At 40.1% G+C, this 261,438-nt stretch overlaps 3 protein-coding genes and 1 long non-coding RNA gene across 18 annotated transcripts in view; 2 read left to right on the forward strand and 2 right to left on the reverse strand.

Annotated features, from left to right (window-relative positions):
* Window positions 1–26,363: 26,363 nt before the first annotated feature.
* On the reverse strand, window positions 26,364–31,498 carry UCHL1 (ubiquitin C-terminal hydrolase L1). Its single transcript, XM_058838932.1, has 9 exons — window positions 31,151–31,498; window positions 31,044–31,055; window positions 30,320–30,448; window positions 29,308–29,458; window positions 27,975–28,060; window positions 27,849–27,896; window positions 27,464–27,533; window positions 27,102–27,160; window positions 26,364–26,787 (listed from the first exon to the last, which is right to left on the reverse strand). The coding sequence occupies exons 1-9, from the start codon at window positions 31,181–31,183 to the stop codon at window positions 26,701–26,703; spliced, it is 675 nt and encodes a 224-aa protein (XP_058694915.1). The 5' UTR covers window positions 31,184–31,498; the 3' UTR covers window positions 26,364–26,700.
* Window positions 31,499–45,693: 14,195 nt separating this feature from the next.
* APBB2 (amyloid beta precursor protein binding family B member 2) lies at window positions 45,694–214,438 on the forward strand. Of its 15 annotated transcripts, XM_058837871.1 has the most exons (18): window positions 45,752–45,812; window positions 46,279–46,491; window positions 98,535–98,627; window positions 108,103–108,212; window positions 117,955–118,023; window positions 122,012–122,812; window positions 146,542–146,750; window positions 157,059–157,121; window positions 157,563–157,648; window positions 157,773–157,833; window positions 170,337–170,483; window positions 174,754–174,881; window positions 204,564–204,678; window positions 207,034–207,121; window positions 207,988–208,071; window positions 208,564–208,679; window positions 209,483–209,662; window positions 210,244–214,438. In XM_058837871.1, exons 5-18 carry the CDS (start codon window positions 118,005–118,007, stop codon window positions 210,409–210,411), a joined length of 2,265 nt encoding a protein of 754 aa, XP_058693854.1. In that variant the 5' UTR covers window positions 45,752–45,812; window positions 46,279–46,491; window positions 98,535–98,627; window positions 108,103–108,212; window positions 117,955–118,004; the 3' UTR covers window positions 210,412–214,438. The 15 variants fall into 15 exon arrangements, with proteins under 15 accessions (XP_058693842.1, XP_058693844.1, XP_058693840.1 ...); XM_058837867.1 differs by lacking the exon at window positions 157,059–157,121 and having other exon boundaries at window positions 45,753–45,812; XM_058837869.1 differs by lacking the exon at window positions 157,059–157,121 and having other exon boundaries at window positions 45,754–45,812; window positions 146,545–146,750.
* A 1,735-nt stretch (window positions 214,439–216,173) lies between these two features.
* NSUN7 (NOP2/Sun RNA methyltransferase family member 7) lies at window positions 216,174–229,680 on the reverse strand. The gene is made up of 11 exons (XM_058837872.1): window positions 229,440–229,680; window positions 228,833–228,891; window positions 227,369–227,505; window positions 226,065–226,211; window positions 224,514–224,697; window positions 222,761–222,971; window positions 222,019–222,162; window positions 221,368–221,469; window positions 220,739–220,853; window positions 219,519–219,636; window positions 216,174–217,436 (listed from the first exon to the last, which is right to left on the reverse strand). The coding sequence occupies exons 1-11, from the start codon at window positions 229,678–229,680 to the stop codon at window positions 216,900–216,902; spliced, it is 1,995 nt and encodes a 664-aa protein (XP_058693855.1). The 3' UTR covers window positions 216,174–216,899.
* Window positions 229,681–260,014: 30,334 nt separating this feature from the next.
* Window positions 260,015–261,438, forward strand: part of LOC131578965 (uncharacterized) — a 5,312-nt gene continuing 3,888 nt past the window's right edge. The window contains exon 1 of the long non-coding RNA XR_009277613.1: window positions 260,015–260,150. This is a non-coding gene — a long non-coding RNA (uncharacterized LOC131578965). The remainder of the gene's footprint in view (window positions 260,151–261,438) is intronic.

A 261,438-nucleotide genomic window follows, 5' to 3' on the forward strand; every position in this document is an offset into this window, starting at 1 on the left:
ATGAGAGCATGTTGATTTTTTCCAACCACTCAGACAAATGTTGTGACTTCACATTTTATTTAATCAGGGCATCTGCTGTGGTATATTTGCAGTGTTCAGCATTTGGCTGACAGCATCTGTTTGTTTATCCCGGCCATGCTGTCTTCTATCACAGTCACTTTCTCTCTGGTACCACTCATTCAGCAACATATTGTCAGTCTTGGCATTGATGTTCTGTGTCATTCTGGGAATTACAGGAGAAGATGGATCGTCTGAATTTGCTCTTTCCTGGGAGAAAAGTAGGATTATCCCTTCTCACACTGTCCTGGAAGAAGGTGAAGCCCTTTTGAGAAGCAGTTTTTCTCTATTTTGGACTTTTATATTGATTTTTGAAAGCTAGTACAGCCAACTGTCATCTGGTAGCTGAGCACCATTTGATATTTCCCTATTTTTCTGTCTTTGTATTTAAGTAAATTTTTAGATCTTAAAAGCTGTTGAAAATCCAGGATTGGATATACCCCATATTGCTATTTAATGAACTATAAGCCTAATGAATCAGAGTGTAGGTGATTCAAAATGAGAGCTCACATGCATAAATGCATGTAAATATTCAATGTCATTTAAAAGCCATAATTTTGAGGGGGTTCACCATCCTCTCTGCTCCCTGCCTAAGAAATCCCTGATGAATATCACTTTGTTTTAATTGCTGCTGTGCCTTTAGTTGTGAGGTTTTCCTGCCTGGTCTTCCTTTCTGGCTTTGAGGCTTGCTTCTGCCTCTCCTGGAGGCCTCCAGATCTCAGGCTGATAGCTCTGCTAATGGCACAGAGCCTGGTTTAGCTTCTCCTTTCATCCACAGCCATGGTCAATTCTACTCACCCAAACAATCATTTCCTTCCTTCTTTTTATTGTTCTCATCAAGACCTGCCTTTCCTCTGGTATAGGAAATTCCTATATCCAGCCTCCTCTTTAACAAGCATCTTTTTTTTCTCCATGCTTCTCTCTGCTTTCTTTTGTCCCAGCTTGCCATAATCTTGTGTCTTTTTCCTCCAGTACATATTTCAGATACTCTTCACTTCCTCTTGTTCATATGTAGTATGTGGATGGAAAACCCAACACATAAAAAACATGAAAACCACTGGGAAAGAAAAGCAGAGAGAAAGCCCATGAATAAGTGATAACAATTTACACAAGATTAAAAAGTCATAAACTGGGTCGACAAGTGAGCAGTAATATAAAAAAGAAGTGGAGGAGTGATGAAAGGGAAGTGAAGCAATCCAAAATAAATAGGTACCAAGGTATAGGGAAGAATAAATATTCCGGTGAACCAGTGAACTTGTCAGAGTATCCTTTCATTTTGCATTCGTAGCTACCAAGCATTGCAAGGTCCAAGTCCATATATGTTCCTTCCAGAGCCTCTCATAAAATATATGCCAGATTACCAGAGGAAAATATCCACATGCCCAGACCAGCAACTGAAAGGGTACTCTGAAGGAATGTGTGGCTCTTCCACCCTGGTCTCTGCTCCCAGAGCTGCATAGCTCTATCCTCTTGACAGGTCAAGCTTGGAAAAGGATGTGGCAGGACAATGGGTCTTTCACCAGCTGTTATCAAGGATCTTTTTAGGCCATTAAAACAAAAGTGCATTGATGAGGAGTGGATGCTCATAGGTTTGTGTACCTGCCAGTATGACATCCTGTTTCTTTAATGTAAAGACAACAGCCTTCACTTCTCTTCTGAACTGGAAATGGTACAGAAGCTCAAAACAGTATTTCTCCTCCAGCATCCTTTCAATTTTGACTGCTTTTCAGCTACTTACTTAAAATCTACTTCATTCAAGACTGGAAGTGGAAGTGGGGTGTTCTAAACACAGTCTGGTCCACAGCAGGACTCTTCACTTCCAGGATGTATCTGCAATAACCTTCTAGCTGATTTTGCACTCTGCTCATTTGGATGCAGCATCTTCCCCTGCTTCTACACAGCAGGTATACATATTACCTACTCCCTTTTACCATCTACAGTAAATTGGCAAGCACATGGAGCTACTCAAAATTTTCTCAGTGAGGAACATGCTTAGAGGTGTTTTAGTACCCTCAGAGAGATGTTCCTCAACAAACCTTTCATAGTGCCACCACCAAGGAAGGGGGTCTTTTAAGTCAGCTAACATGCTCAGAGAGCACATGCCAGCTTCAGGTTCCATAAGTGCAGCTGAGTCTGACAAGGCTCAGTCAGACAAGGAAAGACAAGGAGCCAGAGCAGGTGGTTCAGGGGTCTATAAACCTCTGCAGCAAGCTGTGGCTTCAAACAAGTGCTATGGAGTTGTGGTAGGGAAGGGAAGGGAAGGGAAGGGAAGGGAAGGGAAGGGAAGGGAAGGGAAGGGAAGGGAAGGGAAGGGAAGGGAAGGGAAGGGAAGGGAAGGGAAGGGAAGGGAAGGGAAGGGAAGGGAAGGGAAGGGAAGGGAAGGGAAGGGAAGGGAAGGGAAGGGAAGGGAAGGGAAGGGAAGGGAAGGGAAGGGAAGGGAAGGGAAGGGAAGGGAAGGGAAGGGAAGGGAAGGGAAGGGAAGGGAAGGGAAGGGAAGGGAAGGGAAGGGAAGGGAAGGGAAGGGAAGGGAAGGGAAGGGAAGGGAAGGGAAGGGAAGGGAAGGGAAGGGAAGGGAAGGGGTGTCATGTATGAGACAGAATGCAAAGAATGCAGTCAGAAATTTTTGCCAAAGTGCTGCAAAACAGGATGAAAATCAAAAATTATATGTGGGGGGAAAAAAGTTATTTGAAAACCGAGTCCTAGTTTCCAAAGTAAATTCCTGGGCTTTTATATTAATTTTGTTGGTGTATAATAAATTTTATATAGTGGTGGCATAACCATGTAGCTCACCAAACCACATTATTTTTATCCAGTGCACAAAAAGAATAGCAAAACCTCCTCTCACTGATGTTAGAACACATATTTTCTAGGTAGCTGCTTGTGAAAGTTTGAGAAATGTGGGAAAATCCAATTTGTTCTCATTAGCTGTGCAGGCACAGGGCAGTGTTTTCCTCCAGCGAGCAGCAGGGTGATTAAAGTTGCACTCTAAGGGGCGCAGCAACCCTGAGTGGGAAAAGGAGCATGGCAGGGCAGCTCATGCAGCAGTTTGTGCAGGCAGGGCAAGCAGGCAAGGCTGCAGGTTTCCTACTGCTAGTGAGGTCTTTTGTTTGTTGTTTCTGTTGGTTGGTTGGTTCAGGTTTTTTTTGTTAGTAATGGTTTTTACAGGACCAAAACCTGCAGTTAGTAAAAGTGTACATAGCCAAGTAGAACCCTCCCAAAAGGATGCATCTGTCCAGACCCAGTCCTGTGCGGAGTGTTTGAGCCCATCAGTGGAACCAGGGGGTGTTGCAGAAGCAGCCTGCCCATGGTATGGACAGGTGAATGATCTCCTTTTGCTGGTGGCCAAGCTTAGGGAGGAAGTTGAAAGGCTAAGGAGTATTAGGGAAAGCGAAAGGGAAATGGCTTGGTGGAGTTCCACCCTTCCACACTTGAAGGAGGCCCACCAGGAGCCAGAGGACTCCCATGCCTCCCACTGTCTGGCAATAGGAGGACACGTGGTTGATGAAGGGAAGTGGAAATGGATACTTACTTCAGGAGGTAATAAAAGCTCCTCCCAACCCCCATCACCTACCAGGTGCCACTTCAGAAGAGGTGTGAGGCCCTGGATCTAGAAGGTCAGCCAGGCACATGGAAGAAAATGCTCTGCCCAGTGGGCCTCCCAATTACGCTTCATCTGTAGGATGGATCACCACCTCTGACATTAAAAAGAAGGGCAGCTGTAGTGGGTAACTCCCTTCTGAGGGGAACAGAGCATCCCATATGTCAACAAGACCCATCGCACAGGGAGGGCTGCTGTCTCCCTGGGGCCCAAGTATGGGATATTACTGAGAGACTCCCTGGGCTGAATCAGCCCTCTGATTATTACCCACTGCTGATACTTCAGGCTGGCAGTGATGAGATTGAAAAGAGGAGTGTCAGGACAATTAAAAGGGACTTTAGGGCACTGGGTTAAATGGTTGATAGGGCAGGAGCACAGGTAGTGCTCTGCTCAGTCCCTTTGGTGACTGAGAAAAACAATGAAAGGAATAGGAAGGTCCGCGTTATTAACAGGTGACTCAAGGGTTGGTGTCATCAGCAGAATTTTGGGTTCTTTGAACTTTTCTGGCACCTGGCCTGCTGGAACTGGATGGGTTCCATCTCTCTCTTAAGGGCAGAAGGATTTTAGCTCATAAACCGGCAGAATTAATTGAGAGGGCTTTAAATTAGGTTTGAAGGGGGAAGGGGATGGAGCTGAGCTGTCTGGAAGCAGGCCAAAGGATGATAAACCTGCATTAATGGTGAAATCAGTAGCCCAGCTGAGGTGCATGTATACCAATGCACACAGCATGGGTAGTGAACAAGAGCTGGAAGCCATGGTACAACACCAAAACTATGATATAGTTGCCATCATGGAAACGTGGTAGGATGACTCACATGGCTGGAGCACTGCACTGGATGGCTGCAAGCTCTTCAGAAGAGATAGGAAAGGGAGAAGAGGTGGAGAGGTGGCCCTTTATATTAGGGAAGCTTTTGATGCCATGGATGTTGAAACTAATGATGATGAAGTTGAATGCCTATGGATAAGAATTAAGGGGAAGGCCAACAAGGCTGACATTCTGCTGGGAGTCTGTTAACGTCCACCCAACCAGGAAGAAGAGGTGGACAACTTATTCTATAAGCAGCTGGAGAATGTTTCAGGATCATCAGCCCTTGCTCTTGTAGGTGACTTCAACTTACCAGACATCTGCTGGGAACTTTATACAGCAGAAAAGAGGCAGCCCAGGAAGTTCTTAGAGTGTGTTGAGGACAACTTTTTGTTGCAGATGGTGAGTGAGCCCACCAGGGGAGGGACTATGTTAGACCTGTTGTTTGCAAATAGAGATGGGTTGGTTGGAGATACAGTGGTTGGAGGCTGCTTGGGGCACAGTGATCATGAAATTATAGAGTTCTTGATATTTGGTGAAATCAGGAGGAACATGAATAAGACTCTTACACTGGACTTCCAGAGGGCAGACTTTGGCCTATTTAGGAGACTTATTCAGAGAGTTCCTTGGGAAGAAGCCTTTAAAAACAAAGGTGTCCAGGAAAGGTGGACATGTTTCAAAACAGGGGTCTTGAGGGCACAGGAACAGACTGTCCCTGTGTGCTGAAAGATGAATCAATGAGGCAAATGTCCAGCCTGGATGGACAATGAGGTTTCAAAGGAACTCAGGAATAAAAGGAGGACCTATCATCTTTGGAAGGAGGGTGGGTCAGGTCTCTCAGGAATTATTTAAGGGGGTGGCTAGGGCATGCAGGAAAAAAATTAGGGTTGCCAAAACTCAGTTTGAACTTAATTTGGCAACTTTTGTAAAGGATAAAAAAAAAAAAAGTTTTTACAAATATAATAATGGCAAAAGGGAGGGTAAGACCAACCTTTGTTCTCTATTGGATGTGGGAGGGAACTAACTGTGGATAAGAAGGCGGAGGTGCTTAATGTCTTCTTTGCTTTGTCTTTAGTGGGAAGAGGGCTTGCTGTCAGGACAGCTGTCCTTCTGGGTTGGTAGATGGTGTCAGGGAGCAGAATGGTCACCCTGTTATCCAGGAGGAGGCAGTCAGAGAACTTCTGAGACACTTGGATGTTTATAAATCTATGGGCCCAGATGGGATCCATCCCAGGGTGATGAGGAGCTGGCAGATGAGTTTGAGAAGCCACTATCCATCATTTACCAACAGTCCTGGCTCATTGGTGAGGTTCCAGATGACTGGGAGCTGGCCAATGTGACACCCATTCACAAAAAGGGTGGGAAGGAGTATCCTGGAAATTATAGGCCTGACTTATAGTTAGCCTGACCTCAGTACCAGTAAGGTAATAGAACAGTTTATACTGAGTGTCATCATGCAGCACTTACAGGATGGCCAGGGTATCAGACCCAGGCAGCATGGGTTTAGGAGGGGTAGGTTGTGTTTGACCAACCTGACCTCTTTTTATGACCAGGTGACCTGCCTGGTGGACGCTGGAAGCCTGTGGATGTGTCTATTTGGACTTCAGCAAGGCCTTTGACACTGTCTCCCACAGCATTCCCTGGAAAAACTGGCAGCCCACGGCTTGGAGAGGAGCACCCTGTGCTGGGTTCAGAACTGGCTGGATGGCCGTGCCCAGAGAATGGTGGTGAACAGTGCTGCATCCAGCTGGGGGCTGGGCACCCAGGTGTCCCTCAGGGGTCTGTGCTGGGGCCAGTTCTGTTCAGTGCTTGTATTGACGACATGGATGAGGGTATTGAGTCTTTCATTAGTAAATTTGCAGATGACACTAAGCTGGGAGCATGTGTCAGTCTGTTGGAAGGGAGGAGAGCTCTGCAGAGAGACCTGGAATGGTTGGATGGATGGGCAGAGTCCAGTAAGAAGAAGTTTAGTAGGTCCAAGTGCTGTGTCATGCATTTTGGCCACAAAAACCATAATGTTTGGCAACATTATAGGCTGGGGACAGTGTGGCTGGACAGTGTCCAGGCAGAAAGGGACCTGGGGGCACTGGTGACAGCAGCTGAACACAAGCCAGGAGTGTGCCCTGGTGGCCAAAAAGGCCAATGGCATCCTGGCCTGGATCAGGAATAGTGTGTCCAGTAGGAGCAGGGAGGTCATTCTCCCCCTGTACTGGGCACTGGTGAGGTCACACCTGGAGTGCTGTGTCCAGTTCTGGCCCCTCAGTTTGGGAAGGACCTTGAGACGCTTGAGTGTGTCCAGAGGAGGCAACGAGGCTGGTGAGGGGCTGGGAACACAAACCCTGTGAGGAGCAGCTGAGGGAGCTGGGGTTGTTTAGCCTGGAGAAAAGGAGACTCAGAGGTGACCTTATCACTCTCCACAGCTTCCTGAAAGGTGGATGTAGGCAAGTGGGGGTTGGTCTCCTTCACCAGGAAGCAATTGACAGAACACAGTCTCAAGTTGTGCCAAGGGAAATATAGGTTGGATATTGGGAAAAGGTTTTTCACAGAAAGGGTGACAATGTATTGGAATGGTCTGCTTGGGGAGGTGGTGGAGTCATCATCCCTGGATGTGTTTAAAAAAAGACTGTATATGGCACTCGGTGCCATGGTTTAGTTGAGGTGTCAGGGTTGGGCTGGACTCGATGATCTTGAAGGTCTCTTCCAACCCAGTCATTCTGTGATTCTGTGATCACATTTACCCTTTAATTTTAGCAGTGACTTGCATCATCCAGAAAGTACTGGTGAATATCTTCCCCCTCCTTTTCTTAGTAAATATTCCTGTGGAGAAGATCAAAGGGAGAACTTGTACCTGAAATTAGTACTGGGCTTTATCCAAATTTGTTTGGAGTTTAGCTGGTTCACAGCAAATTGGAATATACGTTTACTCAAGACAAAGAAATAGGCAAACAAAAGTGGAAAATGGAAGGGAAAGAGAGAAGCAGGATCAGAGAACAAGAAAAGGAATAGAAGACTTGCCTCCATGCAGTAGGACAGCAATATATCTTATTTATGAACAGTATGATTTAGTTCCATGAGACAAGAATATTTGGGATGGGTTTTTCTCCTTTGATTGAACATTTAAAGGACAGAATTTAGCAGAGGATCGTGTTCAACTAGAAACAAAAAAAAGCAGTGCAGTGTAGGATATAGGTGAGGTTGTTTTCTCTGTAAGCAGGCTCTCTCTGTCATGACAATCATTGCAGAACAAGACACTCATCAAAGCCTGTGAAAGTGCTTTTATACCACAGGTACTATTTCTGGGACAGATGGCATCTGCTGTGCCATCACAGACATGAATGGTCACATATACATAAGAGTCAGGGCATCAAAATCAGCCATCAGTCTAAACTCTAATGTTTTCTTTATTAGGCTTACTTTGTTTTGTTCTACCCATCATTTCAAAGGATGGAGCATAATTTGTAACCCTGCCTAAATTACTGCTGTGAGCTGTGAGATAATTACACCACTTAAACACACATACCAGCTAAAAACTCATTCACCAGAGATACTGATGGTGAAAAATGTAAATCTAAGTCTGACTGCATATATAGAATGCTTCTTGATAAAAATGTCCAACACTTACTATTAAAGAAGCAAGAAGTACTGTTAATATCTGTTGTACCTCCCTAATACCTTTCAGTGCTCTAAGGGAATAACTTCCTCTGCTGTCTTCTGGACCTCTTGGGGATCACACTGGACTTCAATGAAACCCACAGAAAATTTTCTGGATTTAAAGACCCTATCCTGCAAGAGTGTGGATCCATCACATCCTACCACACCACTCAGTGCTGGAAGGGTTCATCTAAGTTTTCCACTTTGCTCTTTTGAACCCAGCCATAAGATGATTCTGCTCCCAGCTGGCCAGATGTGAGCCACCTCCAAACCAGTAGCACCATTGAGCAGCTCCAGTCAGTACCACTGACCCTGGCTTAACAAACTGGGCTTATGTATTCAAGCTCAAGTACCATGAAGCACATTTTGGAGCAGAGTTTGCTCTTTTCCAGCAAAATGGATGATGTATGGCCTGTTGGGCCATGGTCCATGCTGACAGATTGTCAGGGGAGAAAAAGGTATTACACTGTTGAATCACTGTCTGAGCTGCTAACTGATTTATTATCTAAGGGCTGCCCACCCATATGGAAACAGAGCTAACAAGATTGCCAAGAAATCACTACTGTTGAGTGTACAGCCAAAAAGGATTTATGAGCATGGACCCTAAAATAGCAAAATTGGGGTGGGGTGGGAGGAATTTCTTTAAAGTATTTTCATAACTTTCTTTTACTGTTACTTCTGTAATTATGTCTTTTTGTCCAGCCAAGAAAAGGGCCTGAAGTTTTTTCCCAGTTTGGAAGCCCTAGTGCTCTTCTATGTGCCTCCACAAGAAGCCCAAAGGTCAGGAAAATCTCAGATAATCACTCAAGGGAACAGAAAATGCTTTCTGATAATCCACATTACTGAAATGGCTGTTGATACCTGTTGACTCTTATTCTCAGGCACTTTTTAGCTTCTGGTGGGACTGTCTATCACAGGAGCTCCTGATCTAGCCAGAAGAAAGGACAGACAATCCACAGGTTGCAGAACTGTCCTGGTTGTGGCTGATCCAAACTACATTTTTTCATTAATCCTTGCTTTTTAAAAGGGCTGTATTTACTAAATATTTTTTCTTCTTGAAATATAGTACTCATTGCATGTATCCTCATTGGTCCACTGACTTCAGGATTGGACTTGATGCTCCTTGTGGGTCCCTTTCAACTCAAGATATTCTGTGATCTGTAACTGTGTTGATGAGCCATGTCCAGGAAACTGGATAGAGATTTTGATAAAATGTTAAAGTAGTTAGATGCTCAATCTCAAAAATTAATGGGGTCAAGCCCCTAAGTACCAACCAGTTAAAGAATTTCAGTCCTAAGACACTGGTGACCCCATGTTTGCATAGCATGCAGTAGGTGAGCAGAAGGTCAAAATGAGGGTGTATCTCTAAGTGACTGGAGTATTATCATTAAGGAAGCATTTTAAAAGTCATGGCAGAAAGTTCAGGTCAGCACAGGGAGCACTAGAGTAATTAATCATTTGGTAGACTTCAGAATCAAGGTTTTCTAAGGGACAAGGGGCCTTCAGTTAACTTTAGACAGTATGCAGGGTGATGTTTCTCTGAGAATTACTACTTTAATCAGGTTTCTTTGCTGAATTAGAATATGCCAAATTTGTATCTGCAAATTACTTCCAGACTTTTCAATCAAGCTTCATTGCAAATGTTTCTCTTTGTAGACCACTTTGCAACCACAGTGTAACAAAGATTGTTGCACAGCAAGAGATGATCAGCCTCTGGAGAACCTTGTGAGACTGGTCAGCATCTTACATGCCTCAGTGAAACTGGGAAATCATGAGCCTGTCAGTAATAAAGATTCAAACCTTGTTGATAGTCAAGACCTGTGGGATCTTCATCCCCATGTGTAAGGGAAGTCATGCAAATGGTTCCACAGAGCGGAAGGTTTTGCAGCTGTTCAGAGGGACTGGGCTATCAGCTGTGGGAGCTCTTGAAACATGAAACTAATTCTACTTTGAGGAGGCTGGTGTCAGCATTGCACTCAAGCTTTCATGATCTACGCCTAGAGGAGGGAGATATGCCTGCAAGAAAAATGGAGTCTCATGTGTGGAATGTAAAACATCTTAGAGGAACAGTGGTTCTTCAAGGCATGTAATATGGCAATCTTTGGTATGTCCCAGCATCATCAGGTGCCTGTATTCTTCCCTTTCTCTTTCTACAGCAGCTAATTTCTCCAGCTTCTGAAATGCTTTGAAAAATTTTGAGTACAGAACACTGAAATTGGCCTAATAGGAGAAGCCAGCTGGAAAACATCATAGTGTGCCTAATCACATGCTGGAGACCTGTACATATGCTCCATTAAACCTGCCACTTAGGGCTGCTTTGTTGCAAAGACTGTGATGACTCTTATTTTCTGAGGACTTGAAAGTGTGGTGGCCTCCAGGAGCAATGCAGGGGAAAGGAATACAGTGTAAAGAAACTCCAGCCCTGGGGCAGGTGAGGAGCTGTGAGGGAGGGAGAGAATCTGTTCCTGTAGGTAGATATGGAACTCTGTAGTTTTTTACTAATTCTGCTGCCAAGTTGTCATGGTTTTAAAGCAGTAAGTAAAAAATTACTAGAAAACTTATTTTTTGTTGTGAGAAGTGGATTAGAACAAGAGCAAAGCAGGCTTAAAACTTAAAAGGAATAAAGAAAGTTTATTAACAAAACTACAAGAATAAGAAAACTAAAATAAAACTTCCAGAAAACCCTTTTTTCCCCCACTCCCCAACCATTCTTTTGTTTACATGACAACATAGAGATAACAAACTTTGGAACTTTGGTGTTTAAACAGCCCCAATTCTTGCTAGAGTCTTTTCATCAGCCTTTGTAGAGAAACAGAAGTCTTCTTCTGCTAATCTATGGAGTTTTCCACAAGAAAACGATTTCTTTTACAGCTTTCTATTTTTCTGATGCCAGCTGTCCAGAAATCCTGTCATCAGTTCACTCCTCCCATTTCACATCACTCTGAGGTGTGTATGGGTCAATGAGTCTAGGGATGTCATTTTTAAGGATGAGTTATTCAAAGGCAAAAGTTCTTTTCATCTGTCTCTGTGAGCTTCCCTGGAAAAGAGAAGTTTTCTCTTTGCCTCAAGTGGCCCCAAATCTTCAACTATTACTTCCCCTCTTCTGTTCCAGCACCTCACTCTATCATAATTACTCCACCTTTTGCTCAAAATCCACACTTTGAACACTCCATTCCTCCCCATATACTCTTAATTAAAGGAGTTTTTTCAGAACATTATTGTCCATCTCCATAGCTTTAACAGAAAAATATTTCAGCTTAATTAAAGCATCTCTCCTTATTCTCTACCTCTTCTGAAGCTTAATTCTTTTCTTTACTGTCTCTGATAGTTTATAAAGTCTCTTTACGTGTTGATTACTTTCTTTTTCTCTCTCTGGATAAAAGATTAATCTGCAAGTCTCATCTGGGTAATGAAAAGGTTAAAATCTTGCCCAGGCTTTGTAGATGGTTCTGTGATCTCTGCTGGAGCAGCAGCTGGAGCTGTCTGCGATGGAAGATTCTTCATGGCTGCTCTGGAGAGTGTGGTCACTGTCTCAGCCTGCCACAGGTCCAGAGCTTTTTCCTTTCTTTACTCGGCAGTCTCTGGTGAATTCTGTCACGGCAAAATCTGCAGCCGAGCCAGGGACCAGCCTGGCCCGGCCAGAGCCCGGGGCAAGCCCCACAGGCCCCATCTCCCGGCCGGGAGCCGCTGGGCCCAGCCCAGCCCCTGCCTGGGCCACATGGGCTGGGCAGGGAACGGGAGGCCAGCCGGAGCTCTGTTACCTTTCACAGCCAGGAAACAAAGAGACAAAGAAATTCCCAGGCTTAGGTCTTAAGGTGGTGTTCACAGGTTGATCGCACTTTCAATGGTTTAAACTGCTGTCAACTTTTAGAAATGGCCAGCTGTTGGCTAGGAGAAAAACTCCCATCAGCCTCCAGCAGTTTTAACTTCTTTAGGTGTTTCTCTTTGTTTTCTTAAATGCCAATGTATCACACAAGTTCACCTTTGTGACTTGGCAAGAGCACATAGACTTTCTGAACACATTTGTATTTTTCAATGCTTGTGACTGTGAAACCCACAGAAGAGAGAGAAACGAGGGTTCTGCACCCCATTCCAGAGAGAAGGCTGGACAGAGGGAGGATCGCATTCTAACTTCTGGGATCAATTTCTTATCTCCCTCTAAAACTTCTGGTCTTCCATGCCTGAATTGAAATGAATTGAAGTACTCTGCATTTAAAGCTTGTGATAATATAAAAAAACCCATCCCTGACTCATCTCTTCTTACAGAAACACTGTGCAGAGGCACGAAGTATGGAGATGTTTACACCAGCAGATATCCTCCAGTTTATAACACAGTGAATGATTATGAAACTTAGGACTGACATTCCAAACCTGTTTCAGTGATTGTAACTCAGTTAACACATCCTTCACAGAAAACATGCACAAAAATAAGGAAATGAATGTTTAAACACACAATAAACCTCTTTCTCGACACCAAATAAATACACTGTGCTTATCGGGTATAAACCTTGGCCTATTTGTTCATAATTGTAACCATAAATCTGGCTCAGTTGATATGTACATTCTTCTATCTATTTACTTAATTTTAAAGAATACAACTGTAAATTTCCAAAAGATAAAGTGGTTTGTTTTTTTTTTCATAGATATTTACAAGTTATTAGTCTGGGTAGTAAAAGCAGGGAAACTGTCAAAAAGGAAGTTACATAATGACAATCCACTCTAAAATTGCATATGCAACTAAAGTTGCATCTGAGAACATAAATTTTTGGGGACCATGATTGAAAGAGTTATGCAGAAATATTTCTTTCATAAGTGTTGGTGTGAATGTGTAACTACTTGTTACTTTGCTTTCAGAGGTGTAGCATTTGTTGGTGCCACAGTAGCTCTAAAGCTGTAACACTTTAAAAAGCCACTTTGCCCTAAGGTGAGCTCCATGTCCTGAAAAAGACTTGTCCATGAGGAAAAGCCAAGCTTCTGGGCTGTCCCTGTGGATTTCATGAAGTTTGGACTCAGAATCAAGGTTGATATTTGTTGAGAACCCTGTAAATTTGATGAAAATCAAATCTTTCTATAGAAGTTGCTTTCATTCAATGATATTTTTAGAAATGTTCTGTGGTTAAAAACAGAGGTTATTGATGTATTTGACTGGTTTTAGTGACAATGATATTTGCTAAGCTACCAGTGAGCACTAAGGATGCTGACAGTGCCATTTATTCAAGGCAGTGTTGAGACAGAAGAAGTTATGTGCAAAGCAAAAGATAATGGAGGGAATCACAGATGACTTGCCATGTGTAAGCAGTTGTTTTTAGTTAGCTCCTGCTCATAATGATAATCATTTGCACAGTAATTGCTTCAAATGTCTTACAGGGCGTTTGAATTTATGTTCTCTCTGGAAAAATTCAGAAATTGTGTTTCAGACAGAACCATCTGATTAGCTATGGATGTTTAAAGTTTATGTGGGTGCAAAAGCAATTGAAGAAATTCTCTGATGAAAAATCTATCAAATACCACTATATGTTTAATCTCCTTTTACATTCTACCCCAAGTTCATGTTCCTGACCATTCACAGATCCTGAACGAGGATGCTTTTTGATCAGATCCTGTGAAATGCTCTAATTATCTTGAGACTAGAAATCACACCCGTGATCTGAGGTGCATCTCAGTGTCACTGGTGGTTTCGAGGGACTTTTTCACCCTCAGTATGCTTTTTGAGATGGCATAATGCTGACAGCATCAGAAAAATTGTGGGCAGGGAAACAAAGCATTCGGTAGGTTACAGCGCCATCTATAGAAGGAACACAGCATCAGCCTGCAAACCGGGTCTCGCTGCCCTCAAAAACCTTATCTCGAACCTTCAGCAACCAGGTCACTGTTTCAACCATCAGGTGGGACTAAACATCAAATCCAACAGCAAACTCTGAGCACTGCACTCAGTCTTTGGGCACTACTAAAATCCTCCAAAAATTTGTTCAGCTTCCCTGCCTAGTTCAGCTTTCCTGCCCTTAGGCCACATTTTTCTGCCAGTGCTGTTGCAGTTTTGCATTTATTTTTTTCTAGAGGGTCTCCATCTCCTGGTTGCACAGAATTTCTTGGTTTTGGATTGCTTGAGTTAAGGGTCAGGGCACTCTTAAACTCAGCCTTCTTCTTGCCAAGTGAGTAGGCTACTAAAGTACTTAGGTGATGCTTTGCACAGAACAGAATTGACTAAAGTCTTGTAATTCTCAGTGAACATCTGCTATCACCTAGAGGGAAAGGCTGTGATGGGAGGTCAGGGGTCTGCCTCCATCTTCCTGGGTTTTTTTGCATCTGATGCTTCTGTGTTTTAGGAGCTGTATACCACCAGCAGACTATTAACTTTTACAATAAATTTTACAGATCTCTGAAATACATCTTACATAAAGAAACTGGATATACATTAAGGCAACGAGAGATGCTGAGGTGTTGCCTTCATGGTAATTAATTAGAAACTGGTGTGAAAGGGTCGGAGTCAAATCCCTATTCCAGTGACTATTGACTGCTTTCAAATGGGGGACCACTGCACGAAGAGAGAACCATTCACCAGAAAGTGCCAGATAGCTTAGTAGTTAAACTTAGTTGAACATAGAGTGATCCAGTGTATTTTTTTGGCAGCAGAGCAGAAGAAAACACCTAGCCAGAGAAGTGACATAACCCAGAACAGCCTATCGTGTCTCTTTCATTCAAAAGGGCACCTAAAAGTAGGAGACTATTCACTGTAAAAGTATTAAGGAGGGATAAATATCCCCTTCTTGCCATCACAATGTGTTTAAGTCCTTTTGGGGAAAAACTGTGTCTAGACTCAGTATTCCCATCACCTGGTTTAAGCAATGCCCTCCTCTGTAGGTTTACAGCTCTGTGCACCCCAGCCATGACCCCCTTGTTCCTCCCACTGGTTTTGTAGAGGATCATGCTGCCTAACTGGAGGCTGAGATTTCCTTGGGTGACAAAACATGTGGGAGCAGGGCTTTGTTTTGTGCAGTTTGCTCAAGAGCAGTGGTGGCAGAGCAGGGTATTGAATGTAAGACTCTGGTCTGACCACCCAGCCCTCCTGCTTTTTCTACCATTTGTCCACAGTACTGTGGCTTGTCAATGAGCATCCTCATTGCTTTAGACAGTAATGGCTTTCTTGCCTCTTCTAAGTCTGTAAATTTTTGTTAGGTGAGTAAAAGACGACTCAGGATCTAAGCAGTACAATGTGTCATCCCAGGGTGCTTTGCCACCAATTTCAGCTGGTTTAGGAGTTGGGTTTATGACCCTGAAGGAACTGGATGAACTGTTCTAAAGCTAAATCAAAGGAATGCTTAACTCCAGTTACTTTTTACTGTCTTCTTGCCTGAACTTGCCTCATTCAAACCCTTATTCTGTAGGACATTAAACTGGAAAAAACAACTTCTCTGAACAAGTTAATTTCTTGTGCCTATTTACATCAGTGTGGTTCCATTTTCAACATTGGCAAAAACCTGCTTGCAAAACAAGTCTGAGAAAATGAAAACAGAAAACCACAAGCCAAAAATCAACAGTTGTTTTCAAAAGAAAGAGTTTTAAATCTTTCACAACTGAAAAGTACTCTTTACCTTTATTTGGTATTCAGGGAAAAGGCTGTGTTATCTTTTCAAAGCTGTAGACATAGGTTTGGGGAAAATATTTTGAATGGGCAGGGACAATCAAAAATTTGTCTTCCAGCAGGATTCATGTTTATGATCTTACACCCACGGAGGTAAAAAAATCACTGTTAAACCCAAAATCTGACCAGCTGTGATGAGAGTCTATGTGCTGCCATTCCAGAAACACAGACCTGTATTTCTTTCAACTCTGACATTTTTCCTTTGCCTATCATCTCAGTGAATAGTTGCTTTTTCAAAATGTCCACCGGGCTATAGTCTGTAGTTGATACTCAACAAGAATAAGGGCAGGACAATGCCATTGAGATGAGAGTTCCATGGAATCTCTTGAGCAGAGGTGTTTTTTGCACAATAGAGAGAAGCTGTCACTCTTTGAGACACTGTGGAAATAGAGAGGATATTTTAGGACAGAGACCTTTCTGGGAAACATCCCCTCACCAGTGTGTGCCAGTTAAAACTCCAGTATAGTGAATGTTTTCTGGCTGCTTCAAAGAAATGCAGACCTGGGCCGCTTCTGTCCATCTGCTGTGTCTCACCCTGAAGGCTTCCAGACTAGCACACTTAGAGATGTACTAAAACAAACACATCTGGGCCACAAGATGTAAGTGAAACTCATTACCAATTCAAGTTCAAAATCTGCATGTTTTAGTGCAGTACACTGCTATGTGAAAGGACCACTCCAGACCCTAAACATTTTTTTCAGATTAGCTACAGTTCCAAATTAACTATAAAATGAGAGGCCTGGCCCTGTATGTGGGCTGAAGTTTTATGCCTGAATACCATGAGCATGCACAGGCTGTAGTTTGGGAAGACTTTTTCCAGTATTCCATTACAATATTTTCTCTGTCCTTTCTTTTTTTAATGCAGAAAGGTCAACTATAATTCCCTACAAGAAATAGCATGAGTTTCAGACAATTTTTCCCACACTTTTTTTTTTTTTTCCAGCTTACAAAGTATATGCATGTTAGTATTTGCAGAAGTTTCTTCCAGCTAGTTATCTTATAAATGCTGGACAGAGCTTTAAGGGTACCACCATGTACCCTTTTGTTGTGTTATAGATTTCACTGTCTGTGCCTTATTTGCAAAAAAATGCACAAGGATTTATTTTCCCCAGATAAGAATAAATATAAATAAATAAACAGGTGTTGAAAAGCCTTTCTAGTGCTTGCATCTGTGATTCTCTTCTGAAACAAAAGTTATTCTGAAAGCTTTACTGAAAGCTTGCTTTGAAAGTGAGTATTTTTGCAGACTGCTGACTGCAGTACTACATTTGCTAAAGAGATGCAGTCACACAATGGTTTGCTCCTGTATTATCTAGGTCATGGGCCAGAATTCTCCTGGGTGCTAACACTTTCCATTAAGCTGAATTTGTTGGTGCACAGTGCAGCTATTTTCCTTTTTAAAGCTGGTCCTAAATGGGAATGCTGAGTGGCCTGCCTAGTTTAACTGGTTTTGATTCCATGTAGAGTCAAGGGGTGAAGTCCTTCCCCTGAGGGGCTGGCCATTTATTCTGCCATGGCCAGGCACTAGCCAGGCATTGAAGTTCCCTAATTTATGCTCCCCACCCCACACTTTCACCACTGTTGATCTTGACAGTGTTTGTACAGTGATCCCTGAAGGATTTGCAATCATCCATAAAGAAAAGTAGTTCAGCAAAAAACAGCTAAAGCCGGACTATTTGCACAAATTTTAGGTAGCAAGAGCCTAATTTCAATCCTAGAAATGAAAACCCTAGAATTTAAAACCTAGTGTAATCCAGAAGTCAGTGTATGATAAGCTTCCCCTAAATTCAATGCAGTAATTGTTCTTATTTTTGTTCCTAATCCTCTTCCTCCTACATGTGAATATGCTTGTGAGCAGTAGCTCTGTCTCAAGCATTTTAAAGCATTACCATACAGGATGTATTAGCTGCATTTAGGTTTTATGATTTCTTATTTAGCCTCAAAGTTGCAAAAATAATTCTCTGTATTATTATGATCCATAATATATGTATTTTTATATATACTACGATGATCCATGTTGGATGATGCATATTTTGCACAATGTGCATTGAATCCGTTATGTGTGTAAGAGAAAATAATGAATCTGTGTCCAGTCAGTGGTTTGTTTAGGACAGCACAAGAAAATCTAAACTGTGTGACTGGTTCCGGCCCTCATTGCTGCTAGGTCTGCTCTTTTCTCCGGAGAGAGACTTTTCTTCACCTGTTGGTCCATACTGTATGTGAGGTTATTGCACAGATATAATAACTATACCTTGGCCTGACTTCTGAAATACTGAAAGGACAAATATTGAGATCTTGCCATAGACATGAAAAATACTGTGGGACTGGATAAAGCATATCCAACGTGTTATTGTTTTATTTCTTAAGAAGCTTTCCAGCAGCATTCTTTTTGGGGAAAAAAAAAAACCCCAGTGAGAAGGAAGCTGCTCTGTTGGTGGTCACTGCTGGTGAAAAGTCCAAAAATCTCCTGTCTGAGAATGAAGGCAGAGACAGCCCACACAGGTCTGCATTCTTCTAATATACACAAATATTATCTATTATATTACAGTGTGCAAATATGCTAAAAATGCATACATTATTTATACAAACTCATGTTACTGCTGCGTTAAAAAGTATTTGGGAAAGAAGTTGAACTTGTGAATGCTTACATTCCAGACTACAGTTACATTGTTGAGATTCACATTTTCTGCCTTGTTATAATTTATAAACATTGGGTTTAGTCAGGGTAAGTCTTCCTACAGCTTAACTGTAATTTCCTGTGCTAAATGGAGTCAGATGAGTGAGGATATGAAATCTTGGAAAAATTTAATCATTCCAAGGAAAGTTGTCCCACTTGATGTAGTAGAATTGGTATAATTTTGTAAGAAGGATGGGCAGTTTGTTAATTCCCTGTCCAGTCCAGAGCGAAAAATACAAAGTGAGGGGCTTTTGCCTGAAAGCAAAAAGGCTGACTTTTGCCCTCCTTATGCGATGAGTTCAGGCTCTGAATCTAAACAGATGTGGGAAAATCATCAAGTGTCTGCCTAAGGAAATTGCTTCAGCCTATACATAAATTCAACCATGTGCTAGAGCCTAACTGAAGGCTTGATTTCAGCTGAGGTCATGGACTAGCTGTGAGCTGAGGTGCTCTGTAAAATCAGACCCCAAGTGCTACACAGTACTTAAAAATAAATTTACCTGTTGCAGACTAGGAGCTGAATTTAGGGAATGAATTTGAGCAGGGATCTTTTCCATGCCACATCAAATCTAATGACATTTCCTGACATGCATGTATTAAATGAGTAAGGAACAAAACCAGTGTTGCTGTGGAGCTAATGTTTCAAATTTTTGAGCATCAGTATTTATTTTCCTTTGATTGCACTCACAGGGACTCAAGTGCAGTTGTGGATTTTGCTTTCAAAAACACCAGCTAAGTTAAAGGGTGAAAAAAACAAATTGTTTGAGGCTGACCATAGAAATATCTCAAGCTTTGAAAATCAAAGACATTTTAAGCTAATTTCTTCCTACTGTTTTTTTTAGTCTATCAATGAGTGTGTGGTTCTCAGCCAGCAAGCATATTCCTTGCAGGAAAGACAGGCAGCAGTTCCAGGCTCTCCCAGGACCATCCCCTACTACAAACCTCTGGAGTGACACGAGCTCCACACATCCACATTGAAACTGAGCAAAGGATTAAAGTCTGTCCTCTGACTGACATGGAGCCCTGCAGCAGCTGTGGCAGACAGACTGTAGAAATGAAATCACTTTTGTAAAACACATTGTACAAGACCCCTGGCTGCTTAGCCAGCAGTTTCTCATTGAAACACTGAAACGCTGCAGTTTCACAAAGAGGAACAATTTTCCTAAACCCTCACAGGCTGATCAAGGGTCATGAACATGCATTAGACTGATTCAAACCTAACAGGATTTTGGCATCTTTGGTAAAATCTTTGAATGACATTTTTCAGGAAAGTTTGTTGTCACTGCTGCTGGTACTGATCATTCCTAACACACAGCAGGGATTACTTTATGACTTCTTCTCAGAGGGTCATGAAAATTGAAAACCAAGTCCCAAAGTGTGTATTTAGGAAAGATCACATTCATATCAGCACTGGGCCACATCAAAAACCTGTTACAGCTGCTTTCTGAAGTTGGAAAAAATTAGCCACTCAGTGCCTTTTCTCACATTGTTCAGTAAGAACTGATCTTGAGAAATGTGTTGTTTAATGACATGACTTGATCTTCAGGGACATTGTTCATTAAAAGGATAAAGAATGGTTGGTAAAGTCAGATAAAGTATCAAGCTAGCTAAATAATTATATAGTTTTCAGAACCATCTTGTTCCTTCAACAATGCTTCTTCAAAAACCTCAGGAATATGGCCACAGCTCTGCCACCTGACCCTTCAGTATGTCAGAAAGCCTGAATATTGCAACCACTCTTCATATCATCATCTGCAATTTAGATTTATGCATAGTCCTTGACTTGCTGTCTAACATTTTTCTAGAATGGGAAGGGGAAAAAGAAGGAGAAAGTAGTATTTCTTGAATGTTGAGTTGCAATATAAGTCTAATGGAAAAATATCTTCAGGCATTACAAGGGAACTCTGGGGACTGTGTAGCAATACAGACCTCTTTTGCAGACAGACATGAGTTCACCTGATTGTTCTTCATGTCAGTCAAGCTGAGGTTAGTCTAACACTAAGCTTGAGCTAATTAAGTCCAGCTAAGAGGAAGGGTGTATTAACTCAGGCCCAAAGCCAAAGTAGAGTAAATATAAGAACTCTCTCTGCAGAAAAAGATAAAAAATTAAAAAAAAAAAAATTAAAAAAAAATCAGGGAATCTATGTCCTGTGTCTCCATTCCTTACTTGCAAAATGGGGATATTTAAGCTGCACTTCTCCCACTCAACACACTAAGAGTAGAAGCTCCTCTGCTAAGATTTTAACATGCATACATATGGAGACTTGAAAAGAAAATGCAACTCAGTCTGGCTACAGTGATGTAAGTAATAATACCTCTTAGTATGGTATTTAGTGTTCCTAAACAATGGTATTGACTGTTACATTTTTTATGGTACCCTACTGGAAATGCTAAACTAGCTGAAATACCTTTGCCTTTGTTCCTCCAACATCACAGAGATCTCACTTTGTATTTTGCTGCAGGCTGTGCAATATCATCTAACCATGTCTGAAGCTCATCTAAGCAAAAAGTACAGAAGGTTGAAATCAGTTCTACATAGCTCATTATTTGTTCACTAAGCTTCATCTAGCACTATATTTTTGATGCACAATTATTTAAGGGATTAGGAAATTTCATTGAACAGTCTTATGGTACTGTTGGAAAGATAACAATTGAAAGACGTCCAGGAATTCTCTCATTTTTCCATTTTTCCCATCACTCACTGCTCTTTTTCCCCCTAGCATATCCCAATGGATGTTACACACATCCTCAGGGAGGACTCCTCATACTTCAGTTTCTGATCCATTGACTGTGCAAGTGCTCCCTCAGGTCTTTCTTTGGCCTCTGCCTTCACCAGCTCTCTGTGAAGTGACAACCCTCCCATCAGTAACAAAACCTGCACCTATCCCTGGATGCATTGGCTGCTGTTCCTGCAGCCGTTCTTGTCCTTGCACCCCAGACACAGAAGACAGGCAGCAGTCAGCAGCATCAGCCTCCAGCTCCTCCTGCAGGGAACAACTTCCCTTCACAAAACACGTGTAATTTCAATGAGGATTAATTGGGCAAGCCTCAGTCCATTTCCCTGCAGTTCTTGTCATCCCATTCACTTATATTGTTTTCACTTGGTTTCTTAATTTTTCCCTTATTCTTTTTTTTTTTTTTAACAATTTATTTCTTTAGTTTCTTCTGCTCTCTCTTTGTTCACCTTTCTTCCCTCATTTTATGATTTTAACTGCAGTAATTTTGGCAAGTTTTGGTCATTTTCACTGCCCCTCATTCCATCTCACTCCATTTCTTGTGGTCACTCCATTTCCAAATTTTCTGCTTTTTTTAAAGCGCATTTTATTTGATCATATCTCCTTTCCAGAGCATTTGTTAGACTTTGTTGTCTGATTTCAAGATTTCATTCCCTTTCAGGAAAGGGAATCTTTTTTTAGAGCTCTAACTTCTCATACTGTAATAGGTAACCTCAGGTAGCTTGACAGAAGCTGGTTGTTAAATTCTGGTCCCTTACATACTTGCCAGGATGGAGATACTTTCATTTCTCTGACAACTTGTTCCAGTATATTACTTTCCCATGAAGAAATATTCTTCTAGTTTCCAAATGTCCTGAATTGAACCTTCCAAGCTGCAATTTGGGGTTACTGCCCTTTGATAGACCATCTCCTACTACCAGGAAAAAATATGGTTTTGTCACCTTTGCAATTGCCCTTGATATAATCGTAAGCTGTTATTAGACCTTGCCTTAGCCCCCTCCAGGCCAGACTATATATATACACCCAGCTCCACCCGTCTCTCCTCATAGGCCACATGCTCCCTGCCTCTGCAGCCTGCTGCTGGACCCTCTCCAGATTCCTCCACATCCTTTTAGGACTGGGTTGGGGGGGATCCAGAACTGAACCACTATTCCAGGTGCAACCTCACTACTGCCAAGGAATAATGGATAATAACTTCTTGTTCTTCCCAATATAGCTCCCAACACAGGATATGATTTGCCTAACAGGAAGAGCACTCAACATATGGGTTTATATTCAGTGTGGCACCTGCCATAACACCCATTTTGCAGAAGGGCTGAAACTCAGCCCATCACCTCCCAGCCATAGGGTGGCTCCAGCCAGGTGCCAAGCTCTGCATCCCACCATGCTGAGCTCTGTGAGGTTTCTTCTAACCCATCCTCTCATCCCTTGAGGTCCCTTGGCTTCAAAGCATTTGGAAAGTCAACCAGTCCCTGTAACTCAATATCATCCTGCACAGTATGTAAAAAAATTACAAAATGTGAGTGATACTTTATGTCCCTTGGTCACAAAAGAAATTCAATGCTGTTACTCTGCTTCTGGTTGCTTTTTCCTCTATTTGGGTTTGTTCTCATTTAGTCCAGTTTCACTGAGCTGAAGTCCTGTCATCAGCCTCTTCTTTGCTGCTGGCAGCACCAGGAGAGGGATCCTGTGACTACAGGGTTTATTTTATTTTTATTATTATTTTTATTTTAATATTTTATTTAAATATTATTTTTATTTATTTTAATATATGCCAGACTAATTTTCTCTCAATGCCCACCATGGGCCCTGCTGTCTTTGCATTAATGGCAGAGGATATGGGTGTGTCTAGTTCTTTTTTCAGCTGCTTCTCCATCTTAAATATTTGGGATTGACACACTGGTCTGTGTGTCAAAAGCTGGATGCTGTTGGAGTTAGTCCCACACTTTCCTTACTTCCCCAAAAAAAGGAATTGTATTTAGCATGGAAATAGTAGTGCATATATTGCACAGCAGTATATATTGGACAAAAGTTGTGCATCAGCTGCAAGTAAACTGGGGATCTAAGCCAAAGACTATTCATATGTGCAAGAGACCTTGCATGTTGCATTATGCCTAACTTTTGGTTATGATAGGGACTGGCTATTTGGCTCTGAATCAGAAGTGTGCTTAAGCATGTGAATGATCCCACTGAAAGCAATAGGACTAGCAGTGGACTTAAAAATTAAGATAGCATCTAGATCCATTCTGTCATTGGTCTTAAATCAGACTTGTTGCTCTAAGTTTCCCAATGCTGCCATCTATAGAGTAAATTGACTACAGCTTTCAACAGGCAAACTAGAAAACAGTTACAAAAATTATAGATTGCATGCAGTCAACCCCAGTAGAGCTCTAAATTAGCAATGTGCACATCTAAACAGATAAGGCTAAAATCCAAACTTCAATATTTCTCAAGTATTTTCAAGGATAGTTCTACGTATTAACAGTTGAATGTCCACCTCTGGAAGGCAACACAAAAATGGCAGGAACCTGTTAATTCAAATTAATTTGCTCAATAGACTACTCTGTCTAGAAGAGCAGCAGGCACTAGGTTCTTCAGAGTGGGCATAAAACACAGCAGGCTTTGCAAGTTCCTGCCCTTCTCAAAAATTTTCACAGTGAAAATTCAGAAGTAAATTCAGGAAAAACACGAAGGGTTTTAGATGAGAAGTAAGAGGGTCAAAAGAGTTAATTTACTTAAGAGGGACACACAGGAAATTAAGGAAAAGTGACAGTTCTGAATGGAACTACAGATATAAGAACAAAGAGAAGAAAACAAGGAGGGACAAAAAATGAGCCTCACTTCAGATAGACATGCCCAGGAAAAAATACTAAATTATAAGAGCATCTTCTCATGAAAAGTGTTTTGATACATAGCACTCTAAAAAAACAACTCTTATCCTAAACCTTTCTGCCAACATGAGAAATAACAGACAAAGATTAAAATTAAAAAAACTGGCAAGTAGGTAAAATAAGCTAGAAAATGCAAAAAAGAAAAAGCATTTCTTTTGAGATTATATATGCCTGATATGGCTTTAAAATATCTTCCTGGTTTTCTATTTATGGTTTATTCAATAGAAAATGAAGCTGTAAAATACACACTTCTATGCATTGTGACCTTTTTTCTGAATGCAGTAACACATTTGGAATGGGTGCACTGAAATATTGCAACATTCAGCTTACAGATCAACACCCATGGTTTGAGATCTCTATCCCAGCTCCCAAGATCTTTGCCATTCCAAAAAATGCATCTTCCTCTTTCTGAAACCCAAGGTATTTTAAAGTAAAGCCCAGCTGTTTGCTAAGCTCTTGTCATCATTTCTGCAGGGGACAATAGCCTTGCTAGTGATGTTATAAGTAGATAGATAACATTCATTCTTTAATTTTTCTCTTTATTTCCATCCTTTGAAACTATGCCTGGGAATAGGCATACAGAATTCACATAGAATGTGAGAAAACAAGAAAAGTCTGGCACAAATAACACTTTCCCTGTTTCTTCATGAGGCTTGAATTACTAAAATGTTGCTTTTCAGTAGGTTCTTAATGCAGAAGCTTGAGCAGAATGAAAAAAAAAAAAAGTTCATGAAACACTGAAATAACTTCATTAGCATCATTTGCACTGCTAATTAAAACAAAAAGTAAACCACAAAAAATTGGACTGCTGCAATCACTATAAAATACACAGTAGTATCTCAAAGGCATTTTCAGGTTCTTTCAGCACTGACTCTACACAGGCACAGTCACAGCATGTACCCGCAAATAATGCCCTAAGGGCAAGGAGAGGGTTCTCTGCAGCACTAAAGCTCACTGCCCCAGGTAAGGCAGACAGCTCCTCCTGCAGCTGGTTTTTGCTGCACCTTCCACTCTCTTGTGCCCCTTGTGTTTCCTCTCCTGAGGGTTGTGTTGCTAAGCAGCCTGAGCCACAGGCACGGCTCCGAGGCTGCGCTGCAGATGCTCCAGGAGGCCTCTTCCCCCACCCTACGACAGCTTCCACTAATAGGCAGAAGATGATGCTGTTGTAGAGGACAATGGCACATAACAGACCTTTCCTTAGCCAAGTTTTCACCTCCCTGTTAATAGAAACTGGACACTGATGTTTAGATTTGGAGTATCCTGAAGTTTAGCAAACCCTTAGACTTCAAATTAAAATGTGTTGCAACCCTTTGCCAGCTTCAGCTATCAGCCTCATGAGCGGTAACAAGGTCCAATACAAAACAACTTTAACCCACACAAACCTTTAATAAAAGCTTGAATTGCCCTCCAAAACAACCCTGCAGTCAGAACAGCTTGCAGCATACCCAGAGCAGCAGTGACCATCTAAGACTGTGTAACCCAGCACTATATAAAATGGTTGCCAAGGACAGACTGGGACTGCATTAGAACAAAGATCCAAGTTAAAGGGTGTTTTATCCCTGCCTACAGCTACCTGAAGTATTAGCAGAGAGCTGCAAGAGCAGCAAACAGCAACTAGACAGGTAAAAATAGTTTCCACAGGTTCATGCCAAAGAACATGTATTATAGATTTAATCTCTTTCCCTGAAATACAACACTTCATCCTGCTATTAGAAGTTCATTTAGTGTGGGTTTTTCCTTTTTAGGTTGTTTTGGATGGGATAGATAAATACAGCCTCTCTAAAGGTCTTCATAACAGAATCACAAGTCAGTAAGCACACACGGTCTAGCCCAGGATTGTGCTCTGCCTCAGCCAGCAGGTTTGGTTTAGCTACAGGCAGGGAAAACACCTGTTCTAATACTGTCTCCTATAAGGAAACACAACACTAACCAACTCAGTGGGTATTCTGGGGCTGGTAGCACTAATGCAGACCACATTAAGGTGACATTTGAATCTTAATTTATTACACTTTACCCCTCCAAAATAAATGTATTCAGGGTGGTACATTGCAGCTTATGAGTTTCAGACTGGACACTAGGGAAAGCCTTACTAGAAGGGTAGTGCAGCACTGCTCCATGTTACACATACTGATGCTTCTCCATCCTTGGAAGACTCCAGGACACTAGAAAGAGCAGTTTCCCTGCTACCCTGAGGTAACCTTAAATTTTTGCTCAGAGGAGAGCTTTGAGGGTCTTTTGAAAAGAAAGCTTAGAGAGGATGCCGCACAACTTCTTTTGGAGAAAATTAGTCATCACTTTAGTCCATTCAGTCTTCCAGCAGAACATTTTATTCTCATTAAGGACAAGGAAATATCAACCAACAACTCAATTAACATAACACAGATCAAACAAGCCCTGTTAAGCATTTTCTACTTAACATGTGAAAAAAGAGTCTAAAGATATCTGATGTGTCCAAACCGTTCACATTAAAACTTGAGCTCATCCTTTAGCATAAGCTCAGCTGATGTTGCTTCTGTGTATAGCAAAAGGTGGAAATAATTTAAGTTACCAGAACAGCTGTGTTGAACAAGTACTGAAGCACTGGAGTTTAAACTGCATTTACTGGTGTGCTATTAAACTGCTTTCCTTGTATCTCTTCAGAGTCTTAGGCAGACTTGCAGAAAGCCACAGCAGAAAAACGAACTTCTCCTTTTTCACGTTCTGTAAATTGTCTGCAGATCTTAGCAGAATCCTTGGGGATGAAAAAATACAGCTGCTTAGACTAACCAAATACACTTCCTGTAGAGAACAAGTCTTTGCAGTTCCTCTCTGAGTCCCACCAACTAAGTTACATAATCTTATGCCAGCAGCTAATAAATACACTGAACAGGTATCTAGCTCTTAGGGACAATACCTTTAGTAGTCATAAACTTAGCAGATTTAAGCACAGACTCGTACAGCAAGTAGGTACAGCCACTATACACCACAGGCAGACTTCTCACCTTTATATAAGGCTTTTTATATGCTTTGTTTTCAGGGAAATGAGCAGCAAGGGAGAAGACTTACCTTCAACAGCAAGTCATCTGAGCTTGTGCCATGGTTTACAGGAAATGGCATACGGCCATCTGTGAAAGAAATACTTCTAAATTAGCAGAACTGAGCGTAGTGGGCCCAGACAAGTACATATATGATGATACTTGGGAAGTCAGACTATTGACAGTTCTGAGTGAGATGGAAAGTGTTCTCAGCTACACCAGTGACAACATGCTTTAGGCCTTCAGTGTACCCCATCATCCGTTAAAATCTTCAGATGAAGATACCAATTATGTTTTGGCTCTGAGAGCCTCAGCAAACAGTTTAATTAGCACAAAGTATCTTGCTTGAGCCCCCAACACTGTAGTCCAACTACAGAGTTCACATGGCCTTACCCAATTCGTACAGGTGTCCATCCACGTTGACAAAAAGGATGAAATGGAAGTTCACACTGTTGTCCTCCACCTTAGGAGACACCATCAGATATATTTGTTAGACTGAAGCTAGTACTGCAAACCCAGTCTGCGATTACAGAACAGCAGAAACTTCAACAAGAAAGCAAACAACTTAAGAAAACTTAAGTTTAGCAGAAGAGGTCTGTGGCAAGACTTCTACAAGGTCAAGCACCAGAAATCCTAATGGTGAACAAGCATTCACCCATGAGTCACTCATTTCTCCTTCCTCATGAACTGTAACAGCTATCTGACAGACAAAAAATAGGTGTTGCTCTACCACCTTCTTTAAACACTTTTTCCAAGATTTTACACATTCACATCTTACCCGACATTGTCCTTCTTGCGCAACAGAATTGTGGACTTCTTGTATAGCCTTAAGAGAAAGCAGGTAGAGGTTATTACTACATCTCTGAGTGCTGATAACTGTCAGCAGGTTTTGTAGTTCATATACCTTATTATTTGCCAAATGCTTAGCTCTTTCTTCAGGAGACAAATCAGCTGTTTCATCAAGAAATTTCTTCAGGGCAGACCCCTCCTCTGCACAAGATGATCAAACATTTTATTCAGTATAGCTAAAACATCAGTCACAGTTTAGATTCAGCCAACAGTGATCAATGCTTTTAGCTCTAGCTACAAGTCATTGCATTCAGCCTGTTACTATCTGCACCATAAGCACATTATAACTACAACTTAAAGTATTTATTTATCCAGAATATACTAGTAACAATCTACACAAACAACCAGAGTTGTTTCAGGGAAGAGTGCTTCAGTATACTGTGGATGCTTGTTTTGAAAATCATTTTCAAATGGGATTTAGCTTTTCTGATTTCCCCACTGCACATTTGGCAGAAATGTTCAATCCCATTTTGAAGAAATTCAATAAAGGTACCAGCTGAAAGGACACAACTAACAGAATGTGAGTAGATGAAATTGTCTCACTGCCTTCAAATGCTTAGCTCTTGCTCATGACAGGCTTGCTTTGGTTTACCAGAACATAAATTAGTAGAGCAGTACTAAGATGCACTGAAAAGCATCTTAGTACTGCACTACTAGCAGATAAAAGATGTGCTGCATTATTGCTTCAGTCATCAGGAGTGTGTTATTTCAGTGAATCCTTTTTAAGAAGAACAAAGCAAAACTGCTTAAATGCTCACTCTGACTTCCACACATTTTCCTTTGTATAAAAAGAAATCCCATACCACAGAAAGGGTCCAAGTTCTCTTGGAATAATGGTAGCTGTATTTTGCAGTCTAGTCTCTGAACAACAAAATAATATTTTTCGATAGTAAAGAAACCATCAAAACTATTATCTTGGTATGAAACATCTCCTTACAAACCCTTATCTCTACAACTTCTCCAGAAAAAAGAAAACGTATTTTAGACTGATTTACAGGCTACTCTGAGCACATTGATTTCCATTGGACATAAGTAGCATGAAGAACTCCATCTCATATATTGACAAGAAGCTTAAGGTCAATAACTTCTCCTGAACACAGTGCTTTCTAATTACAGACAGACTTTGGTCAGTCCTACTAAGTGCCCTTTTCCTCTTGCATTGCTTACTAGGACAATACCTCTGCAGCGATTCAAAGCACATTCCCTTCTGTGTTTCAGGCAGTCCACATGTCCCACTTCAAGAGCTGGAAGACCCACTTACCATCTGAAGCAGTATAGCATGCCTTAACTTGGCTCGCATGAAAGCCCCTGTCTCCCAATAACCCATACCCATTGAATCTGCTGTCAAAAAAATGGAAATTCAAGCACTTCAGAACATTCATACTCACCAAGCTTCAATTTGTCTTTGTTATTAGCAACTGCATGGATCAGACCAATTGTCCCACAGGAGTTACTGACTGTCTGCTTCAGGAAATACACTTTGGAACTGATCTCCTGGTCCTTTATTTTCTCAGTCTGTTGCTTCCTGAAGTTCTCATGCTGTAAACATGTAACTATTTTAGGCATTTCATCACAGTCCTATCTTTGTATTATCCAAACCACTGGACATGTAAGTTGTTGTACAGGAGAATCAGTATTAGGACTGAACAAAGATTCACTCACAAAGTAATCTTTGTGGCAAGTAAAGCACCATATGTCTGAACTGGATTCAGACCAACACTTAATGGACTACCTGCATGATTCAGCCATATCCAAAGGCACTGTTCCTAGGTTCTCCATCTGAGCCATACACTGGAAATAGCTTGGGGTGGGAAATAATCTAATGGATAGGCTTTTTTATTTCCTCTCCCAGCTGCTTTGGTCCATTGAACACGGTTACTCAGCATGTCTCCACAATAGGCCTTTGAACCTTTAGAATTATTTGCCTTCACGAGCCCCTCCCCATCACAATGCATAAACAACTGTAAAATCGCTATTGAAAGGTTATAATCCTTCATTTTAAGAACTTGCTAATTAAATTTGATTTCAAAGCCCATCTTCTCAATACCTTCCTTAGCATCAGGTGGACTGAATACATTAATATATTGAAGAAGTAACGTAGGCCTCTCCAGATCCAATGATTCAGCATGGTAATGGAAGTGCTATTCCTCACACTCAAGATCGCTCATGGTTCTTTTCCCTCAGTCTGATATACAAAGCAAAATCTCACAGGAACACTGGGATGGAACGAGAGCCCTTGTTTAGTCGCTCAGCCCAGCTGAGGCTATTTGGAGGCTGGGTCCAAGCAAACACCGTGCCAGTGCCAAGCCCCATCCACGTCCAACCTCCTGATGTTTGGGTGGATGACAGCGGCACTCCAGACAGCGGCCAGCGCTGCCCTGCGCGGGAGGAGACACCCACCTGCTCAGTGAGCGGGAACAGCAGGAGCAGCGCGCAGGCCGGTGTCGGCACGGCGCGCAGCGCTTCATCCTCGAAGCCCAGTACGTCCACGAAGCGCCAGCCAGGACCCACCCCGAGGCGGGACAGCACCTGCACGGGGCACAGAGAGCGGGTGGCCCGGCCGCGCCACGCCCGTCCCCACGGGGTGCGGCCGCCCCAGCCCCGCCGCACCCGGTGACACAGCACAACGCGCGGCCCCGCCGCGCCACCTGCCGGCCGCGCCCGCGCTCAGCGCCGCTCCACAGGTGCGGCCGCGCCCCGCGCCCCGCGCCCCGGCGGGCGGGATGCCGAGGGACGGAGGCAGGAGCCGCTCCGCGCCCCGGCGGGCGGGATGCCGAGGGACGGAGGCAGGAGCCGCTCCGCGCCCCGGCGGGCGGGATGCCGAGGGACGGAGGCAGGAGCCGCTCCGCGCCCCGGCGGGCGGGATGCCGAGGGACGGAGGCAGGAGCCGCTCCGCGCCCCGGCGGGCGGGATGCCGAGGGACGGAGGCAGGAGCCGCTCCGCGCCCCGGCGGGCGGGATGCCGAGGGACGGAGGCAGGAGCCGCTCCGCAGGTGCGGCCGCGCCCCGCGCAGCGCTACCACCACCGCGGCTGGCGCTCCCCGGCAGGGCGAGATGCCGAGGGATGGAGGGGGAAGGGGCGGCGCCCTCCCGCCCGCGGCGCTCCTCCGGCGGCGGCAACTCACTTTGTTCAGCATCTGGAAGACAATGCGTGGGGGGAAAAGCGTGAGTGCCGGTGAGAGCCGGCATCCCACCACCCGCCCCAGCCCTGTCCCCGCCGCCCCTCGCGCACCTCGGGGTTGATCTCCATCGGCTGCCAGGCCATGGCTGCAGGGCGGCGGGAGCCGGGAAGAAGGCAGGCTGTGCCCCACGCACGACGATGTCCCCCGCGGCAGTTCCGCTGCCGAGCCGCTGGCGACGCTGGGGCGCGGAGCCGCCCACCCGGCTCTTATATAGGGGCGGGCTGGCCCACTCGGCGCGGCGGTGGGGGGAGAGGGAGGAGCAGGCACGGCCGAAGCGCGGGGGGGGCGCGGGGCCGAAGGGCCGCGGGGCCGGGGGAGCCCGGCCGGGGATGCGGGGCCCGGTCCCTCCGCGGGAGCGGGGCGCGGCCGGGGGACCCCGGCCCTCTGACGTTGGCGTGGAGAAAGTGCTGGAAGCGGGCCGGCAGCGTGGGCAAGCGGCTGGCATCACCCAGGGCAACAGGTTTCTTCACCATCAGCCCAGCCCTTGGGCTCCGTGCATCCCGAAAACCCATGTCTACATTTATGTTCCTGGCAGCTCCTAAGCATCAGGCCCTGTTCTGTGTATGTTGCGTAAAGTATACAATGGTTTTGATATTCAACAAAATCATTAAACGCTTTTTTTTAAATTTCCAGTATGATAAATCTGACATGGAAGTGTCCTGTGTGCTGATTGTATCTCTGCATTTGGACCAACCCTTGAACCAGTCTAGTGAAGCTGGTTAAAAAATAGCGGGCTTTTTATCTTTTATTCATGACCTGACAGTTTCTGTGCACAATGTCTTTGGACTAGAACATGTCTAGAACAAGGAAACAAAACCAACCTGCTCAAAATACCAGCACTAATCACGTGGACTCCCAACAGCTTTTCAGATTTTACTGGTAAACAGCCGGACGGGAGCCTTGTGGACAAGCGAGATGCTTCACAGTTGTCTTTCAAACAATGCAAATACTGAACAAAAGAGTCAGCTGAATGTCTGCAGTCTGTTTGGTTTTGATGACTTTCTTCCTTTGGTTTTTCACCGTGTTTCAGAACAATTTGGGCCCCAACGCAGCAAAATTTCTAAGTGCCTGCCTGATTTCAAGCAGATTTAAATTAACTTTAGGTCAATTGCACTGTAATTTAGTGGGGAATCATTCACATCAGGTGGTTGCATACATGCATTTTTGAACTGAGACCTATTCATCAACATTATTCAGTTTACCATGAACTCCTTGGGAAAAAAACCTAGAGTTAATCTTTGAAATATGGCCATAAACGGTTCAAGATGCAGTCTCATACTAGTTCTACCTATAACAAGACTTAGTGAAGAAGAAACAGAATAGTAAGGCAGTCTTTGTATTTTGTGGCCTAAGCTGGGATGTTTCCAGACAGGATAAAACCTTGAGCAACTTTCTCTGATCTTTTAGCTGATAATACCTTGACCAGGAGACTGGTCTAGAGAAATCCTGAGACCCCTTCCTGAAGTACCCCATGATCCTGTGATTTAGTCTATCACAGTAAAGGGAAGAGCAGTACATACTGTTCAAAAACAAAGATTTCTGGGGAGGACAGGGGAAAGTAAATGACAGTATCATTTATTTCTGCTTTCCCCCCCCCCCCCCCCCATTTACTGTAGCTGAAAACAGTCTTTGATGCCTATAAGAAAATTAAAATTGGCCCAAAATATTAATTCTATATATGGCATCTTTGACTATCTTTCTTTTTATGATGAACTCCAAATGCACTTTAAGATGCAAGGATATCAAAGCAGCTTGAATGAATAAGTCTAATGCTAATGGTCCCTGACAGATATGCAGGAGAGTCTGCATGCAGCTCCTCTGAGAGGACAGCAAAACACTCATCTTGCAGCCTACAGAAGAGAAGGCTAAAAAAGGCAAGAAAATCCTATTTCTGAATTGTGCAGCAGCAAATGATCATTAGAACTTCAGCCTGCCTCAGCCATGGCAGTGCTTAGATTCCTAGGTTAGCCATCCCTGGGATGGCTTCTGTGTCTAGGCTGTTGAGAGAGACTGCAAACAGTTGTTCAAGTGTAATTTCAGGCTCTGAATACCATGTACAGAATGCAGGAAGTGATAGCAGAACTGTTTCTATGGAAGAATCTGTCAAATCTATCAAAACACTAATTTTAAAATAAAGAGTAAGTGTAACAACATCAAACTTCTAAAGCTGCTACTGTTGCATAAAGACGCCTGTCTCCAGAAAGTCGCGTAAGAAGTAAATGCTGTGTCATAGACAGTCCCCATCCATCTCATTGCAGAGATGAAGGAAGTCTCTGGACCATCTTTCTTCAGAGCAGAAGATAGATGTGCCTAACACATTTAACCCAATTAATTTCCATTATTGCAGTAAAATAAATACTCACCTGGAAAAATGACTGGTACCTTGCAATCATAGTACTTGTGGTGTTCAACACTGTTCACAGTGTTAAGGTTTTGCTCAGATGTCTAATCTAGAAGCTGCGGATAGAGGAATCTTTGCCACATATATGATCTTTTGGCAGATTGCTTTCTCTTAGATATTGCCCTTGGTGTCAGTATTCACCATATTTCAGTTGAAGGTTTATGTAAGAACTAGACCTACAATTAAGGCCTGTTCCTGAGTTCAGAGGATCTCCAAACAAAAGTACCTATAACAAGTAAGGTAGTGAAGGAGGCAAAGCTGGCCTCAGACAATGCAGAGCTCCCAAAATGGAAGCTGAGGCTGTATACTATTCTTTAGAAAATAATTTTCCTATTGTCCTGCCAAAATCCAAGCCCTGAGGCAGTCCAAGTCCACATCTTCTGCAGTATCCTCACCTGCCTAGCAACCACCTCAGACACATGCTTTTCTTCATTTTCTTATAATGACTTGCTCCCCAAAAGAAGGTTACTAAACCCATTCCTGGAAACCTCCTGGAATCCCCTACTCCCTACCTCCAAAACAAACAATTATTGTCCCTAGCTGTCTGCCCAGGACAGCAGGATGCATGTACATGGTTGTGCAGGTGCTGGAGCCACAGGATTTACTACATGTCGCCATTCTCCTGGTAACTGCACATTTGCATTTACCCTACAGGGAGTAGAAGGTGTTTGAGATAACTGTGCTGACTTACTGTAAGCACCTCTGCTGGCCTGGGGATAAATCCTGCCTGAGACTAAATCGTGCCTGAGGTAAATCCTGCAGTTAGCTCAGTTTTACCATAGCAGTGTGCTTGAGAGGGGTTGATTTACACGCATATGCAGCATCCTTGCATGTGGATGGAGCAATGTTGATGCAGTGCTGTTCTCCCTTTGGCACAGAGCTCCTGCTGTGACAGCATCCCTGAAACCGGAAACTTCGTGAGTCTCAACCCTTGCTCTAATGACAGCTCTGGGCTGAAGCTGTGGCCCAGAGAGAAAGGTGTGGAGGGAACAAATGTGTACCTGGAATGGTAGGATTATGCTGCTCTAAATCCTAATCCTAACCCTAACGCAGATCTAAAATACAGGATTATGACAGGTGCTATAAAGAAAACTAATTTCATCCCAGCCACAACCTGTACACTGTGTCACAAGGTATCAAATATAAAACATATCTGGGGCCACTGCAGGGACAGTGGGTGTCGGGGATCTGACTATAGCCAGATATATATAGTATATGTATATATACATATATATCTTCATAGAGAAGACTATAATATCGCCTCTTCTCTTCTGGTAAATTGGAGCACAGCAGCAATTCCTGCATGAGACTGCCCCAGCCTTTAATTAGAAGATCAGAGGGATCAATAGGCCTAGCAATTGAGTGCTTTTATAGAGATCCTGGGTGGCAGTGTGCCTCAGGGACGACAAAGAGTTAACATTGTCCCACCCCAAACCCCTTGTGAAGGGCGGCCCAGGAATTCTGATTGGGTTTGAGTCCCTGGGGGTTCTCCCTTGGTGTGCTTCTACTGGTCCCTGACCCTGAACTCCACCCTCAAAGGTGTAAACCCTCGGGGGTTCTGTCCCTCAAAAACCCCTGCTGTGCCTCTGTTCGGGGCTCTCTGTTCTGGACCTGAGTTTGTTCCCATGCTGAATAAATGGTTTCATGAACGGGAGCCCGTCTCGTTGGTGTTTCATGCCGGTCCCCAGAATCCTGCTGCTTCCCTGGACGAGATCCTGAGGTTGCTGACTGCAACAAGCCCGGGTCCATGAAAGATTTTAACAGGAAGAGAGACATCTGTTTGTTTCTGAGTTGCATCCAGGTTAATTTAAATACTTACGTGAGGAGTCTTGGTGACTGCAAGTCATGCAGCCCAGCATGCAGGGAAGTTTAAGTCCAGTCACTACTCAGCATCTGGCTGTCAGCTGCTGCTCTCCAGGTCCATGGGGCAGGACCTCTGGGCTGAAACATCTCAACTGTCCAGCAGGAGACTTGCAAATGAAAGAAATTCAAAGCAGCTCAGGGCTGAATGCTGAATGTGGAAAAAAAAGCCCAAATCTTTCTTAATGTAAAGGTTGGAAATGTAGGTTCTTGTATTCCCTTGTCCACAAGAAGCGTATGTTTTGGCTAGGAGTTGGAATAATTAATGGCTTATGAGGTGGAGACATACTGAAGGATTTGAACTCTGGGTCTGACCTGAGATGAAGACCAGCTGGAGAGGGGTAACAGAAGCAGGGCAGATAAAAGTGTCAGGCTGATGAAAGGGGCTGCTCTGCCAAGGACTGCCTTTGTGTGTATTGACTGCTAGCAGTGACTCTGCAATTGCTTTGAACTACAGCCAAATCCACCAGCAGGTAAGGAATGTGTTCTACAGAATGCAAGAGCTGTTCTGGAAGTCTGTAGGTGGAAGTGTTAAACTGCTGAAATGTAGCTTTGAACGTTTGCCTTGAGAGTCTCAATTCTAAAGAGTGCAGCCATGGTTTCCTTGATTTCAGATCTGTCTGGCAGGATGCTGACAATTCTCCATTCCTCTGCAAAATCATGTCTACCAAACAGTGATGGTGTCTATCAGAAGCACAGCATTAGCATGATTTGTTTCACAGTAGAAGTAGGACAAACAGAGAGTGATTTCTTCCTCTTTTCACAAAGTTAGGAAGGACATCACTGCTGACAAGGGTCTCTTGGTTTCAAATGAAATGGTACACTATCTGGTTATGAAAGATATGAAGGCTTGTAAGGCTTGTCTCAAAGGATAAGAAAGACAGTATACTGGCACCTGGGCAATCAGCACCTGTCTCCTTTCCCTGAAATGCTTTCTTGGTGATGTTAGCAATCTATCCTTTTTCCTCTACAGGCAGGAATAATCCATCTTTCTAGCCCTGTAGAAGAGAACAATCCATGCTTCCTTGTTCTTTGTTTTGTTGATTTAAACATTCTTAGGATTAGTGCTTTTATCTAGAGATGCAAAATATACATTTCAAGAGGACCTTGTTCTGTGCAGTGATTTAGCATAATATATATAATAGCTAATAATAATGAATTTTAATTTTGATGTAATACTTGGATGATCTGTACTTAGGACTTGCATACCTACTTACATTTTCATCCAAAGAATGCTTTCCTCAGATAAACAGGCACAAAATAAAACAAGAAGAGCTGTGTGATTTTAAACTACTGGTTGTGAGAGACATAAATAGCAGCATTTGACTCTTGTAATACACTCTAGTACAACACTGTGCCTCTTTCCAAGCACTGTGTTGTGCCAGGCCATCCTGGGGTGACCCCAGTCTGCTTCTACCTTGCAGTCTTCAGTTTCTTCAGTAATATCTTAGCAAAGCCTATCCTTAGATTTGTTCCTGAATGCTCAATAGCCATACAATAGCACCTAAAAAGCATTAATCTCTCCCTGAGCTCTGGGGCTGCTGGAAGAGCTTACCTTAGACAGGATGAGCTTCTTGTGAAACAAAATAAAAGGCTGCATCAAATCAGCTCTGGAGCACTAGCCACTTTTAAGCGGGAGGAGAGTAGCAGAAAACAAGGAGAGATAAGAAATGTTGTCAGTCAGTTGAAAGGATATCAAGACATTGACTCAGTAGTACTTTTACAGTAGTAGAGGAGCACTTCCTCAGGCTTATGGTGTGCTGAGGGAAAGGCACAGCCACCTCCCAAATACCTCTTTACATCAGCAGTCTCCAACCTCTAAATTTAAACCTTTCCAGGGAAAGAGCAGAATACATGCCTTAAGGAGCTGCTGAAGATCGAACTTCTGGATCAAGTCTATTGTCACCTGCTTTCTCTGTACATGCTAGTGTAGCTTTGATGTTTCTGGGAGAAATGTGAGGAGAGAATGAAGAAATTGACTAGCCTGTTGTTGAATGAAGAAGGGAGAAGTATGGCTCTACCAGAAGGGAATAGCAAGGGGTTTTGTGTTTGTTGAAGAAAAAAGAAAAAGGGGCTTGTCTAGCTTGCTTGGCAGCAGAGGCACGTGTAGACAAGGACTCCTATGTGCAGGGGGTTTACTGTGAGATCTTGTAACTACTCCAGGTCAGCACAACAAACCATCTTACACTATGTCCTAGATATCAGCTATCTTCTGGGGAGAAGGAAAAGCTGACTGATAGTGATGGGCAGATGTAAAAGGCATTCCTTCGTCTTGTTTTTTTTATGCAAATGGATGCCGTAAGAAGAATTTAAAGTAGTTGACGCTTGAAATCAGTGAACAACTTCATGAAAATAAATAAATAAATAAATAAATAAATAAATAAATAAATAAGTAAAATTTTAAAAAATCCCTAACTCCCCATTGGGTTTTTTTTTCAGCTAACTTAGTCACAGAATCCTGAAAGATGATTGCTTTTTCCACATAACTGACATGGTCCTGTATTCTTTTTATATCTTGTGAGTAGTCTTCTGGTCAACTGTCTCCACCTGATCTTTATATATATGTTCACCCCCACTTACAGAAATCCTGAAATAATTTGTGCTCAGCTTAATATGTTCTCTAAAATCTTCACTTGCATAACAAAAATGACCCTGAACTCCTACACATCAACAAGGACAGATGTAGCACAATATTTACACTAACTTGTGCCAAAGGATTTGATTCCTAATCTACATGTGCACACTCTTCAGAAGCATGGGGATTTTGTTTTTACTTAAAGTGCTCTGACCTAAAGCTTTAGCTGCTGACAATCTGTGAAATGTTCAAGCATGGTTCTTCTGTTGGAGACAGTTCACCTGGGGAGTGATGTTGGCACAGAGCTGCTGCCAATTCAGTGAGTGAAGCCAAGAGCTTGGGGTCCCTGGATTGTCCTGAGTCTGCCCTGAGCCTGCCTAGCTAGTCCCATCCTGAAGTGGGCTGCATGGGAAGGACATTTTCTGCATTTGAGACAGTGTCAAACTTCAGCTTCTTAATCATTCCTAAGGCATACCTTAGAGTTCCTAGACTCTAGACATACTTGGTGTGCCAGCCTGTCAGGGCAGTGACTCAGAAGTGACTCAGAGCAGCATAGCTTTGACTCCTTCACACTGTGACCATGGTAGATAAAAAGACTCACAGACCTACATCTGAGCTGCTCCTGCTTCTCCACCCTGTAACAGCATATAGAAGCATGAAATGCATCCCTTAGTCATGCTAGCAGATTGTGGTTTTTAGGCAACAAAATCTCCAAAGTCTTTGCTGTACCAATTCCTATTTTAATTACAAATAACAGTAGTTATTCCCTTGTACTTACAAGTCAAGTCTTTGATTTCAAAATGTGTAAGAATGAGAGACTTAACCTTATATTAATAGCCACTTTCCAGAAGTACATCTGGCAGAAATAACCTTTTGGTTAAATTATAATGCTGACACCAAGTGTTTTACACATGGTGACCACCCAGAGTCTTGCTAATGCAAAACAGTTGTCCTGTACATGCTGCTCTCACCAGCTGGGCGATGCAGCAGCGCAGGGGCCTAGCTGCTCTGACACTGCTGGGGATGTTGCTGGTGGAAGGTTATTAGTCTTGGCTGAACTGCAAGCAATTAACATTAAAAACATGGTGAAACAAATCCAGTCGGGAAACATCAGCCCTTTCAAGCTGCCTTTGACCCAGCCACTCCAAGAACCTAACACTATAATGCCTCCTGTGCATCTTCAGACACTGGTCTAAGGGCACCAGCTGTGCTGAGAAAGGGAGGATTTTTTTCCCTCTCTGCTTCAGGAATTTTTTCACATTATACAAGGAGGAGAATATTTCCAAATGTTAGAGAAGTGTTTAGACAGTGTTTGTCACTGATAGAGAAACTTCTTTTCTGATCAGTTTAAGTGCTGTTTTGAATTGATTACCCAAAGCACATGTTGGTATGAAGAACACCATCATTTGGACCTTGAGCCATACTGTTTTAGTGGAGGAGTTTAGCTTATGAATATGCATGCTGAACAAATCCCTGTCTCAGTGGAGAAAAATATTTAGATTGCAAGGGAAACTACACTATGGATCAGAAAAACAATGGGACTCTATCACATTCTACAGTTGCAAATATAAACGCAAAACACGCTGCTCTTTCCTGTGTATGTTTATACACGTAGGGCAAAATTCCCATTGAGTGCATTTGCAGCCTGGGCTTTTCTAGTTGTATTTAGGACATTAGGCACTGGACTTTTGTCTCTCTTGTTTCAGAGACAAAGCACTGACCTTCTGCTGTTAGCAAACCTAGCGTTTCCAACTTTATCTTAGCTTTCTGTACCTCTTAATGTGTATTAGTGGGTGTGAGTGTATATATATGCATAACATAGAACCATAAAATTCTAGAATGGTTTGGGTTGGAAGAAGCCTTAAAGATCATCTAGTAAGGATGATGGAATTGTAGAATATCCTGAGTTGGAAGAGACCCATAAGGATCATCAAAGTCCATCTTCTAGCCCTGCACAGGACAACCCCAATAATCACACCATGTGTCTGAGAACATTTTCCTAACATTTCTTGAAATCTATCAGGCTTGGTGCTGCGACCACTTCTCTGGAGAGCCTGTTCCAGTGCCCAACCATCTGCTGGGTGAAGAACCTTTTTCAAATATCCAGCTTAAATCTCCCCTGACCCAGCTTCATGCTGTTTCCTCAAGTTCTGTCACTGGTCACCACAGAGAAGAGATCAGTGTCTGCCCCTTCTCTTCCTCTCGTGAGGAAGTTATAGACTGTGATGAGGTCTCCCCTCAGTGTCCTCTTCTCCAGGCTGAACAGACCAAATGCCCTCAGGTGCTCTCATATGGCTCTCCCTCAAGACCCTTCACCAATCTTCATAGCCCTCCTTTGGACACTCTCTAATAGCTTTATATCCTTCTTGTATTGCGGTGACCAAAACTGCACACAATATTTAAGTTGAGGCTGCACCAGAGCAGAACAGAGTGGAACAATCCTTGCCTGGCTGGTGATGCTGTGCCTGATGCCCCCCAGGACAAGCTTGGCCCTCCTGGCTGCCAGGGCACTGCTGAACTGAACTCATGTTCACCTTTCCAGGACACAGAGGTCTCTTTCCAAGGTGTTACTTGCCAGCATCTCATCCTCCAGTTTGTATGTGCAGGTGCAGAATCCATCACTTACCCTGTGAAACTTCATACACCTGGTGATTGTCCAGCCCTCTAATTCGCCGAGGTCTCTACGCAGGACTGCTCTACCTTCCAGGGAGTCAACAGCTCTCACAATTTAGTACTGTTGGTTAACTTATTTCAGGTCCTGTGTCCAAGTCAATTATAAGTACATTGAAGAGCACTGGCTCTAAATTAGAGCCATGTGGAACCCCACTAGTGACAGGTCCCCAGTCTGATGTCACCCCATTCACTGTAACCCTTTGTGCCTGACTCGTGACACCCATCCCATGATGTGTTTATTCAGCTGTGTGCAGGGCATTTAGTCCAGAAGGATACTTGAGAGACACTATGGAAAGCTTTACTGAAATCCAAAAAGATTGCATCAACTGGCTTCCCTTGAATACCTAGATGAGTTAACTTGTCATAAAAGCAAATTAGGTTAGTGAAACAGGACTGTCCCCTCATGAAGACATGCTGGCTGTGACAAATGACCATGTTGTCCTTCATGTGTTTTTTAAGAACTCCCAGAATCATTTTCTCCATAATTTTACCAGGCACAGGAGTTAGAATGACAGGTCTGTAGTGCTTAAGATCATCCTTCTTGCCCTTCCTGAAAGTTGGAACAACATTTGCCAGTTTCCAGTCAACTGTGACCTCTCCAATTCCCAAGACTATTCAAAAAATCTTTGAGAGACGTCTCAAACCTCCTGCCATGGGCAGCAACACCTTCAACTATATGTGGCAGGTTTCTCAAACCATATGTAGCATGAATGGGTCAGCCATTCTGGCCTGAAACATGGTTTTCCTGACTGCCTCACAGGGAGCTGTACTGATACATCATCCTTGGCTGCCTGTGGGGCAGACCCTGCAGCAAAGTTCTTCAAGGGAAAGCTCCAACATGCCAGAGCAGAAGGCCTGAAGCCCAGCAGCTGCTGGCAATGGAGAGGTATTTTCCTAAAACTTAGAAATTGTGCTTCATTATATGCTGTTTGAACAACAAAATATTTATAGTCTAAAATGAAACCTACATTACAAAAATCTCTGTTGTATTCCTATTTCTCAGTTGTAGGAAAATATTAGTGATCATATGTTTCAGCACCCATCAGGGCTATAGTTCCCATTTTAAGCAGCCAAGGCAAGAAAATCTAGCTAGATGTCAGCTTTGAAAGTGTGAGCTATTCTCTTTATCTGACTACCTATAATTACAGGCCTTGCTCTGTGGCAGCTTTTGAGTATTTTTGTCCACCAGAGCCACATAAAAGAGTAAGCGGAGTTTGCAGAAAAGTCAGCTCTGAAAGCAGCTACTGGCTTCTAGCAGTGCCTAAGCAGCTTCTGTAGCATTTAGAAACTCTGCATTAATAGCAGCTTTTTTGTCACAAACAGCATCTTTCCCCCATCTGGCCCTTTCAGCTAGAAGGAAGTCTCAAATGGACTGTTTACCTGCAGTGGTCAGTTGGTATTCAAATATGGTGATTGTGAGCGAACACAGTCACCCTGCTCACACTGCTCAGAACCTGCTGGAAATAATAAAAAAATGGAGCTGTCCCTGTTTGGATGAGTGGGTGGGCTGGGTAAATTCACCACATAGCCAAGGAGTTTATATTCCTGGGGTTCGGTCAGATCAGGCCACCTTTCCTTCACCCTCTGTCTAGGAAATTCCAATATACTGCTGTATAACAGGCAGAGAAAGGAGAGATCAGAGAATTACATTTAGACAAATGTCCAAGAGATCATTTATAATTACTTTACAACCACTTCTGGAAGCAAGGCTTTGCATTCCTGAAGAGCTAGAGAGAAACTTCAAAATTATCATCTGCCTTGCTTGGCATGCCAAGATATCAGAGAACTGCTAGCCTACACATTGCTCCACTTGCACTTGGTCCCATACAGCCTTCATTAAGGTAGCGGCAATGTGCCTGAGACAGTTAATACAGAAAATGGGAGAGGGCTCCATGAGTATAGCAGGAGGCCTTGATTTGGTTTCTGGTTTGATTTAACTACTGGAATAATCTTATCTGGGACTGATGTCTTCTGGCCTTTGCTTCTCCATAGAATAACTCAGGGAACTTTGCTCATGGCAGAATTAACCTTTCACTATATGCTAGCCCAGGGACCACTAAGGAGTCAGGAATTCAAAATAATGGGAGTGATACATGCTTTCACACAGGTCCTGAGAAGCAATGTATCTAGGGGACTGAATCTTCCAATCATATTCAAGCCTGTAATGAAAAATTACATGTTAAGAGCCTAATTCTTAAATCTCCCAGCTGCAGGTGCACTGTGTGTGGTGGTTTTTGCTTTTTCTGGAAAATGGTTTGATTTTGTATTTAAAATGGAGACTTAATGTAGCTGTGTGAAAATACTAGAGAAAGTGTTCCAACCATTCTGCTGTAACTGAATTTTCTTAGTTAAATTTCTGTGTTTAGGATCAATATATTCAGCCAAAGATGGTGTACGTTTCCCTGTGCCATGGAAGCGCAGTGGCACCACTAGATGGTAGCCTTGCTTATTTCATAGTCACCACTTTCCTAGTGTCCACTGCAGTAGGAGAGACGAGTTTCTGGAAATGGGATCATCACGGACTGTAATTTTCCCTCTACACGGACAAACTCACAAGTAAAAAGCTGCTACATGGAATAAAGCAGGGGAGAAACTGTGAGTTCCTCCTCAGAGCACACCTAGGGCACAGTCAGTCCTGATGCAAGGCCTGCAAACCCATGTGGAAGTGGAGAAGGTCAGTTGCAGAGGTTTTCTTGCCAATGGAGATTCCTACAGACTGTCATTCCTAGTCACAAAGTTGGAGAGATTTTGACCAAAATAAACTTGCAGTCAATAGTTCACACACAAGAACAGCAAGATGATAATGAAATTCTTTTGAGCTGATAATATAGAAAGGCCTCTCTTTTTTCCCCACTGTTGTTTATAAACAGTATTCCACAAGACGTTTGTCTCTTAAGTAAAAGAGTAGGTGTCCAACTTTGGACTTTGATTGTCCTTGTGGGTCCCTTCCAAAAATTATATGAAATATTGGATGAGATTTGCTAAGCCTAGGCAAACACTGCATCCATACAGAAATGTTTCCAAGAAACGACTGTATTGGGCAACTGCCCATTTAGGATGTACATGTAATGCCTTATTTTGTTCCTCCAACACTTCCTTTTTATGACACCGCTTACTTTTTATTATACTGCAATCCAAAGTGCATTATATAGACTATGCAACTAAATACTAATTGTAACTCTAACCACATACTGAAAACCACAGTGCAGTGTCATCACACTTTATTAAAGGAACATGAATTTCTGAGTATCTTGCCTGAGCATTTCTGTCAGGGAAATTTATTAATAGGCTATTCACTAATAATCTTGGTAACCTGCTAGTTGTCTTGCATCTCTTCAGTAGATATAGTGCATATTCCAGGGAGAGTTCTTCTCCAGCATGCTGTTAAAGCATAGAAGCTTTCCCTCCTGCTGGTTGCTGTGCTATGTTAAAGAGGGAAAAAACTTGATTTTCAAATGCTGGAATTTGATGAATCACCTTTGGATGTTTCAGGAGGTCATTGTTCCTTCTGAAACTGATCACGATAACACAATTTTTTTACAGACCATTATAACTATTTGGGGGCTTTTTTGGGTGATCATCATAGCCTTGAATCTAAAAATATCAATTAAAATGTGAGTTCTAGCCTATAAAAGTGTTAGGATATTAAATCATGTCCAATTTTAAGACAAATGGAAAAAGGGGGTAACACTACACAAAAGAACAATACATTTAAGAGTAAGTTATTAAATATTAAAGTACAATTTCTAGGTGCTTTGCTCTGAATTACTTTGCCTGTCATATGTCTTCACCTAACTGTCGTTTCTTCTTGTTCATCAGTGTAGTACTTATAATTACAAATATTTTTTTTTCTGTTCTTTAGGCTGGTGGATGTCAATAAGCATTTCTAATTAAAAAAATAATATTGCTATTAATCTTAATGATCCTTTAAATTGTTCTCAGTTCATGAGTGTTCTTTAGGCTGGTGGATGTCAATAAGCATTTCTAATTAAAAAAATAATATTGCTATTAATCTTAATGATCCTTTAAATTGTTCTCAGTTCATAAGTGTTCTGTTATTACCAGGAACATAATTGTAAAGGCAGGGAACAAAGTACTGGTGATGGAACTGGTGACTTGAGTTTTGAGACCCACCAGAACACAGCTGCCTGGAGCACTATGCCGATACCAAACACACTCCACTAATCCATGACCAGAGGAGTTTGCTAGTGTTCTCCAGCCATGTGGGTCTTTAACCCACTGCCATGTTACAACTTGGTGCCCATATCCAGTGTGAAAAACAATCCATTCTTCAGATCATAGAAACATACAATTGTTAGAGTTGGAAAAGATATCTAAGATCTTAAAGACCAATCATTAAACCGGCACTGCCAAGTCTGCCACTTAACCACATCCCCAAATACTAAAACTACCCATCCTTTTAAGTACCTCCAGGGATGGTGATTCCACCATTTCCCTGGGCAGTCTGTTCCAATGCTTAATAACCATTCATTCAGAGAAGAAATTTTCCTTAATATCCAGCATAAACCTCCCATGGTGCAACTTGAGGCTTTCTTCTTGTTCTATTGCTTTTCACCTGGGAGAAGTGACCAACCCTGACCTCCTTTCAGGTAATTGTAGAGAGTGATAGAATCTTCTTCTAGGGCTTCCCAGCCTACTTGGCTACCTACCCGTCTATTTCTCTGCCTCTCACTGTTGCCAGAGGAGCACGGGGATACAGCAGGTGGCATTTTAGGAGGCACTGCCTCACCTTGATACGGGCATCACTACACTTGCCAAGCACGAGCCAGACCCTTCTTTCTTCCCTAAGGAGAAAAAGAAGATTTTATTTTTTTTTTTCCAGGGCGTAGACGAGCCTCACACACACACAACCTCTTCTCCTTCTGAGAGGTGCATCTGCTCTGACGGGAGCGGTGCGGCCCGGCCCAGGCGGGGCGGGAGCAGGCCCGCCGGGGGCACCACACGACATGGCGCCCATCGCCCCCTCGCCCCGCCTCGCCCCGCCCGGCCCGGCCGGCACCCTGCGGGCCGCGGCTCTGGGCGGCGGCCGGGGCGGAGGGAGAGGAGGGGCGGCGGCGGCCGGCGGCCGGAATCGTTTCCTGGGTAAGCGCAGCGGGCTGGGAAGCGTTTCCGGAAGGCTGGCCGCATCCCGCAGCGGCTTCGGGCGCCTCCGGGGCGGGCGGCGGAGCGGCGTGGCGGGCAGGTGCGCTCCGTGGCGGGCGGCGGGGAGGGCAGGGCAGAGAGGGCAGAGCAGGGCAGGGCAGCGCAGCGCGTCCCGTCCCGTGCCGCGGCAGAGCCCCGGTGCGCGGCCGCCCGCGGTGCCGCCGCTCCGCCCGGCCCGCTGCCACCGGGCGGGAGGCCGGGGGAGGGTCCCGCCGTCCTTGCCCGGGGCGATTCCGGCGCATCCCGGTACCGGCGGTGGGGGCCGAGGCCGGCCTCCTGTCCGCTGCCTTCCCCCGGTGTGCAGGAGCGCTGCCGCTGCTACTGCAGAGCGCTGGCCGAGCCTGCGGCGAGCGTGGGCTCTGCTCCCGCGGGCGGCGAATAGCAGCGGCAGCCGGTCTTGTTCTGCTGGTGGCGGTGCGGTAAAAAAAGCCCGAAAAATGGTAAAAGTGCCTGTACAAGTAGCAAATTTTTTTTGCACTTTTTTTTTCTTCTCTTTTGATTAGCAGAGTGAGCGAGTTGAGCTCTTTGATTAAATGGTACTCGAGGGTTGTGCGCGGGGCTGCAGATGGGAGCGTGCAAAAAATACAGTTCTCGGAACAAAACGTGGAGCTCATGAATCCGTCTTGGAAGTTGTCAGGAATTTGCTTGGGCCCCAAGGCAGCAACGGAGCTACTTTTCGTTGGGGCTAGAGAGAGACAGATAAAATAGAAAGTGTAACGGTTTGTATTTGTGCTTCCTTGCTTCTCCCGCTTGTTTGCAATGTTTTATAATTCTTGGCTGGGCTCCTGCTTGCTAGGGAGGGTAAGTGTACTTCTGGGCTTTAAATACAAAATAACGAAACCAAGAAAAAACCTCAACTCTGCAGCGGTGGTGCGCTGGTAGGCTTTGTGTGTTGCGGCTGATACTGGTAGCTGTACGTCGTAAATGGTGTCTGCAGTCAGTTTTCAGGGTTACCCTATCTGCTGCAAGTCTCAGTGCTTCACGAAGATCTGCTGTGTTGCCCCAGAAGCGGAGGTACAGCTGCTGCTGAGCTGCTGCAGCTTTGCTGTGTCCTCTGGCTCGGAGGTGTGCTCCACCAGTTTGTTCTAGATCCTATATGTCATCATCCTGCCATCTCGTGCTCTGGTATTTTCTGAATGGGTTATCTGTCTTGTGTTAAAAACTATTTTCTGCTGGCATAATTGCATTTAGTTAAAATAATGGTGCAGATGTCCTAGCACTTAAAGGAAGAGACATCTTCTTATGGTGACCTTGGGACAAAATCTTGGCTGATTAATTTCCTTGCCTGGAACAGTCATGCGGAGTGTGGATATTTTTGTTCTTCCTTTGCAGCAATGAATGTGTGATGGAATACTTTCTGGCTTGTTTTTTTTGGGTTTTTTTGTCATCTAAGGGAAATCAAGGTCTGGAGAAGACTCTTCGGGATGAAGAGTAATTTTAGCCTGTGTTATGAAGAAAACAGAACTGTTGTAACAAGGAGGAAGATTCTTGGCTTTGAAGCAGTGTGTGAGTGCCTTTCCCAGCAAGAGTCATCTAAATAGTAGATTTCAACTGTGGGAATCATTTGCTAGGAGAGGAAATGCATGACTCGGAAACCTGGCTTATTCTTTTTGGTTTCAGTTCTGCAGCTAAGTTGGAAACCAGTGACAAAATTGGTCATTTTTGGTGTGGTGTTGAGTAGACCCCGCTGTGCCATTGGTCAGGAGGGACGGCGACTTCCTTAGGAAATGTCTGAGGAGCCTAGAAAGGGCTGCTGCAGGGTTTGAGCTGAGAGAGCGGTGACTTCAGGAGCTTGTTAAGGGGTAATTTGAGTACTTGAGATTGCCTGCTGTAAGGACTTTTTAGCAGTTTGTGAAAAACTAAAGTGAATCCTCGTAGTTGAAGGGTAATGGTGAGCAATTGACTGATTACATCTCCATCAGATATCAAGCTTTGACACATGATGTGTAGTCATACTTGAACAGATCATCCACACTGAAGACAAACTGTACTGTGCATCCTTTTCTAATCTTACCTTTGTGCCTTTGTACCCCACTGTAAACAAGGAGCTCCTTTGCTGAGAGCAGTAGAGCCAGGGATGTGCTGGGGGCACTGGCTGATCGCTGGCCAAGTTGCTGCTGCTATGCAGAACGTAAAGGTGGAGGTAGAGTGTGTTAGACCAGCACACAGGCAGGAAGGGTGGTGTCTCCTGGGGAGTGCCAGCCACAGGTTCTCTCACCTGTGCTGCGGGTGGGACAGTGCAGACTGATGCTGGAGGACAGCAATGTCAATAATTCCAGAGAAGACAAGGGAAGCCTGGCTTGTTTAGCCTAGCAAATGAAGCTGAGATGGAGTATGATTGCAGTCTGCAAGTACAGCTGGAATATAAACACTAGAAAGGGAGAGAGGAGCTATTTAAGCTAAAGAACAATGTTGGCATGAGAACAAATGGATATAAACTGGCATGAATAAACTTAAACTGAAATTTACACAGTTTCTTCCCTAAAAGGGCTCAGGTTCTGGAACAACCTTAAAAAGGGATAAATGGGAGCAAGCCCCTTAACTGGCTCTTGAAGATATGTTGAGGAAGTCTGTATTGTATGCTTGGCTGTGGCAGTAGGAGAGAAGGCTTGGTGACTCAGGAAAAGCTTTCCTGTATATCTGAGTTAATAATAGATTTTATGTGTTATTGTTTCTTATTTTTAAAATCTGACATTACAAAACTCATATAAAAGTGTCTGCTTTACAGGTTTACTGCTACGTGGTTGCAATGTGCTTAGTGGCCACTTTCTGAAATGTTTTGCATATTCATTTTTTTCCCCCCTATGTGTTAATAATAATAGTAAATAATGTGTTGTCTAACAACGGCATCTAATTGTGTGGAAAATCTTTTTACCTAAAGTCCAAGCTGTGCAAAAGGAAGCTATGTGTTTGTATGTGAGCTGTTTGAAAATATTAACTTTCATGTTAAAAATGAACTGCAGCCGTTCCTCTTCCCCCCAGTATATAAGTAATTCATAAATCCCCTGAAAAAGGAGTGCTCGGGGGGCTGTACAGTAGACCCAGGTAGTGTGAACTGAGACCAGTTCTCCAAGGTATGCTGTGACTGGAAGACCGGAATTAAATGAAGTTGAATTTGAAAACAAGTCTAGTTGAGCTAGTTGTGCATGGTATTTGTCTCATTTGCTGTCCTGCAGAGTAGCCGAGTTATCTGGCATGCTGGTTGCAGTAGTTGAACTTCTATGAAGTCTGTAGTTGGTTTGAGAAATATTGTGTGTGCAACATGGAATACAACCAGCTGCAGATGCTATATAATGGATACTGTGACTGTCAGCAGTACTTGACTGCTTCACATGGTGACCAGTACCTGTGCCTGTTTCCTTGTCTCATTATGCTTTGGACAGAGGACTAATCTATGCTGTCCCCAGAGATTTAAGAAGCAAAAGGTGTTCTTGGAATGCTCTGTGTGGTGTCCTGCTTTAGTTGCCTAATTCTTTTTACCCTTCAGCCTGCTCTCTTTGTTATCTGTTGCCTTCTGTGACTTTTTTTTTTTTTTTTTAACAAGATGCTCTTATTCAAAACCTCTATAGATACTCTCTGAACCTCTGGCCATTCTCAGCTTGGTGCAGGGTTGGGTGCAAGCTTTCCTTTCAAAACGTTTAGTGGCTTTTGGTTCTAAATGCCTGTCTGGTCTGTCTGCAGCCTCCTGGGACCTTGTTTCAGCCTCTATGGCCTTTAGCCAGGAGTGCTGCTTGTCTGTACGTCTGCTCCTGGCTGAGAAAAGAATTCATTCTTTCTGCTTGGCTTCCTCTGGATCCCTGCTGAGATTATTGTCTCTTTTACCACTTTCCATTCACCTGCAAGGGGTGTTACAGGTGAGGGGATGTAGAGCTCTGGCAGAAAAATTTGAGGGAAGTCTTGTGATTTGGAGAGTGCCCTGGGATTGCTAATAAACACTGGTTTATCTCTGCATTATCTGGGAGCTCCTGGTTGCTGAAGTCTATTGCCAAGGGTGTAAGAGCAGATCCTGCAGCAAGGCAACGGGAAATGAATGTAGGAGTCTGCCCTGACAAAGACAGCAGACCCTTGGCCTCCATCACTCTCATGATAGTGAGTTAACCTTGTTAAAGAAAGTGGGTTTCTTTATGCCTTAAAAAGATGAAACTTGATTTAGCTGGAGATCTAAGGTCAGCCTCAAAGTTCTGTCTTTGTTTCTCCGATGTTAAAAATGTTTTCTTTCTTTAACTGAAATGTGCTGAGCTTGAGTCTTCCCTGAAAATGTGATATTTGTTTAAATAAGTATTTAGATCATGACTTTTACTGCTGAACAAACCCTGCGTCTGAGTGTAACACTGATTAGTGCATTTTTAAAGTGGTCTGCATACCAATTAGGATGATTAACTGGATGGAAATATGTGCCTTTATCAGTAGTCTTTGCTGCATTTGATACTGAACACCGATCTCAGATGAAGTCAGATGCAGTTCAGTCTAGGAAATCACAAATGTAAATTACTAACTTGAGTAGTAGTGCATTAAAAGTAATATGTGACAGAGGGAGGTTTCCTAGAAAATAAAATATGCAAATTTTTCTTCTAACCTCAGTCCCAGATATCCAGTGTATGTAATCCTGGTTTGTTTTACCTTATGAACAGTGCTATGGCTGTAAAGTACTTTAAGCAAACTCCTGGCAGACTTATATTTGACAGTTTAATCTGTCTGACTTCACAATTTAAAAACCTCCACTAAAATCTCAGTGTTCCTCCTGTAGCTATGCCAAAATAGAGTTATAACTCAGTGATTTATTACTGTTTGGCTGTTCTTATTTTCTGTAGAAGACTTAAGGGGAAGCTTTTTTTCCTTTGTCTTCTTTGGTGGATTACATTGCACCCCAGATAATAATTGTCTAACCCTGTCAGACAAAGTATCAGCTCTGTCTGCCTTTGGGAAAACCCTCCTGGAAGCAATAGTCATGCTTCACAATGATACACTTTAAAGCAATTTTGCAGTGTGTTTAGTCGTTTTGTTGGAGGTTAATTTTTGTTTGCCTTAAGCGCAATGTGCCGTTTAATTTTCAAAGGCACCAAAAGGAACGTTTCTGAAGTACTTCTGCAGATTTCAAGTATAGATGATGTGTTTAAAAATACCATTTGGATTTAATGTTGGTGTTAAAATATGTTTCATGCAGTAATCTCTTAGTCACAACTGATTTTTTCCTTATGTTTTGTTAGCTGGTTATAGAGAGAGGTTTCCTGATATAATTACTGTGTGTGAAGGACAGATTCCAAAGAGAAGGAAATTAACAGGCATTAATGTTTCTTACCTTTATAAATTAACTTGTTTTAACAGAAGAAACTACCATAAGCTTTATATATTTTGTTGTTGCTATCTGTTGTAGAAACATATCTTTTCTTTGCAGTGTTCTCAGGATAGGAAGCCCTCCAAACAGTTATTAAATGGGAACCATTAGTGTGCCTAATATTGGCACAAATTAGTTAAGACTTTATTGGAAACCTTGTAAGTATAATTTCTCAGGTGAGTTGAAGGGAGATGCTGCAGGGCTCTTACAGGCCAGCTGCAGGATTCAGCAAATGAGGACCTTGACATTAAGCCATCCTATGTATTTAATATAGTACTTAATTTACCAAAACTTCAGCCATATTTACCCAAACTATCGCTTCCACTTCATAAGGAAGTGGAAGCAGAAGTTTGGGTAAATATGGCAACTAATTCATTGCTCTTGTGTTTACACTTGCCTTGTCAATTCTATTTGCAAAGAGGTTTATTGTTAGGAGGAGATATTTCTTAGCTGAAAGGAACTGAAAGGAAGAGAAATAAGGAGGAGGAATGCTCTCCCTTGGAGAACTTGGCATTTGACATACCAAATTGGGATTTAAATGTGGCATAATGGAAAGAAAGTTTAATTAAATTGGTTAAATGAGTTGGAGATACAAATGAGTAGGCCACAGTCTATGAACTTACAGGAAGATTCATCTGGAACTAAATACAGTAGGCAGCCTGGGTGTTTGGGATGCACATGGCATTAAGAAAACCTTCAGCACTATGTGATGATCTTGTCTAGTTAGCACTCTGCGTGCCTTCTATGTGAGCAGGAGAGACAGGATCTCCATGGTTTTTTTGCTGGTGTGTTGTTTTGTTTTTTTTCCCGATACCCATCTGTGTGTAAAACCTTTGGGGAATGTGAGATCTCACCAGGTCAGGCACCCTGGTGGAGTGGCAGGTTGGAAAGCAACTCATATTTTTTGATTCCTGTGGGAGCCTGTTTGCCTTTTTCTTCTTTTTTTCTTCTTCTTTCCTTCCCTCTCTCTTTTTCCCACCATAATTCAATAAAATAAGTGAAACAACATGCAAACCATCAGTAAAGGGAGTGGTTTAACACAGCTATATATGAAAAGATACATGTACTCAGAGAAACAGAATTTTTAAACTTATTTTTTTGAGAAGTTTGACATTAATTCCCTTAAAAAGTTCCCAAATTTAGGAAAAATATTTGATGATACTTGTGTATTTGAAAGAGAAACATTAGAAAAAACACATTTTTTAAATTATTTGATGTTTGCTTCTCAAAAACATTTGAGATCGGACTTATTGTTAGAAAACTTTGTAGGTTGGTAAGATGACTAACACAGGATATTGAAGGAACACAAAACAATGTTGGCTTTAAGCATGTGCTATTATTTAAAGCATGTGCAAGAACTTCTAGCAAACAATGCTTAATTATGAATGTATGTTTTAGCTTTATTTTTATAAACTTTACATTATGTCATGTTATGTGATGTGCTGTTATGTCAGCACTGATGCTTTTAAACATTTTTTAAAATGTCCTGTATATTTTCTTTTGCAAGTATGGATTTAAACATGGGTAAAAATGATGATTCTGTATCTCCCAAAATATAGGAAGCTTTCTGGTAGAGGCATTCTAGTAATTCTTTCCTGAAAACCAACATAGATATGTCCTAATGTGATAAAGATGGTGCTGTTTGTCAGGGAAATGGCTTAAGTGTTGCTTCCTGGGAAGTTTGTCTTTGCAGCCTAGCAGCATGTCAGTATTGTGATGCCCTTGCACTAAAGTGTAACTCTTGATGGCAGATCACAGAAAATTCAGGAATTCTCAGTGAGGGGTCTGTGTGGGGAGGGCCATCAAGAGGTGAAATTGGGGCATTCTGGGGGGTGTCAATGAGGTTTGATGCCAAGGATGTCCTGAAGTCATGGGAATCTCAGAGCTTTGCTAAAGGTTTGTTTCTCAGGCAGGAGTCACGTTTCTGTTGTTTTATATTGCTTTGGGCTGAAACTCAGCCAGCATATGTTGCATGTTGGTTCTGAAATACAGTCTCCATGCTCATGGCCAGCCGGTGTGTAGGAACACATGCAATGATGTGATATGGTTTTACTTGCTTGTTTCCAGGCAGAAAAAAGGGGGATCCCTTGGTGCTTCTCTGGTTCAACCAGCAAGTCAGGAGGTGATGTTTGTCCTCCTTCCTTTCCAGGGTGTGTGCATGTGTTACAGGGAAGGGAACAAGCAGGATATGGCAAGGTACATCCCTAAATTTGCTGTTTCCCTGGTAGCAGAGGCTCTGGTGACCCTCGTAGCCTCAGAGATGCGGCAGCTGAGAGCTGTCACTGTCATTGCCTTGCAGTAACACTGAGGCTTCACTGAGCAGTCTACCCTGGCAGTCTCTGGAGAGGCCAGGAGCTGGTGGCTGGCTGCCTGCCATCCTGCAGCACAGCCTGGCTCTGCTGCTGCCAAACCAGCAGGTAGGAGTGCTGGCTGGGCGGAAAGCGTTTTGTGGGATTTATCCAAAATAAATATCTAATTTTGCATGGGTGAGGCTGAAATTCTTCAGCTGCACCTCCTACTAGGGCTGAAGAGAAACCCTCCTTTTCATCACAATGCTTTTCTAAGCTTCTGTGCATATGCAAGGTAAAGCTATTATTTTCCTAAATTTAGAGTTTGGGTCCTTCTTCCTTGAGTTGTGATGGATGTCTAGATCTGAAAACCTGTTTGAAGACACATAAACCAAACTTCTCTGAACCTCCCCCAAAAGGCTCACAATCGAGCCATTTAGCTGACTTTTTTGCTTTTGCTCTGTGCTTCTACATAGTCCTTGAAGTGTAAATATAGAGCTGGAGAAAATAGCACTTGATCTGGTATCCCAGCTTGCACTAGACTTAAATTAAATTAGGAAATATGAGCTTCTGCTATAAATCAGAAACTTGAGTTTGTAACCCCTTAATTTTTGGCCTGATAAATCCTATTACTCCTTGAAAGCTGTTAAGGTTCATGTCTGTAAGTCCCAAGGTTGCTTTAAATCTGTGGGTTAAATAACACCTATGCAAAGGTTTAAAATAAGACTGTCAGCCCACACAATATGCCGACTGTAAAACCAAGACTGGACAGTGTGGGGCTGATTCAGGACATGCTGATCCAACTTCAAACCTAACTAGTGTTGAGCTTTAGCTTCTGCTGCCTATACTGCCTTTGCTGTGGTACAGGGATGGAAAATTCACAGGTTGCTGATATTTGTACTGGTGGCATTAGTCCTCCCAGAGTAATGGGATGGATACTTTCTGTGCAGTGTTGTCACTCTAGGCTGAGAGAGCCTAGAGAGCTCTTGCTTGGCACACAGTGTGAGCATGTCCTGAGTTTTCTCTGCTGCTGAGTGCAAATACTTGATAACTTCCTCAGGCAGCCAGTGTTCTAGCAGGGAACTGGGCTTTCCTCATTCTGGGGTTGTTCTTGGAGCTGAGGTTGCAAGCAAATATTTTAAGCACGGGTAGATGCAATGTGCTGTTATGGCAGGATGTGAATCCTCCTTGCACAAGCTTCAGAGGAGGTGTTGAAATTCTAGATCCATGATGTTAGAGGATGAAACTGAATTCAAACAGATTTTAAAGACTGACAGAGGAGATGCTCTAAGAAGAGTGACACACATACCCTGCAACTCCAAAATGAAGATACTGGTGCTCCCAAAGGCTGGCTCAGGAAAGGCACCTGCCAGAGGACTCTAGTGGAGGCAGGACCTGGTACACAAATAAATGAAGAGGAACTTTAATTACACAGAGGAGCTAGATGATGAGATTTGATGCAAAATGCAACAATAAAATAACCCTAAGTAACTTGCACAGAGTTAGACACTAACCTGGATATAAAACTCTTCTGTGGAGCAGTGGGGAGGCATAGTGTGTGCTAGGTATAAATAAATCCATTTTAAGATGTTTTCTAGGTTTCTTTTTTTCCTCCCCTTGTCTGTTTTAAGGGCAGGCCAAGGTTTATCCTGTAAGATTCTAAGTACCCAAATTTTAAAATAACTGTGTTTCGTTTTGCAGAAACTGAAGTTTCCACATGGAAGTTTCAGACACAAGCTATGTTCCTTTGCATTTTCTTGGCTATTCCTAATGTAATAGTGTCTGTAGCTGTCATTACCTCTAATTCAGAGACATAAGCTGTCTCAAAAGCTTTCACAGCACAACAGGGAGTTTTAATAGGCCATGAGACACCCTGTGCAAAGCTTGTCAAGTGGCCACAGCTGGCCAAAGTGGATGATTAAAAACGAGTGTTTTCCAAAGGTTTTGAGTGTGGCAGGCTCATTGATTAGCCATGTTTCTACTTCTCTCAGAAGCTGTGGGTGAAAGAACTTTTTCTTTGAAACAGAGAAGTGCACACATGAATGCTTGATGCTTATGGAGGCTCCTTTCTTACCTCAGATGGTATCTGCACAGCATATAGGAAATGGTAGTAAAATTATTAGTACTTTTTAAATGGGTGTTGTGGAGATTTTTAACTATAACTAGGAAGCTACACAATGTCTTAAACTTAATAAAATGGTTCAGTTTGAAGCAAAAGGCTTTGAATTGAAGAGCACATCACAATTTTACAAGGTGAAATTATGCTGAAGTAGACTGGTTTTACAGAGGGTCTGCTGAGGATTGATAGAGGCAAAGCAGCATAGTGAAATGAGTGTGGGCTGGATACTCTCTGATGGGGAGCAAGTATTTAAAAAAAAAAAAAGGCAGCTCCACTGGGAAGTCTTACTCTAGTGCTGTTATCTTAAGAGTCATCAGGGATGGCTTCAGAAACTGAGCTTACTTTAGAACAGCAGTTTATTGTCAGAATTAAGATCAGAAAATTTGCTTATTGCTCCTGAAGAGAAGCAGTATCAGGAGGCTTTTGCGCACTCATTTCCTTCATTTGCTCCATGCTTTTTCATGTTATAGCAATATCTGTGTTTAAAACAACCTTTTTCTTAAAACATTCATCTTCAAAGATAAAAGCAAAGTATTTATAATGCTAGTATGCCATTGACAGCTTTTAATTAGATGATCTGAGTACAAAGTTAAGAAATAGCATGCTGACAGGAATTTTTAGATCTGCTGGTTTTTCTGTTGTCACATGGATTTCGCCACATCGATACAACTTTTGATAATTACACCCTTGACCCAGTTATTCTTTTTGTGCTTTCCTTTCCACATTGAGTCAGGCAAGCGTAAACATTTAATGTACATTAGAAAGGAGAAGTTTTGTCTTCAGAAATGAATCACAGTGGAAGGGGAGAAGGGAGAACAGCAAGTCTTGTGATTTTTTTCCCTGCATTCTAAATGAAGTTGTTAGGTAGATGATACCAAGGCATCATAGGTGCTGTGTTTAGGTCCTACCACACTGATGGGGGTTTCCCCCCAAGTACTGATTGTAATAGATGAGTTTCTTAAACTGTATTCTTTGAACTGGAAACTTTGTATGCAAATTGCATGTCAGCAGTGATTGTGTTGTGAAAGGAGGTCTGTTGATGCCACCATTCAGGCAAGTGGCATGGACTTTACTCCTGTGAGATGGTAGTTGACTGCTGGCCCATATTATAAGGGCAGAAGAAGGTATTAAGAAAAAAAAAAAAAGAAAAAAAATAGTTTTTTTTTTTAAAGAAGGAGTAATTGCCATAATAATTTTCTGAGTGGGGCCATTGGTAATATAAAATAAACCAGTCAATTTTTTTATTTTTTTTTTCTGAGGATAAAAATAGGAGGTAGAAGTGATGATAGTATACTAAACACCTTCAGATTGCTTTTATCTCAGATGATCTGTTTTTCTGGATCTTCACAGGTAATCATTATCACTTAGGTCCTTCTCTCTTTGTCTAGAGGAAACACATCTTACTTTTACCCTCCATCCTGATTTTGTGTAAATCGTTAATTGCTCTTCTGTTTCATTTAGCTGCAGCCAACCATCAGATGTGGGACCATATTAAGGAACTCTGATGCTTTAATTACATGTGTGCCACACTTTTTAGTGCTATTAAAGAGATTACACAATGCTTGTACATCCAGGCAGGCATAGTGAGAATAGTACTGGGATTTTTTTCTGTGAATTTTGGAGTGACTGCTACCAAGACTGTCATGTGTATATAACCTTTCAGCATACACAGCATAAATTGCTGCTCCAACTAAACTTAGAATATGTAAGCAGTAGAGCTTTGCTCCAGTGAATTAATTCTCATGCTCTCAGGTATCAACCTTGGTTAAAATTGGCTAAATTTCACGTCAGTGATCCCTTTGTACAAACATATATTTGTTATCTCAGTACAGCAGTGTGGGATTTCTGAGGACGAGCACTGCAAGCTGCCAGCTGAGCTGAACAGTCTCACGTGTCTCTTCCCCAGCATGGAGTGACTTAACACCTCTCAAGGCCCATGACACAATTGTGCTTGTCTGCAATTAGTTGCTTGACTAATTTCCAGTGCTGGTGGTTATTGGTGGTTACAGGGACAGCAATGTTGTTGCTCTATACTAGGTATTTTGTAAAGAACAGAAATTAACAGGTATATTTTGTTGTGGAAAATGTGGATTTCCTTGAGGTGACTTTTCATGTTGGGAGGGCAAATACAAACTTTGAATTTCTCATTCTCAGCAGGCTGCTGCTTCTTGGAGTAAGTGGAACAGAAGCTGTAGGAAAACCTGTTATTTTCTTGGATGACTAACCATATTTTTTATTCTCTTTATTTATGTATAAAATCATAGAATAGCTTGGGCTGGAAGGGACCTTAAAACTCTTATTCCACCCCCTGTGCCATGGGCAGGGACACCTTTCACTAAAGCAGGTTGCTCAAAGTGCCATCCAACCTGTCCTTGAACACCTCCCCAGGGGTGGGGAATTCACAGCTTCTCTGGGCAATCTGTTCCAGTTCCTCACCACCCTCATAGTAGAGAATTTCTTCCTAATATCTGCTTTAAACTTACTCCCTTTTGGTTTGAAGTCTTTTCCCCTTTTCCTTTATATCCTCTTTCTCCTTTTCTTGTATCCTATTTCTCTTTCTTGTAGACTCTCTGAAAGAGAACTTCATGGTTTTTTGGTTCTTTTTTTTTTAAACTTCTATTCTGAGCAATGAAGTATTGTGTTTTCATTCTTTTCATATTTCTTGATTTGGTTCTAATAGAATATAAACATGTGTAAAAGTTACTTATTTTCCAAAGTCATAAGAGCCCTGCTGTGTTTGAAGCACAGTGTGTGCTTACAAATGAAACAGTCAGACTGTTAAGTTTTAAAACAGATATTAAAGGAAAGACTAGTTAAAGTCATGTATGGAAAATGGGACAAAATGCAGCATAAGTTAATCTGTTGGTGGACTGTGTCAGTGTAAATGACCCTTTATTTTCTTTTTCCTGCCTTAAGATGTGAGTCAGGATAAATATTTTTATTTCATCTGGTCTTTAATAAAACATTTGTTATGGCAGTTGTTAGAGTTACAAAGCAGTTAAGGGTTGTACTAAAGGGGAAACAATAGAAGGGCAAAGGAGATGCCTAGATTGGAGAAGACTAGGGGTGGGATGTTGCCAAAAGAAATTTGTCAACCAGAAGTTAGGAGTGCTCAAAAGGTGCATTAATCTTGTTGGTATTAAATGAGATGGTGTAGATGTATCTAGCCCTTATACAGAAGAAGCAGAGCCATTATACTGTAGAGTTCTTGTCTAGGAAGGAATTAAACATTTTGATTATGAGAAGTGAGAAAGATAATTTGAAATCCATCTTGGTGATGCAAGCATTGGCTTTACCCCACATAGTACCCATCATTTTGGGGGCACACGCTTTGGGATTTCTTGTCCCTTGCTTTATCTGGTCTTTCCCTGCCTCCTTTCCAGCTCTGCCTCAGTTTGCATGTTTTTGATCTCACCTCCTCTTTCTACAACTTTCTGAAGTTGTACAGCACTCTTTGTGCTCATAGCTCTGGAAAAGCTAATTGAAGCAAAATTTTGCTAATTGTCTCTGGAAGTGGCACAAAGAATGACTGGACTGGCTTGCTCAGCCTGGGAAAAGGGAGAAGTGCTCTACAGTTCCTGGACTTTGAACTGCTTGTGGCTTTATGGTTTCCCAAACTGTGGTTGAAATTTCCTATTTGGCTCTTCAGAGGTGAATTCCAAAAGCTTCAGCAGAGTTTTGGTGTTTCTTGCTGCAAAAGCTTTGGCAAGGACTTCACTGCATACATAATTCTAATAACAGTGTATTAAATATAGAAGGCTGTATAATACATTAGTATTTATTAAATACTGTCATTATCTGAATTTATAAAGTTCATAGTCATGTTGTGTGTGACCTGAAACCCCCCAGGTTTGGGCTTAGTTTGTATATTAGAGTTGCCTGTCTTAAGAATACTGAAAGACATCCCCTCTCCCTGATGTTTTTAAATGTCTGAGTAGCATTACGATGTATAAGTAATTTGTATCTTTGAACATAGTGCTGGGGAAGGATGGGCAGTCCCAGGAGCAGTGCTAGGATTTCCCTGCTGTCAGCTTTCCCCAGTTCATGGCATGTAAGTTATGGGCTGCCATCTCTAACCCATGAAGACGGGGAGTGATGATCCAAGCAGCGTCTCTTCTTGTTCCTTGCAGATCTGCATGGCAAATCAAGGTGGCTCTGTAACATCAACAGAGAAGATGTTAGAGCAAGAATGAGGGTTGACTTCTCTAAATACTCTACTGTTTTTAAAATCTTTATGGCAGCAATTCAAGATTTTATGTAGACAGTCAGTGGCGAACCTTTAATACATGTGGTAAAATCTTTCCTGTGTTAGACTCAAAGAACAGTGTAGAAAATAAGTTCTTCCTGTCTAAAGGAAAGCATTTGCCACCCTTGTTACTGATGGGTGGTATGCTAATTCTAAGTAACCCATTGGAATTGGCATGAGTAAGATAAGATGGAGAAGTGTTAACTTTGAGTCACTCATGGTCAGGAGTTAAATATGGCATTTTGTATTCTTAATTCTGTAAAATTCGTTGTTTCCAGGATTCTTAAAAAAACATTTGGATCTGAATAGCTTGGGATGCTGCTATTAAGTTACAACAGGGATTTTAATGTTCTGGGAAAATGTTTTTACCTGCCAGGATAATATTTGTTAATTTCTCTTCGCAATATGTGGTTCCTTTGGCTTTGCTTTTGCTTTATAGGCGGTACTTTAACGTCTTCAAGACTTTAACTTTGGCCTACTGGTGCTAGTAGAATAGATGTGCTGAAGTACTTCCCTCTAAGTGAAAGTGATCCCTGAATCATGTTTGAAAGCCATGCCACTTTGTTCATACAAAATGATGCCTCTCCCTCCCCAGGCTGGACATTGGGTGTTGACATTGGGTCATTTGCACAGTGAAGAGCAAGAGACAGCTTTGCTCTTCCTTGAAGTATCTGACTCTGAACACTTTGGCTTCAGGCTGACAGTGTCCAAGCATCAGCCAAGTTGGAGCGTGTTTTTGATGTTCTTTCCAGGCAGACAGTGAGACCTTTGTAGTTTCAGGATTGTTTTTCAGAGACATGCTTTTAGTCCTAGTGGTTCAGCTAGTACTTTTAAAAAAATTATATATATCAAAAACCCATGAGAAACTACTTACCTGATGAGGGGGGATTGGAGTTTGAATCAGGTTGGTGAAATTTTGAGATCAAGATATGCTTTAATTGAAAATGTTCTCTTGCTATAAAGCATAATTTTTGCTATAGAGCAGCTGCAAAACACAAGGTAAAATTGCCCTAAGCTAAAGATGTATTGGTTTTGCTTTTTTTCTTTCCTCCCCTTCTAAAACAATCTGCAGTATGCTGTGAAGTAAGCTAGCTGTGTTTGGACTCAAAAGTGTTTGGCAATGCTTAACTGACTGCAATGGGTTTGATACAGAGCAGTGTTCAAAAAAAGCATGGCTTTGTGTGGAAGGCAGGAGCACAGCAACAGGCAATTACTAATGGGTTTTGTACATGGTGCAATGGGAGTAGGGTAGGGAAGCTGTGGCACAGAGCAGAGGAGCTGTAAGTATATGTGCTGTTTGATATTTCAGTCTGCTGTGCTGGGTTGGACCATAAACGTCTCTCCCAGTTTCCCTTTTTGTGTTTTGCTCCCTGCCAAGGCAGATGTAAACTTGCAGTGTTATTTGAGGTTTCTCTGTAGAGACATACCTTTTAACTGCAATTAGGGTGGAACACATCCCTCCCCGATGGGTAACCTGTAGTAACATTGCTCATGTCCCTGTGTGACCAGAAATAGAAGGATAACAAACACTTTCCTGCTGTAAAACTTTCCCCCAGGTTTAAATGGATAGGAAAGTTCAGTGTGGCTGATTAGTTCTAATTCCCCCCCTTCCCCAAGCAAATAATTAAAGGTTGCTGTTAAATTCACCTCATTCTCTATTAAGCCTCCCTGGTCATATTAAACTGCCTAAGTCAAGTAGTGTTTTTTGTGCTGGTAAAGGAAAGCATTATATTGAGAAAAACACTTTATTGTGGAACAATTTTAAAATTATATGGAAACATAGTATTTAGCAACCAATAAAATTATTTGTGTTGCAACACATCAGAACAAAGGGGTTATGAGTGTTGTGTATCTGCCATGAGGGTGCCTGCCTTCAGCTCCTGCATAACTACCCTGTGCTTAATCATGAAAGGATCTGTCTACATTGGCACATTGGCAGTGCTGGGGAATTTAACACATGCTCTAATGTCTAGTTTATGTAAGGATTCCTACATATTTCAAATACTTGCTAACTGTGCTTATGTGTTTTGGGGGAAAATGTGGAGGGAGGTAGCTTGAGGGGTGTTGTTCTATTGGTAGTAAAATAATTACACATCTGTCTTTTCTTACTGAGTCACATTTGAGGTGTCGGTGCCCTTAAGGCCTCACTTTCCATAGTCCCTGGGGAAATTTCTCCACCTGGATTCTTAGTACTGGTGTTCAAAGTGCCAGCTGCAATCTAGTGTTTAGTCATGTAAAAGATAGCTAGCATGGTAGATACATCTACAGGGATGGTGTGACATCCAGGCATTGGCAGGAGGGAAATTCCTCTGGCTGGTTGTTGGTTTACTTGCAGGTCAGCTCTTTTCTTATGGATGGTTAAGTGAAGAAAAGACTTTGAGTGCCAGGCTATTTCTTCTTGAAAGACTAGTCAATAAATTGTTTAAGAACTTATGAACAGCAGGAATTAGCAGCCTGGCCGCCAAAGCTGTTACAGGCTTTGAATAGCATGTGCTGGGGAGCATTTTTCCTTTGCCTTGTCAGGACAGCTACATTTTACAATGGTCATTATGCTCCTGGCAGGGTTTGCAAACACATCCAGTTGCATTTGGCTCGACTCCTGTTACTGTGGTGTTTTGCTTTTCCAGAGTTCCTTTAGCTGTAATTCAACACCTTTTATCAATCTGGCCTTACCACAGTATGGAAACAAGAAAGGCTTGCATAGAAAGTCACTGTCTAGGCCCTGACTGATGTTACTTATGTGTTTCATCGTCCTGTTCTCCCAGCATGGATTATTTCTGGCCACCAAGGTAGGCAAAGCCTACCAGCTCAACGGCAACACGAGGGGCAGCGTTGTAATCAAGTTTTCCCTGTTGCCGAGTGGTGGTTTTAAGTTGGAATGGGGAGACTTTCTTAAATTTTCAAGTTTTTGTGTGTTCTTGAGTAAAAAGAGGACTTCTTTTCTGAAGTTACCTAATGCCCTGAAATATGTGCAGTTATAAGTTCGGCCAAAGTTGAGATACATCAGTACATTTCAATGAAGACTGCAAAGTGTTCATGGCTAGGGATACCTTTCATGAACTTCCTGTTCAGTTTGTGAAAACAATTAAAATTGAGGTATTCTGTTCCAACTCCTTTCTCATTGTAAAAGTTTGTTTGGTTTTTAAATTTTTTTTTTTTTTTTGTGCCTTGAAAACTGCACTTTTCATTTTAAAGGAACTTAAGAGTTCGTTTAAGAAAGGTTGAAACAAAAGGCTAAAAACTTCATTTGTTTTATTTTTCTATATTCCATTTATTTCCAAACTCCCTGCACTTCTGAAGAGTTGAGGCAGAGAAGCTGGGGGAGCTTGTGAAGGTTTGGGGATTAGGTGTAAGATGGACAGCCACCCCATCTGCAGGGATACAAGAAGGGTACCACTGTTAGCTCTTTCAAAAGCTTGCTTTGAATCCAAAAGAAATCTCTTGAAAACCTTTGACCCATTCAGATTAAATCTGGTCTGTGGTTTTAGATTCATGCTCTTTTTCAAGAGCGTCAAGCCCATATCACCAAGCACAGATGAAAAGAATATATGGAGTAGTCAAAGGAAGAATAACAGGCACCTCTAACTTGGTGCTATCCCTTACAATTACAAAAACAATGTGTGGCATCCTTGGTTGTAAAAGCTGGTTGTGGAGGAGGGTTGCATTCTGCTTGGTGTTTCTAGCTGAGGACATGCATGTTGAATGATTAAAAGAGCAATTTGGAAAAGATGTTCCTTATGTCACTTCAGTGTTGTGCACTGTAGTTAATGTGTCTCTGGCGTGAGGATGGTAATAGCCTGCTCAACTCGAGTAGAAGTTGTGTAACTTAGAACTTCAGAGCTTCTTTCTGACAGTTAAGATAAAAGATATACACTGTGGTTAATGAAGGAATAGTGATGATAGGACAAAAAAGTACTATCAGACGCTGTTCGAACAGCTGTGGTTTCTATGATAAAGACAAATCCCTTTACATAAAACAAATTGCAGTTTAGGAATTAAGCCTGTTTTGAATATAAATTTATATTTAAATTCTGAGAGGAAGCTTTTGTCTGTCTCCCTGGAGCTGTGTGAAATCCTTTGAGGGAGAAGTGAGTGCTTAGAAAGCCATTTCTGATATTAAATGGTTTCTGAGAAGTTAGGCTCATCAAACCCTGAACTTGGGGTTTGTGAGTTAGTGTTCACAGGGTGGGAAAAACTTTGAGGAGCAGCTGATTCTGGAGTGTCAGAGGTTGGCTGACCTGGATACCCTTTGTGCCCAGGCATCGCTCCTTGTCCCCATTCCCCTGCTGGAGGAGAGACTGCTGGGGTGCTGGGGGCTGACTGCTCCCTACAGCCACTGGCACTGCTGCAGCCCCTCTGTGGAGTTCCCTGGCCAGTGTACTGTGAAGCTGAACAGATTCCAGTGGTAAACAAGCTTGTAATCAATTAGGCACAAGGTGAAAAGAACAAGGAAGGAAAACCAAAAAGTGATAGCTGGGTATGAAATACCACCAGGGCTTCATTAAGGGCCATACAATTGACAGCTACTCAGCATCTTGATCCCTGTGTGTGCAAGGTGAGCCAAGGCCTCCATCACACGTGCTGCAAAGGCTAGCTTGGTTGTATCCCTACATCTAAACATCCTTTGCACATTTCAGGGTGTCCTCTGCTTCTAAAATAATGATTTCTGTATCTCTGCTCAATCTGGTGTGGATGTTTACCTCCCCCTTGCCCCCAAGAGCCTCTAGTCTAAACCTGATTTATTCAAGTCCTCTAACTTTGTACTTAAGTGGTATGAACAATTTTATACAGGCTCTGAGAAGTTGTGAACTTCTGTCACAGTTTGTACTCAGCACACTTTTTCCTTTAGAAGAAGATAAATGTGAAGAGCATGAATTAGAGTTCAGAAATTCTCCCCCTGCTGGGCTCAGTGTGAGAGGGGAACCCAAAATCTGGAGCAAAAGCTGTTTTTATGGCAGCAGAAATAATTTTTAATTGAGACTTGCTATTCAGATGTCGCTTTTATGTTTCCTATTTCAGTCTTGAAAGAGGTCTGTTTTATATGATGAAATAAATTACTTTTTAATAAGCATATAACTAGTATCTTCCAAAACTCTGTAATTTAGGCACTTATGTGAATAATAGCACATGATGTATAATAGTATGTTGCCTTCAATTTTCCAAACTCTAATAGAGAGGGCAATGATGCACAAATATATAACTTCATTAGGTCTTTATATTTAGTACTTTGCAGCCCACTTTATGCAGATATCCTTATTTGTATTGCAGTGCAATTGAATCACTGGCATAATCTTCTGAGCAGTTAGACTGCCCAATTATGATTGCAGTGAGTCTGCAGAAATTAATGAATACAACAACTTCTCTAGGTTTTAATTTTCTTTACATTGAAAAGTGTGCTGAAAGGAAAAGTTGGGGAAAATAATCTGGTTTTAACTTACTGGGTTAGCATATGGCTTCAGTCTGAAAGGAAGCATTGGCTCAGCATCTGCAGAAGACAGCTGCCTCATGGGTCTGAGATGCTGGGCTCTGACATCTTCATGCAAGGATGTTAGTGATTCCAGTCCCCTCCACTTTACCTGCAGAGTTGCTGTGGAAGGGGGTCTTTCACTCCAGTGTAGTGGAGAGAGCACATTTCTACACTGTTTCTGGAGAGTACTAACAAGGCTCCTCAGTGGGGTATATTTGGTTTGGGGTCCTTAAGCACCTTGAGTCTTTGCAGTGGGTGGAATTTCAGGAAAGTCAAAATGTTCTTATTTTAAGTGCTTTTTTCCCCACCTTTTTGGTTGGTTTTCTTTTTCTTTTGCCTTCCCTCCTTCTAGAGTGCTGCCCACAGTGAAATGTGGTATGCAGTGATGTATACTTCGCCATAGAAGTCACCTATATTTTCCCATTGGTGTCCTGCTTGTGTTTGCATCACTTTGCTTTTTGCGGAAACAGCCTTTCATTATAGCTGAAGCATAGATTTTGTGCTCAGGCTGTACATGACACTTCCTTATCTTTCTTTTGCAAGTGCTTGTTCTTTGTTTCAGACTATGTAAAGGTCCAGACACCAGAATGACATCCTGAAAATACCAAAAGGCCTCTGGCTATTCTAGAAGAATTGAAATTGAATTCCTATTTTCGTCAGGACATCATTAATCATAGGCTTATGTGATGAGCAACTCCACTGTATGTTTGAGGACAGATAGCTGTTGAGAACAGCTCTTGATATATTCAAGTCTTTATTTTGCTTTGATCCTAAGTGGTCACCGTCAATGTGAAGGTGAAGTTCATAGGTCTTTTTCTACAAGCTGTTACCTGAAGTGATTGGTCTTCCAGAGAGTAAAATCTACCAGAGCCCAAAGGTGAATGTAGAGCAGAGCAGCAAGCAGTGAAATGTGCTTTTTATGACTGGAGTTGATGAGTTTGAAGAGGGAACGGTGGAGGATTTCAGCTGCATCTCCTTTGGTGATGGCAGTCATATCTCCCAACCTGGCACACTTGTTAAGTGTTGGTATTTCACTCAGCTGTGGGAGCAGGTAAGAAAAAAGGAAGGAAATTACAAGCTACATGTCTGTTAGTATTTTACAGTGATTGTGTGCATACAGTTCCATCACTGGCATGGCACTTCTGTAGCTGTGTTACTGAATATTCCATCCCGCACTGGGATTTATCAAAGCACAGTTTGGTGGGGAGTTGGGCCATAACTTTTGAGGTTTTCTCCAAGTATGGAGAGTTTTTCCTCATGTATGAGGACTTAATCTCATGATATTGATATCAGGAAAGTGAGAGAATCTGCCCCTCATCTTTTTTTGGGTAGAGATGATGTCTTGGCCTTCAATAGGGAGAGAAAGTGAATGGTCTTGTGCAGACTAGAATGAGTTACTTTTCCTGGGACCATATCTTGGGACAGAGGGACTTTTAAAAGAAGACCCAGAGAAGATAGTGTTTGGATGAGGTAGAAGAGGTTACCCACTGGAGGAGCTAACATCCTGGAAAACAATGACTTGGACTACAAGTTACCTTCCTAGAATAGAAAGGAAGATGTTGTAACAAATCTTCATGGTCTCCAGGGACCACTTAATTAATTTTGAACACCAAAAAATGTAGTCATAGTTTTTTGGCTTACAGAATGGCAGAAAAAGGCATAAAACCTTTTTTTTTTTTCAGCTGGAAAGAAATTCATCTGAGCTTATTTTGAAGGCAGTGAGATAATTTAATCCTACTAACATTAATTTATCTAAGCTTCAAGCTAGGACATTTTTTCTCCGAGAAAACAGATCTTTGCTCATGCTAAATATATGCTTCCTGAGGTGAATGGGTTGGAAAGTCTTCAGCAGCACAGGCACTACTAAGAAGATCATTAAGAAATGTGTATGTTCCCAGATGCTGAGCATGCAATTTCTGAGTCAATTTAAACTTTTAACTGCACAATTTATGAAGAGGGTTCTAGCGTGTGTATTATGTGTGGAACAGCAAGAGGAGTAGGGGAGCTCTGTGGATGGATGTCTGACATATCTCCAGATGGAAAATGCACCCAAGTGTCATTTTAGTCAATATTCTAGAACTATGGGACAGATAGGTCTAAGAGCAGAAAGCATTCAAAGGAGAGCTATTTTTCCTTGAGAAGTAGACATCTCTGCCAGCTCTGCAGAAGTTAAGCATTTCTCTGAGTTACCCTTGTGTACTGTTCATGTGGAGCTGTCCTTCCCGCTTGCGTGAGGATCAGTGTGCAGGGCCTTATAGTTTTCTATATAGTTGTGTATCTTGTATTTTTTTGTCTCTTGGCTCTGTTTGGTTAGCGCTCCTTTGTTTTCCCAAACAGGCTGGCTTTGTATGGGTGGCAGCCAGGAAGGGCAGAGAGGACATTATAGGGCAGGTAGAATCATGGAGTCATTGGATGTTTTGGATTGGATTGGAAGGGATCTTTAAAGATCGTCTGATCCAAAAACCCCACTGCCATGGGCAGGGACATGTTATTTTTTGCTAGACCAGGTTGCTCAAAACCTCATCCAACCAGACCTTGAACATTTATTTGCAGGGATGGGGTATCCACAGCTTCTCTGGGCAATATGTTCTAGTGCTTCATCACCCTCATCATAAAAATACTTTGCTTGTGTCCAGTCTAAATCTACTCTTTCTCACTTCAAAATCTGTTCCAGTTTCAGCAGAAATGCTGCTCCTGTGTAGGGCTCCTTTTGTCTGGTACCAGAGCCAGACCCACTGTGGAATGAGCTCTATCTGTGCCAGACAGATAGAATGGTGCTGTTTGAGACTGGATGTTGTCAGGGTGGATCAGACACTGTGTCCGTCTATTTTCAATACCTTGTCCATGAGGTTCACTGCTGTATGTTTCCAGAGGAAAAAGTAGATGCATCTCTGGGTTTTATGGGTGTCTCTCCCACTGTTGTTTTATTATGGTCTGTAACAGTTAGAGGTAGACCTATACCTTTAAGGTTGTTGATGAATGAGTCTTAGTAATAACCCTGGCATAGATGCAACAATTCTCCCAATCCTGATACCCACATAAAATGTTCCATACTTGACTTCCATGACTTCCTGCCAGAATTAGTTTTGATATTTATATACTCACACACTCTTTTGCACATGCAAGCAGAAACTGCTGGGCTTCCTTTTCCAAATGGTTTTCTGTCTTATCATACTTGGATTTATTTCAGCAGATTTGGATTGTTCAGGAAGACAGTGTATTTTGAGGGTTTTTCCATTCCCAGAGCCAGATTGTTACCTCTTTATGAAAAAGGTAACCTTGTCTGGTTTAGCAGCACCATTTGAAGTGACTAGCACAGCATGTTATAGTAAAGGAATCTGCACTAGTGTCCTCTAGAAGACATTAATTAGGCTAACATTACTCTTCATCTCAGTTCCATTTACATAAAGCTGTGGAATTTGAGGTTCTGCTTTTTAAACCATGAATGCATCTTGAACCTTTTGCTCAGCTGTTTCAAGTCCCTTTCTAGATGTTATAATTAATGGTGTAGTTAAAAATCCTGTGAGGTTTTATAGCTAGCTTAAAAGCTTGCATTTAGTGCACATTTGTTAATACTCAGATCTGTTGGTGTTATATTTCTTGTCCGTTCATGTCACTTATTTCTCTCTGCAGACTGCTCATGGTCCTGTCAGATACTGCTTTACATCAGAAACTGTCATTTTCTGAGGCTCTACCTTTTATCTCTCTCTGCTGCAGCCTTCCTTTCAGTTCATTGCATTGTGAGATACTTCAAAAAGATGAGGATGTGGGAGATAGGATGCCACTCTTTGCTCTTGTGCACACTGAACCCTTGTACTGACCCTTGCAATTGGTCTCCCAGCTGGGGTTTGGTATGTTTGCATCTCACCACCTGCCCATGATCTGGTTATCTTGGCAAACCCATGCTGCCTGGGGAGGTGCATGTGGCAGTCCTTGCTTCCTCCTTGGCTGGGTGGGCAATGCAAAGCACACTTCATTCAAAATGCATCAGGAATTACTGACTGACAAACCTGCTCTCAAACACCAGCGTGCCTGTTGTGGTTGACCATGTTACTTTGGAGAAGTTCAGGTTTGTGTGGCAGCTACTAGTGGTATCTACAGAGCAGTCTGAGTTCTTTTTGCACTAAATTAATTTTGTAAAACACATCCACATTGATACTACTATGCATAGTGCACTAGTTCAAAGAATGAAGGGCACTTCAGGTGGATAAAGTAGTCTTGCCTGGATAACTACAGCTATTTAAGAATTAGGAAGAAAAAAATTATTTTGGCTGAAATTATTTGAAGTGTTTTCTTCTTTCACCAGTAAATATCATTTGCTTTAGAGGCATTAAAAACTTGGGTCTTGTCTAGCTGTTCTTGTTCTTTCCCCCCTCCTTATTTAGCTTTATGCCAAGAAACATATCCTCTCTAATGACTCAAGCATGAGAACTCTATTTTCTTTTATTTTTTTTTAGTCTACATTTTATGTACACATGTACATCCTGTTAACTTTTAAATAGCAACTGTTTGGAATTAAAGCTAAGTAGTAATGATGAAACTGTGCTTGAATCCATGGTGTAAAAACTTAGAGTAGTTCAGATTTGTGGGGAGGGGGTCCCACATGTAGTGAGATGAATGGGCAGCTGGCAGATGCTCTTGGTTGCTCTGAACTGTGTGAGGAGGGGGCTCAGCTCAGGTTTCCAGCTGACTTCCATTACCTCCCATCCAAAACTGATTGTTGTGTCTTAACTGTTTCTAAGTACATGACCGGAAAAGCGTAAGATTTGAAATACAGCTTTCCAAGTATTTCTGTGTAGTAGTCAAAACTTTTCAGGATTTTTGAAGGGATAGTTCAGTATTAATTTTTAATGGCCCACAATGTCTTATTTTAACTCAAAAGGCATAGTCCCTGTCCTGAGGAACTAAGGCTGTATCACTTTATTAAATAAAACATCACAACAGAGTCCTTGTGTTTGGTGAGCTTGATGGTGCTTAGAGTTCAATTTGATAACAGCACCCATTCATGTGTTGCTTTGATTTGGCTGCGCATGAAACTTGATTTTCAGAGATTCATATCTGTTCTCTGTTCATATGTTAAAAGAAATATTGAGGTAGCTTCCAGCAATTAAACTAAACTGACCACCTTTCCTGTGAAACTTCCAGAACTTCCGGCTTCTGTTCTGGCTTAAAATTTATGGTGTTAAAATAAACACCCTTTCTTCTGTCATTTCCACAGCCGATTTTAGCCAGAATGTGAAAGCAAGGAAACATTGTAACTAACAAATTAACATTTAAAGAAATCATCACAATAATTTAGATTTCTAATGAAAAGTCAGAGCTTCAGGTTTCTGGTACAAAAAAAGGTGCCTTTATGCCGGCTTATACTTCAAATATTAAGATCTTGATGCATACATATATAGATAGAGAGAGGAAAACATGAGTGTAGGGGAAAAAAAAGCTAAATAAAGACAAGTTTTTGGTAAAAATTACATAACTTGAGGAAAAATTGGAAGATTGGACCAGATAATAGAGCGTGTATTAGTTTGGGGTAGTGTGAATGCTGTCTTGGTGTTCCTCATGCAAGCGTAACTGCTGAGATCAAATTATGTTTTCAAATTGCGTTTGAGCATTAGTCAATAATTCTATACACATAGGTCAAATATTTTCCATTTCTTAATTGGTTTCTGTATATAGTGTGCTGATGGTAGCCATTATCATAAAATCATTTAGGTTGGAAGCAGACCTATCATCTAGTCCAGCTGTTAACTTAGCACTGCCAAGTCCACCCCCAAGCCCTATTTCTAAGAGCCACATCTATATGTCTTTTAAATGCCTCCAGGGACAGTGGTTCCATCACTTCCCTGGGCAGCCTGTAATGTTTGACAATCCTTTTAGTGAAGAAATTTTTTCCAGTATCCAATATATATCTTGCTGGCACAATGTGAGGTGGCTGCCTCATGTCAAATGACTTGTTATCTGGGAGAAGAGCCTAACCTTTACCTGGCTGCAACCTCCTTTCAACCTTGGCTCTCTTGTAGAGAGTGAAAAAACCCCCGTGAACCTCCTTTTCTCCAGATTAAACAACCACAGCTCCCTCAGCCGGTCCATCTAAGACATGTGCTCTAGACTCTGCTAGCTTTGTTGCTCTTGTCTGGACATGCTCCAGCATCTCATACAGTTTCTCCTGTAATGAAGGGCCCAAAACTGAACACAGTTCTGGATTTGTGGCCTCACCAGTGCTGAGGACAGGACAATGACTGCCCTACTTCTGTTGTTTCTGATGTGTTTCTAGCCACACTGTTTCTGATACAAGCCACTGTATCAGGATACCACCAGCCTTCTTGGCCACCTGGGCACACACTGGCTTGTGATCAGCTGGCTGTTGACCAGGACCCCCAGGGCCTCTTCCCCTGGGCCATGTTTCAGCCACTCTGCCCCCAGCCTGTTGTGCTGCAGGGGGTTGTTGTGATCCAGGTGTTGGACCCAGCATTTGGCCTTGTTGAACTTCATCCAGTTGGCCTTGGGCCATTGATCCAGCCTGTCCAGATCCTTCTGTGAAAGCCTTTGTGTCCTCCAGTAGATCAATACACCCACCCAACTTGTGTCATATGCAGACTGTCTGCAAATGCATTTCATCTACTTGTCCAGATCATTGACAAGAATATTAAACAGAGCTGGTTCTGAGCTCTGGGTGCCACCACTTGTGACTGGCTGTCAGCTGGATGTAACTCATCACTACTCCCTGGGGCTGGCCATCCAGCCAGTTTTCTACCTAAAGAACAGTGCACCCATCCAAGCAATGATCAGCCAGTTTCTCTAGGAGAATGCTGTGGAAAATGGTATTAAAAACTTTACTAAAATGCAGGCAGACAGCATCCACTTCCAGCATCTCTCTGAGCACACAGCTTTTAATCTTATGGTAGGATGTTTCTACCAAATTGTCGCCAACATGCAGCAAAAGCCAGGGAAGGTAAGAAAATGAAACCCAAGTTTTAACATCAGTGAAGGAGTAAGAAAAGGGTTAAAACAGTGAAATGGTTGTTAGTATTTGATATGCAAATTAACATAATTCCTCAAGCAGGTTTTATTTGTTGAGTTTAAAGCTTGGAAGCAAGGTGACTTTAGATGGTGGTGTTTGTGATAAGATACAAATGCAATAATGCAGACAAACTTGCTGTCTTGTTCAGCCAAGCGTTGTTGGGATTTTTTTTTGGTAGTGAATAATATCATTCCCCCCCACCTTCTGCACTTGGTTGTTGTAGAAGGATTATCTGCATTGCACATAAATGTGCTGTGGCTATGGAGGAGATCTGAGCTGGTTTCATGCCATCTGGCACAGGACCAGAAGCAATGTGCCTGAGCTTGGGCAGCAGGGTGCAGCCTTGGCAGTTTGGGCTGGTGCCATCTCAGGGATGCATCTTTGTGCTTTAGGATCAGCATTGCTGATATTCCTAGTTTACTCCTGTACACTTACATTACTCTTGGTTTTACATCTACAAGATTGTATTTTTAAAAAAAAGCTTTATAGATTAAAGAAAAATAGTCATCACTTGCAACAGCAGTCACCCATCCAGGCATTTTGTCCTTTGCATCTTGACTTTGTAATGTGCATAAAGTTAACACTTGGACTGTACTCTAATTTTTTTATAACACTATATCTGAAAGTCTTTTAAGCCTTATTGTTTTATAAATTGGCTTTGGGTTTCTGCAGGGGAAATAATGCTTATATATTCATCAAATTTAAGGGATTAAGATGAGGAAGAAGTTAAATGATGGGAATAATGTGTTTGAATTGCAGGAACACAAACATGGTTGCATGAAAGATGTTAGGAAACAATCTGTTCTCTGTTAGACTTTTAGAGATCTTCAGTGAAAAAGAGGACCTTTGTGTTTTTACACACCCTCAGGAATGCACTCTGGAAGGTGGGGTACCTCTGAATGCTTTTAACAGCCTAATCGGTGCATAAACAAAACCACCCCATAGGCTGCTTTCTTAGTTGAAGGACTGTGCTTGTGTGGTATGCATTTCTGGCTAGATTCAAGTAGAGGTTTTTGAAGGCCTTTTGCATTTTTTGTGGTAAGCCTCTGAACAAAATATTTGGAGAGCACACCCCTATGGTGTTCCTAGGTCTTCTTGTTTGTCAATGATCTGTTTGAAATCTGTGTTTAGAAGAAACGTACTTGACTACCTTTTCAAGTGCACCTTTGACTTATTTCTAAGCTCTGCATATTTAATATAAGGAAAATACTACTGCAATATGCTCTTAAGGTGCTGTATGACAGCATAAACTGGTAGTTTTGGCAATGATGCCTTTGTAGTGAAACTTCAAGTGTTAGATTGCAGTGTTAGTGGCATGGGTTGCTGTGTAATCGGACTTTTTTATTAGAAGCAACTGGATGTGTTCATAATTTCTGTGGAAAATAAGCAGTCTGTTCTCTTGGGGGTATTTTCTTGACTGACTGTCTGACTTAACTTTCCTAAATTCATCTCTTATTTGATAACAGAAAATAATACCTGACTGTTTGGGTTTGTGCTGAGAAAAAAGGAAGAAAGTCTCTCTCTTTACCTTTGTGCCTTGGGGTGGCCGGGCACCTCAGGCTTGTGCAGTGTGCTGAGCATCTCCTCAGCTGTGTGTGCTTCCCTGCCATTGCTGCATTTCCCAACTAGCCCTCTCCTAGCAATGGGTTAGGTTTAGGGTGTGCTCTTTTGGGTAGGGTCACACAGAGGGTGATTCACCTTATCTGTTAGTGGGAAGGATGCTAATGCTTTGGAGGATTCCTGTCATTCCTGTGATGGAAATTGGTCTGTGTATTTTGAATGCACATTCAAATGATGAATTGTCTCATCAACAAAGCATTGGTGTTTATAACAAAACAAAGGTGTGAGATCCCACTGTGCAGTCCAAAGTATTCTTGATTCATGTCCTTGGGACTGTTCTTGCTGAAGTAGGGTATCAGCATCTAGAAGCAACTGTTTCCTTTACTGTGTGATGGCTGCTGGTGGCTTATGTGTTTTGGATTAAGGTATAAATAGGCATATGAGGATTATATCTATATATCTTCCCTTAAAAAACCAAAAAAACTTCTGGGTGCCTCTTTCAGTTCTTGATCTACCTGCTACTCCTGCTGTTTCTGAGCTCCAGCAGGGACAGTCTGGGTCATCAAACATGGGATAAATACAGACGGTCCTCTCATGCTGTGTTTTGTGAGGATGCAGTAGCAAAGGTCAGGGAGTCAGGTTGGGAATCACTCTGTAAGTACAAAAAGGAATCAGCTGGCTGCAGTGACTATCCCTCCCTAGATCTTAGTCATCATGCAGCATGGTGGTGACGCCAGGAGGTGTGTTCCTAAGCTAGGGTAACCAAGCAAAGGAGTAGTTGAGTGCAGGGGGATGCTTCAGAGTGGCTTTTCTGGAGAGAATTTGCTAAGTATGCTACCTAAATGGTGAATTTGTTTTTTTAAAATGTGACATTGAGTTTCCACTGTGCCCTGGTGTGTCCTGGGGTGCATCAGGCACAGCATCACCAGCCAGGAAAAGGAGAGGATTGTCCCACTCTGTTCTGCACTGGTGCAGTCCCACCTCGAGTGCTGTGTTGGTTGTCACAGCGTAAAAATATAAAGCTATTAGAGAGAGTCCAAAGAAGGGCCATGAAGATAGTGAAGTGTCTAAAGGAGAAGCCATGTGACGACCAGCTGAGGTCACCTGGGTTGCTCTTGGAGGAGACTGAGGTCTACAGCTTCCTCACATGGGAGAGCAGAGGAACAGGTGCTGAAGTCTTTCCTCTGGTGACAAGAAATAGGGCCTGAGGGAATGGCATCAAGCTGCACCAGGGGATGTTTGGATGGGCTATTAGGAGAAGATTCTTCACCCGGAGGGTGGCTGGGCACTGGAACAGGCTCCCCAGGAAAGTGGTCGCACCACCAAGCCTGTCAGAGTTCAAGAAATGTTTGGACAATATTCTCAGACACATGGTGTGATTATTGGGGCTGTCCTGTGCAGGGCCAGGAGTTGGACTTTGATGATCCTTATGGGTCTCTTCCAACTCAGGATATTCTATGATTATGTGACTTACATGTGCAAGCACTGAGTGAGGAAATATTTGAGACATTTGCAGTGTGCTTTGCAGAACACAGTAGGAAGTACTTCAGCAAAGCTCTTGCTAAGAAGTTTCTAAGGAGAGATTTGCTGTGAAGAGTGGTTTTTAGGAGGCTTGGTGTGGAGGTGCTGAGATGAATATGCTGCAGTTTTTGTTGGCAAGGAGCCTGCCTCTGGCTGACACATCTTTTGGTAGGCACTTGTGACTTCTCTCTTTTTATAATGGTTAGTTGGGTTAAATAGGACTATGAGGAAGATGAAGTATTTTGTATTCCTTCAGTGATGTTGAAATTAATTTGATTTATTAGATCAAGGGAGGGATATAAGCCACAGGTAGAAAATGTATTCCTGTTCTTATGTATCTAACAAGCTCTTGTTTTTAAAATTTATTACCCTGTGTAATGTTATGCTTTACTAGTCTGGAGTAATTTTAGCAAAACTGAGTGCTCATTCACTGGCTTCTGCATGCCAGTGAAACTTTGGTGCTTTGAAAGTAGTTTCTGTTCCACAGAACTTCTGTTCACTTTAGTTTTTTTGACTATGGCCGCCTGTTGCTGTTCCATGCTCTTGCCATAAAGTGGTATGTTAAAACAGGCTGCCTTTGTTTGTGCCCAGGCACCACCGTTTTGGGGGGCGGGAGAAGCTGGCGAGAGGGATCAAGTGGCTGGTGCTTACAGGCCCCTGGGGGAGCCAGGCAAAATGATGCTCATTCATGGGGCTCCAGCAGTAAAGTGTACCTTCCCCAGTGCTTCCCTGCTGTTTTATTTTGGCTCTGCAAGTTGCCCAAGCTGCAAAGAGTGCCAGGCTCTCAGTGCTTTAGGATATTTTGGGTAGTTGGAGCGCTTCTGCCATTTTTTTCCATGCTTTCCAGGCAGCAAGGAGGGCATGGAGGTCCTGTGGTGTGGCCCTGCTGACAGTGTCCCATTGCAAGCATTGCTGAATGCAGAATGACCCTGGGCTGATGGTAGGTGTCTTTTGTCTTGTGCTAAGCAGGTTTGGCTTTTGAGACTGGATGATCCGCATTGGTGCCCCAGGTAGGTGCAGCATGATTGCCTTGGCTGTCATCTGCTGCTGCCTGGTCATCTGTCTGATTTCTGAGCAGTGGGAAGGGAATGTGGTAGTGGAGGGCTCCTGCTGGGCTGCGTTCAGTGATTGCTTTCCTCTAGGCAGTTTTGGGCTGTCTCGTGACTAAACCCTCAGTGCGCTTGCCAGAATGCTGTAGTTCTCAAAGTCCCGTGCAGTTTCACTTGGGAATTGTGCATCTATGATAAAAGTCACAGCTGATGGGGACAGGATTTCCTCTTTCCTTGGCAAAAATAGCCTTTGTCTAGGGAGGAGTAACAATTCCCAAAAACTTAACTCAATGCACTGGGCAAAAATGGGCTTGCTGGGGAGCGCTTGCTCGTGAGCTTCCAGAAGGTAGGAGTGTGGTACCATCTCTGACAAGCAAAATGCTTGGAAGAGAGTGGCCAGATGTGGAATGTGGGAGAGGAATATTCCATAAAAACAATTTGTCATTGCCAGTGGATTAATTTCTCCAAGGGTTTTGGAATTTAGTCTTGGATATTTGGAGCTAAAGGCTAACTCACTAGTGTCTGGGGCTGGCATCCTCTTCAGAAATTAAGACTAACAAAAGGAAGGAAGTGAATGAATACATACAATTCTGATTTTAAAATGGTCATACCTTGTATTTTGACAGGTAGATTTTTTTTTTTTCCCCTGCTTTGCAGTTCCCCCTCAAAAGAAATAAATAACACTCATTTTGAGTTCTGATTATTTACAAAACAGAGCAATTATGTTCTTCTTCCTGATGTTTTATTATCCCAAAATGTAAGTAGGAAGGCTTGGTGGGAAAACCCATAACCAGGCAGTGTGGGTGAGGGAGCTGGTGCTACTCATGCTGGCCTTGTAGCGTTTACAGCAGGCACAATTTTGCTGTTGGACCAGCCTGGCTATAGTCTGTTCTGGAGGTGTAGGGTGACTGTGGGCTGCAGTACATTGTCTGACCTGCTTTTCAAATTGGAATCCTTCCTGCCGTGTTAACAGTACCCCTGCAGCAGGTAGTGGGTCTCACAATGTACATGGGCCCTGACTCCTTATGTGACGGAGTACATATTGCCCATTTACTCTTCAATGGTTGCATTTTGACAGATACAGTGATGTAATAATAGAAATACATTTGTGACAAGTTTTGCCTGGTGGGTAATGCATACCAGACTGGTTTTGTTACTAAGTTACTTTAAAAAGGATAGCTTAAATGAATGATTTGTTTGTTGCTGCATTAAAGAAGAACTCCATCTCAAGTTAATTATTAAAGACTCAGCTCTATTTGAGTCCATAAGATGTTTGCTCATTCCTTTTTCCTTCTTGAAAAAAAGGTTGTAGTAGTTCTGCTAGCTTGGACTATGGGGAATGAAAAAATTCAAAATACGAACTGCAGTCCTCTTACTGGTTACCATAGAAATCTAAATAAAGAATGCTCTGCAAATAGTATAAATATAACACTTTGACAGCTCTTACTTTCTTAAAAAGACATGTCATTGTTTAGATCACTGTAGTGACTGATCAGTAAGGGCCACTGCACACATTCTGAATAAGATTGCTGTATAAGCACTGTATTCATACTATTTGCAAAGTATTCTCGGTATCAGAAAACTTTTCTATTGCTGATTTTTGATACCAGTTTACTGTTGTGGTAAATAAGACTAGAAAATGCTGCTCTGTATTCATAGTGGGAGCTGCAAAATCTTAAGATTTTATGAATTATGAATGAGTCACCTATGGAGCTGTTCCTATTATTCCAGCAAGAAATGCAACCCAGTGACATGCAGAGCAGCCACCTTAAAGCTACAGATAGCAACTCAGGAAGCAACAAGATGTCTTATTCTCTTTCCTGGTCTGGCTTTCTCACTCAACTTGTTGCATAGCCTGAAGGTGGGGACTGGAGGTGAGATGGTCTTTTGAGTGTCTTTGGCCTCTGCAGCTGGCATAGTCTGACTCACAGCAAGTCAGTGTGTGGCCTTATATCTTTTCAGAAGCTGAGATTTGTTGCAGAATAAAACTATTTCAGGTTTCCTCTGTTGTCCTTAGGAACATGTATTATGCATTTCTTACGTGGTGGGACCTGATGGTATTTTCAGGACTTTTCATTATTTTCAAAGTAAATAATAAGCTATTATTATTTTTGAAGAGGTCACTCTGGTTGGTCAGTTTTCTTCTGTGTTCACTCATCTTATATACTGTAAATCACTTTCATAGTCCATTGATTTTTTTTTTTTTTCATTTACTTTGTTTTTCCTGGGGCAGCTGGTATTAGTAGCCTCCTTGCAGAAAGATGTAAAAATTTTAAATGAGTTTCCATCTGGTGTTGGTTTTGGCTTGGAACAGGAATAAAAATGCTATGCATTTTTACAAAGTAGAGGATTTTTTGTTTGTTTTTTTCTTCTGATAAGTAAAAACAGACTTGAAAAAGCAAAACAGAAATTTACAGATTTCCAGAGCAAGGTCACTGAGTTCTGGCCTTATATCAATATGCAGCTCAGTGAGACCAAATTCTGCACTGTGTGATGCATGTGTGAACTGGGGGGTTTGTGGGCAAATCCGAGCTGGAAGGGCTTCCCAACAGCTTTCTCAGCAATATAGCAGCATGGCTGAGATGCTGTGCTCTTGGAAGTTTCTAAGTCAGACTTACTAGTCCTCTGTAATTAGCTCAGATACAGTTCCCACGCCTACATGGCATTCTGGACCAGATCATTCTGTGCACTACTTCTTTGGGTGTTGGCATTCCAATAGCTACTTAAAATCCTGGTGCAGGTTTGGAGAAAACCAGGCAGCAATTCTGGATGGAGAAGTTAGTGTCGCTTTCTTGAATTTTTCTTTTTTCCCCCCTTTCTCACCACTTCTGCTTCTCACCTGGCCCCAGCAGCTGTGGCTGGATGAGGTGGTTGGCAGTTCTGTCTGGGTGTGTGCTGAGGCTTTTGCAGAACCTGGTTTTGTGGCATTTGTCTGGAACACGTGGATACTGTTTTAATGAATGGTATGAGGCTCCATGAGAGCAGAGGTTGGAGCTCTGCTCTTCTTTCTCAGTGGCTGTCATTTTTCAGTGCCATTGGTGCTTGTCCTGCTGCTGTCCTTCAGCTCTGTGCTCTGCATGCTGCAGAAATAACCATGGAAGGTTCTTCACCTTTGTGCCACCCTAATCGGAGCGATGTGCCTAGCTTAAGGTGCCTCCATAGGAAAATCACATCGCTTCCTATGGAGGACTGGTGCCTGAATGTACCTGTGAAAGTGAGGAGGAGTAATACAGGCATCATTCACCATGGCTGAGACCATTTCCTTTTGAGGTCAAAAGTATCTGGGGGACATATTTATTATTTAATAGGCATTTTTTGATGTTTCAAGTCTTTTTTCTTGATGTTCTGCCAAAAAAGAAATAGTTATTTCAGTAGCAATTTTACAAAACCTTTGTGATAAGAAGCTGACCTGAACTCAAAGTGATTTTTTGGATGGATCTGCAATTTTGCTCTTTGTGTATGTGTGTGTGTCCCACTTTCTAAAAACCGTATTCAGCAATTCTAATGACTGTTGGCTGTGTTTTTAGATGCTTGCAAAAAGAGTAGATGGTGGAATTTTAGCTAAGAAATCTTTCCTTAGATTTGTGCTAATATGGTATTGCATTTCTTTTCCTGTAGTAACTAACCAAAATTGGAGTTCTCACTAAGGCATAATATGATAAAGAAAAGTTGAATCTACATACAGCACTAGAGTCATGTTGTACCTAAGCTACCCAGTTAATTATGATTTAGTGCACAAATATAATATGTAGCTTGATTTAATTGCATTTGAAACAATTTCAGTGCAAACTAACAGTATGATTTTTTGATTTCTAGTTTATATATGGTATTTGAAAACTTTGTAGCTATTACCTCTGCAGTGTTCCCCTTTTCAAAGGAACAGAGATTCACAGAACAGCACAGAATTGCTAGACTGAAGGTTGAAAAATAAGGTGAAATTTTAAAAGTCCCCAGCTGCTGGCTTCAATGAGGGTAGGGAAGGTCAGTGTGATGCTTGGCAGTGCTCACAAGGCATGTCCAAATACATAGGACATGCCTTAGCATTGTGTTGAATGGGGAGGCAGAGTTATGCTGTTTTCAGTGAAACAGAACTGCTTCTTTCTGTATTTGTTTATTTTTTAATTGTCACAACTTGGAGTGTAAAGTGAAATCACCCAGCTTTGCAGCCTTGCAGCTGTATGTAATCCATTCAGTTTGGAGCTCTGCTGGAAAAGAACTTCAGCTGTTTGGGTACACTGGGAGAAGAGTTCTTACAAACCAAAGAGCATCCTTTCATCCAAATTGATTTGAGTAAAATGAAATTTAATATTACAGCTGAGCCAGTGAGTTACTGCTGGAAGAGGCAATCCTTACCCTTTTAGTTTGTTTTGTGGGACATTTTTCCCCCACGTGTTGTGTGATGTGGCCCTTGCCCTCTTGTTTCAGCCAGTGCTGTGGCTTGATTTTATGTATCACTAAGTGTGAGTTAAATGCAGTGCCTGGATTCATCCTACTCCCTGTGGAGGCTCCTTGAAAGGATGCCAGACCAGGAGGTGTGAGAGAAAAAGTTCCCCTGAGATTCCCATGGTCTGGGAGGCTCAGGGTGGGCTGAGTCCACCAGGTGAGTGGGAACCCTGCCCAACCGAAACAGTCTGGAAATCTAAACTAAAGCATTTCTAATGGAAGGGGAGAAGCAGAGGAGCAAAGGAGTTTGTTGCAGAGGAGCAAAATTTGTGTAGTTCTGTTGTTTTACAGGGCACAGTTATGTTGGATTTTTGAGTGCATTGAGTTGTATTTTTTCAGAAGCCTCAAGGATTTCTTGCAGTAGGGAAGAGATCTATCTTGCTAGGTGGAATTATGCAAATTGAAGATAGGCATGAAATGCAATACTGGGTGTTCATCTCCATTCAGCTTCACAAAAGGTAAAAATGCAGCTTTCTACTCTTGAATCCTTAATATCTTGCTGTGTGTATCACTATTGCTGTTGTTTCTGATCTGTGCCTCAGTCAGATATTGCTTGTTTTTTGCCTGTGTTGTAGGTGTGAATTCCCAGAGGTGTTAGTCCTCTGGGTTTTCTGTCAGGTGTGATGAGGAAGCAGCTGATCCCCGCTGCATGCTCTCAAGAGACAGTGCTGTGAGAATTTGCCTCTTGCCTCTACAGAACCTCCAGCAGCAGTTACTGAGTTTATTTTACTCACCCTCTTTGTATTCCTCTGACAAAGTAAATATATGCTAATTATCCTGTTGTGATTACAGGGTGCAATTTCCATGTTCATTATGTGCCACTGCCAGCTTAAGGACCTTTGACACTAGTTTGGCCTTGAGTTTTGCAGACATCAGACATCTGTCAGAAAAGAAAATGCTGCAGAGCATGAATGGACCTTGAGGAATAACTGTTTCTAATATTTCCCCAGCATAAGCATTGGCAGTGTAAAGCTTCTATGCTGTGGAAGACTGCTGCAGCTGGTGTGGGAGTTAAATCAGTCATCACACTGACAGCTCGTCTGATAGCTGGGCCTGCAAGAGGGATACTGCATCAGCAGCATCTCTAGAGAGAACAAAATGTGCATGAGCTCAGATCTTTCACTTTCTCCGTGAAAGATTTATCCTTTCACAGAACTTTGTATCAGTGTTAGATGCTTTTGAAAAGCCTGTGCACAAAAACTATCAACAAGCCTGTTGATTGTTATTTAGTAATTGTAGGTGTTGTCATGTTATTCCTGCAGGACACCGAGCAACTTCTGCAGCTGCTAAGGGGAAAGTGTGATTCATGACACCTTAACAATTGATCAGTCGTGAGCTGCTTTTACTGTTACTTCATCTAAACCAAGAAGCTGACTTAGTTCACTGCGTGTCTGCTCACAACTCAACCAGTGTAGTAATATGAGTGAAGATTAAACTTGCCCTGTTTCGAGACATCTTGCTGAGTGAAATTCCTCCTTTGGGTTGCTGTGTTGAGTGCTAGTGAGCTGGTGCAGTAGTTACTTGAAAGGCTATCTCTGACCCTTACATGGTCCAGTCACTGACTCAGATATATACATTGTCTTGTATTTTGTAAATTGTTCAGCTTCGGATTTATTGTTCTTCACAGCCACATTCCACCAAACAGAGTAACTAAAAGGATTTCTTTAGAGGAAATGCATTGAGGTTAAGACCATTTATAGACCTGTGGGTTTTCTATGAGTTAAGATTTATCCTAATATTAGTTTTGGGCTTCACTCAAATGGAGGTATTTATTACTTGCTTATTCTTATCCCTTGGAATGTTGAAGTTATACGGTAGATTTGTCCTGTTATTATCTAGCATAAATTGCTGCTTTGCTTATCACTTAAAGCAAGCAATCTTTATATAGATGCTTTTTGTTTGTTTTGTTGTAAAGGGCCTGAAATGAAGGAAACCATTAGAGCACAAAAAAACAGTGCAGCTAAGGTTTACTGGTAATAGTGTGTACTTGCATATTATCTTTTGTCAGTGGCTTCTGATATCTTTTGCAGACTTTCAGCAAGCCTCTACTGTCTCTTGGAAATTAGGAGTTAAGGATATTTAAAGATGCTGAATTGCAGTAGGTGACAGTAGGTTTCTCACTCCATTTGCCTGCCTGGTGTGGGGAGGTTTGGCTGAATTCCTGAAGATCTGTCTGCAGGGGCTGTGGCATAAGAATGGTTAGTCTTGAGTCTCCTCTGACTGTTGAGATAACTTTATTTGTGAGTAATAGGTCGCTTTGGTTTTCTTTGTGTCTTTCATGTCTCCTTTACTGGTTTGTCACTTTTTTGGATCTTGCTATGGTTCTCTGCTTTGGAAGTGATGGAGAGAACTCTTCCAGCTCTGTGTTTTGTGCACAGATTATACCTCAGTTGAGGGTCTCCAAGCATCAAAACAAGTTATTAATACACTTGTAGAGGGTGTTACAGATTCTCTCTTCCAGATTGTTCTAAGACACCCATCTTAGAAGCCACAAGTACTGCATGTGGTAGTTGTGATTTTAAGTCAGTTTGTAAATCACCCTACTATGACCTCAATCAATTTGTATAAAGCCCCTCTCTCTGTAACTAGTAAAATAAAATCCTAGATGTCTGTGCTTTTACTCTGTGTTTAGCCTCAGCTATGATTTTTCACTAGCTTAATATTTAAAGAAATATTGTAAATTACTCTGGTTTGACTGATAGGTAAAAAAATAAATATAGATGCTCCTATTATATAAGTTGTATCCTGATTAATACAGCAGTATGGTTGCAAGTGTTTGCTGTACTTGAGTGTCAGTGATTCAGCCTAAGGAAGTCTGAGGGTTTTTGTAATTTCTGATGCTCTCTTATTGTGCAAATAAAGGCAGCATAATCCTTGCTAAAAGCACATCTCTGAACAAGTGATAGAGGGTTGAGAAGCAGGTTTTAAGTGCAAAAGAAGGATTTGATCTTTTAGCACTATCAGGTGAAATAAAATCACTTGTTCAAAACCTTTAAAGTGTTTGTCTTTTTCCTACTGTAATAACTGTTCTTATGTTTCATGTCCTTCAGTAATGACCATCACTTTTTTTCTTTTTACACAAAACTTGATTAATGCCTTTACTGTGGAGAGGGCCCTGTTGTACCTATGTACTGGTGAGTAAGCTACTCTGTGTCATGGGGAATATCTGCAGTGAAACGATGCGTGTGTGTGAGATTTCTTTAGACACAGCTTCTAGATGCTATTTACTCATTTACACTTAGAATAAGCTTTTCTGGATTAATTGGAATAAAAGTGTTTAAACAGTTATTTTTTAAAGGGAGGTAATTTGTTCTAAACATGTAAAGGCAGTACAATGTTTTAAACACTTGTTATTTTGTATCTTTGTCAGGCAAAGACAACCTTTGACTAAATTGGCTGAAATTACACCATTGGTCTTGTTCTGTGTATCAGAAAATTGATGTTAATTGCAGAGGAACAGTTGTGCTTTTAGAATTAAAAATGAGAAGCAAAATTTTTAGTCACTATTTAAAACCAACCCTTTCCTCTCAGCTGGAGAAAATGCAGCATATGTTTGGAAAGAGCTGACTGCTATGCTGTGTATTTGTATTTACAGGCAGATGCCCTTTGTTTAAGAATGAAGTTTTAAAAAAGTTGTCTAGACTATCTGCAATGTAAGTACAGTTTGGCTTCTCACTTGTTGGATGGCACTAGAGTTCAGAAGGGGCAGGAGAAGACAGATGTGGTTACTGGCCACAGCCTGGGCTGCTGGGGAGGACTGGCAGCACCTCTGTGTGCTGTATTGGGTATACATGGCAAGATTTTGGTAGTGGAGACCTGCAGAGGTGGCGTCTGTGGAGGCTGCCAGGAGCTTCCACCGTGTCTGACAGAGCCAATGCCAGCCAGCTCCAAGAGGGACCCACCACAGGCCAAGGCTGTGTCCATCAGTGGTGGTGGTAGTACTTTGGGGATAGCAGATATGAGTGTAAAAAACTGTGCAACACCAGTAGCAGGTAGAAGACAGGAGTGAGAAGATATGGGAGAAACAGCTCTGCAGACACCAAGGTCTGTGCAGAAGGAGGAAGAGGAGGTGCTCCGGGTGCTGGAGCAGAGATTCCTCTGAGGAAGCTGTGTCCTTGCAGCCCATGCAGGTCCACGATCAGCAGAGATCCACCTGCAGCCATGGAAGAGCCCATGCTGGAGCATGTAGGTGCCTGAAGGAGGCTGTGACCTCACGGGAGGCCCATGTTGGAGCAAGCTCCTGACAGGACCTGTCGTTCTGTGGAGAGAGGAGCCCACCCTGGAGCAGGTTTGCTGACAGGGCTGTCACTTCATGGACGACCCATGCTGGAGCAGCCTGTGCCTGAAGGGCTGTGCCCTGTGGACAGGGGCCCATGCAGCTCATGAGGAACTGCAGCCCTGGGAAGGACTCAGGCTGGAGAAGTTTGTGGGGCACTGTCTCCTGTAGGTGGGGCAGGGCAAGACTGTGTGGAATCCTTCTCTGAGAAAGAAGGAGCAACAGAGGCGGCGTGTGGGGAACTGACTGCAGCCCACATTCCCAGTCCCTTGACACCACTGTGGGAAGGGGTAGGGAAAATGAGAGTAAAGTTAAGCCTGGGAAGAAGGGAGGAACTGGGGGAAGGTGTTTGATGATTTAATTTTATTATCTCAATTTGATTTTTTTCCATATTCTTATTTGATTGTCTATAAATTACGTGAATTTCTCCAAGGGGAGGTTGTTTTGCCCATGATGGTGAGGGGCCTCTCCATGTCCATGTCTTGATCCAGGAGCTTTCTCTCTCCTGTCCTGTTGAGGAGGTCAGTGATAGAATAGCTTTGGTGTGCACCTGGTGTCCAGCCAATGTCAGTCCCCCTCATAGAGACCTGGCTTTGGAACAAAATATGCTAATTTGAGGGAAGAGAGGATTGTCATTTTCTTTACAAGTTATCCTTTTAGAAGTATTTTTGTTAATTTTAATGTCAGCATTGATCTGTCTCAAAATTAGTGAAGAGAGGAGGTGGTTTTGGGGTAATGTTTTATTACCTGATAGCCTCTCCATTTTTGAAAAGCATAAGTAATTACAAATAAGACATACGCTGAAACTAGGCCAGTGGAAGAGTTCAAATTATTTTAAAATGTTCTTTACTAAGGGGAGAAGTGGATATGACACTGGGAAGGAAATGCTGTCTCCGGTCTAGGAGGGTCACTGTCCATTGCACCTGTGAAGAGTAAACATGCCAGATAACTTGGGTAACATTTATTTCCTCTCTTGGGGTCTGTTTTATTTAAGCTATCATAATAGAAATATTTACTTAGCTTATACAAAGCACAGTCTCTTTCCTGGTTGTCAGGATTTGCAGAATTGGCTCAGTTAATAGAGCACTGCAGTCAGATACCCTGGTCTGCCACAAGTTAGCTATTCCATTCTCTTCAGTTTGGAGGCTGTGTTTTTGCTGCCTGTAGCAGCCACAACAGAATTGTGTTAGATTTAAGCCTGACTCCTCATGTGCCTGTAAAATGACCAACAAAGAAGGATGTAGTAATCTAATGGTCTGCTGCCAGTCAACAACCTCTGCAGTCTGAGTTTTGCATACTGGTATCCCTAACTAAGACTTTATCTTCTGAAGTAGTATTTCACTGGGTATGGTGAGCTTTTAAAAGTATTCTCTGGTGCTTTAATAGTGATCTTGCAAAAAGATAAGAAGCAAAACCTGTGTTGTAGCAATACTTGCTGAATAACAATAACTATTTTTTTTTAAATCCACTTGTTAAGGCTTAAATATACAGCAGCATGCCTGTGCTATAGTTATTATGGATTTTTTTGTTGTTGTTTTTTTGGTAAGTAGAAATAGATTTAACTTTTTATTTCTTTTAGCAGACTATCTTTAAGAGAGTTCATAAGCTGCTTGTTGAAAGTATAGACAGAAACAGGATAAGTTGGAAAGATGATTGGTAATAAATATGCCAGGAGATCAGATGGCAGGTGACAACTGGCATGGACACACCGAGAATTTTAAGGCATACTCTCCAGTCAGGTTTTTAAACAGGTATCTGTCTTGGCATATTATACGGAAAATTATTCTAAGAAATTATTTACTTGTACATTGATTTATCTAAGGATTTTATGAATACCTGACTAAATGGATATGTAATTGTAAAGGAATGCAAAAAACCCACTGGTCTTAATTATGAATAAATGTACAGAACCTTAGCTCCACTGATTTCATTTAGAGCAGGTTTTGTTTGCTAATTACTGCTATGAACAAGGTTCTCCCCTCAATTACACCAAAGCATTTTTCATTGAATTAAGGTTATACCTAAATTATTTTAACTGAAAGTACCTTTGTGGCAGAACACTTCCCTGGTTTCTGTTACATTTTGTTAACTTCAGCTGCCTTTGAACTATAATATTTGTGCTTTCTCAAGCTTTCCTTGTTTCTTCTCTAATAAACTGTTCAATTTGCAGGAGCACTGTCATCTCTGTCAGGTAAATGCTTCTTCGACCAGGTATCCAATGTGTGGGGACTTGTGTGATGTTTCTCCAAGTGAAACCTGGTGGCTGCTTCTTGTACTCTGTCTCCTGCATCTGCTGAAGCTCCCAGGACTTCTGGGTATTGCCCAGCCTGGCTGATGTTTCTGACATAAAGTATCTCTTATAAAATGCTTGCTACTGTGGGCAGCAAGTGTCAGAAACTTCTAGATCCTTGGAGGGGGCTTCTGCATGATGGATGCTGGGAGCACACTTCCCTTTGTTTCCCAGGTCTCAAGGAGCAGTTCTCTCCCTTTGCCAGCTGTTTGTCCTCCTTCAGAGAATGAGGATGATCTATTTGGCTGTGCTGAAATTAGATCAGGATATGTGGATTTCTGAAAGCTTCTGATGTTATCCCAATTAATTTTTTTTTTTCACCGTTCTATTTTTAAACAATATTAAAAAAACAGAGTGGGCAGGGAAGTGTTGAGCACACTGGTTACATGTGTCACCCAAACCATTAGTACTGGCAGTGCTCCTGGCCTGTCACGTGTGCCAGATGTGACATCTTTCAACAAAGTTTAAAGGCATGGTGAAAGATTATGGGCATGGTTTCACATCACTTTGGACTGCTCCAAAATTAATGTTTTAAAAGCTGTTAACAGCAACTGTTCAAGGCTGTCAGTCCATCTTCTTCAAGCTATTACCACATGCCATCCCTGGCATTCTACTGGCCCCCTGTCCAATCTGATTAATTTGAGGACCCAGCTGAAAACCAATCCCTCAAAGAAGAGGCATCTTTGTGACCATGTCTCTGTGATGAGGAGGTAGAGGCAGTCTAAAGGCCAAGTGCTGCTGAAAAGGACAGTCAGCTTAAATCAGAGCAGATGTAAAACTGTACAGTTACCATCACTCTGCTAGCTGTGGAAAAGTAATGCTGACTTTTACTTTCTGCAGCTAAATGTACATGAAATGATTCCTTGTGAGCACTGCCTGTTCATACATGGGCTTGAACTTCTTCAGTTCAGGACTGTGTTCTTATTTAAGTTGTGCCTGCATGAAATTAAAGACTGTTCCAGCTCTTGTTTTTGCATATTTCAAATTCATACTGAACTTAATTAAAATACTAAATTTCACTGTTGCTTTTAACTATGGGATTAAGTTAATTTTAAATTGAGTTAGCTGGTTTTGCAGGCATGTAAAGCATGTGCCTTTGTCCATTCTCATGCATTCTTTTACATACGTATATACACATACACACTCTTATCTCTGACAGGAAGTCTTGAAGCTGCTAGTTCTCCCTTAGCTCTGAGAATAACCAGCTTCCCAGGTGGGTAAACTGAAAACAATGGGAGTTATTGTTCATGCCATTTGTGACTTGAGCAGAGATTGTAGATGATTACTTCACATGCTGCTTTCTAGCCATTTCTGGCACCATTTAGGTTTTGAAGGGTCTGATGGAGAATTTTAATGTTTTTGACTTTCAGGTGGTCCCATTTCAGCTGTCTGTGTTCAACCATGGTGTGTGACTGGTCAGTGATTTTGTTTCCTAGAGCTGTAATTCTGCACTTGAACACTAACAAGTTCCACTTGGAGGTGACCTGTGAGGAAAATTACTTATAAACTACAAAGAGTTTTGAATTTTATTTTTCAGTTGTGGCACAGACCTCAATCTAGGTTCAGTTGTTAAATTTCCTGTGATTTCCTGGAGGTTTCCTCAAGACGTTTATCAGCATTTCAGTTCAATTTATGCTACCATATGTTTTGCTTGTTGTTGTAGAGAACCTTCTTTTTTGATTTCATAATACTTTATATCTTTTGTCACAGTTTAGCCAGAGAGGATCAATACATAGACTGCCCCAGAACTCTCCTGTGCAAGCCAGCTTCTAGTCTTTGTCAGTACCCATTTTGGAAGCTATCCAGTCCTGTTGTCTCTCTTCAAGAGGTTACATTTTTTTGCTGTACTGATTAACTTGGCTGTTTTGAGTAAATTTGACCACCTGTGGTTACTGCTGACCCTACATTCCTGCAGTACCTCCAAGCAAAATACTAAACATAGCTGGCATTCTTGAAATTGGGGTGCTAGGGCAAAGCACTGCAGTGCACCTCCAGGGCAGTCTTCGGGGGGAAAAATCCCTGCTTCTTATTCTGTCTTAAAATCTCTTTGGGCACACAGTGCCCAAAAATCACACAGTGTTGAGAGATGAGGCTCCTCTCACTATAGTTATATCTGATGCCCCATGGTTTCTTACTGACCAAGTGATGGTTCTGCATAAATTGGAAAAAAATCAATGTAATTCTCTGGAATTGAGGCCTTGGATAAAACAAAGGGATGATAGGAGGTTTTAATTCATAGCCAGAAATGATAGGGATCAAAGTAAGCTAAAGCAAGTAAATATTACTAGTTAGGAATTATTAGGGAATTTTAATGCTTCGTTTTGGAACATCTGCTAACACCTGGGTAAATCAGGTCTGCTCTGAGATGGCATTCCTGTCTTTCAGTGAAAGTGGCTTAGTAATGTACAGGCTATTTTACTGAAGACTCTCCAATATTGCAGTAAAATATTAATTTCTGTGGTTTGACTTTTTAGTATTGACATAATGCATAATCATTTGGCTGCTTAATTGTGTGATGTCCTGTAGGAAAATTTCCTTTCAATTCAAGAGGAAATTAATTAAAAACTTTTTTGATGTAATACAGACATACATGCTTCTCATGTGTTTTGTAAATGAGCTTATTTAAAAAAGTAAACACAACACTTGTTAACCTAGGTCTTAAAACCTTAAGAGTGGAGACCTTGGAAAGAGCAGAAATGAATGTATTTTGAGAAAAGCAATATAGTTAATAATTGTTTTGCAGTATTACTGTTGCTCTTCTGTTAAATAAACCACTTTTAAAGTGATTGTTAAATAAACCACTTATAAAGTGGTTGTCATACTTAAAGTACGTTGTTTTTAAATGGGGAAGCTTTTGGAAAAGCTTCCTAATCAATATTGGATTCTTATTTTTTTTATTTTATAAGTAAATGCCACGTCAGACTTGTGAGCATGCATTGTAGGTCTTGGAGGTGTCATCATATCATCATACATGAGCAGAAGTTGTTACTGAGTAATGACTTCTTTTTCTTCTTTTATTTTTTTTTTTTTTTTTTAGTGGAATTGGTGATTGCAGTCTCAGGGCATGTGGTTGTTTGGATCTGATGATTTGCCTGCAGTTGTTGGAAAAAAATTTTTAAATTAAGAGTATGCTTGCATGTTGCAGGCTAGAATATGGCTAAGCTTAGAGGAATAACTTTTGAAGCCAATAGGATGGTAAAGGAAAACTTTGTGTAACTTTGGGTAAAGGCACAGTTAACACTGTTCTGCAGTTGAGTCATACTAAGAATGGGAACTCATTGGTCTATGCAGGAAGCAAATGTGTGATACAGGACATACTTCTCTGGCATGTAAGTACCAAATCTCTTGTCATGCAACAGCCATTCTTTGAGCTTTTACTTTAGGTAGTGGTTCTCTGGACCTTTCTGTAGCTGATAAGTTTGTATCTTCTATCTTCCCAATTTCTCTTCCCTGGAAAAAGTGTGTTTCCTATTGTTTGTATAATAGTTAATAATCATTTTCTCAGGAGAAACTGTAGGATCTCTTCTGTCAGAGACCACAAACTGGGAGAAAAAAAAAAAAAAGACAATAAAAACAGTAGAAGTAATGTATTAGATTAGAGATTTTAGCCTCATAGCAGATTTTGTGTCTGTAGGGACAATGTGAGCGTGTTTATTGAAGATGATTGGAAAATTAATCTCATTCTTTTAATCAGGTGATTGCTCCATTAATAGAGCTCCCTATCAGAGGCAGTGAATTGAGAAAATACTCCATAGCACTAGAACTGTAGTGTTAAGTAAAAAAAACAATTGATAAAATATTTTTACTTCCTTAAGAGATCCACCCTAGATAGTGAATCAGCTCACCAGCAATGATGATTAATAAAGGAAAAAGCTAGCCAAAGAATTTTCTGTTAACCACCAATTCTTCTGAGCAAGAAATAATTCCAAATATTATCTGACCCTGTTTTGTTAAAAAACCAAACAAACATATAACAAAAAGCTAACTCAAAAGCCCCCAAACCCCAACAGATGTTATATTTTAAGTGATGGAGAAAAAACAGGTTTGATAGCTACTTCTAATAGTGGTTCTGCCTTAATTCTATTAAACCTGTCTGCAGTGGTCTATTCCAAACTTTTCATAGGCTTGTATAAGGTCTTCTAGTGTGGGGCAAAACAGTGCTGTAACATTTTTTTAAATTTTGTCCCATGGCAAACCAGAGTGACAGAGAGGCTTGTAAAGCAGATTAGATGATCTCTTTTTACAACTGAGCACATACAGGCAAAAAAGTTTTGAGTGTGTTTCTCTGGTGTGCAGAATCAGTATGATTTCTGTTAGTACATGTTCTTGAAGTTAGAAATTCTTTATTGTCTTTTAGCTAGCTTTAAAGCCGAAATTATGAGGCCTTGTAACAACATCATTAAAATTGATTATGACTGAAATTAGAGACAGACATGAGCCTTTATTACTTTTTATTTGTTTTTTAGTGCAGTCATTTTTGGCATGCAGTCTGAGAGTCTGCCTGGGCATTAATGAACACAGTGTGGTCTCTTGCTAGATCAGCTTTCCTATACAGATTTTCTTGGGTATATGAAAATAATGTAAAAGAAATAGCATGCAACAACACAGATGTGAGACAGAGATGCACCTTTCCAATGGCACAGTAAATCTGCAGTGTGAATGGATGTCCAGGCTAAGGCAAAAGCTGTGTGAAGGCCAGGCATGCTGGCAGAGTGGCTGACTAAGCAGGAAGCTGGAAGGCAGAGTGTGCCAGAGAAGCCAAGTTGGCATTGCCACGTGCCTTGTGTCATGATACCCGTTCTCTCTGTGCCTTGCCTTGGTGTGGTGGGTCTCAAGGATGCTCTAAGATGCAGCACTTTGTCATGTGCAGCATAAGCTGTGGAAAGTACTAAAGAATATCAAGAAGGGTTCTGGAGAATTATACAGTGGTAATAGTATTCAGAATATGAATTAAAACTTAAGTGAGTTACTGGGAGAATTTGTGTCTAAAGCATAGATGATAATGCCTTTTTAAAAAAGAGGTGACTTGCAAATTCTGATTTTCTTTCAGCTTTGCAGTACACATTTAATAACCTGTCTTCTTTCAGGCACAGTTATCAGTGAAGGCTGAGTGTGGCTCCATTTTAATTTATCCTGGTTTATCTAATGCTTTGAGAAATTATTGTCTTAATGGTGAGAAAGTACATCTATTGAGAAGTGTCAACAAAGGACTACCTTTTTGGGGAAAATTCCTGGTTTGTGGAGCTCTTGAGCTGAGCAGATAATATTTTCATGTGATCTCGTGAGAGGGTGTATTGCATTTCTGTGTCCCTATTTCTTCTGTAACTACTTGTCCTGGTTTGCTGGGTTTGACTTTTTAATGTATATGCAGAAGCTGAGGTGGAGAGAGAATTACTAAAGAGCATGCTTGTGCCCTGGAGGGGGAAGGATGACTTAAGCTAAAACGCTGCCTCCATATCCCATGGGTATGCTATGTGGTAGAGTGACTGGATCTCCTGCATTATTCATTGCCTCTGGCTTCTACTGTGACGTGGGTGTTTATCACATGAATAGTTGTGCTGTGGGTTGCTGCAGAAGAGGTGTGTGTGTGTGACCTGAATACTCATCACCCACAGGTCTGTAAGTGACAGATAAAACCTGTTCTCAAGTATGGTGTGTCTGCTAAGAAGTCAGATCATTTGGAGATGTCTTTCTCCCTAGGCAGCTTATGGAAGAGTATCTTCAGTTGCTTCTAACCCTCACAGTTGGTCTCTGTCACATATATTAGCTTTCAATTCCTTCTTTCAAATATGATGCATGTGTGAAAGATATTCCTAAAAGATACTGGAAAATTGTTTAGCTAGCCGTGCTGCACCCCCTTGTGCTAAGAATAAGATTTTTTTGGGTGGAATTTCAGACTGCTTTGTTTTCAAATATTGATTCAAGTTTTTGTTTCCACTTTTAAGGTTTTTAAAATTCTTTTTAACTCAGCTGCTTAAGTGTTTTCAATACATACTTGTTTTGCTGCTGAAGTGCTATCATCAAATTGTGTGTTGGGCTTTTGCAAGCTCTAAAATTTGGGTCAGGACAGATGAGGAAACAGAAAATATGGTTTGATTGCCATCCGCTGGGGGGAAAATATGCTGCAGTGGTACTTGATTGAAGAGTTGCTATTGAGCGATAACGTACCCGTGTTGATCGTGCTGTGCTTTTGGCAGAATATCCCAGAGACTGTCAGCCTCAGCCCAGATGTTTGCTCAGACATTTTTGTATTAACAGGAATTGTCTGGCTCTTGTTGTGAGTCATGATTGCAGTGATACCGAAAGCTGGAGAGGAGTGGACTTGGGGACAGAAAGTGGGATACAAGGCTTTGTTGTGCTGCTGGGACGATGCTCAGCACATTGCAAACCTGCTTCAGGCAGGGCCCTGAAGGGGTGGGGGCTGTGTTCTGGATGTTTCTAAGCTGCCCCTATTGCAGTGGCTTTTGCACACTGGATGTATGTGTGCTGAGACCTCACACCAGAGCAGCACATGTCTCTCTGGAACAGCTCCTGGCTCTGGTTCACCCTTAGGAAGCTGAATTACTCACCAGTGAAAATACCAATTCTCTCATGCTGTAAGTGTAGGGTGTTTCCATGAAAGCTTTTCATGGTAAGGTTTATGTGATTTATGTGTAACTGTAGTGGCAGAAGACAATTCAAAGTGGGCTTTTGGAGAGCACAGTATGGTAGGACCACGTGAGCTGAAGCCAGTGCTGTGCACTGGGAGATGTTAACTACTCCAAGGCTGAAGATTAATTCTGCTTCAGGTCACCCAGTGCTTTGCTTTCTTCTGATTTTGGTGTCTGTGCAGCACACTTCAGCAAACAGTAAGACTTGAGAAAAGCAGTAAAAGTTGTGCAGCCAGAGGACTGAAGTAATACGCTGGTGTTTGGGAGCAGTCACTGGTGATATGAAGGTCTGCATAAATGTTTTGAGGGCAATGGTGAGGAGGATTTGCTAAAACAAAAATACAGTTTTGGGCCAGAGTGGCGTAAATGTTTTAGTCCCGCCCATGTGTGCTGCCTTCTGATCAAAACTTTAAAAGGAAGAACAAAACCCACATTTCATTTTCTGCTTTGGGTATTTTTAAATAAAAGAATCACAAAATGAAAGGAGGATATCTTTGGTATCCTTCATAAATTCTGGGACTTTCCCTGCTCACAGTCTCCTCTGCAGTGACCCCTGGTGAGTCTTCATTGTGGGGAGTGGGGAGCAGGGAGAAAAAGACATGTGCCCATGTCCCAGAAGTGCTTGAGGCTTTCCAGGATGGTGTCCAGAATATGCTTTTTAACCTGGAAGGGGAAGAGACAGGCCCCTCCTGCCAACAGTGGAACACCAAATCTCTTCGGTTTTGTTGGACTTGTCAGTGTTCATAAATAAAACAGTGCCATGTGCATTTCAGTGTTTTATCCACTAATTGTGAAAGAAATGCTTCTTCCTGACCTTCAAAAATTTGGGAAGGTAAAACCATCTAAGTGATGCAATTTTCCTTTTGGCCCTCTAGGGCAGTAAGTGAATTAATGTGTTTGATGCTTCTTTCTGTGGATTCGGCAAAAACTACTGCCAAAAGAAGTTGGATGCAGATAAAAGTTGATGCTAAAAGTGTCAGGAATTCTTGGAGCATCTCCTTCAGCAGCCTTCTCCTTCATCCCATCTTCAGTGAGTTTTTTAGCCATCATTATGTTATGTGAGTCTCCCATGGTTGTCAGGCTGTTTTGTTGAGGTTTGTTTGGTTTTAAGCTATTTCCAGACTTAGACCCCTAGAAGCCTCATAAAAAATGAAGCTCTCCTTTTGGAAACAAACCCCAGAAGACTGGGATCCTGGGGTGCTTGCATAGGGCTTATTGGGAGGCTGTCTGATGGACTGAAGTTAGACACTGCTAATGTTTCTAGAAGGAAAGAGAAAAATATATCCCTAAAATAGATAGCCATGATGTACTTATTAATTATTGATGTTACATTGGATGACTTCTTTCTTCTATTAAGAAATTGAAAGAGGTGAATATTAATGGAGGGATATATAGGATCCTGGGATTCCTGTTTAAAGGACAATTTAAGGCAGAGCTCCCAGTCTGATAATGTGAATGTGGCATGTCTGCATGTCTGTGTGTGCCCAGAGGAAGCTGCAGTATGAAAACTGTCACCAGATTTGTTCTGATACCAGTTCACTCAGCTCTGTGATGAATACCATACACATGTAATATCCTCAATCTCACACGTGAGTTCATAACTGTGCTGCCAGTCTTAAAGTGCAGGAATTGTGAAGTTATTTTTACCAGAACAATTGGATTCCTACTGACTTGGATGTTACTGCTTTTACACCCTTTCAGCCTGCCCAACAAAGAGGTTTGCAGTCCGATAGCAATATATAGCCTTTACTGTAATGGATGCAAGAGTGCACCAGAGTGACAGAATTCTTAGAATTTGTATTCCCTGATTCAAATAGATGGATTTATTTTCATATAGAATGAGCTTTCAGTGTGAAGAAGTGGAAGACTATCTGCTGCTCTCCCTGGACAGATATGCTACCCCCAGGGCCGGTCTGCTCTTTTCTGAAGCCCATCTGAGAAGCAGTTGCCCATTGGGCAGGGGAGAAGAGTTGATGAATATTTTTGGGTTTTTTGTGTCAGTTTTTAGATGTAAGTGGATTTAAATCAGAGTTCCTTATTTAACATCAACAGAAACATCTGAAAATCTTGCTGGTGCATTTTATTTTATTCTTTAAAGACAAAAATAAAAATACCATGCCATTGCTGAGCAACCCACCATTTATCTAGTGTGTGTGCTTCAGAGAAAGAGTTACTAAAGTATAGAACTGATTTTGATACTGACTGACTCCAGCTGAAATTTGATGGTTTGAAACCTGCCTCTTTTGTATTAAGCTGAACTTTCAAGTTCCTTACCAATAACAAGGAATTGGAAAGAAGAGCTGTAAAACCAGTTAACCTTCTTAGCTGTTATGAGGAAGCCACCAGGCGCAAACACAGGTTGCAGTGGGGAAGAAGGAGAAAGCTGCAGGGATTCCTAGGTTGGTAAATTCCTGCTAGACCTCAAAAAAGTAATCTGGCCTGAGTTTAAATGTTACAAATCCATGGGGAGTCTAGCTGATAGATGTCTGTCTCTGTTTTGAGACATGTACAAAAGTAAGCTTTGCTCTAGCTTCTCAAGAAGAGTAATAACTCCCAATTTTTTTCTGTGCTGACTGGTGGTTTCTGTTTGGTTTTGTTATTTCTAGCTGAAATTCTGTGATGTTCCCGAGATCAGGGTTCACGCTGGCTCCCATGATACCACTTCTTTCTTAGGCTGGGTAAGGACAGGATTGCAGGTCTGTGTCCTATAGAAATCCAAGTACCCAGAAATCCCACTTCAAATATATGTAGCTGTTGCCCCATTTTTGCAAAAGAAAAAAATAAGGACAATTTAATTTTTTTAACTTGGACCTGTTATTATCTCAACCAGCCAGTTGTTTATGGATGGTAATGGTATGTTACTATTTTGTCATCTCTGGGCATTAAACATTTGCTAATTACTTCTCTACTAAGGGTATCAGTGCCTGCATGTTATCTGCCTTTCAATTTTTAAATTTCTTCTCTTAATAAAGTCCTAAATGAGTTATTCCCGCTTGCATAGGTCTGGGAGGCTGAGCTGGCTCCACTCTTGGCCATCTGAGTCTTTCTTGAAATATGAAAGTTTATAAACAGGATGAAAAAAGATTCCTCCCTTCATTTTCAATTCTGCCAATTTTCAAGGCAAGCAATGTGGTAAAAATGTGGGTGGAGAAGTGGACGTTTTCAGCAGGATTCAGAGGAAGGAAAAACACTCAGGGTGGTGGATTCTCATCTGGGAAATAGAAAATGTTGGGTGTGTGGCAGCACAGTTTCAGGAATTTATGCCATCAGTGTTAAGATCCTATTTGGTCAGAGATCAGATGTCTGTTGATGAAACTTTGTTTTGCAATTTTCTGTTTTGCTGTATTTTGTATTTCAGGCATTCCTCTGATCTCAGAACTGGCAGCTGACCTTTTCTTATTTTTTGTCGAAAAAATGTCTCCTTTCAGGAGTAAAAAGTAAAAAATTTAGCACTCTTAAATGATCTGTTTTGTCATAATGGTTTCTAGGATTTATACTTCTTGGATTTTTGTTAGAGCAAAGAAAAATATACACCTCTCTTTAAAATTGAATATAATTTGGCTTGATTTAGCCTGGCTTTTGCTTTAATAAAGAAAAAAATATATAAGCTCTACAACAGATGAGATTTGTATCTTTGGTCTTGCATATTTATTTTCTCCACATGAGGGAACAAACAGAAAGTTGAATACCACCCTGAATCCTAGAACATAGTTTGACTGACAAATATGTTGCTGCTGCTGAAGCATCTTTTGATGGGAGGATAACCTCATTGTGCGAGGTTTTATTTGTATTTTGGTATATTTGTGGCATTTGATACTGAAAAATAACATACATTTTTTTCAGTACCAAATGCAACAGCATTAATTTAACCACTTGCCAGGAGTGAAATTACTGTGATTCAGTGTACAGACATTGCAAAATCAAATTATATACTTCATGTCTACTGAATGCAAGCATAATTGAAAACTTGATTTTTTTATGAACTTATTGTTTACTGAGCACTTCTTGCTGCTTTTTCATAACCTGGGCTCATGTCTATAATCTGGATTAATTTTCTTCATGGTAGTCAGTGTTTGTGCATGGGGAAAGCTGCAGGTCTGTGTTGCAGTGTGGAGAGAGAGAGAGAATTTAAAAGCGTGCTTTGCAATGCGTCTCTTACGTACCTGAGCTGCCAGAGTCTGGCAGCAGATCGTGACACCTGCTTGGTTTGGGAAGATCCATGCAGTGTGATACCTGGATCCTCTCTGCTGCTTTTAGTTCTCCTGTGTGCGTGTTGCTGAACGCGGATGGCTTTAAGGATGTAAAGTGACGGGGGCTGCTTGTGTTAGTCACTGGCAGTGCTCCTCTAATTGCCAGGCTCCTGCTGCCTTGTGGCCCCCACTGGCACAGAGAATGGCCGGGACATTTTCTTCTGGTATCCAGCACCTGGATTAATCTGCTATTAATCCCTCTTGACTCTTCATAAATTAAAACACATGATTTGGTTTTGTTTTGCAGCTTGCCTGATTTCTGCAGAGACCTGAGGGGGTGCTGGTGCTCCAGAGCTTGGTGCTCTTGTACAGTGCTCTTTCCACCAACAAGCTGGGAAGAGTAAGTAATCTGCTCTATAGCTGGTGATCCTCTAGGGTGGGGGCACTCTTTCTGAACCTTTCTTGTCCCACATCATAAACTGAAGTTTCAGCACAGAGACTGGAGGTACCTGTATTTCTATGCAGTATTTGCTTTGTGTTTATCATGATGTTCATGAACAGGGATGGTCCAGTTCTTCTAGTACTCCAGCAAGAGTTCTTGGTTTATCCATTTTTTCAGATTAGCTGTACTGCAACTTGCTCTGCCACCTGATGTGGGAGAAAGCTGTACTCAGCAGAGGTGTTTCACAGTAGTGCTGTTCCTCTGTGCTGTCAGTAGTGCTGTCTGTTAATGCAGACACTTGTGCTGGATATCAGTGTTCTGTGCAGTGCAGAAGTGCAGTCTCCTGTGATGTATCCAGATGATTCTCTGTGGGTCTTGGAGTGGGGGGAGGCCCACAGCTGCAGAGCTTTTTGTGGCTCCAGCTGAGGCTGTGTATGTGGAGAGATTATCTGGTGTTATGCTCTCCAGCAGCATCTGATACCATGGCTTTCCCTTCCTTCTCACATGAATTTACCAGGCTGTGGGTGCATTTCCCAGTACCTAGCAAGCCAACAGTGTTTCTTGTCTTCTGAAATAAGGTATGTGAGAAGTCTGGAATTGTCTGCCCATAAAGCAAGTGCTGTTGGCTGGAAGACTTGGGCTGAGTATGTCTCTATGCTTGTGCTATACAAGTAGTACTGGCAGAGCCCTGTGGAGAGACTGCACTGTTTGCTGATAGAGGCAGGAAGTTTTTCCATCAGTATTGCCTTTCCACGTTTCTGAAATGCAACAGCACCCTTTGCTAATGTGATCCTTACAAGAGTGTTACTTAGTACAGTCCTAATGGATGGAGGTGATGTGGAACAGCTTTCAGCTGCATGCCAGCCTTGTCAGCCACTGAGCAAATTTACATGTGCCTTAAAGTCTTGCTTTACTTTGTTGGATGCACAGCTGCATCCAACATCTTATTCTGTATGTTTCCTCTTAAGCTGGTTGGTTAATATGCAGAGAGAAGATAAATACTAGTACCTAGACATTGATTTAGAAAGTGTTTTTTCATGATGCATGTTAATTTTCCTAGAGAACTTTCTTACTTCTCACTCGGAAGAATTTCAGAGGTCTTTATGATTTTGGATGGTTTTTGTTTGTTGTTGTTTTTTTTTTCTGCCCCTGCATAAAGCTACCCTCCAGCGGCATATTTCTTATTAAATTAGTCTTTGTGCAAAGAGAATGATGGGACTCTAGCTAGCAAGGGCTAGTGTCATGCTTGTATGTAGTTTTGTGAGATGGGAATGTTTTAGTTAGTCCAGTAAAGACGTCTTTTAAGTGCTTCTGGAAGGATTCAGGGTTGGTCTTGGTCCTCTTGGTTTTCATGTATGTTAATCAAGGAAACTCAGCAGTCTGTAATACACAGGACTAAAGATGTGACTTGTCTTTCCGGGTTATTGTTCTTCAGTCTCCATACCTACTGGACAGAGCTTCGACTCCTACTTGGGAATGGAGCAGTATTGTTGTAAAACATTGATTTGCCATGCAAGTTACTAATCAGCACCATCTGTCAAAAAGTTCCTGTTATGTTACTGTCACTTAAAATCACAGAATGACTAGGACTGGAAAAAATACCTGCTTGTTTATGGAAGACGTTATTCACAAAATCAGGTTAATTTTCTGGTGCTTGGTTTTTGTAGTAATAGGTTGAAAAGGAAACGCTGGGGGAATTTCTCCATTTGCAGCTGGCAAAGGCTGTGCTTATGCTCCCAGTGCTTCCATCATTCATCGTTGCTTTTGCCACTGGTAACAGAAGATGTAGTACTGGGTAGTGGAGGACATGATTCATCCTTTTGCACTACCTTAGTATATAATATTTTCAAAAATAAATAAATTTCTTGCTATATTGATAGCAGTTGCCCAAAGGACAAAAGGTCCTTTTTGCCTCATGTGCAGGAAGAGGGTGTTGTGGAGAGGAGAGACCTAAAAAGAAACAATTGAATCATAGCTGGTTGATTGTCTTGAGGTGGTATTTCACTGTCCCCATACTCATCCAATTAATCAAAAAATGGAAAAAGCTACCATGAATTAGAAATTACCAGGTTTTTAGAAAGTACTAAATAAATTGCTTTTTTAATGGAATTATACAATATTTAATGTAATTATTCATGGCTGAGTTAGGACTAGAAAGCATGAGCAACAACATGAAATTATTTTGTTTATTTTGATAGATGTTTAAATATTTAATTATGAATTATTTTTTCCTTAAGAATAAGTTCTCCCAATTAGTTAATATATTTTTCTTTTTTGGATGCTGAGAATCCTTTGCACTGCATTGTCCCAGGTAAATATGGCATGTTGCAGCTCAGCTTAGGAAAAGTTTATGCTGTTTTTTGGCAGTTGTCAGTACTATGGGTTGTGAAGGAAGAAGACATCCAGGAATATGCTTACATTATTCTAAATTACTGTCTTCATTAGCTGTGCAGAAAGTATCAAAGAGCCCTAACGAGAGTCTGTCTCACTAGTCTTCTGTTTATGCAAGAGATTTGGGTGACTGACATTAGTACAAAACTGGATTCAGATGCAGGGTGGGTGGTGTCTCTGTCATTTAACATCCAGAAAGGCTGTCCATATCTCAGTATGCTACAGATGGGTTTCAAATACTTTTTCACTTAAGTAAAGCTACAAATCCTGCATAATATGGTTTGTTTGTCTCTTGTCTTTGGAGGGCTTTCTAGTATCCATGGCAGTTAGAAACAGCTTTGGCCTGAAATCCCAGTCTTCAAGCAGTAGGTGGGTTCTGCTGTGCTCCCTGCTTTCTTGGAAGGGTAGAACACAGGGAGTTTAGATTACATCATTAAGATGCAAACGGACAAAATGGATAAACTGGGAATTTTTGTCTTGAATAATAATACAAAGTCATTCTCTTACTTTTCAGTATTTAATGAAGGATACCAGCAAGATCTAGAAGGTGGTAGGTTTGGGTTTTGTTTTTCTGTCTGGACAGTTGACAAGCTTTTGGGGTTTAGCAGATACATCAGTTTGGAAAGAGAAGTTGTAGCTCTTCACACTAATTGAGAGCTGGCAAATGCAGATATTACAACATTTTTCTGGAGAATCTGGTTCTGCTTTGACTCGGCTTCCAATTTTTGCATCCGTTCTTGGACAGGCTGCAGCAGTGCTGTGTTCATTCCTACAAGATACAAGGAAGATGAAAGTGGAGAGTAGTGGTGAAATGCTACTACAGAAAACCTAGCTGTGCTTGCAAACCTTCCCACAGAAAGAAATAAGAACTAAGAAGAAATAAGTACTTTCTCATTTAGAAATACTGTTTTTACCAGACAGTCAGCTTTGAAAAATACTTTTCATGGATCTTGGTGTGTTGAGGGTTAGGTGTAAGTGAGGCTCAGAATATATGTCTGAAATACTGCCCTCTTGGTTCAGGCTTTACAGGCAGATATGTGTTTCCCAGTGATGATTGCTTTGATCTCGTAATGCCTTTGCACTCCCACAGCTCCTTAGCTTGCCAGGCTTCCTTCTGGCACACAGCCCAACCTGCTGCAGCCCCAGAGGCTCAGAGCACCACAGTTCTTCTTTTCTAATGCGCAACATTACTTCTAACTTAAATCCTTACCAATGAGCGAGTAAAATTGAGATCGTTAACTGATACCAGCTCAGATAGCTGCATTGAGTGGATGAACTGTATTTTAAACAAACTTTCAAGTGCTATAGACAGTGCTTTCCTTTGTGTTAAAATATATATGGGGCTTATGCACAGTTATGCACAGATGTTTTCTGTTACTGCTTGGTGAACAAAATCTGCATTAACATAATACAGAATAAATGTAAAAAGCATGTGTGCTTTACTGAGAAAGTATATATCATCTGTGCAGGGGACCATGAATGTTTTTAATTCAGCTTGCTCTATGTGATCGGGCTGCAAAAGTGCTGAAACGCTAAATTTCAGGAAAAACATGCTTTTGATGAGTTAGGGTCTGCATAATAAAGCCTTGAACAGTAGGAATTTTGTTGAAGTGATTAACAGTGGTGATATGCTCCAGAACAGTGGGAAAAAATAGCATCCATCCTCCAGTGGTGTATGGGAACCTCAACTAAGCAGGTGGGTGGCACAGTACCTGGAAAGGATGACCAAGAAAAAGAAAAGCCCTCATGAAGGACTTCTCAGTTATGGAGAAGAGGGAAAGCATCCAAATCAAAACTTGTTAGGGGAGAAATTAGAAGCGCAAAGGCAGCCGGAAAGTATACAGGACAGAGAAATGCAAGCAAGAATGTCTGCATGCAACAAGAATTTGAGTCCTGAGAATTTGTTGGAGGGAGAAACGATGGAGTTGCCAGATTTTTTGAGCAGGACAGGACTTCCCAGATATCTGAGCATATCAGGTCTAAGTGTGGTAAAACCACAGAAAATGCAGCACGGCTAGAGTGCAGGCAGGACATCCTCTTGTCTGTGGGATTATGCTTGTCTTTCCGGTTCCCGGAAAACTTTAATCCTGCGCCAGCAAGCGGAGATGATGGGGGAGTGAATTATTTGGAAAGCAGGGTGGCTCTCTGCCTCAACAAAGGCAGGTGGAGGGGACAGCTCCTTGATGTGAGCACTGCCAGACAAAACTGAAAGGATGGATAAGGTCCCTTAGGTACTAAGGCTTGGGAAAAAACCTTCCTGAAATAAAAATACCTAATTTTAAAAGCTGTTGGTAGTTATTAAAGGAAATTAATGGTTAGGAATTGTTGATGGCCTTCAGAAAGGTCAAACATGCAATGATACAAGAGGTGTGGTTAGTAGATGGTATTGTGCTTTCTCCAAGAGGCAGAAAGACTGACTTGAGAGATCCATGTCCAATAGCTGTTCCTAGTACAGAAAATGAAAGTGCAGTCTCTGTAGGTGTTTCCAGAAATCAGCAGCACAACTTCCTAATGGCCTGGCTGGCACTTTGGTTGCTTGTTTGAATTGTGTTTTGCTACTGTTGTCCAATAGGTGATGCTGCCAGTCACTACTTTGAATGCTGGCAAAGTGAAAAACGATAAATTTGCATTATATATGTAAATATATACACAGAATTTGTGTGCATATTCAATTGTGATTTCCTAAAATATGACATCCATCAGTCTTACAGACTGATTTTTAATTTCCATCCCCCTAGATTGGCTTCTTTCAGTATCTGAACCCTTTGCTGTAATGGATCTGTTTTGTATAGAACCTGTGGCCTGTATGTGCTTTTAAAACAATGCACAGCATTCCTCTTACCCATTCCTTAGCAGACCTATTTCCTGGTATTCAAAGCAGGACTTGGAAGGTAGGATTGTGTTGTTTGTCAGAATATCACACAGAGAGTGCTGGAGTGTGATTTCTTGAGTAGCTGTCCCCTGAGAAACATCATGCAATAACCTTTTCTTTCCCCACACTGTGTGCAGCTGTTCCTTCAAAGTGTTGAGAGATGTAGTCAGTCACACTTGGATGACTTCTGTAGCTAATTTGCAGTCATCTCCTTTTTTCATATCCTTTTTCTTGGGTATGTGAGGGTAGGTTGTACAACAGTCTGTTTATGATATTATAGCAGCCAATATGAATGTACCTATATTTATATTTGAACACAAATATATTCATAGCAAATGTTGCTTGTGGTGAACCAGGGAAGGTCAAGGAGTCAGCTGATCTCTATAAGCAGCAGCATGCATGAAAAAATAAATTTGGGTGAAACACAGCATATCTTTAATGGCCATTAATGGTATGGAGGTTGGATGGTGAATTGTTTGTTCTGAAACAAAAGAGAATTACTTCAAGCAAACTGGATTCTGTGTGCCAGCTGCATAGACAGAACTCCTGGGTTGACTCACTCATTGTAAAAAAACAAATCACAAAGACTACCAGAATTTACTTTGTCTTTTGGGGTTTTTTTCATAATATCAAAACATGAATACATGCAAAATGAAAGCAGTCATAAAACCTGAGAAATGTGGAAGAGTTGCAAGAAAAGCTCTGTAAAGAAAGTGGTTTAGGATGATGACAGCCTCAGTTGAAAGTCACAGCATCTTTCCATGATGACATGTGTCCTCATTATGTGTGGTGATGAGTAGCTGGTAGCTGTCACCACAGCTCCTAAAAGCACTTGGCCTGAGGTGAAGTGCTTTCTGGTGCTCCCTGGGTAGCAGGTATGCAGTGGTGGTGCTCAGGTTTTGTTTCCATGGCTCTCTGTAACTGCTGCAGTGTGGGGATGGCCACCTGAAAGGAATCAGGGAAGATTATCAGGAAGGGATAAAAAATCTTCAGGCAGAGCTATATCAAATTATTTCTTGAAGAGAAGCTATAAGGCTGTATGTCCATTTGTGTATAAGTAGTTTTAAATTTAACTGTAAAGATGGAAATATCACTATAAAGTATTTTTAAAGCAATTTTCCAGTATAATAGTATGCAAAAAAAACCCAGAAAGCTGTTAAGAAACACGTTTGTTACAAAACAAATGTGAGCCAACAGATTAAAAACTAATATGAAGATTTTATCCGACTTATCAGGTACATTGAGGTTTAACTCAGATTTGTGTGGAATTGTGGATATCTAAGTTGTGTAGAGTTAAAGATAAAACCAATTCCAAACTGTACATGTATGATAAGTGGATTTTTCAAAAGGAATATTTGAGAACTCCTTCCATTTTGTTTATCAGTCTCATGGATGTACATGGAAAATAAGGGCTGGTTTTCAGATGCTTTAGGTATGGGATTTGGGTACCAGCAAGGTTGGTCACATTTCTATAAGAGTTCCCTGGGCTTGCTGAGGAGCAGGAATCCCTCTGAGGTTCACCTCTGTGAGTGGATGTGTTGAAAGAAATGGGAGGTTTCTCTGGCTAGTCTGGTCACATTTCAAAGATGGTTCTTAAGGAGAAACAAAAGTAAACAAAAACCAACAAACAACAACACAGAAAAACCCCAAAACCAAACCCAAGCAGCATCTTCATTTGTCTTGATCTGGGTATGTCCTCACTGGTACATACAACACAGTATCACTATTATTTTATGGAACAGTTCAACTTCACTTGCTGTGTGACACTTGCTTCTTAATTAACTTTTGATAGTTGGCTTTAATCCATCTTGTAAATCTTGGAAGTTCACATTTTATGCAGTAACTGATGAAACCTTTGCTATAATGAGAATCTATCTTTATGTTGTCTTTTCCACTGTGATTTATGGAGTTTTAAAATGTGATATTTAGAAATGGTCATACCTTTGGGTCCTGACCACCACAAAGAGTGGTTTGCTCCCAAAGTGGGCACACTACCTTAGGAGAACCATACTGTACTTTAGCTCAGCTGTTTGAAAGCATGATTGTAAGGTTTGTGAGTTTAATTTTTATTTGTTAGGATTTTTTCTTATGGTGTGGTGCAGAAGGCCCTGGTTAATACTGTGGTGCTAGGTAGAGAAGTCTCAGCTGTAGACATTTGATATAATTTAGTGAGGTTGCTTTGGCACAGTGTATACCTTTTAGAAAGACAACAATGCATTTATGAAAAATTAATATTCTTGCAGTTTCATACATACTGATCAAAGTCTGACACAAACTATGGAAAAGAATTGCAAATACTGTCTTCTGGTTACAGTCTGTTTTCCCCTCAGACTAATTTTTTTTTCTAATCCTTGCACAGGGTAAAAGTTCTGTTCTGTTGTAAAGACTGTTCTATTATATTTATTATGAGTTAAAAATTTGGTCCATTTGGGGTGAGGAGAGACTTAATTTTTTTTCAACTAATAAATATCTATTATTAGTTTTATTCCTATAGAACAGGAGAGGAGAAGCAGCCATCTGCAGGTTTTCTACTTGCACAACTTTACAATGTGTTGAGCTAGTAGGTCACAAAAAACACTTGTAAAGGTCTGTTTGACCCATGGCACGGAGTTATGCCATATTGTCCTGCAAAAGAAATGCAGGGATTTTTGAATGGATGTTAATTTTATTGCATACCATTCCCTTTTCTTAACAGCCAGAATTCTTTTAGTGGCAAGAGAGTACTGTCTCATTGATTCACTGAACCTTCCCCATTGAGGGGAGTTGAACAGTTGTCAGCACTGATTTGGAAAACAATGGAGATCTTTACCTGTTGTTTGGACTGTCAGGTATGCAGCCTTATACGTGTCTATTTCAGAAGAAATCTACAAAGGCTGTGTAGCAATGCTATGCAATTGTATTTAAAGTCATTTTAAGCTCAGACTGCCATGGTCCCATTCTTTCCACTTCCTCTCACTAGCTACCAACACTTGTGCAACCACCATGAGCCATTTTAGGAGTCTAATCTGACTGAAAATGCATCTGTATATAGAGTTTTTAGCTGTGCTGGCTCCCAGACCAGCTCGCCAGATAATTGCATGGATGCCAGTATATATAAAAGGCTTATCTAATTCAGGAATAAGCTAACATTGTGTTCAGTAAGGGAACTGACATGCTTGAAGATTTGGGGAGATCTCCCAGTTTCAGTGCAGTGCTATTTTGTCTATGTCCTGATATTTCTCTTTATTTCCTGGAAAGAACAAGCTTGTGCTTGTAGCTGCAGTCTGAGATATTAAAAATCCTTAATGAATAAGGAAAAACACACCTCAGAATTTGCTGCTATTCCTTGTGTTTCCAGCAAGGGAGTAAATGAAATAAGAGGGAATGTATCTTAACCAATGATGTGGTTAACAATCAATATATTGATATATTGATATAAATATATCATAATATGGGAAGATGAAGGCTATTCAGGTCAGCTAAGAAAAAGGTGAAGCTGAAAAGCAACTGCAAGTCATATTTTGGTACAAAATCCTACACCAAAGGAAAAAACAATGGGACTTAGTTTTAGACTAAAACATTTTATACTAGTAATTTAACAGCATTTCAACTAAGACTTTGGATTTGTTATTCCAAACTGAGTGTAAGATGTGCCATGCAATTTTTTGTTTGCTTAGGGTTTTGATAGTGCAAGAAAATTGATACATGGGTTAATAGTCTGCATTCCTGTAAAGACTGCTGGATAGAGCAGAACAAAGCAGTCAGTGTTATGTGGCACGGGTAAGTTTTGCTTCTACAGTAAAGGGTTCATAAATGATTGCTTAATGATCGCTTCACAAAATTTAAGACAAACATTGTTTTTAAAACTCACCTACTGGCTATCTCTATTAAAAGCCAATAGCAAGCTCTTTCTTGCAGTGTTTGTTTTTCTCTGCCATGGGCCAAAAGAAGCTACTGTATGACCTGAGATTTCTTTGTGTCTCAAAATTTATGTGAGCTTATTAATGGAGGCCAACCACCAATAATAAATTTGTGCTGCATGTATAGCACAACAGTTCATCTCCTCTGACTTCATGACTGAATAATTTATAGATGTAGTTATCCTGGAATTTGTAGGGGTTATTAGCATTTTAATGAAAAAGATACAGCTGTTGTACTAAATCTTCACTTTTTTTTTTTCTTCTCCCTCAGTTAAGGATTTCGATCTGTACTTTGGAAGCAGCTGACAGCGTGTGGTAATGTGCTGACTGGCACTATGGGCAGGCGGTACCCAGGGGCTCACTATCGGCCAAGCAGCTCATGTATGTATGCAATCAGTCTAATTTATTTGTTGCTTTATTACTTTTGAGGGCTGCTAAGCCTGTAATTTTTGAAATAGTATTTATAAAGAATGCTGACATTTTCTAATCGATTCCAGCCCTTCTGTGTGTGTACCCAAATGGTAAGTGTATTGATTTATGTTTAAACTGCAGAAGTGCTTTCTAGAACTTTAAAAAGTGGCTTACCATGTGACTTGACCAGATCTACTGCAGTGTGCTGTGGTTTGTGTTCAAGGTCTCCAGTTTCATTTATTATAGAGTTCTAAGGTTAGCTGCTATTCCTCTTCTCATCCATCTTAAGCTTTTAATACCAGATACCTTCAAATTAACAAGCTACTTGAGCTTAGCCAAAAATGTCACTGTGTACTATAGTTTCAATTGCTTACAACTGCAGCTAACATCTCCAGATGATTTGTATTCTTGACTTCAACATTATTCATGTTTCTTTCCTCTGAATTGTATCCTATTGGATTGTATTACATCATCTCTTACTGAAGTTTGTCTTCTGTAGAAGTGCAAAAAGGGGGCTCCTAGAATTTATCACTCCTTATATCAGCCATCACACTGCAGTGGTTCCACAGTGCAGAACATGGGAAGAGAGCTGATGTGATCTCCCTGGAGAGCTGTGGGGTAGCACCTCACCTCCAAAAGTCTGCTGCTGGTCCTTGTGCATTTTCTGTTGATCCCTCAGGCTACTGAGGTGAAGCTGTGGCAGGTTAACTTTTGTATTCGCTTTTCCTTCTGGTGTAGCAAAAGAACATGATCTCACAAGGCTTTTATTGCCATCAAAGCCAGCTTGATAAGCTCTCACTTCTGTAACATTCTTTCTGTTCCTTGAAAGACTTCTTTAAAACCTCTGACCACTTCAGGCATCTGGCTCCACACATACTTGCATTAGCTGATTCAGGTGGTGAACTGTCAGTGGGACTGACAGCTGTGGCAGGACAGGAACCTCTGTGGTGGCTCTGCCATGGACATGAGGAACTGCATGGTGAGATCCTGCATTTAGAACCTGACTTTTGGGGTTTTGCCTAACCACAGGGCTAAACCCGAGGAAGTAGTAAAGCATGGTTACTTTCTGCTACAGACTAATAATAGATATCATAAAGACATGCGTTAAAATGGTGCGTTAGAGCCAGCTTAGGTACTGTGTCCAAAGATTTGTTTGAGTGATATTGTCTGTACCACAGTGGAGGAAATAAATGGTTGTTACAGTTTTGACAGATCTTTGGTGGTCACGTGCTGGAGTACTGAGTTGGACTGATCTGTTTGAATCACTCGCCATTAATTCTAGGCACTAGCTTTCAAATGTGGCCTCTTGATGTATTGCTGGACATATTTGTCTAGGCTTGAAATTCAGACAGTTAAGATATTCTAGTGTAGAAGTATCTAATCAAATTCATTCCTGCTTAGAAAGAACAAGGAATAGGCATTAGATTCTTACCAGAAGAGCCTGAAATGTTTTTCCTGTTGTCTAGTTAAACCATTTTATGCACAAAGAAGTTAAATTGTTTACTTGGGGAAAAGCTGGGGCTCCCATCATCTGCCAGGGCCAAAACTTTGGTCAGAATCTGTTGGCACCAGACCTCCCTCAGTTTGAGGACAGAGATATCAAAACACCTACTTCATAACTGCTTTGTACTTTTGTTAAGCTAAGTTTTCCCCTTCCTTAACCTGTCAGGGTTTCTAAGCCAAGAAACTTTCTTTGTTTTTGGTTTTTTTACTGTATGATTTGTGCAACTTCCTGGTGCTTAACATAACATGTTTTGGACATCCAGCAATAATGGTATTGAAATTTCCCAGTATTTGGGAAATGTGGATCATAATGAAACATCTGATAACAGATGAGATCTTGATGGAAGTGCTGATAAAACACATGATTTTGCTTTTGTGTTCTTTGCATAAATGATGAGTATTACACCATCTCAGTTATTGTATTTCATATTTACAGTTATTGCAATCTTAATGGTGTACATAAAGGACTTGGTACAGCCTTAAGCATTAGTCCCTGACTTAATCTTATACATATACATAAACCTATACCTGAATAAATCTATGAAGGGAAGAATTTGGTCTGTGCGGAATACAGCAGCTGTATTGACTCTTAGCTGGTAAGGTAACCTTTCATCCATTTATAGCATTGACTGTTTTTTTAATGATTTCATAAATTTATTAGATAGAATAGTCTGTGGTCTTATGAGAACAACAAAAGTTTTTATAGTCATGGAAACATGTAACAGTTTAAATAGAAAATGGCTTATTTGAAGCCCAATGCTAGGAAATATATTTCCTATACAGATGCTGAAGGTATAAAAAACAGCAAGGTGTTTAAATTGTAAAATGGAGAGGTGCAAATTTAACAGGTGCCTGCTGGTTTAGACTTTTAAAAAGAGTAATTAAGAGAGCAATGATCTCCCTTGATTATAGTCAGCAAGCAAAACCATCTTAAGCATATCCCTGGCACTGTCTAACGCTGCTTGTCCTGATTGAACACTCCCTTGTCTACTATTTTATTTGATTTTATTTCTTATGTATTTTCCTTGTGAAAACATACAGACTAAGGATGGCTGTACAGTCTCCACCTACTGAAAAGCTAGGTTTTGTTAACAGACTTCTTTCATTAATTTCTCCTGAGCTTTTTTATTTATATTTTTGTAATACTTACTTACAAATTCCACTTTTCTCCATTGGCTGCAGCAGCTCTTGTGAAAACATGGTTGTGTTTGTGATGTTTAGGTAGTCTCAAATTTTTATTTAATACCAAAATTTTTTTCTATGCTCCAAGAGTTTTGTATGTCTGGAAAAAAACTTTGTAAAGGGCTTGTCCATGCATATCCCAGAGTATAAAAACTCATTTTAGTTAGTTGTAGTCTTTTGCATGACATTGAAATCTGACCAAGTGTTTTGAAGAAAATGGGTTTGATTCCAGTGCCTTCCTGCTGGCATTCAATGCTCACAAAGGGCTTAAACAGCAGCAGCAGCAACACTAATTATAGTAATAATAATAAAGAATAAAAAATGCGCAGTTTTGTGAGACTGCCTTAAATAAAAAAAGCCCACTTTTTCAGAGGACATTGGAAGTGAGAAAGTACAGAAATATGTGGGTGGTAGTTTTCTACACTTGCTGACCTTTGAAGCATGCAGGGGTGGAAGCTTGGTCCTGCAGTGGCACATCAGCTTTCACTGGGAGGAAGGGACTTGCTTGCCCCTGGAACTGCAGGACCAGCCCTTGATGCCCATGGACAGTGGTGCCACATGTCCCACTCTTAAGTCATTCTTTTTATTTGTGGCAGATAGAGATGGATTTCTAGAGTTTTGACCTATTAGTGGACTCAGTAAGGCCCATATGGAATGATTTTTTTGATGTGATTCTGCAGTATAATTTGTAGAGCTGACTCAGGTTTTATTTCAGGGAGTTCTGCTGGAGAGTGACATTTTGTCCCAAGCAAACTTTTTTTGGGAAATGCCGTTTTCCTGAAGCATTCATAAATCAAAGATGATAATGAAAGGAAATATTCCTCATGAGATGGCACTCGCCTGGACTGCAGATGGGAGAGGTTTGAGTCTTGGTTCTTCATGATCATCTGCTTCATGATAAAGCTGCTCTTATAAAGAATTCAAAGTGCTTGAGGGGAGAGAGAGCAGGGTTGATTTTATAAACCTGAGGTTTGATTTCCCTTGAGGAATGCTCGAATTTCTGCTCTGCCTCTGTCTATTCAGTTTCCCAAGGAATGCCCAACCATGCCTTTCTTTGCACTGAGCTTGTAAGGAAGCTGTTGTTTCATGAAAATGCTGAAAAATCTTAGTTTCACTGCAGTGAGATAAAGAAACAAATATGACAATGGTGACACTACAAATAATAGCAAACCCCCCATAATGAACCCCAAACTTCCGGTCTTGCAGCCAGTGCTGATAATTACATTGCTATCATTAGCACAAGATGATTTGGTATAAAAATATGTCACTGTGTGGCTCTGTGGGCTTGGAGCTGCTCCTAGAATACCAGGTTACTGATCCAAAAAGAGTCACCTCACCCCAAGGAGGACGAGTGTATGCATTGTACAACTCTTGGTAGAAGTGCCAGTAAAATTCTATATATGCAAAATCCTGCCCTATATCTCCTGACCTTTTCTTTCCAAACAAAGACATCTTAGTGTAAATGAGATTCTAGCTTAGCACTGCTCAGTGATGCTTGGGCAGGTGACGCTTCTCTGTCAAGTTTCTTTAAGAGCTCCACATAATAGCTGAGGAAAAGGCAGGAACACAGATGACTGATGGAGTGGAAATTGCAGAAATACCCAATGACGCATGTTCATTACATGACATTAAATGACACATCTCTTCATTAAAGTCTCTCTGGTTTCTGCCTTCCCTAGGAAGCTGTGTGGAGACTGGCATAAGAACTTCATCTTCCTCTTGAGTGATCCTGGTGAAGCTCTAAAGCATGTGCTCCTGTTGGCAGATAGGAGCTGACTCAGAGCCTGCAGATGAAAAGCTTTCTTTAGGGACTGTGTAGTACTCTGAATGCCTATTGTCACTTACGTATTTATTTCTTAGCATAATTAAGTAGTAGCCCTACTTCAGGACCCAGACATGTCAATTCCTTCTTCATGGGGGAGTCAGAGATAGAAGGTGAAGATTTCTTGTCATTCCACTTGGGGTTGCTCATGGTTGTGGAGAAGCACCATGATAGCAGATTTGCATCATGTGTTTGTCCACTTTCACAGAAACTCTAATTCCTTTGGTATTTGATACCTTGTGGACTTGGTAGATAAGAAAGAAGAGCAGAGAATTTTGGCTAGCACATCAAGAACTCAAGATTCTGTGTTGGAGCTCAGGCCAGTAATACTGGTAGTTTGTTCTTTTCCACTTGTCGAATGACTTCTACAGGCAAGTTTGTTGAAACTGAATCTGCTTTCAGCCACACTTCATTGTAATTAATATAAATGCCAGTAAGCGCAGTTGCTTTTCTGTTACATTCTCCTTCCACTTTATTATGGATTGATCTGTTTAGTTTATGGGGACCATAAAACAAATATGATAGTTTGATTTCATTTATGAGCACATGGTTTGTTTTCTATATGAGCACTATGGACAGAGCCTTCTCAGGGAGCTCTACTGCCTGCATCAGGCTAGGATTCAAGTCATTGCTGTATTCTAGTACCATAATGACACTGGGAGAGTTACTGAGTGTATGGCTCTTTTTAATCCCTTGGCATTGTCAGCTCAAGCAGTACTGCAACTCTTGGTTTACAAACTGTTGTATGTTTTGAAATATTTCTGATTTCTCCCATTGAAGTTTGATTGAAGAGAACATGTAGATTTGCGGGAAACTTTCAGCTTTGTTAGGTGTATGAATTCGTGTAATGAGCCTTATTTTAGTTCAGCCTTTGATGAAAAAACAGAATGGAAATGTAGAGACTTTTTTGGTTTGATGTACCCTGATCTCTGTTCCTTTACTGGAGGCAAGGAATGTGTGCATAGGATATGTGAGTCCAATTTTAAAACAGTTTAGCAGATGTAGTTAAAATTGCATATATATACTAACCTTACCTAGGACAATACAGAATTATTATCAATAATACAAATTACCTAGATAATACAGATACAAAATGTTTTCAAAGTACATGGAACACAAACAATCTTTTCAGCATGCAATATTTTAATTTGCTTTTCTGGAGAGCCCTGATAGTCTCATTGTGCAAAAAGCACTCTACTGCTCTTTTTTTTTTGTCTGAGACTTGGATTTTTTATTTTTACTCACTGGTCTCAACTTACTGTCAGGAATTTGAAATTATTTGCAAACACTTAGGAATTAATGAAATTAGATGTTTTCTTTATATTGATACTTTTGACAGACACATACTTTTATTCTTTGTTTCCACGTAGAGTTGTAGAGAGTCGACCGAAGGATTATTTTCCATTTTTTTAGATTTTAAGTTTCATCCCTGGAGCCTTCTTTGGTACTAAGTAAAATTTTACAGTAAAGAGAAAAGAATTTTTGGTGTAGAATGCTCTTTCAAATGCTTTTTAAGATCTCAGCTATGAGGCAGTAAAAATAGTTGGCTCAAAACTATTGCTACCAGTCTGGGTAATCTGAGGATAAAAACATTTCTGGATAACCTTGTTTGATAAAAGTTTAATGTATAACTAGCCATAAATTTGTAATATGTGCTCCAGAGAGCAGATGAAGCTGTAGCAGGTGAAAGCCCGGCCATCAGAAGTTTAAAATAAATTAGTTTAAAAAAGGGAAACTGAAATAACTTTAATTACGTGCATGCAGCTAGTTGTTCTTGGAGAGGCAGATTGTGCTCAGGAGTATGCAGCCTTGTTTCTAGGCTTTGCAGGAACAGAGAGTGTTTTCGAGCTGCAAATTGCAGTGCCACACACAAGGTGTGTGGGAGGTGGTTACTGATAATAATCTGTTTAAATTTTTTATTTTTATCTTCCCAGCCCATCATCTGTGCTGGAACCTTGGCCATTCCACCTGACAGGGTCTCAGTTAACATTCTACCTGCTTCTCTTACTAGTGCTGTGATCTGTGCTTTGTCTTTCCTGCTTTTGGTGCCTGTGTCACCTGATCAAAGAGCTTGGGATCGGGCCAGTGCTGTTTCAAACAGCTGGAAAGCTGGTCCTGGACCTTGTGGGTTTCCTTAAGGCTGTTAAGGAATCCTTCATCTTTTGAGTGGCTCTGTTTCCTGATTTAGCAACATACAACAAATGATCCAAGTTAAATTTATGTGGGACTGAAAAATCCCTGGTGTTAAATCAGTCTGAATCAGTCAAAGTCATTTTATGTGCCAAATCTGTGGCCCTTGATTCCTTTCTAACGCTTCATCAAGCATATGGGTAGGCTGCCTGTCCTACAAAACATTTTGGTTACATTTTTTCACTGAGACAGCTTATCCTAACTTTCTGTTTTATATGACATTTTGCTTTTGTTATGGTATTTCTGATCAGCTTTGATTACACATTGTTTACCTTCAGACTTGGTAAGAGTTATTTTTGGATGGCACTTGAGATTGAGGCTGCAGAGTGTAGAAGTCCTTCTTGCTTTATTGATCATCTCATTTGCAGAAATTCAGGTTACAGTTTCTGAGTTTCTGCTTCTGTTTTAGGAAAAATGACGTTTTTGCTTGTGCCGTGTGCTAGCTTAACTTATGTTAAAAGTGGGGATATTTGTAAATTAGCAAATAAGTCCAAGGCACGATCTTTATTGTAGAGATTGAGTAATTTATGTGACAATTAAAAAAGTGGAATGTTAGGGCTCAGCAGTTTAATTTAAACAGTGGGATTACAAAAAATTACAGTCGTTCACTTAGCAAATGTCACTGTGAACATATATAGATCCAATGACAGAAGGTCTTGTTATCTGTGCTCACAAGTAGCCAGCAGATAAAACACGCTCTGTCTTCTTGCTGTGACAACACTGGCTTGGCCTACCAGACTGTTCCATTCTACACATGGGGGAAAATCTAATTAAAAGGAGAAAACTGAATTTGGAGAAGACTTAGCATGCCATCTTGTTTTTTTTTTCCCTCACTAAATGCAGGATTAGTCATTATGGCATGCCATGGCTATACCTTATATAAATGAAAGAATTGCTCTTTATTTCTTAAAGTGGTTACTTGATTTAGGAGTACTGTAGTAGCACAAGATGACCCATGTTCTCTACAATATAAAGTTTCAGTCAGGTAGTCAAATATACACGGATTATTTAGATGTATCTATCTTAATATATAAAAAAAAAGTACAGTGGATTTAGATGGTTTCTTTTTGTCATTAATATTTTTATTATTTTCCTTTTTTTCTTTGTATCTGTTAGAATCTGATTCTGAGAAGCATCTTGTCTCAGAATTTTTTCTGGATGAGGAGTTTGACTGGCTTTGTGGGAAGGGGGAAGGAAAAAAATGGTAAATGGGAAGGCATATTCAACTTGAGTGCTACAACTCATTGAGGATCTGAAGTTTTTTTTCCCTCAATTATACCACATAAAGACAGATCAGCTTTATGGATTCCCTTTAATAAGAGCACCATTAGAACAGAAACAGCTCTGCTGCTAGGCTGTTGCAGTTGGTTGGCAGCATGATTAGCTCTAAAAGGAGAAATGTCATTATTGTGGCAGCAGGGACTGGCAGGGTGCCTCCTGGGGATGGAGGAGCCAGGACAGAAAGCTGGTTACCAGATGGTAATTTCAGTAGGACTAGGTGAAGCAGGAAGTAACTGGAAATGGGACAAGCTGCATTTAGCAACCAGGTTGAAGTGGTGATTTTATTCTGATGTGAGGACAGATCCAGGGTAGAGTAGAGAGGGCAGTAGTGATTACCTCCTTGGGCAGGAGTGTTGTATTTTATGATATGGAGAGACCCTTCCCACCCTCAGCAACTCAGAGATTTATGTGGAGTCATCTGCAGATATATTTGAGAGCACCATCTGTAAGGTACTTGCAGCCTTGCTCCTTTACCATTCTTGCATTCCCCAAACTGCTCTGCCCACCATCATAATTCACTTTCTTGGCTTTGCTGAACTTTCTCCTTCCAGCTTCCAAGCTCAGTGCAGCTAAGAGGTCATTGCCAGAGGGAGCAGCAAGAAGGAAATAATTGGCTGTAGTCTCTGATCTACCACAGCACTTCGTTTGAATATTTTCTTTCCTTTTCCATTCTGAAAGTGTTAGGTGTTGACTGGAATTTGTGTAGATATCTAGATAAGAAGAATCAAATGACATTTGATACTAAGAAGGGTTCTCGTATTGATTCAGATTTCAGCTAATAATATAAATTTGGAGTTTATTAGGATGCTTTTTGCTGACATCTGTTTAACTATTACCATTTAGCTGGTCATAGTTTTAGAATGAATGTTTTAACATTGGAATTCACCCTTTGAAGTGAAGGGAGTTAGCTGGTGTTGAGATGCAATCGTTGTATAATGAAGGTGTTCTCTATACCTGTTTAGACTTTAACCAAAGCCCAAGTGTATAAGACCTGTGGCTCAAGTCCCATGGCATGAAGTTATCATTAAATGTTTTATACACAAGAGATATCTTTGCAGAAGGGAAATCTGCTTTTTAGAAAGATTTGTATTGGTTTTTTTCCTATGTTTCCTAGATGTGGTAACAAAAATTGTTATGAGTACCTTGTCTCTCTCACTGTCTGTGTCATTCATATCCAAACCAGACTTTTTAGCAAAATGTTTTATTTATGAGAAGATGGCCAGGAAAAGGTCCCATACTGGAATTTACTGCCTGACTTTCTTTTCATGATTCCCTCCTGTGAGTTCAACCTTGTGCTTCTTAGTTTCATATGCTAGATCCCATTCTGCAAATTTTCTTGTGAACCTGCCTTACTGCTATGTTTTCTTTTACCAGTGCTGCTGTGGTTTCCTGAGTAAGCTGTAATGGGGAAAAACCTCATATTTTCCAATGTATTTAAGTCTTTGCTACAGTATGTTGACTAAAACTGGAGAATATTTTTGAGTTTATGTTCCTAGAAAGGTTGTACATTAACAAAAATATAATAGTTATTTTTAATCACATGTTCATGTTGCTGCAGACTAGCTTCTCCCACAGTTTAGTGACTTTCAAATATCATTAAAAACTCAAAAGATCCTCGCTGTTATGCTGTGAGCTTTATTTGAAATGCTTAACATCTCTCAGGAGCTTCTAAAATGTGGTATTTTCTTTTGTGTTTTCCCTTTGTTTTAATTCTTAAATGGTCCCTCTTTTCAGATTTCAAATTATAAACTATTTCCTGATGCATTGCTGATGCCCCGCGAGCCATGTCAGAAGTACTTCCAGGTCAGATGCCCTTTAAAAGATTCTGCTGTGCAATATGTGAAATTCTTCTCTTACTTTTCTTCTTCTTCTTTCCAGGCACATATTTCACTTTCATTTTGCATATGAAAAAGAGAAAGTACTTAGTAGGTTTTTTAACAGTGCCTTTTTAAAGAAATTCTCTATTCAGCTTTTTAAAAACTTTAAAAACTTTTTAAAAATCTTCCAGGGGACAATACATTGCAAAAAGTCACTAGATGGCAAAGACAAATTGGTCATGCAGTGGCTTTTTCTCTCTTTTTCTTCTAGCTCTGCAAGTTTTATGACAAGATTGAAAAACATCAATAAAAGCCACTCAAGTAATATCATTAGTTGTATTATTAGGATCCTTGGAGAATTTGCACTACTGTGACTACTCTGTGTTAAACACATTATACTGGTAAAAGTATTTTAATCAGTATCTGTAAGACTATTAAAAGCCTACAGTTGAGCCTGGGAGCTCTTTTAAAAAGTAAGCAAGTTGAAACCTTTAATGAATTGCTGTGACAGATCTTCTACTGAGTTAAGTGCTGTCTTGAAGAACCAACAATTTAACCATGTTATTATTCCCAATAATGATAACGTTCTAACTAATGTTAGCTTTTCACTAGAGTAGAATATTTTTTGGTGTTATACCTGCTTTTACTCAGTTACAACTTAGCAGTGTTCCCCCACTTAAACTGAGATATATGTATCAACTCAGTGACTCCTGGTCTGGTTGTCCATTTGTTTGCTCTTCAGCAGAAGGTAGAGAAATCGAAAATATGGTACCCTGTACCAGTAGCGTGGTCTCTGCTGGTGGCCACGCAGCACAAGGAGCTGTCTGAGAGGGGGATGGAGCCTGCCTGGGCCAGTCCTGGATGCTGGAATCTAGGGTTCCTGCATTTTTTTGAAGTTTTTAATTAGAAAGTTGGGATGTGCTTCCTCTGGGAAAAATTACATGTTTCAAGCATCATTCTGTCCTGTACAAAGGAGGAGGGACAGGCTATTTCTCTTCTTCCTTACACTGTTCTGCTATGCAATCTTTCTTCAGTGCTCTTAGGCATTTCCTTGCATTACAATTTTTCTGGCACTTTAGTTCTAGTCTCGTAGCAACTTCTACCCCTGAGATGGAAGATCTGCCCATCTGTACTTCTTCTCTTTTTGCCTTCTTTTCTCTTTTCTCCCTTTTTCTCACATCTGTGTCTGCTTCCAAGAGCAGAGGGAAGCTGGCCGTGTGCATCCCAGGGTGTGGCTGGAGCACAGGGGGACATCCCGCGAGCAGGCTCGTGGCTCCTGAGAGAGCAGCCTGCTTCACTCCTTGTGCTGCTGTTTGCCTGTTCATTGATCTTTGGATCATGATGGTTTGATCAACAGATCCCCTGAGATGGGGTCAGGATGGGAGATGGTGTCTAGTGAAAGGTTTGTTTTGGCATTTTTCTGTTCAGGGTCATACACCAGCCCAACTTAACACCCAAAGTCACAAACACTATGTGGGTCACAAGGAGTCCTTGGCTCAGTCATTGAACAATGTGCCAGTGTGCATCAAATCAATGGAGAACTTTTATCAAGCAGATTAGTAAAATGTAATACATTTTGTTGCAATGTTTCCAAGGGCTTATACTTAACAATATTTCTGAGCAATGAAACAATAACAGCAGGGAACGAGCTAAAGATAAGCTGGCAAGCAAATACTTAAGCTTTATCTAGAAAGATTATTTTTTTAAGAAATGTGTTGAGTGACAAAAACAGTGGCAAACATTGAAAGAAGTGGCTCATTTGTAACAAAGGAGAAGATTAAATTTCAGTCTTGTTCCATATTGTGGTAATTGTACTTATTGGTGAAAAACATGAATGCTGATTTTAATTTGCTGAAGCATGAAGTAAAATGTAATCTAGTGATATCCCTAGATACCGTGCAACTGCACAAATTCTAAAGGTCAGGCAGAGGAGGGGGTGGAAATTATCTTGCCCTATTACTTTACCTCTGTATGTGACTTTCACATTGTCAGATTTTGAGTGATTCAGAAAAGAATCCAAAGCAGCCACCTGATATGTAGAAGCTGCTTCATGTAAAACATTTTGGTAACATCTGATCGGATGTGACCTTGCTTACATTAGACCTAGCTGGTTTTGAACAAGATCCAGAAAGCTCTGTGTGTGTATATGACGTGTTTATCTGAGAAGTAGTTTATAATATTCCTTTAAATTTTGTAACAGTTGTGTTTTAAAGCCTCTTGTGGCTAAGGTTTGTTTCAGGTTAGCTGTTACCTAAGATGATGGCTTTTGCACGGCATGTGCATGGGGTGATCTGTCTTCTAAAGAATTTCCAGTTGGTTTAAGCTGATTGACCAGGGCTTGAGAAATTGGCAAATGTGAAAAATTGTAAAATTTAGTTTAAATTCTGTTTTTAACAACTTTTAGAAATTGTTTTTCAACAGCTGGGTGGGTAATTCAGGGAACAAAGGGTATTATTACTTGATCTGCTTGGTTTCAAATGAACCAGAGTGATGTTTGCAAGTGAGCAGCTTTGACAGCACATCAAAGAGAAGGGAACACTAGAAACTGCGCCTGCATTTAGAAAACAATGTGAAGTGCTCCTTTTCACTCTCTGTATGTATTATGTGTTCTTTTAGAACCCATATATTTAATTTCTTGTAAATCTGTACAGCAGTCAGTTCTGCCATTGCAGTGCAGCTCAGCTGAAATGATCTGTCATCAGCTAGCTCAAATTACAGCTTTTCATTCGTGGATAAGCCCCAGATACCTTTTTATGTGCAATATAAGCAGTCAATGATAACTGAGAATTAGGACCAACAGGAAGGGTGTTTCATGTTGTGGCAGATGGGAGTGATTTCTTGGTTTCTAATTTAGTTGCCAGGTATCAAACAACTGTGACTACTACAATAAATTGAGGTGTTCATGGAGTACTTGTCCAGTTTAGTGGAAGCCATAAATAGATGGTACAGGAATAAATTACAGTTTTTTTTAATGAGTTCTCTAAAAGGTCAATATTTTGACAATTTTTAATAGTCTAAAAATCTGCTCCCTCCATAAACTAAATAGTTTTTCAAAATATGAGCTGTGCCCCTAGCTAAGGAAAATCAGAAGCTTGTTTACAAGCAGAGAAAAGAATGATATTATTTAACAGCATAGTATGTGTACTCTGCCCTAGGATGTATGTTTTATCCTTAAGCTTGAACTTTGTGAGCTACAGAAATAGTAAGCCATCTTTGGAGCCAGCCCTTTTTTTGAAGTTGATTGAATTCCAGCAGGGTATTTTGTCAAGGGATTTTTTTTTCACTGCCCCTGGGATACAGGGATACAAATACACCTTTGTGAAATAATTTTCTACTTGTCTTCCCTGACCGTCTAAAAAATTCCCTTTTCTAAAAAAATTTAAAAGGAAGGGGAGGGAGGGAAAAGAAAGAAAGACAAATAGCAGAGAAAATGCAGGTGTTAGGACTAAACATCAGGATCAGCCAGTCAGGCTTGGCAGTAACAGCACTACCCAAAGATGAAAAAGAAGCAGCATCTGTCTGCAGTCTGCTTAGAAATATTTCAGATTTCTGCTTCCTAGTGATGAGTGCTTGAGGACTTATTTCCCTCCTCATCTGAGACAGAGGTGAAATACTGAAACAGTTATGGTAAGATAGTGAGAGTCCCAGGCATATTGCGAAGGACACCCCTGCTGCTCCAGAGTCAGCCTGCAACAGAATCAGAAATGAAAAATTTGCCCTAAAATTGTCTTGTATAGGGTCAAGCTTTCTGCTTTTTCTCATCTTCATGGTCCTGATGATCTCTCTGTATGTTTTTCTGCCTCAGTTCTTCCTTATTTAATAAGATAAGCTTTTTTTCTCTTCTCTTGCCCACTTAGGTTGTTGTAATTTTCCTCCTGTAAAACAATTACCTAAAGTGCTACACACCTTTACCAGAAGCCCTAGCAAAAGAGTGTATGTAAATGTGTTTCACGACTGTTTCTGTTGCTTTTCAGTCGATTCCGGCGTGGACGCGTTGGCAGTGTTTATGGCAAGCGGCAGCACGACGGACGTTGTGAATCGCAACAGCCCCGCCACCCCGCCCAACACCCTGAACCTGCGCTCCTCTCACAACGAGCTCCTGAATGCAGAAATCAGGCACACAGAGACCAAGAACAGCACTCCTCCGAAATGCAGGAAAAAGTATGCTCTGACTAACATTCAGACAGCCATGGGGCTTTCCGATCCAGCAGCTCAGCCCCTTCTGGGGAACGGCTCTGCCAATATAAAGCTGGTGAAGAATGGAGAAAACCAGCTCAGAAAAGCTGCCGAGCAGGGACAGCAGGATCCCAACAAAAACCTCGGTACTACTGCAGGCGTAAATGTAACTTCTGAGAAGTTTGAAAGCAATGAGCCGATCCCACAGGATTCCTCTGGCTGTGAAATATTACCCTCGCAGCCAAGGAGGACCAAGAGCTTCCTGAATTACTATGCGGATCTAGAGACATCAGCTCGAGATCTGGAGCAGGGTTTTGTTGCGATGGAAGATAAGTCTGCACAAAGCAACAGCCAGGCTTCTACCGTTATTGTCAATGGGGAAATCCTGCCCCGGAAACAAAACAACATGCCGAGCCCAGAGGATGGCCAGGTTGCCACAGTGTCATCCAGCCCTGAGACAAAGAAAGATCACCCAAAAACTGGGGCCAAAACAGACTGTGCCCTCCACAGGATTCAAAACCTGGCCCCAAGTGATGAGGACTCCAGCTGGACTACCCTGTCCCAGGACAGCGCCTCGCCGAGCTCGCCTGATGAAACAGGTACACAAGCAAAGACTCCTCACAGACACTGTTTTAGAAAGGGATTGCTTAGCTTTTCTCAGCTGATGCTGAAGGAAGAGAAGGAGAGAGGTGGTTTAGCAGTTTCAGTGGGGAAGTGGATTGTATGAAAATACAAGCACTGGCCTTGTACACAGCTGCTAGTCTGCTTAGGGAATGCTTGGAAGCTTTCTGGTCAATTGTAGCAGCTTTAAGAAAAGCACCAGCAGATGGCTCATACAGGGTCCTAGAAATATGTTAACTGCACCTCTTGGCTAGTTTATAAATAATTGTTCTTCAATAATCAGTGGGTGCATGTTGTGAGAGGAAAGTGATTGTTGGGAGATACTGAACTACTGATAGCTAACTACACACAATGAAAAAGCTTTTCTGAGCAATGATTTTTCGGTTCAGTGAAGATTTTTACTTTTGTTATGCACAGCTTTGTAAGTGTGCCCACTACATCCCAGTCATTTGATAATTCTCCCTCCCTATGTGGCAACACGGGTAAAGAGAAACCTTCCCAGCTGAGGAGCTGTGCAGGGAGCCCTGGTGATGTCTGTCCTGGTGGTCTGTGGTTTGGGGCAGGGACAGGGCTCTTCACTGGATCTAGGGTAGGAGGAGAGCATTGTGTGGGGTCTTCACAGCTCAGTGCTCTCCAACGCTTGCATTTATGCTCCAATAATAGATGTTAGGGCCCAAAGAAAGAAAGAAGGATTTATCTAGGGGAAAAAAATATGTAGCAAACTTTTAGTCATATGACTTCTGGGAAGTGAAAAAATTGCCCAGTATTGAGAACAGTTAATACATAAAAGAATGTAGTCCAGCAGGTACCTGGGGAATTAATAATACTCAGTCCTGAGACTGTATTTAGCACACCAGTTTATCCAGAAATATGATAGAAATATGGTTTTCCTGAGAAGACACTGTTGAAAATAACAATATGCTTCTTTCAGGGCTTCTGAATTGTTTTGTCTTCCTCTTCCCACTCTTAATAATATTTCATTATTTAAATCCTGGAAATCTGAATATTGTTTTGTGAGGTATTTTTGTTACTTTGTTTTCACGTATTTTCTTTTGGAGTTGTGTAATTCAAAAACCCTGAAAAATTTATTCTTAATTGATTGCACTGGGAATGCATCATTGTGTAGATAAAATCTTCCTGAAGTCTCCTTAGGGCAGGACGCTTCTACGTGTGGTCTAATAAAAAGGTGTTTTCAAGAGCCTTGGCTTTCTCTCTGAGGAGGTCAAAAATAAATACAACTCAATTTAAAGATACAAAACAACTGACTTATTTAAACAAATGGTAATAAACAGATATGATAGAATCCATTAATAATGAGCATTGAACACCACAAGCACAGTATGGTATAAGAAATGTGTTTTGAGGAACCTCTTCTTTCTTCTCCATGGAAATTATCTCTATGTGCATCTTGACAAGAACTACATTGACCTCAACTTTCAGATATTTTTTTTAGCACTTTCAGCTATCCAACCTTCTTTCTGAAATTCAGTACTTAAAAAAAAAAGTCTGTGGTGATTTTAGAAGCAGAAAAAACCTATAGTCAGCAAAGCAATGGGATGTCATCGAGATCTTAGCACATGCCAAGCCGTAATGGGTTTTCAGGCAGCCTTCCTAGAGACAGGCAGTGCCTTACCACCAGAGCTGACTGACAGCCAGCACTGCAGGCAGTCCCCCAAACAAGGAAACCTGCCTCTGTTGGCCTCAGGCACTGCATCTCCCCTGGGACCTACTGTATCTATCCAGCTGAATCCTCTGTCGTTTGGAGCGTCTTATGAATAACCAGATACCAGCTCCAGGTGGTTTTAATACTGCAATTGGACCAGAACAGGGTTCACATCATGGGGAATGCTTCCTTCTTCTCTCTCAAGAAACTTTCCTTAGTTTAGCTTTCAAAGGAAACACGTAATGTGTTATTACACTGTCTACCTATTCCTTCTCTCCCTCTCTGTATTCATCAGCTTCACCTGGTTGAGTTTGTATTTATTCATTGTAGGATTCTATGTGGTGCAAGCAGCAGCAAAGCACATGCCCCAGAGCTCAAACCTAGGAGAGAATGAGGGTGATGTGTTCTGTTTGTGACTTGCTTTTTTTTGTTTGTTTGTTTGTTATTTGTTTGTTTTTTTGTTAAGAAGCTCCCTAGTAGGTGGGCACATTTCTTAATCTTTGTATCACCTGAAAAACAATTTCAGTGGAAAGTGATTCTGCCACAGTAAAGTGCAGTGCTCTCTGTTATAATCTCTAATGAATTAGAAATGAGAATTCTTCAGAAAATAAAAAGAATTCTCTTTTGCCTCCAAACCAGCAAGAAAACTGGAATGTGCTTTTGCTTTCTGTTTTAATTTAAGTAAACCCCCCTCCTTCTGGAACCAGGAATAACCCCATAATTAGGAAAGTCCCTGAGATATGGGCCACATGATGCTAGAGAGCTGCAGATGTTTCTTGCTCTGTGCCAGCTGCCCTTCTTGCTCTCTTTGGGGTTGTGGGAGGATGTGCAGGGGCAGCAACCTCCTCAGGCTCTCCTGTCTCTCAGCCTTTGGGTCACATACCTGGTTTCTCCCTAGTTGATATCAAAGAGGTATTAAAACCACAAGTGTCCTCTTTTTCAGGAGTGCTGCTGTGTGCAAGTGCATTATGCCAAATGCATCTCTGCTGCTGGTCTCCGAGCAGATACAAGAGGGCAGTTTAATAGCTGGTTACAAATAAATGAGTTCAATCCACAGCTGCAGAAATGGCAGCTGTGAGACTGTCCCTTGGGGATCAGGAGTGGTCTGAAATAACAGCACGTCTGGGAATACAATAAAAATTACAGTAAATCATGAACTAGTCAGAAAGACTTATAGCAGTGGTCAGTTCTGCCTCTGATTTTAATCAGCATCTTTGGCCAAATTAAAATGGATGTCCTCTTGAAAGCACAATTCTTCCTCTGCAGTACCTATCTGATACAGACAATGTCTGTTACTTGCTCAGAACATGTTTTCTGTGTTCCTGAGTGGGGAAGAAGATTTATGTACTAAAAATAGATTCAATTACATTGTGGATTAACACAAGTCCTATAAAACTAGAGAGAGAACCACCTATACAGTTGTAGGGCTCTAAGTAAACATCCAATTTTCAGATTTTTAGGAATAAGAGTCTGGTTCACACTTGCTGTGCACCCTAAAGACTGAAAACTTTTAATATTGGCTGTTATTTATACTTTTTTTTTAATCCTGCTTGTTACTGATAACCATGTCTCAAGGATATGGATGTTTTATAGTGTCAGGCTTGACTGTTTGCTCACTGCTTATGAAATAAGAAAAGTGACTATTGTTCTGTATCCCCAGTGTGTGTGTAGGTAACATTCTGCATGTGAAGTTACTAACTGCACATTTGTCTCTTATTTAGCCATCCCTATAAGAATATTTTAGGGTCAATTTAAAAGAAATAAAACTACAAGGGCAGCCATGGTTACACAATGTTCACAGTATCAGGGTCTACTAGTAGAAGACTATAAAATAAATTGGACTTGATAGTATATTGAACTTGAAAGATGATCCTCTCAAGCACACATTACCACTATCAGTTGCACAGAGAGGCTGCTTGCTGTGTTTAGGCAGTCAGTTTGGTTTTATTCTGTGATTCTCAGTGGAGCTACCTAAATCCCTATCTTGGATGCTTTAGTGCTCTGACTTTGACTCTGAAATCTAAAGATTCCACAATTAAGATTGAAAATCAGCACCCAGATTCCACAATTAAGAGTAATAATCAGCACCCTTTTGAATTGAGATAGATAACAGAAATGGGTATGTAAAAGTGAATTAAGTGTGCTTAAATTGAAAAATGGGAGAATAGATGGTCTATATGGCAATGATTAAAATCCTCTTCCAAATCCTGTTTGCAATTACCAAAATTTGGGACTATAGAAGAGGTTTTCCAGAATGTATTGTGTGGTCTTAGTTACAGTTTCATACTTAACTGGTTATCAAAAAGACAATGATTTTTCAGTTCATCAGAGCCATTCAGCTTCCTCTCTAGAGTGAGCTTGGTTCAACTGCCCACCTGGTGTCCCATGAGATGTCTGGTGGTGTCCAAAACAGGCAGCAGAGAAGAGGCAAGAGCTATGTCTTGAATTTGGAGAAACAATCACAGGCTGAGCAGGATGCACATTAGGTAACACAGGTGAATTAACCAGCTGAATAGAGTCTGAAACACCTGCCTTATAATTCAGAAATGAAATTTGTTTGTTTTACTATGTCTGTCTTTGTTTTAAAAATAGCTCCTTGTTTAATCTCTGCTATATTGTTCCCAAAGGGTCGAGGATGGTTTGTCATACAGCTCTCTCCTCGCCTGACATCTCTCCCTGGGTGCCCTGGGGCTGGAGGAGATTGAGTTTGAAGACACTTGCCCTGTGCTGGCTGTGCTTTGACTACTAATGCACTGATGTGGCTAGCTCAGTCCTTTGGCTACAAATAGTGTCAAATGTGGCCCGGTCCTGACACAGCTTCATTGATTTGACCTTACTCCAGCTGAACTTTTGCCACTTGATGGGAGTCTAACAAATTGGGTTGTTTTGCCCTTAATATTTCATTTCTTGTTTGGCGGTTGTCTTTTCAGGACACTTCCCAACTGCTACCTTAGTAAAGCACGTAATTCCTAATACAGAAAATATCATAGTGCTGCTTTGTATAAGTGCAATACTATGATTTTGAGCCTGTTAAAAATGAATATTTTTCTATTCAGTAAAATGAGTAGTTGTGGGATAAACAAATGCCTGCACATATACCTGCATGGGAAAGTAGAAGGTGGCAATGGGGAGTAGAGGTGGTGCCGAGACAACACAGGGAAGTACATGCCAGCGTCATGCTTCTGCCTGAGTAATTCACAAGATGCCCAGAGCACTCTACTGTTTCCTTTAACTAAGTTTCCTTTAACTCCACAATGCATTTTATGTGAATGTGTAATGTTAAGAGACATTAGGTCTTGCTTTTTGTGTGCTGTAGCAAAGTGGAAAACTCTTCTGAGCATCTGTAGGGCAGACTCAAGTTTCAGAAGTGGTAAATAACTTTATCATGTCAGGGACTTAACTTGACAAACTATTTTTGGAAACTTTCCAAGCTTGTGTAGTTTAGGGATAGAAGTGTGTAATTCTGGATGCTGTGCATACTCTCTGAGGTCTCTTGTGCCTAGGATTGTCAGACACAGGACCAAGCAAAGAGGAAGAGAAAACAAACCACACGAAAGAGAAAACAGAGAAGGCAATGGGGAAAAGTCAGGATCCTGATTTCAAACGGTTGATAATGCAGGAAGTTGCACAGAGGAAAAGCCACGATAAGCTCATACCAGACTAACCACTGCTCCTTAAAAAAAAAAAAAAAAAAAAAGAAAGAAACTTTCCAGTTCATAAAGCTGTTCAAGTAATAAAAAATGATGGCCGAAATCGATCCAGTAAACCTCTGCCTCAGCACTTCTGAATGCTGCATAGAAGTCAGGCCAAACTTCAATCCACCTGATTGATGCTTTGAAATGGGTATAGATATCTCTGGGGAAGAGAAGGAACAGTATTACCTTTGGGAGGATGCTTTATGTGCAGGCCTCTGTTTGTTAAGGCAAGCTGAGAACAAGGTTGTATTCTTCCAGATGGGGTCTGTGTGCTCTGAAGCTCTTTGGAGCCTGTTTGGGTGCTTGTTTGTTATCTTCTAGGCTCCTGTGTATCAGCTGCAGGAGGTGTGGTAGAGGAATGGTATTCCTCTACACTGAGCAGAATGAGTCTCTAGTCTTTGCAGTGACCCTCGAGCTCTTGGAGGGCCTTGCACTTGCTGGGGTAGCAGTGATTCACCAGGTGTACAAGCTGGGCATGGCCAGCACAGCTTGGGAAGTTTCCTGCTCAGGAAGTATTCCTGCCTCTTTGCACCCTGCAGAGTGGAAATGTAAAGCCTGGGCTGCTCCTGTGAGCACCTGCTGTGATCCCAGTGTCGAGCCCAGCAGTGGTGAGCTGGTCACCCCACTGCTCTCAGAGGAGAAGGCTGATGGAGGAACAAGTGGGTTGTGAAGTGGGGGAGATGGGCTGGAAGATGGAATGTGACCTGGAGGAGGGACTCACTGGAGGGGGAAGCAAAAGGAGAGTCAGCAACAGTGGAGATAAATAAGGACTTGGCACCAACTGAGGGAGAGCTGGAAGCAAGCAGGGATGTTTGCAGATAGTAGGTTAGGCAAGCAAGAGTAGCACAAAGGCAATGACAGTAAATCAGATGGACTAAGTTTGACAGCAGCAGTATTAGGGATTTTGTTTGTGCTGGGATGTTATTTCAGGACAGAATTCCTGAAAACTTAACACAAAAATGGGGAGCTCTGAGTTATTTAATACTGCAGTACTGCTAAGACGAAGTTTGGGCCCCTGTGAGAGGAGATGTCTGTACAGTGGCTGTACATAGACTTAAATCCTCCTCAAGTTCCTGCCCTGTTATGTTTGCACCTGGAGGTATTTCTTTTAATCTTCTCTAGTTAGTGGCTTCTTTAGACCCCAGTCTCTCAGTGCATTGCTTCCTTATGTGCTGAATTCTCACGTAAGTCAAGCATTAGGTGATTGAAGTCTAATTTGGCTTTAATTAACAACATGGGATTGGCTGAAGTGGGTTGTGGGTCCCTTGAGTCACAATGGTGCTGTTCCAAGTTATGGTATTGCACATAGAGAAATTTCTGGATATACAGAAACCTACAGCATGTAGCACCAAGACATGGAATAGATGGTGCTGCAGACAGCCTTGGGTTCGTTGCTGTTGCATTAGGAGAAGGTGGGTTGATCAGAGCAGTACTGAGCATCTCCAGGAGCCAGAGGAGGTGCTGTGTGATATGACTTGACATGCAGAGACCTTGCTCTGAACTCAGTCCTGCTTGAGAGTGGATGTCTGGTCCCTGCCTTAAGGGACATGAAGCCTTTTTAAAGAAATCCCATAAAAGCACATATATTTGCCATTAGGACTCGATTGCTTCATTCTAAGAGCCCCTGGCTACTCAGGATAAGGCTGGAAATGTCCAGTGTCTGGATGCCACAGAGCTCAAGATAATGACATTAAGTGGGATCCTTGTAGTGTCTGGATCTGGTTTTGTAAAGCCCAGCAATATGTGTCCTTCAGCTTGCACAGTAGGTTTGTCCATGATACTTTGCTGATGAGAAGGCACTGGGGAGAGAACAACTCCAAATATAAAGCATATATTTTTGCTTCCTGCTTATAGTGTCTCTGGGGCATTTCAATCCATTTTTTATATGGTGTTGTTACAGGGATTATTTTTTAACTTCTTTTTGTTATTTTGATTATTTTATATGTACATAATTTGATACACTGATTTATTACATAGTGAGACTAGTTCAAGGCTTTTGCTTGAAAATCATTCTCAGAACTCTTCATTAAACTGTTTCTTAATAAAATGATTTCATCCTAAACAATAACACAAATTAACTTAATGCATTTTTCCTGGTTTTTAATTACTTTTGGATTCTACAGAGGTCAATATAATTTTTTGACACTGTATCAGTTATTAACTCAGACATCATTGCAGGGCACTGAGGAAGAAGTAGCACTGTCATAATCCACAAGTCAGAGCTTTAACTTTTAACTTTGTCGAGCACACTTTCTGTTTGCATGTAACCGATAAAATACTCTAAATCGAAGATTATGGCTTTTACTTCTTGGAAGTGGATTTTGGAACTTCTCTGAACCTGAGAAGTTTTTAGTAGGAGCAAAGAGCCCCATCCCTCCTCCCCTACTCAACAAGGAAGCCAAAAAGCGCAACTCAGATTGGCCAAATTAATTTTTAAATTAGAATACATTCCCATTCAGACCTTAATTTAATTTTACTTGTACTCTGTAAGAAAGAGACAGTCAAGTTATCCTGGTCATTTTGGCTGACATGATTCTTGGCTTTGCTTAAATTATTGATTATAGCAAGGGGAGGGACTTTGCAATGAGAACAGTGCTCTCACTAATATAAGCCTTTCTCTAAATCAATTTCTACCATTTCTGCAATGCACCTGCAGGAAGTCGGAGGTTTACAGCCTTAAGAAGAATTTTGTCTTCAAAGAGTGGATCTTTGCTTTACATTTTTTAAACTTTTCATGTTTATACAGGCAACTGAAGAGGAAAAAAAACCCAACATAAATATATTTACAGGGGGTGACCTGCAGGATGAGGGGCTGTTCTGGTTCAAAGTTGAACTGATTAAATCTTGATTTGATTGTAATCTAAAAGCTTGTGGGCTGAAGGTACTGTTTCAAAAGCTTGTCTCCTTTAGCAGAATCAGTCAGAAAATACATCAATGTCTTGCAAGCTGGAATGAATTCAGTGGAGGATGCAGTATATGCACACACTGCTGAAATCCATGTATAGCCATCTCTCTTATTTTTTCTTGGCTTATTAGAAAATGCAGTCATTTATGGTCAACATAGGGTGTTTCCTCTGTTACATTGAATGGGGATGGCTTCTCTTCCCTCCCATCCAAAGTACAGTTCCTCATTCAACTGATTAAGTAAGTGTTTAAACACAGCAGTGTATTTTCTCATATTTGAGTTGGAGATGTTACACAGAAGGAGAATATGAAGCTGTTGGAATATATATATAGCAAACTTAAAGGATGCTGGTAGCAGATCAGTACGTGTTGAGCTATACAGGAGCATCTAGTAACTGTAAGTAACACTTCTGTTCTTCTTTTTCATAGCATTGGCTGACAATGTCACTTAGGCCTGATACTGAATGCAATTATTTTATCTGTTAATAAATATTCTGCTCGGTGGAAGATCAGCTGGTATCTGACAGGTTAGGTTGCAGCAGTATCTTCCTGAATGCTCATTATTTCAATAGTGAATTGACAAGTGATGTTTTATACTTGTGATCCATAGAGCTTGAAATCTGAAATTTGATAGATCTAAAATACATTAAAAACCAGACTTCTGATTTCTCCTTTACATGTGACAATTTCTTCCCCTGTAATTTTCTGGTAGTCAAAGGGAAGAAAAAATTATCTCTAAGCAGTGTAATAGTGTACCCCTAGTCATTCCCTAAAGTTCAAGGCAAAGGAACTTTTGCAATACTGAATGTGGGTTTGGGGATTAGAACAATGAGGCAGTTTATAACCAGAATTGAACTGGGAGCTGTCAAAGAATGTTGACTAGTATCTTAGATATTTTTTTTGTCCATCTTGCCAGCTCTAAATAAATCAATTTGTTGAGGTAGAAAAAGGATGTCTTACTGGAAAGCTGATTCACACAAAACCTTTGCACAACTTTTTCTCTTCATTATAGGGGAACTGTAATTAAATAGCACAACTGTATTTTCTTCTTACAGAAACAAAGTAATAGTAAGAAACAGTTTGGTTTGGCTTCTGTAAAATTATTTGAAATTTGGTTCATGATTTTCTTTTGTGGGTAAGGTAGCATTGTTTGTCACACTCCAGCTGTAGCAGAATTTCAAGATAACATTTGGTGTTAAAATCAAATTACCTTCCTTTTCTTTTGTGCTTAACTAAAACAAAATAACGAGTCTCCTTTTTTTGCCCATGGAGGCTATCAGCAGATCAACTAAGGAATTTTCAAATCTCCTGGCTACATTAATTTCCTTTGGTTAATTGTGCTGGAAGATAACCAGTACTTTTTTTAACAAAGATATCTGAAAAGTAGGAAGATGATGTCAGAACAATAGAGATTTCAGGGTTAAGCTTCCACTGGCATGGAAGAGGAAGTTTATTTAATTTTTCTTATGGGATTGTTTTTTTCCCACTAAAATGGGTGTGTTGGGCTTTGTAAAATTATATTGCCTATGTGTATTAAGGGTAAGTATAGGAAATAAGACTTCATTGCAACATCAAAATTAATGTATGATCATTGGCAGAAGATTTATTTTCTATAGTTCTCTTGATTTCATGTCACGGGTGAATTCTGTCTTTCAGAACTATACTCCAGATTTCTGCACTTTGAATATACCAAGCTCCTATTACCTAAGATTTTCTAATCCTACAATGACTTCATGGGGAAAATGCAGCATTTTAAGAGAGGCTGCCTTAGGAATAGGGTGACAGTGGAAGTTTCCCCATTCTCTCCATTCTCTGTTCCTCCCAGTAGCTTCTGACCACATCCACTTTAAGTTTCTAGAAGTTTTTCCAGAAAATAGTGGGGCATGGTCCAGTGTACTCAACACTTCCCAGAGGAAATCACCTGGTTTTTTGGTGGATAGGTGCCTCTGACTTGAGGGAGACTGTTAATCTGGGACAAGCTTCAACTGTTCTGAAATAAAACCAATTGAGTAGTGACTCTACTTAGTTGTGGTTTTCCAGGAATGATGCAGAAGGGTGGATTTTCTCTCTGCCAGAAGTAAGTGGAGATGTTATCTATGTGTTCTATCAATGTTTGAGGTTCACTGCTTCCAGATTTTGTTAATGTCAGTGCAATAGCTGTAGGACAGTATTAAAAAAAAAACCACAGGCAAAATGTACTGATTCAGAAGTTGCATTTGCTGCAGCCCACACTTGAAAAATACTGTAATAGTAATTACTGGTTGTATTTTAAGTATTCAAGTGTACAGCAGAATATTGTGGGTGGAGGAATACATCTAGTATTCATATAGTAGACCTCATTGTTTTCCTCTGCAAACCACCCCATCTGCAGACAGGGCAAATGGACAGATCAAGCACTGGAAGTAAGGGGAGGGGAGGGAGTTTTCACATGTTGCTCCTTTAGTAGTAATACACTTAATTTTACATCTTCATTTTCATTGCACAGGAATAGACAGGATCATTTATAAAGGCTGAAGTAGAGATGAATAACTTCTTCAATATATTCCAGTAAACCAATTAAAAACAAAAGGAAAACAAACAAATTCTTCTTGGAACCAATACACCTTGTCCCCAAGTGGGAGTTTGAAAACAATATATATTCAAAAGCAAGAATAAATTTCAGGTCATTGTTTATCTTTTCTGGGTTAAGCTTTCATTTTAATTTTGTTTTTTCAGCTCTTACCCTATTTTGAGAGGGAAATGTGGTAGATTCTATGGGTTTTAATGTGAGGTTTTTGAATATTTGTTGATTTGTTGTGGGGTTTTTTAAAGTGAACAAGCTACAATTTTCCCATTGATTCCATCAGGAGTTAGGGAGCTAAAAAGTTCCAGATATCTCAAGACACAAAATTGTAAAAATTTCTGTCAAAAATGCTGAGAACAAGTGTGAATTCACAAGAGCAGTATTTCCTTTCTTCAGTATTTATAAAGTAAACCTTTTGAAAGGAATGAACCTTGCAGCTTGAATTCTGTAGTAATGAACAATCAACTACCTCATTTGGTAAAATGCTAAAGGGCTTTTGGTGGGATATACTTTTATGACTTGCTGAGGGGTAAGGTGGTAGTCAAAGTTTGAGAGAGAGAAAACTCTTTTCTCCTTCTGGTAACATTACTGCAAAGGGGTCAGTGTAAAGGGCTCCAGATTGGGTTATTTTGACTTCTGGTTTATTGTTCTACAGATGCTGTGTCAGGATTGTGTGTTTTCCTGGCCACTGTTTTATCTGGGCTATTTTCAGGTGGCAGGATTCAATGAGAATTTGTTATCAGTGCAGAAACTGAATTTCTGGCTAGCATCTTGCTTACTGTGTGTTGCTGCCATCTCTTCTTTCTACTTCTGAAATTTTCTGGAATGCAAATAATATCAGGGCAGCAAGACTGTAAACACTTACTGACATAAGAGCTTTCCTGACCTGTAGTAATTGTCTTGTGTAAAAGCATGTAGTGTAAGCAGTGCTAATTACCTTTCCACAGCAGTTGTCTCTGCACTAATCACCAGACAGATCTGATGTTAGTTAACCGCTCCTCAGTAGTTCAGCTATATCCCCATTTCCTTATTCATGCAGATATAAATCTGTTCTATTTGCTTATAAATAAATTTGTATTTGTTAAATGGTGATGCATAATTTGGTATAAAAGTAGTAAAGTCTTCCTTTTGGATCATGTTAATATAACTTGTGAGGGGACAAGTGTGAAAAGATAATATTCAGTCCCATAACTCCTATGTTTCTACTGTCATATGAGATTATTCTGTATCTCAGGGTAGGAAAGTTACAGAGGAAATAATTAGGTTACAAAGTTTACAAGGGAAAGAATACCTTAGTATTTATGAGAATAAATGTATTATTTATTTTCATTCTTGGAATATATATCTATATTTATATATAAATCACTTAGAGGAAGCTTGGATATATTGGTTTGAGAGTTCTCACATCAGTGACTCTTTGATCTGATCCAGTATAACTGCTGTGGTAACTTTTATCAAAGTCTTCAATAATGATCTTAGTTCCACTATTTCCTATGTAAACTAATTCAGTAAATGGAAGGCAGAGCTTTTACAAGAGTTGCAGAGGTTACAGTTCCATGTTGTACATAACCAAGTGGCCCTTTACAGCAGACCTTAGGCTCATGTTGTTCTTTATGGGTTGCTTCTCCCACAGGGATCAGTAGCTGAAACTTTTGGCTTGACTAAAAACAGAAACAGGGCTAGCATGAAGTGGTCCTCTCCCTGTTACATCTTTTTCACTTTCAGTAATTGATAGTTATGGAACTTTCAGACTTGGTATATTCTTCATGTTATCTTCTTTAATTGCCCTTAATAGACTTTTCTAATGTTAATTTATTAAATCAATTTTTTCTCATTTGTATTTCTGGCATCCACAATATCCTGTGACCATGAGCTCCATAATCAAATTATGTATTATATGAAAAAGTGTTTCCTTATTTTATAAAATTTCTCTCAAATAATTTCATTAGATGCCTCTTGCTTGTCTGTTTTAGGAAGCAGTAAATAACAGTGAATGATGATTTCCTTTCCATCCTTGCCTTCTTCCCACCATTCATGATTTTACAGATTTCTCTGACATCATCCCCTCCTCCCTGTCATTCATTCTCCAGGCTGGAGAGCCGTGTTTTACTCAATGTCTCTTCCTGCAGAGAGATTTTTATCTGTCTTTTCTAATTCTGCTACATTAATTTTTACAGTAGGGCACGTGAAGTGCATGCACTAGTCCTGTGATAGTTCAATCCTACATTTAAAACTGTAGGCGTAATTTATCTTGATCTTGACTCCTAAAGTAACTTTTTCAACTGCCAGTGAATACTAAAATGCTACCTTCAAACAACTTTGTAACCTTGATCCTTACAGAGTGGCAAATGGTAATTAATTGCCTGCCATTGTGTATGAGGATTTGAAGTGACAGAAGAGTAACAGTAAAGGAACTTGCAAGAAATTGATAAAAAAGAGGAGATGGGTATCTTTGTTGAAGAAAATGGAAAGGAGAAGGTTGTGCATTGGAAAACAGCTCTTGAAACTGTGTGTATCCTAATCCTGTAGGATCTATCTGTAGTCTTTTGTCTTTGCTCAGCAACAAAGGTGAATAGAAATCAAGAAAGGGCACTCTTCACATCCTATATAACTGGTTTTCCAGCTTTCCAAAACCACCTGCAGTCCTCTGGCATGTCCACAAATTGTAAGGTTTCCACCAAAGATTATCTACTGTTTTCAGCTGGGGGAGAAGACCATTCTGTTGCTTGTGCATCTCATTTTACTGTTTGTGACAACATATGATGACAGTCAGCTGTTTGTGATGACAAACATCTTCAGGATTTCTTAACACCAGAAGGTCTTTTCCACAGTGTTTATAGAGCTCAGTGCTTGTGCTTTATCATACACTGGAGATTTTGTCTATTGTTTTCCCATGGTTTGGCATATTTTTATTCTTACCAAGCAGATGTTTGTGTTTAGGGGTATTCTATCTCAGGGTTCATAGTAAAGAAAACTTTTCAAAACTGCTCTGGGCATATGCATCTTTAAGTGAAGTTTATCCTCGCTTTCAAAGCATCCATTTTGCTAATGGCCTTTGAATTGAAGGTGGTACTAATTGTAAGTGCAATTGTGTTGTGGTTCTGTGGGCTTTTAAAATTAATCTCTTTATTTTTCTCTTTCAAATGCTGTCTGGCTTAGGACTCTTGTTGTTGTGTGTTGGGTTTGTTCCTGGCTACTGTTTGCTAGCTTAGACTTCCCAGGGTTACTTAGGCCACAGTTATTTTTTTCTGAATTTTCTTCTAACTCTTGCTAGTGCATATATCAGAGATACCGTTTGTATCTCCTTAAATGCAAATTTTTAAACCTAGCTTCAATTACATATATGAATCCACTCTGTGAAAAGTACAGAATTTTACTGCTGGAGTGCCATGAAGTAGATAAGAGAATGAAAATATTCATATTTCTAGTGCTAGATGGATGCTTTCAAAGATGATTGACATCTTTGAGTTTTCTTAATACCAGAAGGAATTTGGACATTATGACTAAAGATTTAATTGAAACTTGATAAACCAATGTAGTCACGTGAAATACTTGAATTAAGTGAAGGGCTAAGAGAAACCCTGTGTGCTATCAGCATATTTCCTTCTCCCAGTGCATGTGGAAACACAGCCAGTTCCTCTGGAGCTTCTATCTGCTGCCAGAAGCCCCCGTTCATAAAGCCTTCCTCTTGTAGATGCTGTACATTGCACTTCATGTATGGCTCTATGCACTGTGCAGGAAAATACTTAGTTCAGCTGAAACAAAATTACTTTTGAAAAGGTTAAAGTTGTTTGGTTGTTGCCTTTTTTTTTCCTTATAAAAAGTCTCAGAGTTTGAGGGCTGGGAGGTGAAGCTTGAGTTCACCATCTTACAAGCCCTCAGCGTGACCTGGAGCTGCCTGAGGTGCCCAAGCTTCCCTCTTAGCGTCTCTCACTGCAGGCAGGCCATGGGCCATGGGGTCAATGTGCTGCTTCCTTGACTTGTGCAAAACTTCATGCTTATGCATCTCTAAGTGGATTTTCACCATAGTAAATTCTCCCATCCCTTCAGTACTATAGCAACATGAAATTAATTTGCAGATGGGGAAATATTAGGCTTTTGGCTCCCATGTTGGAAAAAACCAGGAGCCTTGCTCTCTAATGTACATTTCACTACAGATTTAAAATGCAAGGTAATCCATTATATAGATTGTTAATAGTCACATTCTGGCTTTTATTGATAGTACTAAATTGACCAAGTTTTGCCATACTAGAAAGAGCAGTCCACGCTGTAGGATGGAAGGGGACTCTTGATGTGTAGTCATGCTGTGTCACTAAAGGACATGAAATGATTCACACAACCACTCTCAGTGTCAGAACAAAAACCTGTGACTTTATTTTCTGACTCCAGTATTTATAGATTCTCGACAGTGACCAGGGATTGGATAATTAAGTTACCACCTTCCCAAGCACACTGGTCATGAGAAACGTCCATCAAAAGACATTTCTTAGAAGGAATGTGATAAACAACTTATGTTTACAGGACTTCCATGGGAAAGTAACTAAAACTATGAGAACATTATCAGAAGGCTTAATTTTCAGAGCAACAATGCTGGAGCACAGTGGCTGATCGCTGTGCACTGTGTGTATTTGTCTGGTGCTTGGGTGCAGGGTGCCTGCATGGGCCTGGAGCCTGGGCATGACTCCAGGAGGGTTATTTAAGGCATCTCAGACCTCTCCTCCTACACCTCACTGACTTTGTTTAAAACAGGGCTTGCACTCTCCTGCCTCACAAGGGTGGTGTGAAGATAAATCAGTTATTTTCATGGCATCCTAGAGCCTCTGTTGCAGTGTGTGAACTGAAGGATGAGCAGAGTTTGCGTATGAGAGGGGAAATGACTGTTCTCACAAACTTTGCTTTTTTTTTGTGAAGTAAAACATCTAATTTCAGACAGTAGCTCCATTGTAATTCAATTTTATGTTCTGTTTTCACTGAATCATTAAATTCAGAAAAAGGTTTTTCTAATATATTTGCACAGTGCTCTAAATGAAGCTGTCAAAGGAAAGCAGATTTAGTCAAGCCACCAGCAGAATTGTATGTCTGTGCCATTGGGCAGCTTCACTTACTTTTAATTAGTAAATCATATGCACAAAAACACCAATGAACACTTCCCTAAAATTTCAGAGTATATCAATATATTTATGCACAGTATTCTCCAGAGAAATGCAGTCCTTTCTCTTCATTGACTCCTGAAGTCAAGAGTTAGGTCTTATTATATTTTAGGTGAGGCCCAGTACCTGACTTTTAATGCAAATATTTTTTATGCAGTTCCTTTTCTAAAATGGAGGGAAAACATGGTGACTGCTAGTCAGATTCTTCCATACTCTGCCTTACTACTTGTGTTATTCAGATTAAAGAAGCACTCTCTGACATCACCAATCCTCAACTTAAACTATTGATGATACAAGAGAGATAGAATAAAGAGGATAGAAAGCTCCTCAGTTCAAACAAATGGGATTTAAAGTGTGGAGTCCAACCTTGTTGCCATTCTTTAGTACCAGGGGTTGATGGCAAGTGTATTGGCAGGATTAAGATCTGTTCCTCTGTTTTTCGTGACTTGTATCAAGGTAAGAAGCACTAACTACTAGCAGAAAGTGTAAGGGAGATGGGAACATGTGTCTACAGCCAGTCCCAGTCAAATGGAGAGTTTCAGGTTGGGAGATATTGAACTCTATTTGAATCTTGCAAAACATGAGTGCTAGTTGTAAGTAAAGCACTATGGTGCAGGAATTCCCATGCGGAAAGTTGAAGCTGTTCAGGTGACCCTCTTGCCATATGCCAGACATTGGCACAACATCCCCTCCTGCTCTGCAGGCATCCTGCATGTGTTTAACTTGGATTGGTGTCAGTATTATAGACAGAACCTTTCTGTTTTGTGTGAAAATTCCAGACTATATTTGTTTATTGCCCAAAATTAATGGTTAGTTCTACAGAGGGTTTGACACTAGCATACTGATTCATTTTGAGGAGACAGGAGAATCAGACTCTTTATTTTAGGAGTAATACATAAATCTAGAGTTGCTACCAACATAATTTTCCTGGTTTTTCTACCAAATGCTTAGCTACTGCTGTTGTGACAGATACATTTTGTGAAAGGAAGGAAGGCTGGACTCCATGCTTTCCTTTGGTGTGCTGTGCAGTGTGCCTGCTGGCGTGACAGTGCATGCTCTGGCTTCGCTCTGTGAATCTAGCAGTCCCTTGGGTGGGGTGGTCATTTGCTCTTCAGACCAAGCAAAACCCTGCTTCTAAAACAAGATAAAGTAGTTCAATATGTTATGAAGCCAGAACATGAGACCATATGGTGCAGTTCTGCTCTCTGTGGGCAAAGTCGTGGGAAGAAGAGATACTATGCAAAAAATAAAATCAGAAAAGCAGATGCAGATTGCTGCTGGACTGATTCAGCCCTTAAAGCTAACTTGCAATACCATTTTTAGTAATTTGCTAATGGTAATAATGAAAATGCTCTTGAATAGCTCTTGATAAACTCTTTGCTGCTCAGAGTCCTTTAAGGTAAGGAGGTCCTTTGGCTCACAATCACACAATGCGTGATCACAGTGGATTTGGACCAAGTTAGAGGTACACAGTCTGCTGTGTTTTAGACTACTCTTTAAGTAAGAGCTTTTGCCATCTAGTGGAAGGAAAAGGGAACTAGCATTTCAAATAAGCTAGAAACCCACTAATACTGGTTGTATTCTTTACTGTGAGGGTGAGAGCACTGGAACAGGCTGCCCAGAGAGGTTGTGGAGTCTGCTTCTCTGGAGATATTCAAAACCCACCTGGATATAATCCTGTGTAACCTTCTCTGGGTGTACCTGGGGGATTGGACGAGATAATCTCCAGAAGTCCCTTCCAACCCCAACCATTCTGTAATTCTGTGATATGCAAAATATATTTATAAGTAGTAGATCACTTGCTAGAACAGTAGTAAATTATTCTGACTGCTTTGAAAATTGGTAGAATGGTAGAAATCTTCTAAGGTACTGGTGCACTTTGTTCAGCTACTATCTCATTTAAGCACCAAGTTGATAGAAAGGGCATTCATTTATATTCCACCCTCACTTGTTTGGGACTCCCTTTCATTCCACTCCAGACAGTACCTGCGTATTTTTTTCCTGGATCTTAACTTGGCCAATATGCTTTGAATTCTGTGGTGCCTTTTTTCCTCCTACCAGTGGGATGGGGAGGAGAACTGGAAGAGCAAAAGTGAGAAGTCATGACTCATGATAAAGAAAGCTTAGTAAGTGAAGAAAGAAATAATCATACATAAAAAGCAATGTAAACACCAATACTAGCAGGCCAATGCCTAGCCTTTCTGCTTGAGGCTGAGAATAGAGACAATCTGGGGCCTATGCAGGTACTGCTCAGCAATTACCAAACCACTGGTATGTTTCCAGCACGTGTTTTGGTCACAAATGTAATGTGCTGTACCTTACAGGCTGCTAAGAAAAAAAATTAGCCCAGCACATCATCTTAGTTGTCCAGCTTTCCTAATGTCCAGCACCCTAGTCAAGAGATTGAGATCTTGTCACAGTAAAGTTTGTGGAAGACCCATAGGATGTGTCTCCATTACATCACTCTTCAGGTAGCAATTCAACAGCTTTTGCTCAAGCTGACGTGATCCTTCCTACATGTGTAGAATTTCATGTTGCCACCACTGCTTCACCTGGCTAAACAGCCACCCTTGTCCAAATGGAACAGAGGCTGGCTTCTTCCTGATCCATCTGTTGCCACGACAGCTCCCTTAAGACAGCAATTCAGGTCACCTTCAAGTCTTCCTTCCTTACTTTACCAGACTCTGCTTGTTTTGTGGATAGATGTTTTCGGTTGATGAGCAGGCTAGTCCTCTTGTGTTTACCAATTTTTTGCCCATTTTCCAGGAAGGAACATACAGACCTTTCCTCACAGTCTTACTGCAGTACTTTTTCCTGCTGCTGCTGTTAGTATCAACTCCTGTAAATGCAAGCTGTGGTGCTGGTTTCTCACAGCTTCACCTCTGCACTTCAGACTGTATTGCCCCTGAGAAGACAACTTGGAGAGCTCAAAAATTCTCCCTTTTAAGTAGGATGGCTAGTATCACCCATCACCCTCATCCACAGCTGTCATCAACAGTTCTTCAGAGCCCCTCTGCTGAAGTCACTTGCCCTTGTTTTCTTTGGTAATTGTGCTAGTATTGTGGTCATTGTGTCAGCACTTGGGTTTTGGTCATTGAAAGGGAAAATAAACCAAGACAGCAAAACGACTGGGTCTAGTTGTGGGCTTTGGATTTTTTTCCTGAATGTTGACAAATCTGCTTTTCTCTCCTTTCCATTAGATTAATCATCTCTGCTTGAATACTTCTTATGCTTGTAGTAATTCATTTATACAGCCAGACAAAGATCTCATCTCATGAAAAAGAAAAATAATACAGATGATGCATCCCAAACTTCCTTAGGATTTTTTATGAAGTCAGTCTTTTGTGATTATGGTTGATTTTACAGTTGATCGAAACAGCAAATCATTTTGGCACAGATAGAATCTGGTTATGTGTATGCCTGTAAATCCCACGTTTCAGCATGTTTTCCTGGAAAGTGTTAGAGAATCTTCCTCTCCTTGAGTGCATGTGAGTGGTGACTGGTTCAGCAATTCAGCAAGGAGGATGACAGGGTTGTCATGACAACCAGTTACATGCTGTGAGCAAAGATGGTGACAAATGACCACCTTCTGGCTGGTTATCACTTCTCGTTGAGTAACATTCTCTAGATTAAACAGATGTGTCTGATTTACGATTATTTGACCTGTTAACTTGTATTTTTGCTGCATTTGTTTTGGGATAGCATTCATGCTTCTTGCAGCGATGCTTAGGCGAGGCTGCCCGCTGGCCATCATTGGCGTGACTCATGTGAGTAGGTGAAGCTGTTGATTTTGCTGCAGTGCATAAAAAGTGAGAAGTTATCTTTGGAGAATTATTTTCATTAAAACCAAACAATTTGAACTTGCACATTGAGCCCACTGCAGGAAATAGATGGGATAAAAATAGACACGACCCACGTTCTTTCTGTTGTGCTATTGAATGGAGAGTGCTCTTTGAATTTCACTTGCCCTCAGTTGTTAATGCAAAGTCTTCCTCTCCCTTCAGTGCCTGACTTGATCTTCAGTGTGCATATGGGGTTGTGTGTGCTTCCTTTAGATCCTGGAACTGCTGAAGTCATTGGCATCTCTTCAAAAATACTAAATTTCTGTTGCCTTCTTCTCCTTTAGTTTTGCTTTTATTTAGGTTCAGAAGACAGAAGTAAAACATTCTCATTTCAAGATTTTGGAACTTCAGAAAATAAAACAGTATTTCCCCCCCGCCACCTTTTCACTTTTATTTAAACCTTTTTAACTTCCTGTCTTCCCAGTTCCTTTTTTGTGCTTCCCCCTCTGTTGCCCAGAAGGATAGCATGGAATAGTATGTAATACACATGTGATATGGTAGACAGCTCTTCAATATGCTTCAGCACAACTATGAAAACAGACATCAGATAGGAAGCTAGTGATTTCCCATTGGTGCCCAAACACTAGGACAACATATTAGATACTGTTGCCCTCCCATTCTCTGCGGTTTTTGACATAGGAAGCTTTGATGCAGGTCTCTTATTACAGACAAGGTGCTCTTCAGTTTGAATTTTTCATTTATGTTGTGCATCCACTGCAGGAATGTGAGCAATGGGAGAGGGCCAGAGTCAGAAGTGACTTTATAGATTTATTATTGGCCAGATTATTTTTTTACCTTTGGGAAACACTGAAAGTGTTCCTGTTTGTACATCATGCTTCCAGCCTGGACAACGAGCACTTCTTTTTAATTAATTCTTTTACTGTGGAAGTACATATTTGAGACAGTGATAGGCAATCACTGTCTGGATCAAATCTGGTCTTGGGATGGTATCGCTTTTCTTCAGAGGCTCTTGACAGAAGAAAAATTGTTACAAAACGGTCATAAGAATTGAGATAACTAAGCTAGAAGTACAAAACAAAAGAGATATCTCATCTTTATCTTTGTACAGTGTGAGTATTTTATTACTTAACCTATTTAGATAATGTAGATCAAGTGTTTGCAAGTATTGTTGAGCCTTGCAGACAAGCAGTCTCACTTGGGCATTCTGCTCCCACACAGTGAAATAAGCCCTCTTTGAGCTAGAAAGACTGACTTTGCTTGCACTAATTCCAGCAGAGCTGCATTTGCATTAGCCAGAGGCTGTGCACTCATGTCTGCTGCTACTGCTTCCAAGGAGGCAAAATGAACCCCTCTGTTGAAACGAATTCTTGGAAAAGCAGAGCAGGTGTCCTTTGAATGATGCAATGATACCTCTCAGATTTCCCTGAATATATTTTCTGTCTTAGCATGACTCTACCTTGCTGCTGTCTCCCAACTTTCAAAAAATGTGTTTTTAGCATGTGAAATAACAGTTAAAATTGTCCTGTGGCATAGGAGCTATTACTGTACTGCACCTTCCAGGAACAGAACTTCCAGCACTCTAATAATTCTGTACAGCATTTTTACAGTCTCTTTTTTGGAGTCATGTATTCTGCCAAGCTCAAGCCCTTTGGGGCTGCATTTCCTCTTAGTCAAGAGTGTTCTTTTTATCCATAAATTAGTGCCCTAACCATGCTGATTGGTGGGATTTGTTTTCACCTGAAGAAGAGATGTGTGTGCAAAATACAGGTCTGTTTTTCCAAGTACAACTCCCAGTTCAATACAAAATTTCTCGAGTTAGACATGTTGCCTTACTTTAGAGTATTTTCTTCAGGAAGGAAGTTGGCTCGGCAAGGTTCCCTCAAGCTGAAAGAGAGACACTCTGTCCCCATACCTTGCTTATCATGACCACCAAGTTCTCTTGGAAGTGGAGATAACACCTAGCTGCTGTGCAACAAAAATTACATGTTTTGAAATGCCATTCCATTGCATGGGGTCATTCCATTGAATGGGGTCATTCAAATTTAGAGGAAAATTATATTGCTACCTGTTAGTCCACATTCAAACAGAGTAAAGCCACTGATGTCCTGATACCCCATAGTAGGTCTGATGCCTCAAGCATCTTGTTAGATCTGTCTTGTTAGATTTTCTATGTTGATGATTATTTTGTTATCTTTCTTGTGATGGTATCTCTTGTGATGCCAGATTACCTTTGACTTGCACACTGAGTGCTTTTATCTGTTAGAACAGTCAGTGCGCTAGGAAGCCTTTCCAGTTCATGCTAGTAGGAAGCCACAGCCTGTGAAAAGGTTATCCTAACAGTCTGGCATTCTGCAGCATGAGCTGGGGAACACATGTTTTTTGGTGGGTTTTTTTTCCAAGCAGGTTTGCATAGCAAACATGAGGCCTGGTGTTTGAGGATGGGCACATACCCTCTGGTGCTGCCCCGTTCAGCCATGCTTATCAGTCAGTCTGAGGCCAGTCCTTTTGCATGAGGAGCATCCACACACAGACATAAATCAGTCATTTGGTGTGGGAAATGGTGCTCTTTCAAAGTCCTGAGCTATGTTAATTGAGAACAAGCCTAATTCCTGTTTAATTTCTCAGCATATGCAAACATATTTTGATGTATTTATTTTTTTGCTAATGGATAAATTTTCAAAGTAAGTTAATATTATTCACCTAGGTAATATTTTCTTATCCCATATATTTTACATTATTTCCTTCCAACTGTTTGTTCACACACAAGGTAATTTCTTCTCTTGTAGCTAATTGTTGCAGAAATGTTCTTTAAGTCTCTGGGTTAAAAAAATTATTTCTGCTGTGAGTTTTGTCTGCTTTTACTTCAAAGTAATTCCCTATTTAGCTCTTTCTGGTACTGCATGTCATTGCAACAATAAATAACAGTGTATTGTCTTTGGTTGATTAGTTTGAAATTCGTAGTTTAATGCAACCATAGCTTAACACTTTCCTGACTGTATGTTTGAGTAGTTGTGTATACATCCATATGTATGTACAGCAAGAACAAAAGCTGTGCCTAACCTTAAACTTAACTGGACTTGCAGATGTTGCACACATACTTCATTGTGTTTTTTAGATATTTGATCACATTACTTCTTGCATGATGTGGCCCAAATTGTGGAAAGTGTTTTGCGTTTATTTGCCTTTTATGTGGTTGAGAAGAATGCAGTCAATTTATTCAGTTGGAAAACAAAAGTGGGCAAGGTTGAAGATGAATAGGCTTTAAAATATGTAAGACCTTGGAGTCAGGAACTACATACTTGAATGCCACAGAGGCCACAACAGGAGACATTTAAAAGCAAATGTTTAGAGTACTTCTGAACTTCTGGAACTGATTATGATAATGTTGCTGATTTCAGATTTGTGCTGTAGGTAAAGCTTTTTATCAAATTTGAGTGTAATGATATTGTGTAGCATTTCTTCTGCAGAACTTACTTAGATTAGTCCTCAAGTGGCAAATCAGTAATTTAAGAACTTTTTAAGAGGTAATGGGGAAGAATTAGTTGATTTGTACCAGTGTACACTTGGAGCGTAAGAGTTATTTCAATTTATCTTGACATTTGTGTGACTGTGTGTATGTGCATAAATTTGGGTAGAAGAAATGAGAGAGACTCAGAAAAAAGCAACCATAATAGAACACCTAGTGGAAGGCTTGAAGGCTAGACTAACAAGGAACTTCTAATTCCAAAAAGGGATTAAGAGCAGCAGTATAACAAGAAGTTATTCATCTATCATGTCACATAGAGTCTCGATAATTTAATATGTTTTCCTGGTGTTCATTTGCACAGGAACTGTAAAACAGCAATACCAGGTATGCAGACCCATAGAAGAACTTTGTGTCTTTGTGTGATTTTTTTTTTTTTTTTTTTTTTTTGTCTTCCTGTTCTCAGCAGATATATGGAGTGATCATTCATTTCAGACAGACCCAGACTTACCACCCGGTTGGAAAAAGATAAATGACATTGCTGGGATCTACTACTGGCACATACCAACAGGAACAACTCAATGGCAGCGTCCTGTGTCCATCCCAACAGATCTGCAGGGCTCACGAAAAGGATCACTTGGTTCCATTACTCCATCTCCTACTCCAGAAACTGAGGTAACACACCTGCTGTGTCTTCTTGTGGGCTACATACTATAAGGAAAATTGAAATAACTTCTTGAACTTGCACGTTTAGCTGTTAGCTCATTATGTCCCAAAGAGTAGCTACTTATTGATAATACCTCGTAAGTATCTATACCCTGTGTTCATTTTATAATGGTGGTGCCTGGTGAAACACCCTAAAATTTGGATAAATTGGAGAGGCAGTGTGTGGGTTTTCCAAGCAAGGCTAACACCCTTATTCCAGGAGCCAGCCCGTGGCCTCTCTCCAGGGCCACCCTGGCCAGTCTACCCACAAGACATCAATATGATGGATGGCGAAGCAATGGCGTTTATTGCAGGGGAATTTGACAATTTATAACCTAGGGTCATTGTGTTACTCCCATCTACATACGTCACACCTAAGTGCTATTGGCTAGTTACAGGTTTTGCTATCCTAACAGAGAGGGGGTCTAACAGCTTCCCGTTACAATCCCGAATTCTTCCGCAGCGCAATGCCCTAGACTACAACATATTCCCCCCTCTCTATGAATAATTAATTTGCTAAAATATAAGGTATATTAGTCTTAAAAATTCTAATGTTATTTTCTATATATATTTCTAAACACTTTGTCTAACTTATCTATATTATAAAGTTTTAAAAATGGATAATATAAGATTGAGTAAAATATAAAATACTTAACTAAAAGGCTAAAAGCTTATAAAATGGATACTACAGTTTTCATTAGTAAATATGAGGCACAAGCGGTGACTAAGTATATTTTTAAAGCATCTGTTGCCTTTCTATAAGCAAAATGTTAACTTTTTCTAGTCGGCTTTTAACAAAGGATACAAGCTTATTTAAAACACACGGTCCAAAGATTAGCACAAATAAAATCATCACAACTGGTCCAATCAGGGTGGACACCAGGGTGGTTAGCCACGGAGATTGGTTGAACCAGGACTGGAACCAGTTTTGCTGGGCTTCTCTCTCTGCCTTTCGTTGAGACAGCCTGTCTCGTAGCTCTGCCATGGTGTCTCTCACTACTCCGGTGTGGTCAGCGTAGAAGCAGCATTCTTCATTCAGGGCGATGCAGAGGCCTCCTTGCTGCATGAATAGAAGGTCGAGACCTCGCCTGTTCTGCAAAACAACTTCAGAGAGTGAGGAGACTGATTTTTCTAGAAAGGATATGGATTTCTCAATTCTCTGTAGATCTTCATCTACAGTCATCTGTAGTTGAGACAGTCTCTGTTGTTGGGTCACGATGGCAGAGACACCTGTGGCAGCACCAGTTGCTCTCAGGTTAAGCAGCATCGCTATGGTTACACCTGTCACCACTTCTCTTTTCTGAAGCCGGGTGAGTCTCTGCACTTGCAGGCTCAACTCTTCATCCAGGTGGTACAGGACTCTGGGGATGATAACAGCTAATACACACAAAAGTCAGCAGAGGAGTTAAAGCTTTGGGTATAAATGCAAGGGCTTGACTATTAGATCATGGGTTTTCAGCTTGTACCACAAAATTTGGGCTCACTGCTTCAGGTGTTATAACTATAAACAACACAATTACTATAAGCAGTTTATCATGTAAATGACACCATGCTTACAAACTTACAGCTAAAACTCTAACGTAAATTAACCTTTAAAAATGCTTACACTACCTCTTAAAGGAAAATACTTATATTTTATACTAACATAACAATTATTACACAGGCTAAACACTTTATCTTAAACTATTATATAACTACTTTAACATACATGCTCTATATATATGTAGTCTAAACATAAAAACAATTTGCTAAAAGGATAAACACACAATTACAATTTACTTTATATATAGTTAGATGGAGTCTCTACACCTCTCAAATCTTTTACAAAATTTCTCCAACACGATTCAGTCCTGGAATGTTCACTGCTCCTGTAATGTCAGCTGGCAGCTGATCGGTGACTGAGGGCTTTGATGTTCAAGTTGTTCCTCAAACCCTTCTAAATCTTAAAACAAAGGACTAATAAAAAAATTAATAGAAACACCACATCATAATAACAGTATAAAATTTCTGTTGGCAGCTGTCTGTATAGTGTTCAGACACAACTGTGTCCTGACAGGTCCACTTCTGATCCAAGTCTGGAGTACCAAGGCTGTGTGATGACTTCTCTGTTCACTGGATCTCATGTGTTCAGAGGCAGACAGTCTGGTCAGATGAACAGGTGACTTTTCTGAACCTGCCAACAAAACACAGGCACTTCTCTCCTTAAAGTTAATGAATTACACTAATCAAATTGCTTTTAGGGAATCAATTTCCCCCGTTTTCTAAAAATAAAAATGAGATGTATTTCTGTTCAACATTAACACAAAACCTTATACACAATCAGTAAGAACCTATAACAGTTAAAAATCAATTAATATAAAAATACTGTTAATTATTAAAACACTGCACCAGCATCCCATAGTTAATAAACAAACAAAATCAAAAATCATCAGTGAAGGATTGGATCATCATCTCCGGAAATGATTCTCCAAGCTCACTTTAAAATTGATCCAGCTGTCATATTAATAGGGTCAAATTGCAAAGTCAAAAAGTGACTTAAATATTGATTTGGGACAAAAAACATCTGGATCTGTTGGCAAACATTCCACCCAGGTAAAGTCAAGGCTTGGCCAGGGCCTGGCTTTAAACTGGAAAGATGCCTCTTAACTCATTTCTAAAACAAGGTTTTCAATAGCAACAGCTATGAGATGCTTACAGCACAGCAAACTGTTAAAATGCATTTATACAAAGCAAATAATTAAAAACTTTAGGTATCAGACTAATTAAATCATTCAGCAGTTGGTTTAATCTAAGGCTTATTCAATGGCAGCTAATCTTCAGCAATGGTACATCTTAAAATTCTGAAAACACTGAAAAATAAAAAGTTATAGCAAACAAAACTGCAAAAATTGCAGCAACTAAACAGAACTCCCAATGAAGTCTAGGGTGTCACAGTCTGCATTCATTTCTGTCCACAAGCAGGTGTTCATCAGTGGTTTATCACAGTTGCTTCAGTTGTAGCTGTCTTCATATTTCTAGAAAAATAACTACACTTTGCAATTCAAACAAGTGTCTTCAATAAAACATAAAACAATTTAAATTAAACAAAATTTAAATTTAACAATAATTTTTTATAACAAAAGGAAATAACAAACTTAACCTTAAAAAAATATCCAATTTAAAAAACTCAACTCAAAAACATTTAAGCCCAAACATTACAAAACTTGACTATCCTTAATTTTACCAACACCCAATCTATACCAAATAAAAACACAACTCAATCTTATTCTGTTACTACAAAAAGCACCTAAAAGCCTGATATATACTCATTAAACACAATATAACAATAACATGAATTCGCTATAAAAATTATAAAAATATAACAAATACATCACAATTCTATGTTATCTAGCTTTAAAAATAACCCATAATAACTGCAAATATTACTAAAAATACTTATTCACAACAAGAATTTGCCTAATATATGTTCAAATTAGTTAAAATTCTAAAGTGCAGCCTCTTTAAAAAAAAGCCACAACACAGGATTGGGCAAGTTGTCATTTAGCTTTTGTAGCACTTTTCAAGAACATCAAGTCTAATTTTTAAATTAAAATCTAAAATCCAAATTGATATATATGCTGTTATATGTGTTTTATATAACAAAAAGATTCACATTAAAATTTCCTTATTAAAATTGTCAAAAACTCAGCAAATGGGTGATATATGATTAATATAACTTTAAAATTACTGAAACAAAACAAGAATCTTTTAAGTTTCTTGGGATGCAAAAATACAACATTTAAACCTTTTAATCTATTTTTAAAGGCACTTAATTCAATAGAAACTTATTTTTAAATCTCAATTTTAATTACAACAATTTGCTAATTTATAAACAATACAATTTACAAAGCTTCTAATTTTTAAATTGTCTAATTAAAACTCTCTCTTTTTCTTATCCTTCTCAAAAATGTCCAGCTTTCTGTTGTTCTTCTTTTGTTTTGTAGTTTTACTTTCCGCGGTTTCATTGAAGTAACTGTTACGTGTTTCGCTGGTGGTTGCCATGGCAACAGCGTACTGCCGTGTGTTTTCTAAAGCCGTCTGCGCCGGGCCACTTTTTAAATCTGAGAAAAACTCTGAAAACTCCAACTGCATAAACTCATAATTACTTAAAACACAAAATTAACTCCAAGAGGATACATAAACACCTTTTAAAAACTCAAGAAATCATGACTTTGTAGCAAACTCGCTATTATCCCAGCGCTTCTTCCCGGGGAGGGGATGGGGGGGGGGGGGGGGGGGGTGCTGACCCGCTCGTGTCTCGGTTACAGTTAGAACTCAACTGGTCAGCTACTTCCTGCTTGCCGTGCCTTTTCCTTGGGCCCCGACTACCACCCCTGTGGGCAGGCTGTTCCCTCCCCCCTGGCTCCACTCCGCCTCCATCCCACCTTTCCCTTCGCCCCTCACTCCAGGCTCTAACCCGCCCTTTGCCACCCCTCGTTTCCACCGCCTTCGCATTCCAAGCATTCCGCACACATCTACTTTCTTCTCTACATTTCTTATCTCTCTCAACTCCCCAACTGTGCCCATCTTCCAAGGCCAGCTTTTGTTCTTTGTTAAAGACATACTTTTCCCGTTCTATAACATTTTTCTCAGCGCCATCTTTAAGTCCAAGGGGGGATGTGTCTCCCCTTACTTTCTTTGCTACATTTCTGGCTTCTTCTGTTAAATTTTCCCAAAAATCTCTTGCTTTCTGTTGCCCTTCTGAGAGCAGCTCAGGGTTTGGGGTTTTAGGAGGCATATCGTCCTCCTGTGTCCCCTTCTGCTCAGCTGAGCTACTCTCATCTGGGGATTCTAAAGTTTGTGTTGTAGCACTCACCCCTAGTTTTGGGGTGACCAACAGACAGCTTTTTGCTGCTGTCCAGGTTTCCTGTTTCAGTCTAGCTTTTTTCAAGGCCTTAACAACCTTCCCCCACAACTTAAAATGTTTCATATTACCAGAATCTACAGTTTCATTAGCCAGAGCTCTGGTACATTTCTCCCACACCTCAGGGTGAAGAATGTCCACTGGCTGTTCTATAATACCGATTTGTAAAAGCTGTGTAACAGCAAGCATAAAATCCTTAGATTTACAGTCTACACCCCACTGTTTATATAGTTCAGATACGACCTTTATCCTTGGGTCCATCGTCGTTCACGATACAGGGACGTCTCCCTCGTCTAGGAAAGGTCCAGCCTGTCCTGACCGCTGCTCCTGTTTTTCCAGGGATTCCTCACTTTCCGGATTTTTCCCACTTTTCTTCCCGGGTTTCGGCACCAATTGTGGGTTTTCCAAGCAAGGCTAACACTCTTATTCCAGGAGCCAGCCCGTGGCCTCTCTCCAGGGCCACCCTGGCCAGTCTACCCACAAGACATCAATATGATGGATGGCGAAGCAATGGCGTTTATTGCAGGGGAATTTGACAATTTATAACCTAGGGTCATTGTGTTACTCCCATCTACATACGTCACACCTAAGTGCTATTGGCTAGTTACAGGTTTTGCTATCCTAACAGAGAGGGGGTCTAACAGCTTCCCGTTACAATCCCGAATTCTTCCGCAGCGCAATGCCCTAGACTACAACAGCAGTGCCTGATGAGTGTGAAACTTTGGCAGTTCTGTAGCACAGGCTGAAGCATTGTTGCATTATCTGGATGCAGGATACATACACTTTTTGCACATGATAAAAGACTTTTGGCTGGACTCTTTGTTTGCATCTTCTTTTTGGCTCATTTGGCAGGAATATCACAAAAGACATATGAGTCTTGATTTGAGACATTAGTTCCTTTACAGGGTAGTTCCTATTGAATAAACATGTAGTGTTCTCCAGTGTAAGTTTCTGTACATCCTGCCAGTACCAAATATCTACCAGTGTTGCAGTCAGGCTTTAACTAGAAACAGAAACAGATATACTCTGTCCTCCACATGTGCTGAAAGAGCAGCATGTGGTACTGCATTTTAAAATAATGCTTTCAGGTACAGTCCAAGGGTTTGTTTGGTGTCGTGTAAGTAGAAAAATAAAATGAATTCTCGTAAAGAAAAGCGTATTTCAGAAAATACAATCACTTTCTTTTAGTATGCTGGGAATACTTCTATGGAATTAAATACTAATATAAAATAAGTTTGGCTTTATATTATTTTTATACTGAGTTTTCAGAAAAATGTCCGCAGCTCTGTCAAGGGAGGTCTTTGTACTGGCTCTGAGTTTTGGATCAGGCAATCCCTAGGGGTTTAGTTTTTTGGTTTTTAATTCATTTAGAGAGAACTTTTTTTCTGTTCTTGATTTTGTTCACATATGCACCAAACTAACTTGCAGGAAAGTTAAGAGGAGTTAAGGTCATTCAAGTATGTATTACCATCTTGACCCTGAAACTTTTAGCTGTGTAGGCTTGAAAATATACAGTCCTGTTCATTGTTTTAGAAAGGTTGTTCCCACATTCATAAATGCTACTCATAAGATCTGCAAACTTGACCACAAGACTTCAGTTACCCTTTACATCAGTCAAGCTCTCATACTGTGCACCATGCATGCTGGAAATAATTTATGAGAGGATTCATGGAGAAAGAACTGTAACTGTTACGATTCTGGTAGATAACAGGAAAAAATTCAGAAATGCTGAACGTAAAGTGCTGCACAAGCTTCTAGTATAATTTCCTGTAATGGACATGTGAATAATATAACTTTACCATTATTGTTTTTCTTACTCTAGAGAATGGTACCCTAATTAGTAAATTAAAATTTTCACAAAAAACCCAGAAATCAGTGTGGTTGGTAAACTGCAGAGGAAAAATGGTGTGTTTTCATTTGAAATATTTTTCTACTTCTTTTTAAATTGTCTTTACAATTTGAATTTCAGACCTCCTGGTAATGTATGACATGTATTTTTAACCTTTCACGATTCTGTTTGCTTTAAATTAAATATAGTTTGTGATTGTGAATAATAATCATTAATTCTCAGCAGCATCATGAGAGTACAAAATGTATGAATTAGATTTTTGAAATAATTATAGATGTATTAAGTAAGACATACATGTATGTGAGCACATAGTAGGCTCATCTAATTTTTGATATGGCAGTTCTAATTCAGCAAGAAATTTGTTCCAGCAAAGATTTATGCATAGACAGTTCTATAGCAGCACCAAGATCATATACTGTGCTGTAAAAGTTGATACAGAAAATAAGCACAACACCAAAATTTGTATTAGTATGATATCATGTACTTATTTTAATTGTAGATATAAGCAAAAGTGTATGCTTTTTGTCAGTTTGTGCATTCATTGATAAGCATCTTAATGTTACTGAAGCAGTACTGGCTTTTTGACTCAGTGGTCATTAAGATAGCATTCTAATACAGTACCTACCAGCAGATTTACAGTACTGGAGTTCAAAAAAGAGCATGAATTTGGCTCAGGATTTTGCCCACTTCCAAATACTGAAACAGCTACAGAGGCTCCAGGCATAGCTGGAGAGCAGTTAGAAAAAGTCTTGTGTTTCTTGAAACCACGGATGCCAGGCTTTATTAAAAGGAAGTGGAGGAAGAATCCTTTGTGATTCAGCTGGTTCTGAACAGAACCCCAGTGCAGAGCAATAAGAGAGAAGTAAGTCATAGTGTGTGTTTAAGAGATAGGGGTATTGAAATAATTTGAAAGTGTTAGCTATCATGAATTTCTGGGTTTTAGTCTCTCTGCAATTAGTACATGCCAGCACTGTATTACCTCCAAGTCACTGGAAGGTGGTATTTGTTTCAATTCCTGTTCACTGCACTGCTGCATACACAAGTGCTCCTTTCCCTCCCTGGGAAAGAGTAATACAGGTATCTGTGATAAGGTCAGTCTGACACTTCACAGAAGGCTGTGAATTCAGTCTAGACTAGGGGCTCCCAAATGCCTCTGTCCCAGCACTACCACTGGAAGCATTGCTTGCTGGCAGAGAGCTTCCACCTGCAAGCTGGACCTGTGTGTGAGCTGTGTGCAGCTGGTTCCCTCATTGCTGCTGGAATACTGTGCTTCAAGATAATGTGTTTTGAGAGGGCTGGTTTAGCTCATTCCCCCATGCTGGATTTGTATTTCTTCATTCTGAAAAGGTTGGGAGATATATAGGTTTTAGGCAGATGAAAGAGTATAATCTAGGATTGAGGACTGGCATGGGTAGCATTTCATATCTGAACAAACTGGCTTCTATGAGTCCATAAAAATACTTCATCTAAATCACATTTGTCTATAAAACATCATGTGCCAGTCTTGAAATTAGTTTATTTGGGCTTTTTCAGGTTATGAGTTTGTCAAACAAACATTTAGAAATACCTTCCCCCTCAACCCTGAGTAACACCTTTTTACCCTTTGTCTTGTTTCCTCCTTTTTTTTCCCTTCATTTTATTTTATTGTGTCCCTGTCTCTTAAATAATGTAGTATACAGAAGCTTTGCTTCATTTGGTAGAATGTGGCTCACAGCTGAGGGCAGTCAACAAAGAACAGATCAAGTCAGCCATTTTTATGTTGTAGCTTACTCTGGATATTTAGCAAAAAGAAAAAGTTATTACTGTTGAACAGAGAATCAAAGAAAAAAAAGTGTAGAGAGGAATGATGCTGTTGGGCACAGAAATGGCAAAATGTTTTAAAAAGGAAAGTAATGCAAAAATGTCTTACTTTTACACAAAGTGCAAGGCAATTTTTCTTTCACAAGATAATCAGTAAATTTCAATCCAAAGCAATTATGGGTTAAGCATTATGCAAAAATCCTGCTGATTTAACAAAAATGCTAATAAATGCTAAATATGAATAACCTGTAACATTACTTCCCTTCCCCCCCCTCAAAAGTATGAAAATGTATTTTGGTTTTGCACAGCTGTTTAAATTTAATTTAGTTTTAGATCTCATTTTTCTCTTGTGTGTTGTTGAATTACTTCCTTTTTGAATCACTGTCTTTTCCAAATTTTAGAAATTTTGCTGCCTCTTTCCCATTTTCTGTGCAGGGAAAAGGCTGTTTAAATTTCAGTAAGAGCTTCTTTGAGATCATACCAGAATTTGGTGATGGTAGTTGTGTCTTCTTATAGCTTAACTCATCCCAAGTCTTGAAGACCTCTAGAACTTCTTCTGCAGGTAGTATAACCACTAGCAGCTAATAATTAAAAGAGAAGAGGCTTGGGAGGAAAAGGTAACAACTCAATTAGTTCAAAGACACATTAGGAAAGGGTTACTCCTTTCTGGGAAATTTCTCACAAAATAATTCCTCCAGTGAGGATATGTTGAGAATGCTTCTGAGGTGAGAAGCCCACCTTGCAGATTGGGCCATATCAGTGGTTACCACGTCACCTTGGGGCTGAGCTGGACAGCCCAGCAGAGCTCATCTTAAAAGGGGAACTCATTTCAGGATTTCTTGATTTGGTGAAGCCATAAAGAGGTGGCTGTGGGTCTCCCAGCAGGCAAATCTCCTGGCTTGTATTGAGGACTCTGGGAATTCTCTCCTGGTGAGACAGAAGAGAAAGGCACTCCAGCATCAGCTGTTCTCTCAAGCTTTACAGAAAAGCCTGAACCACAGTTTGCTTAGTGCTAAACACACTGCTACTTGCTTGATTGTATCGCTGAACACCTTCGAAAATTTTTGAGAAACTTGAATGGAAAATGAGAGGGTGGGTGATTGGTTTGGGGCTGTTTTTTAAAAAAGCTGATAGACTTTTCAAAAATACTTTTTCAGCAAAGAATCTCTGCACTCCTTACTAATCCTTATTCCCTTCCTTGCCTTTTTCTTGTGCTTTCTCTCTAGAAATATTTGGTTTTTACCTTGTATATATCTTATCTTTGCATATATTTTTTTTGTGTTTCAGTATTTCTAGTTCCAGTGCCGCTAGGGTCTTTTAACTAAAGTGCCAATCAAATGGAAATCCTAATGTTTCCCCTTAATTGCTGTTGATCAAAGGCTGTAGCAGCTGTGGCCAACATTCATATTCAGATTCATTTTGCTTGCTTTTAAGATCATAGTTAAAGAGTAATTTCATTGTCTGTTCCTAATTTATATTAACTTTCCTTGTTTCAATCATTTGTTTTGGTAAGTAACTGTTAGAAGCATGTCTTCTCTCCTCTTTCCTCCAAATGTCATGATATAGTGGAGTAAGTAGTTGAAGTTTGAGGTGATCTGTTCCCTAACCCATCCTGTAAATATCAATGCTAACAACAGTGTCTTGTGTTTTTTTTTCTTTTTCTTTTTTCTTTCTTTTTTTTTTTTTATCAATGTGCTTCTTCCTGTGTGAATAATTATGTGTCTAGAAACAGCCATGGAGTGATTTTGCTGTACTGAATGGGGGAAAGATTAATAGTGACATTTGGAAGGCAAGTATATTGTCAGATTTTAGAACCTTTACTGCTATTACCCTTGTTTTGTGCATGGCAGTGGCTGTTTTCCCTTTTTATTTTTCCATGAATGTCATTCATAACCTAGGCCAAAGCGAATGGGGGTACTGCTAGGGATGTCTAGCTCACAAACATGCTGCCTTTTCTGATCTTTCCACTTGGGATGGATTCAATCTAAACTAGCAGGGCAACTGCCATGATGTAACAAATAAGATGCCTGCACTGAATGAAATGCAGCTTGAGAAATATATATATATTTATATATATATGCATGCCTCTTTTCAACTTCAGCCAGAAATACTATCGCTTCTTTGCAGGGAGGATTTAATTTCCCTTTGAGATAAGAAATAACACAATGGTGTACATAATACTATTATAATAGTATTAAAACTTCACTAATAGCACTGCCTCTATCTCTAGGACCTCCATGCAGCCACTGTGAACCCAGACCCAAGTTTGAAAGAGTTTGAAGGAGCAACATTACGCTATGCCTCTTTGAAGCTCAGGTACAATGACTTCAGACGTTTCAGTGCAATGACCAACTCTGTTCTACATTATGCTGTAATTGTCATATGATTTTAAGACTGATTATGTTGTTTTGTTTTGTTTGGTTTTTTTTTTATGTCACAGAAATGGTCCACAATCTGATGATGATGATTCTTGTAGCATCAACAGTGATCCAGAAGCCAAGGTCTGTATGAAGATCCACAATGATATAACAATTAAAAATCTAACAGTTGTAAGCATAAACTTACAAGGTGCAGAATGCCTCCTTAGTTTTGAAATTCAGTGTACCCCTCCTCTTGACGCAATGCAGATTGGCTATGCAAGACTAACTCCATCAAAGGAATTTGCAGATCTAAAGCTTCAGTCAGTTGGGTCAGGAAAGTGTGACTTATTTTAAAATCACATAAGCCAGGAAATTGGATTTTAGAGACCAAGATTCTACTGTCCAACTGTCCTCTTGCACAGCTAAGTGAGTGTCTGTGTGAGAGAGGGCTCTGTTTTTTGTTATCTCTGGATAGCTTCTGGGGCATTCAGTGACAGAATTTGCTCTTTATTTTCAAGTTTGTCCTTTTTAAACTAGTCTTCCTTTTTTATATGTCTGCTTCAACTTACAGCTACTAACAAGTTTCCTTCTAGAGCAAGAAACTTCATGTTTTGGAAGAGAGAATGCAACCTACTTTGATAATGCATTTCATAGAGAAAAATTAGATCATTATGTGATGAAGCACCATAATTAAATCAAAGCTTTTGCTGTCGAAATCTAAGAGTTTTGAGGAGAAAGGAGCAGCAGAAAGTTTTGAGTGCTTGCTTATCTATCTCCAGATTTGTCTTGTTGATAGTTTTGCCTTGTTATTGTTAAGGGTGTATATGAATCTCTATAATTGAAAATCCAAGTACCTTAAATAAATATTTTGGCTATGCCATACAGCTGCAGCAACTGACAGGATCAGAAGCTACTTATTTGCAGGAACAAACATGTATGTAACAGTGTTGATAATTTTAATAGCATTAATGATATATTTTAAGGGAGAAAACAGACTGATCAGGGCACTTAATTTTCTTTGTCATCTTGATTATTTATTTTGTGATGTTTGAATCACATATAAATAGTTGTACTTTGCTTGGCCCACTGGTATTTAAAAGCAAGGGTTTCAGCTGTGCTCATTACAATGACAAGCACTAAATTCTGAGCACTGTAAAAGGAGTTGAAGGAGTGAGAAGCATTAGGTTCCAGTCCTGAGAATTATAGAGTTGTTCCTTTCATGACGAGCCTTACGGTATTTGATTTGCAGCAGCAGAGGCTGAGGGCAGAGCTGATCTGCCTGTGCCCCAAGGACAGGGCAAGTATTGCCATATGTCACAGGAATGGGAAGTGGTCCAGAAACAGCAGGGAAAATCTTCACCTGTGGAAAATGCTCTAGGATCTTCATTTCTCACATGGATGGGGTAGGTGGATTCCTTGCTAGTCCATTTTACCCCAAATATTGAGAGACTGAAAGAAGTCTGATAGGATTTGAAGTTGATGACTCAGAAAAATCAGGTATTTTTAGCCCTTAGGCTCTCCCCTACAAAATTATGTGCCTTAACTACCTTTGATTGAAGCTTGCTTTTGTGTGGCAGCAAGCACAGATAAACACTTTGTCATTTCATCACAAGAGAAGGAAGTTTTTTTTAACTCATTCAAGTATCTATTAGAAGAATATGTTAAAACAAGCTTTATTTGAGGTATGTTAGAGACCTCAAAGCTATTCATTACATTGGCCAGTACATTTGTGGAAAAAACAGCTTCTCTGTGGCATGTTTAATGCTGTATTTCAGCAAAGGGAACCGTGCCACCTTGTGGAAAACTGTAGCAGTTGTCTTCCCCCAGAGTGTCAGCTTCTGCTAAGATTGAAACACTGCAAAAATGCCTATTTTGGGAAAAGCATGTAATATAATTTATGAAATTGTTGTAAGAAAAGTGACTTCTGCAGCAACACATTTAAGCATTCATAATTGTCAGTAAAGAACAAATGTTTCACTGTGAATAATGTGCTTAAGATGCAGTTCATAGTTTGATATCCATGGCATCTCGGTCAGGCTGTCTGCAGAGGGTCATAAAGGAGAAGTGGAAAGAGGAGAATTACTACATTCAGCTTCTTAATTTCTGTAATTTATTTTGGCAGAAATTTCTTGAAGAGATGGCTCATTGTGCTTGATGAGGATCCTAGTTCTGCATGTGAAACATGCGCAGCTAGAAATGAGTTTTGAATTGGTGCTTCCCAGGAGACGGATCATAACCTTCCTGGTTAATTTATAGAGCAATGTGTGCCTTCCTAATTGAGTTTCTAGGAAGGCAAAAGATGCTTTTACCAGTCCCAGACTGTAAATTCTTCTGGGTTGTCTTCTTTTTCATTGTTATAAAATGTGATGTCCCTATGTAAAACCATAGGAAGGTGCTAAATTTTTTCTTATGTCCATATATATAAACAGAACCTCCTGGGAAACCTGTCACTGTCCCTAGGAATGGATGAAAAATGGAAAGCCCATGTAACTGATTTTCTCTAAAACCTTTTACAGATTGGCTTGTTTGGCCTGACATTTGGACGTGCCTTTATTTTCTCCTTTTCTCTTTGGGCATGGATTTTCAAATTCTCTATCCACATTAGTCTGCTCAACAAAGCTTCACTTCTCCAGCCTTACCATTTTAGAGCAGTTTTCGCTATATACCATTATCTAAGAATGGGAAGAATGTATTGAAACCTGTGGAAGTCCTAGGCATTTACTCCAAAAGACTGTTTACTACTTTAGAATCAATAAGTGTTCTGTATCTCAAAGGAAGAGAATGAGACTATTTCCAAGAGAGAGAATATCAGGAGATGTTAACAGGTATTTAAATCTAGTGATTCACCTGTAGGTGAATGAAAACACTCTTGGAGACATAGAAAGTGAATTGGTGATAATTTTCTAGGAATTAATTGGGTTTTAGGGTTTAACCAGATGGCCTTTGGCAAGCTGACTTGTGGCTGTTGTGGCCTGTAAATCAAAATAATCCATCTAAGCACTGTCAAAATAATTTTACAAAATACTATGTGCTCCACAAAGATTGAATATCCCTATCTTCACTGCTTTTCTTACTATGGAAGCAGGTGTATGTGTTTTGGATATTGTATATTTGCTGCTTTCTGTTCCTTTCCCAAAGCAAAAATGCTGCCTAGACACAGGATCATGTGTAAATATGCAGCATATGTACCCTTGGGGATAGGCATGAATCTGATTTCTGACCCAAGTAAAGACTTAACCTGAGAGGAGCTTTTGCCATGCCCAGCAATCCCAAGAAAGGATTCTTTTTTTACAGTCAGAGTAGCTTCTAAAATTCTTGGTGCAAGCAGGGGGTATTCAGCATTTTCCAGCACTATACTTCAGACTGCATTACAGTCTTCTCACAAGCTCACAAAATGCTTCAGAAAGCCTCAGTTCAATTAATTTCAATGAATTAAATTTAAGGTATTCATTCCATCTTAAATCTCTTTACAAAAGGAGATCAGGTCTAAAGGAGAAATAGGGTATCTTCAACAGTTTTGCTTCTAAAGTGGTATTTTGGCTTGGTTTTGGATTAGGAATTTATTTCTTTCAAAAAAATCTTTTGTTTTCATTCCCTAGGAAATAGCACGAGAAGAAATCTTGTACCCGTTCCTTTATTCTTAAAAGGGAACCACAATATATAAACCCTTGTATTAATTTCAAGTTTAGAATAAAGTGGTTTTTGTGGGGTTTTTTCCCACCTTGACTAGTCCTACTGACCAGCTGATTCAATTGTAATTCTCCCTTCCACCTCTGCAGCTCCTGGGTAGCTATGGTGAGTGATGGGGGTGGCTGTTTCTAAACTGGTTTGTTGCCTCTGAATTTGGCTGTTTGCCCTTAGCAGCATTAAGACACCCTCCCATCCATAGAGATGCTGCAGGTAAATGATGCAGGTGCTTGAAAATTTTCTGCTTCAAAAGCAGTTTCAGAAATAGCTACCTAAAGCACTAAAATACATATCCTCAATGATTTATTTTTTTTAATAGTCTTTTTCATGTTGTGCATTAGACCTTTCTGAGAATGTGTTTGCTTGTTATTTATCTCTGTGAATCATAGTTATTACTATTGACATCTGTTGTGTCATTAGGTAAAAACTGGTAATATCATGATGTGATGTACATCATAATACAGATTTCCATCTAGAGGCTATTTGTTTCCGCCTTGTTCCTAAATGAAGTCTTGTTTAATCAAATATGAAGATAACTTCAGGGCAGAGGAAGATGTAGCATTTTCCCAAATCTCATGGATTTACTTTATAAGGGCATACAGTTACAGTGTGGTTTTTTGTTATATTACATGTAAAATATAAATATCTGGGATAATACAGCATAATTTCTCAAGACATTCAAGATTATGATGAGATCCTTCAAAATATTACATGTCTTTCACTCCTAGGAATCCCATATATCTCTGGGATCTAATTAGCTGTGGACCAAACATGCACAATCAGGACACAAGTGCCTAAACAGTAAGAGGGATGTAGAGGAGAGATTTTATTAATATTCTTCCTTAGAAAAACACATCACAAAGCCATTCCTCATGTGAAAAAGAATGGAAACTGCTTGAATATTTGCCATTAGTTTCTAAGTTTGTAATGCAAGAATTACGTCTTGAGTTTGGGGGCATTATCAGGATTTGCTTTGTTAAGATACACTGTACAAAGGGTTTACACTGGCCTGTGAGATTTCTGCAGGATTGGGAAAAGAGAAATCATAGGAACACCTTTTTTTGAAATCAAAACAAAATATCTTCACGGCCAGTAAAATTCCAGTATTGACAGTGGCTGTGTCTGCCACAGGTGTGTTGGCCAAGTTTGTCGGTGTAGTAAGAACATAGATACCAAATGCATCATAGGAGGATGAATGATGGAGATGGGAGCTGTGCAGGTCATGCTTTGCCCTTGGAACAATTACTACCTTTGCCATGAGTGGCCAAGTTGTGACCACTGTCCTTGTGGGGACAGCTGCCAGGCAGCTTCCCTGGCTGCCAGTCAGGTGAGGTGACACTGGAGGCAGCCTTGCCTCTGGAATTGCAACTGTGGGACACCCAACGTGCTGCTGTGGCCTCTCAGGCATGGAATACTAGTAAGTGCTGGCTGTGTTTGAGAAAACATGAATGTACCTTTTTTTTTTTTCTTAGTGATGCTGTTTCTTCCATGGTGGCAGTTTCTATTGCTGTGCCAGTGTCATCTACAGTACTTTTCTCATGGAAGTGCACAGTCCAGTTTTTCTTGGCTGGAGTTTGCATACAGCATCTTGCCGTGGACAGCCATGTAACAAACTGTGGTGGTTCAGTAGAACACAGAAAACTTTCTGTGGCCGTTCTGCAGACCAATGGATTCTGTCAGGAAGCAGCTCCTAGTTTAGCACAGACTGGGCTGATATTGCCAGCACACCTCCCTGTCAGCTCACCAGCATCTTTGCTAGTACAGTGCAAAGGTAATCACAACTTGCAACCCTTCATATTCCCCACTTGAGACCAACCGTTTCACTTCTAAAATGACCTATGTAGCCTCTGTCAGCTTCAGCTGTAGAATGGCCTGTTGATTGTGAATTGCTGCGTGAATGTCTGTTCATTGTATTGCTACAAAATGAAATGACAGATATTTTTGTATTTCTCTTTAATTATTTACATTACCTTGCCAGTTTAGGGCAGCTCAGGGAAATAGCTTGTTTCTAGTTTGAAATAAAGTGTTTTCCATTCCATGGCATAGATTTTTAATGGAAAAAAATGCTGTTTGTATTCATGTGTATATATAAATATGTATGTATATTTATTTATATTATATATTGGACATACACATTTTTAAACCAGCATGATACAAACTTGGGGAGTTATTTGTCCATTGTGGCTATCTGAAAGGTACATTTATGGAGGAAGTTCATTTAGAAATCAATTAAAGTGGAACATTGAGTTGAATGACAGAGCAATATTTAGATAACTCTAGCCAGCATGTGTATTTATTTTTAGTTCTACTTCTAAATTTCACTTTAAAAAATGAGAAGTTTTCCTTGTCAAAATTTTCTGCATTTCATCCAAGAGAAAAGGGATAATATTTATCTCTTAAGAGATGTAAAAGCATGAGATGTGCCATACATCATACTGCCATGTTGCGCAGTTCTGCATTATTCTGTACGTTTGGAGATGATGACTCCATGGTGCTTCAAGGAGACTGCGTGACAGTAAATGGGTCCTCAAATGTGGGAGGTGCACCAGGGATCAAGATTTCTGGACTCTGGATTCATGCTTATTTGAGTCTGTTTTGAAAAGTGGGAATTGATCAATAGTGATTTAACTTCATTGACTTTGGATCCTGTTGTAAACATAATTTCTGCAGAAATCAAATTACTTGTAATAATGTTGTTTCTAAAGAGGCATGAAATTCTGACTTCAGTGAAGCTGGAAGGTTTTTCGCCATTGATTCATAAGGTCAAGAGTTCACTTAAAGGTTGTGAGCTCTTCAGGGGTTTGTTTCTTTGTGCATTTTGATTTTTTTAAAATTTTGGATGTCATGCATATTCCCTTTGAAATTATGCACCAGTACTAAATAAAGTACTGCTGATGGCATTAAAAGCACTTATATCTGTCAGCCTGAAGAAGAGCCTACATTGGAAAAACACAACATTTCAGGTTAAAGTTAACAAGCGCAGAGCATTAATTTTAAAGAAAGGAATGCACATGTTCTTTATGCTCTATAAACTCCTGCAGGGTTTGTCTCTGCTGACAAAGCACACGTGTGTGTTTGTTGAGGTCATGTTTGTTTGTCTTAGAATAATGAAATCTGCTCAGGTTATCCTGACAGTTCAGTTACTCTGCAAGATAGACCTGAATTTGAACATCCTTCATTAGTTTCTAGTGAAAAATATGACTGGCTTTTCTTAAATGAGGAAGTACAAGTTTTATTTCACTGTATTAAAACAAAGCCCAAACCACACTTGGCTAACATCAAAGTGCATAAACCCATCCCTTAGGATCTGAAGTCAACCTATCTGTAAAGCATCTGAAGTGAAAACCTGTTCTTGCTGAGAAGACCGGAGAAAAGAATAAGGTGATTTTGATTTCTTCCTCAGAGGGGGGTGTCAGTAGAGAATAGTAGTGTCCATTCTATTTTTTGCTAAAATGACTGGGTTTTAAAAAATCTTGAACCAGCACAATGTTCCTGCAATATTTTCTTGTCTTCATAGATTTGACCTCTGGCTGTAAGCCAGGGGGAACAACTGAGACAGAAGCATTAAGCTCAAAACAAGAGAGGGTCTTTTGTCATCCTATACTTCCAGCCTGCAGGTCTGGAAGAATGAGACTGTAGTGGCTTGGAGAATGACTGTGAAAGCAGAAAAACTTATACTGACTGCCTCTAAAGTAATTTATTACAAAGGTTATTCTATAGTATTTGTAAAGTCTCCATATTTAATTCTAGGGGAGTTTAGTTTATAATTATCTGCCTGAAATAGTATTTATTAGTGATTTCTGAATTCTGTTGTGACCTGAATATTTCTATGCTTATTTTTGCATTTCATGTGCATTTTCAGTAATTCAAGTAAGACAAGATGAACTAAAGCAGGAAGCTGGAAATGTTGAGAAGTCTTATTAGTATGTTTTTTATTAAGCATTTTGAATTTTTTGTAGCTAAGAACTTTTATGTGACATCTGTGAGTATTTCTTTGAGGAAATAGATGCACTGAAGTCTCTTCATGTCAATTAAGTGAAAGCGCTTGTTCATTAATTGCATAAGTTCTTTTTATTCTCTTGTTACTCTATCTTTGATCTTCTCTAGTATTTTCATCTGAAATCAATGTAAGGCAAATATACTGGAACATACTTCTTCCTCAGAATAGGAGGATAATATGTTATGATACTTGATCTTCCAAAGCATAAAATGATATGATCACTCTTTTTATTTTCAAACTATCAAGAAAAATGCAAGTGAAATTTTGAAAGTTATGTTGGCTGCAAAATAAATGGTTAATTATGTGACCTACATGCTGTGTCTCAGGCACAAACCTGCTCAGTGGTCTGTGATAAAAGGCCTCATTAAATACTGTAGTGATTTACGCATATCTGCAGGCAGATATAACCTTTAAAAAGGAAAAATATAAAAGGAAACAAAGAGAAACTGCTTAAAACCAAGTCCTGTGGGCTTGGAAGTAGAGAAGAAACAAGTAACACATTTAAAGCATCAAGGCAAGCATACTCAATGCAGATGTGTTCACAGTGGCTGCCCCCACCTGTGAAATATAAAAAGTCATCTGTCTGTGGTCTTGTAATGTTCATTGGTTTGTTGTTCTCAAACCAATGTTCTAATTCATTTTCACCCTATAGTGGGATCTTTTCTATCCACAGCTTTATGACCCATCCAGTTTCCAATACTACTCTGCCATCAGTCATGTGCACTTGATCTCTTGTCCTCTTTTTAGTGCGGGATTGTATTTGCTCTGTTTTTCTTGATTATTTTATTTTTATTTTCTGTAATGCTACATGCTTAGCACTGCATGAGGCAACAGCTAGAATGTGCATTTGCTTATGGTTAGAACTTTGTCACAGTTCTGTGGTCCTGCCAAAGCTCCTTCCAGAGTTCCTCTTGGAAAAGCTGCTGCAGAGCAGAACTTTGCCCTGTGGTGAAGGGTTTGCAATGGCAAAGAGCAAAAGTGTGGTCTGTGGTTTGCTCATTTCTTCAGTCCTAAAGTTCCCCAGGCAATTTTTTTGCATCAGAATTGCACTTCAAGAGAGGTTTACACCTCTATACAGCGTTCAGATGGCAGCATTTATTCATTTGGTTATTAGGTTACAGATCATTAACCCTGAAACATTAATTGGATTTGCAACTATTCGAACATAGGCTCCCCAGAACTGTAAAACCAAGCAGCAATACCTGTGTTTTCATTTTTGCTCATCTGTCTTTTCATGGGCTAGTGTCTGATAAGGTAGATTTTTTTTCCTCTGTGCAATTTCTTTACACAATGTCCTGTGTATCCAGGCAGGAAATGTGAAGTCTGTAGTCAAGATAAAAATACAAGATTATTGACTTACCATGGTTTAAGTGATATTTTTTTCATTCACTTTTCTCAGCCACACAGTGTTTGTGGTAGTATCTTTGATCTTCCCAATCCCAAGCAGCAATGTTTGCACAGTATACAATTCCTAAGTATCTTTCATCCTGCTGTATATATCAACTTCTTTTGTTTCTCTTCAAACCTTTTTTTCTCTGCCAGCTCTTGAAAAGTGTCTCAGGGCAAGCAGACAGCCTGACCAGGCTCAGAAAACCTTCTCTAAGAGAGAAAATAGATTAGACTACAGTAAACCAAAAGTTGGCATTGGGATTACTTTGAAATTATGACAGGCCAATAATTATTAATTGCCACTAATTATCTCTAAGCCTTGAGCAGAGATGCATAACAAACTGGCATTGCCAGGAATGATGGTTTTACTGAGCTCATAGACTCTTAATGGAGAAAAGCTAGACTCTGGTTTTTTAGCTTGGCTTGGTTTGCCTCTAGGTGTTAGTTCCAGAAGACAATAAGAGTGCATTATCAAAGCTCTTTGGAGTCAAAGGAAGTAATTTGTCTCTTGTCTTGTCAGTATCATTGGTGGGAGGCAGGGAACCGATGCTGTGTTAATGTGTTAGAGTACCAAGCAATTCTGCTCTCACACCTAACTCAGCCACCCATGGTCTAAAAATTGGGTCATATCTGACTAGAGACACTAGGTGGTTTGTTTCTGCTGGGTTTTGTGCTCTTTTGTTTGTGAGTAGAATGTTGAGTCTTTTTAGGGTTTATTGAGAGGTTTTTGTTTGCAGTGAGTTTCTGGAAAATTGGTTTGCTTTCTGAAGCTGTTCTGAAGCATTTTGTTTGGGTTATGGTAAGGACTTCTTGTGAAACACACAAAAACTTGTCAGGTGCCAGGAGCCAAGGGTTTTCTCATGTCTACCTCACTTGGAAGCACCCAGAGGGATTAGAAGCAGGGAAGGAAGCCAGGTCCTTCACATGGAGCGAAATATTTGGGGTAGACAAGAGTGTTTTCATTCAACTCACTGTACTGTTTTGACAGTGGGCTCCATAAATATAGTGGATGATGCCACCAGAGAATTTCAAACAGAATAAAAAAAAGGCCAGGAAAATAATATCAAAACAGTTCACCATCTTTAGTAATAAGACATTTACCTGCTGTCAAGTTGACCTGATAGTCTTTCATCTTTTTTGGGCCTTCTTAAGATACACTCTGTTCAGTGCAAGGGCTGTATAGGTTGGATGGGCCTCTGAGCAACCTAATCTGGTGAAAGGTGTCCCTGCGCAGCAGGGGAATTGGAAAAAGACAATCTTTAAGGTCTCTTCCAACCCAAAGCATTCTGTGGTTCCATATTTATCCTTGTGTTCAGAAAGCAGCTAACAAATTGTAGATGTGGTTGAGATGTGAAGAGCAACAAGGAAACAGTATTGTATATTATTATTATTATTATTGTATATATTTAGTTCTTCACCTCTCTTATGATTTAGAAAATGTTTCTCTCTGCTAGTATTCTACTATTTAATTTAATATTTAAATACTTGTAAAGAAAAAACAAAAACCTTTCTTCTGGTACAGTAAAAATCAGTATTTTTAAAGCTTGCAAAGATAAATATTTAATAGCCCAGTGGGTATAGCAGCACTTCTAGCAAGATTCATGAGCATGTGATGTGCCTGAAACAACTCTGCAACCTTAAGATTAGATCACCTTAATAATTGCTTTAAACTGTTAAAAATGTTTAAAAATATTTATTTTAGTACATTGTGTAGCCCTGAAGTTAGGAGCACCCCTTCCTTTGTTCCTTATTTCACCTTCTCCTTCTTTGCCCTTTAGAACTGAAATTCAGCATTTTTGTGGGTTTCCAGCACAGCTGGGTCAGGAAGCAGCACTGTGGGAGAATTTGCATGTTGATTCCTTTGTTTGCAAAGGAAAAAAAAAAAACAAAAAAAAACATCCACAGGAAAGCTGGAGGCATGAAAGGCTTTAATTTTTTTTTTTACCTACACTCACTAAAGGGTTTTACACAATTGCAGAGTGTCTTTGCTGTCTGATATCTGAGATGGCCTACATCATTAGTGACTCACTGGAGTGGGTACCAGAGGTACAGGAAGCAGGCTCTTGGGCTGGTTTTCCTGCTTGGTGGAGTGAGCCTGGATGAATGCATTGTGCAAACTCAAAGAAGGCTGAAGGAGAAGTTTTAAAGGGAGGGAGAAACTCATTCATATTTTTATCCACTGGTGAATTTTAGTCTTCCCTCACTTTGGCAGAGTTGACAGGGCAGTTGTTCCCAAACAGCACACACAGACTGTGTGTGAGCTTGATCAGCTCACTGACTTCACAGCAGGTTTTAGAAGGTGGCAAGTGAATTTTTGGCTTTCGAGCTCTGAAGCTGATTTATTGACTGCATCTTAAGAAGGATTGGTGGCTGCAGCATGGGCCTGTTGCAGCTCCTGGGCTGGGTGGCAGTGTGCTGCTGGAGGCAGCAGGGCTCCCTCCCAGCAGTCACCAGCACCGCCTTCCTTCCAGCAGCTCCCGGGATCCTTGTCTGCTTTCCCAAGGACCCGGGGGATGCTGCTGACAGCAAAGAAAGCTGTGTGGCACAAGGCAGCAGTGCTCAACCATGAGTGCTGGTCTACTATTGCTGAACCTCTAGGGAACATCTAAAGCATTTGGTGTGTCTGCTCAGGAGGTACAACAGTAAGCACTCATAGTTCTGAGTGAAACACCTCTAACATTCTCTGGAAGACGTCTTGGTCTCATAGACAAACTCCTGCTGACTTAGTGTGAGGTCTGTATTTCTCCCACCATAATGCCTGAGAGCAAATGAGCAGGTTTTGGTGTTTTTCTTTTATTCTCTGCCTTTGTAGATATAGGGTAGAGGTGGTGCCGTTCAATTTCTTCCATTTTGTTTTGTTTGTAAAATGTACCATATGTGCAAAATAATATTGCCTTAGTTTGTTCTGCCAACTGAGTATTCTGGTTGGATAAACATCTTTCTGCTAAAAAATGTATAATTAGAATGTTTTATTTTAAAGGTAATTTTGAATTTCTTCTAGAAAAAGCCTACTTTCCTCTTATGATAGCTTATCTTCTTCTTCGCTTTGAATTTGTTATTATTTGCTACCTTAGGTAAACTTACTATAGAAGTGATTGCTGTAATCCACAAAAAAATTTAATTTTCTGGTTAAAAGCCAGATAGTGAGTATCTCACAAGAGACATAATCCAGTAGTGTTTTCTTTCTTTTCAACTAGAATTCTAGATTCTAGCTAAAATTTCAATTCTACTCTATCTGTAGTTGTGCTTTTTCTTTTATTGTTTTTGTATTTGTGTGTATCCTAATATTTACTGCTCCCTTGTTTCCTCCTTTATGTTAACAAAATAATTTTAATTGAAAGGCATTACTGTTACCTCCGCAGGCATCTTTCTTAGCATGTCATGTGTTCTTCTTTGTTCCTTTGAATGTTTTCACCTTGCCATTTACAAATTAGATTTTCATTTACTTATTTTTGAGCATAAGCCCATCTACAAGGCCTTAATTTTTTTTCCTGTTCTAGATGGAGATCTTTAACCTTAACTGCCTAGTTGATGATGTATGACAAATGTTTTTTGGTTTTATTCTCAGTGCTTTGCTGTGCGATCTCTGGGCTGGGTAGAAATGGCAGAAGAAGATCTGGCTCCTGGAAAGAGCAGTGTTGCTGTGAACAATTGCATCAGACAGCTCTCTTACTGTAAAAATGACATCAGAGACACTGTTGGCATTTGGGGAGAGGTAAGAACAGAACTTCTCCTCCTCTTGGAACATGCCTCTTGCATCATAACACATCTCAAAGGACCAGTTCTGTAGGCAGCTACGCCCATGTTTGACAGCTACGTCTGTGTTTGGGGTTTCACTACCTCAGCCTGGCACTGCCAAATATACAGAAGCGTTCAGCGAAAATGTTGACTTTGTTGTTCCAAACTGCTCAGGACAGCAGATGCCACAAAGAGCTCACTTTCATGTTATATCTGTGCTAGTACACACCTGTGCAGTGGTATTGTTGGGAACACACAGGCCAAACTGTTGGAATTCAGTGTAAGTCTTCCTCCTGACCAGAGGTTTGAAAGTGTTGCTTTGTAACAACATTTTCAAAGATTTCACAATGACAAAGGGCTTTAAGTAAAACCACACTGGCAGGGTTGTGGTTCTGAAGTGTATGAGAAGATTGGAACAGATGGACAGATGGTTTGTCTTATGATGATTATTTTATCAGTGTTTCAGAAGGAAATTAATGATATGTCATCAGTCTGTCTGTTGGCTCCTCTCCAATAACTCTTGTATCTCTGCACCAGTGTCATCCAGTTTTGAAGGACGCCAGATTCCCACACAGTGAGGGAAAAAGAGAAAGCCCAGCTTTCCTCTTTCTTGGTTTGCTGAAGGATCAGTGTGCTCTCATTGACTGAACCACGGTTGCTCTGTGCTTCTTTCTGAGTTGGCAGCAAATAGAGGATAATGCTGTGGGAACTCAGGGTAAACTTTAGGTTTTGTGATGTGGAAAATAGGTGTGCTGGGGACAGATGAAGAAGTGGAAGATGTTGAGGGGTCAGTAAGTGAAACAAGGAGGGAAAAGTTGGGACATACAGAGGGCACAGGAGACAAAGCCACAGTAAAACATCTTTTTTATTTGATTGTTCATGAAACAACTTAAACGTCTGCCAAATCTTACTTTCTGCCTCTCTCCTGACATATTTTCGGAAGGGTTACACTACTGTGAATTTGCCACACAAGATCTGAATACAAAAGTGACGAAAGAGTGAATGTTGTAACTTTTCCTTGTGTGATCTAAGAGAAATGGCACTGCCAAACTAAAAAGAAATCAAAAGAAAGAGTAGTCTATGTTTCATGAAAGATTTCAGGAAAAATGACATTCAATCTCCCAAGTTATTGTTCCAGTCTATGGCTCGAGTCCACCATCCTGACTATGACCACAGCAATGCCAAGATGCTACAGGGGAGCTACTGAAAGAAAGTGCCCTTAAAAATTAAAATTATGTTTAAAGGAACACATTTAAAGTGTTACATCTATTTAAAATAATTTCAGAAGGATTTTTATATGTAAGAAATATATATTGTACATATAAATGAACAAAATAATACTGTTTTCCTTTCTTCCTTACACCTGGGAACAGTTTTATTAAGATAATATATCTAGACAAGCAATTAGAGATGTGTTAGTCATGGACTTTGGACTTACTGCTGACCCTAGGAGAGAAAAAAACCCAGCATCTTTATATGTGTGTAATCTCATCCATTTTTCAGCACTTTGAACAATTTGAAATATATTGTTTACTTTGAACTCTCATGATTTATGAGTTAGTGTTCACATTTTTTTATATTTCTCTCTGTCAATCCCCTTGTTTTTTGTTGAAAACCGTTTGTTTTCAAGCCAAGCCAGTGAAAAGTTTTGGTTCTCTTGAATGGATGTTTAAATTAAGAGTGCTATTCATTAAAAAAAAAAAAAAAAAGAAAAATCTGCTTGACAAAACAATAGAGACACTGTGCTTGAATAGGTGGCTCCTGAAATAAATTGTCTTCCTGATTTTAAGAGTTCATTACATCCAAACACATTTTTCTGCCTGCAGTATAAGGATTCAAGAGTGATTAGAAAAGGCACATTTTGGAGAGGAGCCTGAAAAAATTATACTCCATCACTGATGAATCAGATGGAGCAATTATAGCAGGAATCTATTATGAAGCGAAATTACTACATGTAGGAATTTCAAGATTGCCTAAAGATTTACTTTAGCTAGAATGTAATGAAATTGGGGTAAGGACTAGTCCCAAGTTTTCATGATTTAAAAATCTGCAAAACAAACCACAGAAACCTCCCACACCCTGGGTAAAATCTTGACCTGCAGAAGCTTAGTGGATTTAATGTGGGATTTCATGCCTTTTGCTCCAAAAAAAAATTACTATAAATTTTGAATTTCTACTGTTCCATAAAATCTAAAAAGAAGAACACTATTCATCTGTTTGTGTTGCTCTTTTGCCATGAATTACATTATAATATCACTTATATGAAAAAGATATCTTCTTGCCATTGACCTATATACTACAGCCTGTAACGCTTCTAGAAAAGACTGCTGGGATTGAGCCTCTCTTTCCTTCATTCACTTTCCTTCTATGGCTCTTCCTCATCTCAAACCATCAGATCTCTGCAGCTCTTCGGCAGTCTGAGACATTAAAGCCTGTGTTCAAGCTCCTAGCCTGTCTAAATAATTTCTTTTTGACCCATGCAGTGCTTTCATCTCTAAAATAGCTTTTGTACAATAAGGCAACAAAATTTAGCAAAATTTATTGCTTCTGGCTGCAGACAAGTGATCCCCCTGAGCATTGCAAGGATAATTTCCTGTGACTTATGTTGCTTATCTGCTCATTCTCCAATTTTTTTCCAGCTAATTTGAATTCCATTTTGTTACTCTAATCCCAGTGTATTTTGCATGAATAACATATTTTTCTTTCTTGTAATAATTTCCTTCTGGAACAAATATATAAGTATAAAATGGGTCCAAAAAGCAATCTTTGTGACACTTGGTAGCATTCTTCACACAATTTGGTTACTGCTTCTGACCTCCAAGCAAATTTCTCCCTTTTTTTCTTTGTGATGTTTCTTTTTTCTGTCTGCACTAACATCTCAATGCTGCTGGTTTGCCCCATTTTTTTGCATGACTACCACAGCTACATCTGTTTCTACTTCTCTAGAAGCAGCCTGTATGTCCAGCCTTGCACCTCAGCCACAGATGTGATTTTTCCATTAGGCAAAATATGCTTGTGTTGGCTCATACCAGGTGTCACCTATCTCTCCCACATCCCTCTTGGTACTTGTACTGTCAACTCAGTGTCACAGCTTCCCTTGCAATCCCTGTTAGGAGATCTGGGGTTGGGAGAGGAGATGGGCAGTGCCTGCCCCTTGCTGCCTTGCCTACAAACAGTGGCAGAAAGCCCTCACCGAGTGACATTAATGTATTTCTTATCCAGACACAACATTAGACATCATAAAGACTTGAGCCACAGTAATCAAGTGGGAAGAGGGTTTCTGTGTCACTGAGGTGAAGAAAAAGGTCAGTTTTGAAACATTAGTCAGCTGGGATTCAGACCCTTTCCATTCTTTCTGTTCATGTATAGATTCTGTCAGAAAAGTAAGGAAACAATATGTTTAGCTGATAGCTTCCACCTTCTTATCAGCGGGAGCTTATCTTATTGCTCAGCAATAGGTCCAGGATAATTTCTGCAGGATCTCATGGTCTGAAGAATCTCTGTACAGCCTCCAAGAAGAGGGATATTACATGTGATAGAAGAGGCAGCAGACCTATTATGAATGCTGTCAAGAGAAGGAAGATAAGCATTTGTGAATTAGCATCAAAAGGAAAATTGTCTCTAAATTTGTCTCCTGTAAGAGAAATAAGCATTATCTTTGCTCTTACATGCCAGAAGAATTGTGGAGAAGTCCTGGCTCCAAGATTCTGCAGTCACTAGCAAAATTCACATTCAGATCTTAATGCTAGGTTTTCCCCTTTCATCTCTCTTCAAAGAGTAAATCATTTGACACGTACAAATTGCTGTCTGTTCCCATAATCCATTGGTTAAAATTTATGGAAACAAAACACTTTGAAGGGAGAAACTCTGCCTCAAAAGTACTGGTTTTGATATAAGCTTTTACTGTGAGGACAGACCGTGTCTTCTCATATATTTGGAAGAATTTACTTAAAAACAGATAAACACATAACTTGTTGAATAACTCAATAGTTTGGGTCTGAATGAGTTGTATTTAAAAGATATCAAAGCTTTTTGTGATTGAGATTGTTTAAAAATGTAGTAGCAAGATAACATCTTAGATCTTTCTCACACCAGAAGTATGTGAAGTTTTTTTCATTTACTCTTGGAACAACCTAAAGCTTTGAGTAAAGATGAAGCTAGTCTGAACAGCACAGTCATAACGCCTTGAGCCCAGCCAGTTTGAAAGGGTTATGTACTGTGTAATTGTACTTTGTCTGGAACTGCAGGGCAAAGACATGTACCTTATACTGGAAAATGACATGCTGAACCTGATTGATCCCATGGACCGCACGGTTCTGCACTCGCAGCCCATTGTGAGCATCAGAGTCTGGGGCGTGGGGCGTGACAATGGTCGGTGAGTGTTCACTCTTGTCTGTCTTGACTTGATGCTGTTTCAGTCTGCTAATAAATAGTACACATTATTCTGTCCCAGGGCCTATGAGAAGGTGGGTAAATTCTTTTTGTTGCTGCTGTTACTTTTTAAACTCTGTGCTTTTGGTAGTGTATTGCTTATATACTGTTTTGTTAAACCTTCATTGAACAAGCCTTTCAGATTAACTCAGGTACATAAAACTGCAAACATGTAACATTGATTTGTTTCAGATAGATGTAGTACATTGTGGTATAAAAGCATGTTTTCAAATGTATCTCGTAGTATGTTTCTCCTGGCTATGTGAAAGCATGTCTTCCTGCTGGTTCAATTTAAATGTACTACCACTGCTCTGACTGTAGGCATGTGTTTCCACTTTCTTGAGATACTTAATGTGATGGAGAAAAAAATTGTATTAAGGGGAAAATATTTGATTTAAGTAATTACTGTTACTTCTAGTTCTTGATATAAGAAAATTCCCAAGGGTGTTGCAGAAAGCTGAGGTTTGTCCCTGAGATGTGCTGCCTGCGAGCTGAAGTTGTTCCCTATGGTAGGGAGCAACCAGGAATGTGTGCTAAAGGCCTTCCTGCCCTGGAAGCTGTCTTTCCTTGGGTTTCCTTCCTGACTGATCTTTTGGTGGCTTTCTTGTTTGTCATGTAACATTGCTGTGGAAACAGTGTTGTGAAAGTGACTTATATAGAGCAGGACAGTGAGCAGTCTCCCAGTCTGATTGGGCATTTTGATGTAACGAAAATATTGCCATTCCCATCAAGAAAGTCCAGGATCTTAGGACAGTACCCCTCCTGACACAAGGATAGAAAGTAACACTGTTTTGAGTAACACTAGCAAGCTTTTTGTGTCCATGTTTGATAATCTCAAATCCTGCATGACCAATACTGGCTGTGTGGAATAAGCAGATCTCTGGACAAGAGAAGGGTTGCTGATGTCATTTATCTGGACTCCTGAAAGGCTTTTGGTACAGTCTCTACTACATTCTTCTTTCTAAATTGGAGAGATATGGATTTGATGAGTGGCCTGTTAAATGGATGTGAAAGTGGTTTGATAGTTGCATCCAGATGGTAGTTATCAATGGCTTAGAGTCCCAATGGACATCAGTGACATGTGGTGTCCCTCAGGGATCTGTACTGGGACCAGTGTTACTTAATCTTCACCTAATGTGACCTTTCAGTACCTGAGGGAATTTACAGGAAAGAGGGGGTGAGACAGTTTACAAGAGCATGCAGTTGGCAGGTTAAGGAAGAATGGTTTCAAACTGAGAAGAGTAGATTTAGATTACATCTCAGGAAGAAGTTCTTTACTGTGAGAGTGGTGAGGCACTGGAACAGGTTGCCCAGAGAAGCTGTGGATGCCCCATCCCTGGAGGGGTTCAAAGCCAGCTTGGATGGAGCTCTAAACAACCTGGTCCAGTGAAAGGTGTCCCTGCCTAAGGCAGGGGAGTTGGAAACAGATGATCTTTGAGGTCCCTTCCAGCCCAAGCCATTCTGTGATTGTCAAGGTATTTGCGATAGTAGGGGTTTGGGTTTTTTTGTCTCTAACTTTTGATAGAAAATGTAATTTCAAACATGAACAATCTTTCCTAGTAAAACATTTTCTGAAACTTGTTTTATCTGCCTCAAAGTTTCTGATTACCAGTGGCTAAATTTTTAAAAGGAAAGGTGACTAATTCTTTAGGTGACTAGAGGTTTCTAATTTTTTTACTCTTATAAATGACTGATAGTTGACTTGGCGTGGGTTAACTGTTTTTCACTTCCATTGGTACAGATTTTTCAGAGATCTAAAAGGGGAAAATCCAGTTTGAAATGCTGGGAAATAAAAAGGTTTTAACTCCTAATGAATAAAGCATTAGAATTCTTTGTTCGCATTAGAAAATGGGTGCGTTACACATTTCCCTTCAAGTCAGTTTTTGTAGTACCTTGTTTCAGTCAGAAAATAAATAGAGCATTTTAAGGAACACCAAAATGTGATGCAGCTTTACAGAGTAAAGCTTTGATTTTCATTAATGTTTTTAAAGCATTTACAATTCTTTTCCCAAATACTTACGTTCCTTTGTGAAATAAAATTATTCCATTATGTTCTTTATAAAATAAGATAATGAACCATATTTCTTCAGGCTGGGGTACCTGCTTTTCCTAAAGACAGAGCTGGGCATGGATGTTTTTAGGAAACATTTAAGAGAAATGTACTTTTTGCAATCATGTGGCACCAATAACATAGTATTTGGTGAAATGTATCTGGGGGTGGGAGGCAATAGCAGACACTCCTAGATGAACATAAGCCCTCTCAACAGGGCAGGAGCTGTTGGGAAAGGTTGTGTGTGCACAGGTCACTCTGTCTGCTCTGATCTGCTGTGTTACACCACAACATTTACCAAAAGCTACGTGCAAAGACATAGGAGATCTCTGATCTGATCTGACCTCTGATCACTCCTGCCCTGTTTCATGGCATAACTGGGGGCCAAAGATGAATTCCAGTTCTGCTAAGATTTCTGCAGAAACTTAAATCTCTATTAAGAAAAAATGTTTAGATATGGGATATGTGGGAGAAGTAAAGGTCCAATTTTAAAAATACAAGCGACAAGAATCCCTCAAACCCAGTTCTTCCATTCTGGTCATAAAATGTAGCCATTTTCTCAACTGTTTTCCTGAAAGGAAGTTTTATACATGATGCTGACAATACAGATAAGCTGGCAGAGGAAATAAAATAATTTTTTCCCACGCTTCTACTATCAGTAATGGGACTAGGCCTTTCTGTGTTCAAAGTGAACATTTAGCATTTCTAGAGAACATGACATATCTTGACCAGCTGCTGTAAGGAACAGCAAGAAATAGTTTATTAAATTTTAATATATATTGCATTTAGGTATTAAACACAAAGTCAAAACCAGCTTTAATATTTCATTTGCTGGCACACGGATGTTTTATTTGGGGAAATTGTGGTTTTTTCATCATAAGAAATTTTATTTCACGACTTTCCTATTCATAGCCATTTGTAAGAATTTTGATAGATGCTTTTACAGAAATTTTGTGTCCAGAATGACTTTCAGGACTGAAACCCACTCTTTTTGAAATTTAATTTTAGTGTTTTATTGACACATTTTAAAAAATAAGATTGTAGGAAAAGCAGTGTAGCTAGTAAGTAAACTCAGACTGCGTGTTAAATACCAGAATAGACATGTTAAATACCAGAAGATCAAAACAACAAGCAGAAAGAACAAATTTATGAGTGCATGATCAGATGTACAACATGTTTTGGGCATAGACATGTTCAGTGTAGGAAACATGCTTTGACGGGTAGCATAAAAGATGTAACATTTGCTAAAGAAGCACTAACACACAAGAAAAAAGCATTTGGAGACAAAACAAAAGGAGAACACAAGCTGAGAAAGTCATATGGTTGAGCTGGAAACTGCACTGCAGTGCTTCTCATGTACAGCAGCCCACAGTCCTTGTATTCATCCTGGTAAAATCACCTGTTACTGCCGAGGTGAGAAATACCAAAGCCATTCACTGACTGCAGAAGCAACTTTCCTTAATTATGGGTTTGCCATCGCCAGAAAAAAAGCGAGGGGATCACATTGCTGCTTAGGTGGATTATAAGTGTTCATGAACTTGATGAAATCACAGTTTCCGGTGGGAACTTCTTCCAGAAGTTGTTGCACATAAATTTCATTAATTAGTTATATCTTCTAGTCCAAGAACCATATGTATAATAAAACATATTGAATTTGTTGTGAAAGGTAGTATTTCAATTTTAAAATACTGTAGAAATGTGTATTTCCCTGTATTTTGATCTATTTGAACCCAAAAATGGTCTGCAGGCCCTCCTTTTAACTCTTTTGCTTGTACTAATTTATTTGGGTAGTTTCTGCTTTGGAAGATAAAGAGATTTTCTAATGAGACATGAGCAGATGATTTTCTAAGTTCTGCCATAATGAAAGATTGATGAAATACAGAGATCTGCTGATGAAAGTTTAATCTGAGGATGTGGCTGCTAATTTACCTCAGGCAGAAGCATCTTCCAGGAGACTGTAATCACTCTCTTCATAGGTTACACTAATATCCTGACCTTTGGAGTTTCTTATTTAACAATCCTGGGGTAACCAAGGGCTTCCTTATTTGGTCAACTTGGGTTGTGTGGGGATTCTGTGTTTCATCCCTTGTTTTCAGTTGATCAGTTGGTAAAATATGTTTGATTTTAAAAGGCCCGGAGGGGCCACATAAATTCATGAACAAAAGCGGTTTCCCAAAAATTGGTGGGTATGCATGTATGTGTACACTGAGCTCCTATATATGATATGTATACATGGACATTAAAGGAAAATAAATGTCCTGTATATGTGCAAGCCTTCGTCAGACTTGGTTTCTTAGATGATATACCTTGTAATTTTTAAATGTCAAAAGCCACTGTCCTTTGTACAGTCTTCCTGTCCTGCTGTGCTGAAAACACTCATGATGATTCATTTGGTATTATTTGTAAATAAGAACAGTCCTTGCAGTTGCATGAATAGTTTGATTCCAAGATCACTAATGTCATGGTCTCATGGAGGTGTCACAGGTATATCAGTGAATAATTGTCAGTGGTGTGTTTGCCTCTTAACAAGCCACACAGGCCATATTTTTCTGCTCGTTGTTAAAAGTGTGTTTATACCCTCAGCCTACTGAGGCTATAAAAGGGCTGTTCTTTTCACTTGCAAGATGTGAATGAATGATGCATTAATCATTTCTCAGGTTGGGTTTTGTCCCTCTTCCTGGACTGCTGGTGTGTGCCCTTTGCTTTCTGAGCAGCTCACTAACAAGGAAGAGAGAAAAGGCAATGGCCCATCAGTTTTGTAAATGAGATTGCGTTAGCACATTTCCCTGAATCCTCCTTTATCTTCATTGCTCTTCCACTAGTCCGTAGCCCACCTCCAGTTTTAAAAAATCGACAGGACTTTAATTGCCTGAAAGATCACATTTTCTTCTCTCCTGACTTCATACAACAGCAGTATATCCAGCTGAAGTATTCAGTGGTTAGCGGGCAAGGAGGGCTGCTGGTGAACTCAGGAGACATTTTTGATGGGAACTGGATATGGAACTGGATGGGGTGTGCACCTGGTACTTCAGACATAACACGTAGCATGTGTCTATTCATCCACTAGCTTTGTCACCACATAGAGCAGGTTTGTTTTCAATGTATAGCTTGTGTGTTTTCCTGACAGACAGAGGAGGGAGCCTGGCTGCTTTGGCTCTCAAGCAATGGGAGAGGCACATTCTCTGATACAAGGTTTTCTGACCGCAGACACTCTGACTGGATGATGTGAATGTATTGTGCTCCTTCCTCTGCCCTATTAATGCCCATTTCATCAGGTGGGGATGTCCATTGCCCTGCTTCTCTGAACTGCTGCTGTTTTTCTGCTGCCTAGACATAGGAATAAAATGAAGCTGAGATGCAAAAAGGGGAGAAAGTCACAGAGGGCCTTGAAGAAAGTAGAACAATGGATGCACCAAAAATGAGGCTCAAGCTGCCTCAAAAAGGGAGAGCAGACAACTAAATGAATAGATGCCCCAGGTCAGATGGACATAATCCTCTAAGGCTGAAAGAGAAGAGTACTGATAACAATATGAATTATCTGAGCTCTGTTATTTCAGGAGCTGTTAGGGCAAGAAAAAAATGGGACAGATCTGTGGAAAATGAGGAAGATATGATGTAAAGTTATGGCTCAAATTCCTCAGAATATGGGGAATTAAAAATAGTATGCTGTCTTGCTTTTTCCATGGTTAACAAAAATGTCTGTGTTTCAGAGGTTTTTAACACCTGTGCTGTCCACTGACTACAGTAGGATCTCTGCACATTCAGTGTCTTTGAAAATCAAGTGTCTAAATTCAGATTTTGTAGCTTCTAGCTGCATCATTCAGGGAGGTATTTAAGTTTTTTTTGGATTGCCTTCACTCTGAGGTGATGATTGAGTGTGCTCTGAGTCTTTCTTCAATTCTATGGGAGAAGCTTATCAAACTGTACAAGATGATGAATAATAAACTTTCTCTTCTGCTTTAGCAACATGGTCAAGAAAAGCAGAAAATAAAATAAATTAAAACTGAAATAGTGTTTGCACCTGCTCTTCTGAAAAGATAACACCTCTCAAAGAATGTGTAATTTCAGCTGAGCTCTTCAATCTCTGAAACACCATTAATCAATATTGCCTATTCCCTTCGGTCCCTGTAACCTTGGAATAAGGACAAAACATACTGTAAGGAATCACGTAAATAAGGGCGTAGGTGAAGGATTACACTGGAGGAAAAGGATTTTACTGACTTTTCTGACCTCTCTTCTTATCTGGGTTTTTACAGTTATCTTTTGCTTTTTCTTATTCCTAAGCCAGCTTCATTTGAAGATCTTTTTCTGTATTGTTTGGTAGCGTTTTCCCTTCTCCCTAAGAAGTAGCTTAGGTAGTTATTTATGCAAAACTTCCCATTTATATCCACAAATCCTGGCATTATTGTTTGGAGGTGCAGTGTGTTCTAGGAGGGAGTGATGAAACAATACAGCTGTAAAAGGGGTAATCCAAGTCAAGTTTACAGAATTAATGTGCTTTAAAGCAAATATGGTCAAGTGGGTGCAAAAAGCTGCATGTGTGCATTCATACTTTGATTAAACTGGCTTATTTTAGCTTCAGGATTTAACATGAAAGACACAGTAGACTGAAGATGCATTAAAATAGGCTGGAACTAACTTGAAATATGATATGATTTGAAACACCTACAGTTTTGCACCAGTGGTGTTCTGTTGCTGGTGGCTTCAACTGGGGCAGCATCCCTCTATCCTTTTTGAGTAGTCTCACTAATGAGATGAAATATTATTACATAGAAACACAGAATCAATTAGGTTGGAAAAGATCTCTGAGGTCATTGAGTCCAACTTAGAGCAATCACCACCCTGTCAACTAGACCGTGGCACCAAATGTCACATCCAGTCTTTCTTGAGCACCGCCAGGGATGGTGAGCTCACTACCCCCCTGGGCAGTCCATTCCAATGTCTAGTCACTCTTGCTGGGAAGAAATTCCTCCTGATCTCCAACCTGAACCTTTTTAAACAGCACTTGAAATTATTCAACTATAAAAGTTCCAGTTAAGACAAACAATAAATCTAGATGTGGACTACATATAACCACTGTGATATAGTCAGGTTGTCTCAATAAGATGGCATATTGACTGAGCCTCTGGCTTAAAGCCTTTATACAAATTTGTGCTAGAAAATCTCCACACATTCCCTGTTATTTCAACTATTAAACTCAAACACTTTAGGATACAGCTAGAGTAATCTGTGAATTTAAGTGGCTATCACAGAAGTCCCTTGAGAGCAGCTGAGATGCCTGTGAAAGTTTCTGTGGCTTGGGAGAGCTAATGACTGCCAGTTTGGGATGGAAATCTGATGAGTTCTTCTACTATTCTTTTCACTGAGTGTTAATCAAGCAGATGCTCTGTCCAGACTGTATTTCCATAAGTAACTGGTGCTTCAACTCAGTGGCAAAACAGTAATGCAAGTGATGCAAAAAGCAGCTGCTGTCCACTGTAGCTGTCAAACAGAAAACATCCACCTTACTCCCAGACTCTCTACAACCCTCCTTTTTAATACCCAGTTAGAGGCTTTGATCTTACCTCACAGTCCAAGATGGTTTAAACTTACCTTATTTACTTTGTGGTCATTACTTGGGTGCACACCCCTTCTGTTGGTTCCTCTCCAAGGAGGCTGTGCAAACAAAATACAGCATCTTCTTTCCCAAACCAGTTGGAGTCAGCAGAAGCTGTCTGCCTTTCATTCACCCCCTTTACCTTCAGCAGTGCTGAAGTTGCTCTTAATTACACACCTCTCAGAGGCTATATCAGCATTGGGACTGTGGTATAGAGGGAGCCACCTATGGAATAAATGATTGTCAAATAATTAAAGAATGCTTTTCTTAAAAACAAAACAAAAAATCTCAATAGCAACTTTTTTGTATTCTTTTGTTCTTATCTCAAGAGCTTTTCTAATCTAAGGTCTCTGTAGCAGATGAGAGAAAACCAAATTAGCCCATGATTGATTTCATTTTGTTAGTCTAATGTATATTGAAGCTGTTCAGTTAGTATTAAGGGTGGACATATAAAAAACCTTCTGAGGAGAAAAGCCACAGAAAGTATAGGCCATTGAAGAAAAGTGCAATGTTTTATGAAAAATTGTGCCAAGAATACTTAGCAATATCTTGCTGGCTAAAAGTTCATACAGCTCTCTGCAACTTTTGATTGTAGTATGTTTGTATGAGCAAGACTTTTCTGTTGTGTAGTGGTTCACTTGAAAGTGCCAATCTTTTGCAAGACATGTAATTCTTTGCTTATTGTTTTCTATTGTAAGCAAAACTTTGACTTTGTAAAAATTGTTAATAGGCAAATAATTTCAGAAAAAATAATTGAGAGGAAAAAAATATTTTGCACAGCAGAAGATATTTAATTCAATTATCTCACTCTTATGCTAGTTAATAAAATATGGGATATTCACAACTTTCTAATGTAGCAAATTAAAAAGCAAAAGTACAGACAGAAAGTGACCTGTGTAGCTCTTCTTCCTGTCCAAACATCTTATGCTAGTATTGTATTGGTGGGTTAGAGAGAGAGTAGGATGTTTCTATATGCACCTTTACTGTGTTAATATTTTTATCTACCTACATAAAAACACTTCTGGTGTTTGCATGAGTGTCTTCCTGATATCAAGAGGATTTGTGACATGTCTACATATTTGTAGACCACTGAATGTCCTCTGGAATTTGCTATATGCAATAGTAAAATAGCAGGAGGAAAAGCAAGGAGCCTACTACGGTTTTTAAAAGAGTATGAAAGAGTTAAAGGTCTGCAAGGTGGCTGTCTTCAGTATTTGACTTAGTATTCTCCTGACCCTATGTTAAACATCAATGAAGTGAGTTTTTCCACTTCAGACAAGACCCTGTGAAAGTCAGCTTGCCTGTGTTCTGGGATACCTCATACTGACACAGCAGTGTTTGTGATGATGCTGTATTTGCCAACAAGATGCAGAAAGAAGTACTGTAGATTACTTACAGAATTGTTTTCTAGCTCAGATGGGAAGGGCCTGCCAGGGTCCTTATGACAGACAATCTCAGAGCAGTGAAGGTGCTTCCTTTGGCAAACTATCACAGGTGTAGTTCAGTTTGGTAAGGGTGTATTGAGCTGCATTTGCTTTGCAATTATGCTTCATCAGTCTTTCTTCATCGATTAAGAAGTTTATTTTCTGCCTGTTCCTTTTTTGCTGTGTCTGAAGAACCTAAAGAAACTTCATGTATATATCTCCAACAATGTAGATATGTGGTGTTCAAGATTGATAGTACCCACACCCATGAGAAAATAAATTATTAAGATTCAAATTTTTTTTCTTTTCTATTTGGAGGACACTTGTGTGTATTTTTTTAGGGAAACAGCTTTTCATCTCTGCTTTTACTCAACCACCATCAAGAACATAGTGAGATGAATTAGATAAAGCAAACTGAGCAATTGTTCTTGCCCTCTGTTCATTTATAAAATACACACATGGCTTCAAGGGCCTTAATGTAAAAAAGACAAACAAAGCTCTTCTGGAGTATTGCCAACTCAGGCATTCACAAATGCTGTATTCATTTTGTCACTTTGGAGTCTTTAGGATTCAAAGTTGTATTCAAATTTTCTCCATCCATCCATGGATTTTGGAAACTCATTTTGTGATGTGTATGGAGATTCACATATAGCTGCCTGAATCCAGGATTTAAACCTTCTGAAATGTTTCCTCACTTGCCTCTCACCTTCTCTCCTCTCTTCAAAAATAACAGGAAATTTCAGATAAATCAGAAGATTGTCACTGCTGTTACTGCACAATAATTTGTGATGGAAGCAGATGATCACAAGGGGGGTTTTAAGCTTCTAGATTGTTAAAGACTAAAGAATATTGTAGTGATCTGAGGTTTGCAAAAAGGGCTAATTTATTTTTTTTCCTGAAAGTGTCAGAATTTTTTGTGTCAGGGATGGGATGAATGCTTCAGAACAGCAAAAAGCAGGGCTAGTTGGGGAAGCATTTTTTTTCTCTTCCTAAGTGGCAGAAATAGAGCTTTTGAGTGCTGCAGTAGAATGAGCTGGGATGCAAACCTGCTCTGGCCAAGAGGTACTCTTGGCCTCACAGTATGAATATGGTTCTATAATAAAATTTTTCTTTTGCTCAAACTGAAACAAACTGCAACCTGAATCCAAGTTCCATACTCATAAACTCATTTTCTTTTTCCCTCAAAATTTTGTGTATGTATATGTACCCTTGGATCCAGTCCTTGCCACATGCTCAGGGTGAGTATGAGGATCTCAGATGCTGATAGTATTTTTGTTTCTTCAGCCCATCCATAGCTCTGTTAGTATTACATGGGCTGTGTGTGATGGGATACTTGGTATTTCATTCTGAGATGCAGATTCTGGCCATGCATTGGGAATATTTGATCAGTTTAGGGAGAACATGATCCCACCCATGTCTAGAGGATAAGCTAATTTCACTTACTCAGGTGCCCTGCTGTTCACTGACAGTTTAACCAGAGATTTGGGCACCTCATTGCTACCAAGAGCATGGAGATCTGCCTAGATTCTTTACAGTGTTAAATACCCATTTCTTCATTATGTGCTTGGCTGAACCTCATCCCCAATGAAGAACACAGCAGCTTGGGAAATAGACCCCAGCTGTGGACCCCTGAGAGAGCAGCACATGATAGCTGGGAGAGCCTAGGGCAACACAGGTGTTATTTATACACCAGGCATGCCCCAAAATACCCCTTTTACCTTAATTTGGCACTTCTGGCAGTGCAGGAGTTGAATTTGTCAGCTCTTCATGAGCTGAGAGCTCTCCTGGGCTGATTTTGCCTTGCCAGGGCTGGCTGCTTGTGATGTTTTTGTGTCAATTTGACCCATTACTTGCTGTAAGCTTATTTCTTTTGCAGCCTGCAGGTAAATTGCAGTACAAAGATCCTTCCTGCCAAGGGATTTGGCTGTAAGTGTTCAGTGTCTGGCTTGGCAGCAGGAAATGGGACTTAGTGTGGTGTTTGCCCTGGAAATTTTTTCCCTGTGTTTTTGGTAGCAGTTGTTGCTAGGGAGACCTTGTCAGCCAAACTTGGCATCCAGTGGGGAGTTCTGTGACTTCCAGGACTGATCTCAAAACTTATTGATGATTATTCTTTTCAACACATTTCATGAAAGAAGACTTCTGTGAGTTTCACCTTTCATTTTCAGAATAGAGATACTTAGCCGAGTAAACTGGGAGAAATCAGAAACCAGGCACCACCACCATCATCCTGAAGCCTATACCTAAAGTTTTTAATTCATGTTTTAATTCACATTTTTGGGCGTGATTGAGAATTGGAAAAGCAAAGTTTTGCCGCAGCAACACAGCTGTTAAAAATGAAGCAAATTGCTTGTGCACAAATGGTAAGAGATTTGGCTCAGATTGTTTTTCATTTTCAGAAACTGCCTGCTGGTTAAGCTCTGGGAGATTTTCCTGTATCTGGTGGCAGAGGTAAATCTGTTGCCCTTTTCATACCTAGCAACTAGAAGTAACAAACTTGGAAGACCAGAAGGGGCAAGGGAAGATGAAATGCTAAAACCAGGGCAAGTTATTCCATGAAACACATTTGTATCTAGTCATATCATTATTGACAGGTGCACAGGCAGTAAGTGTGGCATCTAACAAAATATCAAAACCAATACAGGATTAGAATTTAACCTCAGTTCACTTTCTGAAAAGCCAACTAATATCTTGCAAAGTGAGATTTAGTTTTAATTATACTTTTTTTACAGGTTTATAAAGTTTTGGTGAATCTCTTTTTCTCTCTTCATATTTAAGAAGGGTCAGAGAAGAACAGTTCTCTACCACAAACTGTTCCAGCATATTAAAATGGCTAAATCTGGCTTCTCTCTTTAGAAGGCTTTTAAGTAGAAGTCTGACATTGTTCTCATGAGTGCTGTTGCCAGCTGGAAGGCTACCATACCCTCTTGTATTCTACTTACCAAGACTAAAAGAGGACAACAACAATGAAAAGGGTTGTTGTAATAGTTAATAGTTATCAAATTAATTGTGTCCTCATTTTCAAATGTAAAGAAGTTACATTGACCGCATATTGGAACCTAGATTATAAATGCTATGTGTTCATATTTTGCCACATTAACCAGTTTCAGATGGCACTTTGTCCATAAAATGCCCCTTTCTTTCCCCACATGTGACTTCCACACTTGTGTCAAGACTTTTGAGAAGTTATTTAGACAATGCAGAAATTATTACATGGCTTTGAATTCTTCTTAGCACTGGGCATTCAGTATATCCAAGGAAGAGCTGGAGCAGTTTTATCTCAGGCAGAATCAACAGATTGGATTATTAAATTCCCTCCTGTTACTCCCTGGAAATCAGTGGAAAGCTTTTGGGATGGCACTGGTTGCTGCTTGAGCATAACTGGTCCTGCCAAACCTTGTTGATGATAAGCTGGAGAAAAGGAAGGAAGGAAGGAAGGAATCCCACTAGACTCAGGGTATATTTAGGTGGTGAAAAAACCATCCTGCTCCTTATGCATCTGTGTGGTTGAAAGAAGTGACTGCCAGAAAAATGTCCTTAACTGCTTTTCACCCTCTCAGCTCTGCTGGTGGAAATATCCCTTGCTCTGCTTTCACTCAGGTTGGTCTCAGATAATTTAAAGAGACTTGTTGGTAGGCATTTTCATGTTGGATCATTTTCCTTGGAGATGACAGGTGTGATCCCACAGACAGCTCTGCTGGCACATTTGAAGGAGAAATTCCCTTGGATGGAGAAGAGTGACTTGCAGAGTAGTGACCCCATGTCCTTGCAAACTTGGGGATGTTCCTTGGTCAGAGTTTGCCTTCCCTCAGTCTTCCCTCTGCATTTAGGAGGAGTGATGTGCAATGCTGCAGGTAGCTGTGAAAGCTGAATAACCTGGAATGGGGCTTAAGCCCTGATACATGTTAAGTACAGTCCCTGCCAGAAGCAGCTCTTTGTTGCTGATTGAACACATTTGATGAGGAGTTTTGATAAAAACTAGAGCTCCAGGAACCTTTAGTGCAAGCAACACCTCTAAATTGGATTTGCTGCATGTGGCAGTTCTGGAAAATCAAATTATTTGGTGTGTTTGTTTTTACAGCTCAAGGATAAATCTCACTTCCAGCATAAGCAGATGTAATTTAATTGAAGTAAATGCAGTTGTTACTCGTGTCTGAATTTTTTGATTTAGCTGTAAATCTTTGTTGCCTTTTTAAGGAGACTTTCTTTCTCTGACGCATTCAGTACAGAGCTACTGTTGTCAAAGCTTTGCAGAGGTTTTGGAAAATTGAGAGGGGCAGACTCCCTGTGCACTTCAGCCTTCCCCAAAAGATTGCTTCTGTCACAAAAGATTAATCTTTGAAGTTTACTGGCTAGAAACACAATGCCTAGCAGCAAAGATTCATTACTGGGGGAGGAGAGACACCTCTCTGGCGGGTCAGAGCGCAGGGAGCGGGCAAGTGGCAGAAGGGATGAGAAGGGAGGAAAAGACACCCCTGACAGAGCGGGACTTCCAGGGAGAAGCACCCACTGGCTCACAGCTGGAGCCAGCAAACACAAGCATGCACAGTCCGTGGGGAGAGTGGGAGCTGACATGATGTGCTTCAATTCGATGCAAAATGAATGAGCTGCTGTTCTCAGGGGTATTTGGCCCCCGTCGCTGAAGTACAAGTATGCGGCTGCTTCAAGTGCACTTGCATCATCTGATGCCTAGATACACACTAACGGAGACTGGGACCAGTCAGAGCATTGACTTGGGTGTTTTGTATGACGTGCCTGGCATTTAATTCCTGTTTGCTGCAACAAAAAGGTAAGAAACTTAAAAAGTCACAAGAAAAAACCTCAGCCCTTCCCCCTTCCACCCCCCCAGAAAACAGTTTTGCATTAGTGTAGCCTTTGTCTCAAGCTGTATTTTCAAAGCTATGGTCTAATAATCTAAAGCTACTGTGTGAATGCCTGCAAAGCAAATTACAGCTCCTAGTGTGACAAAGGCAAGTCAGATTTTTTTTCTCCAAGAGCTGACACTTAACAAGCTTCAGGAGAGCACTGTAGCAGAAATGCTGGACTGTGTGCTGAGCGGTAAGTATTTGATGCTGTTCTCCCTCTCCTTTATCCCTTCAGATGTTGCTCATTTGAGCGGTAAGCTAACTAATGGATCCTGATGATTAATAGGTTTTGGGGACTGTGTTCAGCTCAGAATTACATGTTCCTAAACTGGCTGTGGTTACTGACTGCATACTGACCAGCCCGATTCTGTAGAGGCTGATCATAATTTGTTTTTCCTGGTAATGCCATGTTAATGTATGAAGAGATGCTGTAGTTAAGAACAGCAGAAAATCTCATTTGCTAAAGTGAAGAAAGCTCTGTGTATTTTTGCTCCCAACATATACCACCTGTATAATTATTTATGTCTAATTCCCAGCTAACTTCTAACTAGACACTCTGGGCTTCCTTTTTTCAGCCCAGTAACTGACAATGAGGATTGAACAATCTGTGTAAATCTTCAAAATATTTGAACATGTTTAATGGCAAAAGTATTGCACTATATGTCAGTATACATGCATGTTAAATATATTTAGTTGAAGTGAAATGGATAGCAGCTTTTCTGACAGATGGGAAAACTTCATGATTAAATGTGATCTATTGCCTTGAGATCTCTGTGTTTGATTAATCTTATCTGAAAAAATATAAAGAAATATATAACGAAATTTCAGCTGGAGAAATTTCATTGATTTGTTAATTGATATATAGCTTTGAATCCTTATTACACTGGGTGCATGGGGAAAGAAGAGAGACAAGCACATTTATCTTTTTCTTCAAACTCAGCAGCTTCACTCTTCAGTTAGGTTCCTTGCATGTTATGGAACCTTATTGCTCTCCCTGTTGTGTGCAGTAATTTTTGCTTTCTTAAAGGATAATAGCTGAGTCTATGAGGGGAGTACATGATCTGTTTCATCTTTTAAAACTATGGCTTTAATTACGTTTTTGTAGCTGTTGCTTTGTGGTAATTATAACAACTTGTGAGTGAGGAAAAGAACATTATTTAGCCCTGGAGCATTTCACAGTAAAAAGTGGCCTATTTATTTTCATAAGGATTTAAAAGAGAGAAAGGGAAAGATATTGGGGTTTTCTTGTGTAATACCAGTTATAATTTTAAGTTTTTTTCAATTTTTTTTAAGTACAGATTAGTTTTCCCTTTGACAACAAGTGGGTGTGTATGCATAAACCCTATCTATGAAGACATTTTAAACATAGATCAGTTGCAAATACAGATGGAGAGCAAACCATTTGAATTAGTATTTTAGATAATCAAGGTGTGTATTGACAGTCTGGGGTATTTCTTGTATTGTTGCAGTCTGTTGGGAATTCAGCAAGTCTTTCTGTCTGATTCACCATTCACAGTTTCCTGTATTTCATGGCATGAAGTAAAACTGTTACAATGGACAAAGTTCTGATACAGTTTATATTAGAGTGCTAGTATTGATTCAACAGCACTGTGAAACTTAAATTTGTTTTAGAGTGCAGACTTTGTTTCAACATAATTTAAAACAAACTGAGATAATCTTATTCTCTGGATAAGTTAATATAGGTCAAACTCTGAAATTTAGCAGTTCTAAATCAGGGATATCAAGTCAGTAAAAAGTGTTTCATTGTGCCACATCCAGTCTTTTCTTAAACACCTCCAGGGACTGTGACTCCACCACCTCCCTGGGCAGCCCATTCCACTGCCCTTTGTGTGAAGAACTTCTTCCTAAATGTCCAACCTAAACCTCCCCTGGCACAGCTTAAGACTGTGTCCTCTTGTCCTACTGCTGGTTGCCTGGGAATATCCAACCAATCCATCTTAAATGGTGCTCTAGTGATTTGGAGGGAAAGGTGGCCTGCTGTTCAACATTCTTTTTGTGCTTCCAGAAATATGTTTGTTTTCCCTAGCAAGCCAACATGTCCTCATGAGAGGGAAATGATCTGTAGTGTATTATGAGAGACAACTCTGGTTTACATCAGGAGAGGAGGCACCTGGGGTGGCCCTGTGCTTCAGAGGGCTCTAAGTGCACCCACTCGTCAATCTCAGGTTTTCAGTCACTGAGTGTGTGCAGATGAGGGAAACCCTGAAGGAATGGCAAAATGACCTGCGGTTGCTTATTTATGGAGAGGACTTAAGAATAACAAGGAACCAGCTTGGCTGTCAGATTCCAATGTGATGTCAGATACCAAGCTGTGACACTTTCATAGTTTGGGTGCTGGATGTCACATTGATACCTGACAAAGTACCAAAAGCCCCAGTAAGTGGGGCTTACTGATTCAGAAAGTCTATTCTCTAAAACAAACTCTCCTGGTTTTAAGAGTATGATTCAGTCTTTACAAAATGTGGTTTTGTCAGTGTGCCTCATATTTTCTTTATATTTTAAAAATAGAATCTGGTTAGGTTATAGTAGTATTCATAATATATAATTAGCAACAGAATGCTAGATCAAGCCATCTATTTTTAAGCAGAGCTCTTCCTTGCTACCAGGGGAGAATCACTTAAAAATTGATGGCACAATCTGGCCCACAATGAACAGGGGATTCATGCAGAAAGCATTAGTTGTAATTCTACTCAGTCTCTATCCTGCTGGTGGCAGGATCCTGGAAACTCAAGACCAGTCTGCAGGAATAGTCTGCAATTTCAATACTTGTTGGGATACAAAAGGCTTAAGGACAACTTAAAAAACAACAAAAAAAACCCCAACCAAACACAAACATCAAACAAAAAACAACCAAACAAAAAACCCCACATAAAACCCACACCCAAACAAAAAAAAAAAAAAAAGACTGTAAAAAAGCTATCAAATCCTTAGTAAAATTATAAACCACAGCTAGTTTCCTTTCATCACAAGAAACCATTTCTCTAATGGAATACAAAAGTGAAAGACATAATCATTCTCTAAGCAACAGGAGGCTTTCAAATGCACAGAAATGAAGGCCGTTTCCTTTATTTTTTCATGTTGTGTTGTTGAGGTGTAACTACATTTTACATAGGGATTTTGTGGCATTAAGTGCTACTAGATTTTGTAGTTATAAACTGGAGAACCAGAATAGGGCCTCTTTTGTGCCTCAGAGGATGCACTCAGGCAAATACTTGTAACAAAATAAAGAGGGAAAAGCTCATGCAATGGATTGTAATTTTTAATCAAATTAAATATGTTTTACTCCATTAAAACTCTATGGAAATTGACAGCAAAGACATTTCATCTGGTTGTTATCTCTTAAGAAGAGAGATGGTCAGGGCTGCTGCTGGTGGCTGTAGTCCCATGTGAAAATGTTGAAGGACCATGGAAGTTTGAGGGCAGACCTTTGTATTTCCTTATGGTGTAGTTAACACATGGCAGCCCTTTCTTTTTCTTTCTGATCTGCTTAAAAAAGACAGCTGAGGAAGTTGCAGTATGCCAGACTCCAGGGAAAGCTACAGGAATGAAGGGGTGTGAATTGTTAACCATATCTTCACAAAGTTAGCTGAATGCATCAGTCACAAAAATGGTTGGGCTGTAGACCTCTGCCAGGTACAGGGGATTTCCTAACGCTCTCCCAGGCTTATGTGCAGTGCAGTGCCACCCTAAAACATCATCCAAGCATGAGAAAATCACCTTGATGCTTAAGTACTTTTTTGGAGGTGACAAAACCAAAACTTGAGAGGTTTCTTGGTGTGCTTTGCTCTCCATCACATTGTAGCCTTATAGTAGCCATTGTTGAAGTAGAGGACACAACAGTAGCGAGTGTGGGGTATTTGCAGTGCAGGACAAGTCCTGCTGTCCCAGCCACAGGGATGGGTATGTTGGGCACCTGAGCTGCTGAGGCTCTTGGGTATGTTGTTTCATCCCTGCCAGCTTCCTTCTTCCCTCTTGAGACAGTCCCATTGATTGGTCATCTGTGTAAACACAGCATCACCATGTCCATCAGTGCAGCACACCTCCGTGCTTTGAGGTGTTTCTGTTACAGACTCAGGGAATAAAGTTGCCCTGGAACAGACTGCAACAGGTCGGCTAGACCCAGTCTAAACAAGCCCACCTGATCTCCAAGCTAAACAAGCATGGCTCCTACAGCCTCGGTTGCCCACAGCTAGGCTCACTCCAGTTTGTCACTCTCCATGGATTGGTGAGCCCAAACTTGCATGCAGAAGTGCAGGTATAGCCTCATGAGCACCATGTTGAAGGGTGTTTATTCACCTCTCAGTGAAATCTCCATCACCCTTCTGCTTGTGAGGTGGCCATTGCACATCAATGATCAGCCCCCAGGATACAGTTTGCATCAGTCATTGATGTACAAAACCTGGGACTGAAAGAAGGAATGGTCTTGTACTCAAGCAATTCCCTATCAGTTACAGCACTCTACAGCTCTCCACTGCATCCCTGGGCTTGGGGACTCTGGAGGAAAGCAGGGATCAGGGAGGCAGGTGCCCTTCCAAAACTGCAGAGCTCTGGCCCTAAAGACACTAATCAGAAAACAGCCTGGAATAAGTGAGCCTTGCAGAAGTGATGGGGAGGAAGAGACTGTTCCCACCTTCCCTGGAAGGCAGTGTCCTCTTGGGTTTGCTCCAGGAGGGGGGTCCTTTCTCACACCTCTGCAAGCTGGAAGGTCATGGACCATTTTTCTTGGTCTTGGCCTTTTTCCCTCAGAAATTAATCTCAGATGCTCTGTAGCAGCCCTGACACAATTTTCTGGGGATTGTCTTCCCAGGTTATTGGCAGGGTCTGGCTTGACCCGTTTTAACTCAGCCAGCTTGGAAAGGGATATGTAGGGCACCACACCAAAGCATTTGTACAGCTGTTCTTGCAGCATTTCTGGCATTTAGGGCAATCAACAAAATCTGCCACTTGAATCTGCCACTTGAACTGAAACTTTCCGTATCTACTTTTTAGCCTTGGAGCAATTTTTTAAAAATTTGTTTATTTAAGTTTAAAGGTAAATTAGTCAGCCATATTTGAGCTATTAGAATGTAAAGAGAATACAGGCAAATGGTCTTTTGTATGAAAATAATTAATGAATTACAAGAATTATTCCGTGAGAAGTTGTTGGGTTAATTGGAAAGCTGTAATTAACTGGTTTGAAGCAGGAGACAGCCTCCCCCGATTAATATGCATGCCACGGTAGCCAGAGCCCCACTCACTGCCTGAGGAAGTCCAGCAACTCAACTGTTTGTCTTTCTCTCACCTTCCTGAATTTCTTTCAGTGCTTTTTTCTCTGGGCTGGCAGCTGCAGTGGTGATTGTTCTGTACAGTTGTATCTTGCATAACAATTGGGGAATTAACAGATCTCCCTTTCAGAGTTTGCTCCAGCAGGTCATGTTTTGTGTCTCTAAGACATTTCTTTTCCTGTCCTCCCCACAGTATGTTGTGTCTAAGTTACAGGACAGTTTCTCCAATATAATGCTTTTTGTGAGAGGTGGAAATCTCTGTTTGTCCACTTCATATAAAGCCAGTGATTAGTGGACAAAGAAAATCGTATATGTTTTACTTCTCATACTAAGAAACTGTGTTTTCTTAGAAAGTGAAAGTGATACCACTTTTTCAATTCTGATTTTCATATTGGCACTGATATATAGTATCAATAGTGTTTATATTCTTCCAATATTTGCAATGTTGAGATCTAATTTTAACCCTTTATTTTATAAAATGTTAGCAATAGTTGAAGTGCTTGCTGATTCTGCAAAGCCCAGTAGAAAGCTCATGTAGCTGAAGCAAAGGAATGAGTGGTGTTTTGGCTGGGGAGATCCGCACAGATCACCACTGGATATTGAAAAGGGGAAACTCCAAGTTCAGTGTATGACAGGAGTGGAGCAGAGCACTATGTGTTTCTTCTTCACAATGAAGCTAAATTTCATGCTTCTGTTGTAAAATTTCTGGGAAAGTCCATTACATTTGTAAATATAAATCATTTTTCCAATTTGGTTTTCATAGACTCATAAAACAGCCCAAATTGGAAGGAATATGAAAAGACTGTCTGATCCAGCCATTTATGGGAAAGGGAGCCTAAATGAAATAGTCTGTCCAGTGAAACCTCCTGTGATGGGAGCTCTGATATATCCAGGGAGAGGTTGTTGCAGTGAATTCCTGTTCATTACAGGGAGCTACATAGAGATAATTACAGCAGGTACAGGTTGCAGCAGAAGAGGATTCATCTCAACATGATAAAAAATTAAATCTCTAGTTACATGCATACAGATCCATTCTGGATTGATGCATTAGGGAACCATATGCAGTTTATCTAAAATCTTCCTTAGAAAATATATGTTTATTCCAGATATACTCACTAAGTCATTTCTAAGCAACAGATCAGTCACTGTAAGCTTGCTGACATAACATGTCTAATGGGAATTGGATCCCTTCCCTTTAGTGTGCTGTCTTTTATCCTAGCCTTGTGGTGATTTTTCCACTCCACTTCTCTTTTTTTTCCCAAGAGTCAGTTACAAGCTGGAATGATGTAGGGTCCCACATTTTTGCACACAGTGCATGAGCCATGCTCAGATGCTCACTAGAGATAAGTCCCTCTTAAAAAAGGGAAGTTGTGAAGTGCATGCAGAAGGCAGGAGTGGGAGAGCAGCACTAAGTAGCTCTCTTCTGAGAATGGTCATTATCCTTGTAGAGATACTACGCCTTGCATAGAGTGGTGGCCAGTGTTTAAGGAGAGGTGCAAAGAAGCAGGCAGCAACCCACCTGCTTCCCCAGCCCGGCTAACCCTTTGTGGGAACATCCCAGGAAACTGCATTCTTCACAGGACAAGCTCCAGAAGCACACATGTCCCTGCCAGCTCACCCTGCTGGGGTTTCCTGGTGCCTGGCATGACCTGGAAGGCAGCAGGCTGTGCTAGGTGCCAGGACCTTCAGGGAGCCCCCTCCAGGGCAGGAGGCCAGCAGAGCAGGTCTGGAAGAGGGGCAGAAAGGCAGCCCCCAGCCAGGGAAGCTTGTGCCTCTCCTGTCTGCCTTCACCTGTGGGAAATGGGTGTTGGTTAAGTCATACCAAGAGTTAGGGGTTGTGTAGACATGATTTCTGAACCTGAGAGAATTTTCAAGCTCTCAGATGCTGACTGTTCCCAAGGGAAAGTCTTGGGAACCTTTTCTCGCTCAAGGGTTATTTGTGTAAATAAGGAATTACTTTCCCAAAACAAGACACAGATGCTCTGAGCATTTTGTCTCTGTTATCCCACCAATGGGATGAGAGGGGTGTTGTTCCTTCTACCAATCAGGGTGACCCGGTCAGAGAAGCTCTATAAAAAAGTTGACAAGACCCCACAATAAAGGCTTTTTTTCTCCTCACGTAAGTGGCTGTGTGTGATTATCTCAGGACCTTCGCTCAATACTTTGTGTCCTCTAGTGACAGGGTTGCTGAAGTGTTTTAGAAATGGAGGTGAGTGGTGATTTTATACATCTGGCTTCAGTTCAGTGCTTGTGGAAGGTTGTTCCTCAGGCTGCCACTTCTTCAGGGTGCAACTTTCAGAGGACCACAAGTGACACTGGGGCATGAATTTTTGGAAAAAGCATTTAAAAAACTGATGATATTTCGACTCTTTCAGTTTAAACAATGTAACATATGCACAACCTGAAGAATTTATTCTTGTTTCTTTTGTCAGTGTCTGCTGTAGAAAGTGTTATTTTGGAAGATTCATGCACTTTCTGTGTCTATTTATACTTTCTGCATACTACTTCCCAGACTTGTGTGTGGTATTTTAAGGTTTATTACCTCCCACTGTTGATATGTCTGCATTGCCTCGCTGAATTCAGCTGACGCCTGTTGGCTTCACTGCATGTTTCCAAAAATACAAACTTCAGAGCAACAAGATTCAATGAAAAAAGGTGTCAAAGGGACATAGTGGCCATACACTTAGATATGCTGTGCCACAAACTGTATGTTAAATGTACAGCACTTTTCAGCTACCCTGCCTTATCATATGCTGGAGCTCTGTCTGCTTGAGTGCTTTCTAACTTGCTCTTTCTGTTTCTTCATGCTTCCCTGGATTCAGAGAGAGGTAAATTATTTTCATTTTTCCATTTTTGTGTTTATCCTTCCGGCATGCACTGAAAAATGTTGTATTGGTTTGCTTGTATCAGTGAACAGAAGCTCAACTTCATTGAATAAATTAATATCTGTCACCTTTTCAATTTGCTGTTAACAGAATTGTCCAATTGATACTGGCTGTTGGCTGTTCTGGGGTTTTTTTTCCTCAGGTCCAAAACTCTCTAATAATAGAACAGTTTAAAATCATGTGATGTAATAGGTTTTAGTATTTGCTTCTGGTCTTAGCATTTAAATTCAATTCAGATGATGTTCTCTGTAATCTGAAATGCAAGGCACTAGTGTTAAAATCCCAGCTTTAATTTTAAAAATTGGAAAAACATAATACTGAGAACAGGGGATTTCAGAGCTAAGTTTAGCGATATTTGAAAAAGTTAACATTTATTTTCTATTTTTGGTATTTGTTCTGGGTCTGTCTGAGTTGCTTGCTTGTCTTTTAAGTTTGAAGAAAAGTTGTCCCTAGTATGTTTGATTTGTTTGGATGTACAAAGGGATCGTTTGGAATTCTCTACAATGCTTCCTGTTTCATGGGAGCACAGACAGTAAGGCATTGTAGTCAGGTGCTTTGCAGCACAAGGGCTGCAGCCACTCCAAAGGCTCTTAGCAATAGAATTGCATCCCTCAGATGAGATTTGGGGTTTGTTTGCTCTTCTAAATTGCAAAAACTTGAAAGTGGGACTGGGTGAAAGGAATGTGGTTTAGAGATGCAGACTGTTCCTCATGTTTGCTTTGTGGAATATAATGAGAATGGTTTCCAGGCCTGACTTTTTTTTAATCAGTTTTTCAGGTAGTGTTGGCTTAGGGAAATATTTGAACTTTCTCGAATATGGTTTTGCAGTATAATGTGGGTTTCATGCGTGTGGAGAGCGATGATCCTTCTAGCCTAGCACTGGCAAAAGTGTGCTTCGGGCAGATTCGTGGGTAGTGTCTGTGCACAACTGCTGTGTTCTCTGTCTGAATGATAAAGAACAAAGGAGAACTAGGAAGCCTTGCTTATAAAACAAAACACACTGGAGAGATTAACTATTCTGGTGTAGTCTGCTGTCTTCAGTTAAATCTGTTGTAGTGCTTTGAGCATCTCAGCTTGATGCATTTCTTTATTAAATCTTTAAATATTCCTTTTAAACAAAAGCCCATGTCTTCCAATTAGATCTGGAAGAGAGAAACATTGTCAAAAGTATCTAAATACTAATTTGTCAAAGTCAAATTTACAGGATCTGCTGCAAAGAGGCTGTTTAGAGGTTCACAGGCATAATAACACATTCTTTTACTTAAGGGAAATTCAGGATTCATCACACTGGCCATCCTAAGGAGTTAAGCTGTCACTTTACAATGCTTCAAGGGAGAAGCAACAACTATAATGGCCTTGACAAACTACCTAATTTGTGTGCCTTTTCTTCAAAAACTGCTGCACAGGGTAGGAAGGCAGCCCCCTGCCCATGCACATTTCAAAAGAATTGTGAAGTAATTAAGTTTGTATTGACCAAGTCAGTGGCCAGTGATTTTTCATATGATCTGTCCCAGAAGTTCTGTCTTTTGTCAAATCTATCTATAAAACAAGCAGAGGTCTGGCTACTGATTGACTTTTCAGTTTGCCATGCCTGTGTAGCAGTTGGTGAGAGCAGTAAGCCCCATCTGAGCCCCGAGCACCAGCTGGATGTGACATTCTCTTAGCTGGGCCTCCTTGGGCTGCCGGTCCTACAGGAGCTCAGTTTGCCAGGGCACCCCTGGTGGTGACCGTGGCACATGTGACAGACTGACCTCCTGGCCATGGTAGTGGTGCTTTGGCCATGTGATTGTGAGGTGAGGCTGGGAATGAGGATCAGCATGGGACATAGATCTAAGCTGTACAATCTGTAGTGTTGTCACTGCTAACAGAGCTCATGGATCTGGAGAACTGTGCTTTGACATAACTCCACTTGATGCAGATCTGTGGCTCTTTGCAAGAGCAGAACAAAGCCCTTGGTAGCAGAGGGGTAAATGAGTTGTGACATCTCAGAGCCACCTTTCTTGCTAGTGAGGAGGTGCTGGCGAGGCTGACAGGACTCCTGTCCCCTCTACACAGGAGAAGGTGGTGGGCAGCACTGAAAGCCCTTCTGGGGGACCAGCTTTTGCAGCTGCCTAAGCATCAGGCTGCAGGAAGGAAATTGGAGTGACAGTCACACAAATGCTTTCAGGCTTGGAAGCGCTGGGCTCTGAAGGGCTGGGCTGGGTATCAGACATATCCGCTCTGAGAGGGTTTTAACAAATTTTGGAAGCACACAGAACTGTGGCAATGATAAGACATCAAAGAAAAACCGGCAGCTGTGAGTTTTAGGGCTGCCAGATTAAAGCCTCTGAGTATCACACAAAGTAGCCATAGCTCCTCCTTCAGAGTGAGCAAGTGACATTATCAAGGAATGAAGCAAACAGCCTTTCAGCAGGGGATAATTTGCCCTACAAACTTTATGCTTGAATTAGAAAAACAAGCTACACTCTGTCAATGCCAGCTCATTTGAAGAGAATTAAATTAAAATGCATAAATGATGTTTTGCTGTAAGGAAATCCATTTTCAAATTGTGTAAAAACTGAAATAAGAAAAGTCTCCCAAAAATCTCTTCTTGGGAAGGGCATTTTAACTACTTGGATCCAAAATTTATCACCAGGGTAATGTCATGGTGGCCAAGTGTGCCATTCTGGGTTGTAGCTGGAGAGCAGCTAAAGAGATGGAGGAGCTCTGTGAGGTGAAGCACTTGGAGTGAAGAAAAATGGAAGTCTTTATGTGTGTTTAGGATTTCCAGAAACTGTCAGAAACAGTTGAACACTGAACAGAAACACAGGGAAAATTCTTCCTCCCCCACATCACTTCCAGCTCTTATCACTGAGAAGGGTAGATGTGGTTATTGTATAAGAGAAATGAGAAGGAGAAGACTCTTGGGAATAGTTCTTTTTCTTCCTTCTCCAGGATTTGATTCCCAAAGTGTCGGGTGTATATTCACCCGGAGAAGGGGCTATGAGTTTCATTTGGAACAGGTGGAAGGGAAGCAGTGGTTTCACTCAGTATCTGTCTGGTATCTGGTAGTTGAAATGTCCTCAGTAAATCTTTTACAAACAGATTTTGCAGCATTTGTGAATACTGCTTGTTTCATCTATTTATTGTTTTTCTTACCTTTGCATTTTTCTCTGTAACTTTGCAAGTTCCTCGGTGTGACCATAGTAAAAAGACAAGGGAACTGAACAGAGCCACAAACATTATTTCTGCTGTAAGCCATTCTCCTTTCTCCTATGTGAATAAGAAGTCTGGATAGAAAGCCTGAAATGTTAATCCAGAGGATCTGTAATTTCTAACATACATATTACTGCAGAGTTTCTTGCCCCTCATCTCTTCTGCCATTCATGATACTAGAACGTTTGTGTGTCATGGAAAATCCCCACCTGAGGATGGTCTCGATGGCATAATATCTGTCTGCTTTTATCATGTGCCTCATCTCCCTTCTCTTGCTTTTCTCCTCCTCTGCTCCCATGGACATTCAAGTCTGGACAGTGAACAGCAACATCCTGCCAGGTGCCTCTGACCCTGCTCTGCTATAGTGGTGGCTGCCCTCCCCTTTTTGTTTCCTGCTTCCATAAGTCTCTGGCGAGCTGTTTGCAGGAAAAGTGAAGCCTGAAAGTTACAAACTCAGGAGATTTTGTATTTCCCCACAGCCTGGCATCCATTCTATGACCCTGCAGTTGCAGAAGTCTATACACCAGAACAGAGAAATCATCTTCTGTAGGCTATTCTGGATGAATTTCGATCAATTTTAAGATAAACCCTTTTGGTTCAAGGATTCTTGTTACTATTTGTAATACATATATCTGGAAAGAAATGTACATTCTCCTGCATGTGTATCATTTTAATGTAGGTGTTTTAAATAGCAGCATTTTCATTTTCTTGAGAAGAGTAAAAAATTTTATTTCACACTTTAAGGCTAGGATGTTAGGGGTTTATAACCAAAAGCTAAAAAAGGATTCATGTAATTCTACATTCTTCTACAGTCTTTAGAAGAAATAAGTTTAATGTGAGAAGGTAATGAAGGATGTGCTACTCTTTTAGGCTGTACTTAATTGGGATGCCTCCTAGGACTTTAGCCTAATAGTGGCAAATGGTTATAACTGTTACTCAAACAGGACAGCATTAGCATAAATTGCTTTTAATGTGATTATATTCATCCAAGGTTGAGCAGCTAAGTGATGCTTAGCCAGGTGTTAAATAGGTATGATAATCTAAGGTTTAGTCAATGACTGTAGACATTTGCCAATTAGAGAGAGTAAAAGAGCAAATAAAAATTAAATTCCCTTTTATTTAGCACCTTACATTTTCTTTTCAACTCTCAAAATTGCTTTTTAAAATGTCTTTCTCTGGTTCTGTATTCTTTCAAAATAAATTACTACTTAATTCTTAACTGTTCAGCAGAACCAGTCTTACTCACTCTTGCACAAAATTATTCTTATCTATTTTTCTGTTTTTCTAGCTTTGTCTAGAATACTGATTTATATCCAGTTCCTATAACTGGAAAGTTATTAATGGATGATGTAGTACGTGTGCAAATCATTTTAAAAAAATTTAAAATTACTTTCTGTGCAGTACTTCTTCTCTATAATCCTGTATCAGTTGAAGTGTTGCACTTGTGTTATAAAATTTCAAGAGTATACAGCTTTTTTTTGCAGCATCATTCTCTCACTAAACACCTTGCTGTTCTCCCCACTGACATGGAATGAAATTTTACTAGGAGCTGTCATCCAGGTCCCACCAATTTCATGTGCACATACACCCCATGGAGGCAGAGAGTCATCCAGCTGGATGAGATGTGATGTTAACCCTGTGCTAGCCCTCTATCAAGCCATGGGCTTTGAAATGGCTTTTTATTGTCTTTTTTCACTTGTTTTCCCAGCAGAATGTAAAAATAGGGGAGTGGTAAGAGGAGGCATTTGCCCTTTGCCATAAATTTCTATTACAAACACGTTGCTCAGCACTTCTTCATTATCCCCGGGGCCTGTTGGACATAAATCTCACTTAAATGTTAATCAGCTTCAAGTGAGCTGCAGTCAAATGCAGGTTTATAGATGAAGCAACCCAGAAGGGATCTGAAGTGGAAAAAGGATCAGAGACTGGTCTTCTGGCTTACTTGGGATTCAGGGCCTTGGACAAAAAAGCAGCTGTTCCATTGTGGTCCTGTGTAGGGAAACACAAGACTTTTCCTTAGTTTTACTGTTGCTGTAGGAAGCAGATGCTCTGAAATCCTCAGAATGCCATACCTTTCTTCTCCAAGAGGAAGCATGGAGCTCTGTTTTCCGAATGCCTAGAAATGCCTGAAGCAAGGCTGCAAGGCTCCTGCTGGCAGAGGAGGAGCCACCAGCCCGTTCCCCAGCTCCAGCTCTTGGCTGCTGGGCTGCAGGCACACAGGCATCTAGGTGGCTTCCATGAATTAATGACAGCAGTGGTGCTGTCTGTGCACTGCCAGAAGGGGCAAGGATGGTTTGTGTGCTAATTTTGATTAATGATTTGAAAACAGATGGTGCTGGCAGGGTTGAGTATGATATGGTACCACAGGTTTAGAAGAATTCATATTTCATGCTTTGTCTCAGTAGATGCAGGCCCTGATCATCTGAAACTTTATGTATATTCACAATCCGTGAATGTAATTAGCTGATTTACTTTGTTCAAGCTGTTCAGGTACTTAAAGTGAAACACTAGTGTGTGAGTCTGCAACCACCACCATGAGGGTTTTATTAGCTCTCAGTACTTGAAACTGATGTACTGGCTGGAGTGTCATTTTCTTCTATTATTGTGTTATACAGCCTTGTTTATGATTGCGTCGTTACAAGCGGAAATATTTACAGAAGCTGCAGGACTGGGTGCTGGAGAGGCTGGACACAAGCCTTGCATGCAGCACTGCAGTACTGAGGCAGCACTTGTGGAACTGAGGCGTGGGTCAGGTGGTCCTGGCAGGAAGGGTTCAGGTGGCAGCACATTCCACGTGCTGCCCCACTGCCTCCTGTCCCTCCTGTGCCCTACTGTGTGCCATTGCAGGCTGGGATGCAGCGAGATGGAGAGGGGCCTCCAGCTTCACTGTGTTTCTGCATGGTTCTGTCATGTGGAATTGCTTTCAGATTTCGTGCTCTGATAGTTTTGTGTGGCTTGGGTTATTAAAAATATTATTCATCAGGCTTCAGGTTACAAAGCACTTAGATGGAGCAACCACCTGTACCTTTTACTGAGCAGCCCTTACATTGCAAGGGCTTATGAAGAGCAAAATCTGCTGTTCGATTAGGTACAGGTATGGTACTTAACTGCAGGACGGTGTCCGCATCTTGCACAGAGCAGGAAGGCCAGCAATCCATTTGCCACAGTCTCTGATTCCCCCTGGATAACTTCAGTGTAAAATTCTTCAATTCAATGGGCATTTAAAATGAGTTTTAAAATTGGCCATCCATGCTACATTAAGCCCTGCTCAGAATATTTACTGACTTTTATATACAGAAATCATTTAGTTTATACTAGGCCTGTGGCTTAGGAATATCCCTCCTATCTCTTCACCACTGAGAGCTTTGCTGGTAATTATTTATGTGTAAAGCAGAAAGGCACTGAAAAGACCCTTCAGACATAAGAGGCTGGAGCAAAGTGCCAGAGAAATCTGAAGGTATCAAGAGGGTCGCAAAGTAGGAATGAGCTGTGGCTGCTTGGAGGACATGAAAAAGCAGAGGTGCAAGACCAGTGAACAGAGGGAATAGCAAGGATGGCAGCTGGACAAAGTCAGGCTTCTTCCTGGCTCAGTATGTATTGCTGACTGTTTCAGTAGAACTCCAGCTCTTAAGCAGTCTGAGAACAAACAAACCTAGTCATGGCACTTCCTTCATCCATGCTACAAAGCTATACTGTGCTGTGGTAACTAGCCAGTGCAGTGCAGAAATCTCTTTTATAGGGCAGCTTTATTTAACTTTTGAAAAAATAAGGTCAGAAATTTAGGGCAATTAGTGTGAGCAAAGCTCAGCAGGTTCACATCTCCCTTATGCAACCAGATCTCTAATTACTATCTGCATATTTTAAACACTTTATGCAGTCCTTTGAAATACAGTTTTTCTCTGACTGCAGTGTTATATGCTGTTTCTTGGGTTTTTTTAGCGGTTAAGAGCTGCATATCTTTTATGTCTTAATATGCAATTCTCTCTACTTCATCTTCAATAACGTATTTGAGTTAATTTTGCTGTTTCTTTACAATTGCATTTGGAATTAAGAGTTGTAACTTGAGCAAGTTGCATGGTTAGGAAACTGTAATGAGCTTTTGAATTATATGTAATAAGCACCAAACTTTAGATATCTGTTTCATGGGTAAGCAGGTTTATTACATTTGTAGACCTGCTTTGTTGAAGGCATGTATTTTATGCCTTGAGAGCTCAGGCATACACCTGTTAAACTAAAGTAGGATTTGCAGTTTTGGAAATACTGATGATTCTAATGTCAACAAATTTGTTTTGCATGTTTCTAATGTGTCCTTTTATCTCATTTACACAGAGACTTTGCATATGTGGCAAGAGACAAAGACACAAGAATCCTGAAATGTCATGTGTTTCGATGTGACACGCCTGCAAAAGCCATTGCTACAAGTTTACACGAAATCTGCTCAAAGGCAAGTGGATTTAAAATCAGCTGCATTTGTCTGTTCAGAGGTCCTTCAGCCTTATACATGTAATCAGCAGTTGTACGCAGTGTTAGTTTAGTTTATATAACTGGCAATGAGAAACAGTGTAGAGAATTTGTAAGGGAAAGGATGCAAATGGATGGGAATTATGGGAGAGCGAGCATTTGGATCTGAGGAGGATGATAAGTGCTTTTGATTTGACAAGTGGGTATAGAGGCCAAAGGCTTTCCTTAATAATAAAGAAGCTGCAGGTTCAAAATTGAAAAAGAATACAGAGGTTCAATTAATAATAAACAATTATGTTAAACTCCATAAATAAATCAGACCTTGTTTGAATTGTGTTATTCAATGGTATTATCCTCAAGGACATAGTTGCTAACTGTATTTTAAAAAGTCATGGGGGAGAAGGGGTTAAGGTAGTAAACTCTAGTTATGTAAACTAAAGGATCTTAGTTCCTGCTCTGATAGTGTTGTCCGTAATACTGGGGAGGACTATTCTTTCCAGTCATTCTGCCTTACAGATTTGACTCCATTCCCTGGTTATTAATTTTGGTTTTCTTGGATCATCAGTTCATGAGTGTCCTCTGTACAGTCATTTCATGCAGCAGTAACAGCGCAACACTTCCTTTACAGTGGGCAATCTGAAACGCTTTATGAAGAGGAAGTTAAACGAATCTACTTGAAACTCTTTTAGTTTGCATCACATAAAAAGAGGGCTGTGGGAGTGAATAACGTTATCAGTTATCTCTGTGTCAGTTGTCTGTCCTCATAAGTCACAGCTCTTCTAGAAATGCTAGTTAGGAAACCTTCAGATTTTAAAATTCTGCTGTATCATTGTCATTTGCTTGTTGCATTTTGTCTTCATGTTAGTGAATGGAATCAGTGATGCCAAACCCTCCTCTATAGTCAGTTGTATAGTCCAAAAATTTTTCATTTTTGCAACACTGAAGATGTGGTATTGAACTTGTTTGTGGTGTTTCATGCAAGCAACATAAGCCTTTGCACAGTGTGCATTACTGCAGCCCTCTGGGCAGCAGGGTTATGCCTGAGGCAGAAGGTAGCCCAGCAACTGTGCAAAGCCTGGCAGGTTTGTGTGGGTTTGGGCTCCAGAGGGAGTGCCAGCAGCAGTACTTGGGGAGCTGCTCAGGTTGGCCAAGAAGCAGCAGGCTGTCTTGGTGAATTTTAACACCAGCACTGCAGCAGTGGCTGACTGGAGACCTGTTATGTTCGTCCTAGTTCTCCTCCAGTTCTCCAGTTCACACAGGTATTTCCAGCAAGTCTAGCAGGCCCTACTACTGCTGCTACATCAAGTAAATGACATGGTGGTTTTATACAGGAATATCAGAAAGGGAGCAGAGCTGTCACATAAGTAACTGACATGAAACTTCTGACATTAATTTTGGATAAGAGAACACCTAGGCATTTAAAACCATAGCTAACAGCAACACAGTTAATTCAGCAATAGATGTAATCCTGATTCAGGGAATCACTTGGCTTGTGCTGACATGCTGTATCTCCTTACTAAGTCAGGGTTTCTTCCTAAGCTAGTGTGTATAATTTTTCATCAGAGGGGCAGGAATATTCCCAAGTGACCCTGCAACTGAAAATTTTTTCAGAATATAAACCTAAAAAAAAAAAAAGGAGGGGGCAGAGAAGTTTGCTAGAAGCATTTTCAGACCAAGTGTCATCTGCTGTAAGACCAAGTATCTTTATAGCTTAATTACAATGAACAGTTGTAACATAAAGAAGCAGATAGCTGTGGTTCATATATGAGCTTTGGAAAACCTCTTTTACCTTCCCTGGATCCTTTCTCAGTCATATTTGTAGGGAATAACCACCCAAAATGTTTATTTAGAAGTGGGTCTTTACTCCTCTTTTGCTAGTACTACACATTTTGTAGGAGCCACATGTTACATTTTGCATGGGATTTTTAATTCTAGAATAAACATAAAAATGGAGGAAAATATTTACACAGCAGAAGATAGTTCAGAGAGGAACATGCATAAGTAACACTCTTCTATGTGTGTTACATATTTATGTTTCTTGCTCTATTACTCCTCACTATAATTTTGCTGTTGATAAACATGACTAGATTTTTTTCATCCTCAACCTCTCTTTCATCTAGCCTTGGACACCACTTAAGTTCTTTATGTAATCAAGGAATGGTGAATAAAGTGGAGTAAAATTAAAGTTGTTATTTAAAAAGAGTAACCTGCTTAACTGTGTATCTTCTGACTTATTTCAGATTTCAAAAATAGGGTTGTAATAGAAGTAGATTTGTAGTTGTTGCTGTACTATATATTTATTTTTTTTAAAATGCTGTATTATCACTGTCTTCTTAAGATTATGGCTGAACGGAAGAATGCTAAAGCTATGGCTTGCAGCTCATTGCAAGACAGGACAAATGTCACCCTTGATGTTCCTCTGCAAGGTACTGTGTGTTACAGCTAGTATCCTCAGGATGGTCCTGTTTTAGATAAGGTTTTTTTCTGATGCAGATTTTGGCCAAAATGAGCATGCTGGATGAAGAAGTCGGGAGTGTATTCCAGCTTTTTAATTAATGTGTCTGACTGTCATCTGTTCCTGTGTTGCTTTTAAGTATTTTTCTTGGTTATGTTTACAGTTACGGAGTCCTGATCAGTTATGGCAACTTGTGCATTTCATCTTTTATTTTGAAATGCAAGTGTTGCAAACAGTCTAACTTATTTGTGGCTACTCAGGATATTCTCTTCTTCAAATCAAAATACTTCCTGACTTGAGACTGTACCAGTTGGCCAAATGTTCCTTAAAACCAGAATATACTCCAGTTACTCATTCAGAAGAGCCATAGGAGTACTCCTCCTAGGCTTCAGCATCTCTTTTAGCAGCTTCTGAGGCAAGGCTGCAAGCGGGCTGTCATCCAGCTTTTACACACATTACTGCATGGTAGGAGGAAGTTGCCTTTGTGTGACTGTGTTTAACATACTAGCAAGGATAGTATTAAAAATAGATTATAGATTTTACATAGTTATTGCAGTGAAACTTAGGTCTATACATCTCAGAGACCCATTCATCATCATTTTCTGTGTTTTAATGTGCCAGCAATACAATGTGATTTTATTCTTAGCATAGACCAAAAATTCCTTTAGAAATTATTGAGGCTTATTCTTGTTAGAAGGAATAAAAATTCCTTTAAATCAATGCAATACCTTCAGAATACAATTAATGAGTAAATAATTTTATGTTATTGATGAAATGGAAGTGCTTTTTCCTGCTGTGAATGTTGATTAATAGAAATTGACTTTTGTTCCCATGCAGTAGATTTCCCAACACCAAAGACAGAACTGGTACAGAAGTTTCACGTCCAGTACCTGGGCATGCTACCTGTAGCTAAACCTGTGGGTATGTAACACTTCAGTGAATTCCAAAGTACCTTGCTTGAACTCTAATGGCTCATCAACTGCCAGTGCATGATTTTTGAAGGGTAGCAATTCTGTTTCAGTCACATGAATCAGGCAAGAAGACATCTAATACTCAAGGCATCATATGAACATGTATTTTGCAAACAGGGTATTCTGGAAGCTGCCAAGAAGGTGGGGTTTTTTCTACAGCTTTCTCTGAATATGAGCTCTGCTACTAATGAGAAGGGCCCTAATGAACTGAAATGGTACAAAAGCTAAACACAATGCTATCTTGTTTTTTTTTAAGCCAGAGGCACCTGTTTTGGCTTTCCAGATGGAGAAATACAACTTCACAGTACTTTCTTCCATGATCAAATTAATTTTAATAAGGAATCCAAAACTATCTGTTTTCTATACTACTGTGTGAAGATAAAAAAAACCTGTTATTTTTTATATATATTATTTTTCACTATTGCATTTTACTCTCTTCTAGGAATGGATACTCTGAACAGTGCCATTGAAAGTCTAATGGCTTCCTCTAGCAAAGATGACTGGTTGCCAGTTACCATGAACGTTGCTGATGCTACTGTCACAGTCATCAATGAAAGAGTAAGGCAGACTGTGTTGTTTAAAACACAGTTAAAATAATATGAGTGTTGAAAACCAAGAACACAGAAATGCTACTATGGTTGGTTTAAACTAAATTTCATTTGCTTATTTTACATTTTATTTCTTTCCAGAATCTGCAGAGGCTCTCACTGCTTGTATCAGCTTCGGGTTTTTTTATCATTCCAAGCAAATTCTCAGAAATAAATTATTTTAAATATTCATTATATACTTAAATTCAGTGTTTTCCTTTCTAGGAATTTTGAGCCTAAAATTCTGTAGGTTAAGCCCAAAGTGGTAGCAATCCTAAACACCAAACTGCATTTGCCTTACTCTTGGTATGGAAGCCAAGAGTAATATAAAAATCTATGTTACAGAAGAAAATTTAGAGCATTTTTCATGGAGTTTAATACAGTGAGATTTACTAATGCAATATTTTGTATATGTCTTTTGATGAGGTACAGAGATGTAAATAAACATACAGAGATGTATGTTAAATCTCTGTAACATACCAGTGATAGGGAGCATGTTTTGTAGGCATGTTTAGCCATATTGTTTTGTTTCTTCACAAAACAAGCAGCTTCTAAAATGCACAACATTTTAAAATGTTGTGGTAATGCCCAAAGCCTCAGTTTTCTGGTGACAGCCTAGAAGGGGAGATCCAACCCAGGCCTGAGCATGCTTGGTTTATGCAGATAGATAAGAAGGAATTACTATATTGTATCAGTATATTTTCTCTTTTAATCAAAATGGAAAGTTCCACAGAGTATCCAGTAGTAATGATCAATCCTTTGATTCATGACCAGAATGAAGAGGAGGTCATGGTGGAGTGTCGTGTGCGGTTCCTGTCCTTCATGGGAGTAGGCAAAGACATCCACACGTTCGCCTTCATTATGGACACAGGAAACCAGCATTTTGAGTGCCATGTTTTTTGGTGTGAACCAAATGCAGGCAATGTATCAGAAGCTGTTCAGGCTGCTTGTATGGTACGTGACCTTCTTCAAAGGCTTCTAATAGCACTTTAGATTTTCACTGCCTCCATAAATTATAATTTTTTCAAATTCAGATATTAATTTCATGATAGAGAAAAGGAAGATAAAAATAGGAATTAATATTATTATATATTTAATCAATTAAAATCATTGTTAGTGAACAATGTCCCTTTATTTTCTCTCCTAACCTCTGCAACATCTATGTAAATTAGAAATCTTTTCTTTCACTACACAAGTTACCTAATGCTGGAAAAATGTTTTACTTGGAGTCGTGTTATGAAATCCTGTGGTAATATAGTGAAAATTATCCTTTTTCAAGAGTAACCAAACCCAGAAAGATTATTTCTCAGTTTTCAAATGGGTATTTATGTGATTTAGTATCTGTTGTGTGCTAATGGACAATTTCTGCCCAAGCATTGACAGACCAATTTCCCATTAACTTCAGCTGGGCTTCTTGTCGCAGCCAAAGCAGAGGTTTGACTGTATTTAATGAGAAAATACTAAAAGTGTATTTGAAATGGTCTGTGAAGTTATTGATGCAGTAATGATTGCAGAATGGCTTTGTTTTGTTGCAGTTACGGTATCAGAAGTGCTTAGTAGCCAGACCTCCTTCACAGAAAGTTCGGCCGCCCCCACCTCCTGCAGACTCGGTGACCAGGAGAGTTACAACTAATGTAAAAAGAGGAGTCTTGTCTCTCATTGACACTTTGAAACAGAAACGTCCCGTCACTGAGATGCCATAGCTGCATAGGAGAGAAGATTCTCCTACCATTTGACAGAAGATTACAGTAGCTACACTAAGGAAAATGAATGGACGATGTTTGACCTTCCATTTCGGTTGCTGATGCTTTCTCTTCAGAGAATTTACCCCTATTGAAACAATGTTAGACAAGCATGTTCTCTCGTTCTTGCCACCATCGTGTGATATGAAAAGAAGCATGAATAATTTTTTTGCTGTCAATGAGTTACATCATGGGCAATGGAAGGTCTGTTTGATTGTAAATACATGAACATTACTTAAACTCACATAAAAAAGAGAATATGGCCACGTCCCTCCTAGTGAACTCATGCTAAAGTCCTTGGAGTGAATGATGCCTGAGTTAAAAGTTTCACCTTCTTGAGCTGGATTTGTCACAAACCAATCTTAAATCCTACAGCACTTTGCTCTGTTTTCAACACTGGAATAGGTATCAAGTATTAGCTACAACTGAATTACTGTAGATTAAATACCAAGGTTTTTTTTTTTTACAGAACTACACCAGTTACTTTTAAGTTGTTTGGCAGCATTGGTCTAGCAACTACTTTAACATCTCCCTGACATGTTTCTGAATCGTAGTGTCATTATGTCATCTTCTGGTTACACATTATACTTTTACAGAAGAATTGTGTTTAAAATCAAACCAATGATGAAAAATCCAGAAGTGTTTTCAGTAATCGAGTTGCAGGGTGATCCACTGAAGCTTTTCAGCTTTAAACATACAAACTCAACTGCTGGCTGTTACATTTATTCTCCTAAATCTATCATTAATTTATCAAAAATGCTGTTTGTTTCATGGAGGGCTCAAATCAATTAGAAATAAGAAAGAAGTAGTTAGTGATTTTATTGTCTTACAACTGTTATAAAGACTAAACTATTCCACACCTTTTCTATACAAGTGTTTGATGAAATGTTCAGTTCAGTGTCTGGTTGCATAATTTCCCCTTCCCCTCAGAGTTTGTTAATGAATACTTAGCATGCCAGAAGAACAATTACATTTCTTGTTATTTACAAAATTTCGTGGAATTTATTTTACTTTTAATGCTCTTGTAACAAAATAAGAGTTGGTTTTTTTTAACAGGATAGTGTTTCTGGTACTACAATTAGGTTTCAATGCTTTTCCTCCAAAGACTTCATATTACAGATTTGTTTTACACACCTGCAGATCCTCACAAATCAGCCCAGCATTGACCTCAAAATTGTACCTCAGACTAATTTTGAAATGCAGTCATGCATCTTCAGTCTTTCCCTTTGTCATCTTCTGTCTATACCTGCAGATTGGTACAGATTTTGGAAATGGAACATTAAGTATGTTTAACTAGTGTTAAAAATGTTTTGCCTCCATTTATAGCTAGGTTCCAAATTGTGTCTGTCTCCCAAGTCTGCAAATCTTGTCATACTCCAATGATAAAGGATCACTGGCTCGGTTCTTGTTACAATAACTCTTTTTTTTTTTATTTTAGTATGCAGGAGACTGTTATAAACAAACTATTTTCTTTTTTATTTCCCTGTTTGAAGAAATTAATGACCACACCTGGCAAAGTAACTTAAGAACACAACAGGAAAAGAGTGATGATTCAAGAAATTTGTGCATTGAAAAATGCAGGAAAATCATTACTAAACTCGAAATGATGTATGAGCAAGCGTCAGGTGAAGGCTGACTATGCAACTATTTAATTAAATTTAGCTTTCTACAGTACCCTCTGAAGAGCTGATCCTCTAAGGATCTCAGATTTTTTCATGACCACAATTCTGCACCTCAGGCACTGAAGCAACTGTTCCCCTCTCAAGGCTCACACTCTTGCCACCTCTTTTGCACCACCTCCATTGCCTGTACAGCTGGAGAAGCTGCTTATACTGAGGACACAGGTAGAGCTGGAGGGGAGGGAGTACAAACAAACCCACCCTTTTTAGCAGTACCTGTGGTTAACTGACCATGCAGCCAGATCACAAAGCATAGGGATGGCAGCTTGCATATAGCTTCTGTAGTTTCTGATACTGATCCCAGTCACCTCTGTTAGGAGCAGTGTAAAACTCACTTCCTATCAGAGAATCACAGAACAGTTTGGTTTGGAAGAGACCTCAAAGGTCATCTAGCTCCAAACCCCTATCAGGGGGGCACTTTCTACCAAAGTTGCCCATCCAACCTGGTCTTGAACTTTTCCAAGGATGACTGCTCTCAAACTTTGGTGGCTAACACCGTACCCTTAGGTAGGATTGTGAAGTTAAGAGATGAAAGTTTTCTTGTTTGTCATTGTGCTAGTGATTCACATTTTATTTTATTTTAAATTAAATACTTTGACAGTGTCTTTTTAAAGTTCCTGCTGACAACCTTGTGATTTGGGATTGGCAACTGTTGTACAACAGTGAATTAATTTTAAAAAGTATAATTAAATTTTGTCATGGCATCTGCAGGGTGCTGATTCTCCCCATGAGAGATCCGGACTCTCTTTAACTAAAGCAACACTTAGCAAAGAGCAGTGTAAAGGTTCTACATCCGTGTTGTCAAGGCTAGGAACATCTCGTTAGCTTTCATTAGCAATGTGTGCAACTGCAGCCAGGGCTGAGAAGACAGAAAGGTATTTGAAAAGCTGTACATCACTCACCAGTGTATGTTTTAAAAGGTTTATGTCTGTTAACAAAATGTTGTTGATTTTGCAAATATTGAAGTAGTGTGCTTAATGATCTGACTATATGTGGCCTTTTTGCTTCAGTAGAGCTCTGTATTCTCCAAGAGATTTAATATACACCCAGGTGTTTGCAGAATCAGAGCCTATTATTGCAAATCTTTTGTTTCACAATATATTCAGACACTCTTTTTACCACAGCCAAAAAAAGTATGTATGGGATGTGTGTGTGTGTTTGAGCAACTGCAACTGTTCTAGTTGATGTTATAGCAACCCTTCAGTTATCTATGCATTTTTTATAATACCTAGTGATTCTGTAGGCCGGCAGCCATGTTCACTATGCCTTGTATGTCTGATGCCATATTCTAACTTAACCTGGTAAATACAGCTTAAAATATTTTTATTTTATTTATTCTATTTTTACTGAAATATCCTCCATTATTATGTTGATGTATTGTCTTTACTGGATGTGCTCTTGTAATATTCTCCACTCTATACTATAGGTTGCCTTAAAAAAGGCAAGCTTTGTAATTATTTGTAGTCACATTTTTATTGAAGTCTGTAGAAGAATCATGTAAAGCAAAGCTAATTTCTTAATTTTTTTCAATGAAAGTAGTACGTTAGAGGTATCACATGTCAGTCAGTCATGTCATTAACATGCTCCCTTGCAGAAGCAAGGAGATTTATATTCACAGTCAATGACTAATAGATAAAAGCCTTTCTTTTGAAACCTGTAGTGCTGGCTGTAGGTCTTATTTAAGCCATTTACTTTCATTTACAGGGGAGCAAGGAGGTGTGGGAGGTGCAAGGCTATGGAGGCCACCTACAGGGTGGTTAACTGGGAATAATAAAAATAGCATAGGAATGGCAGAGAATCCATTCACAGAAAACGAGGTTTAGTGATATACTTCCTGTGCAGACTCACAGGTACCTAACAGAAATATTATGCCCTTTTGTGGCAGAAGAACAAAAATCGTGGAGTATCACCAGTTCTCTGTCACTAACAGTTTTATGTTTCTTAATTTTATCAAGCATTTCATGGATCATTTACCATGGAAGCTAAAATTGTTAGTACATCACCCATGGAAAAGAGAACATGCTCATTTCAAGAGCAAGTATGGGCTCAGCATTTCAGCATTACCCCCAAATGCATTACTTCTTTTTTGGGGCACAGTAATTAACACATTGCCACAACATGTGCTGTCCCATCAGCCAGTGCAGGTTTGATTTAACAGCATTAAGAAAGAAGGAAACACTGTTAATTAGCAGAGCCCAGTCTTACATAAAATTACCTAACTGGCAACAAAAAGGACAATTTTCCCTGCTGTTGACCACTTTTCCACATTTAAATGTAATCTGTTCTGAGAATAAATTTAGCTGCATAAAGTGATTGTCTCAACTGTTACTGCTCCATGAAACTGCGAAATTATTTTGTTCAAAATGGTGGTTGAAGAAAGGGGAAAACATACTGGTGGTTTAGAGGCAATAGCAGTACAATAAAGAGTTTTGTATCTGGAAAGCTGAATCGAGAGTTTCTAGTTGAAAATTACAGACAACTGGACTACAGAAAAAATAGTTACATAAGATACAGTTTTACTGTAAAAAGTCATTGAGTGTTATAGACATCTACCTACAAGCCATCTGAAGTCAGTCCCAGATATTGCCGCCAGCTGATGTTCCATGCTTACAAAGTAAGCTGCTGACCTGCAGTTGAAATATTCACTCTCTGATATTCTTGGTAAGACACCAAGATTCTAACTGGTTTAACCTCCATACTGTGTTAAAAAGGCAAATTCTTGAGAGCAAGATGAGGCCAAGTGTGGAACATCATGGCACATATTACGTAAGTAGCACAGAAATTCTATTAGACACATTTATGTTGTTTTACAAGTAATTTTAACTTTAATAATGAATGATACAGATCTTTATTAAAAAAAAAAAATCATTCTTTAACTGCAGAATCTCTTAAGTTTATTTAACAAGCATTTAACAACCATATATTGAAAAAAAAAAAAAAAAAAAGTCTCCATAGCGTCCTTTCCTTGTATCCAACATGTAGAATCTCTCCTCCTCCTAGAATCTATCCTTACAAGTTTGTTCAGAAATAAGAGTAGAGTTCACCATGTTACTGGGACAGGTTAGGAGCATGGATTGCTCATGGGGATATGCAGAAGGTGAGGGATGTCTTTGAGTAGGACAGCTGGCTCAGATTAAAATGCTGAAAGAAATTTTCACTGATTCAGTGAAGCAAGGATATTTATCAGATGAACAAGAGCCAGCTGTCTACACTGCTGGTGTAATATCATTCACATCTTTTCTTAAAAAGGTACTGCTGGCCCAGTGACACTGACTATTTTGAAGACAAAATAGAGATGTTATAACATTTTCTCTGAATGGGTCTAAATCCAGACCCGTTTGTCAAATCGGTTAAGTTCCACACTATATTGGTGATGCTCCTGGCAACACTCTTGCCAAGTACCTGAAATGGTTGCTTAGAGGAAAATTTCTGGGCCACAGCTACCTTTGCCTTTCTGTATTGTTGTGCTGTGTCTTTCATTTTTACAAGTTCTAAATACAAATCATATTTATTGTTAAAATGTGCCTCCCTTTATCCTCTACTCAGATTATAAGACAATTGTAGATATTTTACAGTTATTTTATCTTTGCTAGCAAAAGAGAGCAGCTTAGAAGCCCATGGCTGTTTCCAAAGACAGGCAGCTACTCTTTGTCCAGTCCTTATTCAGCTGACTAGTGGTAACATTTATAAAAATGTTGACAGTAGCAGCTCTTTTCAGTTAAGAACTGTTTATGTTAAGAAATTGATAAAAAAAGCAGTTATGAACCATGACATAGTTTGATATAACACTATGATGACAGCTCAGTGTTTTTAGCATGAGAATATTTGATCTATTTTTCACTGTTAGTATTTCAATTCACACTTAAGTAGAAACTAAGAGAACACATACTAGAGAGCCTATGCAGGGGCTTTAATGTACTCGGCCAGTTTCCTGTACAAAAGTTCACATCTAGTTTTAGAAATAAAAAATGAGCTGACAGACTTACTGTGCAAGGCTTATTTTCTATGCATCAGTTTTAAGTGGAAATCCACAAAAATGGTATCTAGGGCTTGTAAAGAAAATCCACTTTAAAAAATTCAGTCTCACTTTAAAAACATCAATTTGAAACTGATTACTTGTACAGGTTAAAAACATGTGGGGGGTTGGATGTATGGTTTAACTTGTCACTTTAAAGTGTATAGCAAGAGGCTATAGTTTTTTCACTTCACTACCCCCAACAGTCTATCAGCTATCTTAGGCAGCTGAGCTCCATTCACTTTAGAGTCATTACTGGATTAAAAGTTATTATCTAACATGGATATTTCTACATAAATAGCCCATAATATATCTTTCCGAAGGCCAAATTATCTTTGCATAAAGATATACTGTAATGTAAGGGTATTGATTAATATACAGGAATCTTTACCTTCTTTACAAAGGGAGGGCCGAGTCTGAAGGTTCATACAGCCAAGTTGGCTTGACCATTTTTGAGCAGGGTGGTGGAAATATCCAACCACGTGACCCTGTGCTCCAGGGTCAAGGTGAAGCAAGGTTAAGTTGATACCCTGGGTTTGCTTCATTACAACCTTTCATATGGTGTTGTCAGTGGAGGCCAAGTGATTGTTGGGGCCTTCACTACAACCCTGTTCTGTTCTGCATGTGCCTTTTGAGCAGGTGTCTGTCTCATGCGCCTTGCGCAGAGGTGACAGATGAGATGTGGGCTTCGGCACTTCCAGTGGGGCTGGGAGTGAATCAGGGTTCACAGATTTCTTCAGCCCAACACAGTCTGTTCAGGGCACCTTCTTTTGCTGTGTGTTACTGGCTGCTTTAGACGTGGATACGTTACTGGCTGCTTTTGTTTGGCGCACGTTCTTTTCTTGTATGTTACTGACTACTTTTTTCTGGTGTACTTTCTTTTGTGGTGTGTTACTGGCTGCTTTTGTTCGCTGCACATTCTTCTGTGGTGTGTTAGTGGCTGCTTTTTTTTTGTGCACTTTCTTTTGTGGTGTGTTACTGGCTGCTTTATTTTGGTGCATATGCTTTTCTTGTATGTCACTGGCTGCTTTTTTTGGGCACTCATGCTTTTCTTTTATCTTACTGGCTGCTTTAGACACAGGAACTTCAGCCTTAACATTAGCTCCAGTTTGGCGGTGAAGGAGCTTTGCAGCTTTTGGCTTATTATCACTAGCAGCAGCCTTACGTTTGCGTTTTACTTTCTGCTTTTTCACCTCTTCTTTTGGTTTTTCTTCAACAATGCCATCTAGTAGTTCTTTTGCTGTAGCAGAAGCCAAAAGGTCTTTAGCAGGCACTTTTTTGGAAATATCTTTCTGAAAAATTCATAGGAAACAACAATGAATCTAAGCCACAATACAGAGCCCCTCAGAATTTACTCCATGAGAAAAAGACAGCAGAATCTAGCAGAAGGACTTAAGTCACATGTGATAAATGCTAACCAAGCTATTTATTCACAGAATTAAGAACTTGACTTGTGTAAAGAGGTACTGGAGCACTTGTTCTTCAGAGGCTTGCCTCTCTACTGACCAAAGAGGGGAAAATCAATTCTGGGCTCTGTAATGTGTGTGTCTGACTTGTGTTTAACCTCAGCTGGTCACCAAACCCCATACAGCCACTCACTCACTCCCACACCAGCAGGATCTGGGAAGGAACTGGAAGAGTAAAGCTAGGGAACTGGGTTAAGATAAAGACTGTGGTTCCCTGGGAAGACAAGTGCCATAACTGCAGATGTCCTCCCTTCCTCCTCCTTTCCCCTGCTTTGTACAGTGAGCATGATGTCACATGGTCTGGCACATCCCTCTGGTCAGTTTGGGTCACCTGTCCTGGCTGTGTCTCCTCCCAGGCACCCCCAGTCCCCTCACCAGTGTGGCCATATGAAAAACAGAAAAGGTCTTGGCTCTGTGTAAGCCCTGCCCAGCAATAACAAAACCATCTCTGTGTTGTCAACCCTGTGCTCAGCACAAATACAAATCACAGTCACTGTGAGGAAAATTAACTCCCCCATCCAAAACCAACACACTCCCACACTGACCTGCTCTGTAATGTGTCTACAAGAACACACGTATCCATTCCCTCTGTGTGTGTGTGTATCAGAAATAGTTACTAAAATACACAAGTATCAGTAATATTAAACATGAATAATTTTCACAGTAATGAAAGTTCTTGCTCATAATACTAAGTAATTAATAATAAGTAAGGAACTCTTAAACTAAGAACCAGGTCAACATCCAAGTATATAATGGTGGAAGAGAAACAATTTACAAGTAGCTAAGAAGAAGGTTTCTGTAAAGAAGGAATTTCAGTTTAAATTATAAGTACATGTTTTCTACTTTGTGGAAAATGTTCATTTCCTGAATCACCTAAAAACTGGCCATTGGAGCAATTGCTTCTTTGTATTAGAATTTGACCCCCAAAAAATTACTTGAATTAACTACCTGCAACAAAACTGTTTGTTTCTCTGGAGAGAGACAATACGGTAGAGAGATGCACATAGCATGATTAATAAAACTCAGACCAAGTTAAAAATATTTAATATTGTAAAGAAAGAGGTCAGTAATAGGTAACTTGAAAGGTTTTTCATATGTAATTCTCTTACTCTTAATAGAATCTAAGTTCTCCCAAGAGGCAAGCTTCTTTCAAGCACTGTAATTGCAGTATGACGCAAAATGCTACAAATAACCAAGATCTCCTATCTTTAATCTGCAATGAAATTCTGATTAGTTCTTCCTCACAGCTCTTCTACTTTTGGTGGAAAAAATGTGTGTTTTTCTTAGAGACAAGAGGAAAATGTTGATGCTCAGAGATGCAAACTAGCCCTTTTAAGGCCTTTCCTCAGGAATCATGCCAAGACTTTTCCGTTTACTCAGCAAAAGCACCCTGCCTTTCAAGCCAGATTTGCATATGCCTTAGTTTGGGAAGGAAACATGTTCATACTTATTTTATTCAAATAGTAATAGTGTCACCCATAGGGATTAAGATTTTGACTGCTTGGATACTGGAAAATCTTGGTGACACATATAATAAATACAAATAGATACAAATACAATACTAGACACCATTTACCATGTATCTAATCGAGCTGTGTATTTCATTCCAAAGTGTGATAACTGTGATACAGTGTGATAATAGTTCCTCTGGATGTTGCTGGCACTGACTTGGATCAAGGGCCTGCTCTGATCAGGAACAGCTCCAGAGGAACAGGCACATCTTTTAAAGCTGTGCTCAGCATAAAACTCCAGAAGTGGCACATTTCACCTGCTCACCTGTCTTTTGGTCTTAAGACAGCTCAAGAGCAGACAGAAATTTTATTTAAAATGTTTCATTTTGTTTATTCTTCTGTAGAAAATTGCAGTACTCATCTTCTGTGATTTTAAATTGTTATTTTCATAGCTTACCTCTCTCTCTATAACAGCTAGGAAACAACCACTGGAAATTTCTGATGGCTCCATTTTGAAAAACGTTTCAGTGGAAGACTCTGAATTGGAACATGTAGAAAAAACAGAAGGAATAAGCCTGTAAAAAAGAAATGGAAGACCAGAAAATAATATTTAAGAATATAAAAGGAAATAAACAAGGATACATTAAAAGTAATTTTCAAATTATGTCTTTCAATAGCATAGCTTTATTATAATTTTTAAAAACTGCAATTCAAGAAAGGCATGAGAATTAATCTTTTTAGAATTAAGTGGGTTTTTTCCATTTTTTCAGTAATTCCCCTTTTTTTCCCAATTATTAAGTATATTAATCACCAGATAATAAATACATAATCAGAAAAACTATGTTCTTTATCAGGTGTGTAATTACTGAGTTATCAAGTCGTCCCCGAAGTTGGGGAGTGGTCTGAAAACACTAAGCAGCTTGCAGAAATTGTAGAGGTGTTGACTTTGAGTTATTTATGTTCATAATAAATATCTAAGCTAAAAATCATAGGTTAGGAAAATTTTCTATTTGTTCTAATTGAGGTATTTTTCTCCAATTTTGCAGTTTTGCAGTGCATCAGTGGGGAGGGAAGAACTAGCCTCTTCTCCTGTTCTCCTTGTATTCCAGAAATGCCTGGTTATTATAAAGCAGTCTCAAGGACTTGGCTCATAAGGCTGGCAAACTAGTATTAAGCTGTCGCAGTACAGAAAAATACTATCAAAATGTCCTTTTGTAATTATAACCCCCTCCTCTTCACTGAGGACTGTAAGATAAGAGTCCTACTCCTTAATGCTCCACTAACCCTCTGGCAACAGAGCTTTATTCAAAGATGGTTACAGAGAAATGCATTCAATATTTGAAAGTAATATCCTAATTTGGCTGGTTAGTTCACTTTTAATGGAAAGTATGCAGAACTTTGTTTCCAAGTTCTCACCATGATCTGGATTTTTTTTCTGTTCCTTGGAACTTGATAAAACAGGCTACAAGGCTCACATCCTCCTTGCATTACTAAATAAAACTCTTATGTCTTATGATACAGATTTTTGATTTTATATCTGCTTATTCAATGGAAAAAAAAAAAACAGTGGTAATATTTTATTGATGTATATAAGCTACTGTTCACCAGGAATCCCTTCAATGACCCTGATAAATGATGCAGAAATTAATTCAAATTTGATAGGCCAAAATTCTGTACCTGTGTCGTACTTTATCTCCCTCCACTCCAGATTCCAGTGCTTTTCTCACTACAAGTTCATTTTCTTCTGGGTAAATTGAACAAGTGCAGTAAACAATAGCTTGTACTTTGTTAACTACAAAACAAAGCACAACTTTTTTTACTCTTCAGATTCTTCATACAGAGAGTGGTTTGGTAAGGATTAAAAGCATCATTAAAATTATGTCACTTTCACCTCCTGATCACTAGCGTTTCAAAATAATTAAAGTATTTTCAAATATTTGCAGATTTCAGCACAAAGTCAAAGGTGTGTCTAGTTTTTTCACACAGCTACCAAAGGAGAGAGGAAGAAAGTGGCAGCATGCAGACAGAGGGAGACTACATTTGCAGAATTTCCAAAGCAGAGTATAACTAAGCCATAAGCTAGTTCTCTACACAATACAGAAGAGTCTTGTATTAATGTGTGGAGGACACTAGGACACAGAAACATCTTCAGACTGGAGGAAATCATTATTCAGGGGGTTTGGTTACATGCTTATTGTTAATTAATAGAGTAATTGGTGTACTTTTAACTATATTAAAACTGGTGATAATACAATGGAATTGATAGTGCAGAGTCTTCCCAGAAATTGGGAAACTAGCACACTTACATTTCAGTGCATGAACCAACTCATTAAGCTGTGTCTCAGCAAGAATTCTGAGTTTATCCTCACGCACAAATCCCTGGAAAAGGTCTTGTAGCAATCCTGCATCTAAAAGCAGAGAGTAGTAAATTTAGTCTTGCAATTTGTATTAGTGTCTGAAAATTCAGTTGTTTGCAGAAGCAGACCTGGTTGTTACTGGCGCAGTGGGAAGGTAGGTTTTACAAATTAGAATACCAAGGAATGCCTGATTTATTTGCTTTACTTATTTACCTGTAATTACTGGTACCTCTTACTTGCTTCTAGTTAATGAAAATTGTACAGTGACAGGACTTATACAAACAGGCAATAAAGGAATGTAATCCAACAGAAAATTATATACATGTTGGTATCTTGAAATAAATTTTCTGCCAATAGTCTTTTTACTTGAAAAAAGCTATACACACTCTGCTCCCCAGAATTAGCCTCAAAATTTCATACTATCAACCTGAAGCAGTCACAGAATTATGCAAGTTAATTTTATGTTTTATAGTAATTCAAATAAGGAAGGTTTCTTTAATGAAATTATACAATTTACTGAAGCACCCACACTGTCTAGACCACAATACTTGGATCTATTTCTACCAGAAAGCATGAGCTAGATATTGTATTGGAAGTTACCTCTGTGTTCACTTAAAATAAGCTCCATTGGATTGCCAGCACCCAGTTCAGAGCATTGTGGTAGCAGCAAAATAACTTTTGCCTTTTCAAGTCTTGGGTCTGTTGGTTTAAGCTCAGTAAAGTCTTCCTGTAACAACCAAATATCTGAAAAATAGTGAAAACTCAACACTTACAGACTGCAAGCAGGCCTGCCTACAGATGATACAGGTGAAGAGACTGTGGTATCACACAGAATTCAACAGAGCTAGAGCCTGCTAGATTCAGATCCTCCAAAATACGGCCTATGGATTTCAAACAGTTTGAAGGGCTGCATTTTCCACTGAAAAGACAGTTAATGGGGTTGCAATCTTGCTGCATTCTGTCCTGATTGTGTCCTCCAGGTGAACTGAACAAGTACATTGGTTTTGGATTAACACACTCAAACAGCTGGAAATCTGACTGAAAGCAGCAGCCAAAATACCAAAAGGTTCCCAGCTACCAGCTACACCAACTGGTATGTAGTAGCTACTTCTATGGAAAATATCACCAGTGTTTCAGGAGCTTGCATTTATGATACGGTTAGACTGCAATTGACTGTAGCTGAAGAGCTATCAGTTGACCTTGTGACAAAAAAGTTGTTACTGCCATTCCCAAACCTCCAAAGAAGGGATCTCTGAGTTCTGATAGAATAAGTCCATAATTACAGATATCACAAACATCTGTATTACAATACTTTTTGAATACCAACTCCTTTAGCACCTACTTTCACATCCCATACGACTGAAACTGTTCTTCAGTTCTTCTTCTTTTGCTGAAGATTTCACACCACAAACAAAAATTTTGGACGTGCTGTGATTTGTCAGCACTGACATATGTGCAATGGTCAGATGGGAACCTATGTGAGCCACTATAACGTCACCACCTTCACTCAACAGCGCCTGTGCAGCATGTACAGCAAGGCTCCGAGACTTATCCTACAAAACAATGACACAAAAATTAAGTATGATCAACTATTTTGGTTTCTATGGATGCTAACCTTCTTTTCCAAATTAGAAAAGTATTTCATAGTTCTCATAACAAATAAGCGAGAAGGGAGGACAAAAACTAATCAGGGATATCTGCTAATACAGAATTAAATAAATTACAAAAACAAGCAGTCAATAAATTTAAATAACTTAATTCTAAATAATACATAAAAAAACATAATATCTATAGGTGAAAATAAAGTACATATCCCCATAAGGAGGCACTCCTAGCAACAGCTGGTTCCAGAAAAGACAAACAGAGGATACAACTCAGGCAGAATTAATCCTCTGAGACACCTTAACAGAGAAATGCAAAACTATTCTTGATGATAATTACAGGAGAAATGTTGCCCTTGTAGATCAAAGATCAAGATTTTGCTGAAATTCAAACAACAGAGAGGCAGATTGGAATGCAGAAAACACAGGGACAGCTCCACAAGAGTACTGATACTGGTGATTAAGAGAAAACTTTAACAAATTACTTAAAAAGGCAAGGAGTGAAGATAATGACCACAGATGCCAGGTCTTGCACCAAATCTGACAAACTGATGATAAAGGAAAGAGAAAGTGCTAAGCCTTTGAGTTCACATCATTGTCTATGTACATACAGCATTCAAGCACCACCCATCCACCCTCCCCACCACAGAGATGGAGGTTTTGATGGTTTTATGTACTCATTTTGAATACTTTTAAGTAGAAACACTCAGAATTTGTTCCCATTATCTATAGGGCTGTCATCTATAGCTCCTCTCTGTAAGTATTATATTTAGACAAACCTAAATAGAGTATTGAATACTGAGTCACTTTAAGTTGAGCAATAAATTTTGAGGCTAAAGTTTTCACACATCTAGTGAAAATGCTGGCTAAAATGTTTCTGCTAGGCACTCAAGAATCATCAGACCATTCAGACAATTCATAGTTGTGTTGTTGCATGGTTACTGCAAACCATTACTCTAGAACAGAAACCTCCCACCAAACTTCACTGGGGAGTCCAACGATGGCAAATCAGGAAAAAGACCAGTGGGAGTTATGAAGATCAAGGAACTTGGTATTTTGTACAAAATACAAAGAAGTGTGATCATTCCATCACAAACATGCATTTGAAGAGGAAGAAATATTACAATAGCGTACCACTGTCTACTAACTGGGGGAAAGCCTATGGAGCTATGTTGAAACTTTCTTCACATTTTCAGGAGTGAGACTGCCTCTTTTGATCACTTTTCATATTTAGTTCAACAGCTCTAAGATTAAATTTAAAACATTCTACTAACTTAATTGTAGCTATCGATTATAAGCATTGACATTAGTATGCTAAATTTAGCGAGTGGATCAGTTTGTAACCTAATTATTACAAATGACCAAAACCTTATGAGAGTTTGTTGCTGCCCGACAGATTTAATAGAATAATCACACAATACACAACCTCTTTCTAACACAAAGCAATTATTTCATTTTGCAGATCATCTGACTCAAGGCTGAACACCAACTCACCTGCAGTAAGAGTTTGCAATCTGCAAAAAGATCTAAATTAAGCAGTTCTTCTCTAAGGGAGGAAGGAAAAACCAATACATCATGGCAGTGTTGGTCCACAGCATATGTATAATGGTCAAAGTCTGACACAGATTCAACCTTTTTGAGTCCCTTCATCTCCAAATCTCTGATAACATCTTCAAGGCTGTTAACATACAACTCTGACCATTAAATATATAAGAGTTACTTAAGCAACATAGTTTATATTATTATAAGATTTTTTTTTCTTCTGTTATTTTGTGTGCATACGTATGCATACATATATAGGTATAAAATGCATACTGTCTAATGCAGGAGGGAAACTTACTCTACTTTAGACATGTAAGTTCTGATTTGAAATAATTAAGTTAATAAATCTGATACAATTAAAAAACAGGTATGTGTCTGCAGAGGATGATTCAAAGTATCAAAACAGAAATGTGCTCAGGAGACACAGTAGTAAATACTGAAAAAAAATTATTAATTTATATTTCATATAATATATAAATATAATAATTATTAGTTATTAATATAATAATAAAATATATATATTATATTTATTTATAAATTTACTGCTGGAATGCTTCAGTTCTTTCAATTGCTTTCAATCTAGCCCAGCTGACCAATAATTTTAATGGCTGATACTGAAAGAATCCTTGTGTAAATGAAATTAAGGCATAACTGCTGAGGTTAGCAATTCAAATATCATGAAGCATTACAGGTATATATAGCAAGAGATGTTTGTCAAAATGCTGTTTCAGACAGTGCCATAAATTTATACAGTACATTAAACCTGGAATGAATGGAGCAGCTTTTATTTATTTCCTATTTAAGGGTTCTAAAGGGTTACACCTGAAGTAAGATACAATATCTTGAAAAGCCTACAGCCTAAGCACTGAACATTCATGAAAGACAACACTTGGAAAACAAAATTCTTGAAAATGTTATAAAATGGATTACACTGGATCTGTCTAACAAAACAGATAACAGGATAATCTGGTATGGTACATGTATCAGTAAGTACAGAACTGGGAACATCAGTGTTACATTATCTAGTAACCTACAGAATATAAGGGTTTTTTAAAGTATATTTTAATCTCAGGTTTACACTATCCTTACAGAATAAACACCAGGTTTATTATTATAAATAAATTATTATTTATTAACAGTGACTTAACACCCTTTGCCAAGATTATCGTTTACACTACTACACCTACTTTTGAAGACATTTTGTCTTTTTTTTTCATCAAGTTAACTCGCCTATATTTTTTTTCCTAACTTTATTTCATCATTTATTTCATGAAAGACCCACACAAGCGACAGAATAGTAAGAACTGTTTCAAAACTGTGAAATACCACTACTGCAATATATAAAAACTAAAAAAATATAAAACACAATGGTACTGGACTAAGCAGAGCTTCCTGTAAGAATTTTTAATTACTAGTAAAAATATAACCTGGAAATTCTAAAACAAGTATGTAGCAAACTATATGCAAAAACATCAATATTGGATGATACTTTAAAGACCTTACCTGATTTTCAATGTGTTTATCCAAAAACAGACAGGTAAAGCAGAAGCCCTTTTTTCCTGCTTCGATATGGTTTCTGGTACGAAGTATTCAATTGAAAGAGCATCGTATTTGATGCGACATCGTGCTAGTGCAGCTGCAAGTTTGGTCCTATAACTATAAAAACAGTCACAAGTTTCATAAGTTTTTAAATGTTTTCACCAGCTATTAGCATGCAACATTTCTGTTACAATACCATCTTGCCCAGAAACCAAATCCAAAAGAGACACCTTCTGCAAGCTGCAACAGAAAGTAGAGTTACAGAACATTTTCTACCCCAGATAAGAGAAGATGCAAGGTGGTAGTCAATACCTAGGATTATTTTAATTAAATCAGGCAGGACTGGAATTATAACAGGTGACTCTCAAACACATCCATTTTCTCAGGCAGCTCAAAGAAAATCTCAGTATGTTTTGGAAGTACAATGTGTGGAACACAACCATCAGATTCATTTGCATGATTGAAAATGTAAATACATACATGTGCAGATGAACATTTGATGGCAGCTGGCCCCTAAACATGTATAGAAACAACACAAGTATGATGGCAACCAGGAGTCACTTTTATTATTATTATTACATGAAAATGTCTGAGAAAATATTTCCAGTCTTTTCTTCCCACAAGCTTCATGCACATTCTTGATACATGATAATTCAAAATAAATAAAAATTGCTGGTGAACCACTTCAGATATCTTACTTACTGCCCTATAGAAATACCTTGCATTTAAGAGATTCATGAACTTTTTTGGCCATTCTAAATCCAGCAGCAACACAATTTTGTCCAATAAATGCCTTTTGAGTAAATCAACTGACTGATGAAAGAGATAATAAATGTCAAAATGTTTATGTAATCTGGTTTTTGTTCTAAATATTTAAAATAATAAATATTTAACGAAGTTTCATAGTAGAAGTACTGCTAAATAGACAAATGTTATTCCATTCCATGACTTCTTGACTCTATTACATTTGCATTTATGAATATTTACTGAATATTTAATTTCCTTCCTAGAATTGTATAGAAGTTTCAACAATGCCAAAATAAGATATGATGCCTACAAAATTATCCACAATATAAAGATGGTTTATTATCTGTATTTTTCATAACTATATAAATATGAACATTTGCCTTCAAACTAGGCTCTCATAAAAAAAAAATCCCACAGAATTTTAAGGTGAAAGACATGTTTAATAATTACTTTTAAAAGGCATTGATTATACAAATCTTCATTTTTGCTTATCTATATCAACAAAAAATAGCTCTTTGCACTTATACCTGTATAAATAATCCCCTATTTCCTGAACTTCTTCTACAAGTCCCTCTTCAGCAAAAATCTTTCGTTTTTTAAACTTTCGGTCTTGTAGGTCATAAAGCATCACAACAAGCAAGCTGGTTAACTCATCTGGCTGCAAGAGAAAAGCAACTGGATAGAAAAAGTGACCCAAAGCATGCCTTATTTCTGCAAAAAGATCCATATCAAACAGCAGTCTCCCATGTAAAAGGCATTAAAAACCCTTAAATGCTTACTTGAAAGAATATGAAAGTAATTACTTGTGGAGAGTTTATAAAACACTTCTTTAAAAAAGATTTTTTAAAACTCAAATATATAACTTGTGTGATTTAGATTACCAAAATTAAAAACATTTTCCATGCACACAGATAAAATATTTTATCTTAACTTTTAATGTTATCAGAATTGAAACTTTCAAATTATTCTCTTCATAAAGTAGTTTGTTAAATAGCTAAGCTAACAAAAAACTTCTTGTCTGTCTTTTCCTCTCTTGTGGGATTCTTCCATATGTAGCATGCAAAATGCTCAGTTATAAAACCTCCTTTCTGTGTGTATATGTTTAAACCAGGAAATATCTCCTGCTTAAGGACAATAACTACTGCACTTCACTTACTACTGTCTACCTCTTTCATGAAATTCTTACAGTTATTACACACCTTCTAAAAGTCTCACCTTCTTACAAATATGGCCAAAATTAGTTAGAAAACTGAAGTAATTAGGGAAATACCATCAAACACAAAATGTTAACATTAAAGTCTTACTTCCTTGCCAAAAACATGGCAAAGATAAATGTGTTAGATCATCTGCCTGCTCATATCAACCTCCACAAACAATATCAGCTCAAGTTTATCTTGCAGTTTTCAAAGGCATCAAAGACAAAGCTGGAAGGAACAGCAGAATATTCTGCCAGCTCCAGAATTTCTTTCCATGCCAAAGCAGGAAAGCATGTCAAGAGAGTAAACTGGACTAGTTTTTGCCAGTACAATATTTATATACAGTACTGTTTGCCCAGCAAATGAACCATGGGGTCAATGCACTTTTTTGTCTGATGGGATTCACTCCATGTTTTCCAGCTCCCAAGGATAGGTAGGAAACGTTTTTTTCCCTGCTCACAAGGGGACACAGCTGGGAAGGAAAGCACATGGACATGGACAATATCACTGAATAAGTACTATGTTGCAATAAAGTTCATGGCTCACTCTCCCACTTCTTTCTTTGAAGGTTTTGACTCCCAGCAATTAGTTGCAACAGAATCTCACAACAGACTTTGGAGACGGATGCTTTAGACAACTATTTAAATAGATCAGCAATATTTCAGTCAAAGGCGATTATGTAGTTCAAAACAACAAAGGTTGTTTTGAAGAATGTTGTAGAATCCTCAGAAAAGGTACTAATTATATGAACACAGAAAATAAAAATGCCTCACAAAAATGTTCACTTACTATTGAGTAGCATGGGTAAGCTTTACTATTTAACAACATTTCTTCAAGAAGATCTTGATCTGTAAAAAGGAGAAAATGTTGACAAGTTATGCTACTGTCTACAAAATTCTATGGATGTAAACCTTGTAAATCACTAAATTATAATTTTAAACATGAAAATTGAGGGCAAATTCAATCACCAACAGTAGCAATCCTATGTAATTTATTTACATGAAAAAGAATAAGCTTTAAATGTTTTGATTTCACACATGCTAATAATACTTAGCTATATTTAAACATTTGAGGGATATGAGTTGTCTAGTAAATTTATACATTCATCCATAAATAGGATCTGAAAAGAAACACTGAGATGAGCTCAGCTGGTCAGAGCAGGGTGCTAGTAACACCAAGATTGTGGGATCAATCCCCTTATGGGCCATTCTTGATGATCCTTGTAGGTGCCGTTCAATTCAGAATATTCTGTGAATCTGTGACTCTGTAATAACCTGAAGCTTAAAAAAAATTTCCCCAGGTCTCTGCTGTCAGGCAGACACCAGACATTTGTTTTTCCATGTTTTCTCTGCTGCATCATTTCTGTTGGCAGTTCTTGGGTAGATTTCGTACTTACATTTTAGAGCATTGAAAGCCAGTTCATAAGATACACGCTTGGAATGCTCATCTTTAAAGTCCATCATGGGAGATTCTGAGTTCTCGCCATACCGCACCAGGAGTCTACCCTTACTTTTTTCAGTACGAATGCCTTGAAAAATCTTAGCTGCATTTATGTATATGGAGTCGGGATAGCCATTCTTGTCAATCTGAGTCACTGTTTTTTTTCCAGCAGATCCCTTTTCATCAGAAATTTTCATTTCATTCGAGACTGAAGTACCATTTACAACATCTTCATGTGAAGACCGCAAATTACTTTCAAAATCTGGCATTTTTCCAGTTGCTGACTGTGTAAGTGTAAGTCACAATCCTGCTGCCTCTGCAAAAAACAAAGTTTGTATTGAATCACAAAATTTTCTTTCACTAGAATACACTTTTCCCTTCCTTTTAGTGTTTTCAATAGAATTCATTTTCTTTTTCAGGCTCTAATCTTGCAAGTACTTATATATGTGTATCATCTATATTTCTATATATCTATCTATACTCTTACACATCATAGAGAAGTATTTATAAGAGTTTTCTTACATTATTTGTTTTCACAAATGTACATGTAGACTGGTTAATTGTTTCAAAAAGGCCAGTGCTTTACAATCACTGGTCCTTTACAGACTGTACACACAGATCTGATTCTCTGTGTCTAATAAGAATCGTTATTATTGCAGGCAGAATAGTATCTCTTACTAGGAATTCTCCTTTAATAAAAAAGACACCAAAATTTTAAAGCAGACATCATGTCTTCCAAAGAACCATCTTGAAAAGAGCTGCAGCAAATTCCAAATGTTTGTCCACTAAACTGCATATTTGTTCTTAAAAGTGGAAAACAGAGATCACCTAAATGTTAATGTATTTAATATATTACCTAAACAGCACAATTTTAAATGCAGGAAATCCATTTTGAGAGTCTCTTGAGGTATAATCCAACTCTCTGTAAGCCCATGTACATTTCTTAAATTTTCTACACATATTAAGAGTAAAACAAAAATTACCTTCCCCAGAGGTGGAATAGGACTTCAAGAAAATGAAAAAGTCCCAGAGCTAGTTGAATGCAAAAATGTGCTAAAGTTCCACATAAAGCATATCTAAAGTATTGGATTTACCCTACTTGCTCTGGTTGTTATAACATGCATTTATGATAATGCCTGGAGATGTAGAAGTCATATTAAATGTTCAGAGGTGGGTTATGCCAGAACAAATTTAAACACAGAATAAAGATTAAAAAAAAAAAAAAAAATCAAATTAGTCTTCCTGCCTAGGGAAGAATAATACAAAAGAACTATGAGGGATTTAGCAGCTATAGCACAAAAAGCTAGGCATGGATCCATTGCTGCCAAAGAGTTCTGGATATTTTAGGATTAATAGCAAAAAATAGCAGAATTTGGTGGGGGAGGGTGAGGAGGATGCCACTTTAAAATTAAGAAAATAAGGTGGTATTCTGACCAAATGGAAGGGGTCTTCTTTTTTACTACATAATTTGTTCATTACAAGAATTCTCAAGCTTTTTCCCTGCACTCCCCAGCATCACTAAGGATAAAATACATACTACTTCTCCCAGTTCTGACATACTTGCTCAACATCCTTTTTTTCCTCTCTCCTTTCCCGCCCCCTATCACAAAAAACCATAGTGGCAATGGAGGATGGCAGCACACAGAGTTGGAGGGGCAAGGGGCGGACACAAACTGTTGCTTCCCCAGCAGGTAGGCATGAAATGCTCCATGCTGAGCCAGCACTCCCCCATTCAAACTCCCCTTCCCAACCACAGGTGACACTCAGCCCATCCCTCCCCTCTCCAAGACCAGCACAAGTCAGTGTCTCACCAGCCCAGCATGCTCCACACAACAGACTAGTGTGGCTTCCTGAATTCTGGCAACTCATCTGGAGGAAGCCACATCTCATTCTCCTTCCCCAGGATTTGCTCTCCAAAACTGAGAGCTGCTAACCCTGTAGAAGCAACTTTTACTGTTACTTTATAGAGGTCTCAGGCATCAGACAAACAGTTTTTTCTAGCAGGAGTTTTGCTCCAACATCCCTATTAGATGAAGCAGTGATGGATCTATGAAGCAAACATAAATTTATTTTATGAAGCCATATTGAAACAGAGCAAGCAAATAAAAAGAAAGCCCTATTCTTCACTAGAACAAAGCAACAGATCACCTAAACTAAATTGAAACATTCGTGCTTAGAAAGGAAAAAACCACATATGCTTTCATGATTGTTTACACTATTTTGGTCAGCAAATTTCTATCTCACAGAAACAGGGTCGCCATTTCAGAGACCTGAAACTCTAATGTCTTTGCCAGGTGAATGCAAGTATTCCATTTCAGAAAATGCAGCAAGTGAACTATGTCTGCGGTGTAAGGACTTTGAAGATTTGTAGAGTTTGCAATTACTCTTCCTGACTTCTTTGCCAAAGCCGTTCTTGCTGAGCCACAACACACACTGCTATGAGGATGATTTGATGAGTACACTTTCCCAAAAGACAAATGTCATCCTAATAAAGATGACATGCCAGTGTTCTGCCTTGCGCAGACACACTGCATGTTTGCAACACTGTAAATCAGTCTGAATTACTCAACGCTGTGCCAAGCAGAGGACACTAAGCTTGAGTAATACAAAGCTCAGCTTCGAAGAAGAGCTTCCCAGACAAGAGAGGAAAAGATCCTGTCTTTGTTTGTGGCTGTCAAGCAGATTGCTCAGTTGACAGGGAAAAAAGCCAGTCAAGGTCCCAAGGTCTCCTAAAACAGAATGGCGTGAAGAATACCTCCAGCTTTGACTTAATAAACTCAAGCAGACAGAATTATGACATTTATTCACTGCACAGCATAGTGATTCATACACATCCCCCCCCCCTAAAAATTACTAATTCCTTTGTTTATATCAGTAAGTGCATTTTCCTCATTTCTTCAGTTATCACCTTTTTTAGAAGCCTCAACAAATAAGGAAAAGAGATGAACAGGAAACAGCTCCACTTGTGTTGTATCAGGAACAGCAGGCAGCCTGACCATACAGCTCTGATTCACATGGACAGGAGCTCCACGAGAGGGTATGTGAGCACAGACGTGGCTGCTCGCACACCAACAAACAGGAAATCCTTGACAGGCAAAGATACACGGTAGTTTTCGTCTCACTAACTCTGTGGGATACACATGACAGCATCTGCTTTCCAGCATCACTGCGACTGACACTGAGCTTCAAGGCCTCAGCTGTCCCCAGCTCTGGCCAAGCTGGAGGGCAGCGAAGGCTGGTGGGAGTCAGGAACACAAGTCAGCCACGAGACCATTCCCCTACTGCGCTTTATTTATGAGAAACAGGGAGGGGGAGGAATAGGCAGCTATTTCTTTGTAAAAACAGTGTAAAAACAGGCAAACGTTCTTTCATTGTAACACTGCCCTGGAAGGCCCTGAAACACAACCAGCTCCCCAAAGCCGTGCGGTCGCGGGCGGAGCTACTGCCCTTGGCCTGGGCAGGAGCCGCGGGGCTCGTACCTGACCGTGCTCCTGCGGCTCCCTCGGGGCGCTGCGGGCGGGGCTGCGGGCACCACCCCCGGGCCCGTGCCGGGCAGGGGTCGCCCCATGCCGGGCAGGGCAGCGGGGCCCCGGCACGGCCCGTCGGCCGCACCCGCCCGGCCCCGCCGCGACCCACACGCACCTGCGGCACCGCTGCGGGGTCCGGGGCGCCGCCACCCGCTGTGCTCGGGCGGCGGCTCCGCCCGCATAGGCCCCGCACAGGCCTCGGCAGCCCCGCCGAGCGGGGCCTGGCAGCTGCGCTCCATGCCCGGGGCTAGGCCGAGCCCCCCGGGGCCAGGCCGGCCGAGCCCCCGGGGCCAGGCAGGCCGAGCCCCTGGGGCCAGGCCGAGCCTGCGGCATCCCGCGGGAGGCACAGAACGCCCGGGGAACTGCGCGCACGGGGCTGCGGCAGAGAGGTGATTCCAGAGGTTTCCCGACCTCTGAGAAAATCCCTTCGCGGGAGCGACTGCTGCTCCCACGCTCCTCTTGTAACTTTGGTTTGGTTTGGTTTGTTTTTTTTAAAACCCCCTTTGTTTACAAACATCCCAAGCCCAAACAGTATTAGTTATCGCAAACTCCATGAGCATGTTTACAGCGAAGTGTTACCAACGCTCACATCGAAACGCCACCAGTGACAGAACTGGAAATCCCCCACGAACAGGAATAGCCCCAGATAAGGTGCTGGGTTTTCACTTGCACTTGAAATTTGCAGCATGATCTTGTAATGTTTTATGTGCCTCAGCCTCTGCTTTTATTCAGAGTTTGAAAACAGGATTGGAACGTGCTTTAAAATTGTTTCCAGATGTTTTATTTTTTTTAAAAAAAGGGGGGGAAAGGGGGAAAAATATTGTAAACACTCCAATAAATCAGCAATAACCTTTGCTGAAACCCAGAAATCTGTTTTTTCCCAGTAAAGTTTGTTCCTGTTACATAAATGCTTTCATGGACAGCTTTTAATTCTCCTGAATAAGGGAAAATCCTCTGTGATTCTGTTAAAATCTGTGATGACTTTTGCAGTGTCATTTCTCCAAGAAGATCCTGCCTGGCACCTCACAAAAGCTTCTGACACAGGTAAAAGTGCCCTTACACAGGGAAGACTGAAGTACTGACTCTTCTGCAGCAGGAGTGCACAAAAGCTAGGTAACCAAGGCTTGGTACAGGTTGGCTGCACATTTAGTAAACCTCAGTACAAACCTTAGTATAGCTGTGTTTATACATATTGTGAGTTTATAGAGTTTTTGGGAACAAGCTGCATCTAAGCACACGAGCCAGTGCACATTATTCCTGCCAAAGACTTGGGTGTTCACCAGATCCATTTCTGATGTAAATCATATCGGGTATTTAAGCAAACCAAGATGTGACTCTATGCAACCACATGCATCAGGACTAGAAAATGTGGGGAGTTAAAAACAGTGTTTAATTTGTTGATGGTACAAAGACACCCCTCTGGTCTGGATCTGCTACGTGCTCCAGCGTGGCTGGTGCAACTTTGACAGCAGCAATTAGTTACAAAGCAAGCCAAAAAGCCTGGATAAACTTTGCATGTAGCACTTCAAACAGATCTTGAATCCTTCCTGATAAAGGGGTAAAATACATGTTTAATTGGTTGTGTGGATCAATAGGGCACTATGCTAGCTACAGTATAGATGGAAATAAATTTGTTGTGCTGGTTTTTCCATTTTGTCCAAATAGATATGGCAGCTCTTTTTAAAAGACACAACTGGAAATTGCTGCCCAAAGTCAATTTCATTTATGTGTACTAATATTTCACCTTCACTTTGAAGTAGTTTATTTTGCTAAAAGTTCTGCTAAGAATTTTCAGTACCTGGAGCTATTTGTCTTTTGAAAGAAATAAATATATATTAGCACCACTATCTTATTTTCATTTTGTCTATGACATTTTGAGCTACTGTCCCCTCATAGGAAGCCCCTGTAAAACTCCTTCATATTTTAAGTTAGACTTTTTAAGTCTGTATGCTTTTAACTTATTCATGGATGGAGGAAAAAGGAAACAGTGTTCTGTTCCATCTGGAGCCTTTCTTCCGAGAGCTTAGCGCGCTCTGGAGCTGAGCAATCTCATTAGGGTTAATTTGATGCAAACTGAAGTGGCTCATTTTCTTGCAGGCTCAGTACCCTAGGTAGTGCATGAATGATTTACTGACAAAGTTAGAGTAGAACATTAAGAATGATAATAAAAGATTAAATCTCACTTCCAGCACAACTTGTAATACTTGAGTGTGTTTGTTAAGCTAAATAATGTTGAATTTGGTAAATAGGTTCATTGAAAGTGAACAATGGAAAACCATTAGGCTGTTTTATGTAAGGTGGTGGTTTAAACTCTATCTAGGACTGCTCAAGGACTGGATATGGTAAAACCTGAACTTGGTGGCCTGAAGATGACACAGTGCATTGAGCTGATACTTCTATGGGAGCAAGATCTTGCTCCTAAGTCACAACTTTCATCTCAGAGTTCACTCGCCTATATTTGAAGCCATGGATCTTTTTTTCCTATGTACATAATTTATCTGATTTTTATCTGACCACTCATTGTGTCATAAAGTCTTTCTGACCTGATTTCTAATGCTTTCCTTCATCCTCACTATTCTGAATATTTTTATGTATTGGCAAATTATCACATCTTATTGTTTCTCTTCCTTTCCAGATTGTTGCTGAACAAAAAAAAGTCAGTATATAAATTACTAAAGAACCCCATTGATTACTTCCTTTCACAACTTCTCTTGCAATCTTTACACCAATTTTTCATCCATACTAGGACTTTCTTTTATACCCTTCTTATTTTGAAATTACAATCCAAATATAATAAATTATGCAGAGGCAGAAAGATCAAAGTTTGCCAAACTGGTCATGCCCACGAACATCCACCTGCTGATATTGTCCATGTTGATTTCTGAAACTCTCAGTTTCTCCAAAAAATCAAGAAACACCAAATATTTTATTTTTCCAGTGAAGTGCTGACACAGTATAGCAAAACCTAGGAGATCACAGAAGTTTCAATTCATCTAAGCCTTTTACACTGAAGAAGTTTTGATTACTCATTGAATCCACAGGAACTTGAGTTTACTGACTTGTGAAGTTTTCATAATTAAAGACTAGTAAATAATTTACTTAAAGCAAGTAAGATGTCATTAACATTCCATACCAGGGTGCCATGTGTAACAGGTACATCTGTATGTAGCACCTCGCTGTTATTGGTGGCCATGGAACCTGACCCTGTGTTGCTCTCTTTCAATAGCTCTTTCAGACTTGATTAAATCCATGAGAAAGGTTGCCATTTTTATTTGACCCAACACAGGTTGCCAAATTAATGTGTAAACAGATCTATTATGTAGTAACTGGGGGTTGATAAGTGAACAAAAACTTCACCAGTTTTGTCCCTTTTAATCACTCTGTAAGTAACTGTGGTTTCAGTGAAACTGAAAATAATTTTGTTGCAGAAATGTTAAGAAATTAAATTGTTCAAAACTTTGTTTCACTCGAGGGTGTCTTTGGTTCAGTTTTCATTTAACAAGTACCATGTGTTAAACTTAAAATGTCTAGGGAGCTATAATGGAGAAAAACATTTGAGATGTTATCTTAAATTCCTTTTTTCTTTTATGTCTTTACTTCTGGTTGAGGTGTTACGTTTAGCGTAGATTTCTGAAATACTCATCAGTGTCCTAGTTGTGGTCAGCTTTCCTGCCTCAGAACTGGAAGATTTAAGTTCCAGAGCAGAGTATCTTTCATTAAATTTAGAAACTAATCTGAATTCAGTATAATACCTATAATACCTTCAACCTTAAATCTTCAACTATTCAAGTATACACAAACAACTGCCTGGACTCTAATGTAAGAGAGCATAGCACAGACAGAGGAAGTACGGGTGATAAACACATCTTCTTCCTTTGCTTTTCTAGTCAATTTTCAAATTGAGTCAAAAATGTAAGAGGTTCATTCAAAACCCGTTTTTCACATTTAATTTTTCTAGATTATTTAATTTTATTTTTAAAAGTAATGGCCAAATGAGTCCAAAAGTTGCTAATGCCTACTGAATCATCAACTCTTCACTGGAAAACTTGCCTAGATACGTTTTGTGCTTAGCAACTGATATTTTATTTAATTTTTATCTCATTACACTTGCAAGAAATCTTGTATTAGGCTTTATAATAAGGATAAAAAAGAGTCTGTTTTGATGTGGAATGTTATAAATTTACCTCATTCACTCTGGTAGAAAACAGTAGGATAATTAAAGCATTATTTTAGCAACTGGAGGTGTGGAGGACAAGGGAAAGCTGATGACAAGGAAAGCTCAGGAAGAAATCTGAAGATCAGGCACCAGAATAGTCACTGTTAATATGATGTGTAGGAGCTTGAAAAAGGAATGGAAGAATATGAGCTGCTTCAGGGATAATAGGAGTAAGAGACAGAGGAAACAGCCAAAATTTCTAGCCAGGGGCAATCAGAGAAGGAGCAGAGCAAAATAATGGAGTTCTCAGTCACAGAAGCAAGGGGTACAAAAATCATTGCAGTGGTAATTAACATTTTTGTTGCTCATGACCTTACCTTTCCAAGTCTTCAAATATTACTATTATTGACATTTTGTAAAAACACAGCAGCCAGGGTATTAATAAAACATTTCTCTTCAGATATACTCTTTCATTACAGTGTAGGTTATGTAAAAATATTTCTATCATTCATTTACCAAAAACATGCAAAACTGAATTCCTTATTTCTCATGGTTATGACTGCTAGCTAATATAGTAATCATTACTGCTAAAATTAAGATTCAAGAGTGGTTTTCTGTTCACAAATATTTTTCATAGACAGGCATAAATTCCTGTTGGCATACATGGACAATTATCAAAATAATATTGTTTAGCAAAGCTAGACTTTTACATATTCATACAAAAAAAAAAACCTCTTCAGATACTCTTAATATAAATATGTGTATATACATCTATATATATAGATATGTAATTTTTATCTATATATGTATTATAAATCCATATTAATATTCTATGTATGTATTAAATGTATATTTATTGTTTATATCTATATATAGATAAAGATATATTTTTAAAATATTATTCCTGGAAGTTAAGAACAGGAGAGTGATTACCAGGACAAATATTTCCCTGTATAATCTAATCACAGCTCAAATGTAAGGACTTCACATATAAGTCACCTCAGCTGCTAATGCTTGTACTTTACCAAGAAAAATAAAGTTACTGCATACATTCCATGGAAACCATTTGGGCAAGGCAATGTTCACTTATGCAAATACTAATAAAATTACAAAGATGTCTTCCAGGAATATAAAGAAGATCCAGCAGAGAGAAGTAAAGCACAGTCAGATAATTTGACACCAAAAGCAGCAGCTATGTGGTTTGGCAAGATAGAAGATGTTCTTTCACCTTTCAGGAACAACACATTGTGGTTTTAGTGACATAAACAGCTCCTTTAATTTTCATATTTTACATAGGAAAGCACACCTATACAGAATGGAGAGCCCTGAAGCTGTACATGCATAATGAATCAATCCTCAAAAGATTTGTTCATATCCCTACAGTTGCAAAATTAAATTATAACCTGCCTCATTAGCACATATTTTGTGGTACATGTCTAAAGTGGTGCTCAACACTTCTGCTACCTGTTTTCTTCTTTTCTTCTATAACTTAGGTTCAGAGACGATCTGAATGTCTAGGACAACTTGAGCAGATGTGATGAAATGATACCCTCTGCTCTTTTCCAGCACCCCTGCACAGGTAACACTAGGCACCACATCAGATTTAGGCTCCTTCAGCCCATTCAGACTTTGCTCTCACAACTTGCATCTACTGAGCCAAATTTAAAGACTTCTACTGAGTTTAGTGATACAGGATCAGGCTTTGCCTCTGCCCAGGTAATATCCACCTGTCGGTTTTGAGATTCGTAGTTCATTGTGCCAAGTAAATTTCATTACCTTCACAAGGAAATAGTAAGTATCCAGTTCTGTGTGAGGACTGGTGTAGGGTTGTACATATTCCCTTCCCCACTATGACTTTACACACTGTTGGTGATACCCCTCTTGCTATGTTTGTATCTGGCAGTTTACAGAGACCACAAATCTGTGCCTGCTAGTTCTCTCTAAATCCAGTTTCTCTGGTGCCCGTGTCTCTCCCCTGATCTTGTCTCTGCTTTGTAAATCACATGTCAAACTCTAAACAAGGCATTAAAGTTTTTATGGTCTAAACCAAGTGAAGACACATGCTGCTAATACCCACAAGCACCCACTTCACTGTGTTTAATTGTGTTGTTAGCATAATCAGTGATATGCCCAAGAGTCTTCTTGAGCTTGGGTTATTTTTTCTCCTTTTTCTGGAGGGGATTTCCAGTTTTCATATTCCTTCCACCTGCAAATGAGTTTCCAGCCCCTTTCTTACAAAACTGAGAGTATCTTTCTGCCAGATCAAACAGCTCTTACAGCTCTGTCTGTTTGTACTGGGTACCTTGTAAGAACGGGGGTGATTTAGCAGAAGAGCCTTGCATTCCAGTAGTCTTCCCCATGACTCACTATCATCTGATAGCACACTTTTCAGCCCAGACTATTTTTGCGAGTCTCTTAAAAGTTTGTAATATGTGTTAGGCAGTGTTACAAATAAAACTGCAAAGCTTAAAAATACAGAGATCAATACTCTAGGTACATGTTGTTAACAATTATTATTTTTGTTGTTTATTGTTATTATTGCAGTCCAGTATATTTTACAGGATCAGGCAGAAAACTCCCATCTTTTGAGGGTTTTCCTACTTTTTCCGTGCTGGAAATGAAGCAACATAGTAACCAGGAGTTAAATCTCAATTGAATGTCAACATGCTGACTTTGCAACTTAAGATACACACGTGCATGGGTTACAGACACCTTTCTGATTAAGAGCATTCATCACAGTGCCTGTATGCAATTTTCTCTGCTGATGAAGCTGATTTCTTTTTCAGAAATCTTCAGCACTGCTCTGCAGATAAGAATATTGCAGAGAAATCTGTGAGTCTAACTCTCCTTGGAATGCTGCCAACCATTTTAAGTCTCAAAATTAACTCAACCCTATTCACAAGATCAATCAATTCTCTCTCAAAGGTATTTTATATGAAGCAGATTTGTGAAAAGCATTTTTAACCGGTGCAATTTCAATGCAGCTATAGTAGCAGTGCATATGCATCATCAGATCATTGCCTGGGAATGAGGTTGTTTGATCCCTTATGCAGCCACAGCCATAAGAAATACATTGTGATCCTATTTATTGCTTTTTACCATTTGCAACTCATTTGATAAGTTTGTTTGCATGAAAGTTCTCCATTTTTCTCTATTGAGTACTTTGTCTCAATCTTCCAGCAATAATGACAAAATAGTTTGTTAATAACATGAATTGACAAGTTTTTTAGTATGACCATTGTGTTCTCACCAATACCTAGCAGAATTGATAATGAAAAGGAACATTCTTAGTCCTGCCAAGTCACAGCTGCATTTTTATGTTCTTGAACAAACAGAAATGAGACAATCATTCCAAACAAAGATTAAAATAATTTAATTCACTGAACAAGCAGAGGCAACATAAGAGTATTCATCAAAGCCATGAGGATAAAGAAGAGAAACAGTGTTTTTGAGTCACATTTCTGTTCTGGTATTATGCTGAAGTTCACTGTTGCTCAGGACATAATCTGAAACTAGAAGCAGGTTGTCACTGTTTGCCTTCTGATACATCTTAGGTTAGTAGCTTTTTTTAGACCTTTTGTCTGTAAAACGGGTAACCTGCATACCCCAATGATGTTTAAAGCTGTCTTTATGTTGTGTAATAGAACACTGCTATGGCTTGGAGCCTGTCCTCACAGTGCCCATCCTTTCTTCTCTTTGTGTTCCTCACTTTAAGCCTGGTTTCTTTCAGGGAGTGAAGAACAGATGTGACCTGTTGTAAAGTCTGGCACTTCCCTAGCTTGTATCCTGCAGTGTTTAAGCACTCTAAGAAATGGGGCAGGCTTTAGAAAACACAGCCTCCCAACTGATTTCATGCATCTAATAATAGCCTCTCAGGCAAGGAACTGTGCATGTGCCTCCTGCAAGCGATCACAGAGTCAAAGTAGACAGAGACATACAAGCTACAAGCTAAGAAAAACAGTTTTACAGGCTGCTGATAGGTTTCTGTTCTTTCCATGCAGGACAAAGACATCCATTCAATATTGGAATGGCCAATTTGATAATAAGGTTGATTTATATTTGATAAGAAGACAGTTTTCTTCCCCATGATTTTGCCATAAAAGGATTTATGCAGTTCTTACTGTTCTCATTGAGGACTGGCCTGAGTCTGCCTTGCATATGATTTTATGGCTTGTTTGCTTTTTTGCATTACTCAGTGGATGTTGGCAATAAGGTTGCACTTTCTGAGTGGTCAAATTTGTTAATATTAATAGCTAATGATACTAAAAGCTGTTGTGTACTGCTGTGATCATATTAGCTTTCCAAGCAAAACTTCCCTGAACAGAAATAGCAGTGTGCTGGTCTGTCCTAGATCAAAACAGCCATCAGGCTTCCATTTAAAAATTCACTGATTCTGCATCTGTATTCTAGTCTGGTTCAAGGCAAAGAACACTGTGTACATTAGCATTTCACAAGTTAGTAATTGTTCTCAAACATTATGAGTTTCCGTAGAGACTGTTGGAATTAGATCTATTGCTTTTCATAGGAGAAAAACCAGTTCTATTCAAAAAACTGCAAGGAAACTAACAGGAAAATACTAAAAAAAGAGACGAGACTATAAAATATTGAGAATATATACCCATTTATCATAACCTCTTTCTTCCAAATATTTACATCTATTTAATTTTTTGTGAAGCACTCATTCAGATATGCTAGAAAAGGATATCATGACATTAACTTGCAAAATGACATGAAAGGTTGCTGCTCCTCTGTTCTTTCACTTGTTAAAACCTTCAGTGACATTGCTAATCATCAGAGAAGCACTGCAGGGCCTTGAGTTTTTATCTTTTTATACAGGTGAGTGAAACATGGATTGTTTGATATCAGTGTATTTATTGGCAATTTGAAGATTTTGTTTTTCCTGACAGGGCTTCTGAACTTGCCTTGATCTATAGAAGTATCACTGAGAGAAAAATACAGGGATGCAAGTCTAAGCCATTTTCATCCTTTCTGAAACAAGAGGTCCAATAGATTTATATTTAAGTTACAGAAAGAGTCCTCAATTATTTAATCTTTCTTTTCTCAATTATTTAATCTAATTTATTAAATCCCTGTCTTCTTCATCAAAATCAACTCCACTTGGATTTAGCAGTGTATTATTGGTCATAGGAAGCCCTTGGAAGTCAAAATACTACATTAGCTCACCCAGTTTGAATTAAAAACATCTTTGTTACATGGAATTGCATATTTTCTTTATTTATGTGTTCAGGTGATTGGCAGTTAGAAAAACTGACAAAGGTTTCTAGAACAAATGAAGAGTATTTTACTTTTGCCTGAGGATATTCACCCAGCAGATACATACCACTTAATTAGTGCAGTTGTTCACTTGAGATGTACCAGTGAGATGGAGAAACAATTAATGAATCAAATTAATGGATCAAATGATGCATTCAGAACAGCAAAATTCTCATACTCTTTTTACAGATTCCAGTTCTGGCACTTGGCTGTTTTGGCTCGTCAGTAACCCTCAATGATATGAAAGCTCGCAGAACATATGGAAAAGGTATCTCTGGGTGTAGGGAGCTATTCTCTTCATCTGAAAGATTTCTAGTAGTGATTTGTGTTATAATTTTAGCCAAGAGAACAGTTAATAGTAGTTTAAGCCTGATCTGATCCTGGTGCTGAATTTCCTATGGTTCTGCTACTTCCTGGCACTGTTCAGACTCTTTCAGTTTATCTTGCAGAACTCAGGCCACAGTTGTATCTTGATACTGACATAGGAGGAAATTGAAACATACCACCATCTTTTTCTTTGCATGAGAAGAGTTCCAGAGGAAAAGCAATATTCCCAAACTGAACTTTGCCAGAATATTTTTTAAATTGAACATTACAATAAAATTCTGTAACATTACACTGAATTTAACATACAAAACATGTATATAGATTCAATAGAAGACATTGTCAATTTGGCAGTGTTTCATCAGACATCTTAGTTATCTGATTGCATTAATGCCACACATCCAAATTCTCCTTGTTCTGGAGTTATATCTCTCCCCATTGGAATCCAAGCCCTGGAGTCAAATAAGAAAATATCCCTTACTCTTTGAACTTGTTGGATCAAAGGAATGAATGACATCTCTGATCTCAGAGAACAGAAAAGCACATACTTTGGTAAGATCTTGCTCACTGCTAAGAAACCATGACTGGAGACACAGCACATGGTTAAAAGAATTACAGCCAGCCCATAAAGTCCAGAGTTCAAACTTCATCTGTAACTGAATTAATGTGATTTCTGGAGCTAATGCTCATTCAGTCCCGCACTGAAGACTGCAGATCCAACTTCTCTGTGTTTGTAACATAGTATTTAAATATCATAAAAGTCATTAAGCTTTTCTCTAGCTAAACTTAATTTAATCAGAGCCTTTCTGAGCCCCCCATAACAATCTGGGGGTTTCTGCTACCCCCAGGGGTTTCCTGATGCATTGACATAATTTCAACTGCTATGAAAAAATATCACCTTCAGTCAAATAAAACAGCATCATTAGCTGGTTCAGCAAACTCCTCAGGCGTTAAGGAGATGCTGTGGAGTCAAGCGCTCCCTGTTAATTGGTTCGTTCAGACTGCCTGGGGAAAAGTGACCCCTGCAGCCTAGCGCATCCCAAAATGCATGCAGTAAATCGGCCCTCATAGGCTCGGGCACGCTGGAGCTGTCAGGAGCTTGGGTGCGGACAGGGAGTTGTAGCCCTGTAATAAAAGATTATATATAGCGCTGTAATAAGGGATTATATATAGCGCTGTAATAAGGGATTATATACAGCCCTGTAATTAATAAGAGATGCCTGCCGTGCCCTGGGGAGCCGCCGCTGGCCGGCTCGGCATTGCCACCTCCCGGCCCAGCCCCGGCACTCCCGCCCGCCGTTCTGCCGGGTTCCTCCCGTTCCCAGGCAGCGCCAGCGTGGGCAGCGCCGCGGGCACTCCGAGCCTCCGAGCTGTGCTGCTGGGCGGGTTTTGCCGCACTCTGGCCATGTAGGAAAGCCTGGTGAGCAGGGAAAGGTGGGGCACAATGGCACTGGGAATCCCTGCGTGTAAACCCCGTGTGACGGTATAAAGGTGCTATCGTGTGTGTGATGTTTGTGGATTCACATAGGACGCTGCAGGTCCTCACTGTATTTTCAAATGCTAAGCTAGGCTGAGAATCCGTTGTTGCACCAGGGACGTCCTCACCTACCGCTTTGTTGGCTGTACATGTTACTGGCTCTCTTTTGGGCAAAGTTCAGTATTTCTTAACTAGCGCCCAGAACAAATGAGCAGCAGCCTCATTTTCCTTGCCCGTGCTTCTCCATTTATCTCACCCTTCTGTATAACCAGTAGTTGGTAGAGACATACAACATTTGTCCATCACAAAAGTAAACCTAAGCCTAAAACATCTGTTCATTTGACAAATGGGTTAGACCTAATTTTCACCACACCCCTTTTCCTAGGATTTCTTATCACCTCTGTGTCAGATATCACCGGTGTAATGGCACCTGAACGCTCTGTGGCCATATCAGTGCAAAGTCTGATGGCTTAACGTACGCTGTTGTGCAAGGCAGCTCTAGTGAAGCTGGGGGGTATTGCATAGATGATAGAGAATGCCTACATATTTTCTTCCACCAGCAGAACTGAGAGGGACACCCATTCAGAAGGGAGCATACAGCTGGGAGCCATATGCATTGTCAGTCTCTGGTGGTTTTTCAGTGAATACTTTGTGTATGACTTCTATCATGCCTTTTGTTGGGAGTTTTTAAAGAAAGTGTACTTAGAGCTTGGTCTTATTTAGAGTCATTCCATTTGAATGTTTCTCAGCTTGCTGTGTATGAAACATTTTAACATCAAATTTAGAAAATGCACCCTCCCCTTACAGTTTCACAGGTGCATTTTCTATTAAAATTTCATTAATACATGAAAACATTAAAGTGCTGAGTGGTTAATAAATATAACAAAACCAGCAGAAAAAAATATATAGTTAGCATTATATATCTTTTATTCTGTGCCTCTGGTGGGATGAATGTGCCCAGCTATACAGCAGTCAAGGAGCCATTTTAATTAGAATTTAAATTAGATTTTGTAGACCTGTGAAGAAGAAGGAGGCAAAACCAAACCAAGAAATACTACCAACTGCAGAGAAATTCGTCATGCACCAGCAGTGTCCTGGTAAAGATGGTCATGTTCTCTAGCATGATGGTACTGGAGAACGAAAGTGTTGCAAGCTCTATCAAGAAAGAGTGCTTTTGGAAGGACTTCAGGCCAGCAGGCGTGAAAAGGGTTTCTACCTTTGAACCTCTCAGGAAAAGATGTAAGACAGGAAAACCTGAGCTATCAGCAGTGTTCTAGATTTCTTGCATCAGTAGCTTTATATGTTGTTTTCCAAATGAAAAACTAATTTGATGAAAATTTTGTAATATCCTGTGTCAAAACTAAGGCTAGGTTTTGGATTCTTTTTTCCTCTGGGCAAATAGTACATGCCAGACTTTGGGACTGGCCAGCTCAGCGCTTTCACCACCTTTCCATTAAAATGAATTTAAGTGTTAAAATAAATTTATGGGTCTGCTATTTCTCAAATAGAGCAGACATCATGGTGCTAATTGATAGGCAAACTTCTCAGATCCTGTTTTTTCCTAGATACAGGTCGTGAACTGAAACTTAGCTAGATTCAAAGCACTGACTGGGTAAAAGCATCAACACCGTGGGTCTCATAGATCATAACATTTACTGCGAGGTCAATAGCTGTAATATGGATGCTGACTTTTGAGCTGTTTTTTCAATTAGTCACCAAAGTGCTGTGAAACTAAGTGTCTGGACTGGTACTGACTAATGTGTGTATCACTGTAATTATCAGTGCATTTTGCCGTATTTTTTATTGCTATAGAATCATCACAGAGACACTCATGCAAGCCAGAAGGCAACATTTTTTCTTCCATAACGGCTAGTGGTATATAACTGCACTATTTTATGTCTGCAGGTATTTTCAGGCTTTTCCCTTTATTAAATGACGAAACTCTTCATTCAGCTGGGGAAAATGACTGGTCTTGACAACTACTCCCAGCGCAGAGAGCGAGGAGCCGCTGTCTCCTTTTTCGCCTGCAACTCTGCTGCTTGTCCAGCAGGAGGAGCTGCAGGAACAAGGAGTCAGTTCCTCTCACACTAAGGAAAAATACCTGGGAGCATTTGTCAGGAGAGTTCCCCTTTGTCTGAGCTACTGGACAACAGGTCAAATACAAGATATTTTCGAGAGATTCATTTATTATAAACCGATTTATTATAAACCTCATTCTTCGTTTTGCAAGGAGTAAAAGGTCTATCAAGTAATCAAGACTGTTTCCAAGCCCCGGTGTTGAGTCCTCATTTATAGCAAATCTTTCAAGTTTCAGCTGTCAGTCATTAGCAACTGAGTACATGACATCTGTGCAAATCCAGGTGGAAGAGGCATAAATATGGTTGAAAAGGATAGTATAGGTTTATATTTTTATTACTTAGTGCAATATTTTTAAACAAATAGAGTAGCGCAACTAAGCAAAGAAAACTGAAATGGCAGCCTAAATAAATTGACTGTGCATGATAATAGATATTTAACTATGGATAAAAGGAAGTTTGGCTATCTATTCAGCATGTAATTTTTCGTGTACCTTTCTTGTATATTGGTCTGTTTCATTACTAAAATGTATGCATCCTGCCGGTGTATCTTCATCTATATCCTTGTTCTTTTCCATGGAAGTTTTTTTCGTATTGTTCATTTGTCGTACCTTAAGACTCTGTCATGACCAGATCCTGCGACATGTTCTTTGCATGGGTTTGATTTCATTCCCATACTTGTGCCAACAAACACTTTTGTACTTGGCAAAATTATACAATGGCAGCAAATAGATCACTTACATGCTCTAAGTTAAGCAAGTGCAAAGCTCTCTGTAGGATTTTGGCCGTATTCATACCAGGTTTATCCAATAACTTCCACCTGGTTAGGTTTTGCTGGCTGGTTTGGTCATTATCTTTGCTCCTCATGTCTCTTTCTCAAACTGTGCAGTGTTACAGTGATCTTTTTCCCTCTCTCATTAGGTGTTTGTTAGACCAAGACATATTATCTTTCGTTTACCAAGTTGGGCCCTGTAATAAACTGGAAAATAACTGACAAAGTCCTAAAAGCATTTGATAGTCATACAAAAGGAATTAATATAAAGATATTTGGCACCCAAACAACCTGGATACTTATACTGGATACCTGCTTTTTGCCATGCTCTCTTTTATAAATGCTCAATGTGCAGCTCTGATAGAGCTTTGCATTCTGGCACAGGGTGTCACACTACATCTTCCTTAATTCGGTGTGCATTCAAACTGTGAGACAGAAGGCCAGGTAGAAAATATCCAAATCTATACTTTACCAAAATTTGGGCTTAGATATGAGTCCAGAACTTCACAGCCTCTGAAGGAGTATTTTTTGGGTGGTTTTCTCAATGCTTCCCCAGAGTTCCAGAGCCATGGTCATGAGTGTTGACATGACAGTTTGCCGAATATCTAACTTTCCAGTCATATTCATATGTTCTTCTGCCTGCTGGTTATATCAGCCTGACAAGCTCCTAGATCCAGATAAAATTGTAGCAGAATCTTACTGAGGTGAAGTTTGTCTTATTTGCCTGTTTCATCACATGGTCAAAGGATGCATTAGCAGCTACTTCACTGGGAATAAATTTATGTTTATTTATGTGTCCTGCCACACACAGAGTTGTCACAGTCAAGAATTGCTTCAGTCAGATTGAGACAGACAAATCCCCTTTCCAAAGAATGAGTGAGGCAAAGCCAGAGCTAGTTCTGGAAGCTTTCCATGACAGACTAGGCAATAATGTCAGATCCTCTCCTTCCTTTAATCAAAAGAGTGAACTTTCAGTACCTGTCACTGTGAACATATTTATCTGTTTAGTTACTTGATGAGGTGGAAACAGGACATGGTCACAAGGGATAACCACAGAGCAGCCAGGCTGGGAGTGGTCCTCACAGAGCTGTGCAAGTCTTGAACTAAAAATGAAGACAATATGAGGCTGGGCTTCCTCTGCCTCAAAAGGCAGGATCACCATGGTTTTGAGGGAGGAGATAATGAAAGGAGGCTGCAGCTGCATATATGCCACTCTGGAGTGGTTCTAGGAATTTCCCCATGTCTGTCTGCCCAAGATCCTGATGAGTTCAAAATATTGTGATACTGTTGTGGATGTTTGTCTTTAAGTAGGAAAATGAAAATCCAGTGTGTTTGGCATCTCTTCTTCCTGAATTCTAATACCTTTCAGGCAAAAATCTTAGGCTGGAAACAGGTGGATCTTGAGGATGTTCATCTGGTGTTGCACCCTGATAACTGCATGCACACACGTACAATCTGGGCATTGAAATGCTGGTGCTTGAAAATACGTAAGGGAGAAAAAAAGTGGAGTTACATTTGATACTATTGTGAAGGAATTGCACTGCTTCTGAAGATTGCTTTATGTCTGCACTTTCTTTAAAGTCAGGGCAACTAGAATTTTTTCCAGTTTCTATACCTGAGTTAATGTGTCTAGGGAAATGCAGGGACTCTGTTGATCCTATTCTAGGTCTAGTTGAGACTCAGGGATGGGTGCCATCATTATCTTCCTCATATTCATCTTTCTGGAGGCCCTTCCTTTGTTTACTGTCTCCTGAAACAAAATTTTCCTGCCACCCTGTTCAGACTACAAAGAAAGTGGTTTTTGTTCCCCTTTCATCACTTGTATTTTTTCAACTATCACCTTATCTCCAGCCTGAAAGGTGGCACGTTCATTTGCATCTTGTTGAAGTTGTGTCTTCATTTGAGTATAGCTCCAGGCTTCCACTTAAAACTTCACTGACATGATACATTTGAGTCTGTTAAGAACAGTGATCCTGTCCCAGTGGTCCTTTAAAATATGTAGATATAAAAAGTCCAGGATTAGTAATCTTTCACCTCTGTAAAATAATTACTTATTAGATTTTTACCAAAAATAAGGATGCTTAATTTTCTCTCTAAGTGTGTCTGCGGCTTACACTAATTTTTACATCACCAGCATTCTAATTATGTAAAATAAATGTGAGTGTAAAGAAAAAGCATATTTTTTCATTACTTAAAAAAAGTAAGTAGATCTAAGTAAGTATAATATGGTGTTTTATTTTGAAAGATATTAGATTAATCCTCAAATGTCAGATAAACTCAGAGTTTGGCGTGATTCTAGCTCAATTTCACAAATTAAAGGCAGTAAAACATAAGTTCATGGACTATAATTTTAAATAATCGTCATTGATGAATAACAGTTTTAAGGAAATAATCCCTCTTTTTATGTTAGATACAGTTAACTGTGTCAAATTTCTGAAGAAATGTTGCATCAAATGTGTATCTGTTGTTAGATTCCCCAAGCTTGTAACAAACTCGGTAGAGATAAACAATTGTTTGTTTGGTTTTAATATAGAGCAAAAGAATATTGAAAATATTCTTCTTTGATACAGATTCTTGTAGCAAATGGGTATCACCATCAGAGTGGAGTCTTATTCTGGCATTTCTTGCTAGAATAAGAAATATTTGTATATTTTAAGGGAGTAGCTCTATATAATAGTCTGTACAAGGGTAGAGTCCCTAGTCCTTCTGCCCCACTCCCCTCTGTCCATGAAAAGGATAAATTACTGCTGTATATTTACTACAGTTTTTCTTTATCTTCATTTACTAAGTGCCCTTTAGCTCCCTGATAGGTAATTAATAATAAATTTGGTCTTGGGGTTATTTATATTTGTAGCTTTACTCTTGGGGAATCTTAACCAGTTTGAACTGTATCTGACCTCATTTTTCAACTTTTTCTTAAGAGCAAAGTTATTAATCTTCAGATGTCTAAAGCTGAGTCACGCATTAATGTTCTCAAAGTAACAACCACAAAAAGTCCCTGCTAGCCTTTTTCTTTCTTTAAATTTTGTTTTGATAGAGACCCTACTAGCTAACCAAGAAAGGTCATTCCATTCTGTGGCCTCAGCTTGTTTTTGCACTTGCACTTTTGCTCTGATGTCATGAGCAGTACAATGCTGGCTTAATCAGAAGCATAGTCGTGTCCTTGAAAGCTATTAAAATCACTTATGCATTCCTTAAATCATGACAGAGGTATGTGCATGCACATATGCACACATCCATGAGGGTAAGGACTTTGCCAGTTTGGTAGGAGTCATTGCAAGTGACTGCTTGTTATTAACTAAAACCTTAAAATACCAGTATAATCACATTGGACTTTCAGGTACATTGTTTTGTCCATCGTTTGTATTGACATGCCTCCTCTTTATTTTTTTGCCACAAACTAGCCACTCCTTTCTAACGTGAAGAGAAAGCAGAGCATTAATTGTTTGAGTGGAACATGGAACAATTACAATGATTCCCAGGGTGCATTTAGTGATCCTGAAAGCTGAGCATCAAAGCATTTCCTTTGTTTCACATTCTTATAAAGCATATCTATAGAGGTACTTGATGAACGTATTTTTTTCCCCCTTTTTCTGTTGCAAGGACTGCTCTGGCTTCCTGCTATTGTCCCTGTTCTCCATTTTTGTCCCCATGCCTAGTGCATGTCTGTGCCATGTCTGTGCCACTGGCTGCTTTGGTTGGCAGGTCACATGTGCTGCGTGTTGCACAACTCCTTGCCCTTCATAAAACCTTTAACTCCACTTTCTCCTCTGATAGCACAGCAGTGTGCCAGCAGCTCCTTATTTTTCATACTTGAACCACCTAGGTTGTGTAAGAGGCACAATATTGGTTGCCTCTGCTTTGGAGAGTTCTTTGTGGTGGCTTTTAATGTAGGAGAGCAGAACCTGTATGTGGCAGAAAACAGGAATGAGAGCTGTTTACCAAAGTAATCATTACTAGTCTGACCAGCTGCACCAGGTCAATGAGTAAAGGACCCATTTCTCTCTGTGCCTGTCACGGCAAAAATACACTGTGTGTATAATTTTGTGCACTGCTGATACCAGTAGCACTGCTAATTTCACCAAAATTCATGTAGCCTGGGTTTTTAACCATGCACCAATTTTGGAGGTCCCCATTAGTGGTGGCATTACTGGGAGAGATTTCTACAGATGTAAATCCTACCCCAAATTCCTCAAAGGTAGAGAGTGCCCACCTCCTAAATATCTTCCTTTCCAGCTCAAGAGAAGGTGGTTAGAAATTACTCAGAATTTGTAAAACTGTAAACTAATTATGACCCCCATCTGCTGAAGAGCAGAGGATTCAGGAAACTGGTGTCAGTGGCCAGAGCCACTTATTGGGAAAAGGGTTGCAAGGAAAAAAAGGGAAAAGAGAATGATCCCTATTTATCTCTTCCAGAACTGACCAAGCAGCGCTATATCCTCTTTAGGGGTCATACACAATCAGGATGGCAGGAGCAAGCTCAGCAGTTTCAGAGTTGAAAGCCTCTTGGGCAAGCAGAGGCATTGCTGGTAGAAGGTGTAATGTTTTTGCTTCCTTCGCCTGCTTCAGTGAATCCATTCTTCACTCCTTGTAATCTTCAAGTATTCCAGATCTTGCTGTTCTGTTATACAGAACTTTATTCCATGACAAGTAAATGAAAGTTGCAGTTTGTGACCTTCTTCTGCCTCTATGCATGCTGAATTTGAAATTACCACTACAGTAAACCCAGGAACATCCATGTTAGCTCATCCATATTATATAATAAATATATCTGCTGGCTCCTGCACATGCAGTGGAATATTAGAAACCTGAAGTGTTTTCCTGTGTTTACCCATGGCTGTTTATGTTTGGGTATGCTTCCTCTACATGTCACTATGGTCTTGCTTTGAAGTCTTGGACTAAAACTTGTACTCCACTGATTTCCAAAGCCTTTGTGTACATAAAAGGGCTGCTAATGATGCCAAGTATCACTAGTAAATGCTGGATTTCACAATGTAGAAGAGATGGGCTGGAACAGGTTTCCAGGTTTCCATTCAAATACATCATTCAGATGTTTCCTTAGGAAGCAGGAGAAGCTTTTAATTTGAAAAAAAACAAGGCAAATCTTTTCCATGAGCTTATACAAGTCGGAGACCAAATGTCTGCACTTCACTTTGCTCTTAGGAATCTGCAGGTTCTGGTGCTTGTGAAGCTGAGGATCTGCACTGTGTAGCTCTCATCACAGTTTTCAACAGATTTTTCTTAATATATGAGCTTCCTTAAATATCCTAATATCAGACAAAAGAGCCATTGTTCAATAATGTCAGAGAATGAGATTGGTATTAGTATTATTAGTATTATACCAGTCTAGTATATGCCTGGATAAGAATTTTATTTCCAGTAAAGTTTTGAAATTCACTTGCAAGGGAGAATTAACTTAAACAGAGAAAGTTGAACCATACATTTTCCTACATACTAACTCAACCCTGTGCAGCTGTAGTGCAACAGAAATTTTGAATTTGACCTATTTTTAATTTGACCTCTTCTTTCTTCATAGATATGCTTAGGTACTCATTCCCACAACCATACAGTCCCATCAGTTTTGCCTACAAACCTGAAATTTTCTATGAGGGCTGGAAATGAGCACCAGAAATTTGAAAAGTGGGAAAAAAAAATGCTGATGTTTGCAGTGCTACTGGAAAAAAAGACCCATGGAACCGCAAGTTGATAATGGTACCTGGGCGGCTGTGAGACCCTGGTGTGTTTTTTGTTGCAAACCTCTTGTTCTGTGGAAGGTGGACAGATGGTGAGAGCTTATCTCTTAGAAGGCAAACATTTGGCTAGCTCTTCTGTAGGAGTTTTTGACTAAATACTTTCATTAAAATGATACTTTTATATCATCTCAGGAGCACAAATACAGAAATTTGAAGTCAAAACAGTACCCAGAAATGCTCGATTGCTTAGTACTTTTACAGCTCATCAGAATCTGGCCAATCCTTGAAAATAGTTAAACCAATCTAAATCAAAATTCAGAAATATTCAGTCAGATTTATACTATGACAAAATGTCACCACACTGGATCACATATCAGTTCTGTAATCAAGGAAAAGCTCTTATGCTACTATTTAATGTCCTGTTATGCCAGATGAGGAAACCAAAAGTGCTTCCACACAACACTCATTTAGCAAAGCTCCCACTAACTGCAGTGACCAGGAGAGTTATCTTGAGGCAAGGAAGGATTCTCATGTCTCTGTGTGCATTTGGCATGTCTTCTACACATTCTGTTTTCTAAAATGGCCTCACCTTCATGTGATCATCGCATGTGGCTTAGTAGGAGCCTTTGTGATGGGCTGTAATATACAACAGGGACAATGCTGAGGTTCTGGGTTATGGTGGGGGTTCCCCCAGAACTCAGCTCCATTTATCTTCTGGATGATGTCCCCTTCTCTGCCAAGACATCTCCCCCGGAAGGGAGCAGTGGCTGAACTGCCAAAGCTGAATGACAGCTGCTACCCAAACTAGAATCAAACCAACAATTTGCAGGAAAAGCATCCTGTTCTGAGCAATCAGATTTCAGAAAGAATTATCTGTGACACCTTCACAATAAGGCATATGCCAATTTTTGGGTAATGAACATTGCATTCTGCCATTCAAGACTTCAGAAGCCTTCCATCTTATGGATAACCTAATTTACTACATATGGTAAGGGAAGGCACAGAATTTATGAGCTTGTGTTTCCTGATGGTGGTAGATTTTAATTTTTCTTTTCTTTTTCCATTAAATTACATTGTTAGCTTTATTTCTCTTCCCAGCTTTTGTATAGGATGTTGCAGGATTTGTTAAAAGTGCTGGATCTGTGAATCCATACTACAGCTGACTTTGAATAGCTCGCTTGTCTGCATTCACAATCTATCTTTCAACAAGCAGCACAAAAGAAAAAATCCAAGTAATGCTGCTAGTTAGAAGTTTCCCCTGTTGTTCATCAAAAATAAGCACATCGTTAGATTAAAGCCAGCTGAAAGTTTTAAGGAGAGTGGATAGAGGCTGCAAAGCCCTGGTTAAAAAGAAAGAATTTTTAGAAAATGGTTTTTAAAAACCATGTAAATATAGTTTTTACGATGTCAGAAAGAATTTAAGAAAGGTGCATTAGGTCTTGTACACCTTGTGTTTTTCTTCCGCTGAAATTTCCCCACATGCTTTACAAATGCTTGCTTTAGCTGATGAATTTAAGACTATTATTCAATATAATTATGTGTTTACAAACACTGGAAGGGAATGTTTCTCTCCAGTGAAAAGGGTTCTTTTACATAGCTGCGTTTCCATTCTCTGATGTGAGTGAGGTAATCTGTACCTAGTCAGTGCTTTGGAGTGTTTAAAAAGTGTGTTCAAAATAAAAAAAAAAAAATCTTCTAGATTTTCTATATATTAGATCCCTTTTATTCCCCTGCAAGATGCCAAGAACCTAAACAAAAGTCTGTCTATCTATGAAGAGAGCTATTAGGCCAAAGAGGGTCTCACTGAGCTTTTGTTCACCTGTTTGGTTTGTCTAAAGCCTTTCATGCGAGTCGTATTTCTGAATTCTGTTGTTCATGTTTTACGGGAATGGATAGCTGGTTGTACTGGGTTTGCGAAATGCCTGCGGATAAAAACCAGGTGATAAAGCCTTTTGTAAAGGAGCTACTTTGAGATTTAGCCCAAGTTTACCGCAATCCTTTGCATTTGGGGCTTGAGGCTCAGTATGTCCTGTGCTGTTCCTGTGGTGCTTGGGAAGGCACAAAGGCTGGGGTTCCCTCTGTCCCACCCTTGCTCCTGGGGATTACCACTTAGTAGCAGTAACTAAACACAGCAGTCTTGCAGAGAAGCCAAACCCTATAAGCACAATTTGCATGTACAGCATAACCCCTGTTATGGCAAAGGAGCACAGCCCTCTTGGTTTCGATTGTCATGTCACCCAAATGAGTTATGTCACTATTATATGATACAACTCATTATGAGGAGGATAAGGTTATTCCCCTGTAACCTGATGGCTGTAAGTTGTTTTGTTTCTGCACAGCACTATTAATTCCAGCTTGATAGACTTGCCTTAAATAGCAGAGAGGGATTTTGAACAGTTTTCTGTTGAATTCAAAGGGTTCAAATTTGAAGGGTGTTCTCCAGCCTCAGCAATACCTTGACAGAGTTCATATTCCTCTAAAGCACTCATATTCAAAGGCAGCTGCTGCTTCTGAGCTGCTCTGCATTGCCATCAAGGTAATACCCCAGTGCTGATACCCACTCTCAAAATCATGGACAGGAAAAGGGAGCTTTTAACTCTGCATCTGTCTCTTCCAGGTCTTCCCAGACAGTTTTGTCCACCTCAGAGCAAGAAGATGGGAGGTCTGTCCTACCATTTCATACAGCCACATGACAGACTTCATGGGATGACACCATGGGAGTTCATGGGGCCAAAAGGCCCCATGTTGTTGTGTGCCTTCCAGAGGGTTTGAAGGGACATTTACACCCTTACTAACAAAAGACCTTCCTTGTCCTGGTGTAAGCAAACAGAGGAAGACACCATTATAATCTCAGGAACTCCTCCTGGCCCTGCTAGACTGATCTCACATACCAGCAGAAGGAGAGAGCTGTGTAGGCACCTTGGTGCCCTGTGTCCACACCAAGTCCTCTTGAGTGAGTCCCTGTGCAGAGCAACCCAGTGGTGGCCACTGCCTCTCTGGACAGCTTCAAGTAAGCAAGTGTGCTCTCAAGGATGCTCTGCTTGCTGTCTCCCTCCAGTCTTCTACAGATCAATTTTTGACCTTGTAACCTTTACACCCTTTCCCCTTTTTGCCCATCTGTTGTCTCCTAGAAACAGTTTTTGTTTGGGGTTTTGTGGGTTTGGTTTTAGATTTGGGGTTTTTTTTCTGTATTGTTTTGAGGGTTTTTGTTAAGGCTTTTCCCTTCTGGGAAGGGCTTGAAAATTTTGTTAGAGCCCAGAGCAGATGAAATGATACGTTGTCCTGGGTGCAGCCAATGGTTACCTGGGAACCTGTGAGCTTGGCTGTGACCCAAAAGGTCTAACCTGCCTGGAGATAAGGTGCTGGGCTCCTGGGGTTGGCAAGAGACCAGAATGTGGTAAAAGCTGATTGCCCAATCAGGCTGAAGGGGTATGAGCTCTGCTTGCTCCAGTAGAGATGGAAGGAAATGTATTGCTCTTTTGAAACTCAATAATTCTGTCAGAAATTGTACATCCCAAGAAAAGTGTGCTTTGTGTTTCCTAGTAATTGGTGAGCAGTGTGGGAAAGAACATAGGAATTTTCATACAGGCAGCTGTTTTGTAGGTTTTCCTGAGGCTGGTAATGGCTAGGATTTGGTCCATGGTTTTGAAACCCCAGGCCAGGACACACAGAAGAAAATGTTAGCAGAAGGTTTGATCCAGAATGACTTCTTTAGTTAACACAAGTGAGGTCAGCTCCTGGTCATGAGATTTCCATAAGCAGAAGATAACCAGCCCAGCTGGGAAGTTTGTACTGGAGATGTCAAGTTCAGCTGGAAGAAGTTTATATCTGCACATTTTCAGTCTGCTGAAGCTCAGGAAGACAATTTCCCATGCAAAGCCTTTGAGACTCAGCCTCAGACTATGCTGCTGGATCTTGATGCTCTTTAGGGTTCCAGCCTGGGGTTGGAAAAATATACCTGCAAATTGTAGGCAGTCATATTTGACTGTGATGGAATTTCACTTCCTGTAGCAGCCACATATACATGAGGAGTATAACTTGTACCAGTGCTGTGTGCTGGAGTTTGACTGGTGCATGTCTTCTGGCAGACCTCACAGTTAAATGTGTCCCTAACTGTCTAAAACAGTACGACAGTGCTTTTAAATATAGGGTGGCATTGTAACAGCTTTACTCAGCAGCTTTCTGCAAATAAAAGCCACTTTATTAAAAAAATTCCAGATCAGCTTACAGCTTAACCCCAGTCATTGACAACCATTTATAACAAACCTTTACTTTTCAGGGAATGGGACTCATGCAAATTATTGAAAGATCAAGCTTGTGGCTGACATACTTTCTAAAGATCTTTAAAATTAGATACCTCTGATATACTTGCAGAGCGAATTCAAATATAATCTTTTAATATAAGTCTTTTAATCCTTCTGCAGGGGCTGCATTGGCAGCATGACCATGTCTTGGTCAGGCTTGGGAGATTTGGGTCCCCTTTATGCTTCCAAGCCCAGGGTGACTGCCCCTGTGCAGAGGGGTGCAAAGCAGAGGTCCCACAGCCATCACTGGTACAGGTGTTCATCTGTCCCTCAGCCACAATGATAGATAAAGAAAAACCTGAAGACTGTTTTCTCCACCTCCCAAAGACATTTTTTTGGCAGGTCTGGTTATTTCATCCAGACATTAAATAGCTTTGTTTTATCTTCTTCCCATCACTGCCAAAAGCTCTAAATACTTGTGTGTCAAAAAAACAGATTTGCTTTAGATCTCAGATAATTAAAATAAAATAGAAATAATTAAAACTTTTTTAAAAAAAGCTTAAAACCTGTGAGCTGAAATAAGCTGAAGATTTATTCAGTTTTAAGAAATGGGTTCTCCAGTTGACAGAAGTTTAGAAATCTTTTTCAGGTACCTACAATCTGTCCATCTCTTAATCTCTTCACCAAGAATTGATGAAGAAATTGGCTTCAAAAAAAATTAGCTTAGAAACCTGTCTGAACTTCATGCTCTTTCTTTTTTCCCAGCACAAGTTCATTCGTAAAAACATTTTGTTCTTTCAATAATGGCCATTTTTGGATCTTTTCTTTGATGGCTTTAGGTTTAGAAGGTTGCTAGTACTACTGTCTACCAGGCATTCCCCTGAAAGACTCTGCAGTGGGTGCATTGCTGGTAAACTGCAGCAGTGTGAGTCCATCCTTTCCTTCTGAAATTTTCAGAAGCAAAATATATTGCTCTCCCCACAGCTTTTCCTTTTGAATCTATGGAAAATTAGAAGTAAATTCACGAATGTAGCTCTTCAATTGCAGACAACAAAAAACCCTTTTGTTGAGAACTTGAACCACATTGATATTGCTATATTTAATCCCTCAAATTACTTTTGCCAACTAATAAGTAATTTAAAGAAATTCTGTGTCAAAACTTAGATACTAGAGTATTACTGTGGCTGCATACTGCAGGTTTATATGCAACAACTAAAATATATTTTTGATCATGCTCTTTAGCATTAGGTCTCATGTAAAATAGGTCTCCTAAACCTTAGGGACATAATCTTCCATTTTGCTTATAAATCAATAATAATGGCATGTTTGACTTTTAATATTCTATGTTCTTCTGTTTCAGAACTAGGACAGAAGATAAATGTACACGTACCTAAAGGAATCCCAGTTCCACCTCAGACTGTCTATTTTTGTAAAAGATTCCATATGCTGACAAAATCCATACTGTGACCTTGCTTCTGCATTTCTCATTTATAAAGTTTCTGGAGACACATTCTGGAGACTCCAAAGACACATTTCTTATTTAGAAAGAACAATTTTATTCAAAGAGCAAATAATGACTCTGAACATTTGCTTATTCCAAAAAAATGTGCTTTTTCACATGGGATCACAGGATCAGTCTGCTCTTCTCTAGCAGCAGCAAAGCAACCTTTCTTGCTGTTAAATTATTACATCTTTTCTCTGCCAAGTTTGCCATCAGAGAGCTGCACAAGGAGTGAAGGGACAGTGACAGATGTGGGGTGTACCACAGCTAAAACGCACTTCTTCCCATGTTAAAAAATGCAAAGCAATGCCCAGGAGCAGTTCTGGTAGTCAGGGACTTCATGGTCCCCTCCACTCCCAGTGCACCCCCAGATGCTGTCACTCCTACTCGCGGCCAGGGGTGCTGCCCCTCTGGCCCGGCAGCACGGTCCGACAGACAGGGGCTGCTCTAAGGAAGCTACAACAGGAGCATTTCCAGAACAACACGGTGGAATGATTCACAGATACACATCTCCACTACATCGTCAACTATCCCAAGTGATGCCCGTGTCTCCTACATTTAGTATGGAATTCTGTGCATTTTCTCCCCCTCCAAACGGGTTAAAAATGGACAGTACAAGACAAATTAAATCATCTCTCTAATTACTTCTGGAAAGCCAAACTCCTCCTCTGACACTTTAAAGCTTTATCTCCAGCTGTGACTTGGCGTACCTCCTCTGTCCTGGTTTGCCTACGCCCTCTTTGGGTATATTCTAACCATTAACTAAAGGTTGCTCCCCAAAACACTCCGGTGCAGCATCCCATGTGGGAGCTGCAGCTCAATAGCCTCCTGTCTCCCCTCCATCTGAGCTTCTGGTCTCTGCCGGGGCTTGCTCCAGCTCTGCTTATCCCGGGGACTCAATACTGTCTGCCGCCTAGTAGCTATGAGTTTCCCGAGAGTACTCCCAGCTGTGGGAATTGTCCCAAAACATCTCTGCTCTTGCGACTGCTTTAGCCAGCATCTCTTTAAAATGCAGGCTCCAGGTGATTGACTTCCAAGTAAGAGGAGCTGAATGGCTTTAGACAGATTAACATTCTAGCAGTAAGTGGCAGTCATTCCAAGGAGCTAAATCAAATTCTCAAGTGCTCATTAGCAACAGGGGAGAAAGGATAAAAAAAAAAAAAAAATAAAAAAAGAAGTAAGGGGAAAAAACTAGTTTGAGAACTTAAAAAAAGAATGAGCACATAATGGAGAGACCTGGTGGAAGCTGTTTTTTCATTAGAGTTTTTCATCGATGGCCATCTCCCTAAAATACCAGGTCATGGGGTGCTGCTGCATGGCATTTCCTTGTAACGCAAGGCAGGAGGTGCAGCTGAGCCAGGGTCACTCCAGGTTCAGGATCAGCGCGGCAGGTCTGGCTGGCAGGGTGCGTGTTAGCCATGCCGAGCTTCGGCGGCAGCGGGGAAACTTCCTCGGCTGCCATTTGCTGTCCAGCCTCGGAAGGACTGCTCTGCACCCTGGAAAGCAAAATCCAAGTCTGCCGTGATGAGTTTACTCGGGTCAGCCGGGGCGCTTCGCGTGCTCGTAACAATTTGTTCGGAGTGTGCTAACAGGACAGAATTGCAGCAATCCTTGTGAGGGGGAGGTAAGCAGGACGCTCATCACTTGGCAATCCGGACCAGAGACGCTGCTCTGCCTCGGGGCTCGCAGGGCCAGGGCCAGTGGCTTCACGCAGGTCCTGGAAGGTGTCAGCACACGGCCGCTGCCAGGCTCCAGCAGCAGCGGTCCCGCGGCAGCCGTCCCCGGCACGGCCATCCTACGCTCCCCCGCCCACCGCCGCTCCTTCCCCTCCTGCCGCTGGCCCCGGCCAGCCTTAGGAGCAGGGGGAACCGTGGGTCCGAATCCTACTAGTGAGTGGAGTAGTTTACATTTATACAAAATATTTACGGCTTTTTCTCAAGCTTGTTTTCTTGGAGTTCTGCAGATCATGCAAACAGATTTTTCAGTTTAGGCAGTTGCACTGCAGAACTTCACCTGTTCTCACTAAAAGCGTATGAAAAGGCGTAAATAAGGAAGATCTGGAATTATTAACAACTCGTCCCATAAAAGTAAAATCAGCTCTACCTGAGTGCAGAGGGAAGTCCCCATTTACCTTTTACATTTCAGAAAAAGCAGAGACAAATCCTGCCCCAGGTTCCCTTTGCTGCTTGACTTACTCAGAGAAATATTTTCACTGCTGTTTCACACAGCACTAATGAGTTTAAAACTCAGTGGGTTCACAGCAGCTGAACGGCGGCAAGAGTACAACCCTGAACTGTACCCAGCTACAGACTCGCCTGCAGGGAAGTAGGAAAACCCAAAAACACTCTGCAGGCTTGAATGCCTGAAGAGAAGTTGTCTAAGGGTTTGGTTTAAATCAGGCACCCACACCTGGCTTTGTACACATCAGATTTCCTGATGCCAGCCCTCCCAGGTTCTGCTTGGCTGCTGGCTCATGCTGCTCCGTTCCCTATACTCTCCACCTGCTCTGCACAGTGTGATTTGCCTAAGTGAGGCTCACCCTTGGCACAGGAGCATGATGGAAAGTGCCTGGGTGTTCTGGCAGCAGACTCAGCATTAAGCCTGGAGACAGTTGAATACATTCCTTTGACCAGCACCCACGTTTTTCAATGCCTTTTAGAAAGCAGCTTTCACTGAAAAAGAGACAGCAGCAAAGAGATCAAGATGTCAGGAAATGCTTTTGCTGACTTGGTGTGAAGAAAATATTTTTCTTATCCAGAGCAGCAGAAGAAGCTGAATAAGTCACTTGACCTTCCTTCCTTTCCTCTTCTTACCCTCTAGGCCTTCTGCCTCTGCAAAGGACATTTCTTCAGCCATTTGCCATCCTGTCTAGCACATTTCTTCATTATTTTTTCCCTTACATAGTCAGCTCC

Source organism: Poecile atricapillus, chromosome 4, assembly GCF_030490865.1.
Source record: "Poecile atricapillus isolate bPoeAtr1 chromosome 4, bPoeAtr1.hap1, whole genome shotgun sequence".
Lineage (NCBI taxonomy): Eukaryota > Metazoa > Chordata > Aves > Passeriformes > Paridae > Poecile > Poecile atricapillus.

What these genes read in the sequence shown, in the direction of transcription:
- UCHL1 (XM_058838932.1), bottom strand. Translation starts at nt 31,183, where the DNA reads ATGGCCTGGCAGCCGATGGAGATCAACCCCGAG. An exon ending in CAAAGACAAATTGAAGCTTG is followed by an intron (nt 28,061 to 29,307) that starts GTGAGTATGAAT and finishes CATCTTGTGCAG; the next exon opens with AGGAGGGGTCTGCCCTGAAG. An exon ending in CAGATGACTTGCTGTTGAAG is followed by an intron (nt 26,788 to 27,101) that starts GTAAGTCTTCTC and finishes TTCATCCCCAAG; the next exon opens with GATTCTGCTAAGATCTGCAG.
- APBB2 (XM_058837871.1), top strand. An exon ending in ACAGTGATCCAGAAGCCAAG is followed by an intron (nt 157,834 to 170,336) that starts GTCTGTATGAAG and finishes TTTTATTCTCAG; the next exon opens with TGCTTTGCTGTGCGATCTCT. An exon ending in ACCTGTAGCTAAACCTGTGG is followed by an intron (nt 208,072 to 208,563) that starts GTATGTAACACT and finishes ACTCTCTTCTAG; the next exon opens with GAATGGATACTCTGAACAGT.
- NSUN7 (XM_058837872.1), bottom strand. Translation starts at nt 229,680, where the DNA reads ATGAAAATTTCTGATGAAAAGGGATCTGCTGGAAAAAAAACAGTGACT. An exon ending in ATAAACACATTGAAAATCAG is followed by an intron (nt 224,698 to 226,064) that starts GTAAGGTCTTTA and finishes GTATGTTAACAG; the next exon opens with CCTTGAAGATGTTATCAGAG. An exon ending in CAGTCGTATGGGATGTGAAA is followed by an intron (nt 222,163 to 222,760) that starts GTAGGTGCTAAA and finishes ACTATTTTTCAG; the next exon opens with ATATTTGGTTGTTACAGGAA.